The 227,527-nt window shown below is 47.0% G+C and overlaps 3 protein-coding genes across 5 annotated transcripts; 2 read left to right on the top strand and 1 right to left on the bottom strand.

The window, feature by feature from the left end:
* Window positions 747-124,687, top strand: SCP2 (sterol carrier protein 2). The gene is given in 22 exon segments (NM_001168415.1): window positions 747-806; window position 11,685; window position 11,688; window positions 11,691-11,706; window positions 11,709-11,739; window positions 15,383-15,454; window positions 18,585-18,716; window positions 19,988-20,038; window position 20,041; window positions 20,044-20,050; window positions 39,128-39,254; window positions 45,643-45,706; window positions 51,957-52,043; window positions 53,194-53,344; window positions 61,147-61,294; window positions 71,034-71,141; window positions 91,249-91,402; window positions 104,988-105,081; window positions 113,947-114,076; window positions 121,468-121,525; window positions 121,528-121,546; window positions 124,592-124,687. Coding segments are annotated over 22 exon segments (1,608 nt in total).
* PODN (podocan) lies at window positions 136,276-160,481 on the top strand. Of its 2 annotated transcripts, XM_013999375.2 has the most exons (12): window positions 136,276-136,570; window positions 137,019-137,075; window positions 143,318-143,634; window positions 144,952-145,045; window positions 146,740-146,804; window positions 148,539-148,648; window positions 149,735-149,891; window positions 150,198-150,313; window positions 151,025-151,682; window positions 155,184-155,332; window positions 156,395-156,598; window positions 159,597-160,481. In XM_013999375.2, exons 3-11 carry the CDS (start codon window positions 143,323-143,325, stop codon window positions 156,570-156,572), a joined length of 1,839 nt encoding a protein of 612 aa, XP_013854829.1. In that variant the 5' UTR covers window positions 136,276-136,570; window positions 137,019-137,075; window positions 143,318-143,322; the 3' UTR covers window positions 156,573-156,598; window positions 159,597-160,481. The 2 variants fall into 2 exon arrangements, with proteins under 2 accessions (XP_013854829.1, XP_013854830.1); XM_013999376.2 differs by lacking the exon at window positions 137,019-137,075 and having other exon boundaries at window positions 136,430-136,570.
* Window positions 161,966-209,649, bottom strand: SLC1A7 (solute carrier family 1 member 7). Of its 2 annotated transcripts, none has more exons than XM_021096614.1 (11): window positions 209,357-209,649; window positions 202,321-202,400; window positions 183,687-183,902; window positions 173,376-173,418; window positions 170,966-171,188; window positions 168,037-168,136; window positions 167,197-167,430; window positions 165,114-165,308; window positions 164,260-164,394; window positions 163,736-163,838; window positions 161,966-163,107 (listed from the first exon to the last, which is right to left on the bottom strand). In XM_021096614.1, exons 1-11 carry the CDS (start codon window positions 209,489-209,491, stop codon window positions 162,889-162,891), a joined length of 1,683 nt encoding a protein of 560 aa, XP_020952273.1. In that variant the 5' UTR covers window positions 209,492-209,649; the 3' UTR covers window positions 161,966-162,888. The 2 variants fall into 2 exon arrangements, with proteins under 2 accessions (XP_020952273.1, XP_013854831.2); XM_013999377.2 differs by lacking the exon at window positions 209,357-209,649 and adding an exon at window positions 202,787-203,824.

The following is a 227,527-nucleotide window of genomic DNA, read 5'->3' as shown; positions in this document are numbered from 1 at the left end:
GGTGACTCCTCTGAGCCCGCACCGGTGCTGAATAAACCTTGCTTTTCCATATCTCCGAGTGCTGTTTGTCTCCTTCCGTTGCCACAGTTTTTGCGGTTTCCGCAACACCTTCAGCTAGGCTCCAGGGACAGGTAGGGAAAGTGGAAAGGGGGTATTCTTCTCCCCTTCTCTGATTAGCTGGAGATTTTACTAAGTAGACCCATTCTTTGCTGCCTAGGCCAGGGAGGCTCTTTAGAATCACCTGGGGGATACTTTCTAAATATTGATGCCTAGGCTCTACCCCCCCAGGGGACTCTGATTCAGTAGTGTGGGCTCCGGATGTGGGTGTTTTGAACCTATGGTGATTTTTATTAAGGGTGGCATGGCGTATGTAAATATACATTATCTTTTAGGCCTTTTGAAAAATAATAAAAACCGCCTGTGATCTGAGGGTCCACTTGGTTCAATTCCCCTCCCGGGGCTAAGGACGTCTCCGGCAAAGCGCAGGCCCCCACCCCCACCCCCACCCCCACCCCAACGGTGAACTCCAGCTAAGCTTAGCGCTTGCCCACCGCGGGTTCCCTTAACACTCCCCGCCCTCAAAGGAGCAGGCCCCGCCCCCGTCCCCGCGCAGGCGCACGGCGCCTACCTGCTTCCGGTGCACTGCTACTTAAGCGCTGGGGGCGTAGGCGCTGTCAGCCTGCGACCGAGTCGGGCAGGCTGTGTGACATTCGCTGTGCCATCCTGTACCTGGAACCGTTTGAGCTATGCCTTTGGCCACGTCTCTGCCCCGCCGTGTATTTGTGGTGGGGGTCGGCATGACCAAGGTAAACAGAGCAGTGGGACCCCCGCAGGTGGGCATATCGGGGCTTGGCGTTGTGTCAGTCGGTCCTGCCTACCCGGAGGGCGCCCTGGGCACCCCATCGCCCAGCTCGGCCTTGGCCTTGGCCCTGGGGGCGACAGAGTGGCGACTCGGGTAGGTTGTGAGATGGGTTGTGATGTAAGCTGACTTTGCAGGATCGTAATGTCGCAGGCTTGTTCCTTTGGCCGTACGTTCCTCCGTTCCTTTTCCTCCCTGGATGTCGCTGTTTGTGAAGGATCCCCGAGATAACCCAAAGTCCGTAGCACCTTTGAATCTGAGTGGAATCGTAAGGTTTGTGGATCTTTGATTGTGGCAAGGCCCGCTTGACACCCGAAAGGAGAGCAGGTCGCCAGTTTGCACTTCCATGAATATTCCCTGTGGGTCCCTTCTCAGGGCCTGTTCCAAGTGTGGATGAGAAGGAGAGGCGTGAGTGATGCTCCGCGTCTCGCCACGCGTGGCGGGTTTTCTGGATCTTCTAACCTTTGTGTTTCTCAGGGGGTGCACGGCGTGGTATTCAGGAGGCCAGAGGCTCCCCTTACCGTCTCAGTTCTTGGCACCCGCACCAGCCCTGTTCTCCAATAACGCCAAACCGCCTTTTTCGCACCACACATTTTTTATGCCTCGGATGCTTTGCTTTCTATTGTTTTCACTACTTGTCTTCACTTGGTTCACTTATTCGCATTTTTAAAAGATTAATTCAGATCTTCTCCAAGAAGCCTCTGATCCTCCTGACTTTCCCACAGAGCTCTGTACTTACCTCTGTCTTAGTACTTCCTATTTTATACTGAAATTCCATTTATATGCCTATATTAGCATGTCAGATCTTCCAAGTGAGTGTACCTTGCCTAATTCATTGCTATACCTCTAGCACCTTGAAAATGCCTCGTGCCCGAAGACCCTCAGTGAATGTTAGTTAAACAAATATTAAATGGATATGCTTTCTGAAAGAGAGTTCCTAGAAGAAGTTCTCTTTCTGAGGAAAAAGGCTTAGGCTTTTATTATCTTACCCAGTGGGCTGAGAGTACACACAGCAATCAAAACATATAAATAGATAACTCAAGTAATACCTTTTTTTTTCCCTCTCTTTTTGTCTTTTTAGGCCCACACCCGCGGCATATGGAGGTTCCCAGGCTAGGGGTTGAATCGAAGCTGTAGCCACCGGCCTACACCAGAGCCATAGCAACGCCAGAGCCGAACCTCGAGTCTGTGACCTACACCACAGCTCATGGCAGTGCTGGATCCTTAACCCACTGAGCGAGGCCAGGCATCGAACCCACAACCTCATGGTTCCCAGTCGGATTCGTTAACCACTGAGCCACAACGGGAACTAATTTATTTATTTATTTTTCAAGTAATACATTATGAAGTAGACACTTGGAGATCATCCGATTGTCGTGGGAGATGGGGCTTCTGGTATAGGTGGACAGTAAGACCTTTTAAAGTGTATTGATGCAGTCATATCCTCCACCATGGGCTGTTAAATGCCTGGTTATATTGTCTGTGTAGAAAAGCACTGAGTTTTCTAACTCTTTGGGAAATAGATATTTTTATTTTTCCTCAAGTTGGGAGGTGGAGGTGTGGGAGGTGTTAGTTAACAATTTTCAGGGAGGAAATTGGGAGTAGGGAGAGTAGCTTTCTTGATGTGCTTACTAGACCAGTGAGTGTACTTCCCTCTGGATTTTGATCTTTTGGAACTTGGAAGAGGGTTTAATGAAGAGGAGCTTAGGGCGTTCCCGTCGTGGCGCAGGGGTTAATGAAAAAAGAGGGAGCTTAGTAGATTATACTTTAAGCACTGTTTGTAGGTCGAAACTGGTCGGATTTCTGTGTTGTGGTTCTTAATTTAAATAGCTGAATTCCTAGACTGCTTGAAGTTCTCTCTCTTTTTTTAATTAAAGCTTTCTTAATGAGGTTTGTTTTTTTTTTTCTTTTTGTCTTTTGTTGTTGTTGTTGTTGCTATTTCTTGGGCCGCTCCGGTGACATATAGAGGTCCCCAGGCTAGGGGTTGAATCGGAGCTGTAGCCACCAGCCTACGCCAGAGCCACAGCAACGCAGGATCCGAGCCGCGTCTGCAACCTACACCACAGCTCACGGCAACACCGGATTGTTAACCCACTGAGCAAGGGCAGGGACCGAACCCGCAACCTCATGGTTCCTAGTCGGATTCGTTAACCACTGCGCCACGACGGGAACTCCTTAATGAGGTTTTATTATCAGTGTTGGAAGTTCATTCTTTTCCTTTTTTTTTCTTTTGTCTTTTAGGGCCACATCCACGGCATATGGAGGTTCCCAGGCTAGGAGTCTAATCGAGCCATAGCCGCTGGCCTACGCCAGATCCACAGCAACTCGGGATCTGAGCTGCGTCTGCGACCTACGCTATGGGTCACGGCAACGCCAGATCCTTAACCCACTGAGCAAGGCCAGGGATCAAACCCGCAACCCCATGGTTCCTAGTAGGATTCGCTAACGACTGCATCAGGATGGAACTCCTGGAAGTTCATTCTTATCGTAAAATAGAATTCATGTGGTGCATGTCAGTGGGGTTTAACTAAATTACAACTACCACCTGGCTGACAGCCCCTTGTTTATACTGCTTACCTTCAATTTAAACTCTTCCTGTTTTCAAGAACTGGTCTGTCTTAGTCTGTTCAGGTTGCTCTGACAGCAGTACATGACCTGGGTGGCTTAAACAAGAATATTTACTTCTCAATGTTCTGGAGGCTGGAAAGTTCAATACCAAGGCACGGGCAGATTTGGTGAGGTCCTGCTTCCTGGTTCATAACAGCTATTTATGGCAGAAGAGCAAGGGAACTTCTTGGGCTCTTTTTTTTCCCTTTTCTTTTTACCTGTAGCATATGGAAGTTCTTAGGCTAGGGGTTGAATCAGAGTTGCACCTGCCAGCCTACACCATAGTCAGGCTGGATCAGAGCCTCATCTGCAACCTATGCTGCAGCTTGCACAGTTCCAGATTCTTAACCCACTGAGAGAGGCCAGGGATCAAATCTGCATCCTCATGGATACTAATTGGGGTTTATTACTGCAGAGGCACCACAGGAGCTCCAGTAACTTACCTATCTTGATACTGTTCCTAAATTTTGAAATTGCATTACGGAAAAATCTCATGTTCTTCCATACTATCTCTAACACACGGTGCTGTTATAATTATTCATCAGTTAAGCATATATTCAGTAAACTATAGTGTGTGCTATATGCTGATAGGTTTCTAGGGGATGGCGATGAGACTGTTCAGGTTGGGCAACAGGGGACAAGGACCTATGGAAAGTCACTTGTGAAGCATGATTGACCATCCTGCCTGCTTGTGTTAATCCCTGCCCTTGGCGGTTGTCACACTTATCCAGCATGAGACAGGGAGGAGACACACACTCTTTTGCCACACCTGCCCCCCCCACCGCCCACACATTGTTTCTGCCAAGTTTCTCCTACCACCAGCGCTTATAAGCAGAATGCCTCCTCGCAGTCCCTGCTGTTGTCATCCTGAGCTCAGCCCATCCATTTCAGATGCCTCAAAAAATCTTTCTCTTGCTTTACCAATGGGCCTTGTGCGTTCCTCCCTTGACAAACAGTCTCTTTTTGGGGAGGAGAAATACCGTTATTTTTTCACAAATACTTCATATTTTTCATTGTTTATGTTAACATTAATGGGTTTAATTTTTATTGAATTGAAAGCTTTATTAAATGTCCTGTCTTAAGTGCCAAGAGTGTAAATATTGGTAAATATAACCCTTAGGATCAAAAGCACGTTGGCATCTTCAGTGTCTTTAAGAGTGTAAAGTAGCCTTGAGGCTGAGGAGTTTTGCGAATCGCTGGGTCTAGTCATCGAGCACCAACAGCTGCTAACAACACAAAGACAGTAATCCAGTGTTACATGTTTTCTGGTGAAAGAATACACCACCACCTATAATTTTGTCAAGGGGATAGAATGTGCGTATGCAAGCTTCTGGATCCAGTTGCCAGTTTGCAGGAAATAAAGAGAACAGAAGAACTGTGGAACAGCATGAGTTCTCAGTCTACAAAGCCCAGGGTCCGGGAAGCTCTAGGCCAAATGCTCTGGGTTCTTTAGCAGATACATTGAGAGGAAGAGAAAATAGTGGAGGGAACCTGTAGATTAAAAGAGAATTTAGGAGTTCCCGTCGTGGCTCAGTGGTTAACGAATCCGACTAGGAACCATGAGGTTGTGGGTTTGATCCCTGGCCTCTGCCCAGTGGGTTGGGGATCCGGCCTTGCCGTGAGCTGTGGTGTAGGTCGCAGACACTGCTCGGATCTGGTGTTGCTGTGGCTGTGTGTAGGCCGCAGGCAATCGCTCCCATTAGACCCCTAGCCTGGGAAACCCCCCCCACACACAAAAAAGAGCATTTAAAGCCCATAAAATTTTGTAAAAAACGCAAGACGGAACTATAGTGTGTACAGGTAGATACCTGGGTGTGAAATACTCCAAGGAAGTGATTACTGTAAGAATAGGATAGTAATTACTCTGGGAGGGGATGGGATTGAGATTGGGATAGAGTATTAGAGGAGTTTCTGGCAGGCAAGGTTTAATTTTTTAGTCTAGGAGGTAGGTGTCAAAGACAGAGCTGGACAGCGGTTAAAGGTTTGGTGTTGTCACCCGAATCATCGGGTGGCTGCTGAGCGTGGCTTTGATCCCTGGCCAAGGACGTCATATACCTGGGGAGGGGGAGGATCGTGGACATTAGGTAAATGTCAGGAGAGATTTAATCAGTCGTATGGTATTGCGAAAGGGCAAGAGGAGGGCAGAGGGAACTGAGCTAACTTTATACAGAGTGACTGGGTATTTTAAAGGGAAAATAAGGGAATCAGGAGGGTGGTGAGTAGGGCTCAGTGCAGTAGTCCCTTGGTGTCACTGGGGGGATTGATCCAGGATCTCTCTCAGATACCAAATCCATGGATGCTCAGCCCTTTTCATCGACCCTCTGTATTTACAGACACAGAACCCATGGATGCAGAGGGCCAGATGGAGGGTCAGGGCAGTGAAAACTTACATAAAGTGGGAAGGGGGGAGGTTAGTTCACGTGAAACCCATCTGGATTTGCTGATTGGCATTTTTCCCAAGCTGGGACACCAGCTCTATCTTCAGGTGTTGGACGAAAGAAGCAAGAAATTCTCTTGCTAGGCTTTGAGTTTTCTAAGACGGGCCACTTTAACTGGGCCAGGGTCCCCCAGGTCTTTATAGGCCCAGGCTGAGACTGAGTAGAAAGAAGGCTTAGAGGATCCTGGCTAGAATTTGGTGAAGGAGAGAATCTTTGTCAATGGTTCCAAGAGGTTTACTTTAAAATAATTCATAGGGGTGTGTGTGTGTGTGTTGTGGTTTCCTATATCTCTGTTATTTATGATAAAAAGGTTAAAACTTTAAAAATGGGGCAGTTAACTCCAGGAAAAACAAAGCAAAATGAAATTGTGTGATAAATCGTAGTGGCCCACAGAAAGAAACTAATAAGGAGAGCACTGAGTCTAATTAATAAAAAACTGATTCACCACGTGAGGAGGATGAGGGAACTGTAGAAGTCTCTGTGCGGTGCCCAAGAGACCTGCTTCTCATTGGCCCCCATTGGAGACTGTGATATTATTTCTTAATTGATTTTATTTTTTATTTTATTTTTTATTACTCAATGAATTATTACATTTATAGTTGTGCTAAATTGATTTTAAAAAATAAATAATAGCATAAGACTATTTAGGAACATGACATTTATAAAAAATATCTAAAAGAATGGAGCCCGTCCTGGCTCAGCATAACAACCCGACTAGATCCAGAGAGCAGGTTCATCCTGGTCTTGCCAGTGGGTTAAGATCCTCGTTGCCGTAGCTTGGTGTAGTCACAGATCGGCTCAGATCCCTCATTGCTGTGGTTGTGGCATAGGCTGGTAGCTACAGCTCCGATTGGACTCTAGCCTGGGAGTCTCCATATGCCCTGGGTGTGGCCCTAAAAAGACTAAAAAAAAAAAAAAAAAAAAAAAAAAAAAAAAAAAGAAAGAAAGAAACCTAAAAGAATTGAAAATGCATGTCTTGGGAGCAAGTAAGGCTAGTGGATGAAGGGTAATGGAACAAGATAACTTTTTTTAAAGTATAGTTGATTAAAATGTGCCAACTTCAGCAAAGTGACTCAGCCACACACACACACACACACACACACACATTCTTTTTCAAATATTATTTTCCATCATGGTCTGTCCCAGGAGATTGGATATAGTCCCTGTACTACACAGTGGGACCTTGTCGTTTATCCATTCGAAATACGATAGTTTGCCTCTACTAACCCGAAACTCCCCATCTATCCCATTGCCTCCCCTCTCCTCCCTGGTAACCACAAGTCTTCTCTGTGTTGGTGAGTCTGTTTCTGTTTTGTAGATAGGTTCATTTGTGCTCAAGATTGCTATTTTTTTATAACTTTGTGGTAGGTATTTTTTATTTTATTTTTTGCATTTCTTTGATTAAAAAAATGAAAACTAAGAAACAAATACAAATGGAATGTTACCACCCTCAGAAATTCCCTTCTTCCCTTGTGCAGCCACTGACTCTTGCTGCAAAGGGTTACCATTATCCTGGCTTCTGACCTTTAATAGCACAGAATAGTTTCGGCTCTTTTGTTCATGTTAAGTTTGTGAGATTCGGCCTTAATTTCTCTTTTTTGTCTCTTTGCCTTTTTAGGGCCGAACCCACAGCATATGGAGGTTCCCAGGCTAGGGGTTGAGTCGGGCTGTAGCCACCAGCCTAGGCCACAGCCACAGCAACACCAGATCCCAGCCGTGTCTGCGGCTTACACCACAGCTCACGGCAACGCCAGATCCTTAACCCACTGAGTAAGGCCAGGGATCGAACCCGCAACCTCATGGTTCCTAGTCAGACTTGTTTCCACTGGACAAAATGGGACCTCCTTCATTCAGTCTCAACAGTGCATTTAGAACGATCTAATGTGTAAGCCTTCTCAACCCCGTCTTTGTCTTTTAAAAATAGGGCTCTATTTTTCAAAGCGGTTTCAGGTTGCAAAATTGAGCAGAAAGTACAGAAAGTACAGAGTTCCTACATGCTCCCTGCCCCCACATGTGTACAGCCTTGCCCGCTGTCAATAATCAGCATCGGAGTGGCACAGTTGTTAAATCGATGAACCCGTATTGACACATCAGTATTACTCAAAGCCAAAGTTTCTATTAGTGCTCACTCTTGGTGTTTTTATTCTCTGATTGGGCAAATATATGATGACCTGTATTCCGCATCTTAAAGAGTAGTTTCACTGCCCTGAAAGTCCTCTGTGCTCTGCCTCTTCATCCTCCTCCCTTTATCCCTGACAACTATTGATCTTTTTTACTGTCTCCAGAGTTTTGCCTTTTCTAGAATGTCTTATAGTTGGAATCATACAGTATACATAGTCTTTTCAGATTGGCTTCTTACTTAGTAATATACATTTAAATTCCTCCATGTCTTTCCATGGTTTGATAGCTCATATCTTTTTAGTGCTGATAACCTTCTGTTATCTGGTTGTACCTCTGTTTATTTATCCTTTCACCTGGTAAAGACATCTTGGTTGCTTCCAGATTTGCCAGTTATAATAAAGCTGCTGTAAACATCTGTGGGCAGGTTTTTGTGTGAATAAGTTTAAAAAATTTTTTTTTTGTTGAAGTATGCTTGCTTTACAATGTTGTGTTATTTCTGCTGTACAGCAAAGTGACACACGTATATATATATGTATTCTTTTCCATGTTCTTTTCCATTATGATTTATCATCGGATATGGACTATAGCTCCCTGTGCTATACAGTAGGACCTTGTTTATCCATCCGATATATATAGTGGTGTGCATTTGCTAATCCCACACTCCCAGCCCTTGGCAACCATAAGTTTGTTCTCTATGACTTAAGTTTTTAACTCATTAAATCTAAGGAGAACAGTTTGCTGGATAATACGTTAAGAGGGGATTTTGGTAAGACACTGTCAAAACTGTCTCCCACGTGTCTGTACCATTTGGCTTCCCATCACCAACGAATGAGAGTTCCTGCTGCTCCATATCCTTGCCGGCATTTGGTATTGTAGTTGTATCTCTTTGTTTATTTCAGTTTCTTTTTAAAAATCCGTTGTTGGCGTTCCCTGCTGTGGCGCAACAGTATGTGTGTCATCTCTGGAGCGCAGGGACAAAGGTCCCCCCCCCACCTAGCGCAGTGTGTTGAGCTTTGGCATTGCACAGTGTGGCATAGGCTGCGTTGCAACTAGGATCTGATCCTGGCTGGACACTCCATATGTCGCAGGGCAGCCACAAAAGAAAAAAAGATTCAGTGTCTTCAGGATAAAGCCCAGGAAACATGTAAAGGTCACTTGTGAGTTGGTTCTGTAGCCAGATTGCCTGTAGTTGAAATTCCTCTCAATGAGCTGTGTTTCTTTGGCAAGTGATTTAATTCTCTGTGCCTTAGTTTCTTATCTTAAATTGTATAATAATAGTATTATTAGGGTTGTTGTGGGTTAACAGTATATATTGAGTCTTAGTACAGTGAGTAAGAGAGTAAGTGCCCAGTAAGTGTTGTAGTTATCATTGTTTGGTCCCAAGTAACTTTTCTGTCCTTATCACTTGCCATTTCCCATTATGCGTTTCACTCTGTAGGATAAATTATTTGCATATAAAGTGCCAAATTCTCTCACTTCTAGGCTTTTGCTCTAAAATTTCCTTTCTTTCATTTGCCTAACTTCTACTCATCCTTAAAGACGTAATTAAATTTTTTTTGAATTATAGTTGATTTGCAATGTTCCTTCAATTTCTGCTGTATAGTAAGTGACCAACTGCATATGCACACATTGGGACAGTGCCTTTTTTTTTTTCATTTTCGATTATGTTCTAGCCCAAGAGACTGGGCACAATTCCGTGCTGTACAGGACCTCACCTCATTCAATGTAGCAGTCAGCATCTGCTACCCAACTCCCATCTATCCTGTCTCTCCCTCTTCCCTGGCACATAATTCTGCCCCCATGGTCCATGATAGGTTTCTGTTTTGTAGATAGATCATTTGCGTCATATTTTGACTCCACATATAGGTGATATCATTGGTATTTGTCTTTCTCTTTCTGGCTTACTTCATTAGTATGAGAATCTCTATTCTATTCATGTTGCTGCAAATGGCATTATTTTGTCCTTTTTATGGTGAATAGTATTTTGTTGTATATATGTACACGTCTTCTTAATCATTCATCTGTTAGTGGCATTCTGGGTTGTTTCATGTCTTGACTTTTTGAATAGTGTTGCAGTGAATATAGGGGCGCATGTATCTTTCTCAATGAAATTTTGTTTGGATATACCCAGGAGTGGGATTGCTGGATCATGTGGCCGTTTTTTTTTTTTTTTTTTTTTTTTTTTTTTTGTCTTTTGTCCTTTAGGCCACACCGCTGCATATGGAGGTTCCCAGGCTAGGGGTCTAATCAGAGCTGTTGCTGCCGGCCTATGCCACAGCCATAGCAATGCCAGATCCGAGCCATGTCTGAGACCTGCACCACAGCTCACGGCAATTCTGGTAGTTCTATTTAGTTTTCTGAGGTACCTCCATAAAGGAAACCATAAAAAAATGAAAGAAGGAGTTCCCATCGTGGCTCAGTGGTTAACGAATCTGACAAGGAACCATGAGTTGCAGGTTCGATCCTGGCTTGCTCAGTGGGTTAAGGATCTGGTGTTGCCGTGAGCTGTGGTGTAGGTCACAGATGTGGCTCAGATCTGGCATTGCTGTGGCTCTGGTGTAGGCCGATGGCTACAGCTCGACTAGACCCCTAGCCTGGGAACCTCCATATGCTGCAGGTGCGGCCCTAAAAGACAAAGCCAAAAAAAAAAAAAGAAAGACAGCCCACAGAATGGGAGAATATCTTTGCACATGATGCAACCAACAAAACTTAATCTCAAAATTACGACACTCATTCAACTCAACGACAAAAAACGAACAACCCATGGAAAATGGCAGAAGACCAAAATAACATTTCTCCAAAAGACATCAGATGGCCAACAGGCACATGAAAAATGCTCACACTTTCTTTCTTTCTTTCTTTCTTTCTTTCTTTCTTTCTTTTTTCTTCTTTCATTCTTCTTCTTTCTTCTTTCTTTCTTTCTTTCCTTTTTCTTTCTTCTTTCTTTCTTTCTTCCTTCCTTCCTTCCTTCCTTCTTCCTTCCTTCCTTCCTTTCTTCTTCTTTTCTTTGTCTTTTCTCATTTCAGGGCGCACCTGCGCTATGGAGGTTCCAGGCTAGGGTCTAATCAGAGCTGTTGCCACTGGACTACCCAGAGCACAGCAATGCCAGATCCGAGCGCATCTGCACCCACCCCTCACGCAACGCCGGATCCTAATCCACGGCCAGGATCGAACCCGCACCTCTGGTCCAGTGGATTTGTTCTGATCCCCACGGGAACCTCAACGTTCTAATATAGAGAAACAATCAGACTACGTGAGTACACTTCACAATTAGATGGTCAAAAATCAAACAACCAATGCTGGAGGGTGTGGAGAAAGGGATCCTGCTTCACTGTTGGTGGAATGAAAATTGGTACACCATAGGAAACAGTGTGGAGTTACTTAAAAACTTAATTTAAATAGCAGTTTCTCTGGGAAGCCAAGGCTGGGTAATTGTCTCTCCAAATCATTCTGTGCTTACGATTCTATGGTGTAATTGCCTGTTTTCTAATAGACCGAAGCTCCTGAGGGCACAGACTGTTATTTATTATCACAAGCCAGAACACAATAGGTGCTCAGTACGTTTTCATTTAATGAATAGATGAATGAATTTCTGCGTGCTGTGTTGTGAGAAATCTAACTGTATTTGTTTCTATTATTATCTCCTTCTGTGTTTCTAGTTCTGAGCCTGGGGATGCGAATTCAAAGACTACCCGGACTTGGCAAAGGAAGCAGGTAATATAGAACGGTTAGATCTCTGATCCTTGTAGTTGATGTGTGCCTGTTTCGATTGTGGAGCAACTTGCAACCTTACAGGAAGCTTGGACAAGGGAGGAACCCATTCAGACAATTGCCTAGTGGCTCATAGAAAGGAGAAAGGAAAAGAGCTTGGGCATTCTCAGCTAGACAGCCAGAGCAGACAGTGGTTGTGATTTGCTATCAGCTGTTTGTTGGGACAGCAAAGCCTCTAGGTGGACAGTGGAGTCTTTACAAGGGATAACTTGATTCTGTGTGTTTTACTTAGGTTGGACAGGAGTTCCGTCGAGGCTTAGTGGTTAATGATCCGACTAGGAACCATGAGGTGCGGGTTCATCCCTGGCCTTGCTCAGTGGGTTAAGGATCCGGCATTGCTGAGCTGTGGTGTAGGTCGCAACGTGGCTCGGTCCGGCATTGCTATGGCTCTGGTGTAGGCCGGTGGCTACAGCTCCGATTAGACCTCTGCCTGGGAACTCTATGCCGCAGGAAGTGGCCCTAGAAAGGCAAAAAGACACACACACACACACACACACACACAAAAGATTTAGGACAAAATTTAGTCTTCCTTCCTAGAAGAGAGTTGATCACATTAAATGCATTAAATACCTGTAAGTGGTTTCCTCTCTCACTGAGCCAACATAATAATTTTTCTCCTTTCACTAGGCTGGTGTGTGATTAAATGAGTCATGCAGTTTGTTTATTCTAGTGAGTGGTAATATGTCAAGGGAAGGACTTGGGTGAGTCCTTGTGAACGAATACAGGACGGGCCCACGAGTGTGTGTGTCTTGGTCCTTGTCGTCTCAGCATCCTCAGAGTCACATGATTGGGTAGGCTAAGCTGCTGACCATGGACCTGAGTTCTCGCGAGAGACCCTCATCCATATTCTCTTTAAAAGAAAAAAGAAGAGGGTAAGCCTAAGAGCCTCTTTACATGGTGGAAAGAAATGTTTCAGTTTCAGGACAAGCCGTCTAGGCCTCAGTATCCGTGGTTAGGGGGTGTGGGAAACACAGGCTTCCCGCACGTGGAGACTTGGGCGTACTTCCCACGACATTATTAGGTGTGGGGCTCCTTCTGGGAAGCCTTCCTGGCTTTCAGTCCTGCCAGCTTGTTGCCAGGCAACCCAAAAGAGTTACTGTGGTTTTCATTAGGGTACTGTCTCCACGAGTAGCAGTACACCCAGTGCTCATAAATTAGATCTTGTTTCAGCTCTACACAGGGCTCAAGGTCCTGTCCCCCACAAGGAAAGTTCATGAGATTTGATTAGCTGATGTTGATTTTCCAGGTGGACACTCTTCAATGTTTATCTTTTGCTGTTGAACCTTCTCCTTTTGACTGATGTTTTCAAACAGCTTCTGCTTTCTCTGAAATAGGAGAGTTTTAATCGTTCTTTCTATATATTTTTTGTTCTCTTTTATTTAATGGAAATTTGGAAGTGACTTTAATATATACTAATATTATTTTGTGACCCAGGCCTACCACTGTTAACATCTTGGCATATTCTTTTTTTTTTTTTTTTTTTGCTTTACTTTTTAGGGCCGCACTCGTGGCATATGGAGGTTCCAGGCTAGGGGTCAAATCAGAGCTACAGCTGCTGGCCTCACCACAGCCACAGCAACATCAGATCCAAGCCGCGTCTGTGACCTACACCACAGCTCACAGCAATGCCAGATCCTTAACCCACTGATCGAGGCCAGGGATTGAACCCACAACCTCATGGCTCCTAGTCGGATTCGTTTCTATTGCACCATGACGGGAACTCCAACTTTTTGATATTTTAGAAGAACTGTGGTGGACATCTTGCTAAACATAGTAGTTGTTCTTCTTTCTAGTTGCTTTTGAGGACTGTGCCTAGAAGCAGACTCATAAGAACAACAGCTATGAATAGTTTTTAAGACTCTCGTCAAATTATCTTTCAGATGATTTATATTATGAGAGTTTCACTAGCAGCATATGGAAATGCTCCTTTGAACATAATCTCACCACCATTATTATAAGTAAAACATTAATTATTTTGCTCATATGCTAACTGGTCTGATCAAACCAGTCTTGTAATCAAACATGTATCTTCTTAAGTTAAAAAAATTCAAACACATTCATATGGTTAGAAAACACACACACAGTATGGCTTGTCCTTCCCAGGCCTCTCCCCAGGGGGGGCAACTTTTTTTTTTTTTTTTTTTTTTTGGTCTTTTTAGGGCCGCACCTGTGGCCTATGGAGATTCTCAGGCTAAGAGTTGAATTGGAGTTGTAGCTGCTGACCTGTGCCACAGCCACAGCAACACGGGATCCTAGCTGGTCTGTGACCTACACCACAGCTCACGGCAAACAGGATCCTTACCCACTGATCGAGGCCGGGGATTGGCCTATATTCTCATGGTTACTAGTCAGGTTCGTTTCCGCTGAGCCACGCAGGAACTCCCAACTCTTTAACTGGTTTGGCTTTAGTTCTTCTGGGGTTCACTCCATGTCTATAAGTGTTTGTTCCACCATACTGATTCAGTTTTTAATTATACCATTTTAAACATACGGTTTGTTTCTCGTTCTGGAAGGGAGGATTTAGGTACGCCTTCTCTCCAGCTTCTACTGTCCTCTTCCTAGTTTTATTTTCATCTTTTTCTCAGTTCCTCCCCTTGGTCATTTTCTACACTTTGGATAGCATCCTTCAAAGTCCACTTCTTGTCCATAGCCGGTCATCGCTTGTCCTGGCTTTAAAAGGTGACAATATGGGAGTTCCCGTCGTGGTGCATGGTGGTTAACGAATCCGACTAGGAACCATGAGGTTGCGGGTTCGGTCCCTGCCCTTGCTCAGTGGGTTAAGGATCTGGTGTTGCCGTGAGCTGTGGTGTAGGTCGCAGACACGGCTCAGATCCCGCATTGCTGTTGCTGTGGCGTAGGCCGGTGGATACAGCTCCAACTCGACCCCTAGCCTGGGAAACCTCCATATGCCGCAGGTGTGGCCTAAAAAAAAAAAGACAAAAATAAATAATAAATAAGAGATACAATATGAGTGCTCCCACACTCCCTATCCCTAACAGTGAATTTGCCTGATTTTTGCCCTCTAGGTCTGTGCTAGCAGCACAGAGATGAGTAAGACATCTTGCCATTAGAGAGCTTAAGACTCTTTGGATTTAATATTTTAGTGAGGTGTACAGTTGGAAAAAGAAAATGTCAATCAAAAAAAAAAAAAAAAAAAAAAAGAGGTGTGGGGAGTTCCCAGTGTGGCGCAGCGGATACAAATCCGACTAGGAACCATGAGGTTCATCCCTGGCCTCGCTCAGTGGATTGGGGATCGGCCTTGCCGTGAGCTGTGGTGTAGGCCGGCAGCTGTAGCTCGGATTAGACCCCTAGCCTGGAACTCCATGTGCTGCAGGCGCGGCCCTAAAAAAGAAGCAGCAAAAAAAAAAAAAAAAAAAAGAGGTGTGGAAAATTGTTGGCAGTAGCTTAGAGGAAGAATGGATAACCTCTGAAAGGTGATAGGACTTCTGAAGCTGAGATGAATTGGATGCAGGATTTGTCATTTGAATTGAACATAGACTCTCTGGAGGTAGGTTTACTTTGAAAAAATTCTAAACTTACTTTACTTACTTAAAGCACTGTTCAGTGAAACCTGTTTTTTTTATAGGCCAGAAGGCTTTAGCGGATGCCCAGATCCCTTACTCAGCAGTGGAACAGGCATGTGTTGGCTACGTTTATGGTAAGTGGTAGACTATGTATTCTGAAAATTATTCACCTAAATTTATCAGCAACTGCATAAACAATGCAGAGGAATTTGTGAATTTTAACCCTCAAAACTCAGAATTCAGAGTTTTATTTTCATCATTCCTAGGTTTTCCTTACATGTCAGCCTAGTTTGTGTGTACATATAGATATATATACATATAGATATATTTTGCCACTATTATGTGCCAAAATAGGACACAAATTAAAAACATGTTTTATCCTTAAAAAAGAAAAAATTACTGATAGTTCTACTCTATAGATATAATACTATTCAAAAGATAAATTTTTGTTCTTTATTGTCTTATAATCTGTATTTATTGACTTTGTGTCTAATAAAACTTTTTTCATTAAACTTTTTTTTTTCCTCTTTTTGCTTTTTAGGCCCACACCTGTGGCATATGGAGGTTCCCAGGCTAGGGTCTAATCGGAGCTACAGCTGCTGGCCTATGTCACAGCCACAGCAACACCAGATCCAAGCCGCGCCTGCAACATACGCTTCAGCTCATGGCAATGCTGGATCTTTAACCCACTGAGCAAGGCCGGGAATCGAACCTGCAACCTCATGGTTCCTAGTCGGATTAATTTCTGCTGTGCTGTGATGGGAACTCCCATCATTAAACTTTTTTCTGGTTAGAAAGATGGTATATACTAATTGTAATTTAAAAAAAAAGGAATGACACAAAAGCATAAGAAAAAATGTCACCTGTGATCTCATTACCCAGAGATTATTACCATTAATTTTTTTGGTGTGTATCCTTCAGTGAGCATGAACGTGTGTAAAGATGTATGCACAATAATTTTTTCTTCAAATAAGGAACAGTTACATACTTTTTGGGACCCCTTTCCTCATTTTACTGTGTTCAATATTTCCCAAGTCATTAAGTCTACTTTCATATCATCATTAATATTTTTCATTTTTTTGGAATGAATTAAATATTTACATATTACATGGTACAAAAATACAAAAGATGGATGGTTTTGTAGTGGAAAGACTCACTCTTATTCCTGTTTCCCTGTCTCATGGTTCCCTTCCCTTAAACAACCAATTTCACTAACTCTTTGTTTTTTGGTTTTTTTTTTTTGGTTTTTTTGCTTTTTAGGGCCGAACCTGTGCACATGGAGGTTCCCAGGCTAGGTGTCAAATCAGAGCTGTAGCTGCCGGCCTACGCCACAGCCACAGCAATGCGGGATCGGAGCCGTGTCTGTGACCTTCACCACAGCTCACGGCAACACAGGATCTTTAACCCACTGAGTGAGGCCAGGGATCGAACCTGTATGCTCATGAATACTGGTTGGGTTCATTACCACTGAGCCACAGTGGGAACTCCTGCAGTTGGATTCTTAACCCACTGTGCTACAGTGGGACCTCAATCAACTATACTTAAAAAAAAGAAAAAAAAAGAATTTTTCTAGTCTTTTCACAGCATTTTAAATTATTGCGTAATATTCTATCTTGGAGATTTATTACAGTTTAATCAGTAGTAGTAATGGTACTCTATTCTTGGACGTTTTAAGTTATTTCTAACTTCTAGTTACTATAAAAGTCCGTAGTGACCATTAATGTAGATGAATCTTTGTACAGATCTGTGATTATGTCTTTGGGATTTCAAGATATGAAGAGAATTCTTTTTTTTTTTTTTTTTTTTTTTGTCTTTGTCTTTTGTCTTTTTTGTTGTTGTTGTTGTTGCTATTTCTTGGGCTGCTCCCGCGGCATATGGAGGTTCCCAGGCTAGGGGTCGAATCGGAGCTGTAGCCACCGGCCTACGCCAGAGCCACAGCAACGCGGGATCCGAGCCGCGTCTGCGACCTACACCACAGCTCACGGCAACGCCGGATCGTTAACCCACTGAGCAAGGCAGGACCGAACCCGCAACCTCATGGTTCCTAGTGGGATTCGTTAACCACTGCGCCACGACGGGAACTCCTGAAGAGAATTCTTGAAGGAAAATTTACTCGGTCAAAGAGATGCATAATGTATTTATGAAAAGGAGGGCCTAAACCATGCTGTTTTCCCTGAAAACTTCTGGAGAGTCTGTATCTTTTTTTTTTTTTTTTAATATATATATTTTTTTATTTTCCCACTGTACAGCAAGGGGTCAGGTTATCCTTACATGTATACATTACAATTACATTTTTCCCCCACCCTTTCTTCTGTTGCAACATGAGTATCTAGACATAGTTCTCAATGCTACTCTGCAGGATCTCCTTGTAAATCTATTCTAAGTTGTGTTGATAAGCCCAAGCTCCGGATCCCTCCACTCCCTCCCCCTCCCATCAGGCAGCCACATGGAGAATCTGTATCTTTTATTTATTTATTTTTTTGTCTTTCTTTTTTTTTCAGGGCCGCACCCGCGGCACATGGAGGTTCCTAGGCTAGGGGTCCAATCGGAGCTGTAGTTGCTGGCCTACACGCCAGCCACAGCAACCCGCGGGGTTTGAGCCACGTTTGCCATCTACAGTACAGCTCACGGCAATGCAGGTCCTTAACCTACTGAGCAAGGCCAGGGATCGAACCCGCATCCTCATGGATGCTAGTCCAGTTCACTAACTGCGGAGCCACAGTGGATACTCCGCGTCTGTGTCTTTTAAGTGTTTCCATCATACTCCAGCCCATCTGCCCTAGTGACCATGTTACTTAGGAAAGGGAGACAAATGTGAGGTCAACTTGGATCATTATTTTTCTGAACTGCCCTGGCATGCAGGCTCTTTTAACTTTTTGAAGTTGTGAAACTGTATATGAAGAGAAAAGTCATGGCTCCTCAGTCAACTGGTTTAGTTTTAAAAGATTTATAATTGACAGTATACATGGAATATTGCTTTCTTTATTATGCAGCCCTAGCCAGACTGAATGATTTGCTATTACTTGGCCATTTCTCTACTTTCCTACCTCTGTATTGTGTAAGGAAAGCGCACATAGTCTTTGTTTTGAGAATTTTACATTTGCAGAGTAAACAATGCTGAGTACATTGTCAGTAGTTCTTTTTTGCCCATGTGGTAGGCTAGACAACAAACGCATGATAACTGGAAAAGCGGTAAGTAGTGTCATGTTACATTGCAGCTCCCTAATTACCATGTTGCATATATAATTCTTTTTTTCTATGTAGGTGACTCCACCTGTGGGCAGAGGTCTATATATCACAGTTTGGGACTGACCGGAATTCCTATAATCAATGTCAACAATAACTGTTCTACTGGCTCAACTGCTTTGTTTATGGCCCGGCAACTGATTCAGGGTGGTGAGAAGTGCCTATTTGTCTAGTGTATTTAAGTAGACATGGGGTTATGCCCTCTCTTTTATCATTTCTCCATATGACCACCAGAGGGGTTGCTTTTATAATGTAAAATAAATAATTTTATTGAGATGTACTTTATATTCCATAAAATTCATCCCTTTAAAGTGTACAATTCAGTGTTTTTTTTAGTATATTCACAGGTTTGTGCAGCTATTACCCCTCTCTGTTTTTTTTTTTTTTTTTTCTTTTACCTTTTCGGGTGTACCTGCGGCATGCAGAATTTCCTGGGCCAGGGATAAAACCAGTGACACAGCAGCGACCTATGCTGCTGAGCCATAAGGGAACTCCTCCAGATACCTAATCTTGGAACATTTATATCACCCCAGAAAGAAAGCTGTATCTAGCATTCGCTTCCTATTTTCCCCTCCCCAGGACCCCTGGCACCCCCTAATCTCCTTTTTGTCTCTTATCGATTTACCTGTTCTGAACAATATACAAATGGAATCGTAGTACAAGGGCTTCTGTTGTTTCTTTCATTTCTCATATTTTCACAGTTCATCCATATTGTAGTGTGAGTCAGTACTTCATTCATTTTTTATGGCCTAGTAATAATCCGTTGTATGGATACATCACATTGTGTTTATCCATTTATCACAATGGGTTGTTTCTACTTTTTTTTTTTTTAAAGCTGCACTCGTGGCATTTCGGAGGTTCCCAGGCTAGGGATCCAAATCGAAGCTGTAGCCACTGGCTTATGCCACAGCCATAGCAATGCCAGATCTGATCCGTGTCTGCGACCCACATCGCAACTCATGGCAATGCTGGATCCCTAATCCACTGAGCAGGGCCAGGGTCAAACCCGAGTCCTTATGGGTACTAGTTGGATTCCAGTGGAACTCCTTGTTTTGCTGTTCTCATTTTAGATGCTCTTCTCTCAAAGAATAATCTGTTGAGACTTTGATAATATCAGAACCTTTTATTTAATGTTTACAATTAAAAATAAGCTATTTATATTTGTTCTTCACTAGAACATATTCCACGGTAATCAAAAATTTTATAACATTGAGAACCAAGGTAGAATTAGATACATCATTGATTTTTCTCATCTTAACCATATAAGAATTTTCTCTGTAACTTTTCACTTATTAACATTTTTAGGATTATAGCATATTTTTACATTTTGTATAAATTGACATATTTATTAAATTGAAGTATTACTGGTATTTGTTGGGTGTTTGGAATCAAGTTTTTCAAATAATTGTATTTCTTTCAAGGTCTGGCAGATTGTGTCTTGGCTCTTGGGTTTGAGAAGATGGAAAAGGGATCCTTAACTTAGTGTGAGTATCATTCATTCTTATTTTGGAGGTTTTTAAAAGATTTTTATTTTTTCCATGTAGTCGATTTACAATGTTCTGCCAATTTCTGCTTACGGCAAGTGACCCAGTCCTACATGTTACGTATTACATACAAACACACCACACATACACTTTCTTTTTCTCACATTACCTCCCTCATGTTCCATCACAAGTGACTAGAGGTAGTTCCCTGTGCTATACAGCAGGGTCTCATTGCTTATCCACTCCAGATGCAATAGTTTGTGTCTACAACCCAATTCCCGGTCCATTCCACTCCTCCCCCTCCCCTTGGCAACTACAAGCCTGTTCTCTAAGTCCATGAGTTTGTTTCTTTTCTGTAGATAGTGTTATTTGTGCCGTATATTAGATACCAGATTATAAACGGTATATATGGTATCTGTCTTCTCTTTCTGACTACTGTACTTAGTATGAGCATCTCTAGTTCCATCCATGCTGCTGCAAATGGCATTATTTTGTTCTTTTTATGGCTGAGTAGTATTCAGTGTGTATATGTACCACATCTTCTTCATCATTCATCTTTTGATGGACGTTGAGGCTGTTTCCATGTCTGGTGATTGTGAATAGTGCTGCAGTGAACATAGGGGTGAATGTATCTTTTCAAGGAAAACTTTGTCTGGATATATGCCCAGGAGTGGGATTGCTGGGTCATAAGGTAGTTCTATATTTAGTTTTCCATAGTGGTTGTGCATTACATTCCCACCAACAGTGCAAGAGGGGTCCTTTTCTCCATACTTTCTCCAGCATTTGTTATTTGTGAACTTATTAATGAAAGCATTCTGACTGTGTGAGGTGTACCTCATAGTAGTTTTAATTGCATTTCTCAAAATTAGTGATGTGAGCATTTTTTCATGTGCCTGTTGGCCATCTGTATATCTGTATATCTTTTTTCTTTTCTTTTTTCTTTTTTTTTGTCTTTTTAGGGTCACACCCACACACATGGAGGTTCCAGGCTAGGGTTGAACCGGAGCTGTAGCTGCTGGCCTACACCACAGCTCACAGCAACGCTTACATTGTGTTTATCATTTATCCTCTGAGCGAGGTCTGGGATCAGAACCTGCATCCTCCTGGATACTAGTCAGATTTGTTTCTGCTGAGCCATGACAGGAACTCTTGTATGTCTTCTTTAGAGAAATGTCTATTCAGGTCTTTTGCCCATTTTCCATTGGGTGTTGGTTTTTGTTTATTTTGGAGTTGTTATAACACTGTGAGAAACTTTGCCCATCTGACTACTATAAACAGAGTTTGTGAAAGCTGAAAGGTGACATTGTATATAGATCCTGGTATTTTAGACAGTAAAAACCATAGAGATAATTTTTTCAACACCTTTATTTTGTGAAACTGATGTTCAGGAGGTAGATGATTGAATCTGAGGTTGACTGTCTATTTAATTTGAAAGTCATTCATTCATTATTCAAAAGTTAATTCACTCAACAAACTGAAGAACATCAATAATGTGAGACTTCTGTTTGTAACGGCAAAATATTTCATTTATTTATTTATTTATTTTTTTGTCTTTTGCTATTTTTTTGGGCCACTTCCGCGGCATATGGAGGTTCCCAGGCTAGGGGTTGAATCGGAGCTGTAGCACCGGCCTACGCCAGAGCCACAGCAACGCGGGATCCGAGCCGCGTCTGCAACCTACACCACAGCTCACGGCAACGCCGGATCGTTAACCCACTGAGCAAGGCAGGGACGAACCCAACCTCATGGTTCCTAGGCGATTCGTTAACCACTGAGCCACGACGGGAACTCCGCAAAAATTATTTCAATTTTTTCTCCTACTAAGGACAAATAAATGGAATATCCTAAGACAGTGAAGAGCTAACAAGAGAATGCCAGAAATTCAGCTCAGCATTTGAAGCAGCTTTTGCGTTGAAGGCCTTGCTGATCTGATAGCCTCCTAGAATGAAGAGGGAGGTGTCATAGCTCAGATCCTCCCAGATCAGAAGTTTAATGCTCACTCTCCACATGAAACTGGGTCTCCATTAAATTTATTTTAATTTTAAAATTCAAGTCTGGGGCACCGTCTGAAGGCATTAGCCTGCGTGGCCCCCTTTGCCTGGCAAAGCAATAAAGCTATTATTTCTCCTTTATTCCCCCCCAAATAAATAAAAATTCAAGTATAGTTGGTATACAACGTGTATAATTCTGCTGTACAGCAAAGTGACTTATCATCCAGATACATACATTCTTTTAAAAAATTTCCTTCTGTTACAGTTTTCCCAGGGGATTGGATATAGATCCCTGCTATACAATGGGACTTCATCTCTCTATCCTAAATGTAATAGTTAGGGGTAAAGCTTTTAGTGAGGGTGAACACAAGGTAAACACTCCCTCCTCTATGTTCTCTTTCCCCACTGTCATGAGATTATAGGGAGTGTTGCCTTGGCACTGAGCAGAGCAAGGAGGAAAAAAAGAGAAGGAAAAAAATAACCAGAAAAACCTTTCACTGAGAATTAATAAGCCACAGGCTGCGCCACGACGGGAACTCCTCATTTATTCATTTATTTACTCTCAATTTGTTATTTTCTTCTGTAGTTTTTGGCTTAGATATTCTTTTTCTCATTCCTTGAAGACTTCCTTTGAAAGTTAGGTTGTTTGAGATCTTTCATATTCTTAATGTAGGAGTTTATGTTATGAATTTCCTCTTAGGACTGCTTTTGCTATACCCATAAGTTTAGTATGTGTATTTTCATTTTCATTTGTTTCAAGATATTTTATGATTTTCTTTTGATTTTTTCTTGACATATCGCTTGATCAGTAACATGTTTAGTCTCCACATTATATTTGTAAATTTTTAGTTTCTTCTTATAATTCTTTTCTAATCGAAAACCACTGTACTTGGAAAAGACGCTTTCTATGATTTCAATCTTAAATTTTATTAGGATTGTTTGTCAGCAAAAATTAAAAAAAAAAAAAAAAAAAAAAGAGTTCCCATCATGGTGTAGAGGAAATGAATCCAGCTAGGAACCATGAGGTTCAGGTTCGATCCCTGGCCTCACTCAGTGGGTTAAGGATCCCCAGCTACAGCTCAGGTTCAACCCCTATCCTGGGAACCTCCATATGCTGCGGGTGCGGCCCTAAAAAGCAAAAATTAAAAAAAAAGAAGAATTGTTTGTGGCCTAACACATCTATACTGGAGAAATTCCATAGGTACTTGAGAAAATGTGTATTCTCTTCCTTTTGGTGGAATGTTCTGTAAATGTCTTAAGTCCATCTGCAACTAGTCTAGTATGGTTTTAAGCCCAGTGTTTCCTTTTTGATTTTCTCTCAGAATGATCTGTCCATTGATGAAAGTAGAGTCTTAAACTCCCCTAGTATTATGGATTGCTGTCTATTTCTCCTTTAGGTTCTGTATATTTGTTTTATATATTTAGGTGCTCCTGTGTTGGGTGCATAAATACTTACAAGTGTATATCCTCTTGTGGTTGAGTTCCTTTATCATTATTAATGACTTCTTATTTTCATTACAGTCTTTGTCTTATTTGGCTGATATAAATACAGTTACCCCTAATACAACATGCTTTTAAATACATGAGTCACTAAATGCAGATTTTTTTCAATGGTAATATAAGTACTACACAGCCCAGTTGTTTGAATTCACTGATGTGGAACTTGATATGGAGAACTCATATATAGATGCAGAGTTTCAAATTTTTTTTTTTTTTTTTTTTTTTTTTTAGGGCGCACCTGTGGCATATGGAGTTCCCAGGCTAGGGGTTGAATTGGAGCTTGTGCTGCTGGCTACGCCACGCCACGCAATGGGATCTGAGCCTTTTCTGCGCCACCCACAGCTCACGCAACGCTGGATCCTTAACCCACCGAGTGAGGTCAGAGATTGAACTGCATCCTCATGGATACTAGTTGGTTTGCTACCCACTGAGCCATGGCGGGAACTCCCAGACTATAAATTATGTGCACATTTCGACTGCATGAAGGGTCAGTGCCCTAATCCCATGATGTCAAGGTTCAGTTTGCCTAGGCACGCTAGCTTTCTTTGGTTTTCATTCGCGTGATTTCATCTCATCTCTTCACTTTCTGTGGTATCTACATCTGAAATGAGTCCATTTATCCACTCTGTGTTTTTGATTGGAGAATTTAGTCCGTTTACATTAAGTATTATTGATATGTGTGGACTTATTCCTACTTTGTTAACTGTTTTCTGGCTGTTTTGTAGGGTACAGGCATTATTTGAAGAGATAGTGGCGCCTATATTCTTGACTGACAAAGAATACTAATCTACAATTGAAAAGCCCAGTAGCTCCAAAGTAGGATAATAAAAAGAACATGTCTATAGACATGTCAGAGTGAACTGCAAAACAAAAATACAAAACAAAACAAAAACAAAAGAATAGTGGGGTGAGTATTAGTATTTCTTTTATGAAGACTATTACTAGAACAGGTTAGATATTGTTTGTATATCTATGGATATTGAGTTTGGTTATGTCAGCTTTATAATAATTTTGCATTTGTTTGTGGAAAAGCAATTAGAAAGTTATTAGAGCTGGTTTAAGCAATTTGAAGCAACTTGTAAGGCACTTTCTGACAATTAAAAGGCTAAGGGCCTTTTGAATTTGGTTATCAGCATGATTTTTATTTATTTATTTATTATTTTCAAATGATTTTTATTTTTCCATTATAGCTGGTTTACAGTGTTCTGTCCATTTTCTACTGCATAGCAAAGTGATCCAGTCACACATACACATATACATTCTTTTTCTCACATTATCTATGTCATGCTCCGTCATAAGTGATTACATAGGTCCCAGTGTTATACAGCAGGATTCATTGCTATCCATTCCAAGGCATACTTTGCATCTATTAACCCCAGATTCTATCATCCCATTCCCTCCCCTGCTTCTTAGCAACCAAAAGTCTGTTCTACAAGTTCTTGAGTTTCTTTCTGCCATAGTTAGATTCCAGATATAAGTGATTATGGTATTGTCTTTCTCTTTCTGACTTACCTCACTTAGTATGAGTCTCTAGTTCCATCCATATTGCTGCAAGATTTGCATAATTCTATAGCTACTTCTACATTTTCATAGCCACTGTTATGGGCACTGCCTATCTTAAATTTTATTTCCCTTGTAAGAGTCATAAGAAATGGAAAAATAAAGAAAAATAAGATAATAACATGTAATGATAATCATCATTAGGGATGTGGTAATTTAGCAAAAAAAAAGTTGAGATTGTTCTTATCTATAAATTTGTTTTACTCATTTCACTTATTTTTTGAGTATTTCATGTTAAAAATACAAGCAAAGATTTTTTAATTTCTGTATTATAATTATCACATGACTATTGTAATTACTTAGCATTGCTTCTATATTGGGCATTTAGATTTTTCTTTATTATTATTGTAAATTTTGCTATGATGACACAATTTCAACAGTATTTTTCTATTCTTGATTATTTTCTTAGGCTAGATTCCAAAGCGATATGTTAGTGAAATATAAACTTTTCATTTAAAGAATGATAACTTATAATTTTCAAAAAAGGATAGAAATCCAAGCAATCCAAAGGAGAAGAAAAATTTTTCCAAATCCCACTATCATAACACCTATTTGGAGTGAGAGAGAGAGAAGGAGAGGGGAAGGAAGGAGGAGGGAGAGTTATATTTTTTCCTTTTCTTATAAGGCCATCAATCCTAAACAGTAGGACCCACCCTTATGACCTAATTTAACCTTAATTACCTCCAAAAGCCCTTTTTTCCCCAAATACAATAACACTGGGGGTTAGGGTGTCAACATGACTTAGGAGGACACAGTTGAGTCCATAGAAATGAAGGTCCCAATTTTGCCATATCTTGTCAAACTTGTTGATGTCTGTCTGTTTCATCATAGCTACCCTAGTGGATGTGCAGTAGTATCTCCTTGTGGTTTGGTTTGCATTTCCATGATGACTAATGATGTTGAATATTTTCATATCTATAGTGGCCATTTTGTATGTCTTTGGAGAAATATCTGTTCAGATCCTTGTCCATTTTAAAATTAGGTTGTCTTTTTTTTTTCTTTCATTTTTGCCATACTTGTGATGTGTGGAAGTTCCTGGGCCAGGGATTAAACCCAAACCATAGCAGTGACCCTATCTGCTGCAATAATGCTAGATTCTTAACCTGCTGTGCCACAGAGAACTCCGTAGATTGTTTTTTTTTTTTTTTTTTAGGTTATTATTATAAATTATTTTATTTTATTTTGGTTTTTTGCGAATTCTTGGGCCACTCCCAGGCTAGGGGTCGAATCAGAGCTGTAGCCACCGCCTACGCCAGAGCCACAGCAACGCGGGATCCGAGCCGCGTCTGCAGCCTACACCACAGCTCACGGCAACGCCGGATCCTTAACCCACTGAGCAGGCCAGGGATCGAACCTGAAACCTCATGGTTCCTAGCGGATTCGTTAACCACTGAGCCACAACGGGAACTCCCGTAGATTGTTTTTTTTATTATTGAGTTGTAAGAGTTCTTTTTTTCTTTTTTCTTTTGTCTTTTTGCCTTTTCTAGGGCCGCTCCTGCAGCATATGGAGATTCCCAGGCTAGGGTCTAATCGGAGCTGTACCTACTGGCCTAGGCCACAGCCGCAACAACAGCGGATCCTTAACCCACTGAGCAGGTCAGGATTGATCCTGCATCCTCATGGATGCTAGTCAGATTCGTTAACTGCTGAGCCACAGTGGGAACTCCTGTTTGTAATTTTCATTGTGATTTCTTCTTTCACCCATGTGTTAGAAGTATGTTGGTTAGTTTCCTAATATTTGGGCATTTTCCAGATACTTTTCTCTTATTTGTTTCTTTCTTTTCTTTCTTTTTTTTGGCCACATGTTGGCATGTGGAAATTTCCAGGCCAGTGATCATACTTGCGCCATAGGAGCAACCTGAGCCATAGCAGTGAAAATGCAGGAGCCTTAACCCTCTGGTCTACCAGAGAACTCCCTGTTACTTCTTTCTATTTTTATTATCTGTGATCAGAGAATGTACTTTATTTTATTTTATTTTTTGTCCTTTGTCCTTTCAGGCCATACCCATGGCATATGGAGGTTTCTAGGCCAGGGGTCTAATTGGAGCTACAGCTGCCAGCCTACGCCAGAGCCACAGCAACGCAGGATCTGAGTCATGTCTGCAACTTACACCACAGCTCATGGCAATGCCGATCCTTAACCCACTGAGCAAGGCCAGGGATGGAACCCGCAACCTCATGGTTCTAGTCAGATTCATTTCCACTGTGGCACGACAGGAACTCCGAGAGAATGTACTTTATATGATGTGAATACCTTTTAATTTATTGAGACTTTTTGGGCTCAAAATATGATCTTTTTGGAAAGGAATATTAAAAAAATCCCCTTTATGGGAATGTAAATATATGTATACTGGGTCACTTTGCTATACAGCAGAAATTGGTACAATATTGTAAACACCTATACTCTAATAAAACTTTTTTTAATTATTAAAAAAATCCCTTTTAAAATCACATCAAAAGGGAGTTCCTTTTCTGCCTCAGCAGGTTAAGAACCCAACTAGTGTCCATGAGGACGTGGGTTTAGTCCTTGGCCTCACTCAGTGGGTTAAGGATCCATGTTGCTGCAAGCTGTGGTGTAGGTCACAGATGTGGGTTCAGATCCTGTGTTGCTGTAGCTATGGCATAGGCCAGCAGCTGCAGTTCCAATTTGACTCCTAACTGGAAACTTCCACATGCTATACATAAAAAAGCAAAAGAAAAAAAAAAAGAAAATCACATCAAAAAATAAAATATTTAGGAATAAACCTGACCATGGAGGTGAAAGACTTATATGCTGAGAACTATAAACATTAAGAAAGAAACCTGAAGGTGGAGTTCCCATCATGGTGCAGTGGAAACAAATCCGACTAGGAACCGGGAGGTTGCAGGTTCCGTCCCTGGCTTGCTCAGTGGGTTAAGGATCCGGCATTGCTGTGAGCTGTGGTATAGGTCACAGACACAGGTTGGATCTGGCGTTGCTATGCTGTGGTGTAGGCAACGGCTACAGCTCCGATTAGACCCCTAGCCTGGGAACCGCCATATGCCGCAGGTGCGGCCCTAAGAAGACAAAGACAAAAAAAAAAAAAAGAAAACTGATTTTTTATTTTAAAGGAAACTGAAGGTGATTCAAATAAATGGAAAGATATCTCATGCTCTTAGACTGGAAGATTAATATTGTTAAAGTGGCCATACTACCTGAAGCAATCTACAGATTTAATGTGATCTCTGTCAAATTACCCACGATATTTTCACAGAATTAGAATAATTATAAAATGTATGTGGAATAATAAAAGACCCCAAATTGCCAAATCCATCCTGAGGAAAAAGAACCTTGAGAACTTAGGAATATTACAAAGCTGTAGTCATCAAAACAGCATGGAAATTCCCTGGTGGCTTAGTGATTAAGATTCAGTGTTGTTACTGCTGTGGCTTGGGTTTGACCTGTGGCCAGGATTTCTGCATGCCATGGGTGCAGCCAAAAACAAAAACAAAAAACAAAACAGATATATGGATCCATGGAACAGAATAAGAGTCTAGAAATAAACCCAAAAACCTGTGGTCAATTAATCTTTGACAAATAGGCAAGAATATACAATGGAGAAAAGATAGTCTCTTCAGCAAATGGTGCTGGGAAAGTTGGACAGTCACATGTAAATAAATGAAATTAGAATGCATCCTCAAACCAGACACCATAAAACTCCTAGAGGAGAGCACAGGCAAAACATTCTCTGCCATAAATTGTGTCAGAATGAGACCTAATCAAACTTATAAGCTTTGGTACAGCAAAGAAAACTCAGCAACAAAAACCAAACAACCCAATCAGAAATGCGCTGGGAGTTCCCGTCGTGGCACAGTGGTTAACGAATCCGACTAGGAACCATGAGGTTGCGGGTTCGGTCCCTGCCCTTGCTCAGTGGGTTAACGATCCGGCGTTGCCGTGAGCTGTGGTGTAGGTTGCAGACGCGGCTCGGATCCCACGTTGCTGTGGCTCTGGTGTAGGCCGGTGGCTACAGCTCCGATTGGACCCCTAGCCTGGGAACCTCCATATGCCGCAGGAGCGGCCCAAGAAATAGCAAAAAAAGACAAAAAAAAAAAAAAAAAAAAAAAAAAAAAAGAAAGAAAATGGGCTGAAGATCTAAATAGACATTTCTCCAAAGAATTACATACAGATGACCAACAGGCACATGAAAAGATGTTGACATCGCTAATTATTAGAGAAATGCAAATCGAAACTACAATGAGCTACCACCTTACATGGGTCAGAATGGCCATCATTAAAAAGTCTACAAATAACAAATGCTGGAGAAGGAAAAGGGAAACCTCCTGTACTGTTGGTGGGAATGTAAACTATTGCAGCTGCTATGAAAAGCAGTATGGCGGTTCCTCAAAAAACTAAAAATAGAGTTGCCATATGATCCAGCAATCCCATTCCTGGTCATATATCCAGACAAAACTTTAATTCAAAAAATTGAATGCTTCCCTATGTTCATAGTAGCACTATTCACAATAGCCAAGGCATGGAAACAACCTAAATGTCCATTGACAGATGAATGGTTAAAGATATGGTACATACACACAATGGAATACTACTCAGCCATAAAAAAGAATGAAATATGCCATTTGCAGCAATGTGGATGGACCTAGAGGTTAAGGTACTAAGTGAAGTAAGTCAGAGAAAGACATACCATATATATCACTCATATGTGGAATCTAAAAACATGATTCAAATAATCTTATCTACAAAACAGAAATAGACTCATAGACATAGAAAGCAAACTATGGTTACCAAAGGGGAAAGGGAGTGGGGGAGGGATAGATTAGGAGTTTGGATAGCAGATGCAAACTATGTATAGAGAGAGACTGGGTAGACAATGGGATCCTATTGTATAGCACAGGGAGCTATAGTCAATAAGTTATACTTCAATAACATACATCTTAAAAATATATGATCTGTTTTGGAAGATGTGTGTGGTGAAAAGAATACTGTTGTTGGGGAGGGTGTTCTATAAAGTCTAAGTCAAATTGGTTGATAGTATTGATTGTCTTGTATGTCCCTACTAATTTTTGTGTCTACCTGTATGTCAGTTACTGAGAAGGGGGGTAATGAGATCTCCTGCTAAATCTGTGGATTTGTCTACTTCTTTCAACTTTTGCTTCATGTATTTCAAATCTCTCTTACTAGGTATGTTAACATTTAGGATTGTTGTGTCCTTGATAAATTGACCCCTTCATCACTGTGAGATGATGTGAAGTGTGCTATATCATGAAACTGAAAATACATTCATGAAAGTTTGTATGGACCCCTCCATTTGTCAGACCCTACCCTTTGAAGGCATGATTTGAAGGATTTTAGGCTATTTATAAGAATTTATCTCTTGTAGTGCTATTTGATCTTATCTGTTTTGTCTGCTATTAACATAGCCATTTCGACTTTCTTTTAAGTAGAATTAGGATTATCTTTTTTGTCCTTTTATCTATTTCTGTCTTTATATTTGACTTAGGTTTTTGTAGACAGAATTTAGTTGAGTCTTGCTTTTTACCCAATATAATAATCACTGCCTTTTAATTGGACTTTTTAAATCCTTCTCACTTAATGTGGTTATTGATATAGTTGGGTTTGAGTTAGTGGTTAGCTGAAACGGTTGTCTACTGGCTTATACCAGCTTGCAAGTTCTGATTTTGCATCTTTGCTTTCAGTGACATCATGCTGGTGGATTCACATTGGCCAGGCTGGGAGTATTTACACCACAGAAATTGTCAGATGCTACAATAAGGCCTCCTTTACCCTCCATGAACCTATTAAACCTTTATTAGGACACCACTGATTTAAATCTGAAATCTTTCTACTTGTTTTTTCTTTCTTTTTTTTGGCCACCCTGTGGCATATGGAGCTCCCAGGCCAGGGATCAGATCTGAGCTGCAGCCTCGAACTAAGCTGCAACTGCAGCAACACCCGATACTTAACCCACTGTGCCAGGCCGGGGATCAAACCCATGTCCCAGGGCTCCCAAGATGCTGCTGATCCCATTGTACCACAGTGGAAGCTCCTCTGCTTGTTTTCTTTCTGTTCAATATCTTCTTTATTCTTTGTATTATTGAGAATTTTTATAACTTTATTTTGTCTTTTTTATGACATATTAACTATACCTTTCGTGTTTTGCTTTTGGCAGTTGCTTTAGGGTTTACAGTATGCATCTTTATTCACTAACCAACTTAAGTAATGTTATAACCATTCACTATAGTATGACATGAACCTTACAAAGTATTTTTCTTTTTTTTTTTTTGGGCTGCACCTGTGGCATTTGCAAGTTCCCAGGCTAGGGGTCCAATTGGAGGTGAAGCTGCTGGCCTACACCACAGTCACAGCAACAGAGGATCCAAGCCGCATCTGTGACTTACATCACACCTCACGGCGATGCCAGATCCTTAACCCACTGAGCGAAGCCAGCGATCAAACCTGCATCCTCATGGATACTAGTCAGGTTCGTTAACCACTGAGCCACGATGGGAACTCCTCTTTGGTTACTTTTAAGATTTTTTCTTTATCACCAGTTTTGAACAATTTTGTTATGATATACCTTGGCATAATTCGATCATGTTTCTTATGCTTGGGGTTTGTTAAGTTCTTGGGTATGTGGGTTAGAGATCTGTCATCAGATTTGGACTTTTTTTTTTTTTTTTTTGTCTTTTTGTCTTTTTTTGTTGTTGTTGTTGCTATTTCTTGGGCCGCTCCCGCGGCATATGGAGGTTCCCAGGCTAGGGGTTGAATCGGAGCTGTAGCCACCGGCCTACGCCAGAGCCACAGCACGCGGGATCTGAGCCGCGTCTGCAACCTACACCACATCTCACGGCAATGCCGGATCGTTAACCCACTGAGCAAGGGCAGGGACCGAACCTGCAACCTCATGGTTCCTAGTCGGATTCGTTAACCACTGCGCCATGACGGGAACTCCCCAGATTTGGACATTTTTAATGCATTATGCCTTAAATATTTTTTTCTGACTTTCTTCTCCATCTTCTCTTTTTCTCAGACTCCAATTACATATCTACTAACCTTGTTAATTATTCCACAATTCACTCATTTTATTCTTTTTTCTCTTCATGTTTTGTTACTCTTTTAAGTTTACTAATCTATGCTGTGCCTAATCTTCCATTAATTTCGCTGAGCTTACTGGTTTTTTTTTTTTTTTTTTTTTTTTTTTTTTTTTTTTTTGTCTTTTTAGGGCTGCACTCATGGCATGTGGAAGTTCCCAGGCTAGGGGTTGAATTGGAGCTGCAGCCACTACGCCACAGCCACAGCAATGCAGGATCCAAGCCGTGTCTGTGACCTATACCACAGCTCACGGCAATGCTGGATCCCTAACCCACTGAGTGAGGCCAGGGGTCGAACCCACCACCACTGAGCCCCTACTGAGTTTACTTTTCATTTCAGTGTGTATTTTATTTTTAAGATACACACTGAAGGTTTTTTTTTAAATTTTTATATCTTCCATAACTATCTTTTCTCATTCCTACTTTCTTTTACCTTCTTGGACAGATGGAGTGTATTTACAGTAACTGTTTCAATGTTCTTACCTACTAACTCTATCATCTGTGCAATTTCTTTTTTTTTTTTTGAAATTTTATTTTATTTTTTTTACAGAGTAAAATACATATATTTAAACACAATTACATTCACACAGATTATTATATCATGGATCTTAAGAAACAGATTAAGTGACTCCCTCTGGAGAAATGGAATGGAAAATATGCTGAGACAAATAGGAAATTTATTCTATACTTTATCCCATTTTGTATGGCTTTCATCCTTACTATTTAGTATTATCTATTACATTTCAATTTTTCCTTAAAAATTAGCATTATATTAAAATTGTTATATTATGCAACTAAAATTTATAAAGAAGAAAGCCTTATATACCATTAAATATTTTATATAGCATAATAAAAAGAATAACAACTGGTAAGAATAACAAAAATAATATACCCTCTGAAAATAAGTAAAATATTAAATGCATAAATTGGTTAAAAAACAGTGTAACTATATAAATATGTCTTCACAATTTGTTACATCTTATTGAATCTTCAATATAGGCATTACAACATTCTAGGTGATGTGATAAACAAGACATTATAGACCTTACATTGTACCATGGAGAGAAATGGTTATTAATAATACAGTTGTAGAACTGTATTATTTAATTGTACAGTTGCATTATTTAATTATAATTATCATAAATTCTTTGATGGAGAGGAAGTCAGAATCAGATGTAGGAAGACTTCAGCATTCTGAGAATGGAGTCAAATGACCTCTTTTATGGTGGATTATGCACTTATTTACTATGAGATATATTTCTTCTCCACAGATTCCTTGTTTGTGTATCAATTGTAGATTTTTTGTTTGCAGTTATTCTGAAGTTTTGATACAAGAGTCTATATGTATATGAGATTGTTTTAAGTTGTTTTCTTAATTGCAAGTTCATCTCCAGTGTCCTGCATTTGTACCCACCCCTTCTCATGATTTCTGATTTTGGTGGTATAATTGTGCATGGATGATTTCGTATCTTTATATATACCTTTACTGGTGAGCCTTGTCATGTGTGGAATTTTTGTTTTCTGTTGCTTTCTTGTCTTTTCTGCCTAGAGAAGTTCCTTTAGTAATTGTTGTAAGGCTGGTTTAGTGTTGCTGAATTCTCCTAGCTTTTGCTTATCTGTGAAGGTTCTGATTTCCCCTTCAAATCTGAAGGAGAGCCTTGCTGGGTAGAGTAATCTTGGTTGGAGGTTTTTTCCTTTCATCATGTTAAGTATATCATGCCACTCCTTTCTGGCCTGCAGAGTTTCTGCTAAAAAATCTGCCAATAACCTTATTGGGTTCCCTTGTATGTTACTTGTTTCTTTTCCCTAGCTGCTTTCAAGATTTTCTGTCTTTAATTTTGGTCAGTTTGATTAATATGTGTCTCAGTGTATTCCTCCTTGGGTTTATTTTATATGGTACTCGTTGTGCTTCCTGGATTTGAGTGAGTGGTTCCTTTCCCATGTTAGGGAAGTGTTCGGCTATTATCTCTCGGAATATTTTTTCTGTTCCCTTCTCTCTCTCTTCTCCTTCTGGCACCCCTATAATATGGATGTTGGTGCGTTTAACATTGTTCCAGAGTTCTCTGAGACTCTCTTCATTTCTTTTCAATCTTTTTTCTCTTTCTGTTCTGCATCCGTAATTTCCACTAATCTGCCCTCCACCTCGCTTATTCCTTCTTCTGCCTCCTGTATTCTGCTGTTAGCTGCTTCTAGTGAATTTTTATTTCAGTTATTGTATTTTGCATCTCTTCTTGCTTAAGTTTTATATCTTGCATTTCTTTGCTCAGTGTTTGCTGTAAATTATCCCCTTTGCCTCCAGTTTATTTCCAATGCCTGGCGTCATCTTCAGCATCATCAGTCTGAAGTCTGGAGGCTAAGAATCTCCTCCTCGCTTAGCTAATTTTCTGGGGTTTTTCCTTTCTCCCTCATCTGAGTTATAGTTCTCTGTCTTTTCATTTTTATAGGTTTTTAGTGTGGTGACCTTTTGACAGATAATAGAGTTGTAGCCTCCCTTCCTTCTGATGTCTGCCCCCCTGTGGCTGAAGTCGGTTTGGGGGGGCTTGCTGTAGGCTTCCTGATGGGTGGGGCTGATGCCTGCCCCCTGGTAGGTGGAGCCGATTCTAATCCCTCTGGTGGGTGGGGCTTAGTCTCCGGCTGGGTTTAGAGGCAGCTGTGTGCCTGAGGGGTCTTTAGGCAGCCTGTTTACTGAGGGGCGGGGCTGTGATCCCACCTGGATTGTTGTTTGCCCTGGAGCTTCTCAGTGCTGCCTGACAGGGGGGGCCAGATTTTCCCAAAGTGGCCACCTCCAGAGAAAGGCAGCTGCTGAATATTCCCAAGAGCTTTTCTTTCAATATCCTTCCCTCAGAACAAGCCACATTCACCCCTGTTTTCCCAGGATGTCCTCCAAGAACTGCTGTCAGGTTTGACCCAGATTCCCATGGAGACTTTGCTTTGCCCTGGGACCCAGTGCACGTGAACGTCCGTGTGCGCCTTTTAAGAATGGGGTCTCCATTTCCCCAGTTCTGTGGAGCTCCTGTGCACAAGCCCCACTGACCTTCAATGCCAGATGCTCCAGGGCTCTTTCTCCCAGTGCCAGATCCCCGCAAGTGAGGGTTTGATGTGGGGCTCAGAACTCTCACTCCTGTAGGGGAGTCCCTCTCTGTGAACCAGTTAGTTTTCAGTCTCTGGAGCTTCCCACCTGGGAGGTATGGGGTTGTTTATATCACGAAATCGCCCCTCCTACCTCTTGATGTGGCCTCCTCTTTTTCTTCTGGAGTAGGGTATCTTTTTTAAGGTTTCCAGTCCATTTGGGTGGAGATTGCTCAGCCTTTAGTTGTAAATTTTGTTGTTTTTAGGAGGGAAGTTGAGCTCCAGGTCTTTTATTCCTCCATCTTAATCCTCACTCTTATCATCTGTGCAATTTCTATTGATCGATTAATCCACTCTTTGCAAGTTGTACTTCTGTTTCATTGCTTGCCTTATGATTTCTGATTGAATGCTAGCATTGTAAATTTTACTTTGTTAGATGTTGAATTTTTTTTTTTTTTTTGGTCTTTTTAGGGCCGCACCAGTGGCATATGGAAGTTCCCAGGCTAGGGGTCTAATTGGAGCTGTTGCTGCCGGCCTACGCCAGTGCCACAGCAACACAGGATCCATGCCGAGTCTGCAACCTACACCACAGCTCATGGCAACGCAGGATCCTCAACCACTGAGCAAGGCCAGGGATCAAACCCACAACTTCATGGTTCCTAGTCAGATTCGTTGACCACTGCGCCATGACGGGAACTGCCAGATGTTGAATTTTTATGTTCTGTTAACTGTTATAGGGTTTTGTTCTGGGGTAGTTGTTTTGTTCTGTCAGCTGCTCCAGCAGAACATGGAAATTCTCAGGCCAGGGATCCAACCTGAACCACAGCTGCAACCTATGCCACAGCTGCAGCAATGCTGGATCCTTCACCCACAGCACCAGGCTGGGGGTTGAACCTATGCTGCCACAGAGACAATGTCGGATCCTTAATCCACTGTGCCCCAGTGGGAACTCCTGGGGTAATTGTTTTTTTGAAATGGTTTGATCCTTTTGAGGTTTGCTTTTACGCTTTGCTAGGTACAATCAGAACAGTCTTTATCATTCTTCTAAGGCTAAACTGATCTTGCTACTCAGGATTCTGCTGATGCCCCAAGTGTTCGGAGATCTTTCCATTGTGGTTTTGGGAATAAGAACTATATCTGGCCCTGTGGGAACACTGGGCATGTTCTGCCTGCTTCTTTCCAGTGATTCTTTCCCTAGTCTCAGTAGTTTCCTCATGCTCATGTGTTGATCAGACTCACTGAAGACTCAAGGGGAACTCTCTTCAGATCTTCAGAGAGCTCTCTCTCTCTCTCTCTCCTTTCATTGCTCTCCTCTGTGAATTCTAGATGCCATGGTCTCTCTAAACTGTTTCTTCGGTTGGAGCTTGCTGGACTCCGTGCTACTTTCCCCTGCTCTTGCCAGGTAGTAATTTGGGGCCGGTCGTAATGCTCACCATGCTCATTTCCCTTCATTCAGAGATTGCTGTGCTGGGCTTTATGTTCACCATTGTCTGAAAACAGCTGCTTTGTATATTTTGTCCAGGTTTTTAATTGTTTAATCGTGGCTCAGTGGTTAACGAATCCGACTAGGAACCATGAGGTTGCGGATTCGATCCCTGCCCTTGCTCAGTGGGTTAACGATTCGGTGTTGCCGTGAGCTGTGGTGTGGGTCGCAGACACAGCTCAGATCCCGCGTTGCTGTGACTGTGGTGTAGGCCGGTGGCTACAGCTCCGATTCGACCCCTAGCCTGGGAACCTCCATATGCTGAGGGAGCAGCCCTAGAAAGGGTAAAAGGGGAGTTCCCGTCATGGCGCAGTGGTTAACGAATCCGACTAGGAACCATGAGGTTGCGGGTTTGGTCCCTGCCCTTGCTCAGTGGGTTAAGGATCCGCGTTGCCGTGAGCTGTGGTGTAGGTTGCAGATGCGGCTCGGATCCCGCGTTGCTGTGGCTCTGGCGTAGGCCGGTGGCTACAGCTCCGATTCAACCCCTAGCCTGGGAACCTCCATATGCCGCGGGAGCGGCCCAAGAAATAGCAACAACAACAACAACAACAAAAAAAGACAAAAAGACAAAAAAAAAAAAAAAAAGAAAGGGTAAAAGGACAAAAAAAAAAAAAAAAAAAAAAAAAAAAATAGAAGGGTGCATCTGGTTCCTGTAGTCTGTCTTGACTAGAAGCAGAAGTTGTGTTCTGTTTTCCCTCACATTCCTTTTTAACTTGGATGTGAACATTTTTTTTATTTAAAACATTTTTTCTTTTAAGATTTCTTTTGAGGAGTTCCCATCATGGCGTAGTGGTTAACGAATCCAACTAGGAACCATGAGGTTGCAGGTTTGGTCCCTGCCCTTGCTCAGTGGGTTAACGATCCGGCGTTGCCGTGAGCTGTGGTGTAGGTCGCAGACATGGCTCGGATCCCGCGTTGCTGTGGCTCTGGCGTAGGCCGGTGGCTACAGCTCCGAAGACCCCTAGCCTGGAACCTCCATATGCCGCAGGAGCGGCCCAAGAAATGGCAGAAAAAAAAAAAAAAAAAGACAAGACTTCTTTTGACAAAAAATTCTACCTGCAGAAACTCAAACACATCATTAGGTGTACTTATTTTTTAAGATTTCTAATTTCGCAGATTCCACAGGACCCATTTATCAGCTCATTTTATCTTTAGCCTTTGGATGGTCAAGTCGCCTACCATATCTAATGAAGTAATTTTCTTCCTTTAAGTCTGTTTTTCTTAATCCTAATTTTGTTTCATAGCATTCCCTTTAGAACTCCTTTGAAGACTAACAGAAATCTCCATTTATTTCATTCAACAATTATTTATGGAATGTTTACTGTGTAGAAGGCCACGTGCTCGGCATTGGATATACACACAGAGGTGTATGAACAAGTTCCTGCCCTCGGGGAGTTTATAGTCTGGTAGATAAACTCACTGGAAACATTTAGCTTTCCTTTAGGAGAATATTTTCAGTAGGAACTGTATTTTTCTTTTCTAGAGCCGTGAAAGCAGAGGGGAGGGCCCTTTGAGCATGACATTATCTTAATCCTAATTCACTCTTTTTCTCAAAGACTCAAACCTATTCCTGCCTCAGCATCCTATTCTTTCCCTCTGCCTAAAAGGCTCCTCTCCCAAAGTCATCCAAATAACTTCCTCCTACTCCTTCTCATACCTGCTCAAATGCCCTATTATCAGTGAGACTTCCCTTGAGTATTTTTTATAAAATAGTACTTCCCACCTTCCATCTTTATCCCTTTGCTTGGATTTATTCTTTATGGCATGACTACTTACATTCTAATTAATTTTCATTCTCGTTTCCTTCTGTCCCCTCCTCCCTCACAGGCCAGGTGAGCAGGGACTTTATCTCCTTTGTTTACTGTCTTATCCCCTGCTTCTTTTTTGTGTGTGTGTCTTTTTGCCGTTTCTAGGGCCGCTCCCGCAGCACATGGAGGTTCCCAGGCTAGGGGTCTAATCGGAGCTGTAGCCACCAGTCTACACCAGAGCCACAGCAACGCAGGATCCGAGCCGTGTCTGTGACCTACACCACAGCTCACACAACACCGGATCCTTAACGCACTGAGCGAGGCCAGGGATCCAACCTGCAACCTCATGGTTCCTAGTCGGATTCGTTAACCACTGAGCCACAACGGGAACTCCTATCCCCTGTATCTTGAGTAGTTATTTGCGTGTTTGAGATGCTTTATATGTGTTTGAAAGAATACATACCTCTTTGGTCACTAGATGATTTTTCCTTTCCATGTTTCCCTGCGAAACATGTTCTGACTGATTTTATTCACTGATTTTATTTTTGGCTTATCCACCCTTTGACTATGCAAATGTCGTAGTAACACTGTAATAGTTAAAAGAGATCTTTAGCATGTCTAAGACTTATTAAATGTTTTTTTTCCCCTTTCTTAGTTTGCAAATAGGACCAATCCAATAGATAAGCATGTTGAAGTCATGATTAACAAGTATGGATTATCTCCGCATCCATTTGCTGCTCAGCTGTTTGGGCATGCTGGAATAGAGCACATGGAAAAATATGGTATGTTAAAAAAACATTAAGCCTTATTGGTAGTTATATACATGTGTGGGAACCAATTGGTATTTATTTAAGAACTACGGTGAATGCTGGGATGTATAAAATATGAAATGATTTTTCATTGGAGTTGAAGAAATAGTCTGTATAGAATTTAGTTGTAGAAGAGTATTTTATACATGGGATGTCATATGGGAAGTGCTTAGAATGCTCCAAAATAAGACATTGAAATAGGAAAAATACCATAAATCTAGTCTTCTTTACTCATGGTCGATCAGTTGAGGCTTCTCTGTTCTGAATGTGGTAATGAGAGTTAAAGCTTGCTGTTGGTAGTAGATGCATATTCGAGCCAAATTTTATTCTCGGTACTTGAATCCATCAGGAGTCCTTCATCATCTGTCAATTCATAGTGTTTTATGAGATTTAAATTTCAAAGTTGACTTTTATTTTGTAGGTAAATATCCTAGCTTTTTGGGGGGAATTGGGGGTAGCACCCTCAGCAAATGGAGGTTCCCAGGCGAGGGGTCAAGTGGGAGCTGTAGCCGCTGGCCTACGCCACAGGCACAGCAACCGGGATCCGAATTGTGTTTGTAACCTACACCACAGCTCATGGCAACGCCCGATCCTTAGCCCACTGAGCGAGGCCAGGGATCGAACCCGAAACCTCATGATGCCTAGTTGGATTCGTTTCCGCTGTGCCATGACGGGAGTGCCAAAGACCATCTCTTAATTTGAGCATCTTTTACCACTTTGAGAGGCTGAGAATTCTCAAAACTATCAAGTCCTGAATCCTTTTTGTTTAATGGTTCTTTCCTCAGCGCGGGACTGTAGGATTTTACTAGTAGTGGCAAGAAGAAAGCATGTGGCAGTTTCAATATTTTGCTTATTATCTAGTTTCTACAAAACTGCAGGACATACTGTAATTTCTACTTCAATAGTAACAGGGGTCTCCTTTCCTTCAGTTTTCAGTAAGGTTTTGTCTTTTGGCGAACCCTCTCCTACAGCATCCTCAAAAGACCCGAGGCTACTGCTAATACGTCTTCAAAGCACTTTAGGCCCTTGCTAGCAATTGTTCCAAACTTTGGAACTAGAGTGGTTTCAAAGCCATTCACATATTTTATGTTTTTGTTCAGTATAACTTGACATCTACCGTTAGTCTGCTTGGGCTGACATAGCAAAATATCATCGACTGGGTGGATCAAACAACGGACATTTGTTTTTCATGGTTCTAGAGGCTGGGAAGTCCAGCGTCAACATGCAAGATAGGGTTTGGAGTTCCTGTCGTGGTTCAGTGGAAGCGAATCCAACTAGGAACCATGAGATTGTGGGTTCGATCCCTGGCCTTGCTCAGTGGGTTAAGGATCCGGCATTGCTGTGAGCTGTGGTGTAGGTCACAGACGCAGCTTAGATCCTGCATTGCTGTGGCTGTGGCGTAGGCCGGTGGCTGTGGCTCTGACGCGACCCCTAGCGTGGGCACCTCCATATGTCACAAGTGCAGCCCTAAAAAGCAAAGAGACAAAAAAAAAAACCCCAAAAAACAAAAACAAAAACAAAACAAAACAAAAAACCCATGCAAGATAGGTTTTATATTGAGGCCTCATCTCTTGGGTTGTAGGTGCCTTCATTTCACTGTGTATTCCCATGACCTCTTCTTTTGTGTGGGCACAGAGAGAGAGGGACAGAGAAGCATCTTTGTCTTTGTCCTCTCATGAGGGCACTGATCCTCTCAGGAGGGAGTCACCCTCATGACGTCACCTACCAAAATGACCTCCCCAAAGCCCCCTCTCCAAATACCATCACATTAGGGATTAGAACTTCAACAAATGAACGTGGGGTGGGGGGAAGCCATGATTCATTTCATAGCGTTCAGGTACCAAAATAAGTAATATCAACTGTTTTTACAGTGAGACTCTCTGGTTTTAAAACCCACTTCTTGTTTTCCTGTCCATTGTCTAGTCTTCCTCTGGGGATACCCCCCCCCACCCAGCCTGTCCGTATGTTCCGCAGACCTAACTATTCTCTGCTTCAGAGTCTCAGATGCCCTTTGGCTACAATGATCTTTTCTCCATTCTTCCAAGGTCAGCTTTTCTTGTGCTTCAAAGTCTTAAAAAAAATCTTATATCTCCAACACTTTACAAAAGGATTTCGACTTAGAGATCTAATGGGTCTGTCAAATTTTCAGGTCTAAAACTGAAGCCCCAATTCTTCCGTTTGAACTTCCGCCCTTCCCCATCTTTCCTCCTGAAGTTTCCACCGTTCAGAAGGGTATCTTCTCTAGGACCTTTGACCAAGAACCTGGGAGCCAGTCTTGATTTTTCTCATACTCGACGTTGAATATATCAGCCAACCTTTTAAACTTGTTTTTCAAAATATCCAGAAATATCGGAAAGGGAAATGTGCCTCAGCATTCCCACCACTTGCCCTGTAGTGCAGGCGGTCAGAGGTTTTCACCTGGATTATAGGAATCTCCTACATGTACCTCTACAATCAATTTTGTTGGTTTTGTTTTTTTGTCTTTTTAGGGCCACAGTCAGGGCATACAGAGGTTCCCAGGCTAGGGGTCGAATCAGACCTGCAGCTGCCAGTCTGCACCACAGCTGCAGCAACTCGGGATCTGAGCTGCATCTGTTACCTACACCACAGCTCATGGCAATGCTGGATCCTTAACCCATTAAGCAAGGCCAGGGATGGAACCCGTGCCCTTGTGGGTACTAGTCGGGTTTGTTACCCCTGAACCACCGTGGGAACCCCCTGTACAGTCAATTCTTTATGTTATTTCCAGAGCAATGCTTTTGAAATATAAGCCAGATCATTTCAGTCCTCTGCTCAAAACTGTTGTGTTCTTACTACGCTCAGGTGGAAAGCTACAAGTTAGGGTGTACAAGCTTCTATATGATCTGATCCTGGACCGTCCTTAGCTCTCTGACCTCATCTCTTACCGTTTTTTCTATCACCACTCTGCTCCAGCCACATCATCCATTTGGTTCCTCAAACACGGTAACTACGTACCTACTTTGGCCAGTGCCAGATCCTTAACTCACTGAGTGAGTCCAGGGATCAAATCTGAGGCCTCATGGTTCCTCGTCAGATTTGTTTCCACTGAGTCATGACGGGAACTGCCCTATTTTGACTTCCGGAATACTCTACCCTAAGATTTCATCAGTGCTCCCATCCTCTGACTCCACCTCAGTCATTTCATATAACACTTGTAATCATCTGGTGTATGTATATTTTTCTTACTTATTGACTGTCTCTCCACCCTGAATCAAAGTCTACAAGCATACTGATTTTTGTTTGTTTTTAACTCACTGTTACCTGGTACAGTGCCTGGCACAAAGCAGGTATTCTCTAGTTAATTCATCTTCAAAGAAAGAACCTCCTTGACCATTCAAATTGAAGTAGGTCTCTCCTGTTATTTTCTTTTTCTTTTCTTTCTTTATTTATTTACTATTTATTTTATTTTATTTTATTTATCTTTTTCTTCTGTAGATAGTTCCTATTGCTTTCTTTCATAGCACTTAGCACTATTTATATCGACATTTATTGTATATGGTTTTGTTTAATTGTTATTTTCTTTATTTGTTTTATAAATGCCACAAAAGCAAGAATCAAGTCTGTTTTGTTTGTCTTCCATATAGCCAGCCTAGCACAGTGCTTGGCATATAATCTGGCCAGAAGAAAGTATTTCCCCCTTTCTCTTTTATAGTCCCTTGACCATTTAATTAGTAAGTGGTTGTTGAGTGAATAAATGAATGAATGAAGCAATTTTCATATCCTTATTATCTCACTTAATTCTCACCACAATCCAATGTGAGAGGTGTTATTATATATTAACTAAGATTCTGGTTTCAGGGTCTCATATATATAATTTATTGTGTTTAGAGATTATCCATCAATTCTTATTTTCTTGAGTTTCTTTTTCTTTCAGAAATGGGTATCGAATTTTGCCAAAGGCTTTTCTAGCATCTATGAAATGAATTGTATTCATGCCCCCCGCTTAGATTTATTGGTTAAAATATTTTATCAGTGGATTTCTGATATTGAACCAACTCTGCCTGTCTGGATTGAATGCCACTTAGTTATGATATATTTGTTGATTTTTTAATTGATTTTTTAAAATGTGGAGTTAGGAGTTCCTGTTGTAGCACAAGGGAAACAATCTGACTAGCATCCATGAGGAAGCAGGTTCAATTCCTGGCCTTGCTTGGTGGGTTAACGATCTGGTGTTGCCATGAGCTGTGGTGTAGGTCGCAGATGCAGCTTGAATCCCAAGTTGCTGTGGCTGTGGTGTGTAGGCTGCAGCTTCATTTCAACCCTTAGCCACAGAAACCTCCATATGCCAAAGACAAAAGACAAAAGACAAAAAAAAAAAAAAAAAGATATTAATTTGATGTGACCTGTTCTTACTGAACCCACACCGACTGCCTCTGCATCATTTGTTACTATTGGTATGAGATAATCAGTGTGGTCTCTACCATTTTCCATTTTTATTAGAATTAGATAAGATTTGCTCAGTCTTACATGTGTATCATTTCTGCTCTGAAAATCATCCTCCTTGACAGAGAAGATAGAGATGAAGACTCTCCACTTTATTGCACTGTCAGTTACCAGCTCTAATCAGTGGACTTTTTCCTTCCTTGGTCTTTCTAGCTCCAAAGGTGGATTCAAAATTTATTTTATTCTATTCTGTCTTTTTTTTTTTTTTTTTTTTTTTTTTTGCTTTTTAGAGCCCACCTGTGGCATATGGAGGGTCCCAGTCTAGGGGTCTAATTGGAGCTACAGCTGCTGGCCTACACCACAGCCACAGCCATGCCAGATCCAAGCTGAGTCTGTGACCTATACCACAGTTCATGGTAACACCAGATCCTTAACCCACTGAGCGAGGCCAGGGATCGAACCCACAACCTCATGGTTCCTAGTTGGATTTGTTTCTACTGCGCCACGACAGGAATACCAATTCTATTCTTTTTTTAAAAAATTTTTACTATTAGTTCCCATTGTGGCCCAGCAGTAATGAACCCAACTACATCTATGAGGAATCGGATTTGATCCCTGGCCTCGCTCAGTGGATTAAGGATCCAGCTCTGTGTGAGCTGTGGTATATAGTTTGTAGATGTGGCTCAGATCTGTTGTTGCTATGGCTGTGGCGTAGCTAGCTGCTACAGCTCTGATTTAACCCCTAGACTGTGAACTTCCATATGCCACAGGTGTGGCTCTAAATTAAAATAATAATAATAATAATAATAGCTCTGTGGTTAATGAACCCGACTAGTATCCATGAGGATGCAGGTTCAGTCCCTGGCCTTGTTCAGTGGGTTGAGGATCTGGTGTTGCTGTGAGCTGTGGTGTAGGTCGCAGAGACAGCTCGGGTCTGGTGTTGCTGTGGCTGTGGCATAGGCTGGCAGCTATAGCTCTGATTCGACCCCTGGCCTGGATACCTCCATATACCTCAGGTGCAGTCCTAAAAAATAAAAAAAAAAGACAAAAAAATAGTAAAAAATATTTTTGCAAATTTTACTTTATTACTGTCCTTGCTTTTGTTTTCTTGACACTGCTCTAAACTTTCTGTTAAAGAATTTAAAAACACCCTTTTCTTGTTAAGACTGTAACTCTTCTGAAGACCTTTCTGTCTTATCATAAGGAAAGAGGAGATGAGGCCCTGGAAGGTATGAATTGCAAAACTCATTTAGTCCAGGGGCATTGGATGTTTTGGCAGACTCCTTGAAGAATTGCTGGCAGTGCTTTCCTGTCTTGTAACCGCTGTGGTCTTAGGCTCTATTTTCTGGTTTTTGAAATTGAGCCCTAGTTATATGCTCAAACAGGCCAGTTTGAAGTATTTTCATATCATAGGCTTTTTAGTTGATTCAGTTCATTTAAATATACCCAAGTTTGATTACAAAGAAATGTTTATGTGAGGGATCAGTGTTGAAGTTTTTAATGCTGATATCTATGTATGAGGAAATGTGAAAACATTTTTTTTTTTTTAAAGGATTCTTTATTTTTTTATTTTTTTTTTTTTGTCTTTTGTCTTTTTTGTTGTTGTTATTGTTGCTATTTCTTGGGCCGCTCCTGCGGCATATGGAGGTTCCCAGGCTAGGGGTCCAATCGGAGCTGTAGCCACCGGCCTACGCCAGAGCCACAGCAACGCGGGATCTGAGCCGCGTCTGCGACCTACACCACAGCTCACGGCAACGCCGGATCCTTAACCCACTGAGCAAGGGCAGGGACTGAACCCGCAACCTCATGGTTCCTAGTCGGATTCGTTAACCACTGCGCCACGACGGGAACTCCGAAATGTGAAAATATTTAGCAGGATACTGAATGCCATTGTAACATTTGTTAATAAACAGCAGGAAAGCATTAACCCACTAATAGGAGTTTGCTTTCTCTACAGGAACAAAACCTGAACACTTTGCGAAAATTGGATGGAAAAATCATAAACATGCAGTTAATAACCCGTAAGTACTTCAGAGATATGAAATAGTAAGAATCTGGCTTATCCTGCTGTATAATATGCAACTTTATATTTGAAAAGTAAATGCAGGGTTTCCCATCACAGTGAAGCGGTAACGACTCTAACTAGTATCCATGAGGACTCGAGTTTGATCCCTGGCCTCTCTCAGTGGGTTAAAGATCTGCAATTGCCGTGAGCTGTGGTGTAGGTTGCAGGCTCGGCTTGTGGCTGTGGTGTAGGCCAGCAGCTACAGCTCCAATTTGATACCTCTAGCCTGGGAACTTTCATATGCCTTGGGTGTGGCCCTAAAAAGCTGAAAAAAAAAAAAAAAAAAAAAAAAGAAAAGCAAATGTAAAACCTCAAAGATGTTAACCAGAATGTTTTTTTGTTTTTTTCTTATGAAAGGCTTGTGCCCAAGTAAACTTTTGACTACTTTTGAGTTTAGGTTTTGGCCTGTTTATATTTAGAATGCCATTTAAGCTGAGTGGCTCTTTTAAGAAAGAATGGGAATGGCTGGTGTTAAAAGATGTAACTGATCATACACTGCAACCCTAGTAAATGAAATGTATTATACTAGTTTTAGTTAGCAATAACCAAGCCCCATTTTAAACCATTCTTTAAAATTTTCTTTGTTTTGACCAAGTAAAATGTTTGCAAACCATATATTTCTAGTTGTTTTAATTACTTTATATTAAATTATTTGCATTTTAATTATTAGTGTCATTAACTCTTACTCTGATAGAATAATATGGTTGTTTACATCCTGAAAAATAATCTGAAATAAAATTGCATCGTGCGCACTACTGATCTTTACTCTTTGAATCTCTAAGGCCTAATTCAGTGTGTGGCTCATAGCATGTGTTTAATGGTTGCTGAATAAAATTGGTTTACTGGGAAATGAGTTAGTGCCACATAAGTAGAATCTCTACAAAAGCAATACCACTGGACAATAAAAGAATAGTAGCTAGCTTTATTAAATGCCAGGTACTTTTGTGTACATTTTCAACTAATCTTCTCAAGGACCCTATAAGGTAGTTGTTTTCTTTTTGTTTGTTTATTTGCTTTGTTCTATTTTCTTATTAGGTCCACAGCTGCGGCATATGGAAGTTCCCAGGCTAAGGGTGGAATCAGAGCTGCAGCTGCCAGCCTATGCCACAGCCACAGCCACACCAGATCTGAGTTTCATCTGGGACCTACACACAGCTTGTGGCAACACCATATCCTTAGCCCACTGAGAGAGACCAGGGATTGAACCTGAATCTTCATGGATACTAGTCAGGTTCTTACCCCCCTGAGCCACAACAGGAACTCCATAAGGTAGTTATTTTGATTCTCATTTTATAGATGAGGAAAATGAGGCTTACAGAAATTAGGCAACTTGATCAGAATTATTCTAAAGAGTGCCAAAATTATGTTTATATTTTTCTTCCTACTAGATTATAAACTCCTTGAGGGCAAGAGCCATGGCTTATCTTTATGTTCTTAATGCTTAGCACAGTGTTTGGCACATAAAAGGTGTTCAGTAAATTGTTTCTCGACTATTAAACAAATGTGACCACATTCAATCAATATAAAACCATGGTAAGGAACATTTTATAGCACCAGCGAATCATTACCACATATGCTACTGCTTGTTCTCCTTGTTCTAATTTATTTTATTTTATTTTGCTTTTCAGGACGACACCTGAGGCATATGGAGGTTCCCAGGCTAGGGGTCCAATCAGAGCTGCAGCTTCCAGCTCATGCCATAGCCACAGCAACGCAGGATCTGAGCCGTGTCTGCGACCTACACCACGGCTCTGCAACGCGGGATCTCCAACCCACCGAGCGAGGCCAGAGATTGAACTTGCATCCTCATGGATACTAGTCGGATTCATTTCTGCTGCGCCACAGTGGGAACTCCTATTCTTCTAATTTTAAATTGATGTTTGAATTCAGGGCCTACCTAATTAACAAATAATATTGAATCCCATGTCCAAGATCTAAGGGTATCTTGCGAAAGATCCAAGGGAGCTGTGAAAACTTTGGTTACTTCCCTTGCTGATGTGATAAAATAGAAATGTCTTCCTATGAGATAACAAGCCTGTTGTAATTTGCCTCCACTCTACTTTTCTGGTCTTATTTTCTGCCACTTCCCTGGTTATTCTCCATCTCTTCCCTCACCAGAGCACCTGGTATTTCCTAAGTGTACTACACAGTGCTTGTTTCTGTGTTTTTGCTTACGCTCTCAGCTCTCCCTGGATTATCCTTCTGTCTTTCTTTTGTTTGCTGAATATCTATTTCCTCATCAAGTCCCAACCCAAAAGCATTCCTTCTCTTCTATTTTTTTTTTTTTTTGTATTTTCTAGAGCCGCACCCACGCATATGGAGATTCCCACACTAGGCGTCTAATCAGAGCTGGTAGCTGCCAGCCTACGCCACAGCCACAGCAACGCGGGATCCGAGCTGTCTCTGCGACCTACACCACAGCTCACAGCAATGCCGGATCCTTAACCCAGTGAGTGAGGCCAGGGATCGAACCCACAACCTCATGGTTTCTAGTCGGATTCGTTAACCACTGAACCATGACGGGAACTCCTCTTAATAACTTCTTAAAGCTTCCTGGGCATAATTATTTTTTTCTTGTGACCTTCATTGTACTGTCTGTATACCTCTATTTTAACACATCACACTGTATCATACTTGTTTATAAGTCTTTCTCCTCTAATGATGATGATCCTTGAACAGAGATTGTGTTTCATCTTTGTCTCTTCAGTACCTAGCAGGGTATTGGAACACAGCGTGTGCTCAGTGTCGCTTTGCTGTTACTGAAGAGTAGTTAGGATGTGCAGTCTTTAAGTCATAAATATGGTCTAGGAGTTCCTGTTGTGGCGCAGTGGAAACGAATCCTAGTAAGAACCATAAGGATGCAGGTTCGATCCCTAGCCTCGCTCAGTGGGTTAAGGATCTGGCGTTGCTGTGAGCTGTGGTGTAGGTTGCAGATGCGGCTCGGATCCCGTGTTGCTGTGGCTCTAGCTGTTGTCTACAGCTCTGATTAGACCCCTAGCCTGGAAACCTCCATATGCCGCGGGTATGGCCCTAGGAAAGACAAAAAGACAAAAAAACCCCAAACCAAAACAAAAAAAACCCACCTCATTGAATCAGCCAAGCATAACCTTCTAGTTTTGGCTCAGAAATTTCAGATGCTGTCTTATACTAGGTTTTGTTTGGCTAGTGAGTGAATAAAGAGAATTCAGTGTTTTCCAGCCAGTCATGAAAGATAAGCCATGACATATTTCTAAGAAGGTTGAATTAAGAAATCATTTCAAGTGTTTCCTCACACATCATAAGAATAATTAAAGGCAATGAGAGTCTGTGGTAAGTAGCGTAGGACTGGGGATAGTTTATGCCACTGAGCCTTCAGATCTGCCTCTTAACTTTCTCCTCATTGTCTCCCTTAGATGTCCCACAGGTGCTTCAGCGTCAACCTGTCCGGACAGAATTTCTCATTTCCCCTCAGTCCTGTTTTTCCTTCAGCATTTTCCCCTCTTGCCGAATGACATCAACATAGCCTAGTTATGCCAGGTGGAAAGCTAGACGTCAGCCTGCACTCTGCCCCTTCCTCAGTCCCACAGACGTTGCGAATGAGTGGGGCATGAACAGAATCCTAGAGATTCTGTCTCTTCAATTCATTCCTTCTCGCCAACTTTCACTTCCATTTCCCTGTTTTAGGCTCTTATCATTTCTTGTCTTGATTATCACCCTTAGTTGGTTTACTTGCTTTGCGTAATGCCTTTTTTTTTTTTTTTTTTTTTTTTTTTTGCTTTTTAGGGCCGCACCCTTGGCACATGAGGTTCCCAGGCTAGGAGTCTAATCAGAGCTCTAGCCAATGGCCTATGCCAGAGCCATAGCAATGCAGGATTGCCAGATGCTTAACCCACCGAGCGAGGCCAGGGATCGAACCTGCAACCTCATGGTTCCTAGTCGGATTCGCTAACCACTGAGCCACGACGAGAACTCCCTTATTCCCCCTTAAGTGTCATGCTTTAGCTTCAGTGAACTGTTTCATCTCAAGAGGCTTTGCATATGCTGACTCTTTTTTTTTTTTTTTTTTTTGCCAGGAATTCTCTATCTCCTACTTCCTTTTATTTGCCTGACCTCAGAGAGGAAGCCCCCTTTGGCTTTGATGCATATCCTGTTGCTCCCACAGCACCCTGTGTAGCATTTCTCTCATGGCATTTAGTAGATTGTATTAGAATAGTATATTTGTTGCCATGGATTCAGACTGATTACCTGGAGGGTAGGGACTTTGTCCTCAGTGCCTAGTGCAGGATCTGGCTTAAAGTGTTTCTCTGAAAGTTAGTGATGGTCAAAGTTAACTTTAGAAGCAAAGGTGCTTCAAAGTAGTGTGCTGATGTCAGTTACATGGGCTTTATTTCTAAACATTTGAATGGCTTGTTAATTTCCATGCCAGTTGACATTTACTTTTAGAAAACTCCCTTGTTTTGTCTTTGCGCTGCTGTTTTTGCCAGAGCAATTTCTGAAATCATCCGATTATATTGTTAGAGTAGCCAAAGGTGATAAAAATGTTTCTTCTTCAGAGTGATCAGAAAGGAAATGTGTTTTGAAAAATGCAGATACTTTATTATAGGTTGATACATCTATTTGAGAATTCCATGAGCCTTCATTAAATGTACTTGTATAACGGCATCACCACAAAAGTTGACAGAGGGAGTTCTTGCGGTGGTGCAGTAGATGAAGGATCCGGCTTGTCTCTGTGGTGTTGCAGGTTCCATCCCAGGCTCAGAGCACTGGGTTAAGGATCTGGCGTTGCTGCAGCTGTGGTGTAGGTCACACACAGATCAGATGTGGCTCAGATTGAATCCCTGGCTGGGAACTTCCATATGCTGTGTATGTGGCTGAAAAGGGGGGAGGGGAAGCAAAAACAAACAAAAAAGTTGACTGAATGGCAAGTCACTTAATTTTGCTTTTAAGGAACTAGTATTTTTATAGCTCTCCAGGGGGGAAAAAGGTATCTTCTTTTGACCTTCAACTGGTCTGACACCAAGTGGGTGTATTGCAACTTAATTCTGGTACTAACCATTTGGAGTTAGTGCAGACCCCATGAATTAAGGACTTAGTCCTCTGCAATACTGCCCTCATTTTAGGTGCCGGTCAAAGTAGGGTCTCCAGGCCACCTGCACTTGTGACCAACTGACTATAAATTCAGGGGTTCCCGTGACCCTGTCAAGTTTGATAATTCGCTAGGATGACTCCTAGAGCTCAGGAACGTTGCGTACTGACAATTACAGTGTTATCATAAAGGAGACAACTGAGGAACAGCCCAGGGAAGAGGCATATAGGGCGAGGTCTGGGAAGGTTCCTAATGCAGAGCTTCCATGCTTTCTTCCCGTGGAGTCAGGCCACATGACCCTCCTGGTACATGCAGGTGCTCACCAACTGGGAAACCTCACCAAGCTTCAGTGTCCAGTTTTTACTGGGGCTTCATTGTGCAGGCATACTTGATTCAGTCCCTGGGCCACTTGATTTAACTCAATCTCTAGCCCTCCCCTGCCCCTCCCTAAGGATCACATTGGCTCAAAAGTCCCAGCCCCAGGATCCCCGTTGTGGTGCAGTGGAATCTAACCTGACCAGTATCCAAGAGGATGGAGGTTCAGTCCCTGGCCTTGCTTAGTGGGTTAAGGATCTGGTGTTGCCGTGAGCTGTGGTATAAGTCACAGGCATGGCTTGGATCCCGTGTTGCTGTGGCTGTGGCATAGGCCGGCAGCTACAGCCCCTATTGGACCCCTACTCTGGGAACCTCCATATGCTGCAGGTGCAGCCCGAAAAAGACACACACACACAAAAGTCCCAGCCCCATATTCACATGATTGGTCTTTCTGGTGAAAGACCTGCATCACTCTTCCCCTACCCCTCAGCTAACAAGGGGACTACTAGAGGTCACCTAACCAGCATAAACGAAGACATTGCTATTCCTCAGAAAATTCTAAGGATTTTAGAATCTCCATGCCAGGAACCTAGGACCAAAAAAACAGATTAAATTTTCATTATACAACATGATATGTTGGGACTAGGAATTTAAAAAATTCAATTCAAATGACCTCTCAAAGATTGAAATGGTCCATGAAAGCCTGGTTTTCTTTGTGAAAAAGAATATTTACCTATTATTCTCTCTTTAACTTCTGGACAAGAACATCTTCAGCAAAAATTATAATTGCTATCTCACATTCTGTAACTACTTATTTTATGTTTAGGTATTCCCAGTTCCAGAAGGAGTACAGCTTGGATGAAGTGATGTCATCTCAAAGAATTTTTGAATATTTGACTATCTTACAATGCTGGTAAGAAAAATACATTTTAATATTTAATAGAGGGAAGTACTGACCCTTTTCCTCCTCCCCATCCCCCGCCCCTTCGGTAAACCTCAGGCTGTGTGTCTGGGAGTATCTGTATCTCTCTCTGCTTTTATAGAACTCCTACCAAGTATGGTCTCTATCCTGGAAAGATCACCCTTACTTCCTGTTCCTGTCCCTGTCCAGAGACCGCCTTTTCTCTCGGAAAATTACCTATTTTACTTCCTTCTCTCATGATACCCACCTACTCTGTTTTAATAGTGTTTGTTCGTTTAAATGTGTCTTGGGTGGCCAGTGGAGTCCAAAGGGTTTTTCCTTTGACCATTTTGTTTTCTCTGCTGTGTATTTCTACTGTAGGAAATTTTAATCATAGTAACTAAGAGTAAACATAAAACAAGAAAAAAAAAATCATAGCTTTAATAAAGACAGTAGCTGCATCTTGAAAATTGCTTGATAATATCTTTCTCCTGGAAGACCGAGTTAGTACTGCATGGCTCCAGCCAGTGCCTTATTATCACCTGGCTGTGCCTTGGAGATATTGGCTGGGATGCAGGTGCATAAGTTTTATTCTGAGGGTCTACCCATTATAAAGTGTAGCCGAACTTGCAGAAGGCTTCTTGGGTTTGCCACCTTCCTTCATAGCCTGCTCTGAGGAAAATTTATATTTGGGGGATATCTCAGGAGTCTTAATAAAACCATGGACTTTTTGGTATCTCCTGTTCCATCCTTTCCAAGTTTCCAAAAGGATTCCAAGACTGATTTTTTTTGGGAGATAGCAACATTGGAGTTGGTTATGCCTACAGCAGATTCTTAGCTGTATTAGCTTAGGAATAACCTTGTGGAGTCCTCAGAAGTTACCTTATGTATCTGCAGAGGCCAGTCTGGGATTCTTTGCAATAAGAACTTTTAGAGAGAGACCCTTTGAGACCAGTCAGTGACTCACAGCTTTTAACTTCTTGATAGAAGTTCATTCTTCAGGTGGGAAGCATGCTTTATTTTCAACTGCAGATAATTACAAAGATAGTCTAATGACCAGCAAGCAGAGTCTGCTTTTCTTTCCACATTAAAAGAACTCCTAGTCCGAAATCCTAGCATTGAGGGGAACCAGGTATGAGTAACTATTTTTACCTCCTCTTAGTCCTACTTCAGATGGTGCTGCAGCGGCAGTTTTGGCTAGTGAAGTGTTTGTTCAGAAAAATGGCCTGAAATCCAAAGCTGTGGAAATTGTGGCTCAAGAGATGATAACTGACTTGCCAAGCTCATTTGAAGAAAACAGCATGATTAAAGTGGTGTGTATGAAATTCTGTTTTATTAATCAGTCAGGGGATTTCTGCTTAAAAATTTCAAGGTGACATCATGTCATCAGCTCTGAAAGTTACTTACTTGGAAAAAAAATTAGCCTAGAAAGCTTAATATTGTAACCCATCCTTAAGAATTTGTTAAGGCAAAATAACTAATGAGAACATATGCATGTACTTGTAACTGACTAGTGTGCTGTTTTTTAAAATTTTGAGTTGACTAAATGTTCTAACCTTACAGAATTAAGGTAAAAACAGGGATATTTTCAGGAACTTTCTTGGCCCTTAGCACTTTAAAAATCCTTATTAAAGATTGAGTACAAAATGGAAGAAGTAAAAAAGATGAGAATTCTGACCTAGAGTTAGTTAAATATTTGAGGATACATGCAGATATGCTTATAAACATATGCATATGTAAACCCACATATATAAATAATCATGCAGTTTACATTAGAGTTTACAAAATAATTTTACAACAGTACTTTGAATTTTAAAATGTCCCTTATCCAGGATCACACAAGCTAGGGAATGACAGAAGTAGAAATTATATTCAGGTTTTCTGATTGCAGTACATTTTCTAATACACCACAGTTTTATTTCTTGGAAAAGAATTGAGTTTGTGTCTTATTGTCTGAGACCGAAAGGGTGTTCAGAGCATGGAATTTTGGAAAAATGATTTGAATCCTATAAGAGCCTCTAAAAGAAGGTTGCTTATTTTCATATAGAATTTCCTCCATATTTCCAGTATATCTGAATTATAATGATCTCTTGATAAATCTCTTTAGAGTGTCTACCACAGCTATATATTGTGGATTAATAGAGTTTTTGTAACTTAGCACAGGATATGACATGAGGAATTGTAACTCCTTTTTATACATCTTATTGAAAATTCTATTCATTATGGTACAAAATTTAATGTGTATCTACATTCTCCCTCCTGGGTATTCTTCTATTTGGACTTTCTGTCTAATATAGAATTAACTGAGATTTCAGTATTTATGGTCAATTCTCAACTGTTAAGGTTATACATACTAATCTCTTACAATCCTTATATAAAAGTCCCAATTTTGGTGCTCAGCCCTGCAACTCTTGGTGGCATCTGCCACCAGCTCCTGAAGCATCCTGCCACTTTGGCCTGAGGGCAGCAGAGATAGCAACTTGTGACCAGTGGGCTACCCCCAAAGGCAATGCTCCAGGGCCACTGACTGTAGTGCTACTTATTTCAAAACTACTTTATCAGATGGGATTAAGGTGGCAGAATTGAAGGACTGGAGCTCACCTTCTCTCATAAAAACAACAGAATTACAACCAAATGCTGAATAACCTTCAACCAAATGGACTGGAAACTTTCAAAAAGATATCCTACTCTAGAAGACAAAGAGGAGGCCTCATCAAGATGGTAGGAGGGGTGATTACACGGTATAAGCACCCCTATACACACCAGGTGGGAAGCCCACAGACTGGAAGTAACTGTACCACAGAGACTTACCCACAGGAGTGAGAGTTCTGAGCCCCACATCAGGTCCCCATGCCTGGGGATCTGGGATTGGGAGAAAGAGCTGCTGGAGCATCTGACATTGAAGGCCAGTGAAGCTTGTGCACAGGAGCACCACAGGACTGGGGGAAATGGAGACCACATTCTCAAAAGGCACACAGAGGCTTTCATGTGCACTGGGTCCCAGGGCAAAATAGAGGCTCCATAAGAACCTGGGTCAGACCTGACTGCAGTTCTTGGAGGATCTCCTGGGAAAACAGGGGATGACTGTGGCTCATTGTGGAAGGACATTGGAGGCAAAGCTCTTGGGAGTTTTCAGTGCATGTGTTCCTCTAGAGGTGGCCATTTTGGGAAAATCTGGCCCCACCCATCAGCACTGAGAAGCCCTAGGCCAAACAATAATCCAGTAAACAGGCTGCCTAAAGTCCCCCTAGGTACACAGCCACCTTTAATATCATCCAGAGACAAAGCCCCACCTACCAGAGGGATAGGAATCACCCCACCTACCAGTGGGCAGGCACAAGTCCCTCCCATCAGGAAGCCTGCAGCAATCCCCCCTACCCACTTCAGCCACAATGGAGGCAGACATCAGAAATAAGAGAGTCTACAACTCTATTGACTGCAAAAAGGAGACCACACCAAAAACCTATAAAAATGAAAAGGCAGACAACTATAACTCAGATGAGGGAGAAAGAAAAAAAAAACAAACAGAAAAACAGCTAAGTGATGTGGAGATTATCAGCCTCCAGGAAAAATACTTTAGACTGATGATGCTGAAGATGATGCAAGACATTGGAAATAAACTGGAGGCAAAGACTGATAATTTACAGCAAACACTGAGCAAAGAAATGCAAGATATAAAACTTAAGCAAGAAGAGATGCAAAATACAATAACTGAAATAAAAAATTCATTATAGGCAACCAAGAGCAGAATATAGGAGGCATAAGAACGAATAAGGTGGAGGTGGAGGACAGACTAGTGGAAATCACTGATGCAGAACAGAAAAGAGGAAAAAGATCGAAAAGAAGACAATCTAAGAACCCTGGGACAATGTTAAATACACCAACATCCATATTATGGGGGTGCCAGAAGGAGAAGAGAGAGAGAAAGGGACAGAAAAAATATTTGAAGAAATAACAGCTGAAAACTTCCCTAACATGGGAAAGGAACCATTCACTCAAATCCAGGAAGCATAACGAGGACCATATAAAATAAACCCAAGGAGGAATAACCCGAGACACATATTAATCAAACTGACCAAAATTGAAAACAAAGAGAAAATACTGAAAGCTGCTAGGGAAGAGAAACAAATAACATACAAGGGAACCCCGATAAGGTTATCAGCAGATTTTTCAGCAGAAACTCTGCAGGCCAGAAGGGAGTGACACGATATACTTAACGTGATGAAAGGACAAAAACCTCCAACCAAGATTATTTACCCAGCAAGGTTCTCATTCAGATTTGAAGGAGAAATCAAAAGCTTCACAGATAAGCAAAAACTAAGAGAATTCAGCAGCTTTACAACAAATACTAAAGGAATTTCTCCAGGCAGAAAAGGCCACAACTATAAACAAAAATACTGCAAATGACAAGGCTCACCAGCAAAGGCGTATATATATACAGTAAAGGTAGGAAATCATCTATGCACAAATATGCTACCAAAATCAGAAATTATGAGAAGAGGGGGTACAAATGCAGGACACTGGAGATGCACTTGCAATTAAGAGACCAACGACCTAAAACAATCTCATATTCATATATATATACATATATATATCATATTCATATATATATGTATATATATTCCTATATCAAACTTCAGGGTGACTGCAAACCAAAAATCTATAATGGATACACAAACAAATAAGAAAAATCAACTCAAATACAACACTAAAGATAGTCATCAAACCACAAGAAGAGAAAAAGAGAAGAAGGGAAGAAAAAAGCACAACAAAAACAAATCCAGGGGTTCCCGTCGTGGCGCAGTGGTCAACGAATCCGACTAGGAACCATGAGGTTGCAGGTTCGATCCCTGCCCTTGCTCAGTGGGTTATGGATCCAGCGTTGCTGTGAGCTGTGGTGTAGGTTGCGGACGCAGCTCGGATCCTGTGTTGCTGTGGCTCTGGCATAGGCCGGTGGCTACGGCTCCGATTCGACCCCTAGCCTGGGAACCTCCATATGCTGCAGGAGCAGCCCAAGAAATAGCAAAAAGACAAAAAAAAAAAAAAATCCAAAACAATTAAGAAAATGGCACTAAGAACATATGTATCAATAATTACCTTAAATGTAAATGGACAAATGCCCCAACCAAAAGACATAGGCTAGCTGAATGGATACAAAAACAAAATCCATATATATGATGTCTTTAAGAGACCCACTTCAATTCTAGGGACACATACAAATTAAAAGTGAGAGGATGGAAGAAAATATTCCATGCCAATGGGAATCAAAAGAAAGCTGGAGTAGCAATACTCATATCAGAAAAAATAGACCTTAAAATAAAGAATATTATATGAGACAAGGAAGGACATTACATAATGATCAAAGGATCAATCCAAGAAGAAGATATAACAATTTTAAATATATATGCACCCAACATAGGATCACCTCAGTATATAAGGCAACTGTTAATAACCTTAAAAGGACAAGTTGACAATAACACCATAATAGTGGGGGACTTTAACACCCCACTTAAAGCAATGGACAGATCATCCAGACAGAAAATCAGCAAGGGAAACACAGGCCCTAAACAAAGCATTAGACCAGGTGGACTTAATGATATTTATAGGACATTCCATCCAAAAGCAGTAGAGTACACATTCTTCTCAAGTGCACATGGAACATTCTCTAGGATTGATCACATTCTGGGCCACAAATCAAGCCTCAATAACTTTAAGAAAATTAAAATCATGGCATGCATGTTTTCCAACCACAACACTGTATCACTGGAAAAATCAACAAGAAAAAAAGTGCAAAAAACACAAACACATGGAGACTAAACAACATGCTACTCAACAACCAATGGATCACTAAGAAATCAAAGAGGAAATTTAACAATACCTAGAAGCAAATGACAACAAAGATACAACACTCCAAAACCTATGGGATGTAGCAAAAGCAGTTCTAAGAGGGAAGTTTATAGCAATACAAGCCTACCTCAGCAAACAAGAAAAAGCCCAAATAAACAACCTAACTTTACATCTAAAGCAGCTGGAGAGACAACAGACAAGACCTGAAGTTAGCAGAAGGAAAGACATCATAAAGCAGAAATCAGTGAAATAGAAATGAAATAGAAATGAAGAAAACCATAGAAAAGATCAATGAAACGAAAAGCTGGTTCTTTGAAAAGCTCAACAAAATTGATAAACCCTTAGGCAGACTCATCAAGAAAAAGAGAGAGGACTCAACTCAATACAATTAGAAATGAAAAAGGAGAAGTAACAATGGACATCACAGAAATACAAAGGATCTTGAGACTACTCTGTGCAACAATACGCCAATAAAACGGAAAACCTAGGAGAAATGGACAAATTCTTAGAAAAGTACAATTTTCCAAGACTAAACCAAGATTAAATAGAAAAGATGAACGGACCAATCACAAGTACTGAAATTGAAACCATGATTTAAAAACTTCCAACAAACAAAAGTCCAGGACCAGATGGCTTCACAGGCAAATTCTATCAAACATTTAGCAAAGAGCTAATACCTATCCTTCTGAAAAAAATTCCAAAAAATTGCAGAGGAAGGAACACTCCTTCTATGAGGCCACCATCACCCTGATACCAAAACCAAACAAAGATACCACACACACACACACACACAAATTACAGGCCAATTTCTCTGATGAACATAGATGTAAGAATCCTCAACAAAATACTAGCAGACTACATCCAACAATACATTAAAGGACTGTACATCATGATCAAGTGGGATTTATCCCAGGGATGCAGGGGTTCTTCAATATCCACAAATCATTCAGTGTGATGCACCACATTAACAAACTGAAGAATAACAACCATATGATCCTCTCAATAGATTCAGAAAAAGCCTTTGACAAAATCCAACACCCATTTCTGATTAAAACCCTTGAGAAAGTGGGCATAGAGGGAACCTATCTCAGCATGATTAAGGCCATATATGACAAACTCAGAGCTAACATCACTCTCAATGATCAAAAGCTGAAAGAATTCCTGCTGAGATTAGGAATAAGACAAGGATGTCTACTCTTGCCACTACTAGTCAACATAGTTTTGGAAGTCCTAGCCACAGCAATCAGAGAAGTAAAAGAAATAAAAGGAATCCAAATCGGAAAAGAAGAAGTAAAAGTATCACTGTTTGCAGATGACATGCTACTATACCTAGAAAATCCTAAAGATTCTACCAGAAAACTGTTAGAGCTCATCAATGAATTTGGCAAAGTTGCAGGATACAAAATTAATGCACAGAATTTGACTGCATTTCTATATACTAACAATGAAAGATCAGAAAGAGAAATTAGGGAAGCAATCTTTTTTACCATTGCATCAAAAAAATAAAATAGTTAGGAATAAACCTACCTAAAGAGACAAAAGATCTGTACTCTGAACACTATAAGATGCTGATGAAAGAAATCAAAGATGACATAAACAGATGGAAAGATGCTCTTGAATTGGAAGAATCAATATTGTCAAAATGACTGTATTGCCCAAGGCAATCTACAGGTTCAGTGCAATCCCTATCAAATTGCCAAGGACATTTTTCACAGAACTGGAACAAAATATTTTAAAGTTTGTTTGGAAGCACAACAGACCCAGAATAGCCAAAGACATCCTGAAAAAGAAAAATGGAGTTGGAGGAATCAGGCTCTCTCACTTCAGACTATACTACAAAGCTACAGTCATGAAAACCATATGGTACTGGCACAAAGACAGAAATATAGATCAGTGGAACAGGATAGAAAGCCCAGAATTAAACCCATGCACCTACAGTCAACTAATCTATGACAAAGGAGGCAAGAATATACAATGGAGAAAAGACAGCCCGCTCAATAAGTGATGCTGAGAAAACTAGACAGCCACATGGAAAAGAATGAAATTAGAACACTCCCTAATACCATACACAAAAATAAACTCCAAATGGATTAAAGACCTAGATATAAGACCAGATACTATAAAACTCTTTAGAGGAAAACACAGGCTGAACACTCTCTGACGTAAATGACAGCAACATCTTCTCAGATCTACCTCTTAGAGTAATGACAGTAAAAACAAAAATAAACAAATGGGACTTAATTAAACTTAAAAGCTTCTGCACAGCAAAGGAAACCCTAAATAAAACGAAAAGACAACCCACAGAATGGGAGAAAATATTTGCAAATGAATCCACTGACAAGGGATTAATCTCCAAAATTTATAAACACCTTCTGCAGCTCCATTCTGAAAAAACAAACAACCCCAACAAAAAATGGGCAGAAGATCTAAACAGACAGTTCTCCAAAGAAGACATAGAGATGGCCAAAAAACACATGAAAAGACATTCAACGTCATTAATTATTAGAGAAATGCAAATTCTGAACATCGGCCAGAATGTTCATCATCAAAACGTCTACAAACAATAAGTGCTGGAGATGGTGTGGAGAAAAAGGAACCCTATTATACTGTTGTTGGGAATGTAAATTGGTGCAACCACTGTGGAAAACAGTATGGAGATTCCTCAGAAAACTAAAAATAAAATTACCATTTGATCCAGCAGTCCCACTCCACATCTATCCAGAGAAAACCATGACTTGAAAAGATACATGTACTCCAGTGTTCATTGCAGCACCACATATAATAGCCAAGACATGAAAACAGCCTAAATGTCCATCGACAGAGGAGTGGATAAAGAAGAAGTGGTACAGATACACAATGGAATATTACTCAGCCATTAACACAGAAGAAATAATGGCATATGTAGCAACATGGATGGATCTGGACATTATTATGCTAAGTAAAGTCAGTCACACAATAAGACACCACCATCAAATGCTATCACTTACATGTGGAATCTAAAAAAAGAACACAATGAACTTCTTTGCAGAACCAATCCTGACTCACAGACTTAGAAAAATGTATGCTTTCCAAATAAGATGGAGTGGGGGAATGTGCTGGGGGTTTGGGATGGAAATGCTGTAAAATTTGGCTGTATTAATCGTTGTACAACTATAAATGTAATAAAATTCATTGAGTAATTTAAAAATTTCTACTTTATCAGCAGAAAAAAAAATAAAAGTCCCAATTTTGATTCCTTTAATTTATTTATATATGTTTTTGCTTTTAGGTTGGCTTTGATATGAGTAAAGAAGCTGCCAGAAAATGCTATGAGAAGTCTGGCCTGAGACCAAGTGATATTGATGTAATAGAACTTCACGATTGCTTTTCTTCCAATGAACTTTTTACTTATGAAGCACTGGGACTCTGTCCAGAAGGTAACATCTTTGATGAGATACAGATTAACTTTCTACATTTCACTGAAAAAGTTTCATTTTCATCATTAAACAATGTAATTCACTAATTGCTTTTCTCTTCATGTTGGTTCTGCCACACTTTGCTAAGTGAATGTAAGCTATTTTTTTTTTTTTTTCTTTTTTGGGGGGTTTTAGGGCTGCAGGTATGGAAGTTCTCAAGCACTAGGGATCAAATCAGAGCTGTAGTTGCTGGCCTACGCTACACCACAGCTCGTGGCAATGCCTGATCCTTAACCCACTGAGCAAGACCAGGGGTCGAACCCTCATCCTCATGGATACTAGTTGGGTTCATTAACCACTGAGCCACAACAGGAACTCCTGAAAACGGAAATCTTAGTTGGCGGGATCTGGCAGACTTTTTTTTCTTTTTTTTTTCTGAAGTGGCTGTATCATTTTCCATTACGGCCAGCAGTGTGTGAGGTTTTGGTTGCGTCACATTCTCATCAACACTGGATGTGGTCGGTTTTTAAAATTTCAGCCATTCAAAAGTATGTATTTAAATCAAGTATAATAAGTTTTTTAAAAATATAGGTACATTAAAAAAACAAAAAACCCTAAAGGATATATAGTGGTGTTTTATTTTTGTTTTAGTTTGTACATCCTTGATGACTAATGTTGTTAAGCATCTTCTCTTGTACTTTTTGAGCATTCATATATCTTTTGCGAAATGTCTGTTCAGATCATTTTGCCCTTTGATTTTTTTAAATGATTTTTATTTTTTCTATTATACCTGGTTTATAGTGATTTGTTAATTTTCTACTGTACAGCAAGGTGACCTAGTCACACATACATGTATACATTCTTTTTTCTCACATTATCATGCTCTCCTTTGATTTTGTGGGGTTGTCTTTATTGTGTTGTAAAATTAATATAAATGTATATTCTGGATACAAGTAATTTGTCCGATATATGTGGGCTGTGAACATTTTTCTCCAAGTCTGTGGTTTGCTTTTTTGTTTTATTCATAGTGTCTTTTGAAGAACAAATGAAGAAATTTTGATTATTGATTATAATTTCTTATCATTTTTTTTTAATGGTTCAGGCTTTTTATCTTCTAAGCCTACCTCAAGTTGGTAAAGATTTTCTTCCACTTTTATACTAGGAATTCTAGAGCTTTAGATTTTAAACTTAAGTATATGATGTTTTGAGTCAGTTTTTGTGTTTGGTGTAAGGTAAAGGTTGATATTAATCTTTTTTCATATTGACATATTTAGTACCTTTTTTTTTTTTTTTTCTGTCTTTTTGCCTTTTCTAGGGCCGCTTCCCGTGGCACATGGAGGTTCCCAGGCTAGGGATCGAATCGCAGCCGAAGCCACTGGCCTAGGCCAGAGCCACAGCAGCTCGGGATCCGAGCCACATCCGCAACCTACACCACAGCTCATGGCAATGCTGGATCCTCAACCCACTGAGCAAGGCCAGGGATTGAACCTACAACCTCATGGTTCCTAGTCGGATTCATTAACTACCGCACCACAATGGGAACTCCTGCCTTTAGTACCGTTTATTGGAAAGACTTTCCCCATTGAATTGAGTGGCACTTTTGTTAAAAATTGCCCATATATATGAGGAGATTCTCTGTTCTGTTCTATTGGTCTTCATGTCTGCCTTTATTATTTTGGCTACTGTGTTTGTTATACTACACTCTGTTCTACTATACTATATCAGATAGGGTACGTTCTCCAACTTTGTTCTTTTTAGAAATCATTTTGATTGTTTTAGGTCCTTTGCATCTCCATGCACATATTAGAGTTATTTTGTCAATTTCTCTAAATTAAAAAGCTTGCTGGAATTTTCAATGGGATTCATTGAATCTGAGATCCATTTAGAGAGAACTGTCATGGAATTCCTGTTGGGGCTCTGTGGGTTAAGAACCTGACTAGTATTCATGAGAATGTGGGGCTGATCCCTGGCCTCGCTCAGTGGGTTAAGGATCCCGCATTGCTGCAAGCTGCAGTGTAGGTTGCAGATGAAGCTCAGATCTGGTGTTGCTGTGGCTATGGCCTAGGCTGGAGGCTACGGCTCAAATTTGACCCCTTTCCTGCTCTCTTGGGAACTTCCATATACCATGGATGTGGCCCTAAAAATAGTTTTTTTGTTTTTGTTTTTGTTTTGCTTTTTAGGACCACACCCGCGGCATATGGATATTCCCAGACTAGGGGTCGAATGGGAGCTACCGCTGCCGGCCTATGCCGCAGCCGCGGCCACATCAGATCCGACCTGTGTCTGCGATCTACACCACAGCTCACAGCAGCGCCAGATCCTTAACCCACTGAGTGAAGCCAAGGATTGAACCCAAAACCTCATGGTTCTTAGTCAGATTCACTTCCTCTGCACCACAATGGGAACTCCCGAGACAACTGTTGTCTTGACAGTGTTGACGCTTCCACTGCATCAGATGGTGTATTTACCGTTTAATTCCCCTTTACCTCCCATGGAATGTTCGCAGATTTTTAGTATAGGTCTTAGATATCTTTTGCTGGGTTTATTCCTAGATATTGTCTTGGTTTTGGCATAATTTTTTTTGCCTTCATTTTCCATTTGTTTGCTGATAGTAAATAAGAATATAGTCTATTCAAAAAAAAAATCTTGTAAACTGTGACTTTGGTAAATTCATTTCTTAATTCTAGTAGTTGTTTTGTAGATTATGAGGGATTTTATGTTTTTTTACTTTTTTTATAATTTGAAGTATAGTTGATTTACAATGTCATGTTAGTTTCAGTGGTATAGCACAGTGATTCAGTTATATATATATATTCGGTTTATATATATATAAAATACCCTCACAGTGTTATAACTTTTGTTTTCAACAGTTGCACAAATTTAAAAACTCTAAGAGGAAAAAAAAAATCCTTCGTATTTGCCCAGATATTTATAATTTCTATTGTTCTTTCTTGCCAATCCAATTTTTTCTAAATAATTTAATTTAGTATTTCTTATAAAGCAGGTCTTCTGGAGATGAATTCTCTTTCTTCAGCAGAGAATGTCTTAGCCTCTAAAGGAAATTTTCACTGGAAATGACCTGACTGGATTGACAGGTCTTTTCCTTTAGTACTGAAAACATATATTTTAACTCCTCTGGCCTGCATGGTTTGTAATGAGTGGTCATGCATACATATTCATGCATGTATGTAGTTGTTCACTTTTCTCTAACTGCTTTCAAGATTTTTCACAGTTCCGTTGTACTACATCTAGGCATGGTTTTCTTTCTCTCTCTCTCTCTCTCTCTCTCTCTCTCTCTTTCTTTCTTTCTTTCTGCACCTGCTGCATGTGGCAGTTCCCAGGCTAAGGGTCTAATCGGAGCTACAGCTGCCGGCCTACACCCCAGCCACAGCAACACCAGATCTGAGCCTCATCTGTGACCTACACCAGAGCTCATGGCAACGTGGGTTAAGATCCTTAACCCACTGAGGGAGGCCAGGGATGGAGCCCGCAACCTCATGGTTCCTAGTTGGATTTGTTTTTGCTGCGCCATGACGGGAACTCCAGTTTTCTTTTAATTTATTCTGCTTTGGGTTTTCTGAGCTTCTTGAGTCTATAAAAATGTCTTTCACCAAATTTGGGTAGTATCCAGCCATTATTTTTTCAGATAATTTTCTTGCCCCAAATTTTTTTCTCTTCTCCTTCTAGGAGTCCAATAATGTATTTATTAGATCTTTTAATATCCCACAGGTCCTTGAGGCTCTATTTAATTTTTAGTCCCTTTTATCTCTGTCCTTCAGATTGGGTAATTTGTACTAATATAACCTTTTATTTATTTATTTTTAAATGATTTTTATTTTTTCCATTATAGCTGGTTTACAGTGTTCTGTCAATTTTCTACTGTACAGCAAAGTGACCCAGTCACACATATTATATACATTCTTTTTCTCATTGATATTTCTTTTCTAAAAATTAATTTATTGATGTATCCATCTAACTTTTTTTATACTGATATATTTCTCAAATTCGCTGACTCCGCCTCCATTCTCTGTCTGCTTTTGAACTCATCTTCTAGTGAGGTTTTTATTTATTTTATTTATTTTATTTATTTATTTTTGCTATTTCTTTGGGCCGCTTCTGCGGCATATGGAGGTTCCCAGGCTAGGGGTTGAATCGGAGCTGTAGCCGCCGGCCTACGCCAGAGCCACAGCAACGTGGGATCCGAGCCGAGTCTGCAACCTACACCACAGTTCATGGCAATGCTGGATCGTTAACCCACTGAGCAAGGGCAGGAACCGAACCCGCAACCTCATGGTTCCCAGTCGGATTCGTTAACCACTGCGCCACGACGGGAACTCCTGAGGTTTTATTTTAAATATGGTGTTTTCAGTTCTAGAATTTCCACTTGGTTCATTTTATTTTATTTTTTATTTTTTGTCTTTATGCCATTTCCATTTCCAGGGCCACTTCTGTGGCACATGGAGGTTCCCAGGCTGGGGTCTAATCGGAGCTGTAGCCACCAGCCTTCACCAGAGCCACAGCAACGCGGGATGCAACCTACACCACAGCTCACGGCAACTCCGGATCCTCAACCCACTGAGCAAGGGCAGGGATCGAACCCGCAACCTCATGGTTCCTAGTCAGATTCGTTAACCACGACGGGAACTCCTGGTGCATTTTATAGTTTTCATTTCTCTGCTCTATCTTTTTGCTCATTTTTAGTGTGTTTCCTTTACCTCCTAGTCCAAATAGCTATTTTTGTCTTTGTCCTGACAATTCTATAATCAGAGCCTTCTTGGATTTTGCACCTGTTGATTATCCTTTCCCATGAGAGTTGGTTGCATTTTCCTGGTTCTTGGATTGTATGCTAGGTAGGTAAATGCTATGTTGTATAGCTCCTCTGGAGAATGAGAATGTATTTGTTTTAAGCAGGCAGTAAACCCAGTTGTATTTAGACAACTTCTGTCTTGCCTTCCTTGGACTAAAGTTTTGTTCAGTTCTCTAGGCCTTTGCTATGCTGTTTTGGGTCTGTCTTACGAATGCTTTGCTCAGGAGTGAGCCCGAGACTTAGGTCCATGCACAGAATTAAGGGATCCTCTTTACTGGCTCTCGCCACTGTGACCTTTCTCCCTTATCTTCTGGCCTGTAGGGATCTTTCTTTCTGTCTGTCTTTCTTCCTTCCTTCCTTCCTTCCTTCTTTCTTTCTTTCTTCTCTCTCTCTCTCTCTCTCTCTTTTTTTTTTTTTTTTGCTTTTTAGGGCCATGCTTCGGCACATGGAAGTTCCCAGGTTAGGGGTCGAATCGGAGCTATGGCTGCTGGCCTATGCCACAGCCACAGTAACCCGGAGTCTCAACCGTGTCTGCGACCTACACGACGGCTCATGGCAATGCTGGCTCCTTAACCCACTGAGCAAGGCCAGGGATCAAACCTGAACCCTCATGGATCCTTGTCGGGTTTGTTACTGCTGAGCCACAATGGGAACTCCAAAAGATGAGATTTCTGTTAGAATTTAGCTATTTGTGCTGCCCTGCTGCCATGCTTCTCCAACACTATTCTCATGGTTGGGGAAAATCTATTAAGAAAGCCTGAAAAAGAGAAAACTGGGAAATCACCCTTGTGCTTTGACTTCTTTCAAGTTTTCAACTCCCTCCACGATCCATCTGCTTTTGTTTACTTTTCAGAGCCTTCAGGTGGTTGTTTGTGTTTCCTCCAGGGTCTTCAGTTGTAATCAGTGGGAAAGATAAATTTGTAATGAATATATGCTGCTCTAGTAGAACTGGCACCTGGAACCCAATCTCAAGGTTTTATTATTATTATTTTTAAAAATTTGATTGGGAGTTCCTGTCATGGCACAGTGGACACGAATCCAACTAGGAACCATGAGGTCGTGGGTTCCACCCCTGGCCTCGCTCAGCGAGTTAAGGATCCGGCGTTGCTGTGAGCTGTGGTGTAGGTTGCAGACAAAGTGGCTCGGGTCTGGTGTTGCTGTGGCTGTGGCGTAGGCCGGCAGCAACAGCTCCGATTAGACCCCTAGCCTGGGAACCTCCATATGCCGTGGGTGCGGCCCTCAACAGACAAAAAAAAAAAAAAAAAAAAAATTAAAAATTAAAAAATCAATAAAAATTTTATTGGACTATAATTGACTTACAAAGTTGTGTTTAATTTCAGGTGTACAGCAAAGTGAATTGGTTAAACATATATTCACTCCTTTTCAGATTCTTTTCCCATGTAGGTTATCACACAGTATTGAGTAAATTGCCCTGTGCTCTACCGTAGGTTCGAGTTTCTAAATGTCGTGATATACGATGATGACTTCCACATTTATATCCCGAACTCAGCCTGTTTCCATTATCTCTAGACTCATATATCCAGCTGTCTACATTTCAGGGGTTTTGGGGTGTTTGTCTCATCAAACATCACAAACCTAGGTGCAAATTGAACGTCTCAGATTTTCCAAACCTCCTTCCTCAGTCATCCCTTGTTGCTTAAATTGGAAGTTTTGTTTCTCCCTTTCTCTGACAACGCCCATTGAATCCGCTAAATCCCGTTGCCCGTGGACTCCACCTTCGAGGTATCTCCAGACTATGACCACCTCTTACCACTTGGTACCACTACCGGCCTGGTCCAGACCACCACGGTTTCTTATTGACGTGACTGTGGTAGTTTCAGAACTGGTCCCCCTACTTCTGCCTTGTCTCCTCACAGCCCGTTCTCTCTAACGCAGCTTTAATGGTCCTGCAAAAGCATACGGGAGACCAGGGTCAGTCCTCTGTCCATCTCACCCAGAAGCAAAGGCCCATTGCCATCTTTCCTCTTTACTTTCTCCTCCCATCTGTCAGACTTCTTCTCTCTGACTCTTTTACTTTGCTGGAGTTATATTGGTTATATAGCCGCCGGCCTACACCACAGCCACAGTAGCACCAGATCCGAGCCACATCTTCGACCTACACCACAGCTCACGGCAGCGCTGGATCCTTAACCCACTGAGCAAGGCCGGGGATCGAACCCACAACCTCCTTCTTCACATGCCCTAGGCCCGCTCCTAGCTCAGAGCCTTTGCTTCAAATACCCATCGGATTTGTTCTCTTACTCCTCTCAGGTCTTTGACCACGTGCCACCTCGGTGGAAGCCTTCTCCAGTCCCTTCATTTAGAATGTAAACTCCTCACCTCTTCTCCTCTGTCACATCACTTCCTCTGCCCCCTTTCCTGCCTCCTTTTCTTTTCCCATGGCATTTATCACCACTGTAAGTATGATAGATTTTACTTATTTTACGTCTTGTTTGTCTTTTCCTCATGCCTCCGTGAGAGCTGGGATGTTTGTTTCACGGCTCTATCCCCAACTTCCCAGGGCACTTATTGGCACATAATAGGTGTAATAATTGCCTTTTCGAAGTGTACACATTTATCGTCCTATCCATGGTATGTGAGAGTGATTGTTACAGTTCTTCATGCCTAGATCATTCTTCATGGATGAGTTCAAGATAACTCCCAAGTGGAATCTTCTGATGCTTCTTAGGATTGTATATATTATGGAAAGAGCTATGCAGTAAAGTGTTTACTTCTTGGGGTTGGTTCAGCCTGCTATGACTTGATACCACAACAATATTTAATAATATGAAAGCAGTGATAGCAGATAGTATACCTGTTATGACCGGAGTTTTATATCAAGTTCCGTGTTAGAAACACACTGAAAAAAATAGAAGGATGCCTTAGGGGATGGTTTTTAATCTACAGCCTAGATTTAAAATCAAATTATAAGTGTTAGTCACCTAAAATTCTGTGATTAGTATGTTTTTTTGCCAATAGAGGAACTCTTGTTTTTTTTTCCCCCCCCTTGCTGTGCCTGCAGCATGTGGAAGTTGCTGGGCCATGGAGCAAACTCACACCACAGCAGTGACCCAAGCTAGAGCAGTGACAGTGCTCGGTCCTTAACCCACTAAACCACCAGGGAACTCGGAGAAGCTCTTTGATTTTTGAAGACAATAAAATGTACTGGCTGGAGTTTTCGTGTGGCTCAGTGGGTTAAGGATCTGGTGTTGTCACTACTATGGCTTGGGTTGCTGCTGTGGGGCAGGTTTGGTCCCTGGACCAGGAACTTCTGCATGCCGTTGGTGTAGCCAAGAAGAAAAAAAAAAAAAGGAGAGAAAAGAAAATATGTTGGCTAATAACACAGGCTATGGAGCCAGACCGTCTGAGCATCCTAGATCCCCTGCTGTTTCCTTAGATTGGTTCTTTTTTTTTTATTTTATTTTTACTTTTTTGCCTTTTTTTGCCTTTTCTAGGGCCGCTCCTGGGCATATGGAGGTTCCCGGGCCAGGGGTCTAATCAGAGCTGTAGCTGCCGGCCTACGCCAGAGCCACAGCAATGTGGGATCCAAGCCGCATCTGCAACCTACACCACAGCTCACGGCAACGCCGGATCGTTAACCCACTGAGCAAGGGCAGGGATCGAACTCGCAACCTCATGGTTCCTAGTCGGATTCGTTAACCACTGCGCCACGACGGGAACTCCTTAGATGTGTTCTTAATATTTATGTGTCGATTTCCTTATCTGTAAAGTGAGAATGATAAAACTGCATAGGGTCGAGGATTAAATTAAATTATGTAAATATATGTAAAATAATGAGAACAAGGGCTGATGTGGAGTGAGTGCTGAAAAGCTATTAGCTGTCTCTGACAGCACCACTACCAGCATTATCATTATTTGGGGAACTGCCTCTCATTACCAGAAGTATCATCTAGGAGATTTTTTTTTTTCCTTTTTTGCTGCCCCTTGGAGCATGGGGTTCCCAGGCCAGGGATCAGATTCAAGCCTATGCCATAGCTGTGGCAACACTGCATCCCCCAACCCACAGTACTGGGTCAAGGAGTGAACCTGTGTTTTGGCGTTGCAGACACCAATCCTGCTGCACCACAGTGGGAACTCCTGGAAGAATGTTTTATACAATGTGTGCATTTTATTTACTTCATAAACACCTGGAAGAATAACCAGGAATTGATAGGAATGTTGAAGCTGCTGGGTCTGTGACATAATTTTTTTTCTTTTAAGCTTACATTTATGCTTAACAATATTTTCAGCACTCTTTTTTTCTTGTCCCTCTCTCCGCTTCCCTCCCTATTTTTTATTAAGAATACTTATATTGCATATAAGCATATAGTACAGTTGAAAACAGATATGAGTACATTTTGGCAAAATATGAAGTTTTAAACCTGCTATTATTTTAGTTATGGTATTATATCCATTTCAGTTCTTTTCTTCTGGTTCTCTGAATCTCTGTTCTATCTGTAGCAATTTTGGAAGCCAGAGGGCTCTTAGTAACTAATAGGAGCTTTGTTTCGTGCAGGAAATGTTCTGAAAATATAAGCCTTTCTTACTCAGTATTTATTATCTTGCTTTTAATATTGCTTACGTCAATTAGATGTTAGTTTGAGCCATCAAAAAATGTTTGCTCCAAGAAATACTTGGCTATCTGTAAGTTTAAAAAAACCAAACATGGAGTTCCCCTCGTGGCTCAACAGAAATGAATCTTGACTAGCATCCAGGAGGACACAGGTTCAGTCCTTGGCCTTGCTCGGTGGGTTAAGGATCCAGCGTTGCGGTGGCTGTGGTGCAGGCTGTTGGCTATAGCTCCGGTTCGATCCCTAGCCTGGAAACCTCCATATGCTGAGGGTACGCCCCTAAAAAAAGACAAACCCCCCCAAAAAAACCCCAAACAAAAAAACATATCATTATTCCATTGTTATTTTTAAACATTTGTGAATGTCATTTTTCCTTCTGTAGGTCAAGGTGGAAAACTGGTTGATGATGGAGATAATACTTATGGAGGAAAGTGGGTCATAAATCCCAGTGGTGGACTGATCGCAAAGGGACACCCACTTGGAGCTACAGGTAATAATACAAAGATTTCCCACTTATTAAAATCATTTTTGGCCTAAGGGTGAATGATTTAGTCATTGAGTGAATGATTTTATTCTTTGAATTTGGTAGCCAGTGTGTTAAATGATTGTTTAGCCATGGTATTTTTTCTTTTCCTTTCTTTTTATGGCTGCACCTACGGCATGTGGAAGTTCCTAGGCTAGAGGCTGAGTTGGAGTTGCAGCTGCAGGCCTACACCACAGCCACAGCAACACCGGATCTGAGCTGCTGTGACCCACACTGCAGCCTGCGGCAATATGCAAGCTGAGCAAGGCCAGGGATTGAACCCACATCCTCACAGAGACCATGTTGGGTCCTTAACCTGCTGAGGCACAGCAGGAACTACTTATTTTCTTTAAGTATAATATACTTCAATAATCTTGATTAATTAATGAGTATTTGAATTAGTTGAAACTCTAACTTCAACAGTGTGTGTTTTTAAAAGTTTGATTATTTTAAAATAGATGTACAGCTTGAGTAACAAAATGTTTCCAAATAGTGATCTTCCTAGATCTGCTAATGTATGATTTGAAATAAGCACATAATTTACATATAGTTGTATATGTGGTTGGTGTTGCATAGAAATTCTTTTTCTCTTGAGAGCACTGGATTAAAAATTATGAAATAAGAATTTTACTCTTTTCTACTGCTGATTGGTCATGTAACTCTTTCGGTTAATTATCAGTCATTTTTTTTTTTTTTTTTTTTTTTTTTTTTTTTTTTTTTTTTTTTTTTGTTGTTGCTATTCTTGTCCGGTATATTCCAGCTATTAATCAGCTGTAACCACCTACGCCAAGCACAGCAACGCATCGACCGTCTGCAACCTACACCACAGCTCACCACCCAACTTACCACTGCCAACCAACCCCCTCATTCCAGTCACCCACCACTGCCCACAACTCATTATCAGTCATTTAATCACTTTAACTCTTAGTTTCCTTAATTGTAAAATGAAGAAAGTATACAAAGCGGTTTCGGAAAGAACTTAGCGCTAAAATTCTGAGATTCATTTTATGAACTTAGGTGAGTTTTGTATTTTTTCTATATTGTATATATTAATGAAATAAAATTTTATAAATTATCACAAATACCAAAATAGAGAAGTTAGAATTAATAGTGTATTCATTAGCACAATTAACCTTGGCTTATTTCTGTTTATCACTCAAAATTAGGTAAATTTAGAATGTAATGGAGAAAACAGGTGTGTGTAGATAGGCCTCAGAGGCAGGTAAACGGGCACATATGGTTACAGTGTAATGTACCCCCTTGCTATTTGTTTTCTGTTTCATCCTTTTCTTTGGTTCTTTCTTTTCTCACTTTCATGCTAATTACTTATTAATTAGGTATTTTGTCATATTTTATTTTCTTCTATTGAATGATGTCTTTTTCTTATGTTTTCAGTGTTTGCTCTAGGATTTACAACATGCATCTTTAATTAACCACCTTCAAATAATGTCATACCCTTTCGCACAGAATGTCAGGTATTTTTACAACAGCATATTTCTGTGTTCTCCTTCCTGCCCTTTTTGCTATTATTATCATGCATATACATCTTCTTTTGGGGGGGGGCGCATCTGTGGCATATGGAAATTCCTGGGCCAGGGGCTGAATCTGAGCTGCAGCTGTGACCTGTGATGCCACAGCTGCGGCGATGCTGAATCCTTAACCCACTACACCAGGCCAGAGAGCGAATCCAACACCACAGAGACAACGTCAGGTCCTTAACCTGCTGTGCTGCAGAGGGTACTCCTACACACGTCTAAGTATATTATAAACCCCACAAGATACTATTATTGCTTCGAATAATTGAATATCTTTACAAGTAATCTAAAAATGAGGTGAATGAGAGTGATGTCATTGGGAGTGGCCGAATAACAACATCTGAAAATACTCTCTGTGGTAAAATTACCAAGAACACTTGAAAAAATCATGAAGATCAACTTTTTCGGAACTTTGGAAATTAACCAAAGGCTTACACCCATCTGGGAGAACATTTATTAAAAAACAAGCCAGCACCTGTCTCTCTGTAAGAACAGTAAGCTTTGTGGCATTTTGACCTGCTCTGATAGCACTCCATTCCCCCGGCTGCATGGTAGCCTTCAAAACTAACAGCCTGCGTTCACGGTGAGAACGAGCAGTTTCCTCAGCCCTGGAGGAGACAAAATGCAGTTGGAGGGCTTTCAAAGCCCCATATTCAGAATTGTCATTATTTGGCCTGTCTGGAAGTTCCCTGGTAAACCCTCTCTCAAAAAGCTTATCTTTATGTAACCTGACGGAGAACTTGCCCAGTGCAAACAGTATTTTCTTCAGAGTCATTTATCAAAAACAGTCAGTGATAACTTTTTAACACTGTAGCTGCCTGAGACACCAATAACAATTGGAGCAAACGACAAATTAACCAAAAAACTTAAAAGAAAAAACTGATGAGTACGATGTTTATAGGGGGCTTTGAAGAGACCTGACATACTCCTGGGAATCTAGAGCACCACATGCATACGTAAGGCTGAGCATATGCCCAAGACTGTACATGCTCAGGAAAGCCCGAGAAGGTCCTAAGCAGTTATCTCTGGGCTCTAACTTTGGGGCTCTTCACAAGCAGGACGTAAAGGCTAAGATGGAGTTTTAAACTCCCTGGTTTAGTGCCCCCCCAATATGCACCTGTGCGCGCGCACGCGCGCGCGCACACACACACACACACACACACACACGCACACACACAGCCTCAGCAAAGACTGGGAGGCTTATCCCAGGCATCTAAGGAGAGATCTCTTTCCACTCATTAGTTGGCCACTAAGTGAGAAGAAAATTCAGGGGCCAGTTGTGACAAAAAAATACATACTTTACAGAGTTAGGTGGGAAAAGTCAATAGATTAACAACCGCAAAATTCTGGGAAAGGGGGACAATCTGATTTGTAGAGTTGCCACCTCATATTATGTGAATTGTCCAATTTTCAATGAAGAACTATGAGATATACAAGGAAATAAGAAAGTATGATCCATACACAAAGGAAAACAGCAATCAGTAGAAACTCTGATAACCTAGATATCGGATTTATTAGACAAAGACTTCAGCTATTTAAGGATGTTCAAAGAACTGCAGGAAACTGTATATAAAGAACTAAAGGCGAGTATAACAAGAATTCATCAAATAGAGAATATCACTTACTGGATGGAAGTTATAGAAAAGAACCAAATAAATTCCGTCATTGAGGAGTGTAATAACTGTAGTGAAAAGTTTACTAGAGGGGCTCAATACTGGATTCTAACAGACAGAAGAAGGAAATAATCAGTGAACCTTACGACAGGTCAATTGACCTTATCCAGTCTGAGGAACAGAAAAAAAAAATGCAAGAAAAATGAGGAGAGCCTTGAAGACTTGTGGGACACGGACAAAGTGTAGCAACACATACAGAATAATAGTCCCAGAAGGAGAGGAGATGAAAAATGGGGCCAGAAAGAAGATTTGAAGAAATAATGGCTGATAAACTTCCCAGACTTAAGGAAAAAAGATGTATATATATATCTCCAGGAAATTTAACAAACTCAAAACTGAAGTACCTTAAAGAGATCCACACTTAGACACATCGCAATCAAATTGCTGGAAGCAAAAGACAGAGAGAATATTGAAAGCAATAACAGAGAAGTGATTCATCATGTACTCAAGATCCTCTGATTTCTCTTCAGAAACCCGGAGGCAGTGTGATGAAAGAAACTACCCACCAAGAATCCTGTATTCAGGGAGACTGCCTTTAAAAGGTGAAGACGTTAAGACATTCCTACATAAACAACAATGGAGAGAATTTACCACAGGCTTCCTCTACAAGAAATAAAGAGGGAGTTTCTGTTGTGGCTCAGCAGGTTAAGGACCTGACATTGTCTCTGTGAGGATATGGGTTAGATCCCTGGGTTCGCTCAGCTGGGTCAAGGAGCCGGTGTGGCTGCAAGCTGCCGTGTATGTCATAGATGTGGCTTTGTTGCGAGGGCTGTGGCAGAGACCAGCAGCTGCATCTCTGGTTTGACCCCTAGTCTGGGAACTTCCATGTGCCTCAGGTGCAGCTGTAAAGAAAGAAAGGAAGGGAGGGAGGGAGGAAAGAAAGAAGAAAGGAAGGAAGTCATTCAGACTGAAATGAAAGCTCACTTTAAAAAAAAAAAAAACTAAAAAAAAAAGTGTGCTTGGCAGTGAAGTAGAGAGCACATGAAGAAATAAAGAGCAGTGGTAAATGCAACTGCACTGGTAAATATAAAAGATAATTTAAGTGTATTTTTTGTCACTCCCCCCCTTATATCTGATAAAAAATACAACTGTATAAGGCAATAATCTAAGTTGCTTTTATACAATGCATAGAGATATAATATGTCTGATAATAACACAAAAGAGGGAGGAGGAGAGAGGGTTATATAGGAGCAAATTTTTGTGTGGGCTATTGAAATTAAATCAGTATTAATTTGGACTCGGTTGCTGCAAATTAAGATGTTACTTGTAATCCCTAGAATAATCACTGAGAAAATAACTAAAAATATATATAAAGAAATGACAAAGAAATGGTACATTTGAAAATACCTATTTAACAGAAAAGGGGGAAATGATGGAGAAATAGAAGAATTACAAAAAGACCTAATTCAAGACAATGGGAAGGTAAGCCACAGCCTAGGTGAGAACATTTGCAAAAGACACATCTGCTAAAGAGTTATTATCTAAAATATACAAAGAACTATTAAAAGTAAAGAGTAAGAAAATGAATAATCTGATTTACAGATGGGCAAAAGATCCAAACAGACACCTTACCAAAGAAGATGTACAGATGGCAGATAAGCATATGAAAATATCCTCAATATCATGTATCAAATTAAATACTGCCAATTAAATTAATTGCAAATTAGAGTAACACTGAGATACCACTGCTTACCTATTAGAATGGGCTAAATCCAAAATGGTGGCAACACCAAATGCTGGCAGTTTCTTACAAAATGGAACATCGTCCTATTATAAGATCTAGCCATTGTATTCCTTGGCATTTACCCAAATGAGTTGAAAACTTTTGTTTACACAAAAGCCTGAACATAGATGTTTATAGAAGTTTTATTCATAATTGCCAAATCTTGGAGGCAACTAAAATGCCCTTCATTGGGTGAAAGGATAAATTCGTAGTGGTAGATGGAATGGAATATTATGCAGCCCCTCGTCAAAATGTAGTTATCCAGTGATGAAAGGGAAAGGAGGAACCTTAAATGCATATTACTTAAGTGAAATAAGCCACTCTGGAAAGGTTACCTACTATATAATTCCAACCCTAAAACAATCTAGAGAAGCTAAAACCATGGAGACAGTAAGAAGATCAGCAGCTGGGAAAGTGGATGAACAGGTAGAGCACAGAGGATTTTTAGGGCAGTGAAACTGTTCTGTAGATACCATAACGGGTGGCTCCATGTCATTACACATTTCTCAAATGTATGCAACACCAAGAGCAAACCCTCGTGTAAACCATGGGCTTTGGGTGAAAATGATGTGTCAGCGTAGCTTCATCAGTTATAGCAAATGCTCCTCTGGTACCAGATGTTGATAGTGAGGGAAGCTGTGCGGGGCGGGGAGGGGGGTGTATGGGAAATCTCTGCGCTTTCTGCTAAATTTTGCTATGAACCTAAAACTGCTCTAAAAAATAAAGGGTACTTTTAGAAAAAAAGTTAATCGCTATTTACATACATTTGTGTTAGGTGAGAGATAATGGAAGAGAGGGAAACAAAATGATTTGGTTATTACACACAAAAATATTCAGGATAGGAGTTCCCGCCGTGGCTCAGTGGTTAATGAATCCGACTAGGAACCGTGAGGTTGTGGGTTCGATCCCTGGCCTTGCTCAGTGGGTCAAGGATCTGGCGTTGCCGTGAGCTGTGGTGTAGGTTGCAGACGCGGCTCGGATCCTGCGTTGCTGTGGCTCTGATGTAGGCTGGTGGCTACAGCTCTGATTGGATCCCTAGCCTGGGAGCCTCCATATGCTGCGGGAGCGGCCCTAGAAAAGGCAAAAAGACAAAAAAACAAAAGCAAATATATTCAAGATAAAGCAAGGAAGATCATCCTGTTAAACTGTCAACGTCCCGTTTCGTCTACTTGTCACTATTAAAGTCCTTCTTTCTACAGCTTGTGGGTGGCCATAGCCAGGATGTGTAATTTCCTTCTTTCACCAGCCATTCCATGCTTCTTTTGTCCTTAGCAAGCACCTCATTTGTAGTTTCTTATCTGGTGAAATAACCTAAACTTCATTTCTGAATAGTGCGTGCTCTTAGCAGTCCTGCTTCTTTGGGTTATTGTGGTAAACTAGCTTTTGTTACAAGACATGGGAGATACTGAGAGGCACTCTGTAGTATCTTTTGGGTTCCAGGCTAATCCTTTTTGTCCTCATGTCGTAACAACCCAGCATACCCACCACCATCGGGTCAGTCAGTAAATCTTCCTTGCCCATTAGTCAGTGTCACGAAGTGTCCAGGAGGCAGGCTCTGCCTCCAGTTCATTGTAACCACTGTTTTGTCTAAGACTTTGAAATCAGCAGAGCCCAGAGTTTCAGGAATGGCAAATAAATGTTTGCAGTGTATCATTCAGGATAATGGTAAGAAGATCTGCTCCCTTTCTATCCTTTGATCCTTTTTTGTGTCCTGGCTGTGGAGAAGCAGCATCATGGATAAAGTATTCCGCATTTTGGAGCACAGCCCTGCACAGTGTGGCTGGCTCTATGATTGAGTCTTCCGAAGACCTTTACATTATTTTATTGGACTGACTGCTTCGGGATGATAGTGTACATGGTAAGCCCAGTGCATGCTGTAAGCAGGAATCCATTCCTGCATTTCATTTATTTAAGCTATTAAATAAGCTGCTGCTTCTTTTTTTTTTTTTTTTTTTTGACCACACCCAGGGCATGTGGAAGTTCCGGGGCCAGAGTATCGAACCTACGCCACAGCAGTTACCTGAGCCACAACAGTGATAACGTTGGATCCTTAACCTCCTGTGCCACCAGGGAACTCCTAAATGAGCTTCTTAGTCAGAGGAGATAATATTTGGCATACCATGTTGGCAGATCTAACACAAAGATCAATATAACACCCTAAGGTCTGTAAAAATTCGAGGCGTAGGAGAGAAAAGACATTTAAGGATGAGGAGAAGAAATGCTCAGTTATCCAAGAGGGGACAGTGTTTCAAGAGTTAGTGATTGATAAAGAATGAAACCGTTGGATTTGGCTGTTGTCAAGTCATTGGTAATTTTGGAGCAATTTTAGTGAAATGATTTGCATAGAAGCACATGGGAATTTGGAAAGATCTAGAAGTGAGAAAGTAGCAACAACAGGCAGATAAACTTTTAGGAAGTAGCTGTGGCTGGAAGGGGATATGTAGGGGATGTACCTTAATTGGAGTTACATGTTCTCTATGAACGAGGTCATGGCTTTGGTCTCAGCCTCTCCACTCTTCAGTATATAGCCTTGTTATTCCCGGTCATTGTACCTGTAAAATAGGAATAAAATGTAGTATCTACCTAATAGGGCTGTGCCATGGATCAAATTAGTAGATATGTGTGTGTAAAGTTTATAGTAGAGTCCCCAAAACAGAGCAGGGGGAGTTCCCATTGTGGCTCAGCAGGTTAAGAGCCCAGCTCATAGCTGTGAGGATGCAGGTTCCATCCTTGGCTTTACTCAGTGGGTTAAGGATCTAGCGTTGCTGCAAGCTGCAGTGTAGGTCACAAGACACAGCTCGGATCCAGCATTGCTGCTGTGGCTGTGCTGGAGGCTGGCAGCTGCAGCTTCCATGTGGACCCCTGGCCTGGGAACTTCCATATGCTGCAGGTGTGGCCCTCAAAAAGAAAAAAAGAGGGGAAAAAAAAACAAAACAGAGGAGGAAAACGATAATTACTGGTATTCTCTTCCTACCTTTCTTTTAGGAGGACGTCGTAATGGATCCAGTTAACTGTTGTTCATAATAAAGCATTTGTTTGTATCACGGTATGAAAAATAATTTATAACCATTTCAGGAAAAGAACATTGTTTAGTTTGCAAAGAAAATAATTTTCCTTCTACTATGACTGTCTCAAGACATCAGTTTCTCTGTGTGAATATTCAGCCCAGTACTACGCAGACATTACTTTTTTTTTTTTTGTCTTTTTTTGCTATTTCTTGGGCCACTCCCGCGGCATATGGAGGTTCCCAGGCTAGGGGTCGAATCAGAGCTGTAGCCTCCGGCCTACGCCAGAGCCACAGCAACACAGGATCCGAGCCGCGTCTGCAACCTACACCACAGCTCACGGCAACGCCGGATCATTAACCCACTGAGCAAGGGCAGGGACCGAACCCGCAACCTCATGGTTCCTAGTCGGATTCGTTAACCCCTGCGCATGACGGGAACGCCCAGACATTACTTTTATCCTATGTGCTGCTGTTGGTAGAGCGACTAAACTTTTTCCTTTATCCTTCAAAAGAATGAGGTCATATTTTAGAGTTGATTTCGTTGCTCTTGGGACATGGAGGAGTCAGCGTACTGGTACATGTGTTGGCGGTGTGGTCACTGAAGACTTACCGTTTGCCTTTGAGACAGTGATTTAAATTCTCCTTTCCCACGTCTTCCTCTTTCTCATAAAGGAAATACCTGTGTTTCATCAGGAGATGAATGTGGCATTTCATTTCATTGTTTTTATTGACACCTAACTTTTTTCTCCTCTGAAAGAACATGTTTTTACTATAACTGACTTGTTGGCCATTCCGAGATACTTTTGTTCTACCATCCACTGAAACACTCAGCAATCATGCTTTGTTGTAACAGTATGATTTTTTCATATCCATATTTTTTCTTAAAATTGAGGTGTACTTTTCGTAATATAAAATGCAGCTGTCACCACAACCAAATTGTTTTTTTGCCTCAAGTTTTTTAAATAATGATTTTTTAAATTTTTTCCGTTATAGTGAGTTTACAGTGTTCTGTCAATTTTCTACTGCACAGCAAGGTGACCCAGTCACACATACTTGTATACATTCTTTTTTCTCACATTATCATGTGAGATAAGTGACTAGATGTAGTTCCCAGGGCTATATAGTAGGATCTCGTTGCTTATTCATTCCAAAGGCAATAGTTTGCATCTATTAACCCCAGACTCTCAGTCCATCCCACTCCCTCCCCCTCCCCCTTGGCCACCCACAAGTCTGTTCTCCATGTCCATGAGTTTCTTTTCTGTGGAAGGGTTCATTTGTGCCATATGTTAGATATAAGTGATATCGAGGTATGGTATTTGTCTTTCTCTTTCTGACTGACTTCATTTAGTGTGAGAGTCTCAGGTTCCGTTCATGTGGTTGCAAATGGCATTATTTTGTTCTTTTTTATGGCTGAGTAGTATTCCATTGTGTATATATACCACATCTTCTTCATCCATTCATCTGTCAAAGGACATCGAGGTTGTTTCCGTGTCTTGGCTATTGTGAATAGCGCTGCAAGGAACACGCAGGTGCATGTGTCTTTTTCAAGGAAAGTTTTGTCCGGATATGTGCCCAAGAGTGGGATTGCTGGGTCATTGGGTAGTTCTGTGTGTAGCAAAAACAAAATTGTTTACAACATCATTATTCATAATAGCCGAAAGGGTGGAAGCAACGTAGAAGTCTGTCATCAACTGATGAATAAATCAACAAAATGTGATGATTTCATATATTGGCATTTTCTTTGGTCATAAAAGAAATGAAGTACTGATACATGCTACAGCATAGATGAACCTTGGAAACATTTTGCTAAATGAAAGAAGGCAGTTGCAAAAGACCTCATATTGCATGATCCCATTGATATGCCTTGTCTAGAATAGGTAAATTGATAGAAACAGCAAGTCACATTCGTAGTGACAGAGGAGTGGTGGAGATAGCTGAAGAGCGAGGAATTTCTTTTTGAAGTAATGAGCATGTTCTAAAATTACCGTGATGATGGTTCCATATATCTGTGAACATGTTCAAAACCACTGAATTGTAAGCTTTAAATAGAGGATTGGTTTAGATAGTTGTGTACATCCATGTAACTACCAGCCAAAACAAGACGTTAAAATGTTCCATCACCCCAGAAAGTTCCATCCTGTCTGTTTCCGGTAAATCCCCTGTAAATCCCCTGACTTCCCTCAAACGTTCTCTCCCTCTCTCTCCAACCCTACCCCCCCCCCAACCAGGTTAAGACTTATCATCGTAGATTAGATTTGCTGATGTTCGAACTTCATGTAAATGGAACATGGTGTATATAGTACTTCTTTGCGTTTGGATTTTTTTTTTTTTTTTTTTTTTTTGCTTTTTAGGGCCGGCCCTGTGGCATATGGATGTTCCCAGGCTAGGGGTCAAATCAGAGCTGTGGCTGCTGGCCTACACCACAGCTCACAGCAATGCCAGATCCTTAACCCACTGAGCAAGGGCAGGGATCAAACCTGTGTCCTCATGGATGCCAGTCAGATTCGTTAACCACTGAGCCATGATGGGAATTCCTGTGTTTGGATTCTTTAACTTAATAGAATGTCTGTAAGAATCATCAAAAATTTTCTTGTATCAGGAGTTCGTTCTTTTTTTACTGCTACATAGTATTACATTGTTTCAATATATCTGTTTGTCTGTTCTTCAGTTGATGAACATTTGTGTTCTTTCTTGTTTGGGATGTTATGAATAAAGATGCTACGAACATTTTTGTATAGGTCTATTTGTGGACATACCTTTTGCATTTTTCTTAGGTTAATAACTCAGAGTGAAATTGCTGGATCAGAGGGCAGCATATGTTTAACTTCATTTTTATTTTTTATTTTTTTGGTCTTTTTAGGGCCGCATTCACAGCACATGGAGGTTCCCAGGCTAGAGATCGAATTGGAGCTACAGCTGCCGACCTACACCACAGCCACAGAAACACCAGATCCGAGCCACGTCTGTGACTCACACCACAGCTCATGGCAATGCCTGATCCTTAACCCATGAGTGAGGCTGGGGATCACACCCGCAACCTCATGGTTCCTGGTCGGATTCGTTTCCGCTCTGCCACAACGGGAACTCCTGTTTAACTTTATAAGAAACCATCAAAGAGCACTCTAAAGAGTTGTTATATACTTTTTTAGTATTATAGCTGGATGACAATTTTTAACATTTAACAAGTCTTTCTCTTCGTCCTTACCTCTAATTCTATTCCTCAGAGTCTACCCCTTAAAATTTTTTTTTGTATTTTTCTAAAAAGTGTTATGCTTATACAAATACATACGTATGTGCGTATTTATACTCCCTTTCTGAATGAACGTTTGTGTGTGTGTGCATATATATCACACTGTAGACTGCTTTTTTAACTTACATCTTAAAAATCTTTCTCTAAAAAAAAGAATTCCTGTCGTGGCATAGAGGAAACAGTCGACGAGGAACCGTAAGATTTTGGGTTCAATCCCTGGCCTTGCTCAGTGGGTTAAGGATCTGGCATTGCCATGAGCTGTGGGGTAGGTCGCAGACATGGCTCAGATCTGGCGTTTCTGTGGCTGTGGTGTAGGCTGGTGGCTACAGCTCCGATTCGACCCCTAGCCTGGGAACCTCCATATGCTGCAGGTGCAGCCCTCAAAAGACAAAAACAAAAAAACAAAAAAAAATTTTCTCTATTATCGCTTATAGATATTCTTCATTCATTTTAATGCCTGCATAGTATTCTGACTATAAGAAATTTGCCTAGCCCTTCACTTATTGGTAGACATGTCGATTGTGTCAAGTTTGTTATCACAACAGCACTGCAGTAACCATCCTTGTGTCTTTGCATACTTTTTAAAAATTTTTTTGGTCTTTTTAGGGCCGTACCCTCGGCATAGGGAAGTTCCCGGTCTAGGGGTTGAGTCACAGCTGGGGCTGCTGGCCTGTGCCATCGTCACAGCAACGTGGGGTCCAAGCTGCGTCTGTGACCTACCCCACAGCTCACAGCAATGCCAGATCCTTAACCACTGATCGGGGCCAGGGACCAGACCTGCATCCCCATGGATACCAGGTGGGTTTGTTACTGCTCAGCCGGGACATTGCGTACATTGGTAAGTGTACCCAAAGATACATTCCACGTCCCGCCATGTCAAGGGATAGTACATATTTAAAAATTGATGGCTCTTGCCCAATTTTCTTCAAAAAATATTATACCACTGCCTATTCTCAACAGCAGTATATGAGAGCGCTTCTTTTTCTACAATCTTGTCAACATTGGATTTTTAACAATCAGTTGTGCTCGACTTTCCCAGTCTTGACAGGTCGTCCACTTCTTTCCCCTGGATACTAACAAGCTAACTTAAAACACCCAGGAAGGTAGAATTTATCCAGTTTTTCAATACTTCAAAGAGAGACCCGTACCTTTTGCAATAGTCTTTGAAGACATGTCAATATTTGAGTCTACAGTGTTGGTAACATTTTCCTCTCGTCATCAGTCTTTGAGGGATGGTGTTTAGCAGTGGTGAGCATTTTGGGGGGAGAAGTTATAAATCTTGATGACTTTACTGGAAGTCTGAATAAGATGAGGCATTATTGAAGAGTAAATGTTTACTTGCTACATACTGAGGATTTGGATATATTTCAAGTAAATCTGACACGTGGCCATTAGCTGTAGCTCAAGAAATAATTCAGACTCCTGGAAAATACATCGGAATGACAGCTCGAGTGTTTAAATATTTCTGCCCTAGTTACTTGGCTAACAAACTGCAATAGGATTCTGGGAGAATCAGAAAATGGTCAAAATAAGTGTTTCCAAAACATGCCTAGTCAAGATGGGGTGGGGAAGGTGTTGTATTCTCCTCTGTGTAAGGTATGAGTTTCACTGGTACTTTGGCGGGAACTCAGAACTGGAGAATTAGCTTTAAAGTTAAATTTCCATGGTACTGGTTTCTGATTTTAACTTACTCAGATCTGGGTGAAAAAAGGCTTCTAGCTTCCATAATAGTACCTGTATTAGAAGAAAAGAGATGTATTCATTTGACCTGAAATGAATTTTTGTTCAGTGTCGATTTAAAAGCATGAATTCCTTTTAGGTTTTCCAATTAAAAAAATCACATTAAACTTTAGGGTTTTGTGTGTGTGTGTGTGTGTGTGTGTGGTTTCCTTTGTAATGATTATATGACAATAAACAAATTAGTGTCCAAATGATAATATCATCTTATATTTCCATTTTTAAAAGTGCTTTCACGGGTATTGTGCAACACTTCCTGGAAGAGCATGAAAGCGCTTTTGAGATAAAGCTCCTAACAAGGGATTGTTGCTTGGAAGACAGAAATTGGCTATTTCGTTTGGCCTTTTGAACCAGTTCAGCCTGGCATTTCATGTCTTCCCAGTACAGCTTCAACCTCATTTTTATGTCCTGATCCTCCATTTTTCAGGCTATGACAGTTCAACAAATGCTCATTGCATGTCCACATTATCATTAGGTGCTATAGGTTAACCGATATTTATATACGGGGTCTACTGATGGACTGATGCAGAATCTCCTGTAGCTTTTAAAAATATACATTCTTGGAGTTCCCGTTGTGGCACAGCAAAAACAAATCCGACCAGGAACCATGAAATTGCGGATCCAGTCCCTCGCCTCGCTCAGTGGGTTCAGGATCTGGCGTTGCCACGAGCCGTGGTGTAGGTCACAGATGCGGCTCGGATCCTGCGTTGCTGTGGCTGTGGCACAGGCCAGCAGCTGTAGCTCCAACTTGACCCCTAGCCTGGGAAAATTAGATGTATTCTTGTTCTGCCATTAGAAATTCTGGTTCCTAGGTCTGACTGATTGTTGGTAATTTATATTTTTATGAAGTCCCCCCAAGAGCGTCTCATGTTTGGGAACTAGGGCTAAGGAGACCATTTCCCTCGGGAGGCAGACAAGCAGCAGATACTGTAACACAGGAAATTCAAAAACAAGGCAGAATATAAGTGCCCCAGGCAAAGTACAAGCCAGAACTATGGAGAGGAAGAAGGGAAAAGAGAATGGGGTGGGGGGAAGCTTTACTAAATACCCACCACAGGCCAGACTCTGTGCTAACGTTTATGTCTAGCTGGGTTTGGGGGAAGGATGTATCGTAGGAGGAAGGATGCTCAAAGGGGGATTGTCTGCTTCTCCCAGATGTGTGTCGTTCTCTCTCACCTCTTCCATCTCTGGCTTCGCTATTTTCTCTATAATAACAACAGCTACCATGTATACAGCGCTACATGCTGGGCGCTGTTCTAGGTATTCTTCATGCATAAATGCATTTAATTCTCATATCTATTTTTATGTTTTATAAAGGAGGGAAACAGAGGCACGGAGTAACTTGCCCAAGTCACCAGGCTAGAAAGTAGCGAAGCCTAGGATTCAGACCCAGGCAGTGTATTTCCAGAGTCCACCTCTTAACCACTGCCTTTCCCTCAGTGGAAACTAATTTCCTCACCATCTTCAAGGTCGATCTCAAGTGTTATCTAGCTTTTGAGGCTTTTCTTGATTTTTTTTGATCCTTTCCATAGATGAATCTTCCCTTGCTTTGAATTCTTGTGCTATTCTCTTAGTATTTCTTTTTTGACGCTTATGCTTATTGTACAAATATACATATAAAATATTATCATTATTTATGGCCTTTAAAAAAACCTCCTCTATTGGACTAAGAGCCTGTGAGGTCAGGATCCATGTTTCCTTGGTCTCTGTACCCCGAACAGGGCCCAGTACACGACTTGGGCCATGTAAAGGGGATGGTTAAATAAATTATTGCTCCTTTCCTCTCCGAATGGTGGTATGGGGCAGAGGGAATAAATTTGTTTAAGTATAGGAAGAATTAGGATCATTGCAAAGAATTCATGGGAAGGCGGATTTTGGCCTGATGCAGGAAAGAACTTTTGTTAAACGCACGTAATAAAATTTACCATCTTAACCCTTTTAAGTGTACGATTCCGTGGTAGTAAGTACATCCATGCTGTTGCGCTGCCATAACCACTGTCCATCCACAGGCCTCTTTTCATGTTGCAAAACTGAAGCTCTGTCTCGGTTAAACAATAGCTTCCCATTCTCTTCTCCCATTACCCCCGGCAACCACCATCCTACCATCTGTCAACGTGATTTTGACTCTTCTAAGTACCTCCTATAAGGAGAATCATACAGTCTTTGCTCAGGTAAGAACTTCTTAACTTGGCTGTTCAAAGATGGAACAGGTTGCTCTCTGAGAGCATATTGCCTGTCACAGACGCTGTGCATGAAAAATACAAGTTAACAACTTGATGGGAGGGGTGTGAGGGAAATTGCCTTAGATGTGATGAACTCTTAGATCCTTTTTAATTCTGAGATGCTCTGTACCCCAAAGGGATGTAATTATGTCTCCTGAATTCACAGAGTCTTGATGTTTTTAGTGGTATTTGTATTATTCTATTATGTGACTTTTTTTTTTTTTTTTTTTTTTTTTTTTTTTTTTTTTTAGTGTTTTTAAGGCTGTACCTACAGCATGGCAGTTCCCAGGCTAGGGGTCGAATCAGAGCTGCAGCTGCCAGCCTACGCCACAGCCACAGCAACACAAGATCTGAGCGGCCTCTGTGACCTACACCACAACTCACGGCAGCGCCAGATCCTTAACCCACTGCGCGAGGCCAGGGATTGAATTCGCATCCTCATGGATGCTGGTCAGATTCATTTCTGCTGAGCCACAAGGGGGACTCCCAGTTTGTGACTTTATATGTGAAGTACGTTGGCAGCGCTTGGTTGGAGCTTGCCCCCCACCCCCCGACAATCTCTGTCTTTAATTAGGGCGTTTCGACTGTTTACATTGGATGAGATTGTTAGTATGGCTGTTTGTGTTCTCTTTGTCCCAACTGTTCTTTGTTGGCATTTCTCTCCCCCTCTCTCTTTTTTGGCCACACATATGGAAGTTCCCTGGCCAGGGATCAGATCCGAGCTACAGCTGCAACCGGTACCACACCTGGGGCAAGGCCGGATCTGTGCAGAGTTGGGGATGGAACCTCCGCTGCTGCAGGGACAATGCTGGACCCTTAACCGGCTGCACCACAGCTCCCCATTTCCCTTTTTTTTTTTTTTTCCTGGCTGACTTTTGGTTTATTATTTATTATTTCATTTTATCTTCATTATCATAGTCTAGCTTCAAGTGATATCATACCATTTCACTAAAAATAAAAGAACTTTACAACAGGAGTTCCCGTCGTGGCGCAGTGGTTAACGAATCCGACTAGGAACCATGAGGTTGCGGGTTCAATCCCTGGCCTTGCTCAGTGGGTTAAGGATCTGGCATTGCCGTGAGCTGTGGTGTAGGTCGCAGACATGGCTCGGATTTGGTATTGCTGTGGCTCTGGCGTAGGCTGGCAGCAACAGCTCCAAATAGACCTCTAGCCTGGGAACCTCCATATGCCGTGGGTACAGCCCTAAAAAGACAAAAGGAAAAAAAAAAAAAGATGGTAGTAATATTAAGTAAGAAGGTTAAATTTTTTCCCTTCACAAGAGACTTTAAGAAGGACATCATTGTTTGAATATAGCCCTTGGACAGGATGCCCATCTACAATTTATAAATGTATAAATGTATCATATTTGATAATTTACTTTTTTTCCAAGGAAAGGAAAAGTATGGTTTTCCATTCAATACCAGACGTTATCCCCAAGGAAGGAAGGAATTTTTAAATGTTGCTCATGTAGTTTATGTTTTCATTACTGGCTGCTACTTTCTACACTTCACAGGTCTCGCTTCTAGAAATATAGGAAATGCCAGTTTATTCTGAAAGCAGACCACCAGGAACCACATGTCATCAGTATGTTTTCTCACCGACACTCATCTTTGGTTAAAAGCAAATAAACAGGTTAACATGGATCTTTTTTCCCTTCCTCCCTTCTTCCTTTTTTGCAACACAGGAGTTGAGCAGATCACGAGGAGCGATTTAATGCAGCGTTAGCACAACTCCTACAGTATCCGGGCTATGGTGTGATTGAGTTATTGCACAATCCAGTGCTGCCAATAATTCATGTTCTCTCTCTCCCTGCCTCCCTCCCACCTCCCCCTCTCACTCTCAGTAGCCCCGTCTTGAGCACTCTCTAGCCTCCTTCACTTAATTTTCTATTCCTTAGGCAGGCAGGGTTCCTTTCAATGCCTATCTTGTTTATTAGATCTTCTGAGTCTTGAGCAGTGTCAACACATGATAGGCAGTCAGTAAATATGTGTTGGATGGGAGTTCAGTGGAAACGAATCTGACTAGTATCCATGAGGACCCAGGTTCAATCCCTGGCCTGCTCAGTGGGTTAAGGATCCGGCAGTTGCCGTCATTGGATCCCGTGTTGCTATGGCTGTGGCACAGGCTGGCGGCTATAGCTCTGATTTGACTCCTAGCCCGGGAACCTCCATATGCCATGAGTGCGCCCCTAAAAAAAAAAAACATTGTTGGATGGATGGGTAGATGAATATCTAATTGGTTCTTTGCATTTTTTAAACTGAGATTATATCATATTCATTTTCCTAAATTGTTAACATTTTTGTAAACATCTTTAAAATAGAGATATAGTGCTTCATATGAATAGATCATTCTTTATATAAAAATTCCCCAGTTATTTCACTTGTAGAGTATCTGGTTTTTCCCTGTTCTAACAATGTGATGGACACATAGCTTTGTGTATAAGACTTTTCCTATGTTTGATTATTTTTATAGAAAGCTTTTCAAGGCAATTTAAATGCTCTTAATGATTTTGTACATTGCTTTCCCAAAAGGTTATACTAGTTTGAACTTTCATCTGTACTGTATAAAGGTGGCTGTCTTGTCATAGTCTCCCTAGCATTGATTCGTTCCATTTTTAAACATCCTGACCAATTTGATTGGTTAAAACAGTATCTTTCTATTTGATCAAGGGGAAGTTGAGTGTTTTTTCCCAAATATTTGTATACTATGTATATTTATTCTTTTGGGAGGTAAGTAGCCCTATTTCCCCCATGTATGTATAGGACCAGTGTGAATACTTTTTTTTGCCCTTTTTTTGTGCATTTGTAAATGTTTTAGATGGCAGATTTCAAGTAGAATTGATTGCCCCAGAGTTTGGATATATTAGTAGAATTATTTATTCACTTTGACCTTAATATTCTGAATGTTCACAATTCAAAAAATCATTACATGGAGGAGTTCCCATTGTGGTGCAGCGGAAACGTTCCGACTAGGAACCATGAGGTTGCGGGTTCAATCTCTGGCCTCACTCAGTGGGTTAAGGATCTGGCATTGCTGTGAGCTGTGGAGTAAGCTGGTGGCTACAGCTCTGATTAGACCCCTAGCCTGGGAACCTCCATATGCCGTGGGAGGGGCCCTAAAAAGACAAAAGACAAAAAAAAAAAAAAAATCATTACATGGAGTTCCTGTCATGGCTCAGCAGTTAACAAATCTGACTAGTATCCATGAGGACACAGGTTTGATCCCTGGCCTCGCTCAGTGGGTTAAGGATCCGGTGTTGCCGTGAGCTGTGGTGTAGGTCATAGATGCAGCTCGGATCCTGCATTGCCGTGGCTGTGGCATAGGTGTGGCTACAGCTCCAATCTGACCCCTAGCCTGGGAACCTCCATGTGCCTCGGATGTGGCCCTAAAAAGAAAAAAAAAAAAATTACGTCATGTGGAATTACCTGTTTTTAAAATGTGTTAACTATATATTCTATAAAAATATACAGATATTGCTTAGAAATGAGGAATGGCAGTTAAATTTCTTGAGAAGGTTGGGGTTATATAGGAAGCTGTCACAGGTACTTGGGAATCAGGTTTCATGGTTGGGGATGTGGGTGGAAGAACAGATATTGTAGGCAGACTTGTGTAGCTCTGCCTCCAGGATGTTGAAACCAGTCTATCCTGAAAGAATGTTCTTAGCTATCCTTGAAGAGCTAGTGTGAGAGAGAAAAAGAATGTAAATTAGGAGGCTTGTATTTAATCTCAACTCTAGAATTAGCCTGCTTTGTAACCATTCACAAATAACTTAATCTTACATTTCTCACTGCTAACTTTGTACCTAAGCAAGGGCTCCTGTGCCAGACTTGGATGGTGGGTGTTTGCAGCAAAGTAAGGGTTTATTTGCAAGGCACCAAGCAAGGGAGCCGGAGGCAAGTTTCAGATTCACTCCTTCTTGGTCTTTGAGTTAGGGCTGTTTTAAAGAGAAAGAACAAAGAAACTGGAATTAATCATTGTCCTGAGACATTTCTTTATCTGATTTTGGGAGTCAGAATGTGGTTTATGAGTCTCTGGCCAGGTGGTCCATGGCTCCAGGGGTCTCTGAGCTCATCTTGCCCTGGAAAAACCACCTGCATTTGAAGGTTAATGATATCTACACAGCTATTTTTGTATAGTAGGATGTTATCAACAGTAACAGTTTTAGTCATCTGACTCTGGTTGATTAGTATTCAGTTAGTACAGGAATGAGGAGACAAGAAAGGGATAGAGGTCACAGGAGACAAGGAAGGGAATAAAGTTTTGGATAGAGAAATTTATCATAAACCCAGTAAGGTAACTTCAGTTTTGGGGGGCTCGGTTTCAGCATTATTAAGTTCTCTCCAGCTCTAAAAATCTGCTTTTATTATCCAGGGGACAAATGCTTTTTTTTTTTTTTTTTTTTAAATCCAGTGCTATTCTTGTGAATAGCTGTGAATAGATCTGGGAAACAGTTCAGTTCATCCTTTCTAGGAATTCTTTGAGAAGAATAGGAAAAGTCCTCGTGCTAGCTAAATTTTTAGGGAAAGCCAACTCCCACATCCTAGATTGTTTTCTTTTGATACATTAACAGTGGTAAGAATTAAATTATTTTTAGGCCATTCGGCCTGAGCCAGAGCACTGTACCTTCAGCGTTTTCGCTTTGAACATTGCCCCCCAAATGCCAGGTTGGATATATTTAAAGAGCACAGGGAATTTCTTAAGCCTGAGTATTGGCTAAATACAGAGATTACTGCGGAAGAAAAAGTAACTAACTACAAAACCCCTCCAGGCTTGTAGGAGAAGTTCCTGTCTAGGCAGATTTCGTCTTGGCGGAATGAAACGGTTTAATTGAAAGCCACAGTTGGCAGCCCTCGTCTGGCTTGAGAAAGCCGATTGGGGCCGCTTTCTAAACCAACGGGATCTGACGGCTCTGTGTTCGATTTGTTAGGTCTGGCTCAGTGCGCCGAACTCTGCTGGCAGCTGAGAGGGGAAGCCGGGAAGAGGCAAGTTCCTGGTGCAAAGGTTGCTCTGCAGCATAATTTGGGCCTTGGAGGAGCTGCGGTTGTCACGCTGTACAGGATGGGTTTTCCTGAAGCTGCCAGGTAAGTGGCACTCTGGTTTTGCATGGCAGTGAATCCTTCTGACTCTCCGCAACTAATGGCGTTGTGCATGTTTTCCAAAAGTCCTAATTTTATTGTCTTCGTACTCAAAGAACAGGTATCTCATTGCGTGGCTGTCGTAGCACGGCTTAAACACTTTAAAACTGGCAGTTAACTTTTAAATGTCACCAGCCTTAGGAAAATTTTGTTCATGAAGGAGGCAGCGTAGGCAAGAGTGGCGGACTAGACGCGGGAGCTGGCTGGGTCCTTGTCTCAGCCCTGCCAACCTGAGTAGTTTTCATTTAGGCAAGTCATTTTTTGGTTTCCTTTCTCACAATTTGCTTTCTCCCCATGGCCTCTGAGATTGTTTGGAGAAAGTCATCAAATATGCTGATTGCATCTCTGCAGATTGATGTTTCTGAATCCAGTGAAGCCCTCGCTGCTGCCAGAATCCTTCCTGTTCGTCTCTTGTTGGTTTTCTTCCTGCCCTTGTCTAATGCCTGTGTTCCTCCAGTCTCCACTTTCTTTTCCAAGGCTTTCAGGATCCCTCCTCTTCCTTACTCTTCTCAGAGAAGTGCTCATCCTTCCCAGAGGAAAAAAAAAGTCCCATTTCCTTTCCTTTGCATGCTTTTGTTTCCAACCACTTTCTGTAATTTTGTTCCACATGTTAAGTATACCCCTCTTTTGAATCTTTCTGTTTTTGCGTTTTCATTGACCCCTTTCCCTCTGTCAGCAAACGTGTTCAGGTCTTCTGTATTCTAGAAATCTACTTTGATTATAAAGATTAAGAATACCTTAATTATTCTCTTTCATGATGAACCTTTTATATTGAACCACTTTTGTTTTTCTATTTTGAAATGCCTTTAGTTTCTTATCTCATCACGGAGGTCAGGTGAGGCCAGCAGTGATCTGATTATGAAGTGCTCTGGCCTTTATTTTCTGGTCTTTAACCCTGCAGTAGCTAGCAACACTGATTGGCTCCCTTTTCCCCCCGAATTCTTGGTAATTATTTTTTCATTTTTTCCACACTTTTGGTTCTACAGAGGGTATGTGACACACTTTTTTTTTTTTTTTAACAGAATCCGTTATATTCTCATGTTTTAGAAGCTTTTGAGTCTCTTCTGTCTTCTTTCTCTGCCTGGAATATTCTGTTGTGAAAATTGTGTCTTCCTATTAAGACCAATCTTAGGTAGCTTCTCCCTTTGAATATCCAAAGCACTTTGTAACTCTTGGGTCCCTGTCTGATTTCTGTTTAGTTGTAGTGCATCTAGATTGGTTTTTTTAAAAATCCCATTTGTTATGTGAAAGCCTTGAGATAAAAACTGTGACCTCCCCACCCCTCTGTTTCCTGAATTGGATCAAATAAAAAGCTGTTAAGGTGTTGAAGTTTAAGTTTCCTCCTAAATCTGATTCATTAGTTTTATACTGTCCTCTGAAATTCCTAGTTCGTATTTGGAGTTGAAAATCCTCAGTAAAAGCCACACTATCAAGAGCTACCAGAGTCAGCACATTAGTATAGCTATCTAATTTGCTCAGAATAGATTCTGTAGTTTGGACAATAAATTCTATTTTATTTATTTATGTATTTGCTTTTTTTTTTTTTTTTTTTTTTAGGACTGCACCCACATATGGAGGTTCCCAGGCTAGGGGTCCAATCAGAGCTACAGCTGCCAGCCTGTGCCACAACCACAGCAATGCCAGATCCAAGCCTTGTCTTTGACCTACACCACAGCTCACGACAATGCCAGATCCTTAACCCACTGAGCGAGGCCAGGGATCAAAACCACAAGCTCATGGTTCCTAGCCAGATTTGTTTCTGCTGTGCCACGACAGGAACTCCAGTAAATTCTGTTTTAAATGTGGAAGTCTCATGGTTTTTTCATTTTCAGAGACTAAGCGATTGGGAGATAGAATTGTTCACAATAACTATAGTTGCTGTTTCTGGGAAGGAAGAAGTATGAAAAAATCCAAATGATGTGTTAATGACAGAAAGAAATTGCCTTCGAACATTGAAGATATTTTTGATAGTTTTAGTGATAGAACATAATCTACTTCAAAGGCCAAAGCTGGGAAAATAATTCTAACTCTGATGGTACAAGTATAGTTTTAAAATGAGGTTTGGCTTTAAACAAAGTAATTTTAAGGTACTCATTGCACCTGATCTGATTTCCTTAGTTTCTTCTTTAGCTAACTTTGATGGAGCAGCTGCTATGTGCCTGGGCCCCTAAGAATGGCCCTCTGAGTATGTGGAGAAGGCAGACATACTTTTATCAAATGCTCTAGAAGCCCAGAGGAAGAAATGTTTATGAAGTTGTTAAATGTGAACTCAGATGACTAGGGTTGTCCAGCAGAAGAATAGAGGAAGGGCATTCTAGGCCTATAAATAGGAACAGACGTTTGAAAATACCAGATTTGGCAAGTGGTTGTACTATGTGGTGGGTAGAGGGCAGAGTCAGTAATACACAGGTGGCAGGAGAGGCATCCGTGACAGATCGGATCAAGGTTTTGAAATGCTTCAGATGCTATGCTCAGCAGTTTGAAACTTATCTTACAGAATATGAGTTTTACCAAAAGATGATGTGATTACATTGCACTTTAGGTAGATCAGTGTGGTATTACTTTGAGTTGGGTGGTGGAGAGACCAGAGGCCAGGAGTCTTTAGGAAGTGGTTGCAGTAGCGTGGATAAGAGATGTTTAGTGCTGCAGCAGGCACCACAAAAGCGAAGAGGGGAGGTCATATTTAAGAGCTGTGACCAATTGCCTTTAATTTATAGGTATTCTTTTCTTTGATTTTGTGTTGTAACGTCCTATTCATGTTATGTAAATGGGGACCTTTTAGACCCAGACTGAGGATAGATTGACATTCTGTTAAACAAAACCTGTTTTAAAACCCAACTTTTGGAGTTCCTGTTGTGGCTCAGTGGTTAGGGAACCCAACTAGTATCCATGAGGACAGGGGTTCGATCCCTGGCCCTACTCACTGGATCTAGGATCTGTTGTTGCTGTGGCTGTGGCATAGGCCAGCAGCTACAGCTCCGATTCGACCCCTAGCCTGGGAACCTCCATATGCCGCAGGTGTGGCCCTAAAAAGACAAAAGACCAAAAAAACCCAACTTTGTTTTGTTTCTATTTTTAATAGGCTTAGTTCAATTTATGTGAGTCACACTTTTATTTATTTATTTATTTATCTTTTTAGGGCTGCACCCGCGGCATATGGAGGTTCCCAGGCTAGGGGTTGAATCGGAGCTACAGCTGCCAACCTACACCACAGCCACAGCAACGCCAGATCCCAGCTGGTCTGCGACCTACACCACAGCTCAAGGCAACGCCAGATCCTTAACCCACTGAGTGGGGCTAGGGATCGAACTTGCAACCTCATGGTTCCTAGTCAGATTCATTTCCGCTGAGCCAGGATGGGAACTCCAAGAGTCTGTAAATTTTGACAAATATACAGTCATGTGACTACCTCCACAGTCAAGATACAGAATAGTTCTATAGTTGAGCAGGACCCTCTGGGGCTCCTAGGCACAAAAGCCTTTCTGTGCCTCACGTTAATTTTTCTTAGGAAATGGACCTCGTTCAGCCACCATGACCTTCCCTGAGCTCCTAGGGACAGATTCAGACAGTTGCTGATCAGGGAAGGAAGGGGATGCAAAGACAAGGGAGGAACAGTCAGGTAACAGTCGTCCAGCCTTGGGGCAGGATCCTGGTTCCCTCCCAAGGAATACACATAATAAGTTAGGCATCTCAGACACCTAAGAGAGAAGTGATAGTCCTTATGCTTCTTTTAGCAATGAATACTTTAAAACGGAACCGCTTCGAGTCCTTCCTTGGCCTTCTCCCTGGCTTAATTGCATCCTAAACACAATCACCTGTAAGCTAAAGATTAGGCACCCTGAGCATAGGTGCCTGTGGGTCAAAGATTCTTGGCAGTTGCCTGTGGGACAAAGTTAGAACTGTAAGTTGTATCTCTGTATGTGTGCTCATAAACAGGGACTGGAAGAAACAGTGTGGAAAAAACGAATGTGCGAAACTTGCTGCAGGTGGTGGAATTGTAGGTGATTAGCCTTTTCATTTTCTTTCCTTTTTTCCCCCCTTTTTTTGTTGTTGTTGTTGCTTCTTTTGTCTTTTTGTCTTTTTTAGGATGGCACCTGAGGCATATGGAGATTCCCAGGTGAGGGGTCCAATCAGAGCTGTAGCCATCGGCCTACACCACAGCCACAGCAACTCAGGATCCAAGCTGAGTCTGCGACCTACACCACAGCTCACTGCAACGCCGGATCCTTAACCCACTGAGCGAGGCCAGGGATTGAACCTGCGTCCTCATGGATACTAGTTGGGTTGTTAACCACTGAGCCTCGCCCGGAACTCCCAGCCTTTTCTTTTCTTTTCTTATCTTCTCTTTTCTTTTCCCTTCCTTCCTTTCTCTCTTTCTTTTTTTCCTTTTTGGCTGCCCTGAGGCACATGGAGTTCCCAGGCCATGGATCAGGCTAGGGATCAGATCTGATCAGCAGTTGGGACCTATGCTGCAGCTTCTTCCTGATCCTTAAACTCACTGTGCTGGAGGCTTGGGATCGAATCTGGGTCCCGGCACTACAGAGACACCGCCAATGCCATTGTGCCATGGTGGGAACTCCACATTTTCATTTTCTAAATTTCTCTTTTAATTAGAAACCTTTTCAGTTTCAAACATGTAGGAAAAAGTTATAGGAATAGTACAAGGAATTCCCATATACCTTATACTCAGATTCACTAATGTTTAGATGTTGCCTCATTTGCTTTATAATTATATATATATCTTTTTGAAATATTTGCGAGAAAGTTGGCGACATTATGCTCTTTTATTCCTAAATATTTCAGCGTACATTTCTAAAAACTAGGGTATTCTCTTACTTAACCACGGTATAGTTATCAAAGTTAGGAAATTTAACATTGATAAAATGCTGTTACCTAATCCTAAGAACATATTCACGGTTTGTCAATTATTGCAGTAATATCTTTTTAAAAGATACTATAAGCTTTAGTTTTTTCCTTATTCACGATCCAATTTAGTGTTTTGTTTTGTTCTTTTTAGAGCCGTACCCATGGCACATGTAGTTTCCCAGGCTAGGGGGTTGAATCAGAGCTGCAGCGGCCAGCCTGCACCACAGAGACACAGCAACGAAAGATCTGAGCCCTATCTGTGACCCACAGCACAGCTCACGGCAACACGGCTACCCAACCCACTGAGCGAGGTCAGGGCTCAAACCCACATCTTCATGGCTACTAGTCAGATTCGTTACCACTGAGCCACAACGGGAAGGCCGAACCAAGCCTTATATTTAATAAGTGAAATTTTCTTCTCTCTCTTCTCTCCCATTTTAAAATGTATTCATATCCATCTATATCTAACCGTAAATATATTGGTATGAACTCATGAATTCTTACTCACCGGGTTATAACTCATTAGTGTCACTTTTTTTTTTTTTTTTTTTTTTTTGTCTTTTTGCTATTTCTTTGGGCCGCTCCCGCGGCATATGGAGGTTCCCAGGCTAGGGGTCGAATCGGAGCTGTAGCCACCGGCCTACGCCAGAGCCACAGCAACGCGGGATCCGAGCCGCGTCTGCAACCTACACCACAGCTCACGGCAACGCCGGATCATTAACCCACTGAGCAAGGGCAGGGACCGAACCCGCAACCTCATGGTTCCTAGTCGGATTCGTTAACCACTGCGCCACGACGGGAACTCCAGTGTCACTTTTTGATACTCAAGATGTCCCTGCTTTGGCCGGCAGGAGCCCCTGTTAGCTGGCTCGCACTGTCCCATAAGCTGGTTTCTGGCTCAGGAAGGTATTCCAGGCTCGTCCTGTGCTCTCCATGCCCCAGCCTTAGGATCAGCTGTTTCTCCAAGGAGCCCTGGCCCTTTTTAGTGGAGAGTGTCATTTAGAAACCATGGTGTGGCTGCTTGCTGAGTACTTGTTATTACCGCTAGGCCTTCTCGGGACACACACCACACACACTACTTTAGTTTTGTTTTAAAAAAGACATGTAAGAATACATGAAAAAAAATCTTAGGTGATTTTTATGTTTCTCCATACTAATATAGCCACCAGTTAGTTCGTAGTTGAAATGATGACATGATGAAACTGCTGAAATGTCACCTGACGGGACATCCTTGTTATTTTTTATACACTGGAATTACCAGAGAGGCAGTGCTGATTGGTGGGAAGAGCACCCCGTCAGCTTTTGCATCTCACTGCTTTGCGTTGGACATGTTAACCTTTCCCTCGGTTAGAAAAGAGTGAAAATATCTTGATCAAAGGTCAAGCTCAGTCAACCTGATTTCTGATTTCCCAGCGTGTTTCCTGTTTCTCTAGTTCACATCACTGGTTAAGTGTTTGAATATGGTTTTATTTTATTTATTTATTTATTTATTTATTTTGTCTTTTTGTCTTTTTGCTATTTCTTTGGGCCGCTCCCGCGGCATATGGAGGTTCCCAGGCTAGGGGTCGAATCGGAGCTGCAGCCACCGGCCTACGCCAGAGCCACAGCAACGCAGGATCCGAGCCGCGTCTGCAACCTACACCACAGCTCACGGCAACGCCGGATCGTCAACCCACTGAGCAAGCGCAGGGACCGAACCCGCAACCTCCTGGTTCCTAGTCAGATTTGTTAACCACTGCGCCACGACGGGAACTCCCTGGTTTTATTTATTAAATTATAAATATCGCTGAGGGGCTTGGAAAAGATAAGCCTTAATTTTTAGTTTAGAGTGGGGAACATATCGAACTCATTGAAATCCAGTTTGGCTCTTGAGGCTGGATTTCTGTCCCTGATGGGACCTTATGCCTGCTCAGAGGTCAAGGGAAGTTGCTGATTGCAACTTACTCTCTGGTCCTGTGCGTACTACACAGTCGGCTCTAATTTGAACAGACTAGTTACTGGTAAAACATTAGATTTAGGGGTGGACATTTGATTAAAATGTAGGACTCTGTTCTTCCCAAACACTACGAATAACAGCAGCCACCTTAAAAATTATATTTAACGGCCTTATTGGGACATAATCCACATGCCACATAATTCATACATTTTATTTTATTCATCTTTTATTTTTTAGGACCGCACCCACAGCATATGGAGGTTCCCAGGCTAGGGGTCGAATTGGAGCTATAGCTGCCGGCCTATGTCACAGCAATACCAGATCCAAGCCACATCTGCAACCTACACCACAGCTCACAGCAACGCTTGCGGGGCCAGGGATCACTGAGCGAGGCCAGGGATCAAACCCGCAAGCTCAAGGTTCCTAGTTGGATTCGTTTCCGCTGTGTGACGACAGGAACTCCTAATTCATGCATTTTATGTGTACATTCAGTGGTTTTTAGTATATCATCGAGTTGTGCAACCATCACCACAGTCAATTTAAGAACTTTTTTAGCACCTCCAGAAGAGCCTATGTACCCATTAGCAGTTAATCCCCTGCGCCCCTCCTTGCAGGCTCTGGCAACCACTAATCTGCTTTCTATCTCTAAGGACTTACCTATTTGGAATATTTCATTTACATGAAATCCTACTATATGTGGCTTGTGTGACTGCTCTTTCATTTAGCATGTTTTCAAAGTTCATCCACATTGTAAGAATGAATGTAGGAGTCCCTGTTGTGATCCAGCAGGTTAAGAACCTGACATAGTGTCCATGAGGATGCAGGTTCGATCCCTGGCCTTGCTTGGTGGGTTAAGGTTCTGGCATTGCCCTCAGGTGAGGTGTAGGTCACACAGGCTGAGGCGTGAGACCTGGCCCTGCTGATGGCTGTGGTTTAAGCTCCAGCTACAGATCTGATTTGACTCCCTAGTCTGGGAACTTCATATGCCGCAGGTGCAACCCTAAAAGAGAAAAGAAAAAGAGGAGTGAATGAATGAATGTAGTACTTCATTCTTTTTTTATGGCTGAATAAAATTCTATTATTAGGATTCCATTTTCCTTACATCCTTCTCAACACTTGTTATTGTCTGCTTTTTTTTTAAGCTATCCTAAGTAGGTGTAAAGTAGTATCTCATTGTGGTTTTGATTTGCATTCCCCTCGTGACTAATGTCGAGCATCTTTTCATGTGCTTATTGGCCATTCGTAATCTTAGGAAACATACCTATTCAGATATTTTGCCATTTTATTTTATCTTATTTATTTGCCTGCACCCATAACATATGCAAGTTCCTGGGCCAGACATTGAATCCATGTCATAGCATTGACAACACTGGATCCTTAACCTGCTGAGCCACCAGGAAACTCCTCTTTTGGTCATCTTAAGATTGGAAGATTGGGTTGTCTTTTTATTATTGAATTGTAATAATTCTTTAACAACCACATTTTGAGGGCGTTGTGTGAGCACCAGAACCATGCCAGGTGCTGTATCTGCACGTCTTTGTTTAATCCTCAGAAAAGCCCACCTGGTAAATTTTGTACCTTTTTTATAGATGAGATTTTACAGCTGAGGAGATTGATGATCAGAGTTAAAACAACTTATTTAAAGAGAGTCTTAGAGTTCCTGTCATGGCTCAGCAGAAACGAATCTGACTAGCATCCATGCCGGTTCAGGTTCTATCCCTGGCCTCGCTCAGTGGTGAAAGATCTGGTGTTGCTGTGGCTGTGTCGTAGGCCAGTGTCTACAGCTGCGATTCAACCCCTAGCCTGGGAACCTCCATGTGCCGTGGGTGCAACCCTAAAAAGATAAAGAAAGAAAGAGAGCCAGAGAGTCTTACATGGTAGCAGTCAAGACTCACCTTCATCTCTCCAAGTTCAAAGTTCCTGTTTTGTTGGCTGCTCTGTGCTTCTGATCTTTGACATTGTTGAAATGGCACCTGTGCGCTGGGCCTTAGAATGAAAATTTCAGGAAGCATAGGGGCAGTTCATACACCAAATAGTTCTTCCTAGGAGTCCCTTGCACCATTCTAACTGTTATCTATTTGACTTCAAAGCTCCTGTTTTGTTGTACTCTGTGCTTTGAGATTGTTGAAACAGTGCCTGTACTCTAGACTTTAGAATGAAAATTCCGGGAAGCATGGAGGGAATCCATGCACTAAATAGTTAATCTTCAGAATGCCTTCCAACATTTTATTTGTTTTATTTTATTTTGAGAATGAAATCTGTAAATGCTTATTATTAAGAAGTAGTTATAAGTCATAACAGAAAAGAACTCTTGGATCTAAGAGGCCAAAATATAACTTCTTACACAACTGGCTGTTATAAATTATTATTATTTTTTATTATAGTTGATTTACAGTGTTCTGCTTACAGCAAAGTGACCCAGTTATATACATATATACGTATATGTGTGTGTGTGTATATATATATACACTACACACACACACATTCTTTTTCTCACATTATCTTCCATCCTGTTCCATCACAAATGATTGGATATAGTTCTCTGTGCTATACAGCAGGATCCCATTGGCCATCCATTCCAAATGCAGCAGTTTGCATCTACTAACCCCAGATTCCCAATCCATCTCACTTCCTCCGCTCTTCCCCCTGCAAACACAAGTCTGTCCTCCATGTCCATGATCTGTTTCTGTTTTGTAGATAGATCATTTGTGCCATATTTTAGATTCTGCATGTAAGTGCTATCATACGGTGTTTGTCTTTCTCTCTCTGACTTAACTTCACTCATAGTTGCATCCATGTTGCTGCAAATGGCTTTTTTTTTTTTTTTTAGGCCGTACCCGTGGCATATGGAGGTTCCCAGGCTAGGAGTCGAATCAGAGCTGCAGCCGCTGGCCTCCGCTGCAGCTGATGGCCTGTGCCTCAGCCACAGTAACGCCAGATCTGAGCTGCATCTGCAACTTGCACCACAGCTCACAGCCTTGCCAGATCCTTAACCTACTGAGTGAGGCCAGGGATCGAACCTGCATCCTCATGGGTACTAGTCGGGTTTGTTAACCACTGAGCCATGAAAGGAACTCCCAAATGGCATTATTTTGTCCTTTTAAATGGCTGAGTAGTGTTCCATTGTATATATGTACCACATCTTCTTAATCCACACCTTCATCTGTGGAAGGGCATTTAGGTTGTTTCTATGTCTTGGCTATTGTGAATGGTACTGCTGCGAACATAGGGGAGCATGTATCTTTTTAATTTAATTTTTAACAGTTTGACAGTTCTTATTTTTTTTAATTTATTTTTATTTTTTGATGATTTTTATTTTTTCCATTGTAGTTGGTGTACAGTGGTCTGTCAGTTTTCTACTGTACAGCAAAGTGACCCAGTCATACACATGTATCTTTTTTTATATATATATATAAAGATTTTTTATTTTTTTTCATTATAGATGGTTTACAGTGTTTTGTCAGTTTTCTACTGTACAGCATGGTGACCCAGTCACACATACATGTATAGTTTCTTTTTTCTCACATTATCATGTATCTTTTTCAGTGAGTGTCTGGATATATGCCCAGGAGTGGGATTGCCGGGTCATATGGTAGTTCTATATTTAGTTTTCTTAGGTATTTCCATACTGTTTTCCATAGTGATTGCACCAATTTACATTCCCACCAACAGTGAAGGAGGGTTCCCTTTTCTCAACATCCTCTCCAGCATCCGTTGTTTGTTTGATGGCTACTCTAACTGGTGTGCCATGGTACCTCATTGTTGCTTTGATTTGCATGTCTCTAATAATTAGTGATGGTGAGCATCCAACATTTTACAGATTAGATTTGTTCCAGAAAATTCATGTATAAACCAATTAAAAAAACAAAGATAATCAGAATTTAGTTTCTACTAAAAGAACTTTGTGTATAAAGAAATCACAAGGAACATCCTTTTGTAATATGAGTCATCTCTTTTCTGATATTATGTAAGTTATTGTATTCAGCTCCCTAAAGCAGGGCATACATTCATCACTTAAGTTATAAAATATGAAGGCAGTGGAAAAAAAAGTGTGTTGGGGGAAATAACAATAAGAGATAAATTTTTTAAAAATGAAGGATTTTCTGAAACTATTGATGCAGCTTTATATATTGATCCCTCCCCCCATCTGGGTGTAAAGTTGCTAAATCAGTAGCTTGATGAGCTTTTCAAAACAAGCATGGTAAGGAGTTCCCGTGGTGCAGCAGAAACAATCCAACTAGGAACCATGAGGTGGCGGGTTCGATCCCTGGCCTCGCTCAGTGGGTTAAGGATCCCGGCGTTGCCATGAGCTGTAGTGTAGGTTGCAGACACGGCTCAGATCTGGTTTTGCTGTGGCTCTGGCGTAGGCCGGTAGCTACAGCTCCGATTAGACCTCTAGCCTGGGAACCGCCGTATGCCGAGGGTGCGGCCCTAGAAAAGGCAAAAAAAAAAAAAAAAAAAAAAAAAACCAAAATAAACGAAGCATGGTCAATATCTGCTGTGGTGACCTGTCAGAACTTCTCCTGACTCTGTTCCACAAAGTATCAAGATACTTTGTACAGACACTGAAAAGTGTCAGTTATTCTTTTGTCACATACAGTTAGGAGCGGCAGTCTTGGAGAGGGACGCAGTAAGGATTATGTTGGACCATTAATGAAATGAGATTGGCTTGAGGCAGACTAGTTGTAATCCCTTGATTTTAGGTCACTCATTCTGCCTTTTGACTGCAAAGATGGTGTGCCATAGATAATTCTGCTCCAAAGGGAACAGGAAAAATATTAGAATTTAGCTAAGGGGGAGTTCGGTGCAATTCAGTTCCTATTTTCTGAATACCCATTGTGTGCCAAGAACTGGGGTTATAAGTTAAGATTTTTTTTTAAAGCTATGTCATCTGCTTTTGAGAAGCTGACATGTAGTTGGGTTTTACTGAAGGGGAGGTTCCTGGCCTGGATCTTGCAGGGTAAGAGGGTGTTTGCTAAGACAGAAGTGTTCCAGGCACAGGGAGTCCCGAGGGAAAGGAAAACTGGATGGGGTGGGTGGGGAGAGAGAAAGAGAGAAGGAAGGAGAAGGGGTAGAGAAAGAAGGAAAGAAGTGCTTTGCTTACTGAGCAGCTGCCATGCTCTTGACTTCCCTTGTTTGTTGTTCTAGTCTCAGCTCCAGCTACCGCCGGCGTGCTTGTGGGATGTCAGAGGCATTACTTAAAATCCTAAGGCGCCTTCATCTTCCTCAGACCCTTGAAGTGTCTGTCTGGATCTAACTCTTGAGTCTCTGCAGCCCGTAACGGTCATATTTTACTGGGGGCCAGGGTCTCCTCTGGGCACCTCACGCACAAGATTCTATTTAATTCTGTAAAGTCCTCGGCCCCTTCTTCCCAGCCTCCCCACTAGAGGCTGCACAGAGAGCAAGAAGCTTGCTCAGAGTCCCGTGGCTAGCGCGTGGAGGAAGCCTTGGGATTCTAACCCAGGCCTTTGTGGCAGCAGGGACGCTTTTCCTTCTGCCACATCAGGCCATCGGTCTAGAATTGTTCCCTAAGTATCAGCCAGCCAGATGTTGTGACAGTCACATCTTGTGACCTAGCTAAAAAATAAGTCTGCAGTCCCACCTCTGCTTCCTCCCCACTTCTTCACACCCTGTTTCGTCACCGCCGTCTCTTGCCTGGACTTCTGCAGTGGCTTCTTAGTTGGCCTCCCTGCCTCCCCACGTACCCCCTTACAGTCCGTTCTCCAGCCGGCCGCCAGATTTGTTTTTTAAAACATGTTGTACATTGGGTTGTGCTACTTTCCGGCTCCTACCCTGCAGTTCTTCTCGTGATACTTGAAATAAACCCCCAAGTGCTAGCCGTGCCCTTGCTGTCTTGCCCTGTACCTTTCGGGGACCTCAGATCTTCTCCTCTGCTCCAGCCATGCTGCCCTTCTACTAGTTCCTCTCCCTGACAAGCTGGTTCCTACCTCAGGTTCCTTACCCCAGAAGGAGAACTGACCTCCCCACCTTAATCTTTACGTGGCTGGCTCATGGACTTAATTTAAGACCCGATTTTGGAGTTCCCGTAGTGGCGCAGTGGTTAACGAATCCGACTAGGAACCATGAGGTTGCGGGTTCGGTCCCTGGCCTTGCTCCGTGGGTTAAGGATCCGGCATTGCCGTGACGTGGTGTAGGTTGCAGACACGGCTCAGATCCCACGTTGCTGTGGCTCTGGCGTAGACCGGTGGCTACAGCTCCGATTAGACCCCTAGCCTGGGAATCTCCATATGCCTCGGGAGTGGCCCGAGAAATGGCAAAAAAGACAGAAAAAAAAGAAGACCCGATTTAAATATCAGCTCTTCAGCGGGGTTTTTCCAACCAGGTTATCTAAAACAGACCACCCAACAGACATAAATGTGCTTCCTTTATATCCCCTTAGCTTGCCTTGTTTTCTTCATAGTAACTATGTTTTTTGGTTTTTTTTTTTTGTACCTTTTGTCCCACTCTTATAGAAGCTCCTTGAGGGTAGGTTTATTGTTTTGCCACATTTTTAAGGACAGTGCCTCTCACCCAATGGGTACTCAGTTTTTGTTGAAAAGGTGAGAAGAAAAGCTTAATCGTTGTACTGACTTAATAACAATTTTCTCTGGGTAGGAGTCACAACATCTCTGGTAGCATTTTTTTGAAAATTACTACTGTATAATCGTTGAAAAACCTAGTACCTATATGACTCTGCTTGAAATCGATTCTTTTCCCTGGTTCTTTTAGATCTCCCCAAGTTGAGGCTGTTCCAACCAGCTCTACACTTGACGGATTTAAGGCAAATCTTGTCTTTAAGGAGATTGAGAAGAGGCTTGAAGAGGTAAGTAAGATTTATATAAGATGCTGCCAGGAGGACCCTGGGGCTTGAGGAAGCCCAGAAGTGGTACAAGTTGAAAATTTATGTCATATTGTCAAGAATTGAGTGTATTTTAGATTTTTGAGTGTCTCTTATGGCTTCTTTGTAATTTTAGTAAGAGTGCATTTTAAGAGATGTGTAAATCTCCAGATTTTAGTTATTGTTTATTTTGGTGTCATTTCTTTCTGAATTAAAAGGATCTTATTTAGAAAGTACTGTTCAAAGGAATAATATTTAAAGGAGCCTTTAAAGGTGCCTAATATCAAAACTCATGTTGAAAAGAATTTTTTTTGTGCTTGAGTTTTTCCAAGTTTTTGTTTTGTTTTGTTTGTCTTTTTAGGACCACATCTGTGGCATATGGAAGTTCCCAGGCTAGGGGTCGAATCAGAGCTGTAGCCGCCAGCCTACGCCAGAGCCACAGCCATGCCAGATCCGAGCCCTGTCTGCGATCTACACCACAGCTCACGACAACACCAGATCCTTAACCCACTGTGCGAGGCCAGGGATTGAATCTGCGTCCTCATGGATACTAGTCAGATTCGTTTCTGCTGAACCACAATGGAAACGCCCAAAGTTTTAAAATTTGTTTTTCTTTTATAAAAATGAGTTGACTTAAAAAATTATATAGGAGTTTCTGCTGTGGCACAGTTGGTTAATGATCCAGCTTGTCTCTGTGGTGGCACCGGTTTGATCCCTGACCCAGTACGGTAGATGAAGGATCTGACATTGCCACAGCTGTGGTATAGGTTGTAGCACCAGCTCAGATTCGATTCCAGATCTGGGAACTTCCATATGAAGTGTTGGGTGCAGTTGAAAAAGAAAAAAAAATATATGGAAACATCTAAAAAAAAATTTAAATATCTTCTGAAGGCATCTCTCTGTGTATATGGACATAGTTTACATAATGAGGATCATACAATACATGTTGAGTTTTAAAAATTATATTCTATATACAGACCTATTTTTTTTTTTTTTTTGTCCAGGTCTGCAGTAAATGTATGGTAATTAGTTCTTGATAGATAATAATCATACTAGGGCAATCTAACAGTAACTCTTTCTCCAGAAAGAGAATTATTTTCTTTAGGCAAAATAAGATATTTACTTTGTTTCAAACTTCGAGGCATCTTGGAATTTCACAGTGGATTTTTAATTTTGAGACCAACAAGGCACAGTTCCAGCCACAGGTACCACAATTCAGATTATACATCTATCGATAGCTGAACAAAGTGGGCTAAAGTAAAGAAAAGGATTCAGAACATTTAAGGTGTGCATTTCAGAAGTCCGTGGTGGTGCAGCATTATTACTGCTGTGGCTCAGGATGCTGCTATGGGGTGGGTTTGATCCCTGGCCTGGGAACTTCCACGTGCTGAGGGTACAGCCAAAAAAAAAAAATAAATAATAATAATAATAATCCACTTTGGGAAAAGAGTTATAAGTAAATTCAATAGGTGACTGACTCTGCTAAGTCCTGTTACCTAAGTCTAGTTAACCACTTATGAAAGTGGGGATAAGAAGTGTGTGTTTCAACATGTTAGAGCCACAATCAAAGGCAGACATTGTATCTCGTAACTCCCTTGTGTGGCACAAAGGATTTCCTAACATCTTCAGGTGATTGCACTGTGGGTGGGAAAACAGCTAATGTGCCTGATGTGTCTTGACAAATCACCCTGCATTTCTAGAATTTTCCGAATGATCAGGCCCTTCCTGAGGCAGAAGGAGCCAGGGCTGACAGTTCCCAGCAGGCAGGCACTGGCCCAGGAGCTGCAGACCCATCCTCCCACCATCTCGCAGGGATACACTAGCGTGGGCCTACTTGCTGGTTTTTTGGTTTTTTGGCGTGTGTGTGTGTGTCTGTGTGTTTTGTTTTGTTTTGTTGTCTTTTTTAGGGCCGCACTCACAGCATATGGAAGTTCCCAGGCTAGGGGTTGAATGGGAACTACAGCTGCCAGCTGCAGCCACAGCAACTTGGGATCCAAGCCGTGTCTTCGACCTACATCAAAGCTCACAGCAACGCCAGATCCTTAAGCCACAGAGCAAGGCCGGGGATCGAACCTGCGTGGATACCAGTTGGGTTTATTAACCACGGAGCCACAACGGGAACTCCCTACTTGTTGTTTTATAACCTGCGTTTTTTCCTCTTGACAGTTTGTTCCCTGCCTGTAAATACAAATCCTCACCATCAGTTTTAATGACCACGTAGTGTACATTGGAATGTCTGTATCACAGTCTATTTAACTAGCCTCCTAGGATGAACATCAGGTTGTATTTAAATCTTGCAAGTAAAAAAGTGGCATAATTCATCTCCTTTTGCACTCATCTCTAAGTACTTAATACCGTGATCACCTTAGCATAAGTAATTGGGGGGGCATTATTGAGTCACTGGGTATGTATGTTTAGCATTTTTTTTTTTTTTTTTTTTGTCTCTTTGCCATTTCTTGGGCCGCTCCCACAGCATATGGAGGTTCCCAGGCTAGGGGTCCAATCGGAGCTGTAGCCACCGGCCTACGCCAGCACCACAGCAACTCGGGATCCGAGCCGCGCCTGCAACCTGCACCACAGCTCATGGCAACGCCGGATCCTTAACCCATGGAGCAAGGCCAGGGACCAAATCCACAACCTCCTGGTTCCTAGTCGGATTCGTTAACCACTGAGCCACGACGGGCACTCCAGCATTTTGATACATATTGCCAAACTGTCCACCAAAAGGAGGCTGTTCATGTATAGACTTAATGACAAGTCACAAGAGTGACTTTTCTTCACACCATCTCCATTGCTTTATTGGCTGGTTTAAAAAAAAAAAAAAAAAAAAAAAGATCATTGCCAGTCTAGTAGGAAAATATATCTGAATATTGTTTTAAACATTTCTTTCATTACCAATGTCCACTAAAATGAAGCTGGACTGTCCAAGGGGTCAGCTTGAAAAAAACTTTTTTCATGCCACCAATAATTACCTGCAGAGTAACCCATAGGATTGTTGCTTCTGCCAGATCACCCTGTTTTGTTTTTTTTTGTTTGTTTGTTTGTTTGTTTTTCCAACTTGATTCTGTCTCAAAAAAACCGCCAGAACCTGTAAATAGTTTTTTGTATCTGGTGTGTCTGTTTGTCCGTCTTCATTCTTCATTCCCGGGGTTAGCAAGACAGTGCTGTTTTCGTTTCACGGTCGTCTCTTAGCTTTGCACATGTTCACCTCTTTGAATGCTCCTCTCCTCCCTCTGTAACCTCACTTGCCCGGACCCTGTCCCCTTGTTTCTTTTCCCCTTCCCACGACTGTCAGTTTCCTAAATGTTTGCAGCCCTAAAAAGTGAAAGTCTTGAAATCTTTTGTCGGTTCATGCCTTTTCTGCACCAGCAAAGGAAGTCTGGCCAGCTTTTATTTCCACTTTTGTCTTTGTTAGCAATACCCCACCTCCCTTCTTTGAATTCTGTCTTCATTTTTTTGTTCCTATTAAGTTTACGACAGGACCTACCCCCTGACCTCCTGCCTACTCAGAAAGCAGTCCTTTTTTTCAGGCAAGGAGGCCCTCAGAGCTCTCTCAGTGTGAAGATCTCCAGTTTCGCCCTTGTAACTCTGTGCTCTTCATCGGTTTCCCTACCCTCGCTCACTCCCTCTTCAGTGGAAAAATGTTTTTGTTGACCAAAGGACGGGGTTTTCTAAGAGGATCCGTTGGTTCTCCAAAGTCACAGCAAGTACAAAATTAATCTGTGTCTGTCTTAAGGAAGTGGGAGAAATTTCTCTCCAAGTGTTCAGGAGGAATTTCTAAACATTTGCTGGTGTTCTTCTGCGCTCATGTGCTGGGGTCTGCCATGGCTCTTCTGAGGCCTCGAGCAAGCATTTCGGGCGGACGCAGCTAGACATGGTCATTCCTGGGCCACCGGCCCCAGAGGCGGCCTGGCGCTGTGGGTGGCCCAGCACCTGCTCTTCGACATTATTTTCACAGACCCTTGATGGGTAAAAGATTTCAAGGAATGTGGAAAATACTTTGAACTTTCTTTTAATTCATTTATGGTGACGGAAACCACTTTCATAGGCTAAAGTTTGGAATTGTTGATGTAACCTACTTTGTGGTATGATCGCATGGCAAGGGCACTGAATTTGAAGTTCAACCAACCTGAGACTGAGCCCTGGTCAAACTGCTTGCTGCTCATAATGTCTCTGCCCTTCAGGGAACTTTGAGTTTAGTGGCAAGAAAGTCATGGAACATTTTTTTTCCCAGAAGAAGATAACTACTTTTACAAGAAACGTGCACTGGGTGCTACTTGCAAAGGGCCACCCAAGTGTCCAGTAGAGACGAAAAAGCCTTCCCTGAAGAGTTCGTATGTGAGCTGAGATTTAAAGTGATGAGATGGGAGTGAGAGTGGAGAATGGGAGGAGGTGAGTGACTCGAGTCAGGGAGTGAGCAAGGACATAGAAGCACGTGTGTTCCTGGCATTCAGAATGGTATTACTAGAACGAGAAATCTGAGAAAGATGAAAAAGGATCTGAAGATAAGAACCAATACAGAGCCTTCAGATTATGAGGAGTCTTGAATGGTAAAGACAGACTATCCTGTAGGCTATGGGCAGCCGTTTAAATTCAAACCCGAAAGTGGTATTAGATGAATTATGTTAGTGCTATGTAGGTTATATTAGATGGATTACTTGGCAGTAGGTTAGAGTATAGTCTAAAGAATTCTTCTTCTTCTTCTTCTTTTTTTTTTGTCTTTTCAGGGCCACATCCGTGGCATATGGAAGTTCCCAGGCTAAGGGCGGAATCAGAGCTATAGATGCCGGCCTACACCACAGCCACAGCAACACCAGATCTTTAACCCACTGAGCAAGGCCAGGGATCAAACATGCATCCTTATGGATACTAGTCGGGTTCCTTAACCACTGAGCCATGTCAGGAACTCCCAGTCTAAAGAATTCTTAACCGTTTTTGAGCCTCAGTTGTTTTTTCTGCTCAATGAACTAATATTAATACCTGTCTAATTAATTTAACTAGAAAGTATTGATAGTTGATTTTAGGACACTGACATGTAAGAATTACCTCTGTGGTGTTCCCATTGTGGCTTAGAGGAAACGAATCTGACTAGGATCCATAAGGACACAGGTTCGATCCCTGGCCTTGCTCATGGGTTAAGGATCCGGCGCTGCCGTGAGCTATGGTGCAGGTCGCAGATGCGGCTCGGATCTGACGTGGCTGTGGTGTAGGCTGGCAGCTGCAGCTCCGCTTCGACCTCTCACCTGGGAACCTCGATATGCCATGGATGTGACCCTAAAAAGACCAAAAAAAAAAAAAATTGCCTCTGTGGCTGTTGAGGCCATGACTCAGTATTTTCAGAATAACTTCCTTAGAGTCCTAAGACCCATGGTTGATTCTGAGTAGGTTCAAGTGTGTTATCTGTGTATAAGAGAAAGATGGGCACATGTACTAGGATGACTAAAATAAAAAAGACAAAAGATGTTGTAAAGATGTGGAGAAATCAGAACCTTCATTCATTGCTGGTAGGTTTGTCACATGTCGTAGCCATTTTGGAAAACAGTTTGGTAATTCCTCAAAAAGTAAAACATCACTTTATGACCCAAAAAAATCCCTTCTAGATATATACCTAAGGAATTAGAGCCTAAGTCCTTGTAAAGATGTGTACACAAATTTCCATAGCAGCATTATTTACAGTAAAAAGGGGAAACGGCCAGCAACTGATGAATGGTTATACAAAAGGTGCCACATCTGGAATTCCCATTGTGGCTCAGTGAGTTAAGAACCCAACTAGTATCCATGAGGATGCAGGTTTGATCCCTAGCCTTGTTCAGTGGGCTAAGGATCTGGCATTGCCTCGAGCTGCGGAATAGGTCACAGATGTGCCTTGGATCCCACGTTGCTGTGGCTGTGGCTGTGGCGTAGGCTGCTCCGATTCAACCCCTAGCCTGGAAACTTCCGTATGCAACAGGTGTGGCCCTAAAAATGAAAAAAATGGAAGAAAAAAAAGACCCAAATGTGCTGCATGTACACAATGGAATATTATTTGGCCATAAAAAGGAATTAATTACTGATACATGCTTCGCCATGGATGAACATTAAAAGCATTATATTAAATGAAAGAAGCCAGTCGCAAAAATCATATATTAAAATTATTCCATTTGTATGAAATGTCTAGGACAAGCAAATGCACCGAGACAGAAAGTTTATTGATTGCCAGGGGCAGGCAGGGTGGGAGAAGGTGGGGGGGTAACTGCTAATGGGTATGGGTTTCTTTTTGGGGTGATAAGGATATTCTAAAATTAGATAGTGGTTTGATTGCACCACTTGGGCTATACTAAAATATATACTTTAAAAGGATAGATTTCATGGTATGTAAATTATATCTCAAATTGTTATAAAAAAGAACTTAGACCAGACTCTCTGCATGCATAGGAACCAAGGTTAGTATCCGATAATGTTTTTGAATATTTCAGGTACTTAGCACAATGTCTGAGCATAGTAAATACTAAAATCTTTGTAAAAGAGTAAATATTATGATACCAAAAGGAAGAATCTTGGATACAACTCATTGCAGGGATGGAAGGCTGAACTAAAAAAGATGGGAAATAAAAACTATCAGAAATTATAAGAAAACTCAAGAGGTTGCCAATTCCAAAATAAATATATAGAGATTAGTATATTTACAATAACCCAGTCATAAAATAGCATGAAAAAATATGTTATTGACAAAAGCAATATAAAATAACTAAGAATAAACATGGCAAGGAATGTACAAAAACCTGTGTGGAGAAAAATGACCAAATGCTGCTGAGGGACATCAAGGAAAACTTGAGCATATACCATATTCATGGATGGGAGGACTGAGAATTGTGAAGGTGTCACTTCTCCTCTGAACAGATCCATATACCTATGTAATCCCATCTTAAATCCAGTAGTGTTCTTGGAGGAAGAACTTACTGTATGATTATAATGTACATCCTTGAGGGAAAAAATCCCCGAAACAAATCCAAGAAGAGTCAAGAATCTTTGGAAGAGAGGAATTATGGGAATTCACCGTACCAAAGAGTAAAGTACGTGTATAAAGCCGTAATGTTGGCGCAGGAATAGCAGACAGAGCGTAGAGTGAAAGAATGGGGGGAAGATGCTAACGCTTACTGAGCAGTTACTCTGGGCTTTCTGGTTATTTAAATACCATACAACTCTATGAGGATCGCTACTATAATTTTCTCCACGTCATGGATGAGAAATCTGAGATTCAGAGAGATTTTGTAATTGGCTCAGGGTTATGTAAATACATGGCAGAGCAGGAGTTCAAACCTGTGCTGATTGCAGACTCATTGTTATTAATTAGCAGAGTTTAATTCTTGGAGGTTAAATAAATGAGGTGATAGCAGCATATTTAGATAGAAGAGGATTATTTCCAGCATCGTATAATACCAGCCAGAAGTTAGGACTAGCCTAAACTTCAAGCAACAGAGTATTGGCTAAGTAGAGTATAGTGCACGTCTACCATTAATGATTATATATGATCATTCACAGTTATGGAAGAGAATATTTAATGACACGGCATTAAGGATAGCTATCTTAAACTGCAGAGTGGATTACAAAACAGTGTCTACACAACGATTTCCTTTAAAAAAATGTATATCCAGAGAAAAAAGATGGAGGGGATTTATATCAAAACATTATTTTCTCCAAGTGTTGAAATTATCAACGATTTATATGTTTTCTTTTGGCTTACCGATATTTTCTGTTTTTTTTACAGTAGAATGTTTTTTCTCTAAATAAAAATAATTGCAGAATTACTGGTTTTTTTTTTTTTTTTTTTTTGAAGTGTGAATTTCGCACCCTGCCAGCCGACTGAGCAGGTCCTCTGTGCTCGTAACGTCCCTTCTGTTCCTCTTTATCCCAGTGCGTTGTCATCGTGATCATAGGGTCTTGTCATTTACCCTTCTAGCTCCTTAGTGCCTGGAACAACGTCTGGTGCCAATTATTGTTTCAATCCATAAATACTTCAGTGAGGAAAGATGAAATAGAATGAGAAGGAAGCAGAGAGTGAGAGAGAAAGGAAACCAGCCCTCAGAGATATGGGGCTGAGATTATTTTTCCAGCTTCATTCTCCAAGATCCAAAAGTAGGTGGTGAATGATATGTTACTTGTTTAAATCTTTTTTCATTTTTTGCTTTTTAGGTCTGCACCCGAGGCATATGGAAGTTCCCAGGCTAGGGGTCAAGTTGGAGCTGGAGCCAGACTACACCACAGCTACAGCAATGCAGAATCCAAGCGGCAACTGTGACCTACACCACAGCTCACAGCAGTGCTGGATCCCTGACCCACTGATCAAGGCCAGGGATCGAACCCGCATCCTCATGGATACTAGTTGGATTCGTCTTCCCTATGCCACAACGGCAACTCCAACTTGTATAGTTCTTTATACTAATCCAGGAAATGAGTTGAACTGCTTATCTTTAAACTGATGGTGAAACACCAAAAATATACATGAAGAGATTTACCTACAAAAAAAAAAAGCAGAGTTAGGGTTCCTATATTTAGAGATGCCAGAGTGAACCTTGCAGAAATTGAGACAAACGAAGGCTATTTCAGTAGAAAATGCAGCTGTGCCACTCACTCCCCCGTTCTCCCTGTCCTTCCACCAGCTGGACCCAGAAAGCCATTTTTAGCAAACGATGTGGCAGATGGAGGTGTTGTTGCCTGGTTGCCTTTCAGACGTTTCTGGGTAAAAGACCCTAAGGGAGCTGGGGGACTGCCTGCTGGCTCAGCTGCTTGCATCATCCATCTATGTAAACCCTGGACTTCAGAAAAAAGCCAGAGAAGTCAACTTAATATAACTGTTATTTTTCTTTCCAGGAAGGGGAGCAGTTTGTAAAGAAGATTGGTGGTATTTTCGCCTTCAAGGTGAAGGATGGCCCCGAGGGCAGAGAAGCCACCTGGGTGGTAGACGTGAAGAATGGCAAAGGAGCCGTGCTCCCTAACTCAGGTCAGTGCAGCGGTGACCTCAGAGAGGCGCACTGACAAACAGGCGCGCCCTGGAACACGGGGGTCTGCTCTGTGCTCTCCCGCACCGCCGGCGTTAGAGGCATAGGCCCTTGTTAAAGAACTGGTGGGAGTTCCCAGGTGGTGCAGGAGGTTAAGGATCTGGTGTAGTCACTGTTGGGGCTCAAGTTCTATCCCTGGCCCCAAAACTTGCACATGCCAAAGGGACGGCCAAAAGAGAGAGAGAAAGGAAAAAAAGAACTCGCGAATCCTTGGGAACAGAAATACATCCCAGCTGCTTCCTCCCAAAGCTTGGGAGGCACCATGATTGTCGCCAGCCTTTGGCATTAGGATTCAGCAGACTTGGGTTTGGGGTCCTGGTCCTGCCACTCACAGATTCTAGTCTTGCACAAATTATTTAATTTCTCTCTGAGCTTTGTTTTTGTTTTTTTAATCTGTAAATGGAGCTAATAAATAGTACGTGTCTCATGGGGTCGCTGCAGGGTTAAGAGAATTATCTCCTGATTAACCTGTAAGGGACGTGGTTCGGTGTATGGGTGTGTGACCAGAAGACCTGTCTATACTCATATCTCCCCGTCTTCTCATCCTGGTTTTTCTTGCCCTCACTCCAGGCAGTTTTTGTCCTCATCACTGTCCTCAAACTGTTCCTGCCAAGGTCGCCAGTGACCACCGTGCTGCTCATAAATTCAGTGGTTCATTCCCAGCCCTCGTAATAACATCGTTTTTCCAGACTTTCTTCTTACCTAGTGCCCAGGTGCCTTCTTGAGCTCTTTTCCTGTTTTTCCTCATCTCTAAGTCTAAATGTTGGGGTGCCCTACGGCCCACCTCTGTCTATATCCACTCCCTGGGGCTCTTATCTAGTCCCGTGCTTTTAGGGCCATCTCTACACTGATGACTCCCCGATACCTTCCGCGTGAACCCGGACTCTGAATTCCAAGGTGCCTCTCCAGCTGCTTAATTGACAGCTTAGTTGGATGCGTCGTAGGAATTGCAGAGCTACCGCGTATGGAACTGAGCGGCGCGTCTTCCTTCCCTCCCCTGCGTAGTGTTCTCCCCCGACTGTCTTCTCTATCTCGGCGAGTTGCTCCTCTCTCTTACCAGTTCCTCAGCCCGGAACCCTCGAGGTCATCGGCGGCCCTTCAGTCTGATCCACCAGCAGATTCTGTCCTCTATGACGAAGCTTGGTCTAAGCCTCCATCATTTCTCTTCGTGGCCTCCCTGTTTCTCACCTCTGGTGTTGCCGTGTGGCTGGGGGAGAGGCTGGCGGCTGCAGCTCCGATTTGACCCCTAGCCTGGGAACTTCCATATGCTGCAGGTGTGGCCCTAAAAAGACAAAAACAAACAAAAACACTCAAGGCAGATCGGGACCCTTCTTGGCTCAAAACCATCCAGGGGCTTTCAGCTCACCAGAGGAGAAGCCAGAGTTCTTACACTTGGCCCACGTGATCTGGCCCTGGTTGGCTCTGATTCACTATAGTCTGCCTCACTTTGTTCCAGTCCCACGGGCCCCCTTGGTGTTGCTTGCACGTGGGGTGTTCACTTCAGGGACTTGCTGCCTGGAATTGTCATCCCTCAGATATCCTCATGGCCTGTCCTCTCACTCCCTTTGGAGTTTTGCCCAGATGTCACCTTCTCTGTGAGCCTTTCCCCGACCACACGTTTAAAATCACATCCCCGTAACTGTTCCCTATTGTCCTTTTCTGCCTTATTTTTCTTTATAGCGCTTATCGCCATCCAACAGACCGTATCTTATTTATTTGCTTCTTGTCCATCCCTTCGCTTAGGTTGTAAGCTGCATGAAGGCAGAGCTTCTCTCCTCTCTGGTTTACTGCTGCATTCACAGTGCCAAGAATAGTACCTGCTATGCGGTCGGCCTTCAGTAAAATAAATAATTTAAAAATGAACAGCAAAATGCATGATGCTCGGTACATGGTAACTGACTTTGTCTGTTATCTTTCTCTTGTTGGAGAGAGCCTGGTGTGGTTAAGAAATATGATGCATGGGAACGAGCTTTTTAAAGGGTTGTGCTGTGAACTTTGAAAGTGATTTGGTATATGATCCGTCTGTTAAAGCCTTCGAAGCGGAGAAGTGCAAAGTCAGAGCTGTGTTTTAGAAGGTGACGCTGGATGAATTGGGAAGAAGTCAAAGGCAGTGAGGAGGATGGCTGGTTACCACCGTCTGAGGAGGCAGAAAGGACAGCCTGAGGGTTGGCAGTAAGGAAAAAAGGATCTTGTTCCATGACAGCTGCGGGCATGTCTGGGGTGAAGTTGATGGTTCCCGGAGGTTGTGAAGGGGGTGGAGTTCATTCATTGCTGCCTTGCTGAGGGCGGTCCCGGAGGAGAGAGTGACATCAGGAGCACAGGTGGCAGGAGGGTTGGCCTCCGCAAGAAGGGATGGGTGCTTCTTACTCTGAGAAGATAGGTAAATCTCCAGGGAGATTCTGAGAGAGAGGAGGTTGGCAGAGCTCCTGGGATAGAGGTGAGAGCTTGGAGAAAGAGAAGGTTAAGGGCAGTGTCACACGCGCTGTTGCTTATGGAATCTGCCAGAGATTAATGAGGGAAGAGCCAAGTGGCCGTAATCTGGCGTGGGCAACATTTTTTCCTCAACATGGGTGGGCAGAAAAATAACTCCGTTTGCCTTCTTGAGCTGCCGTCTCCTGGGGTGTAGGATGACAACACACTGCTTCCTCTAGCTGCTAGCTTTTAAGAAATAAAGGCAACTCTGGGGAAATAGTGCCAATTTTTTAAAATGACGCATGGTTAATAGCTACTTCAGGATAATATGTTGATATACCCAGACAGACTGTCAAGGTGATTTTTACAGAAAATGTTTCCTGTGTTGTCATTCGTGTTTGTCGTGAAAAGATAATATGCTCGTGGACACATGCTGCCTCGTTTCAGAAAAACCTTGCTCTCTGCATATGGACTCTGGCAGCGAGCTCTCCCCACATCAATCACGTGCCCCATCCCAGACCTGAAGGGATTTTACCCTGAATTTCTGCCGAAACTGATACTTGTTGGCAGCCAGGAATGGTGCTGAAATAATGGACCTAGCCAGTAAAAGCTACCACGGGAAATTGCCAGGTCCTTTCACACTGGCCAACAAATGACCGTTTGTTAGCGATCAGCCGTGTTAAAGCATTAATAACCTGTCCTAGTATGGACTGGCATCTTAAAGAGAATTGCTGGTTCTTTTGACATGTACATGCTGTTGCAAGGTCTGCTTTCTGTTAACCAAGCAAGATTACTTGAAATGTATTTCATCTGCTTATATCCATAGAGTTTGGTAGCGATACAGATGGTTATAGCAACGACTTTCAGATTTCGTGCATTTTTCCTTAATGTTTTCTTGCTGCCTGGATGCTTCTGCGTGAATTCTGCCCTTCCCTCCAAACCTTTGAAACGACTCCCGTAGCATCTCTCCGGGAAGCCAGCTTTCATTTTAATGTGACGTAGTATTCTTTCATTCCTTTATTCTGCCCTCTCAGCACCTGTTTGCGTTCCCAGCCCTGCCCCTTTGGAGAGCATGGTACAGAGAGCCTCAGGTTTCCCATCCCCGAGGAACAGTAGAAAAGCATAGCCTGTGAAGACCCCCAAGCCTGTGTTCAGACCCTGGCTCTGTCCCAGGCTAGATGTCTACCTTCCCTGAATCCAGGTGTCTTAAAAATGGTGAGAATGATGTCCCCCCGGGGCACTCTGGTGGGGATTCGGTGGGATGAGGTGAGTAAAACACCTGGCGGGGAAAGTGCTCAGTAAATCATTGCTTCCTCCCAGCCTGTATAGTAAACATTCATTTCGCTTAAATACAGTAGAATTTTCTGTGACTCCTCAAAAGGACTCAAGGACCTAAGAAAGTACCTGGGATTCATGCGACGCTGATGCATCGATGAAGGCCCAGTTAAAACTGAGCTGTTGGGCGTTACCACTGTGGCTCAGAGGAAATGAGTCTGATTAGTATCCCTGAGGATGCAGGTTCAATCCCTGGCCTCGCGCAGTGGATTAAGGATCCAGCATTGCTATGAGCTCTGGTGTAGGTCGCAGACACGGCTCAGATCTGGCGTTGCTATGGCTGTGGTGTAGGCTGGCAGCTACAGGTCTGATTCGACCCCTAGCCTGGAAACCTCCATATGCTGTGGGTGAGGCCCTAAAAAAAAAAGAAAAAAAGAAAAAAAACCTTATCTGTTGAATGTTTGTATCCTTTCCCTAACAGGAGGAAGCCATAGAGCTTAGGAGTAGGGAGTGTGGGCTCTGGCAGCAAGAATCTGCTCTCATACCTAGCTCAGCCACTTATTAGCTGTGGGACCTTAGGCAAGTTGTTTGACCTCTCGGACCCTCGTAGGATTATTGTAAAGATCAAAGGAGTCTGTGTGGGAGCTCCCTTTCCTGGCACAGTGGTTAGTGAATCTGACTAGGAACCATGAGGTTGCAGGTTTGATCCCTGGCCTCGCTCGTGGGTTAAGGATCCGGCGTTACCATGAGCTGTGGTGTAGGTCACAGACGTGGCTCAGATTCCGTGTTGCTGTGGCTGTGGTATAGGCTGGTGGCTACAGCTCCGATTGGACTCCTAGCCTGGGAACCTCCATATGCCAGGAGTGGGGCCCTAAAAAGCAAAAAAAAAAAAAAAAGATTCATTATATGGTTGCATGTAGCAGTAGTTCTTTTTACTGTGTGAATGCACTGGAATTTATTTATTCAGTTCACGATTGATGTATGGTGTTTCCATGCTGGGGCCTTATGAATAAAGCTGTTATGAACATTGTCACGTGTCTTTTAGTGAATATACGTGCTTATTTCCATTTGGCATATAACCAGGAGTAGAAGTACTAAGTCATGAGGGATATAGCCAGTTTTCGGATGTGGATATAGTATTTTATATTCTCTTCCATCTTATATGAAAATTCATTTTTTCCACATTTTTTACCATATTTGATAATGTCATTTTTAAAAATCATGTTTATTAGGTATAATTTACATACAATAAAATCTGCCTTTTTTAGATTTACAATTCTGTGAATTTAGACAGATGTACACAGTTGTACAGCCACTATCAGAAATCAAGCTATAGACTGTTTCCTCAGAATGTCCTCATGTCCTTTTGTGGCCAATCCCTTTTCTCACCCTCAGGCCGTGGCAGCCACTCATCTGACTTCTGTCCCTATAGTTTCACTTTTTCCAGAATGTCATAACCTGAAAGTGGAATCATACCGTGTGCAGGGCCTTGAGCCTGCTTTTCAGTGGGATTCATTCATGTTGCTGCATGTGTTATCAGTAGTTCATTCCTTTTTGTTGCTGTGTAGTTTCTCCATTTACCAGCTGATGCATCTTCGGGTTTTCTGCTGGCTTTTGGTAATTGCAGTAAGGCCACTGCGAACATTTACATAGAGGTTTTCGTGCGGGTTATGTTTTTGTTCCTGTTAGTGAACACTTAAGAGCGGCATTGCTAGGTCGTATGGCGTACGTATGTTCAGCTTAGTAAGGAACTTATTCTAAAGTGGCTGTATGGGAAGTTCCTGTTGTGGCTCAGTGGTGATGAACCCGACTAGGAACCATGAGGTTGCAGGTTCGATCCCTGGCCTCGCTCAGTGGGTTAAGGATCCGTGTTGCCGTGAGCTGTGGTGTAGGCTCGGATGCTGCGTTGCTGTGGCTGTGGCGCAGGCCGGCAGCTGTAGCTCCCATTCAACCCCTAGCTTGGGAACGTCCATATGCTGTGGGTGTGGCCCTAAAAGGCAAAAATTAAGTAATTAATTAATTAATACAGTGGCTGTACCATTTTCAGTCCCGTTAGTATTACATGATCTTTCAGTTGCTCCTTATCCTCACCGGCTCTGGGTATTGTCTGTTTTTTTAAGGCATGCATTCTAGGGGGTAAGTTGTTGTATCTCACCCTTACTTTTAATGTACATTTCTAGCTGATTAATGAATTGAACACTGTTTCATGTCTTTTGCCGGGCGGTGGGGGAGGACATTTGGAGATCTTATTTTTGTGCCTGTTTTGTTATTTGCCCATTTTTGTATTGGACTATCTAACCTTTTCTAATTGATAGGAGTTTTTCATATTTTCTGGATACAGGTTCTTTGTTAGATATGTGAATTGCTTATATCTTCTCCCTCTCAGTCTGCTCCTTGTTTTGCAAATAGTTTTATTGGCACACAGCTGCATTCCTTTGTTTATGTATTATCTGTGGCTGCTTTTGTGCTATAGGCGTAGGATTGAGTAGTTGCAGTAGAGACCTAGTGGCCCATAAAGGCTAAAATATTTAGTGTCTGATCCTTTTACAGAAAAATCCATTAACCCTGATCTATATAGCTATTTATTTTCTCTTACCACATAGCAAATTACCACAGATTTAGTGGTTTAAAACAATATATACATTAGTACCTTTCCGTTTCCATGGGTAAGTTGGCGGAAGGCAGCTTTAGCCGCATCCTCTGCAGAGGGTCTCATAGGCGGCAGGCAGGGTTTTGGCCAAGGCTGGGTTCTCATCTGGAGACTTGACTGGGGAAGGCTTCCTGTGCAAACCCATGCATGTTGCTGACACTTTCCTTGCAGCTGTGACCGTGATCGATTTCGTTCCTATGGGTCGTAGGTCAGAGTCTGCCCTCCGCTCCTACAGGCCAGCATCCTGCCCTGGAGCCCTCTCTATATGTGGTATGCAGTGCACAGAATAGCAGCTAGTCTATTCAAGGCCAGCAGGAGAGTGACAGTGAGTTAACCAGCAAGACAAGTCTTGCAGAATGTCACAGGACTCAGGAAGTGCATCCCATCACCGTTGCCACATTCTGGAGGCCAGACGCAAGTCCCAGGTCCTGCCCACACGCGAGGGTGTGTTCTAGGAAGGCACGAACCCCCGAAGGCAGACCTTAGAGTCTGGGCGCCACAGTGACTGTTATTACTGTATCGATGTCGAAGTTTCCGGATGTTTTTCCTATATATGTAGACTTGAATATCTGTTTCGAAGGAAGAAATGGGCTCACGCGTACAGTTTGTTTTGTAACTGGCTTATATGACGGTATCATGAACAATATCCCATGAATATCTTTTCAAGTCGGTAGAGTGCAGTTCCGCCTCATCTGATGGCCGCCTTGTAGTGATGTGAACGTACCATGATTGATTTAATAAGGTGCCCTCTTGTTAAATATTGAGGTTGCTTGGGATTTATGCCACATTTTACCAGGTGGCCAGAGAAATGCATGTCAGTGCCCTTTTTGCCACACTCCTGCCGGATGTGATTCCGATGCACTCGTGGCTTTTGACTAACATGTGTTCGTGCGTTGTCTCCTTAGCGCAGGAGGCAGCGTGTCGGTCTCATAAAATGTATGCATGACCCTGAACCCTTCTTGCTTTTCTCCTGCCTTCTGCCCGTCCCTGTTTCAGATAAGAAAGCCGACTGCACAATAACGATGTCCGACTCAGACTTAGTGGCTTTGATGATGGTAAAATGAATCCTCAGTTGGTGAGTATGATGGTGCTTATATGCCTCTATTCGGGGCTTGGGGGGGTGGCCTCTTCTTCATCACTCGCCTCAGCAAGTGGTCAGTGCAGAGCGGGCAGACCCGCCAAACTCCGTGTTTCCCGAAAGGTTCACTTAACAAATGACAGACCATTGTGGAGCTTGACCATGTGCCAGACCCTGTCCTGTGTACTTTCTTTTTTTTTTTTTTTTTTTCTTTTTTCTTAGGTTTTTGTCCTGTGTACTTCACATACCCAGGTGACTAAGAAATAGTTCCATGCTCAGGGCATCCCCCGTTCGGTATAAGTCAGGTTTGCAACAGACTTAAGCGCAGCCAAATATTCGAGGTGCCCCCCTCCCCAGCTTGTGGTTGGGGTGGGAGAGTGGGGGAAGGAGAAGCCGGGTCTTCCTGGGCCATCAGAGAAGGCTTCCCCTGTGACGTGATACCTGGCTGCGTCCGGGGGACGGGCGGGGGGCGGATTAGGAACTGGCATTGCCCACATGCAGAGTAGGAGCCATCGAGGCAGAAAGAGGGACGGGTGTGAACAAAGGCAGGATCCCTTCCATTTTGTACCTTTGCCTCTTCTCATTTCACTTGAACTGTCCTTCCTCGACAAGCTCCTTGGCTTTCAAAATGTCCTTTCCAAAGACCTCCTGCCGCATTGCGAGGGGGCTGTGGACAGTCCCTCTTCTGGGCCACTTCCTGGACTGCAAGCTTGGCAGGTCTCTGATTTTATTGGTCATAATGTGCCCCTGCTAGACTGTGTCTGCCTCAAGGGAATGAACCATATCTTGTTCATCATCTTTTTTTTTGTCTTAAGGGCCGCACCTATGGCACATGGAGGTTCCCAGGCTAGGGATCAAATCAGAGCTGTAGTCATTGGCCCAGCCAGCCACAGCCACAGCCACACTAGATCCAAGCCACGTCTGCGACCTACACCACAGTCACGGCAATGCCAGATCCTTAACCCACTGAGCAAGGCCAGGGATCGAACCTGCATCCTCATGGATACGAGTCAGATTCGTTTCCACTGAGCCACAACGGGAACTCCGTTGTTCATCTTCTTGTCTCCAGAACTTAGCATGATGCCTGGATTAGTTTGTATCTGTCTAAAATGGGTTTATGTCTCGTCTAGATGGTCTGGGCCCCCAGATCGTCAAAGGTCTTCTTCCCCTGTTGAGAGGCACAGGATTGAACAGATGTGGTGTCCTGAGCCGTCCGTTAGTCATAGATAACACGAAGTTAAGCTGCTGCTTTCCATTGTAACCTTATTTTTTGTTGCCTTGGCCTGGTTTGTTTTAGATCTTGTTCCTGCCATACCCTCATAATTTGAAAGATTGGATAAAACAGCTAAATCTGACTCCTACTCCTGTGCCTTTTTAAAATGCTTTTTCAAGGCAGCTAAGCATCTTTCAGACATGCATTGACACGTGAGAGACGGGTCTGTGACGTTTCGGCTGAATACGCACCATTGACAGCTGGCATTTCCACCCACTGCACCCTCTCCAAAAATCTGGACAGAACACAGGCCACCAGTCTCGGAGCTGGCGGACATCCACCTTCCCACCCACTGCTGCTTGTTCCTCGGTCCACTCCGCACGCTTCCTTGGCAGGGCAAGCAGACTTCACACGCAGCTGCCCTCGTCCTCTCAGTTTATCTGTTTGCCCCCCACTTGGGGGAGTGAAGTGTCAGTTTGCTTTTCCTGAACACCTGTTAGCACCCTAAGGCATTACAGATAAAACCTGGAGACCTTTCTGTGGTTGTGCTAATGGCCTTTCCTTATGCTCCGTAGAGGATTTGACTGGAAACCATCAAATGCAGTGGAAATTATAATTTCAGTGTTTGGCTGCAGTTGAAACAAAGCATTGTGCTCTCTAACAGGAAGCCCACGGGAGGAACACGCTAGGGGCCAGATTTAAGTGATTCTTAAGTTTGGGTTCTCTAAAAGGTGAAGGTGTGTCTTTTCTATAATAACGATTAACTAAAAAGCCATTTCCTCTTTTAATTAATAAAAGGGGAAGATGCCGAATTTCTCCCGGTCCATATTTTTAAGGCATATGTGCAGTGTATCGTGTTCTGAGACACCTGACCTTTAAGCCATCAGACAGAAGGCTGTGTGCCATATAGAAAGGAAATATTTAGTTTGTCCAGACAGAGGAAGGGGGAAAAGAAAGGAATTAGTCACCCTTACCAGAAGGTGCAGAGAAAGCAGAGCTCTGTGCCTTCCTACGGTTGAGGCAGAAGAGCCCGTGACATCTTAGTGAACTTGTTAGGAGGCGAAGGCTACCAGAAACTTCTCCTCTCACTTTCCCTTATTTTAAGAATTAAGTTAAAAGGCTGAGATCATAGCAGGGAAATCATGCTGTGTTCTCAGTTTTGGTATTTCTTTAAAGTCTTCCTGGGGTTTTGTTACATGATAAATTTAGCAAACATCATGTGATCTAATCCCAGGCAGTTGTGAAATGGAACAAATTGTGGCTCTGCCCTTGGGATCGGTTTGATGCTCTTTATTGAGCCAAAGATTAGCACAGGCACCTCGGTCCCAGCAGGCTGCCTGGCCTCCCTCTGTAGGGAATCAGTCCTGATCGTGGAGACCGAAAAAGGAAGAGACTTGGTGGCATTTCACCCACGTTGTATTGACTCCCAAGAGTTTCTTGGTGAGTTACGCATGTGCTTTTTCTCCCTGCTAGCTGAGCCCTGGAAATTTCAGCTCATATTTCTGCTCCACGTGTAACGGGATTTAAACAAAATCAGTCTAGTCTGGACCCACTTTGCCTAATATTTGGAAAATGTACTCCCTTTGAGGAAGGCAGGTAAAAGCAGGCTCACTTTCTCAGAGAACACATTTGGGGAGGATGCACCTTTGACTGCTCTGCGTAAAGCATGGCTTTTGCACATTGGTCCTTTTGAAGAATCTGGTTCCAAATCTATTCCGGAAAGTTTAAGAGATCTGGATAAATAAATCATCTCGGGACTGGGTAGTCTAGAAATATCAGCAATCTCAAAACCCAAAACACCGAATAATAAATTTTCTCTCTTCTTACAGGCCTTCTTTCAAGGCAAATTGAAAGTCCTTGGCAACATGGGTCTGGCTATGAAGTTACAGAATCTTCAGCTTCAGCCCAGCAAAGCTAAGCTGTGAAGAACTCCCTTTGCCTACCTTTGAAAATCAAGATGAGATATACAAATATATAGATGCGTATATTTCACTGTCAGAACCTAGACTGAAAATTCACATTGGCAAATAGCATGAGATTAGTTTTTAAATGGGTGTGACCAATCCTGTTTTTCCTACGGGCTGGGTAAATAGAACCTGATGGTATACTACTGCTTTGCAAAATTGCCTACAAATGTGCATTACAAAGTTAATGTGGTAATTATGGTTTAGGGTACAATTGAGTTTTAGAATAAAATTAGGAACAGCAAAATCCAAAAACTATGTAAACAACAGTTCTCATTTTGCTTATAAAGTATGTTTGAGGATTATTCTGCTGAAGAGTCAATTTAAGTTTTCCTTGGGAGGCCGAGGGAAGAGAACGAACACCAGTAGTGGAACAGTAATTAATATTGTGCACTAATGACCTTCATCTATTTTCACTGAGAATTTTTAAAATTCTGTACTGGAATGTTTAAAAAAAAAAACTTTAAAAATTTGCATTTCATGCCATCTAAACAATATTTTCTTCCCAAGTTGAAGACATAGGATCAGAGCTAGGGACATAAAAAAAATCTGTAGCTGCACACAGGCCTATTTTTAAAATAAACATTTTTTAAAATGGGTTTCCTTCTTGAAAAAAAAAAATCAATGTATTGGGATCATAAAACACTGTTGTGAAAAATAATTGAACAAATAAAATTTGCTTTGAGATGCACAGTTTTCAGATGATAATCTCACATTAATTAAATTTGTAAAGCTCTCCTACCTTTGTTATAATTTTCCTTTTTAACTATCCACGTTTATCTTCCTAGTTTTTCTAATGCTAATGCTATTTCTAATAATTCAGTAAGAATGGGGTAAAATAATGTTTGGGGACGAATATTTAATAGAAAATTAAAATAACTTTTCCTCACCTCCTTTGTTTTGTGTATGTTCTTTTTCACCAGCGTTTGCTAAATGAGGAGTAAGAGAAACTCGGGGGGTTACAGCCTCTGTGATCCAGACTCCTGGCTACTGGTTGCTTTGGCGTGATCAGTCTCTGGTTCCTGCTTAGGAAGGTACCGTGTGGTGGTGGAAAGAGCACTGACTAGAGCCAGGAGTCTTGTTTAGGCACATAAGTACCTGTCCGGGCCTGTTTGCTGAACCGTTCGAAGAGGGAATTTAAAATGGACTCCCGGGTCCCTTCAGCTCTGCTAATCCTGTGAGTCTACTCAGAGCCCAGGAGAACTGTTGGGAGCCCTCCAGGCCCACCTTTCTGCTGTTAACGTATTTACTTCACCCAAAGGCGGTCAGAGGTCAAAAGCCAGGTGGCTTCGTTTGTTTGTTTGGACGTTGGAGCCTGTACTAGTCAGTTCGGGATTGCGGATCCGATCCCCTCACACCATATAGCCTTGCGTGTTCTGTGACCAGCAGGACAGCATGTGGGGATGGGGCAAGGTGGTAAGTTCAGCTAGTATAAGCTGATCTCAAGCCCTATAAAATAAATGCAGAACCCAGGCCTGTTTCCTAATCATAGTGGCTGCTTCCTCTGAGAAGAAAAAAGACTTCGAGAAAAAAGTTCCAACAAAATGATTGGTTCGTAGTTTGGATTTGCTGCATTATTCTGCCTTCCCTTGTCCCAGATAACAGGAGATACTTGTTAGAGTCTTTAGGAAGAACCTGGAAAAAACAAACAGAAAAAAAAATGATTGGGGGGGTAGATACATGTTCACAAATAAGTGTTATTTATGCGTATGTTAGAAAAGTAATGATAAAAATATAGTAGCAATTCCTAGGGATGCATCCTGGTTTGGAGGAAAGAGGTTAACAGGTCTCGGTTAAAACTGATACCGTTACTAGTTTTGCTGCTTGAGCAGGTTGAGCCTCAGTTGCCTGATCTAGAAAATGGAGATATTTATACTGAGCACCTGGGATTACTGAGACTCTAGAGAGACGGCATGTGAAGTGTAGCTAAATTAGTGTTGGAGGTTCATCGTAGTCAATCTTAGCTCCCTTGCTCTACCTGGGAGTTCCCTTTCCCACCCCTTGCCTCTGTGATATGATGTCTGTAGTGGTTTTTTTCTTTTCTTTTTTTGAGTCTTGTTTTATATATTCATTCACTGAACAAGTATTTAAGTGCCTACCAGCGGCAGGGTGGTATATTGAAAGGTACAGTGCTTGGCAGGGGAGACAGCAGTGAGCTCCTCCCCTAGCAGTGCTCCCAGTCTAGTGGGAGAGACAGTCAGAGGTGGATGCTGGCTGCAGACCAGTGTGCCGTGCCGGAGATGGTCCGGGGCCGTGATGGGGAGTCTCCGTGAGGGGCCTCGGATAAGGTGGCTCAGGGAGGCATCTCTTGGGAGGGAATATGTAAGCTGAGATCTACAGGTTGAGCAGTGAACTATACAAAGAACCATGCAGGAAGGGTGGAAAGCTGCCTGGGTTGTTCTAAAATTGCAAGAGAGCCCATGTGCGTGGAATATACTGACCAGGAAGGACAGGCCCAAGATGAGGTTGGATAGACCCCCAGGAGCCAGCTATATTGGAATTTGTTCACTACAGTAAGATATTTGTATTTCATTCTTTTTTTTTTTTTTGGCGTTTTGTCTTATTGGGCCGCAGTGGCACATGGAAGTTCCCAGGCTAGGGGTCCAATCAGAGCTGTAGCTGCCAGCCACGCCAGATCCAAGCCGCATCTGCAACCTACGCCACAGCTCACGCTAGATCTTTAACCCACGGAGCAAGGCCAGGGAATCAACCCTCAACCTCATGGTTCCTAGTTGGTTTCGTTTCTGCTGCGCCACGACGGGAACTCCTATATTTCATTCTTAGTGCCGTTGAGAGCTGTTGATGGTGTAGTTTTACATATGTTTATTTCTCACTCATGCTGTGTATACACCACTTTGTCATCACATCCTAAGCCTAGAACCCGAGCAGTCTCTGCCTGGAGCATCGTGATTGTCGTGGCAGAAGAAGAGAAAAGGGTGAGGTACGGGTTGGCTTCTAAGGTTTGCATCCAGAAGTGATCACTTTTTGACCGCCTTTCATTGTCCAATGAAAGTCACATGCCCCACCTAATGGCACAGTCTTCCCATGTCTCAGAAGGAGAGAATGGAGTTGGAATGTTCTCGAAGGAGCTAATGACCATCGCAGAAGGGCTCTCGTAGGGGAATGAAATGACTGCAGCTTTCGCTGTGGCTGCTGTGTGGAGAATGGACTGCGGGCACGGGGCTAGAGAAAGAAGAGGCTGCAAGGAGATGGTGTCCTGTCCTGGCCTAGGGTGTCGGGGGGCAGGGGAGGTGGTCGATGTGGGCGAGTAGGCAGGGGTAGAGCTGACAGAACCTGGCGACTGGACATAGGGACCAGAATGACTTCCAGGGACTGGCCAGGTAACTTACCAGGTGCATGGTGGGTCATGATTAGAAGGACGAGGGAATAGTGGGTTTTAGGGAGCTAGGTTGAAATACTAAGCTCTGCTTTGGAACTTGTTAACCTTGAGATCCTGGCAAGAGTTCCAGGTGGAGATGCCCAAGGGGGCAGCCGGATTTCTAAGGCTGGAGCTCAGCGCGGACGTCAGCGTGCAGATGCCCGTGTGGAAGTCAGGAGCCTGTGGGTGGCACTTAAAGCTATGGGAATGGATGGTATCACCTGGGGAGAGAAGAAGTGGGTTAGAGTAAACCTCGAGGATCGTCCGCCTTTAGTGATCAGGTGAAGGAGGGGGAGGTGGCAAGGGGGATGAGGAAGAGGCACTGGAGAGATGGAAGGAAATTTCCTGAGGGTACAGTCAGAAAGTGGGCATGGCGCACTGTGTCCTGTGCTGCAATGAGCTCAGTTAGGATGAGGTCTGAACAGTGTCTCCTGGATTAAATCTGGCAACTCGGAAGTCGCTGGCGATGCCTACCAAATCAGTGTCAGTGCTGGACTGGAACTGGTTTCATAAAGAGCTGTGGATAATAAGAACAGGAAAGTTCCTTTTGGTAGGGATATGTGCAGTCTCCAAGTGATTCGTACACAGCAAGCACATGAGCTAATACTTTTAATTGTAAATTAGGTCATCGGGCACAGGCGCTTCTCTGTGCCCGCCCACACCATTGTCTCCCTGCTGCCCCCACCTCATCCACTTGGCAAATCCCTTTTCATCCTCTCCATGCCTTCGCCTTCAGGAGGTTGTCCCTGTTTGCCACAGAAAACCTGGGCCTCATCCCTTTCTCGTAACCTGTCTCGTGCTCTGCGGAGAGCTCCCTGGGGTCAGGGACTGCATATCCCGCGTCCATGTGGATGCCCCCGTTGCAAACCCTTGGCGTACCGTCAAGTGCATGAATGAGATAAGCTGAATAACAACTTTCTACTCACTGGGGAGCATTTCTGAACACAGGAACCTCATCACCGAAATCAGTGCATCAGCCTCTGTCACAGTGACCTTCTGTGGCCCTGATGATGAAAGAGAACATTCAGAATTCTCTTTTAGCCTGACTTCTCCTGCTCGCTCTTTGAAAATATTTGCAGCTTCTCAGAATAGTCTTTCAACTTCAGATGGAAGCAGCCTGCAGCCATAAGTCTGTTTATGTGTGCTTTTCATCACATGTTTGCAAAAATATACAAAGTGGCCTAATGGGTTCTGGGTGCATTAAATCCTTCGTCTTTGTTGCTGTACTTGTCCAGGTGAATTCCAGATCTCAGGATTCTGTAATGCTTGTTGCATATGTAGAAGAAGAGTTTGAAGAGCACGACTGGCACGCTGAGTGTGGAGGGGTAACAGGTGTGATCAGAAGAATCTCAGATCAGGTCCTGTCTGCCTCCTGGCAGCTCAATTAAGACAAGGCTTTTAAACCTTGCCAGCCTTTAGTTTAGTTTCTCCCTCTGCACAGGCGGGATGCTGTGTGTGTGTGTGTGTGTGTGTGTGACACCTTGAGGGTAGAAACTCTGTTACTCACCTCTGTCTCTCTAGTATTAATGCAATGTCTCCTTTCTCACACAAACCAGTAGACAGTGATCCATTTCAATTCTTTCAAAATTGTGACATACCTTGTAAAATGATTCAGTCACATATATAAACTTCTGTTGTCTTCGTTTGTCACCCTAGAAAAAAGAAACATGAAATCCTGGTAATTAACAGCTTTATCTTCTGAAACTTTAGCAGAATGAGAAAATAATACACTTAGAGCAGCAGCAAACAAGGCATTTAGAGCAGTGGGAAAACTTGAGGCCTGTCAGCTGAGGGTTTTGGTCCTCGCTCCTAAACACCGGGACCTTGAGCTTAGGATGCCTCCGAGCCTGTTTCTCCTTCTGTAAAAAGAGGCTAATAATGGCTAACTCGTGCTGGTTGTGAGGCTTACCAGTTGTAGCTGTAAAAATGTCAGGGGCACAGTAGGTACAAATTGGTAGTGCCTAATGTTATTTGAGAAAATTTTTTTAACATAAAGGAATTTATTCATTGGACCATTTTGTGGTAATCCTTTGAATTCGGATAATCAGCTGACTTCAGGACTGGGGACAATTCGCCTTTCTCATTGATTGTCATCTTTACGTTTTTTCTCAAGAATCATTAAACTGTAATAGTCTCTGTAAGTGAATGAATATAGGATTCCTTAGACTTTCAAAAGGTTTGCATTTCAGCCAAGGATTACAGTTGTAGCTGCCCAGGGCATGGTCGCTTTTTGAACACAAAGAAGTTGCTTGATTTTATTGACTAGGGCAAGGAAAGGTAAATTAGCCAGTAATTGACCTCTGGGTCAATTACTCTGTGGGACTGAGTTTTTTTTAAAGCCCACACTGATATGAATTAGGAACTTTGGGTATACTACTAAACAGCTAATGGGGGTCCTGAAAGATTTATGTGCTCTCAGGAACCACAGCCCCTTCTGGCCAGATTTTAGAGTTTTTCTCAATAGCGAGTTACAGAATCTACTGGAAAGGTCCAGATTTAATATCTATCTGGAGACTGCTGCAAACAAACAGCTCTTTAGTTCTTGCTAAGAACAGAGGACACTGGGCCAGATTTCTGGCCCCTAAGAAATGTGGCGTCTGATTCCATTTGGCAGTTCACTCTGGTAGGGAACTTTAGCCAGACTTCTTGGAGAAATATATATTTTTTAATGTAACGTATCCAAAATGTATTGCAAAAAGTGATGTCCATTTAGCCTATTTTATTAATAGTCATTTAAATACTTCATAAATGTTCACAACGCTGTTTTCATTGGTATGTAGTAAATGCCTGACCTTTTAGTTCATGAATTTGTGGCCATAAACTTTTACATGGAGTTGGGGGGAATTCATTGTAGTCTGCTGTTTATTTAAATTGCTGGCAGAGAAGCGGTAAGTGCTACAGTTTTCTAACAACTTCCAAGCAGTAGTAAGTTTTGTTTTTCTTTCTTTCTTTTTTTTTGTCTTCTCAGGGCTGCACCCGTGGCATATGGAGGTCCCCAGGCTAGGGGTCTAATCGGAGCTACGGCTCCCGGCCTACACCACAGCCACAGCGTGGGATCTGAGCCTCATCTGCCACCTACACCACAGCTCACAGCAACGCCGGATCCCTGACCTACTGAGCGAGGCCAGGGATTGAACCCATGCCCTCATGGATACTAGTTGGATTCATTTTCGCTGAGCCACAACAGGAACTCCAAGTTTTCTTTCTCCTTGCAAGTTATTGTACAAGTCTCCTCTTAGAATAGGGCAGCTTCTGTGGTGCAGAGATCACGTGGTTCAAGATTAAACATCTAGAAATATTTAGGACAGGAATATATGGAAAAGAATTTCAGACAGGAAGGCCCAGCAGTTTAAGAGGAAGGTTGACTTGGGCAGGCTGGAACGAGCCCTCTGCGTGGCAAGATGATACTCAAGGGCCATGTATGGTAACAGTTCACAAATATTTGAGAGGTGGGAAGACCAAAGAGGGAGGGGATAATTTTCTGAGTTATTAGAAGTAATGGGAAGAAACAGAGAAACGGAAATTTCAGAATGAAAATTGGTCATGGAGTTCCCGTTGTGGCTTAGTGGTAATGAACCTGACTAGTATCCATGAGGATGCGGGTTTGATCCCTGGCCTCACTCAGTGGGTTAAGAATCTGGCGTTGCCATGGCATAGGCCAGCGGCTACAGCTTCCCTTGGACCCCTAGCCTGGGAACCTCTACATCCAGTGGTTGAAAGCATCTGAACGAGAGAAAATACTTCACCAACAGCCACTCTCTTTTGAGGATTTCCTCTTCTGCCATTTACAAAATCTTTTCTTCTTCTCTGTATCAGAAAGAAGAACTTGAGGAGTTCCTGTCGTGGCTCAGTGGTTAACGAATCCGACTAGGAACCATGAGGTTGCGGGTTCGATTCCTGGCCTCGCTCAGTGGGTTAAGGATCCGGCATTGCTGTGAGCTGTGGTGTATGTAGGTTGCAGACCCGGCTCGGATCCTGCGCTGCTGTGGTTCTGGCGTAGGCCGGCAGCTACAGCTCCAACTAGTCCCCTAGCCTGGGAACTCATGTGTTGTGGGAGCTGCCCTAGAAAAGGCAAAAAGACACAAAAAAAAGAAAAAGAAAAAAAAAAGAACTCGATATCTTTTTATATTTGTTTATTCCCTGACTTACTCTGTGCCTTCCTTGATATCTTCAGAAGAAACAGAAAGAAATGAGCATTCAGAATCTTTGAAGTTTTCATTCATCGTGTAAGAACAGCCTGAGGAGGGTTTGGGTTTGTTTTTTGTCTGTTTTTTTTTTTTTTTTTTTTTTTGTTTTTTTTTTTTTTTTGTTGTTGTTTTTTGCTATTTTTGGCGCTCCGGCATATGAGGTTCCAGCTAGGGTTGAATCAGAGCTGTAGCACTGGCTACGCCAGAGCACAGCAACGCAGATCGAGCGCGTCTGCAACCTACACCACAGCTCACGCAACGCGGATCGTAACCACTGAGCAAGGCAGGACGAACCCGCAACTCATGTTCTAGTCGATTCGTTAACCACTGCGCCACGACGGGAACTCCTTAAGTTCATTTTTAATTAGCTTAAGGCTGTAGAATCTGAACGCCACCAAAGGGTAGCTGCCATTTAGGAGACAACTCGCTAGAGATGGAACCCGGAGGCCTGAGTTTGAATTCTGACTCAGGTGCATTCCTGGTAGCTGGTCACCTGAGCAAGTTGCTTATCCTTCCTGAGCACCAGTTTCCTAAAATAAAGGGGCAATAATGCCGTCGTGCTTGGGAAGACTAAGTGAAATAATGTGTGGGAGAATGCTGGTGTACTCTCGCTCGGTTTTAGTTGTGTTTGTGTTAGTTTTTGTTTTTTTTTTATTTTTACTGTCACAAATTACCACCAACTTAGTGGCTTCATTCAACACATTTATTAGCTCGCAGTTCTGGAGCTCAGAAGTCTGGGTGAGTCCAGCTGGTTTCTCTGCTCCAGGTCTCTCAAGGCAGATGTCAAGGTGGTGGCTGCCCTGGGCTCTTCCCTGGAGGTTCTGGGGGCAGAATCTGCTGCAGGGTGTCGGCAGAGTTCAGTCACACGCTGCTGTGGGACTGGAGACCCACATCCTTGCTGGCAGCCTGGGGTGGTCCTCAGCCGTCGAGGCCGCCTGTGCTCCCTTCATCTCCAAAGCTAGTCGAGTCCTCACATTTCAGATCTCTCGGGTCTCCCCTTCTGCCTCGGCTCTCCTAGAACCACCTGGTTAGGCCAGGATAACCTCCGACCTTAAGCACATCTTTGAAGTCCCTTTTTGTCGTAGAAGGTAACTATTCACAGGTTCTGGGGATTAGGCTATGGACATCCTCAGGGGTCCATTCTGCCCACTACTGTGATAGCATTTTAGAGCGTGAGATGAGGTTCTTGCCCTGGAGGATTTATAATCCAGTGGGGGAAAGAGATGAGAAGTGTAATATGCAGCCGGAAACATCCAATCATCAGGAGTTTGTATGGGATGTCCTAGGAGCCCAGGAGACTTTATCTCCACCTGACTTGGCCTGTGGTCTTTCCATGATGCCTGCTTGTTCTTTGATGTGTTTTGTCAAGATCCTTCAGATGGAATCCGTAACACAAAACACCGCCATGTGATCTGATTCCTAAGTGTCCAGAGAACAAAGCTGCTGCCATAGCTCAGTGCTTGGGACGCTGCTATTTAATGAGGAAAGGTCTTCACGGAGCTGTTTTCTTTGATGATGCCATATAACCTCACCTCATCTCCCCGTGTTTATCTCCCGTTTTTCCTTATTAACCCCCCCTTGAGAGCTTCCGTGTCCTTCACCCCGCCTCTCCCTCTGTCCATGTCCATGTCTTTATTCCTTCCCTCTTTCGAGTTTTCTTGTTTCTTACTGTTTTGAATTAGAAGGCATTTGTCTGGGGCAATGTGGAGGTTTCTCTTTCATTCTTGCCGCTTGTCATCTCTGCTTTAATAATGTTTTCTGGATGTTTCATCAGATCTTGGTGACAGTTTTGTAATAATAGCAGCCGTCATTTATCGAGCAGTTACCTTGTGCCAGGTGCTGTGCAGAGTCCTGCACATTCAGCTTCTCATTTAATTTAGACAGTCTGTGAAGTGTAAGTAATACTTACCTTCATTTGAACCTGGCTGGGATTTGAACCCAAATCTAAGTCCAAAGCCTGTGCGCGACACCATGCACTACAGTAATGTTAAATGGGGGCTGAAAATGAGCGGCAGTGTGAAGGAACCAGATCATCACAAGCAAATGCAAGAAACCCAAATGCCAAGTTCACTCTGTCTTCATAGCCCCTGTGACAGAGGATCTGCTTCCAGACCGCCGATGACCCCCGTTTCCCACCAGAGACACTCAAAGTGATTCCTGCGCGTTAGACTTCGGACAGATGATTTTAGCTGGTGCCACAGGTCATGTGTGGGCCCTGGTCTGGCATTCCACAGAAGAGCCTACTTTGGGGGTGGGGACAGGGGTGGGGTGGGGCAGGCAGGGGATGTGGTGTGCCCTGTGGCTGGAGAATACCTTCCCCACAGGGCTGGGTGATTCAGATCTTCAAGGATTTAAAATGATGCCTGGAGATCCTGGAATGGCGCAGTGGAAACAAATCCGACTAGGAACCATGAGGTTGTGGGTTCGATCCTTGGCCTCGCTCGGTGGGTTAAGGATCTGGTTGTGCACTGTGGTGTAGGTCACAGACGCGGCTCGGATCTGGCGTGGCTGTGGCTGTGGCGTGGGCTGGCAGCTGTAGCTCTGATTAGACCCCCAACCTGGGAACCTCCATATGTCACGGGTGCAGTGCTAAAAAAGCAATAAATAAATAAAAAAATGATGCCTGGCACTTAGTAGGCATGCAATATATGCTGGTTCCTGTTCTTCTAGAAGGTTTTCTTTAGTTCATGGGTGTTCAAGCCAGTAGACACTCTTCTAGCTCCACTTGAATCTAGGGTCAGTGTTGAGAAGGCACAAGATGCGTATCTGTGTTGGCTCCCGTCCAGTCCTGTGAATCACACCAATTCTCATAAGTTCAAGCGCAGAGAGAACTGGGCTCGGAGGCCAAAGAAGGCAAAATATTTCTTTTTCCCATTCTTGAGTTCTTGAGTTCTTGATGTAATGGAAACAGATGATCCTGGGTTCAAATCCAGGCTTTTGCATTTGCCTGCTCCAGTTAGCTGCCTGACTCCATCATGGAAAGAATGTGGGCTGTGGCGAAGGGTAAACCTGGCCATTTTACTCTGTCACTTGTCCCTCCTAAGGCTGTCTCCTCACCTGTGAATGGAGGCAACAGGCCTTCTTCTCTTGCAGGGTTGCGAAGATCAGAGAGTGACGTGAAGATGAGAGAGTAAATCAGGATGCGGCAACCCAAGCCTGTGAAAGGCCCAGAGCCTTTGCATGAGCCATTCATTCATTCAGGGCCCTGGTAATTCAAGTTGAACAAGGAGTTCCAAGTTTGAGTTATTTATCCTTTTCCCGCTCTAGCAGGAGGGCAGCCGGCTAAGGTAGCCGTGGATGCTCTGCCCACGGGCCACAGCGGGTACGGAGGAGAGCCTTGCTGGGCAGTGGAGGTGCCAAGTACCACCTAAACCCAGCCAGACCGCATTCTATCTCCCAAGACCCTGGCGCCAACCGGTGTTGCTTCAGCTGCTCGTAGTTAATGCGCCTTTACTTGGAAACATTTTCAGCTCCTGAGAGCAGGACAGGGCTCACCGTTCACCTCCCTCCCCGCCCTTGTCTCCTTGCGACTGGGATCCGCATGCACCCTGCTCCCAGCCCAATTTATCGCCCTTCAAGGCTCACCAGGCTGTGGGCCCAGGGCCAACGTGGCAGGGCCGGTGCGTGCCGAGAACTTTTCCGGGAAGGGGCCCGGGAGGGTCTTGGCGGGCAGCCCGTTAGCCAAGGCTTAGGACCCCTGGATGGGAGAGTGAACCGATAGGTACTCATGCCTGGAGCGGTTGCAAAACCCTCTGTCGGGAGGAAGAAACAGCTCAGAGGCACTTGGTGGAAGGGGGGCCCTCTGCCCGGCCCTCCTTTCAGGTGCTGGGGCCTCGAGGGGGTCCCATTCCACTTCGGAAGGCTGGGAACGAGGAAGCGCTTCGGACTAGACACCCCGCCTCCCCAGTCTCCCGGGGTGGGGGTGGGGGGCGTGGTACGGCGGCCCCTCGGAGCAGAGAGCGGGGTGAGGGGTCCGCGCGGCGGCTCTGCCTCCCGGGGAAGTGGGGCTCGGCCCAGTCCAGCGCGGGGAGGGGCAGGCCCTCCGCTGCCCGCGCCTGCGGGGACCCTACGCCTGTGTCCAGAAGAGGCCGGCGTCCAGCAGATGCACGCGCGGGGGGGGCGAGGGGGAGGCGGGGAGGAGAAAACCCACAACAAAACTTGCGTCGCCGAGAGCACGGCTCGACTTGAATGGCAGGAGCCCGCGCCCGCGGAGCGCAGAGGCGACTCGGAAGAACGCGGTCTGCTGGCAGGGAGCGGCGCGGCGCCGGAGCGCAGCAGGTACCGGGCACGGGAGGCCGGGTGGGCTGAGGGCCCGGGCCGAGCTGAGGAGCGATCGGACTTCCCGCCTGGTCCGGATCGCCCCAGCGGCTGGCCCGGGCGGGGCCGCGCACCTCGCCCCCTCCGCTGGAGCCTTACACTTGGAGGGCACGTCCGGAGAGCTCTTCCTCCGGGGCGCGCCCCTCCGCGATGCCTACCCGGCAGGGGCCTGTTCTTCGGCCAAAGGCTGGTCCCAGCCCCGGGCCCCTCCTGCTGCGCACATCTGGAAAGAATCTGAGGGCGGATGGTGGGGGGGCGGGTGGAAGGATGCGGGCAGACAGGGAATGTGGGGGGCAGGTGGAACCGGGGAAGGGCGAGGACCCCTGTGCTTGGGGCCTGGGCTCAGCGTATGCCCATGCCTTTCCACGTCAGCTCCTTCCAGCTAGCCCACCCTTCGACCTCTTTACAGACAGAGAAACTGAGGCCTAGAGAGAAGCTGAGATCTGCCCCCGGGACGCGCGCACAGGTGAGGCGGAGCCGCTCGGGGCTGGGCTCCTCGGGCCCATGCCGCGCCCTCGCTGAGCACAGCTCTCAGCCGGCGCCCGGTGTCCGTTTGTCCGTCTCTCCAGCTGCCTCCCTGTTGGGACAGCAGGGCTGAGGAGGGGGCAGGAGGGTGGCCCCGGAGCGCGGGCAGCGAGGCCGGAGCGCTCTGGCGAATGCGGTCGAAGCCCCCCGGTTGCAGGTCCGTGAACCGCCGTGGTGCTAGAATACCTGATGCGCCGTCAGGTGGAAGCGGCGGTGAGCTCCTGATGGCCCTGGGGGCTGGGGCGGGGGGCCGTGGGGCCGTGGGGCGGGAGGCAGCTGCAGCCTGAACTTCAAGAGAGGAGCAGAAAACAAGCGTGCGCTCTCAGGGTCCGGGAGGTACAGAGGGATGTGCGCCGGGCGCTTGCTGGGAGGACCATGCAACCTGACCCCCTGCCGTTCAACTTTGGACTGGCGGGGGAAGGCTAAGCGGTGGTGGACCCAGCTGCAGGAGGCACCACGGAAGCCTCCGCTTTTAGGACTCAGGGCCCAGCCTATTCTCAATTAGAATGCAAGTTAAGAAATGTCAGGTTCACTTGAATGCTTTCATGCAATCTTGTGGGAGCATACTTTGCCCCTTTTATCTGAATCTTGGGACAGGTGTGACTACCAGGTGGCACCTTTAGGCCTGGTAGAGTCGGCCGTAAGGGCTCTGACTGTGATCTGCTTAGAACCCTTGATAGTTCCCTATCATCAGTCCCCTAGCCTAATGGCTGATGCCCCCCAGACGTGCACCTCTGCCCCCTGTTTGTCGGGCCTTAAACCCACCTCCCTCTTCCAGCCTCCGATCGCTGGGCCTCCACTCAGGCCCTGCCCTCTGCCCTGAGTGCCTTTCCTCCCTTTGTTCACCTGGAGAACTCCTCCCCAGCCTTCAACACCCGGCCAAGGCTCTGAGCAGGAGTCAGAAGACACAGATTCTAATCCTGGCCTTGCCTTTAAAGTCCTGATCTGCAAACTGAGGGAATCCGACCAGAAAATAATGGAGATCATTTCCAACCCTGCTTTTCCCAAATATATTCCTTCATTTGGCCAACCTGGCCTGAACACCTGCTCCTTGCCTGGGGAGTCAAAGAAGGCTCAGCTGAGCCTTGAAGGGTGCTGTGGGAGGACTAAGGAACTCCCTAAGCCAGCCCAGGGGGCTGGAGCGGTTTCCTGGAACAGGAACGTTTGAATAGGAGCTTGCTGGGGATGGGGAGCCTCTTTGTGCTTGACTTTCCTCACCTGCAAAGTAGAAAGACCAACTCTTAGTCTTGGGTCTTCTGTTATAGTGAATAAGATGCAGCTATTCAGGGCTCAGCCCAGAGCAGGTGATCAGCGGATCTTTACTGAGTTTAAGTGTGGGAGGAAGGTGGTGCTGGGGGCTGAGGCTCTGCCTCCTGATTCGGATCTCCCTCGCCCTTCCTTCTTCCAGTCCTGCCTTAATCCTCTCCTGCCACTTAAGCCGTTCAGGGCCTTGAGCTTTGGTTCCCCAGGGTTGGGGAGGGGACAGGGGATCCCAGGTACTTCCTCAGTAACAGTAACCCCAAGTATGTTGCACTTTGCTGGGTGCCAGTGTCTGCTGGACATGTCATTGATTTAATCCTCGGGAGGAGCTCCCGTCTCCATTACCTAGACTGGTAAACAGGGGCTCAGAGCAGTGACATGACTCAGCCGGGCTCACACAGCAGTCAGGATCGGAACAACCCGCTGCAGACTCAGCTGCCCCTCTCACCCAGCATTATTATCCCTTGTCTGCACCACTGCACAGCCTCTGGGAGCTCCCCACTGGCCCATCCATAAACCTCTCTGTGCCACACTCTGGCTCTTCAGTGGCTTCTCATCTCTCCTAAGGGTCACTCTCCCTAACCTGGCTTTCAAGTTCTTTCTTGGCCTGGACTGTGGCCACTGCCCACTTGCATCTCTCCCTGTCCCGATCCCCACTGGATGGTCTAGTGAGCTTTGTAGAGGTCACAGGGGCTTTCCTCCTGCCCCTGGGCCTTTACACATGCTGACCCTCTTTTGTCTGATACTTATGCTTCATGGTTAGATAAGGCATCACTTTTCCTGGGAAGTTTTCTTGGCCTCAGGCACAGTTAGGTCTCCTCTGGGCCCCTATGGATTCTAGATTCCCTCTATCATAGCTCCGATGACACTGGGATTATAATACAATTTACGCATAATGTCTAGACCAGCCCTGTCCAATAGAAGCATAAAATGAGCCACAAAAGCAAGCCACGTGTGTAATATACAATTTTTTAGGAGCCACATTAAAAAAAAATGAAACAGGTAACGTTTTAACAATGTATTTAACTCAGTATATCCAAAGTATTATCATGTAGTCACTATAAAAATAAATGAGATATTTGATGAGATATCATTACTACTAATGAGATATTTTACATTCTTTTCTTCGTCTTTTTTTTTGCTATTTCTTGGGCCACTCCCTCGGCATATGGAGGTTCCCAGGCTAGGGGTTGAATCGGAGCTGTAGCCACGGGCCTCCAGCATCGCAGGATCCGAGCCGTGTCCGCAACCTACACTGCTTCTCACAGCAATGCTGGATCGTTAACCCACTGAGCAAGGGCAGGGACCGAACCCGCAACCTCATGGTTCCTAGTCGGATTCGTTAACCACTGCGCCATGACGGGAACTCCCTACATTCTTTTTTGTGTTAAGTATTTGATGCACATCTGCTACATTGGTAGCGTCTCTTAATTTAGAGCAGCTGCATTTCAAGGGCTCCATAGCCACATGTGCGCATGTTGGGCAGTGCAGGTGTGAGAGTCCTAAGGGCAGCAGCCACACCTGGTTGTCTCTCTGGGTCCTCAGTGCCCAGCTATACTTGGCCCAGGGAAGGGCCTCACAGCTTTGTGGTTAAGACCCAGGCTGGGAGCTCAGCTTTGTCCCTTAACAGCTGTGTTACATTGGCGGGTCCCACTGGGCCTCCCTCATCTATAAAGCGGTGGTGATAACATTTTCAATATGGCTTGTGATGTTAATATAAATTAAATCTTTTTACAGCTGCAGTTTGATAGATCTTTACAGATACGAAACTGAAGGTGAGGGAGGGAACGTGGCTGGTCTGGTGAGGGCACGGGTTGCACGGGGAGGATCCGTCTCCTTGGCCTCCCGCCCTGATGGAGCTTAGGGCCTGGGCCTGGGCCCACACTCCGCCTCCCGGAGTCCGATCTGCAGTGGGGTCAGGCAGGCAGGGTGGGGAGACTCTGGTTTAGTGCTGGTGGCTCCAGGGGCTGAAGGCTGCTGAGCTAGCTGGGGGGTTGTGATGTGCCATGGGGATGGTGGTCTGTAGCCTGGCCGAGGGTTCATTGCCCGTTTGGTCAGGGCACAGGGCTGGGCTGCACATGCATCGCTCACTGCTGTTGATGGAGCCCGGGAGCTGTGTATGGGGGGGCTCCCTGGTTCCCCGCCGGGTTCTGGGGCCAGTGGTCTGGGCCCGAGTCTATGCAGGCCTTGCGGACCTACCTCTAAGGATCTAGCAAGTCCAGGGGCCGGTCCTCTTCTCTGTCCTCACAGCTTGCTTTCTGGGGCCTTGTGCACCTTGGGACCCCCTTTATTGGGCCCACCCAGTCTGGTGGGCAGTGGTTATTGTCCCGGGGTCTGCTGCTTCCTGCAGACTGACAGCAGGGCCGTCTCCACTTTACCTGTGTCCCCCGTGCCCAGCACAGGGCTTGGGGCAGATGGGCCTCGCCTTAGAGAGCTGGCTGAGCCAACGAGGGAGGCAAAGCCCCCTCTGAAATACCGCAGCCGCCACAGGGCAGAAGGAATTCACAGGAGGCTAGAATCTGCAAATCCTCTTGGAGGAGGGAGGCCTGGGCCTGGGCCGGAAAAGCAGGATCCGGAGCTCCACAGGGAAGGGGAAGAAGAGAGGGTTCTGGGGCGGCCAGTGGTGTGCTTGGGGTGTGATCAGCGCCCATGATCAGATATCAGTGGTAGAGCTAATTAGCATAAGAGCTAACACGTACTGTCTTTTGTCTTTTTTTCAGGGCCGCTCCCGTGGCATATGGAGGTTCCCAGGCTAGGGGTCTACTCGGAGCTGCAGCTGCCAGCCTACACCACAGCCACAGCAACGCAGGATCCGAGCCGAATCTGTGACCTACACCACAGCCCACGGCAACGCCAGATCCTCAACCCACTGAGCGAGGCCAGGGATCAAACCCGCAACCTCACGGCTCCTAGTCGGATTTGTTTCTGCTGCACCACAACAGGAGCTCCAGAGCTAACATGTACTGATCACTTACTGGGTTGAGTACCTACAACCCAGTGACTCTCGTGTCCCCAGTAGGACAGCTCTGGGACCACCCAATAGATTTGTGAGAAAGGTGAGGTTTCAAAGGTGACAAAACTTGCCCAAAGTCCCACAGCTGATAAGAGCCAGAGCCAAGCTCGCAGCCCTGGCTGTCTAGCCCGGAGCCTGCCTTTGTAACCACACAGCAGTGTCATCAACAAGCTCCCAGTTAACCCAGGCCTCCCAGGCCCGGCATTTCGTCAGACCCTTCTCACCAGCCATGATCCCTGATCTAACGTGGGGAGAGAGGCTCAGACCGCGCAGTGTGTGCCCCTGGCCTGGACGCGTGTCACGTACCTGTGTTCATACTTGCTGCACCAGCAATAGCAGTGCTGCATGGCCTAATGGGTGTCAGGTGCTTTGCATCTGCTGTCTTGTTGGCTCCTCCCAGGACCTCGGAGTGGAGACATATTATCTGCATTGTAAGATGAAGAAACTGAGGTTCAGGAGTTCCCGCTGTGGCGCAGTGGTTAACGAATCTGACTAGGAACCATGAGGTTGCGGGTTCGATCCCTGGCTTTGCTCAGTGTGTTAAGGCTCCAGCGTTGCCATGTGCTGAGGTGTAGGTTGCAGATGCAGCTCGGATCCCGTGTTGCTGTGGCTGTGGCGTGTGCTGGCAGCTGCAGCTCCAATTAGACCCACAGCCTGGGAACCTCCATATGCCACAGGTGTGGCCCTAGAAAAGGCAAAAGGACAAAAAAAAAAAAACAAAACCAACCAGAAAACAAAAAACTGAGGCTCAGCAAGGTCAGAGCCCCCAAGTGGTAGAGGGGGGCTTGAACTGGGGTCTGTGTGATCTCAGAGTCAGTGTCCCTGAGCTACCACCTGTCACATCTTAGCACACCACAGAGATGTTTTTAAGTGAGTCCCTATAAAGAGAACTCCAGGGACCAGCCTGGAGCCAAGCCAGGCCCACAGGCTGCGGGGTGATGGAACTCCAGCATCTCTCTCCATGGCAAGAGGCCGGCCCTCTATGCCTCCTCCCTGCTGCCCCAAGGGACCATGCTGGGGCGTGGTCTTCTGCAGGTGGCAGGGGTCATGTGAGCACGGCAGCCCTTGGGGAGGGCAGCTGAGGGTGTAAACAGCAAGAACAGGGCTTGGGAGGTCGTGGGAGCAGCAGCAGCTCCATCACCAAGGACTGCTCTGGGCCGGCCGCTCAGAGACAGAGACAGAGACTGGCTCCCTGCCCGGTGTGGGCGAAAGACACCAGCCCACATTCATAACCCAAGCCAATGCATGCCAAGTCCTGGGTGTTTGGGGGGAACCAAGGGATGCAGAGCCCTGGGGCATCTCAGAGTTATCCCAGGGGAATATAACGCTGGAGGTGGAGGTGTGCAAGCGGGGGTGGGCGTTCCGGGCAGAAGGAACACGTGCAAAGGCCTGGTGGGAGGATCGACTAAATGCACCTGTGTAAGTGGGGCCGATGAGGGGGCAGGTGGGCGAGGGCGAGCGCCACCACCTGAAGATCCTTGAGGGGCAAGCCAGAGAGCATGGACGCGCCCTGCCCGTGCTGGCCCGCCACGGCCTGTGGAGGAGGGTCAGGGCCTCCCAGCACTGCCGGTGCCAGGTCAGGGAGGGCTCAGCGACGTCTAGGCCAAGCCCTGCAAGTGCCAGTTCTTCCTGGGCCTCCACTTTCCTTTCTGTGAAGTGGGAGTACAGATTCCTGGGGGCCAGGCCTGGGGAGGGTTGTGAGAGGCCTTGCAGACCTGCCTCGGGCCAGGGCCTCCCCTCACCCCAACCCTTCCAGAGGGCAGCCCGGAGGGAGTGGGCTGGCTGCCAGCAGATCAGCTGCCTGCCCAGGACGGGTCCGGGGGGGGCTCTTCCTTGTGGCCTGAAGGTCATGTTATGACTTTTGTGGGCCCCACTGCCTGCTGACTCAGGCCCCTCAACCCCGCCTGCAGGCACCATGGCCCAGAGCAGGGCGCTGCTGCTCCTGCTGCTGTTGCCACCGCAGCTGCCACTGGGACTGGTGCTTGCCGTGAGGGCCCCAGGGTTTGGCCGAAGTGGCACCCACAGCCCAAGCCACGAAGAGAACGAATTCGGGGAGGAGGAGCCGGTGCTGGTCCTGAGCCCCCAGGAGCCAGGGCGCGGCCCAGCCACCATCGACTGCCCCCGAGACTGTGCCTGCTCCCAGGAGGGTGTCGTGGACTGTGGCGGCATTGATCTGCGCGAGTTCCCAGGGGACCTGCCTGAGCACACCAACCACCTGTCCCTGCAGGTGAGGCTGGCTGGCGTGGTGCCAGTGGTCACCAGGGCTGTCCCCATCCTGTGGGTCCCATCCCAGAACCCCCCAGCTGCAGCTCTTGCCCATGGCTCCCTACCCCCAGTGCAGGGCGCTAGGGAGGTCAGACTGGGCTGGCTCCACCCCCCGTGGGACATCCTGGGCCAGAGCCCAGTGACATTATAACCTGCTTTGTTTCATGGGAGGAGTCTGGGCTGAGGCCTTTCGGTAGAGTCAGACGCTGTCTTAACAGACAGAGACCTGCCCAGCAGCTGACCCTCTGGACAGACCGTCAGGACACCTCTAATACTGTTACAGGCCGGGAAAATGAGAGCAAAGGGGACCCCCAGAGTGCCCTGGGGCTCAGGGGACAGAGGCTCCCCCCGCTAAGGCACAGGCTAGGTTTCAGAACCTCGAGAAGTGGGACACAGCATTGCAGATGGGGACTCTGGGAGCGCAGGTGCCCCCATGATCCCCCTCGTGTGGCCCAGTAGCGCTGGGGGAGAGGGCGGGGCTAACTCACCCATCTCAGGGGGAGATCAGGCCCAGAGAAGGCAGGTGACTAGCCCATGATCACACAGCCTGGTGGCTGAGGGGAAAAGGGACACGTGGACGACAGAACTTCTTGTTGGTTCATTCATCACACATCTCCTGTGCACCTGCTCTAGGCCTCTGGTCCTGTGCGGGGCATTGGGCATGGAGGGCGGCCTTGGACATGCCCCGCTCTGGAGGTGCTCACAGTCTGTGGGGGAGGCAGAGGCCTCAACAGGTAGAGATGACAGATAAAGACAGAAGGACTAGTGCAGCGAGGCCAGAGCAGCTCCTAACCCAGCCATGATTCAACCCAGGAAGGCTTCTGGAGGAGGTGGTTCCTAACCTGGGTTTTGAAGCATCCAAGGGGAATGAGGTCCACAGGGCCGAGAAAGGGAACCAAAGTGATTTCTGGCTTGGGGGAGGGGAGAATGGGCTGGGGACACCTGTCACCAAGTGAGGACGTGCAGGGAACAGGTCTGGAGGGGAGAGGGTGTTCCAAGTTTGCACTGCCCGCAGATGCCTGTGTGTGGGTGTGTGTGTGTACACGCATGCTCCTAGCAGGGGGAATCACACCTCTGTCATGGTTCCTGCTGTGTCTGCAACGCCTGCCTCTGGGCCTGGCTCAGAGCCAGTCCCCAGGGTCTGCCCATCCAGGGAAGCGGCCAAAGAGGGACTGGCTCCTGGGACCTGGGCTGAGGGTAGGCACAGGCCTCCATAGGGCCGGCGTCCCGGGCACCCACTCTTGCTGCCTCCTCACCGCCCCCTCCCCCTACGCCCCAGAACAACCAGCTGGAGAAGATCTACCCTGGCGAGCTCTCCCGGCTGCATCGGCTGGAGACGCTGAACCTCCAAAACAACCGCCTGACTTCCCGAGGTGAGGGATCGCCCAGAGTCGGGGCCCCGGAGCCCAGGCGGGGAACTGGGGGAGAGCCCTGCCCTGCAGACCCTGGCCTGTGGAAAAGACCAGGCCTGGGCTGGGCTGGGCTGGCATCGGCCCCGTGGCAGAGGGCTCCCTGTGGTTGCCTAACACAGTGGGGTGTTACTGAGACCTGGGAGTTGGATCAGGGGCAGAGGCTTCAGAGCAGCTCAGACTCCAGGGCCTGATGCATCACATACTCTTTGGTTCACAGAAGGCCTTCAGAATCAAAGAGGCATAGAGTCCTCAAAGTTTAGGAAGTTGTTTTTGTTTTGTTTTGTTTTTTTTCCCCTGATGACCAAAATAGTTTGATTTTCATAGAGAATTTGGAAATGCAGAAAATAAAATGGAACAGGAAAAAGCCATTCATGGGAGCCCCTGTTGTGGCTCAGTAGCTTACAAACCTGACTCGTATCCATGAGGGTGCAGGTTTGATGCCTGGCCTCGCTCAGGGGGTTAAGGATCTGGCGTGGCTGTGGCTGTGGCATAGGCTGGCAGCTGTAGCTTCCATTGGACCCCTAGCCTGGGAACTTCCATATGCCCAAATGCAGCCCTAAAGAAAAGAAAAAAAAGTCATTCATAATTCTGCTACTTGGTGTGAATCACTGCTGACATATTTCTTTCCATTTAAAAAATATACCATACTATATACACCATAAGGTTTACCCAATTTAAAGCTCAATCCTTTTTCTTTGTTTTGTTTTTTTGGTCTTTTTGTCTTTTTAGGGCCACACCCACGGTATATGGAGGTTCCCAGGCTAGGAGTCTAATCCGAGCTGTAGCCGCCGGCCTATACCACAGCAACGCCAGATCTGAGCCTCGTCTGCGACCTACACCACAGCTCACGGCAACGTCAGATCCTTAACCCACTGAACGAGGCCAGGGATCGAACCCGCAACCTCATGGTTCCTAGTTGGATTCGTTTCTGCTGCGCCACGACGGAACTCCTTCTTTGTGTTTTTACTCATAGCTGACCTGATGGTATCCATATAATCCAACTACTGTAACTGCTTTGTTTCCTTCAGGAGTTAGCTCAGCAGCATTTCGCATGTTGCTAAAAACTCTCTGTGGCTGTCATTTACGCAGGGTATTCCGCGGAGGGACGGTTTGTGTAACTGTTTCCTCTCGTTAGATAGTTGGATGAGTCCCAGCATCTGAGGGTCTGGGAGCCCAGAGCCGAGTGTCAGAGGCGGGCTGGGCTCCCAGTGACGGCCCCCTTCTGACACAATGCGTACCAGATGAGATAAGGGTGGGCCAGGTGAGGGGGGAACTCAGAGGCCACCGCCCTGCCCTGCCCTGCTGTGAGGATTGGGTACAAAGAGGACTTCTGACCCTCTGGGACCGCCTCCTTCCTAACAGGTCCTCTGCCCCTGATGACCTGACCTAACTGGGCCTGACCTTGGGCTGACCTTATGGGGGCCCATCCCCGCCCAGGCTGCCCTGAGCATCTCTCAGCAGACGCTTCCCACCTGCTCCTCTGAGCTTGGGCCCTGACAGCCCGGGCGGGGCGCTGGGGGGCTGGGAAGGCACCTGCCCCAGGGAGTGCCTCCCTGTCCTGGCAAGTGGGGTGGGTGCGGGGGCGGTCCGTGCTTGCGTGCTCCCCTGCAGCGTCTCCTTCATCCAGGGCTCTGACCGATGCCTGTCCTTTGAAGGGCTCCCGGAGGAGGCGTTTGAGCATCTGACCAACCTCAATTACCTGTATCTGGCCAATAATAAGGTGAGGGGCCCCCAACAGGGTGGGGTCTCGGGGCCTGAGCTCAGGGAGCTTTTACCACGGCCTTTTCCGTGCTGGTGCTGGGTCCCCTTGCTGCTCAGACACGGCCCAGACCCCACACCTTAACCCGGGGCATCAGGGTGGTCAGATAAGGACAGGGGTCAAGGCCTAGAGCCGCCTGGAGGGGACTGAGAGCACATCCCCATGGGAAGGGAGCCCTTGGAGGGCTTCCTAGAGGAGACAGCATCTGAAGGGCCAGGAAGGGTAACAGGATTTCAGCCAGAGGCCTCAGGGGGAGAGAACTGTGGTAGAAGGGACAGCAGAAAGGCACGCAACCTCAAAATATTTGGCCTGTCCCAGGGCTGTCCCGGCCCTTCTCTTTGAACTCTCAGGGCGGCCCGTCTCCTCCCTCGTCTTTAACACCCGTCTACATCCTGGCCATGTCTCCAGCCTCTCCTTTACTCCTACTTGACCCCCAAAGATCCACCTGCCTCCCCAACATCTCCCCCAGAAGTTTAATGGAAGTAGAACCCCTGCTTCCCACCATGGCCCCCAAACCCCAGTCCTCCTATTGTCTCCCCGCCTCTGGAGAGCACCTCTCCGACCATCTGCAGCACCACTGGTCAGAGCCACAGATCCAGGAGGGCCTCTCTTACCCACGTCTGGTCCCATCACAGGCCCTCAGCTCCCCCCGCCCGCAGGCACAGGACCCCCCTCCCGCAGCAGGATGTCCCTGCCTCCTCTTTGCCGCCCCATCTCCTCGGAACAGCCAGATCGGCTTTTCAAAATCTTGCCCTGCTTCTGCCTCTGCATCGTCTCCCCTTCCCACGTGACACCCTCCCATGGCTTCACCTTCAGCCCAGGAGACAACCCACACGTGTCCCTAAGGCCCTTGGGCCTGTGTGGTCTGGGCCCACCTGTCCTTCTTTGCAGCAGCCTGATGTGGGATCTCAGTTCCCAAACCTGGGGTGGAACCGAGCTGCAGCAGTGCAAATACTGAATCCTAACCACTAGACCACCAGGGAACTCCCCCATGTCCCTCTCTTAGCTCATCTTCCCACTGGCTCCTTCATAGTCCACCTGAGGCCTGGCAACCCCCCCTCCACAGGGCCTCTGCTCCCTGCCCCTACCGTGTGGGTGCTCTCCCCGCAGATGGCATTCAGGGTGCCATCATGCCTTCAGGGCCACCTCTTCCCTGACCGCCCAACTCAGTGGTTCTGTCATCAGTCTGTCTGAATTCCCTGCAGAGCAGTGATCACTCTCAGAGACTTGTATTCCTTGTTCAGGACGTAAGCGTTCGGTGGTGGGAGAGGCTGGAGCAGGCGACCTCTGTCTTGTTTCCCGGGACAGGTCCAGTGCCCGGGCCTGTGCCTGGAATATTGTTGACTTGGGGAAGACTATTGAATGAATGGAGGGGGGGACACCGGGGGCTGGGTCTGGGGAAGCGTGGGTGCTCACTGTGACTGCACAGAGGCCCAGTGTCTGGGGGATGTGCGAGGAGAGACCAGGAGAAAGGCAGAGCCGGGGACAGGCTGGGCAGTTTTGCATGCCAAGCTCAGAACGCTATGGAGCCATAGAGGCTCTGCTTTTGTGTCATCGGGCAGTGGGGCAGTTTTCCATTTTAGGAAGATGCCTCTGGTTGCCGGAAGGAGACTCGGATGAGGAGCAGGCCATGTGACTCAGCGCCGGCCTCTGACCCTCCACCGGGTCTTGCTACCCCCACTCTTCCCTTTCCAGTTGACCCTGGCACCCCGGTTCCTGCCAAATGCCCTGATCAGTGTGGACTTTGCAGCCAACTATCTCACCAAGATCTATGGGCTCACCTTTGGCCAGAAGCCAAACTTGAGGTCAGAGGTCGGGGGGCGGGCCTGGGTTTAGCCTGGGGAGAGGGGAGGCCCTGAGGCAGAGGCTTCCGGCCCTGAGTGGGGCCCAGGGACCCAGCCAGGCCCTGAAGGAGGGGTGTGCTGGCCCGTGCAGGCAGGATGCCCCACACTCAGGACTGGGGTGACAGATGCCTGGGGGCTGCAGGGGCACAGGATCTTGGAAGGCTGACACCTAAAGGATGAGGAGGAATCAGCCCAGAGAGTGAGGTCTGGGGAAGGGTGGGGTGTTTTCCTCCTTCCCCAGCTCCTGGTGGAAGAAGCATCTTCCCACAGGCAGAGCCGTCTGGGGCTGAGAGCAGCTTTGGGAGGGGTGAGGCCCACAGCGCAGGTGTGGGAGCGGGGCAGGGTGGGGCTGGGGACGGCAAGGTGCTGACAACCTCTGGGGCCACTTCTGTCCCTGAATCTGTCACCTGGATTCTGTCCATTTCCTGGAGGAGCGCGAGCTGCTGTGTGGCCCCATCCCCCAGGTAAAAAGGCTGGGGCCCAAGAGAGGCCACGCAGCAAGGATGAGCCACAGTGCCTGTGGATGTCTCTTGTTTCTTGTCTTCTCTCCTTCTGGAATGTCAGCTCCATGAGGGCAGGGGCTCCTTGGTTCTGCGCATTGCTGTATCTCCAGGGTCTAGAAGTCCTGGCATGTAGGGGCACTCACTGTATATTTGCTGAGTAAATGAAGGGGCACCCCCCCCCCCCGAGCCAGGACCCTGTGCTGGGCACGGGGGACAAAGAGGTAAAAGGGACAGGCCCTATCTTAAGGCGGTCCCACAGAACTCAGAGTCAGCTGTGTGGGGTTGACAGGGACCTCTGGGCTGCAAGAACCTTGAGGAAGGGTTGGGGTTGGGAAACCCTGTGTCTTCCACTAACACGTGGGTGGGTCCCTGATTCCCCTTGGATATGTGGGGCGGGGGCTGGATTTGGTAGGATCCCAGGTTCTTGAAATGGGAGGAGGGTGCCCTGGGCCCCAGGCCCTCACCTGGGCAAGGTCCGCCTGGAGGCTCACCAGGTGAGCTGTGCTGGGGCCGGGTGGGTGAGGACCTGCGCCTCCTTGCCCAGGTCCGTCTACCTGCACAACAACAAGCTGGCGGACGCCGGGCTGCCGGACAACATGTTCAACGGCTCCAGCAACGTGGAGATCCTCATCCTGTCCAGCAACTTCCTGCGACACGTGCCCAAGCACCTGCCACCTGCCCTCTACAAGCTGCACCTCAAGGTGGGCGGGAGAGGGCAGGGAGGAGCACCGCCAGAGCTGGGACCCGCAGCAGGGGAAGAGCCCAGGCCCACAGGGGGCGCAGGAGCAAGGCTGTGGGGTCTGGGGCCCAGGCCAGCGGGCCCAGCATCCACTGCGGAGAAGCAGGCAGAAGCCTGGCCGCTTGGCTCTCAGCCCCACGCCGAGTACTTCAGTCCTGGGCCGCCTCCCATGGCTCCTGCAGACCCCTCTCCACACCTCATTCCCAGGCTCCGCCCTCGCCCTTCCGCTGTCCCTCACGCTCCCCTCCCCACCGTCCCACCTTCTCAGAACAACAAGCTGGAGAAGATCCCGCCCGGTGTCTTCAGTGAGCTGAGCAACCTGCGTGAGCTGTACCTGCAGAATAACTACCTGACTGATGAGGGCCTGGACAATGAGACCTTCTGGTGAGCCCCTACCTGGGCCCTCGTGTGAGCACGGCACCCCTCCCCAGGCCCCCCTGGCCGGGGCCTTGCCCACCTGCCCCTGGCCTGTTCCCCCAGAGAAGAAATGCTGAGGCTTGTGCTTTTGCTAACATTTCTGCCCCCAGGGTAAGGCCTGTTGAAATTCCGATGAGGCAAGGACGTCTTTGCCGAGGCTGGCTTCTTCTGACAGAATAGAAACTCAAGCATCCTTGTTGAAGGAGTCTGTTTTCAGTTTTTAGGATCCAGGGTTGCCGCAAAAGGCCTTAGTTAAGCAATTAGTCTTCAAATAAACTCCGATGTGCCAGAAATCTTTCTACACCAATACATCACTGAATCAAACCACTGAGAGGCTCTGAGGGCCTCCGGTCAGCTAGTGGCAAAGCTGGGATGAATTAGAGGCAGGTTCCCGGCCTCCTCCCTTGGGGATAATGTTGGAAACAAGTGGGAGTTCCCCGTTGTGGCGCAAGGAGATCCACGGCCTCTTGAGGGCACTGGGACGCAGGTTCGATCCCCAGCCCGGCACAGTGGGTTAAGGATCCCGTGTTGCCGCAGCTGCAGCTTAAGTTGCAGTTGCTGCTCGGATCTGCTCCCTGGCTGGGAACTCCATATGGCGTGGGGCGTCATGGCACCACACAAACAAGAGAGAAAACGTGTGGGCTTCTGCCAACTAGCCTAATAGCCTCCTCCCCCCAGGAAGCTCTCCAGCCTGGAGTACCTGGATCTGTCCAGCAACAATCTGTCGCGGGTCCCCGCGGGGCTGCCCCGCAGCCTGGTGCTGCTGCACCTGGAGAAGAACGCCATCCGGTGCGTGGACGCCGACGTGCTGACCCCCATCCGCAGCCTCGAGTACTTGCTGCTGCACAGCAACCAGCTGCGTGCGCAGGGCATCCACCCTCGGGCCTTCCAGGGCCTCAAGCGGCTGCACACGGTGCACCTGTACAATAACGCGCTGGAGCGCGTGCCCAGCGGCCTGCCCCGGCGCGTGCGTACCCTTATGATCCTACACAACCAGATCACCGGCATCGGCCGCGACGACTTCGCCACCACCTATTTCCTGGAGGAGCTCAACCTCAGCTACAACCGCATCACCAGCGCGCAGGTGCACCGCGACGCCTTCCGCAAGCTGCGCCAGCTGCGCTCGCTGGACCTGTCCGGCAACCGGCTGCACACGCTGCCCCCCGGGCTGCCGCGGAACGTGCACGTGCTGAAGATCAAGCGCAACGAGCTGGCCGCTCTGGCGCGCGGGGCGCTGGCCGGGATGGCCCAGCTGCGGGAGCTCTACCTCACCGGCAACCGGCTGCGCAGCCGGGCCCTGGGCCCCCGCGCCTGGGCCGACCTCGCAGGGCTGCAGGTGAGGGGGAGGGGCCGTGCCTTGTGGATGCTCGGGGTGGGGGGGGGTGTCGGGGGGTTGCTGGCTGCGGAGCCAGGGCGAGGGGCGGGCAGGAGGGCCAGGCCATGAGGGAGGTACCCGCTGGGAAGGCTGGGCCTTAGGGTAGGGGCTGTGCCATGCGGAGGGTCTGGCTGGCTCCGCCCGGCACGGGCGTGCAGGGCAGGGTTCCGCTGGCACGGTTAGACCCAGCTCACCACCCGCAGGGTCTGGCTTAGGATCACTGCGGCCATAAGTGGAGGTCGTGGCTGCATGTGGAGGTGGGGGATATTGTTCAATTGCGGGGGGCTGCAGGGACAGTTCGGGTGGCATGAGAGAATGGAGCTCCCTTAACTGTGGGCCCAGGAATAGGTGCCTGGGCAAGGCTGGGCTTGGAGGAGGAGAGGGCAGTGTCGCTCCTGTGGCTTCAGTCAGAGACAGGAAAGCCATCTGGTGCTGAGAATTGAGTCTCAGTGGTTCCAGGTGACACCTTCTAACTCAGGGAGAGGCTGCAAGGGAACTGGGATGGAAAACCCGGGAGCATCTCTGCCTTCGCCGGCCCCTCTCTCCCAGGCGGCCTGGGACCTTGCCCTTCCCTTCTTCTCAGGGCTCTGCTCAAATCGCGCCTCCTCTTGCCGTCTTCCTTCACCCCCTGTCACCTTCCTCTGCTGCGTTTGTCTTCATAACGCTCATCCCTTCGCATTTGCTTGTCTGTTGCCTGCTGCTCCTGCTACAGGACAAGGGGCCAGCCTTTCAGTCTGCTGTGGTCCCTGCCTGGCCCGGGGCCCTCATTGTGAAGGTGCTGGTACATGCTTGTTGGGAGAGAAGTCAGGATGGGGAGCTGAGGGGAAAGCAGGGGAGAGGCCCTGAGGGTGGGGCAGGGAGGCAGAGCAGAATCCCGAGGGTAGAGCCAGGTGGCAGCCTGGGGGGAGGCCGCTGGCCCTGGAGGAGCAGCCGGGGTCTCTCCTCACCCAGACAGCCCTGCCAGACCCCAGGATCCAACCACCTTTGCCTGTCTCTCTTAAGGGGTCTGCTTAAGGGGCCCAACCCCCGTATACTCACCTCCACACCTGTCCCTCCTGCTGCATCTTCTAACGCGCTGGAGGGGGTGACACCCGCCCCGGTGTGCAGGGGAGATGTGGACGCCGCCCTTGACGTCCCCCTTTCACGCCAACTGCCCCCCCAGTGCCCGTTGTTACTACGCAGCCAACTCTCCCTTCCCAGCTCCCGATTCTCCAGTCCTCTCCATCCCTCCTGCTGGTACCACCAGGTCAAACTACTCCCCTTTCTTGCCTGGACCCCAGCTTCCGGGGCGCTCTCCGTTCCTGTATCCACATGCAATCCGAGGATGTCCGGAGCAAAACATGCTTGCCTTACCCTCCCACCCAGAAGCTTTCCGTGGCTCTCCACTGCCTCTAGAACCCAGACCAGCATCCTTGCCACGGCCTTCAAGGCCTGGTCTGCTTCTGCTCCCAGCTGAGCTTCTTCATTTCCCAGAGGCACTGGGCTTTGCTCATACTGTCCCCTCTGCTGGAAGCACCTTCTCTGCGCTGGTGACACCACCTCCCTCATTCCTTCCACAAGCCTGTACCAGGCCCTCGCCAGGTGCAGACACAGCTCAAGAACCAAGGACCCAGAGCGGAACACGACAGAGCCGGGGTCACTACCCTCCTAGAGCTTACAGTAGACCTAGGACTCAGCTCCAAGGTTACCTCCTCCAGGAAGCCACCAATGACGGGCAGGTTAGATGCCTGCCTGGGGGCGTCCAGTAAGGGGGGGGGGTGTCTGATGGAGCAGATTCTTCCTGACTTTGTTGGGTCTTTCTACAAGCAGATGCTCTTGCCGCTTCAGAGCCTCCACCCGTGCTGGCTGTTATCTACTGCCCAGTCCTGAGGCTGGGTCCGGCCCCTCCACTAGGCTCATTGTCAGAGTGTTCCGCCCATCTCCGCTGCCAGCCTGGCATCCTGAGGAGGGGGCAGAGTCTCAGTGGATTCCATGTCCCCAACACCATGGGCCCTGAGGACGTTTGGAATGCATGAGGATATGCTGGGGGCGTGTGGAAGGAACCCAGCAGGGAGCCCTGCTGGGGTGGGGAGGTGACAGGGAGGGGAGGTGACAGGGAGGCTCTCTAAGGTGCCTGAAGCATGTGCTCTCCTTGTTTTTTTTTTTTTTTTTTGGCTTTTTGCCTTTTCTAGGACTGCTCCCGCAGCATATGGAGGTTCCCAGGCTAAGGGTCAAATCGGAGCTGTAGCCATGGGCCCACGCTAGAGCCACAGCAATGCGGGATCCGAGCCGCGTCTGTGACCTACACCACAGATCAGGGCAACCTCGGATCCTTAACCCACTGAGCAAGGCCAGGGATCGAACCCGCAACCTCATGGTTCCTAGTTGGATTCGTTAACCACTGTGCCACGATGGGGACTCCAGCATGTGCTCCCCTTGAATCCTTTTTTTAAAATTTAATTTTCTTTGTCTTTTTGCCATTTAATTTTTATTTTATATTGGAGTATACTTGATTAATAATATTGTGTTTCAGGTGTGCAGCAAAGGGATTCAGTTATATATATATATGTATATATACACACACACATATATCCATTATTTTTAGAGTCTTTCCCCATATAGGTTATTATAGACTATCAAGTAGCGTTCCCCGTGCTGGGTCCTGGTGAATTATCTATTTTCTGTAGAGTGGTGTGTACCTGTTAATCCCAAATGCCCAAGTTGTCCCTTCCCCCCTTTCCCCCCTTAGTATATAAGTTTGTTTTCTAAGTCTGTTCCCCTTGAATCCTGAGTCTGGATCCTGGCCCCCATTTTCCTGGCCCTGAGCCCCAGCCCGTCAGGGTGAGGAGGGAGCTTAGGGATGAGTGTGAGTGCAGGTGTGTGTGTGTGTGTATGTGGCGGGGGCGAGGAGGATAGGCTGCCAGCCCGAGGGGCAGGCAGTGAGCTGGGCCTGGGCACGTCCAGGTCTCCTGCCTGCTGCAAGTGTGTTCCGTTCCCTGCAAAAACTACCCCCTTTCCCTGGCCACCTGCTTCCTAGACTGTAGACCTGTGGTGACTCTGAGACTGAGCAGCCTAGGACCTGGCTGCCATGCTAGGGTCACCGTGGGCCTTGAACCCTTGCCCCTGTCCCCTGTCCACATGGCTCCTGCGATCTGTGAGTGAGCAGCCCCATCCCCACCCTCATCTGACTCCTGTGGAGTAAGATTTAAGGGCTGGAGGACCCCCTGCCTGTCCTTCTGGGATCTTTAGTCAGACGGGGGTGACAGGTGTGTTGAGGAGAGAGGATTTTGATACCCAGACACCTTGGCCTTGAGGTATATCCACTAGAGCAAGGGTTCGGAGTCGGGGCGCTGGCTAGTTCCCATCTGGAAAAGGGGCTGGTTATAGACCCCACCTCGCAGGGTCGTGTGATTTGGATAGGCTCGGGGTTGGTGGGAGCTTTGCAAGCTGGTAGGCGCTTTGACTCCCCCGGTCCCCCTGCAGCTGCTGGACATCGCCGGGAATCAGCTCACCGAGATCCCCGAGGGGCTCCCGCGGTCACTCGAGTACCTGTACCTGCAGAACAACAAGATCAGTGCCGTGCTCGCCAATGCCTTTGACTCCACACCCAACCTCAAAGGGATCTTCCTCAGGTAGGAGGGGTCCCTGGGGCCCTGCGTGAGCCCCTGGGGTCTGCCCAGCTCCAGTGGGATAGTCCGTGCATCCGGGAAGAGCTTTCGGGTAAAGGTCAGTGTTGGAAGCCTGGCTTTGCTGCCGACCAGCTGTGTGATGTTGGGTACATCACGGAATTCCACAGAGCCTCTGCTCAGCACTCAAGGATGGGGACGTTTCGGGCCAGGCCTGGTGAGGGTCACGTGTTTGTGAAAGGGCTTTGGAAGCTTTAAAAAGCAGTGTGTGTGGGTGTCATCAACGGTCCTGGGGCAGAAAGGGGTCACGGAGGGCACCTTCCCAGTTTACAGCTGGGAAGACTGAGGCCCGGAGAGCACAGGTGATTGCTATGGCCACAGCTGACCAGGCTAGGCCTGGGCCTCAGACCCAGGATAGCAGATGTTCAGGTCCTCACTGGGTTCTGGGGGCTTGGAATGATTCAGGGGACCCAGCTCCCCAAGGAGCTGTGGAGCTTCCTAGCAGCGGAGAAAGGGTGCCTCTTCCTGAGAACCCCAGCCCCTCAAGTCAGAGAGGAGGAGACAGACACGAGAAAAGCAGGGTGTGGGGTCCTGGGCTTTGTGACTCGGGAGGCCTAGGCTGGGTGATGTAGGGGGCAGTGTGACCTGTGCCTCGGTTCCTGTAGGGCACTGAAGTGCAGAGACTTGAAGGGGCCTGAGATCAGAACCCAGCCTCCCTCTTCCCAAGCCCAGGGTGGCCTTGCCTGTGTGGCCCTCCATACTCGGGGCCGAGATGACCCTGGGCTGGCAGCCCAGGAGCCTCAGGCCTTGAGTTTAATGCCAGAGGGCAGCCAGAGAGGAGGTAGAGAGCATATATGGGGACGGCCCTCCCCTTTCTGTACAGGGTCCCCCCTGCCCTCCAGCAGTAGGCGCACTGAGCAGCCTGAGCTCTCGGTGACACACTTTGCCTCCTCTGTGCCTGCCCATGTCGTCCTGGAGGGCCTGTCCCCTCCTCTTTGGTTCTGGGCTGGGTCCGTGTGGGGACAGGTCAGGCTCCTGATGCTGACCCCGCGTGGGTGGCTCGCACAGGTTCAACAAGCTGGCCGTGGGCTCCGTGGTGGACAGCGCCTTCCGGAGGCTGAAGCACCTGCAGGTCTTGGACATAGAAGGCAACTTTGAGTTTGGTGACGTTTCCAAGGACCGGGGCCGGGTGAAGGAGGCTGAGGAGGACGAGGACGAGGACGAGGAGGACGAGGAAAGGCGATAGTGACGGGGCAACTGGATCCGACGTAGGTAGGTGGTCTGTGTGGCCGCTCACCTCACCGGTTTCCTGCTCCTGATCCCAAGCTAGGGTCTTTCTGTCCTTTCTTCACCTTCTGTCCCCTGCGTCGTCATTCATACCAAGTGCGACTCTATCAGAGCCGTTGGTACGCGCGGGCCCTAGATGGAAGGTTGGGTGTGACAGCAAGCCTGCGGGAGGCTGGCATGTGTCTGATGGGACATGCGCAGGGCTGGGATGGTGGAAGCAGGAATGGATGTGGGGACCCGGGCTGTAATCCAAGCCAGAGATGCTGGGAGTGGGCGGGGAGGATGCAGACAAGCGGTGGTGGGGGGGGCCTGAAAGGAGTTGGGGGGTGCAGACTCAAGGGGCCCAAGTCGTCCTGCTGGACATGGGGCGAGGGAGAAGATAAGATCCCGGTTCTAGCTTGGCATTCCAGTGGGTAATTGTGCCAGGAGGTGCATATTTGGTGGGGGGATGTTGAGTTTGGAGGGTGCTGGGGGAGCTACCCAGGGTGGGCTGGATATGTGGGTCTGGGGCTCAGAAGTGAGGTCTGGGCTAGAGGTGGGGATCCAGGCACCATCAGCCTTGAAACAGTTGCTGAGGCCAAGAAGCTTGAGGAGCTCACCTGGGGGCAGTGAGTGAGAGAGGGGGTTGGGATGGGGAGCAGCAGCAGAACTTGGGACAGAGCATCTAGGGAACGGGGCAGGAGAACTGCAGACAGCCGAGGACACAGGGCGAGTACACATTCATGCAGCACAAGCACCCACACATGCACACGGGGCACCCACACATGTATCTGTGCCCATGCACACACCTAAACATACACACATGGACAAAGCACACACTCCAACACGCAGCGCACATGTGCACACACAGACACACATGCATGTGCTCCATCACATGTTTGTTTATTTATTTATTTATTTATTTTTTGCTTTTTAGGGCCACACCCACAGCATGTGGAAGTTCCCAGGCTAGGGGTTAAATCAGAGCTGTAGCTGCCAGCCTACACCACAGCCACACCCATGCAGGATCCAAGCCTTGTCTGCGACCTATATACCACAGCTCACGGCAATGCTGGATCCCCGACCCACTGAGTGAAGCCAGGGATCGAACCCGCATCCGCATGGGTACTAGATGGATTTGTCTGCTCTGTGCCACCACGGGAAATCTCCATCATGTGTTTATAGCTGGACAGATGCACCATTGCACACGTGTGCATGCATGTGAATACATGTGCACATGTCCCCCCAGGCACACATGCCCCTCAGGCACACATGCCCTTGTGTGCACATGTATATAGACACATGCATGTCTACGCACAGGCTTCTCCAGAAGTGGGGGAGAATCAGCTGTGTCAGTGCTGCCGAGATACTGAGGGAGCTGGCGTAGCCAAGAACCTACCAGATTTATCTCCGGTGGATATGAGGTCTCCACGTGGGGAGTGGCTTCAGGGGTGAAGAGGGTGGAGAAAATGGCTGGGAAAGAGTGGATCCAGGGAGTGTAGACAACTCTGTCGAGAAGTTTGGCCATGAAGAGACGAGAGAGGGTGGCTGGAAAGGGGACGTGAAGTTCAGGCAGGCCTCTCTTCACCATCGGCCTTTTTTAAGGAATAGAGCTGGTTTGAATGCTGATGGGAGGGGCCAGTATGGAGGGAGGAGCTAAAGATATAAGAGAGGAGGAGTTCCCATCCTAGCTCAGCAGTTAATGAATCCCACTGGGAACCACGAGGTTGCAGGTTCGATCCCTGGCCTCGCTAAGTGGGTTAAGGATCCGGCATTGCCGTGAGCTGTGGGGTAGGTTGCAGACGAGGCTCGGATCCCGAGTTGCTGTGGCTCTAGTGTAGGCCAGTGGCTACAGCTCCGATTCGACATCTAGCCTGGGAACCTCCATATGCCGCGGGATTGCCCCTAGAAATGGCAAAAAGACAAAAAAAAAAAAAAAAAAGATATAAGAGAGGAGAGCTTGGCTGTAGCCATCCCCTTGGAAACAGGAGGAAGGACTGATTTGGGCAGGAAGGTCAGTGCTTCTTCCACTGAGGCAGGACGGGGGACCGAGGGGCTGCAGGCACATGCAGGTTAGTGGCATGGTGGCTGGATGTGAAGTCACATCGGTCTGAGCTTCTAGCCTTCTGGTTTCTCTGCAGCAGGAGGGACTCAGCGGACCAGAATGGGTGTGGAGACAATGGACGGAGGGGACCCATCCAGGGCTGGGGTTTGGGCCAGGTGTGTGGGGCAGGAGGGAAAAAGGGACAAGGACATTGAGGGTATAGGTGAGAGAGTGACTGCTTCACGGGTCCTGGGGGTCAGGCCGGGAAGGGATGGGGGTGCAGCCAGGGGTTGGTCCCCCCGGGGCATGTTGGAGAGTGGGCACGGTGGTGGTGAGTAGCCAGTGGGGAGTCTCAGAGGGAGCCAAGCTGGGGGCCCTGGGGCCAGGTGGCCAGGGTGTGGCCAGAGGAGGGGCTTCTGGGCCTCTGTGAAGACGTTGAATTGAAGAGAAGCCCGAGGCGGGTTGAGAATGGCAGAGGGAGCTGAGGAAGGGCTTCAGCTGATGACAGAGAGGGGTGCGTGCTGGGGCGCTCTCCGGGCTCAGAGGGCAGGCCCAGAGCCAGTGTCCTCCCAGGGCCCCTTGTCTGCACACCTTGTCCTCAGGCAGAGCCAGGCATCAGCAGCAGGGCGACTGGCTGTTCAGTGTGGCCCTCTCGAGGGTCCCTGTGGGTCCCCAGGAGGAGAGGATCTGCCTCTGCTGGGGACACTGGCCGCCGTCAGGTCTGCTGAGCGGTGCCCTGGGAGAGGCCCCAGGGAAAGGCCAGAGGGACCCAACGGCCCTCCAGTCCCCCCCAGCCCCCACGAGCACCTCCCAGTGGGTGACCTGCTGGCTCGGGGCTCCCAGGGGCAACTCCCCATCATGCCTGCCGTTGTCTGGCCCTCCCAGAGCCCCCTGGGTCGGGGGGCGTCCCCAGCTCGAATCCATCTCCCCCGGCCCCCCTGACTCTCGCATGTCCTGCAGGACGATGGACCGCTGGAGCCTTTCTGCAGCCCGGGCCTGAGCACGTGAGCCATACTCCGCAAATCGCTCACAGACAAGCCCAGCACAGCCCCTGCTGGCCCCTCCATGCACAGACTGGACCCAGTCTCCCATCCCCACCCTTTCCTGCAGCGCATCCACCAGACACAAACAGACACCACACCGCACCCACTCTGCACCCACATCCCCTTCACCCTGAGTCCTGCACCCTCGGGGAAGGGTCTGACCTGTCCTGGCACTCATGGGTGCTGCTCCCTGCCCCATGGATATGCGCGTGCACGGGCGCGTGCGCGCGCACACACACACACACGCGCACACACATGTCATGTGCAAACAGCCCTTCTTGGCAGAAATGACCACAACGGCTCGCCACCTGCTGGTCCATCTATCTCTCGGGGAAGATGCAGAGTTATTTCCGAGCTCTCTGCAGCCAGGCGCCTGTACCCTCTGGAACTCACAAAAGCTGGCTTTTGTTCCTTTCCCTTCATCTGGGGACAGGAACCTCCAGGACTGATGCCCTGGCCCATGCGCCCTGCTCCCCACCACTGGGGCAGTCACTCCCCGCCACACCCTGGCCGGCCCCAGGCATGCCTTTGATGGGCAAGCCCCTCCGAGGCCAGAGGGATGGTCTGGGTGTGCTGGGGGCCGCGGGCCTGCCCTAGGTGGAGATGGAGGGGCTGGCCTGAGCAAGAGCCAAGGGCCCAGCTGCACCGATGAGAGACCTTTTTATTCTTTGGGCCTGAGGGGAGTTCTGGGTACCTTTGGGTTTTTTTTAATTCTTTTTTAAGAAAAAAAATGATAAAGAATTCAAAGCTGATTTTTCTTGTTACAGAAAAGCTAATATAAAAGCATTACCCCTGTCTGGCAGCCTGTGGCCGTGTCTGTGTGTGCTTCCTGCCAGGTGTTAGGCTGGTGCCTGGCCGGGTGGGCAGGATCCAAGCACCTCAGTGCCTTCTGGACCAGCAGGAGTCTGGGCAGCGTTCAGTTCTTGAGGCCCACAGAGCGATCACACAGGCTGGGGTCCCCGGATGCAGGGTTTAGTTCCAGGTAAGCCGGCCCGGAGGCACGTGGAGCCCCTCAGCTCAGAAGTTGGATTGGGGAGACCACACTGGGCCTGCGAGCTCACCCTGCAGTCCCTGGGGCTGAGCATTCAAACCAAGCACCTGCCGGCTTTGGGCTGCTTGGGCTCCTGTGTGCTGACTGGGCATCACTGATGGGGTCTGTCCTTCGAGGGTGCTGGAGTGGGAAGGGGGCTCGAAGCAGGCCTGGGAGCTGGAGCAGAGCCCTCTTGGGGGCCCTGGTTTCTGCACACCTGCCCAGCTGGGCCAGAGGGGGACCAGAAAGCAGCAGCTGGCTTAGAGCAGAGAAGAACCTCAGACCGCACAGCTGCCCCACAGTGGATGAGATGCCCGGAAGTGGTGGCCCCTGGCCACTGGATGGTGTGTAAGCATGCACTTGTCAGGCCCAGTAAAGAGCAGCTTCCTGCCTTGTGTGGGGTAGAGCCCATCGCTCAAAGGGCCTTAGAGGTGTGACCCGGGGAAGGGGGCAGTGAGCTAGGCCACACAATGGTGGGAGTGACCACAGCTTGACATCTGACCTCTTGCAGGTGATTAGGCCTTGAGGAAGGAAAGATGCTCTCATGGTGGATTCTACAGCCCCCAGCCCTGCAGTGGGAGGGGGAGCCTGGGGCCCTTCCTGGACCCCTCAGACTATGGCCCTGGAAGGAGGATGGGGCAGGGCAAGTACCCTCCTGATTCTTTGAGTGACCCCGGGGAGCCCATGCCCTCCCCCAGTTTCGGGGTCTTCGTGGGCTCCACAGTGCCAACCCAAAGCGCGTCCAGAGCAGGTTGTGTGGCCAAGGCTCTTCTCTGTCCCTTACAAGCCTCCTTGAGGCACCCTGGGGCTGAGGCACAGGAGACAGAGAGAGTCTGGAAACTTCTGGGGCACAGCCTCCCCTTAAAGCAAAGCATCCACCAAAGGGAGCCAGGCTGGCTGGGAAAACGTGATTCTTTTGTGGAGACTGAGCTCAGGGCCCTGCCTGCAGAGCCAACGCCCCGGCTGGGGGCTGCCCGCACCGAGGCTGTCCAGATGGGCCCCTGGCCAGCCGGTTGCCTCCTGCACACGATGGCTCAGACAGGCCGGTCCTCACTCTGACCACGCTGTCTGTACACTGACAGCCCAGACAGACCTGTCTACACTCCAGCTACAAGAACAAGGCTGTTTACGTTCTGGCTTCCTGGAGGGGCCTGTCTGGACTCTGCCTGCCCAGACAGGCCAGTCTGCACTTTGACAGCCTATGTTGACCCAGTAAAGAAATGCTGGCCAGAGTATGGTTGCTAAGCCCCCAAGACTTGAAAAACAAAATACTTTTATTTCGTTATCATTGAATTTGCAAACACAGAAGGAAAGGAATAGAAAAATCTCACTCTACTTCATCACACGGGCTGTTGGGGAGTGCTGACCCCAGGCCCGTAAGGGCAGCTGGGCTAAAGCATCCCAGGCAGGCCGGCTGCCCCCATCCCGGCTGGCCCACATGGTCCTCCGTGCCCCGCAGCCCTGGTGACGCCTTCCCCGGCTCCGGCTCCACGTCGGGGGAGCTTTGTGAGAGGTAACTGGTAGGAGGGGCCACGGGACGGGCTGTGGCACATGCTAGGCCGCAGGTCTGGGCCTCGGGCTGGGCCTGTCCTTGGGGAGAGCAGTTTGTCTGAGGCCACGCGTCATGGGGCAGGGTGGGGGCCGGCCCGGGCTGGGACGCAGCTGGGGCAGAACCAGGACGTTGTTATGTCTCCATAAATTGAAAGCAGTGGTGGCTGTGGGGCCCCCGGAGAGGGGCAGAGCCTCTTTCTCTCGGCATCTGGCCCTGCAGGCATCGCTGTCCTCTGGGAGGGAGCGGCCAGGGCCTGAAAGCCTTGAACTGGAGTCCTGGCCCGGACACGACTCGTCCGGAGACCTGGGGCAAGTGTTTTCAGCTCCCAGAGCCTCATCTCTGTGATCCAGAAAGTAGGTACCATGACCTCTGCCTGCCGTCCTCAGAGGCCACCTGGCGGATGTGTCCCCATCAGGGCCTGGGCGACATCTGACTGTACCTCTCCAGCGGCGGCGCCCCCGTGCCGTCTTTCTCCGGAACTTCATTTTCCATCCAGCGGTGCTCATTCTGCTCTCTCCAGGTTGGGAAGATTGTGTGAGCCTGGCCCCTGGGCTCTGCGGCGGGTTGAGATCCTGCCTTTGGCCCCTGACCTTGGAGGCCGCCCCTGGCCCCTGCGGCTCCGCAGGCTCAGACATTGGTCTCCAGCTCACTGATCTCGATAGTGCAGTGGTCCAGACGGGCAGCGGCTGGCTCCTCATCCTGCTCCGCCTGGATGGGGACGTGGTGGGGACAGGCGGGGCCCAGAGTCAGCTCTGAGGCCTCAGCCACACTCTTCACACAGCCGTTCTGCTGGGTCGCCACGATCTCGTGGAGGCTCACAGGCTTGGTCTCGCAGGGCAGCAGTTTCTGGGGAGGGGAAACAGGTCTTGGCAGCAGCAGGAGGGACTGAGGGTAGACACGAGGGAGGACTGAACAGGCAAAGGCTGGGAACGACGGGATTGCTGATCCTACAGACATGCCGGGGGACCTCAACAGGTCACAGGGCCTCTCTGAGCACCAGGTCCAAGCTGTCCTGCCTCCTCCTCCTGGACTTAGTGGAGGAGGGCACCTGACCCACAGGGTCCAGGGCGGGGATGGGCAGCTGCCCAGTCTGGGCCTCAGCGGATGCTGCCCCATGGACGGGGGCAGCCTCTACACGTGGTTACTGAAGGAGCCCTGAGGACCATGAAGCCTTGAGCAGACGTAGAGACGCTGGCACTGTTGTTGGCCCGACACAAGGGTACCCAGCCCCCAAGGGAGCCGACTGTGTTCACCACCGCTGCTCCTGTGTCTGGCTCAGCACCAGCCACCGTGGATGCTCGCCAATTAGCTCTTAGAGGAATCTGTCACCCGGTGCCTACCGGGGGACCAAAACTCAAGGTGGGGAGGGGTCTGCCACCCAGCTGGGGGGTGGCCAGTGGGGTGCTCTGCCCATCCCACTGGCTCCACCTCTGGGCAGTGACTCAGCTGGGCTGGAGGGAGGCACTGTTCTCACCTCAGTGCCTGTGTCCTGAGCAAAGTCCTTCCGGCAGACGTGGGCCATGATCCCAGCGGCCAGGGCATCACCCAGCACGTTAATCATGGTGCGGAAACGGTCCCTGTGGGGCCAAGGTGGCCGGTCAGCGGCGAGGGGCAGGCACTTTGCTGTCGGGGGCGCTGGGAGAGGGCCCCAGCAGCACCCACAGAAGGACGCCCTCCTGTCCTCCCAGCCCACCACCCTCTTGGTGATGTTGAAGTGGGTGACGCAGGGCCAGCTTCATGGGCACGTGACTGCGCAGTGGCTCAGGCCTGTGTTTAGACGGGCCTGGGCCTGGGCTAAGGCTCTGCTCCCGCCCTCTCAAAAGTCTTCGCAATTTTTGAACCCGGAATCCCATATTGTCGTTTTTGGAAGTTGGGCCCCACAAATTGGGCCCCCGTTGGGCCGGTGTCAAGGGGTACCCACTGTGCCCAATCACTTCCCTGTCCCCCCCGAGGGCCCGCCCAAGGTAGGGGTGGGCAGGCAGGGTGAACCCCACTTACAGAGCCCAGTCGACAGCAGTGATGAGGGTGATGTCGTCGGTAGGAAGACCCACGGAAGTGAGCACGATGACCATGGTGACAAGTCCGGCCTGGGGGATGCCGGCTGCCCCGATACTGGCCGCGGTGGCTGTGATGCTGCAGGAGGGGGAGGGAGCGTTGTTGGGCCCTGGTCCCAAGGAGGAGACCGGAATGCCAAGGCCCTGGGGGACAGCATCGTGGAGCAGCAGTTGTTAGGCATGCCACATCAGGGAGCTCTCCAGGCAGGGGGCCTGGCTCTGCTCCAGGCCCTGTGGTCCCAGAAGCCCCTGTCCCTGGTCTCAGCAGCACCTCCTGAGAAAGTTGCAGAAAACCCGGCATCTGGAACCATGCTCTCCAGAGGTTTCTAGGAAGCTGCCCCGGGGATTCTGATCGTCCACTGGCGTGGCTCTGCCTGTCCTCCCTCCGGGGCCTAGCCCCCAGGGCCAGACTGATACCCAAAGGCTGGCAGGTGAGACCTTCCGCTTGGCCTCTGCCCCTGACCCAAGCCCCCTTTCCCCAGCTCCAGCCACACCAGCAGCCGCCCCCACCCACCCCAATTGTCCCTCAGCCCTGCCCCTGGCCTCTGCCCTCCTGCAGTGCCCTCCCTGCTCTGCATGTCCAGACCGCAGGCCCTCCTGGGGCTCCAGCTTCCCAGCCTGCTCGGAGCCCCTCCTCGGCAGGGCGGCGCTAGGGAAGGAGCCTGGAGCCCCCGAGTCATGAGAGCAGCTCAGGTCTGGGCCCCAGCTCTGACTTGCTGTGTGGCCTGGAATGAGCCCTCTGCCCTCTCTGGGCCTCAGAGACCCATCCACACTGGGTGCGGGATGCCAGAGGTGTACCTGATAGTGATGATCTGGCCGAAGTCCAGCTCATAGTTGTTGACCTGGGCAATGAAGATGGCAGCCACAGCCTCATAGAGCGCAGTGCCATCCATGTTGATGGTGGCGCCCACGGGCAGCACGAAGCGGGCAATGCGCCGGTCGATGTGGTTGTTTTCCAGCAGGCACTTGAAGGTGATGGGCAGTGTGGCTGAGCTGTGGGCAGAGGGGCCAGTGTCTGCCCATCACCCTCCTCCAGGATGCTCGGGGCCCCTCGACTGCCCACTGGCCAGTGATAGAAACTCTCCCCACCAGCCCCATCCCCAGGCAGCTGGCACATCTGGGGGTGGGGGCAGAACAGGCTGAAGGGGCTTTGAACATGGTCACATGGCCAGACTCTCCCAAGCCCAGGGCCTCATTGTCGCCCTGCACACGCACAGGCGGGGAAGGGAGTCACCAGCCGAGGACATACTGTGAGGGAGGGGCTTTGAGTCCACTTTACAGACGGAGCAGCTGAAGCCCAGAAGGGAGGAGGGGCTGACCCAACATCTCAGGACCACGTCTCATGGAGATGAAGAGGCCAGCAGCTGGGCTCCGGGCCGGACCCAGAGGTCCCGCCTTCTGCGTCCAGCCTCCCACTACCTAGTGTCCTTGGCACCTCCCTAACCTGTGGGTGCCATAGTTTCCTGTGCTTTGCAGAGCTGTTAGGAGTCAAGGAGTGAGTGCTGAGAACCACATTTGGCATGTGGTGGGCGCTCCATCAGAGGTAGCCACCACTCTTGTTGCTGTGTTGTTACCGAGCTCCCAGTGGCAGCGTGGGGACAGATACCAGGTTAGTGTGGCCCTGGGCCCTTTCTGTCCTGTAGGCCCTTGCCTCGTAAGCCCACTTGCCCTTGCCAGAGCCCCTTGGGCTCCGGGTATGCTGGGGCCAGGCCTCGGGTCCACCAAGCAGGAGATGGTGGGGGCTGCCAGCCCTGGCAGGGCTTGGCCAGTGGCTCAGTGTAGGGGGGGGTGGCCCGCCGCTGGTTGGGGCTTCATCTTTCCCTCTCGCCTCCTCCCTCTGCCCTGGGTGGGGTCCTGGACAGGGCCCCTAGGGCTTTTCTGCACGTGGTTCTGCTCCTCCCAAGTCCTGCACGAGGTGCGTGTGCTGCCAAGGGTGGGTCCCGTGGCTGCCGGGGGAGGAGGTCTGCGGTGGCCCTCGATCCCGTTTTACAGATTGGGAAGCTGAGGCCCAAGGAAGAGAAGGCAGTGAAGGATGGAGGAAGAGGGAAGAGCCAGGCCTTTGGTGCCAGAGACGAGGGCTGGAGTTGGGGTGACGTTGTCCATGTGGCACTTGGACCCTTGCTGTGGGGAGAACCACCCTTTCTTCCCAGGGTTAGATGCCCAGTCAGTGACCGCCTCCTTGCTCCCCCTCGCTCATCAGCCACCTCTGCACCATGCTAACTCCCTGGTCTTCTGCTCTCAGCTGCATTCTGGGATCCTCGAGGGCAGGTGTTGCTTCGTCAAGCCCAGGCTGGCCTCGGGGGTATCTCCATCCATCCCCTCGGTGGCCCGAGGGGCGGAGGCTCCTCCATTGCTGCCCTGTCTGTGTATGAGGAGACCAACAACCAGGGAGGTCGGGTGGCTTGCCCACAGTCGCACAGCTAGTGGGTGATGGAACCAGGATTCCAATTCCTACGAGCCGGAGATGCTGCCAAGGTTGTGAGAGGGCAACTTGCCAGGCTGTCCCAGTGACGACAGACAGGCAAGGTCCTTAGACAGCGCAGGGCCTGACTCCAGAAACACCATGTGGCAGGGAAAGGCGACAGTGATTACAGACTCATCACTCCTCAGCTCTCCCTGCCCCTGATGCCAACCCCGTGTGGACTGCGCGGAGTGGGCCGGCGGGTGGCGGGGGCGCGGTGGTTCCTGCCATTCAGACAGGTGGGGCCTCAAGCCTCACGTTGCAAGAATAGGTCTTGTTCCCCTCGCTTCCCCCAAGTGGGTGACGCAGGTCACACTGACACGTTCCGTGGGTCTGTGGCTCTGGACAGATGGTGGCTGGACAGAAGGACCGCGTTCAGCCATGGCCACCTCCCGCCACCTGCCCGGCGCCCAGGGCTACCTGGAGGAGGTGGCCAGCGCGATGAGCAGGGCCTGGAGGACGCCGCGGATGAAGACGACGGGGTTCTTTTTGGTGATGAAGAAGTAGAGCAGGGGCAGGATGAAGAGGCCGTGGACCACCAGCCCGCACACCACGGTCACCGCGTAGAAGCCCAGCTTCTTTCCGACCATCGTGGGGTTGTCCATCTCCAGGATCTTGCCAGCGATGAGGAACACGATGCCAAAGGGGAAGTACCTGGGGTGGGCGGGGCAGCCAGCTCAGGGCCAGGCAGGCGGAGGTCCCAGGAGGCCCTGGCACTGCATCGCTGCCTGGCCTGAGCCCCTGCCCCGAGCCTCCCGGGGCTCCTGTGAGGACAGGAGGCTGTGTATTGAGGTGCCTGGCCCATGCGCCACTAACTCCGCCTCAACCAGCCCAGCCCTGCACAACCGCGCTCCCCCATCCAGGCCTCGTGCTGCAGCCTCCCTAAATGACCTTGGCAGGTCCCTGCTTTTCCCCGTCTGCCTGTGCAAGATAGGACTGGAAGATTCCTAAGGTCAGAACTACCACGAATGGCAGCTGGTTGTCACTTCGAGGGTTGCCTTTCTCTCCAAGCCGAGCCAGTGAGGCCCTGGGTGATGAGAAAACTGAGGCCTAGGGGCCTGGGCCAGGCTTATGAGCTTTCATCTCTCCTCCAGGGGGCCTGATGGGGCCAGGGGTGGCTGGAACTCGGCCTAGTCAGGGCTGGGGGGATCCAGGGTAACGGCCTCCTGTGCAGCTTTCTGCTGGCTCCTGTGGGACTGGGGTCCCTCTGACCACCGGGGGCAGGGCTGGAAGGGCGGGGTGGGTAGAAGAGGAGCTCACCACACAGCCACCGCCACGATCTTCATGACAGACTCATTGAGGCACTGGCAGAAGCTGACCAGGGGGGCCCCGCTGTCGCCCATACGGCCCAGCATGATGCCTGTGGGGGACAGGGACACAGCCTGTCACAGACGCCGCAGTGGAGACAGACATGCCAGCACGCGCTGGTGGCCAGGCAGGGACAGACGCTCACGTGCACGCAGATCTCAGCGCTTGGCTCTGCCCTGGGGCCTCTGACGCCCCAGCTCTTGCCCTCACATCTGCTCTCCTTCTGCTCAGCCCCCTGCTGGACCGGGGCGGCGACCTCCCCACGGACTCACACCTCTGCCTCCTCTCTGACCCTCTCCACCAGCAGCCAGTGTCATCTTTTTTTTTTTTTTTGCCCCCCCCTTTTTTATAGCCACACCTGCAGCGTATGGAGGTTCCCAGGCTGGGGTCCAATCCACTGAGCGAGGCCAGGGATCGAACCCACCACCTCATGGTTCCTAGTCAGATTCGTTTCCGCTGCGCCACCACGGGAACTCCTCCAGTGTCATCTTCTTAAGATAAAAATGCTCCCTGCCGACACCCCCCACTGATGTCCCTGCTTCCGGCCCCACTTGATCCGACCCCATCTACCCATCACTCCCGCCTCCGTCGGGCCCGCTCTCCCTTCCTCACTCTGCTGTACCGTGGCCTTCTTCACGTGTCTAGACGACATCAAGCTCTTGACTGCGGCAGGGCCTTTGCCCACGCAGTTCTGTTCCTGATGCCTGAGGCGCGGGCCTGGAGACCTGACCCCACTCTCCTTGGCAAACTCTCCACTCTGCGTCCCTCTCGCATCGCTTTCTGACCCCTTCCCACCACTTGTTCCAACAGTCGTCTGCTGGGTTTTTCTGTCTCCTCCAACAGAAGGTTAACCCCGTGAGGGCCATGCATCTTTGAATGAATGAATGAGCGAATGAATGATAACGCCCCTGTTCGCCTCCCCTTGGGGTTCTGGGCTCTCCTTCCCTCAGGAAGCATTCGCACAGGTGCTGTTCCATGTGGTGAGCTCATGCGGGTGAGCATGGTCCAGCCACTCCTGGAACAGTGACAAGGGACTGCTCTCGCCCTGGTGACAGAAAAACGGAGAGCAAAGCACACTCCGTGGCTGCCCTCCCGGAGCGTACTGTCACTGTGTCCTAGAGGCTTCTGGGCTCATCCAGGGAGGGGCGGGCCTGCGAAACTCCAGAGAAGGACGCTTTTCCTGCTCCAGCAAGTCCTGCAATCTCCAGGGAGCAGCTGCCATGGGACGTGGGAATCGGGGGCAGGAGAGGCCAGAGACGGCGGTGACACCGGGCCCTGCCCATCTGGCCCGAGGAAGCCTGGCAGAGCTCAGACCCAGGTTGCCTGCTGATTCTGTCCCCCACCCCCCGCACCAGCTATTCCTGCTCTTCAGGCTCCCTGGGGCACCCACAGGCACCTGACCAGTCTGGGGAGTCAGGTAGACTTTCCCCAGGAGGGGTGTTTACGCAGGATGAGAAAGGTGCCGGGGAGGGGAGGGCTGGAGCACCAGGCCGAGGGAGGCGCCGTCCAGGATCCACCAGGTGGCGCGACAAGGGGGAAGCGAATGGAGGAGAGGAGTGGGGCCGGGCTGGCCGGAGCTCGAAGGCTCTCCAGGGAGAGTGGAGCCCGTGGAGGCTTTGCGTGGGCACTTTGTGACCTCGTGAAGAGGACACGCCAGAGCAGGGGACTCTGCATGCAGCTTTTGCAGAAACCAGGTGAGAGAAGATGCCTAGGACGGGGGCGTGGGGGGTGCAGAAGGAAATACACAGACTGGGGAGAGACGTGGGAGGCAGGCCTGACGGGATTAGGATGTGGGCTGAGGCAGAGCGCAGGTAGGAGATGCCTCCCAGCTTCCTTGCCTGAGCTGCCAGGAGGATGGCGAGGCTTTCCGCTCAAGAAGGAAGCCCTGCAGGGGAGTCGGGGAAGCCAGGGAGGCCCTCCTCCCAGGCCCGGGGCCGGGGTGATGGGGGGAGACCCATGATGAGCCCTGGCCTGGCCTAGAAGGATGAGAAGCTAGACTGTTGTGGGTGGGTGAGGAACGGCCCCCAAGAAGGAAAGCTGGTGTGTCTGTCGGTAGAGGTGGGAACAGGGCCCTGCAGGCAGAGGCGTGTCTACAGGTTTTGTGGGATCTCGAGCTTACATAGTGCGTGGCTCACTTTAAGAAAAAGAATACAAACTTTAACAAAGACGAGCTCCCCTTGTGGCTCAGCGGGTTAAGAATCTGACTAATATCCATGAGATTGCGGGTTCGATCCCTGGCCTTGTTCAGTGGGTTAAGGATCCGGCGTTGCTGTGAGCTGTGGTGTAGGTTGCAGACGTGGCTTGGATCCCTCGTTGCTGTGGCTGTGGTGTAGGCCAGTGGCTGTTGCTCTAATTGGACCCCTAGCCTGGGAACCTCCATATGCTGCACCTGTGGCCCCTAAAAAGCAAAAAAAAAAAAAAAAAAAAAAAAAAGTCCAGGCTTCAGAAGGGGCCTGTGCAAGTAAGCTTCACCAGCTTCCTGGTAAGTAGCCTGTGGTGGCCTTGGGGACCCACAGAAGTGTAGCAATGGGAAGGATGGTGGTCAGGGGACCCCAGAAATGGCAGAGACAGGTCTGTGGGGGGAGGTGGCCAGTGAGGAGGCCCTGTGGTTGCGGGATGAGGAGAGGAATGCATTTTAAATACACGGCAGCTGGGAGGAGGCTGACGTCTCTGGAGGCGAACAGTGCCCAGGAATGGGGATCCCGAGTGGGGAAGGCCGGCTCCCGCCCCCCAGGGGATTAGAGACTTGAGCCCCTCCTTTGGAAGGGACCACCTGGCAGATGGGGAGACTCCAGGCTATTCCTGTTACTGGGCTGCAGGGAGGGTATGTGCAAGGAGGGCCAGGCTCCAGGGCGCTGCCGGGGCAGGTGGGCACACGTACCCATGGTGGCAGAGAAGATGACGATGCCCAGCACGTTCATGCCATCGCTGGTGCCCGGCTCTGACTTGTAAACAACTTCGGGTGGTGGGGTCAGGTCCAGGGCGAAGTTCTGCACACGAGAGCCGTTCTCCTCCTGGACCCCATAGATGAGGCTCCGCGCAGCAGGGGCCTCTTCGGATGCCGCCTTGGGGGACTTGACAACCGGGGTGGTCTTGGTGCGGTACTGGCGGGCGACACAACCAGCCAGGAATGAGTCAGGGCCAGGTGTGGTTATTAAAATCAACACCAACCATACCAACACCCTGGAAGCACATTTGCATCCACTCACGAACTATCCGATTGACAACAGCCCTGTGAGGAGGCAGGATGGGAATGGCTATCGCCGTGGTATCAAACCAAGACTGAGAGGCCGTCATGCCCCTGCACACCACCCAGCTACACCTCCCTCCGTCTGTCCTTCTCGTCTTCTTTCTCTGCATCATCACACCCACCTGGGCCCCTCCCTAACCATCCATCCACCTCTGACCTGGATAATCTACCTGGATGATCCTCTATTCACCTGTTTATCCCCTTGCAACCATCCATTATCCAGCCAGCCTTGCTTTCCGTAATAAAAACACGGACCTTCTACCTGAAAAGCTCAGCTTGCCCTAAGCTTCCTGGACGAGATGAGGCCCCAACGGGGCAGAACCGAGTGGCTGAGTGGCTTCCCTTTCCTCCTCAGCTCTCAGGACATTGCTGAGCATGTCCCTCTCATTCCTCCGGCACCAGGAGCCCACACAAGGGTGTCTCCTGTCCTCCCAGCACCACAGTGTCAATAAAGCAAGTCCTCAAGGGGGGAAAAGGAACCACTCAGGAAATACACAGGACCTAAACTTTCCATGGTCGTTTCTTCCTCTGGGAAGTGAGACCTGAATTATTATACACCTTGCGACGTTAAGGAGACAATGGCACCCAGTGAGCCGTATGTAACCGTCATTGCTATCGTCGCCCCCACGGCTGCCCCTGCCGCCATTGTGATTCCTATGTTGAGCACTCGGTTTGGGGTTTGGGGTTTTGAAGGATGGGTAGGAGTTCGCCAAAAGAGAAGGGCGTTGCAGGCAGGTATGAGGTTGAGCCACGTTCTCGCTCTCATGCATTTTCAATATTTTCCATCCCTGTTGGAATAATATCTGCCCTCCCTACACGAACCTTCCAGACTCGTCATGCTCTGGCTTATTTCATGGATGAAGACCCAGGAGTTTAGGAGAGACAGTGGGATGAGCACAGAGTTTCCCAGCTCCTTGTTTTGGAAGCTCTTCGCCAACCCTCAGCCACCTGTTTTGTGTCTCCAGGCCCAACACAGGGCCCAGCACAGGGAAGACGATCAGGAAATGCTTGTGGGACTGAGTCAACCACCCAGCTGACATATTTAGAAGGGGGAAAAGAATCAGAAATTGTTAGAAGGGCAGACAAAGACTGGTGTATGCAGTTGTTTAACGTAATTTCTAAAAGGGCAAAACTTAGAAAACAACCCAAAGGGAAAATGGGCAACGAAATCACAGGCCGGCCTTCTCACAATCTATTACATCATCATCAGTCTCGTGTTTTGAAGAAACATTTAATAACCATGGCAAGGGCTCGTGCTATTATGGGATTGGGAGAAAAAAGCAAGATGCAAACTGTATATGTACAAGGATCCTAATTTTATTTTTTTAAAAACATTCCCGTAGAGGAAAAAAAAAAGACTAGAGACATACCTTCTGCTGTCACTACAGCTAGGTGCTGGAACTACAGGTGTTTCTTATTCTCTGCTTTATGCTTTGTAGTATTTTCCTAATATTTTACAGTGAGTGTTATTACTGTTTGTATTAGGGAGAAAGGACTATTTTAAATAGAAAAAGGTTCCCTGGTTGCCTAGCGCTTTCACTGCTGCGGCCTGGGTTCAAGTCCTGGTCTGGGAACTGAGATCCAACATTGAGCCCGCCCCCCAAAAAGAAAGAAAGAAAAAGTGAACAGGCTCGGTCAGGTCTGGGCTTACCTACTAGCTCCACTGTTTACTAGTGGTATAAGCTTGGGCAAATCCTTTAACCCTTTCGACCTTCTGAGCCTCAGTTTCCCGGTCCAGGAGCAGGACCCTGCCTTGGGGCAGAGTTATCGTGAGGATTAAGAGAGACCGCGTGTGAGCACGGGTGTCAACGAGAGCAGAGTGGACCGTGAGTGGGGCCTTCCCTCCAGCCTCGGAATGCTTCGTGAGAAGCTGGAGTCCAGGGCAGGTTCCTGTGGCCACAGGAAGCTCCGAGGATCTAGGTCCTTCCATCTCCCCTCCCCAGGAGCACCCCACCCCCAGAAGACAGGGAGACAGGCTGGGCAAACCCATCCTTTCCTGGCCCCGCCTGCCCACTGCTCCATCGCCCGGGTACCTGCTCACCTGTTTGAATGTGGCTTCCACCAGGTTGGCTGGAAACATGTTCCTGGAAAGAGAGTCAGTAATTAGGGGATTTGAGCACCCAGGACAGGAGAGCCCTTGGGGTCATCGGAACACCTCCCTTGGCAGTGAGGGTCTTTGTGACCCAGCCCACCTCCCTTGGCAGTCTTACCTCGTCCCGCCACCCCCACACCAGGACTTAAGGCTCCAATAACAACTGCATGCAGTTCCCATGTTACGCTGCATAAGCTTCCAGCTCCAGGCTTCTGTCTGCTATTCCTTCTGCCTGAAATGCCCTTCCCACTTGTCAGCTCACTCCTACTCCAATCAAGCAGAGGCCAAGCCTTCTCTGACTGCTCCAGGCTGGCTCCATGGCCCTGTGGGTCACTGACACTCCAGCACGCTGCTGGGCAGCACTGGCTCGTGGGTCTGCCTCCCCAAACAGACTGGCCTCCCGGAAGGCACGACTTGGTCATGCATATCTGTGGCACCCAACACAGGACCTGGCACATAAATGGGATCATTATTCTGATGCCTATTATTTTCAGAAAGCTAGAGGAGGAGGGAGTCTGGTACAAGACACCCTCTACAGAGGCAACTGTCGGAGCAGTGAGATACCGACAGAGCCATCCCTAGAAAAATCAGTGTAAGGGAACACATAGCCTAGAGGCAGAGCCTGGGACATCTAACCTGGGACATCTGTTTGCTAGAAGTTGCTTCAGGAAATCAGAGAAGAGAGGAAGGACTCATTCTAGAGAACTGCGCAGCTGGTCAGCTATGTAGAAAAATAAAGCTAGATCCGTACGTACACTTTGCACCAAGGTAAATCCCAGATGATTTAAAAAATAATTGAGGCGTTCCTGTTGTGGCGCAGTGGTTAACAAATCCGACTAGGAACCATGAGGTTGCGGGTTCGATTCCTGGCCTTGCTCAGTGGGTTAAGGATCCGGCGTTGCCGTGAGCTGTGGTAGAGGACACAGGCTCGACTTGGATCTGGTGTTGCTGTGGCTCTGGTGTAGGTCGGCGGCTACAGCTCCATGAGTGCTTTGAACTAAAGCTAGCTCAACGTATCAGATAAATACAAAAACTACATCCAAATAAAATAAAACATTCATTTAACATTAAAAGTATAGGAGATAAGAGATTTTTACCTGACACTATAGTGATAGTACTGCAAGGGAAAGATGAAAGAACTAAATTAAAAGTAAATAAAAGCAAAGCCCTAGCCTGGGAACCTCCATATGCTGCAGGAGTGGCCCTAGAAAAGGCAAAAAGACAAAAAATAAAATAAAATATAAATAAAAATAATTGAACAATGAGAGCATAAAAAGTTAGAAGAAAATATAGGTTAATATTTGATCAGATCTCAGAATACGGAAGGACTCACTAAGAACAAAAGGGGCAATTTTAAAAATCAGCAGATTTTACGTCATTAAAATCAAGAATTTCCTGGAGTTCCTACTGTGGTGCGATGGAATCGGTGGCATCTCTGCAGCCCCAGGCTGCAGGTTTGATCCCCGGCCCAGCACAGTGGGTTAAAGGATCTGGCGTTGCCACAGATGCAGAGTATGTTGCGACTGAGGCTTGGATGTGATCCCTGGCCCCGTAACTTCCACATGCCATGGGTGCTGCCAAAAAAACTAAAGAAACAAAAAATTAAGAATTTCCAAAGGGCAGCTTGGTATCCTGGATTGGAATCTGGGACAGAAATAAAGGACACTAGTGGAAAAACGGGTGAAATCGGATGAAGCAATTTCGTTAATCTCGTTGTGCTAATTTGATGTCTCACTTTTGACAAATGTGCTAGATGTGAGTTACCAAGCCTCAGAGGAAGCTGGGCATGGCTGGGAACTCTCCCTACCACCTTTGCAACTGTACCGCAAACCTAAATCATGCCCAAATAAAATGCTACAAAAATTAAGAAGCTCTCTAAGACAGATGACAATACAAACAAAATGGTGAAGCAGACGGCAAACTGGGGAAACCAGGCAATCAGGGTCATTGTCCTCAATCTTTACAGAGTTTTTACAAATCTTGGCCACGTTTCCGTGTACGCTGTCCGTCTTCTCTTGCCAGAACATTGGCTCCCTGGAGAGCAAGGATCTCTCTTTTGTTCCCTGCTGTGGCCCAAGCACTGGAAGAGTGCCTGGCACGTCATAAGCACTCAGTAAATATTTGCTGCATAAATAAATGGACCAGAAAACCATTAGTACCTCAGCTGAAAAATGACAGAATATCATCATCAGGCAATTCACTTGGCAGAAAAAAAAAAAAGAAAAAAAGCATAGCCAAGAAAGCTTTTTCAAATTGTTTAGCTTCATCGATAAATATATTTATATTTCACCTATCAAACTGGTAAAGGAATTCCCGTCATGGTGCAGTGGAAACAAATCTGACTAGGAACCATGAGGTCGAGGGTTCGATCCCTGGCCTTGCTCGATGGGTTAAGGATCTGGTGTTGCTGTGGCTGTGGTGTAGGCCGGCAGCTGTAGCTCTGATTAGACCCCTCGCCTGGGAACTTCCATGTGCTGCAGGTGTGACCCTAAAAAGACAAAACAAATCAAAACCTGGTACAGAACTTTTCAAATAACCACCCATACTGCTGAGGGGGTTTGGTGGTGAGCACCTGCACGTGATTCTGGCAGCAAATTCGGCATAGCGCAATCTGCCGCTCAGAGCAAGCGCCGTTGCCTTTACAGTCTGCTTTAGGAGTCTATCCTAAGCCAGAGATGCTAACAAAGATTTTCCTTCCCGCGCTGGCCCTGCCTTGAACGGGCCATGTGCCCGATGCTCACGCTGCCTCCTCTCCCGGGATCCTCCTCCCCACTCTTGTTTTTGACAAGTCTCTTCTCTTTTAAGACTCAGCTCACACCCACATGGAGTTATATCCATGAATATGAGTGTGCGTTTCTCTTTTTTTTTCATGGCCGCACATGTGGCAAATGGAAGTTCTCAGGCTAGGGGTTGACTGGAGCTGCAGCTGCAACCTCCGCCACAGCCTCAGCAACGCCAGATCTGAGCTGCGTCTGCGACCTACACTGCAGCTCACAGCCACACCAGGTCATTCACCCACTGAGCAAGGCCAGGGATTGAACCCACATTCTCATGGATATGAGTTGGGTTCTTAAACTGCTGAGCCACGATGGGAATTCCGATTGAACAATTTTTCTTCACTTTACATCAAAGCAGCCACGGTTGGGAAACAGAAGCTATGATTTTTCTTCATCGCTGCTAAAATACTGGTTCACCTTAAGCCTATGGCAGGGGGAAGAAGGTTTAGAATGAGCTACCAAGGCAGAACCCTGGTAGCGAATGGTCATGGCTTTTCGCGCTGATGTCAGCTTTGTCCCTAGAGACGCAGGGTCAGGAGCTGAGATGGCAGAAGCTCACGTGAGGCGTTTTGTCAATGAGGGATAAGCAGATTTCTGCCACCAGACTAAGAGCCGCCTGCCAGGGTTTTAGACATCAAGCAGACAAACAGCTCCTGCCAGGCACGCAGCCTTGCCAGAGCACATGGGCCACCGGCCCCAGGCCCTTGGAACCAGGATGGAGGGCTCATACTGCACCAAGAGGTAACTGCTTGAAAACGTCTCCTGGGTACGGTTTCAGTAGGTTCGAGGGACCAAGCGGTTCTCTAATGAAATGTAGAAGGGAGGCTGCTCTAGCCTGAGCAGAAACCAAGAGCATTCAAAGGCCATGGAAGAAACCGAATGGAACGTGCACGCTGTACACACATCTCTTTGCATCTGCCTTTCAAATGAGAGGAATGTGAAATATGTGCTGTGGAAGGGGCGGCTGGTTGCGTACCCAGTCCCTACCCTCTCTCCTTCCTCATGAACTGAAACCCAGGGATGTTACAAGGACCAAGAGGGCTCAGTGTTCAAACCCCCTTGCCCAGGCTCTCTTGGCAAAGGGGTGGCCAGTGCAAAGTAAGTCCCAGATGTCCATGCAGCCAGGACCCTTTGGTCCTTTCCTCCACCTTTTTTCTTTCTGTCTGGAACATGGACGTAATAGCTGGTGCTTCAGCAACCTTACTGAACCATGAGGCACAATGATGATAAAAGCCAGGTGCTGAGTAAGCATAGCAAAGCACAAAGGTGGAGGGGGCATGGGCTCCTGATGACCATGAGCTGTCACCCCTGGTCTGCTTGTTTGGGAGGAAATGCAGGCCTTTACCTCACTGAAGCCTCTCCTGCTTCAGGTTTCTCTTAATTAGCAGCCAAAAGCATTTCCTAATATATGTGGTCATGGGAATTAGCAATGAATTGATCCTTAGATTTTAATAATTCCACTTTTGATTATTCAGTGGGAAAATATAAAACATTTTCTTTGGCTTTGAAGACCCACAGGAAGGGGGTTTGTCCCTTGAGGCTCCAGTTACATAAAATGCAGACATGATGTGTTTGGGAGATATTAACTGCTAGGCCCATCGACAACGCTCACACTCTGCCCTGGGCCTCCCCACACGTCTCCTGGGGCAAGGCCACAGTCTAGCTCCATTGCTCTTTATAAATTCCCCTTGTGAGGTTCCAAACTCACCCCTAATCCCATGTTCCCAACCCAGCTCCAAAGGTGGCAATTATTCCTTTCCAAGCACAGCTCCTTAGAGTTTCAGCCAATCCCTGACGGGGTAACTGGGAGCTATAAATAGAGCCACGTCATTCCTGAATCGCTCTGGTGTTTTTGAAAGGTTGGGGAAAACATGCAGGGGCCGAGCTCTGATGCGTTTTCCGCGTGGGTTTGTTCTGTGGGGTGGCCTTGTGAGCAGAGGTCTGTGTCCGGGAGCCCCACTCGGAGCCCCAGGAAATGAACTCATGTCTTGGCGAGTCATCCAGTGAAATGGCCTGTCATGTTCCTCCGGAATCATCTTTGAGAGGTAGAGACGGGTCTTCCCGCCCTGAGGATGCTGTGGGCCTTCTTCCCAGGGGAATAAGGCTCCCCCTCCTCTTTCTGACTCTTCATTAGCCATACCTGCCTCTGTGTCCCAGTTCCCTGCGCGGGGCATCTGCGTTCTTCAGTTTCAACACTCGGTAAACATCTGGTCTGCGCCAGAGCAAGGGTGAGGGGGCCGCTGGTACCCTTGTGGCTGTATCATTTTGCTGCACAGCCTCCCAGAATGTCGGAGCTAGAAAGGGCCTTGGCCAGTCAGTGGCTGTCCAGGGCACTCTTCTGGCCTGTCTGTTCTAACTGGTGGACTGCTGGATGCAGGGCCCTGTGTTTTCCCCTCTCCCTCCCCACCAGCTTTCAGAACAACGTCTTTGCCTGGAACAGTTGCTTAATAAAGGTGAGCCGGATGGAACGGAAGTGACCGCACCCGTCCCAGGGCCTTCCCAATGCCTCCAGGCACATCTGGTCCACTCCACTGGACCCACTCCTATCCACCCTTCCCAAGCGCACCGGCCTCCCCTTTTGCAAGCATAACAGCCAACCAACCCCTCAGCCTGGAATCAAGTTCAAGGTTGAGCTCTGCATTGTCCTCCCAACCTCATCTCCCGGAACCTGCCTCCAGAACTTTCTGCGCACGCCCAGCAGCCTCCTCCCTGGCCCCTAGGCCTCTGTGTTTCAGAACCACAGAGCTGGAAGGGATCTTGAAAATCACTGGGGAAACAGGCCTGGGGTGGGGGCTGGCCTGCCTGGAGGGGAGCCACACGGCGACCGACCGACCGACCGCACAGAGCCGAGAAAGCTCAGCTGCCTCCAAGGTCCTGGTTCCCTGCAGGAAGCACGTGGTCTCCCCCTGCAGCCCCCCTCTCTGACTAAGAAGTGGGGACAGTGATGCCCAGCCCCCCAGCTTTGCCAAACAACTTGCCTCAGGGTTGAGAGCGACTGGGGGAAAAAGCTCACAGCAGAAGGATCAATTTTCACCACGTGAAAAGCAACTGAGGGCAGAAACTCCTGGAACACTTGACTCTGACAAGTATGGGAGCCAGAGCCCTCAGTCCCTGAGCAGGGGAGGCCTGCGCGAGGGCAGGGGCTCCCCGAGCCCCAACACTCCTTCCACCACAAGGAAAGGCTGTTCCGAATCCCAGGATCCAAGAAATGATGAATCATCGTCCCTGAATCTTAGGAGTGGTGTATCTTAGAAAGGAAGCCTCTCAAAATTCCTCTTCCTTGGCTTCCAGGACATCTGCTCGCCCGGTTCTCCCCTGCGACGGCAGCTCTACGCAGCCCTCCAGGGCGACGGTGGGCCAAGGCTAGACCTCGCCTCAGCGCTGCACACTCGGCCGGTTTCCCTATGCCAGTGTCTGGTCTCCTGTGGCTTCACACCCCAGCGCCACCGATGCCCCTGCACCCCACGTATGCATTCAGCGGACACCCAGCACCTCTTCGTGCAGGGGCTCTTCTAGGCTCCCAGATATGGCTGGATGATTTTTAAAGATCTGGTCCTCCTAGAGTTCCCACTGTGGCTCAGCATTCACAAACCCAACCATTATCCATGAGGTTGCGGGTTCGATCCCTGGCCTTGCTCAGTGATGACCCCGCACCCCACCGATGCCCCTGCACCCCACGTAAGCATTCAGCGGACACCCAGCACCTCTTCCTGCAGGGGCTCTTCTAGGCTCCCAGATATGGCTGGATGATTTTTAAAGATCTGATCCTCCTAGAGTTCCCGTTGTGGCTTAGCATTCACAAACCCAACCATTATCCATAAGGTTGCGAGTTCGATCCCTGGCCTTGCTCAGTGGGTTAAGGTGTTGCCGTCAGCTTCGGTGTAGGTTGCGGATCCGGCTTGGATCCTGCTTTGCTGTGGCTGTGGTGTAGGCCAGCAGCTGCAGCACCGATTTGACTCCTAGCCTGGGAACTTCTATATGCTGCAGATGTGGTCCTAAAAAGATAAAAATAAATAAAGATTTGGTCTTCCCGGAGCATATTTTATTCCAGTGGGGGAGACAGAAAAAGATATACAGGAACCCACAGGCAGGATGATGTCAGGTGATAATACAGGCTATGAGGAGAGAGCAGGACAGAGGCGGGAGGCCCCTCTGAAGAGGTGACACAGCAGAGGCGTAAGGAGAGCGAGCAGAGGAAGGGCCACCCAGGCAGAGGCAGCCACAAGGACAAGGTGCCAAGGCGGTCGCCTAAAGATGTCTGGAGGGAGGCACGGAGGCCAGAAGGCTGGGCCAGGGGAGGGACAGTGGGAGGGAAGGTCAGAGGCCGACATGCACGCAGTGGGGCCTACAGGCCAGAGGGAACACGGTGCATTTTGTTGACCTGTAACGAGTTATCAGCAGGGTTTTGTGGGGGTTTTTTGTTTGTTTGTTTGTTTTTTAAGGATCCCTCTGGCTGCTGTGCTGAGACCAGACGGTAGGGAAACAGAGAGAAAGCAGGTGACCACGCATGACCTGAAGTGAGAGGTGACAGCGGTCTGGGTGATGGTGGGAGTGGCAGAGGACGACAGAAGGGACAAGGTTTGGGATATTATTTGGCATGTAGAGCTGATAGAATTTGCTGGCAAACTGGAGGCAAGTTGTGAGAGAATGAGAAACATCGGGCTAAGTTGGACAGGGCAGAGGAAGCGGCAGACTGATGGGGCCAATCAAGAGTTTAGCCTTGGATGTGCTCATTTTGAGAAGACTTTGGACAAGTCTATGAAAGAATCTGCACTGCAGGTGAGAGGTTTCCACCGGCAACCAAATTCGGCAGTGTCGGGGTACAGAAAGCATTCGATGCCGTGGTGCTAGATGAAATTACCCGGCCAGTAAATACAGATACAACAGACCCTGCCTGGGTCTCCCTCTCTGGCCTGAGACCCTGTGGCTGAGAACCGCACAATAGGAACTGCAGGTATTTTTGTGATGCTGAGTTCATCACACACTCAAAGAATAAAAAGAACCTGGAAAAGAGAGGACATGGAGGGAGTGGCAGCTTGACGGGCCTGAGGGCCGTGATTAATGGCCATCCCATTGATAGGATGTCTTGTCACGGTGTGGTCCCTTCCACCCTGCGTCTGCGTGTGGCCACCTGACTCACCCTGGCCGACAGGGTACTAGAGGACTTGATGAAAGCAGAGACTTGGAAAAATACTTGCATGTGTTTCTTTCCCTCTCTTGTTCCTCTGCGTTCATCATAAGAACATGCCCAGGCCAGCTCTGGCTTGGGCTCTTGCCACCACCATGAAATCCAGGCTGGCCTGTGGGAAGGTGAGAGACCTCAGCCCAGATCATCCTGGAGCAGCTGTTCCCCGGCTGAGTGGCCAGCTGCCTGCAGACACATGAGCGAGCTCAGCTGAGCCCAGTCCAAGTCAGCAGAAGCTTCCAGCTGACCTATAGACTCATGGTGGTGGTTTTCAGTCACTAGGTCTTCAGAGGTTTTGTCACACAGCAGTAGCTAACTGATACAGAGGGTGAGAGTTGAGAGAGAGAGAGAGAGTGTATGCTGGGCATCTACCCCCACAGGGGTCAAGGGGAGTGCTCCCCCCTGACTTTAAGGCAACAGAGCTATGCAAAAACCTTGGCTGTGTCCACTAGGATATGAGGTGTGTAGGAGCGGGTGCCTGACTCATGTCCAAAGGCCTTGAGAAAGGCCTGCACTTCCAGCAAAGAAGTGTGTGTTTTTCTGCTTTTTAAATTATTCACTTATTGATTTAGGGCGGCATCTGCGGCACATGGACGTTCCCAGGCGAGGGGAGGAATTGGAGCTGCAGCTGCCAGCCACAGCTACAGCCACAGCAACGTGGGATCTTTAATCCACTGAGTGAGGTCGGGGATTGAACCCACATTCTCATGGATACTAGCCGGATTCAGAACCTACTGAGCCACAACAGGAACTCCAGGTGTGTGTTTTTTATGGGCCAGTGTGGACCTTGCAGAAGGGACTCTGCCTAAGAGGATCACCCAGGGGGGGCCGAGGCGGGGGGGGGGTCTCCCTCCAAGCAAAGAACTTGACCAGAGGCCAAGACTGTGGAGGGCACTGCGAGCAGCCTGATGGAGCAGGAAACACCTGAGTCAAGGGAATAACAGGTGAGATGCCCCCGTGATAGGAGGGGCTCCACGGAGGCCACGAGGGCTCCCTTGGAGAAATACAACCAGGGAGAACCCAGCTATTCCACCACTGGTGGAGGAGGACTTGTCTAGCTCATCCCCTCTCGTCTCTCGGCTCGTGCCAACCCCAGGAGTAACAACAGCAGAGTAGGTGGCGCAAGAAAGACAGAAAATCCTGCTATGACCTTCTTCCCACTCGAGTTTTCCACATTTAAATCAGTTGCAAAAGGCTAGGATGGGATTCATTTTAAATTGGATGAGTTTGGAATTTGAACATGAGACTAGACTGGCTTGCTTATATCTGAAACTGGTGAGAAAACAGGAGGGACCAGAAGGCATAGATAGAGCAAGTTTAGAATGGGGTATCCTGTTGAGCCTAATCAGTCGTTTCCAATGTGATGCTCCCCAGGCTCGTCCCAGCCCTGCTGTCCTCTCCTGCACTGTCTTGGGGGACCCCTCTGCCACCAGGGTCTCCCTAATGTCTTCACCTGAAGGTCTCCTAACCTCCATCTCCAGCTCAGACTCCCCCACAGGGTTCAATCCACCAGCCAACCATCAGCTGACATCTCCGCAGGATGCCTGCACCTGCTCCAGTGCTGTCGCCTGACCACACTGCCGCCCCCTCCAGCGCTCTGGCCAGAGACCCTCCTGTCCTCGCAACCAGCAACCTCCCTGCCTCACCGTCTCCTGCTGATTTTGCCTCCTGAGCAGCCTTCTGCCCTCCCTCTTCCCCCAGGCCCATGGCTGCCGCCCTGGCCAGTGCCCCCCTGGCCAGTCCTCCCCTCCTACCACACGCCCACTCCCACCCACCAGCACCCTGGTGGACAGAGACAGCCTTCTGAATTGGATTGTACCACTCCTAGGTTTAAAACCCATTTCCTGTGGCCCTTAGGAGAAAATACAACGTGCGGGCTGGTTCCCAGTGCCCCTCATGGTCTGTCCCCTCCCCACGCACACCTCATGCCCCAGTGACACGGAATGGGCCACGACTTTCCCCCACCACAGCACCTCCCAGCGCAGGACCTTGGCACAACTGTCATCATCAGGAATGCCCTTCGGGTCCCCTGTCCCCTCCCATTCAGCCCACCCTACGGGGGCAGTCCGTGCAGTGTGAGACGGGCAGGAAGCTCGGGGGCTGAGGGAGCAGCAGGGCCTCTGTGGCTGCCCGCCTTGTTATCCCCAGGAGTCAAGAGCAGACCCTGAGCGCCCCATCCCCACGCCACCCCGTCCCCCCGCCCCCACTGACACGTCAGGCAGGGCCTGTGGCGTCAACAGCAGCCCCAGCCCGTTGGGGGGTGGGATGGCAAGCATTTCCAAACAGGGTGAGGGTTACCGAATGAGGTCCAGCAGGGGGTCGGCTGAGCTCATGATGGGCTTCCCACTCTGCCCCGTTGTCTCCTTCTGGGCCGCGCCACCCGGGTGGATGATGGAGACCATGACGATGCCCACGATGACTGCCACGAAGGTGGTCCACAGGTAGTACGCCACAGTGAGGATGCCCAGGCGGCTGGAGGTCTTGGCATCCAGGGAGGCGAGGCCGGACATCAAGCTGGGAGAGCGATGCGGGTCAGCGTCTGAGGCTGGGCAGGCTAGGCACCCAGATGTGCCCACGGTGACCCCTCCTGGCTCTGCCCAGCACCCTCACAGCACTCCAGGGAGTGTGTGGGTCTGGGGACCCCCCGCCCCCAGCCTCTCGCCGCTCCGCCCCTCCGCCTTGCCCAGCATCCTCGGCCACGTCCGTTCACACCTCTAGTCCTTCCCCGTCCTCTTCCCTTGTCCGGTGTCCTCTTTTTTTCCTTTTTCTTTCTTTCTTTCTTTTCTTTTTTTTTTTTAGTCTTTTTGCCTTTTCTGGGGCCGCTCCTGCGGCATATGGAGATTCCCAGGCTAGGGGTCTAATCAGAGCTGTAGCCACCCGCCTACACCCCAGCCACAGTAACACGGGATCCGAGCCACGTCTGTGACCTACAGCACAGCTCACGGCAACGCTGGATCCTCAACCCACTGAGCAAGGCCAGGGATCGAACGCACAACCTCGTGGTTCCTAGTCGGATTCATTTCCACTGCACCACGAAGGGAACTCCGCGGTGTCCTCTTAGCAGCTCCCTTCCTTGCCCAGCGCCTACCCAGCAGGTAAGACCAAGCTCCGTGCCATCTCTTTGGCGAAATCTTTTTGGACTACCTGCCTCTCCCACAGAGTTAGGAGCCTATCCTGGGGTCCCACAACCCTGGCCTTCTCTCTGTCATGACCCTGGTTGTCATTGTCACCATCTGTCTCTCTCATCAGACTGAGGACATGTGAGAAAAAGGGCTTCTCTGTGGGTCCCCAGTGCCCCGTGTGAGCTCCGGCGGCAGCCTTCGGCATGGTTACTGGGGCTTCTGAATGAGCTAATGAGTAAGAGTGAGCGACCGAGTGCCCTGGGTCCTCGTCCCAGCTCTGCCCCTTGGCTATGTCACCTCGGGCCAGCAAGTCACTCCCTCATCTCTGGGCCTCAGGATCCCCATCTATAAAATGGGGCCGTGGTTAGCTTTTTCCCCCGAGGGGTGCCACCCTGTGGCCATCGTGGGTTAGTGCCAGGGCCCAGGTTCCCCTGGTGGGGGGGTGTATGGAGGGGCTTGTGAGTTTCCTCTGGGCTCCTCTGCACCTCTGCCTGCCCTGACCCCGGCTCTCTGCCCACTGAGCTGGTCAGCCCTGGACCAGCGGGGCGGGGTGGGGAGTGAGAGAGTCATTAAGGAGATACTTTCACTTTGCTTTGCTGCCAAAAGCCTTTTTTCCCCAAAGCCCTTTCATTCTTTCAGATAAAGGAAGTATTTGTCATTTGTCTGGTTTTAATCATGTAAACAAGAGCAGATAATCCCCCCTCCTCTTAATCATAAGGCCACAGCAGGCAGCTCTAGCATCAGGGCTGAGCCCCAAAAGCCTCTCCCTAACCCTCCCCCCAGCCCTGCTGCACCCGCTGCCTGTGAGCGCCCTGCTCTCCCCCGCTTGCTGTTGCAAAGCCTCACGCCTCTTTGAAGACACAGTTTAAGGGTCCCCTCCTCCAGGAAGCCTCCCCTGACCACCAGGCAGGGGTAAGGCCCCTTCTCTGGGCTCCCGCAACCCCTGTGCTGCCCTCTGTCCCAGCCCCTCCTCACTGAGCTGGTGACTATTTACTGGAAGCGCCTTCGGGGCTGGGGCGGAGTCTGATTCAGGGCTGGGCTCACAGAGCCAGGCTGGGGTCCCCACTGGAGTGTAGTTTGCAGAAGGAAGGAGTGAATGAATGAATGAGTCGATGTCCCCTCACTTTCCATTCATCCCTGTCTGCCAGGACACCATATGTTAGGGACGGGCTTAGGGTAGGTCTTAGATAAAAATCCTGAAGGGCTCATAATGAGATTGCGTGACCAGGGGAAATGGGGGGCACACGGAAACATTATCCACAAGAAATCATCCCCCGACCAGGGCCAGCAAATCAGCCCAGGGCCAAACAGCCCTCTGACCACGACAGAAGCCCCCACAGCCACGTTCCATGACCTCAGGCTACAGGGAGGCCCCGGCCCCGAGAGGAGGCCCTGCCCAAGGTCATTCAGGACCCTGGTGCCCGGCTGGACCAGAACTCAGTCCCCAGCTCCAGGCCTGTCCTCTTTCATCCATGTAGTTACTCAGTAATTTAGCCCCTGGCTCTGCGCCATGCCCTGTGCCCACAAGACAGAGATCAAAACCAGTCCTCAACCTCAAGCAGCTCCTGGTCTGGCAGGGGGTGGTGGGGGAGAAAGACAAAGCCCACAGGACAGCAGTGGACTCAAGTAAGCTGTGGAGAGGGCAGATGCATCAGTACCCCTAGACAGGGGACAAGGCCATGCTCTCTTTATTCAGAGGAGCGAGGGATGGCTTCTAGTCCGGAGAATCAGGGAGGGCTACCTGGAGGAGGGGGCATTTGGGTTGGTTCTCGAATGATGAGGAGGATTTGGAAGGGGCAGCTGTGCTAGGCAGTGGGGCACCAGAAGCCAGCAGGGAGGCTGAGAGGCTGGAAAGTGAGGGGACATTGTGCTGTTTAATGAGGTCAGAGTCAGGTCATGTTTGAGGTTCAGTCACATGTGGGGCAGCAAAGATAGACTGAGCTCAGGAGTGGAATGCGGCCCTGCGAGCCAGGCCGGGGGGGGCATCCAGGGCAGAGTGGGGTCCAACACAACCCACGTAGAAGAATTTGCTGATGTCTGAGAAGGAAGAACTTAGCATTCCTTAGGATCTCAGAATATCAAAATAAACAAAACACACAGGGAGGTCACTGAAATGGTAGATGCAGAGGAAAAACCTGGCACCAATTTAAAACATCAACGTAGATTAGACGAAAAGTTGCAGCATAGGAGTTCCCGTCGTGGCTCACTGGTTAACGAATCCGACTAGGAACCACGAGGTTGCAGGTTCGATCCCTGGCCCCGCTCAGTGGGTTAAGGATCTGGCATTGCCGTGAGCTGTGGTGCAGGTCAAAGACGCGGCTCGGATCTGGTGTTGCTGTGGCTGTGCTGTAGGCCGGCAGCAACAGCTCCAATTCGACCTCTAGCCTGGGAACCTCCATATGCCTCGGATGTGGCCCTAAAAAAAAAGTAAAAAAAAATTAAAAAAGAGACATATTGCAGTTAAATACTCAACAAAAAAGAAGGGATGCGTCACTGGCAAGATGTTCCTATTTAAGTGGAGAAACCAAGGCGCAGATGGTTTGCAGCTCTGCCCGGAGCCCTGGAGCCACGGTGACACAGACCCCCATAGGTTTGTGTCCAGATGACCTCAGAGGTGCTTGACAGACGGTGCAGGAGACGGGTGCAGGTGGAAATCAGATCTCAGGAAGGGGCAAAGGGCCCCTGAGAAGGCCACCTCGAGGAAGAAGAGGTCTAATACGGGGGCAGTGCCAACTCAGGGACAGCCTGGACGCGGTAAGGGCAGGAGTGTGGGTTCTGGATAGAGCCGGGGGGTGGGGTGGGGGGGTCTGCAGGGAGGGTTAGGTCACGTGGCACAGGGGCTGTGGAATGGAGAGGCCCGTGGATAAACCAGACAGAGTTCCATCATCGGGACCCCTGCATCTACTCTGGAACCTCACTCCCTGTCCCCAAAGTGGAAAGCCTTTTCCTACTGGCTGAGAGGTGAGCAGCAGACGTGGGAGCCCTGGGTGGTGGGGTGGAGGAAGGAGACCCCTGGCAACAGCTGACAGAGGCAGACCTCTCCAGACTGGTGCCAGCTGTGCCAGCATGATTGCGGGTGATGGCAGAGGCCGAGGAGGACGGGAGCTAAGTGTGGAGAGGGCCTGGACTCCACGGGAGACAGCAGCTACTCCCAGAGCTCAAAGAACAGGAAAGGAAGTTCAAGGCCCTGCCATTTGGCTAATGGGGCTCCAGACTTTGGGGCAAAGCTGTTAAAGGGATCTTTCGGAGAAACTACAAGCCGGGGTTTGGGGCGGGGTGGGGGGGTTCTGCAGGGAGCGTCATGTCGCATGGACCTGCACAGCTAAACAACTAGAAAAAGTTTCAACGTGGCTGTCTTTGGGTGGCGGGGTTATGGGTAATTTTGTTTTATTTATTTACTTTGTTTTTTGTCTTTTTAGGGCCGCACTGTGGCATATGGAGGTTCCCAGGCTAGGGGTCAAATTGGAGCTGTAGCCACCAGCCTACACCACAGCCACAGCAACCCAGGATCCGAGCCGCATCTGCAACCTACACCACAGCTCAAGGCAATGCCGGATCCTTAACCCACTGAGCAAGGCCAGGCATCGAACTCAAGTCCTCAGGAATACTCGTTGGGTTCGTTAACCACTGAACCACGATGGAAATTCTGGTCATTTTGTTTTAAGTGTTCCACATTCTTGCTTATTTCTAGAACGAGCTTGGCTTATTTGTATGAAGAAAAACACAGCCCCTCAAGTACCAGCAGCCCAGAACCCATAATTTGGCTCCGGCTTAACTGTCCCCCAAAGGTGAACTTCTATCTTATTTGTTTTGTTTTGGTTCCTTTTTTTGGCCACACCTGCAGCACATGGAGTTCCTGAGCCAGGGATCAAATCCAAGCCACAGTTGCAACATGTGCTACAGCTGCGGCAACACCAAATCCTTAACCCGCCGCGCTGGGCCGAGGATCGACCTGGCAATGCTCCGCAGAGACAAGCCAGATGGTTAACCCACTGCGCCACAGCAGAAACTCCAGCTTCCACCTTATTCGATCCTCAGCGCTGCCCTATCGAATGAGAATGTGAGCCACAGCTGTAATGTTAACTTTTCTGGTTGGCACGGCAACAGAAGTCAAAAGAAACCGGTGAGGTTCATTTTTGGTGAAACTAACTTTACTAATACTTTATTTAACCTAGTGCATCCAAAATACCATTTCAATGGGTCATCCATATAAAAATGCTTAGAAAAACGGCCTCTGGTTTTAACATTTGAATTGAAATTAATTAAAAACAAGAAGTTCAGTTCCTCCGTTGCAGTCGCCACATTTCAAGGGTGTGGGGGTCACTTATAACTAGTGATTGCCTCGTGGAGCTGCACAGTTCGAGTTACAGGGAAGGAAGATAAAGCTCAGGGGTGCAGATAATGGCCACGCTGCTCAGTTGGTGGGTTGGAGGGTTAAGACGGGAGCAGAGGTTTCGGATTCAGCCTCATGGGCTTTCCCCTCTCCCACAGTGACTCTCCATGGTATGTACAGACCTGGTTTAACTCCTGTGGAAGAAAAAAATCTCCTGATTTTAACTAACCTGTATGTATGTATTTAGTCTTTTTAGGGCCATAGCTGCAGCATATGGAGGTTCCCTGGCTAGGAGTCAAATTGGAGCTGTAGCTGCCAGCCTACACCACAGCCACAGCCACGCAGGATCTGAGCTATGTCTGTCACCTACACCATAGCTCACGGCTACGTCAGATCCTTAACCCACTGAGCGAGGCCAGGGATTGAACCTGCGTCCTCATGGATAGTAGTCAGATTCATTTCCGTGCGCCACAACAGGAACGCCATTAACGAACCATGATTTTAATGCGATTCAGTCCACACAACGCCTCTTCAGTTCAACACTTGGCGCTCATGACCTGCCCCGTGGCTACAGCTCTTAGGTTTGTGGTGATGAGCTCCCCATCTTTGGAAGTATCAAGTGGGGCCCTGATGGCCACCTGTCAGGATGCTAGATTGAGGCTTCCAGATTAAGTGAGAGATCCCGCCAGGATGAGCACTCCTGGAAGCCCCCTGCATCCTGGGGAAGAGCCTCAGGAAGCCCGTAGGTCTGGGACGCCCTCCTAAGCCGTCTGGCCACTGCCAGCGTCCCCGGATTGTGATTCAAGAAATTGATATGATTGAGGAGCCAGCTGGGCTCCGGGGCGCAGCCTATTTCAATCTGGTAATTGCTCCCCTTGCAGGGTCGGGGAAGGGGGCCAGCAGCTGCTGGGCTCCTCCGGGGCGGGGCAGGACGGGGCGAGAAAAGCTCTTTACTGACCCTCACCTGGTTCTCACACCAACCCCCAAGGTGAGGACTGTGACCCCACATGACCCGGGGAGGCACCCACTGCTGCCTGAACCCTTGACTGTGGAGGGCAGCAAGGCTGCTCAGCCCACTAGGGGGCTCCTCCCTGTTTGAAGTCCTTGGTGGCTCCCCTTCGCCCTCAGGAATGGGCCACACTCCTTCGTGGCCTTGGGTCACTTGCTTTCCGCGCAATGGCACGGCTACAGCCACCCTGTTCTCCCTGTTGCTCCTTGAACCACCTGCACACCGGTTGTTCCTTTAACCTGGTATCTTGGATCCACCCCCCATCCACCTCCCCAACCCAACCCATTTCCACTTGCCCTTTCCGAGGTCAGCATAGACATTGCTTCCTCCAGGAAGCCTTCCCTGATACGGCCACCTCACGCACCTCCCCAGGGTACCCTGCGCATCCCGATTTGGAACAGGGTGATCTGCATGCACGCTTATCCCCGAATCCCCACGGCCTGGCCCAGCCCTGGCCCCTGGCAGGCTGAGTGAAGCAGTGGACCATGAAGGAACCCGGTCTCCTTGCCCCTGCCCTCCCTGCTTTCCTCTCCGGCTGCTGCTACCCCACCTCTCCAGTCTCCACTCATGCACCTCCACCCGCTGTGCCCCCAGGCTGGGCCAGGCAGCGCCCGTATGCTCCCACAGGCACCCCTCACTAGCTGGGAGCCTTGGGCCAGCGCCTGAGCCTCTGTGCACCTGTTTCCTCTGGAGGATAAAATAGGGATACTGATGGTTGATTGTGAGGGTTAATCTAGGTTTGGAAGAGCGCCTGCGACATAGCAAGTCTTCAATATGTTCCAGTCCTTAGCATTCGCTCTGAGAGGTCACGTCGATTCTGTGGCCACCTGTCCCAGCAGACAGTGCGCTCCTCCAGAGAAGGGCTGACTCTGGCTTAGTTCTAGGACCTCAGCGCCCAGGGCCTGGCCTCGCCTGGGCACAGGTTGGCTGGGGGGTGTGATGTTAGGTCAGGGTGGAGCCTACACTGTGAAAAGGAGTGATCTGTGGGCTCTGACTGCCACGAGCATCACTGCAGGTTTCAGGAGAACAAGTCACCTGCACCAGCCCTGGTCCCCTGGCCAGGTTTAGGGAAGTGCCCTTGGCACTGAGTGTCCATGTGACATCGAGACCGTTGGCACCAGTCTTTTGGGAGCTTTGGGGAATGATTATGGCAAGGCAGGGCCCTCTTTTGAGGGCGGAGACCCTGAGAGGGTCTCTGGAGGTGTCCTTTGGGGCTCCGCCTTCAGCTCTCTCCTTCCTGGGCATTTTTGTCAATGGCTTGGCCAAGGCCGCTGGCAGCATGTGGATCAGATTTGTGGAGGGCGGGAAGCTGGGAGGAACGGCTAATGTGTTGGATGAGGGAGCTGGGACTAAGCAGACCACAGGCTGGCTCTGACTGATACGGTGAGGATGAAATGGACACGCGTGAGGCCGAGCGTGGCTTTACCAGCTCAGAGAGCCCAAGCTCGGGGGTCGAGGGGGGCTGAGCCTCAGTGGCAGCACGTGGGAGGGGGACTTTGGGGGTTTGTTTGCTGCCAGTGTGGTGAGTCACTGGGGAATGGGGCCGCCAAAGGGCTGGGGGGGCCTCAGCCTGTGGGCTAGAAGCCTGGAGGGCTTGTTGAGGAGAGGCTGAGACCACTGGGAAAGGGGCAGGGGAGGGAGGTGTGTGTCGCAGAGAGGGCAGCAGGGGTCGGTGGCAGGTGACAGTGATGCCGGCGGGGGGCAGGGGCTGTGGAGCGCAGCAGGGCCGACCTGGGGGGACACGGATTGACAGGGAAAGCTGCAGGAAGCAGATCTAGGGATAAGTTTCTAGCAAACAGCTGCCCTGCCCTGGAAGGGCCCACTTTGAAAAGTAGTGAACTCCCCGTCCCTGGAGGTGTGCAAAAAACTTGCTAAAGTCACAGAGTGGGGAAGTAGCTTTGCACCCTGGCCTACTAGCAATGATGACATCCATAGTCACGACATCTTGGCCCTGGGCTATGAGGGACAGGAAGGAGCCACGTCCTGGGCCTCCGGCCTCAGCTGACCTAGTGGGGAGGCGCCCCCAGGCTGGCCCCCGGGATGCAGCTGCAGGGAGGTGTCTGGGGTCCATGGGAGTCCATCAGACCTTCCAAGTGTCAAAGCCTTCTTCCTTCCCGGAGCAGATGACAGGCCCAGCAGCTGACAGCAAGTGCCACGTTAGCGCCGAATCACGCTTCCCAGATGTTCCTTCCGTACCCGCACCCTCGAGCCAGCTCCTCCTAAGACCTGAGGCAGGATGCCCAGACTCTCCCTTGGCCAAAGTCTGGGTCATCTGGCCCCAGCACCCCCCTCCCAAGGGCAGAAATTGCTCTACTACCTCTGCACACCTCCAAGGACCGAGAACTCCCCACCACGGGGCGCTAGGCCGGCTCATGAGCACGAGCTCTGCCTCCGGGAAGAGAATGCCCACCCTGGGCCCAGCTCTCGCTCTGCAGCCCCACAGATCAAACCTCCTTGGTTCCCCTTCGGATTCCATGGCAGGGAGTGGGGGCGGTGCTGGCTCAGGGTGGGAGGAGGGAGGCTTGGGGGCAGCACAGAGACAGGCGTGGACCTGGTGGGGTGGCTGCATCCCTGACTTCCCCACTGCCGCTTGCAGGTCCCTCCTTCCCAGGCCCCCGGGCACGGGACAGGGATGGCTGGCAATGTGCCAGAAACAGGCTTGATCTTGGTCACAAGCAAAAGCTGGAGGAGCCGCAGCTGCAGCTGCAGCCCTCCACGAGCTCACGTCCAACCACTGACCGATCTCAACGACCTTCCCCCGGGAAGGCTGCATGCCCAAGCCAGTTTCCAGTCCACATGAGCAGAAGCCCTACCCCTTTCTTTCCTGGGAGGCAAAGAATGTCGCGTGGGAGGGGGCCAGTGTTCCCACGGAGGACCCTTCCTCTGCTCGACGCTTGCAGGCGGTGGCCCCAACCTGAGGATGACTTCCCTGGGGTGCCCATCATGGTCCCGGCTGGTTATGACCAGTGCCACCGTGCCATGGTGAGGAGCCCCGGTCCAGAGGGAGGGAAAGAGCCCACCCAGAGTCTGTGGGAACACAGGTCCCCTGCACCCACTCCCTCCACCAGTGGAGCAGCTGGGTCTACTCCCCAAAGGCTCCGGCCAGGCCCGCTCCCACGAGCTCTCCCCTGGCTGAATGAGAGCCCCTCTGCGCCGTGGGCCTCTGCAGGGAAGGGGAGCAGGAGCTTCTTTCTCGAGATCCCACCCTCCTCCCCAGACTCCGATAGGTTCCCCAGGGCCCCAGGTTGCACACTTGCTCTGCGTGCTGTGAGGACCCAGAAATGAAAGAGGTGGCTTTGTGGTCCTCCAGAGGGTGGAGAGACTGCGGGCTAAACACCTCAAAACCCTGAGGCACGGCTGTGATTGAGAGAGGCCAGAAGCAGGGTCTAGCCCAGCCTGGGAATCAGGGTGGGCTTCCCAGAGGAGGTGACTGCTGAATGGGACCCTTGAAGGATGAGTAGGGATTCTCTAACTGAAGGGGGAAAGCATCAGAGTTTGCAACGGGAGCTTTTTCGGAGTCACAGACTAAGGGTCTGACCCCACCCGCAGCCCACAGCTGGGCCACATTTCGCCTCCTGATGAGTAAGGCGATCAGCTGACTGGGCAAGAGGGCTGAAGAGCGGTCCCAGGGCTCTCATCAGAGAGGTCAGCAGAGCGCTGCTAAGAACAGTTGCCCCCACGGCGTGCAGGGTGGAGTCCAGAAGCACAGGCTGCCCTTCCCTCCCACCCTCCATCTCTCCTGGGACGCCCGGGGCAGCTGCCCCCTGCGCACTGGCTCCCAAACCAGACTTCGATGGCTGCTTGGCCCAGGACCATCTCCAGTAAGTAGAACGTGGGTGTTTGGGAGTTTTCTGCCAAACTAGAGTTCCTCGGGAAGGGGGAGAAAGGAGTGTTGGGTTTCTTTGGCCAAACATGACTTCCTGATTTTAAGAAAAACCTAAGAGAAATTCTTACCATAGAAAGGAAAGCAACACATATGCATGTACACACCACACGCACGCCATACACACATCAAGATGCACACCTCACATGAACCCACACAGGCCCTTGGATTTCTCTGCTAGGATGTGGCGCTTACGAAACATTCTGCCATGTTCAGCATCAGTGAATCACACACACATGGATTCAGTTTTCCTTCAATGATGCCTGATTTAAGAAATTGAAGAATGAGGGGAGAGGAGGGTTTGGCAAAAAGCTAGTAGAGACTTGGAGGCCCTAGCTGGATCCAGATGCCGGGTTGACCCAACCCTGGTTCCTTGCGTCGCTCTTGTCTGGAGATGTGTGAAAACAAGGCTCAGCGGACTTCCCAGTGTTAGAAGCAAACTCCAGCCTCAATGGGGCCCAAACGCACCCCCCCCCCCCCGCCGCCCACAGCACCTGCTGGGAACATCCTTGTAAATCTGCAGATGACATTGTGTCTATTTTATGGCAGAGGTGAAGAGTGTGGTAAATAACAGAGGTTGATGTAAGTCTAGAATCCCGGGGCATAGTGATGCCCCAGCAAGGTACCCAGCAGCATCCTAAGTGCCCAGTGAAAGGAAAAGGGCTTTGCAAACTCTGCTGCGGCCTCTGAGTGGGAGAGTGAAATGGGATTCCAAAGACGAGGGTGTGGCATGGACATTATTATGGCAGCATGTTGAATGAAAGAAAAATAAGAGGCAGACATTTTTGCAGAAGTAACAGGTATCCTCCAAGAAATTAAAGGAAGAGAGAGTTGACAATACCCTTTGGGTTAAACTATAAATTAAAAACAAAAGGGATCAGCGGGGCAACAGGTGGTATTACAGGGAGAAAATGGGAACGGAAGGCTCTTAGGCTCCAAAGGCTTGACTTCCCTAATGAAAGAAGGCATATTTATGCATGGAACCAGTCAGCAGTGGACCATGGAGAAGAGAGCTGGGCATGGCAGACCACTCAGCATCACCCAAGCACCACCCATGGGAGAGGGGGCCCTATTTCAAGGACATTGTGGTATGTGGCAGGTCTTAATCACCAGACTACAAGTCCCCATGCCCGTGGAATGTTTTCTAAATTTCATTTGAGGCTTTCATGTTCGAAGGTAGAAACAAGTCCCCTTGCAGTTGATTTTGTTTTTAGAAGAACATTTCAAATGGCAAATGCTTATAAGAAGGCATGCCTTGTCCAGGGGAGGGGAGAGACTTGAAGTCTGATGGACGTGCCCCTCCTTGAGACCTTAACATCTGCCGAGTTAAGGCGGCACCAATTTGCATGAGAGGTTCAGGGGCTTTCCGAGAGGAAAGAGACCAACACCCCCAACCCCAGTGCCCTGCAATTTGAGGTCAGGACCAGGGTATACTAGGATGCCCATGACCAAGGTCTGGCAGCATGAAAGACCCCCAGGGCTAATCTACTTGGAAAGAAAATGGACTCGGGGCTCAACCCCAGGGAGCGAAGCTCAGAGCATGACTGAAGCTGCTCTAAGGAGTAATGATGGAGCACTTTGTGTGATCTAAGAGCCAGAGCAGAGCATCCCTGTGGCTTGAGCCCCTTCTTGCCTTACATTTGCTTGAACCAAACCATGCAGGACCCATGTTCAACAGCGACACCATGTGGAAGGAACCAGAACAACAGAGCTAATGGCAAGATCAGATGTTCAGTTCTCTCTTTACCCACTTCTAAGCTGCCCTTGGCCAAGGGGGCGCAGGCCTCAAGAGGAAGACACCGGGCTTTCTGCTTGTACAGCATAGTAGGACCATATTCAGCCTATTCAGTTTCAAGTCAGTAGATAAAAACCAAGTGTAATTAAATTTGCCTCCGAAGATCCCTTAAGCGGTCCCTAAAGGTAAAGGTTCGTTTCATTTCATTCCATTCAAGACAGCCTTCCTCCCAGGTTTCTTTAGGTGATCCCCAGCAGAAGCAGCACACAAAACAACCCTCATCTTCCTGGCTTAGAATCACCACCGCTGCAGGAAGATGCTCCCACTGAGAGGCACATGGGAGCTGAGACGGGCTTAGTGTGAGGCCAACCAGCTCTCCCATGATACATTCACCCTGGGCATGGCTCTTAGAATGGGGAAGGCCGCCCGTCTCCTTTAAATTATTTTCTCGTTTTTGTAGCCTAGGTCATTGAATTCACTAAAGTTAAACATACACAGGATGGGACTCCACCCTGTGCAGCCGCAGAAATTAACTGAAAATGGCAAACCTGGACACCCACCCATCCCCTGGTTATACCAATAAATAAACTGTCCTGCCAGCAAACAGATTTAGCCAGTGGGCCGCCCAAGTGACGAGCCTACAGGAAGAAAGGCTCTGGCCTCTGTCCCCCTTGGCAATTTTATTTATCTCTGGGACTAAATTGTCATTTGGTTTATTTGGTCGCCTCTTGCCGGCATCAGAGGACCAGTCGGCCAGGGATCACACACCCTGGGTCTGATGAATTCACTACTGAGAATGATAAGTACATTTACAGGAAAAAAAAAAAAAAAAAAAAAAAACGGGGGTAGAATTAGGGTTGTGGAATGATAGGAGGATTTTGTTATCCACAATGTAATATGCTTATATAACTTTTTAAAGTACAAAACATTTAAAAAATTTTTATTTATATTATGGCTGCATCCATGGCCTATGGAAGGTCCCAGGCCAGGGATTGAATCCCAGCCCCAGCCGTGACCTACGCCACAGCTGTGGCAACACTGGGTCCTTTAACCCCTTGTGCACGGCCAGGGATCAAAGCTGTGACTTGACCTGAGCCATTGCAGTCTGATTCCTAACCCACTTCACCACAGTGGGAACTCCCAAAACATTTTAAAAAGACAACTAACCAGGAGCTCCCATCATGGCTCAGTGTGTTAAGAACCCGACTAGCATCCATGAGGATGTGGGTTCAACCTCTGGCCCCATTCAGTGGGTTAAGGATCTGGCGTTGCCGTGAACTGTGGTGTAGGTTGCAGACACGGCTCGGATCTGGTATTGCTGTGGCTGTGGTGCAGGCCTGCATCTACAGCTCCGATTCAACCCCTCGCCTGGGAACCTCCAAATGTCGCAGGTGTGGCCCTAAAAAGACAACAACAGCAAGAGAAGACAACTAACCAGCCTCCAAAGGTCAGTTCAAATGTTGGTCATGAAACTTCCCTGAGTTCTTCCTCAGCTTCCCTTCCACTGCTCTTTGTTCATTTAATAAGCATTTCTTAGGCACCTACTATGTAGCAGACCCTGTGAGATCCCTGAGAAAGAGACGAATCATATTCTTCAGAATTGCTATTATAGTAAGGGAGTTGTCTTTGTTCAGAAGGAATTCCTTGATGAGCCACTTTGGACCAGAAGCTGAGCAGCACCTCCACCCCACCCCACTCCAGGTTTAGGGCAGGAGGAGGTGCCTTTTATTTTTTATTATTATTATTATTATTTTTTTTTTTTTTACTTTTTGCCTCTTCCAGGGCCGCTCCTGAGGCATATGGAAGTTCCCAGGCTAAGGGTCTAATCAGAGCTATAGCCGCCGGCCTACACCACAGCCACAGCAATGCGGGATCCAAGCCGCATCTGCGACCTACACCGCCGCTCACGGCAACGCCGGATCCATAACCCACTGAGCGAGGCCAGGGATCGAACCCACAACCTCATGGTTCCTAGTCGGATTCGTTAACCAGTGCGCCACAACAGGAACTCCTGGAGGCCCTTCAAAGACAAGGAGGGCAGGATTTCTGGCTGGTCTTGGAAGAGGGGTAGAGGGAATGAAGGTGCGGACAGAGAAAAGAGGCCCCTGAGCTGGAAGATGCCAGATGGAGGGAAGAGTGACAGAGCTGGGCTCGACCCCAGGCCATGAGCCACCTCCCGCCCCCCCCGCCCCCGGTTCCATTCTCTGGAACAAAATATCTCTGTGGCTGTTTCCCTGTTGGTGGTAAGACCCTCCAAGGCAGGCATAGGGACTTCTCTCCCCTTGTGTCAACCGCACCATTACCGCCCGTACCGCTGTCCCTCTCATCCCCTCTCTTTGCTTAGCTACTCAATTCCCATCTTCTGCAAAAATCTCTCACACTGACCACCAGGTAGAGGTGAGTGTGAATGACAAGGGGGAAATGAACAGACCCCCCCCTCCCAGGATCTCATGTCAAAACACAGCAATGCACATGGCTCTTCTCCACAGAGGGGTCCTGGCAACTGGACCTACCCCTTGGAAGCAGCATGAGGGGCTGGTCCAGATATGAATGCTAATTTATTTCTACATTTGTATAGATACAAATCTGTATCTATTTGATATAGAAATTTCTTTCTGTCGATATAGAAAATGGTATTTCTATCCCATCATGTGATAGGCCAGCCATGAGTGCGAATTCATTTAACCAACAACAGTGAGTCCAGCCAGGGTTACAACCAGTATCAGGAATGGAGAGAGGGCATCAGGAGTTATCAATAAATGAAAATCTGGGAGGACGTCACAGAAGAAACCTGATCTAGGTTTTGACCACAGAGCAGGACTTAACTAAGGGGAGAAGAGGGCATTCCTGGAAGGGGGGCTGGTGAGCCAGGGTGGTCCGTGGCATGTTTAGGGATTAAAGCGGTGACCGGCCTAATGTCAAGGGCTTGGCATCGGGAAGGGAGGCAGGTTCTTCTGAGAAAGAGGTGGGAGTATTTAGTCATGGGTGCCAGGCTTTGAGGCCCAGACTTGCAACTTATTGGAACTGAAACAAACATGCTTTGATGTGTGTCCTCCTACTGCCCCGGAGCAATCACACCACAGAAAAGCTCTGTCTCCTGGGGTGATGGCTTGGGGCCCTGAGACTGAAAAGCAGCCATCCTCATGCCAGGCTCTTTAGCCATCCAGCCAGAAGGCATGATCCCAAGACATCAGGGGTTCTTTTTTAAACCATTAGAACACTTGTGGCTATTTCACTGTTTGGGCCTTTTGGCAGTTCTGGTTCAGTAAACACGGCATGAGGGCTGACATAAGATTTTTCAAAGCATCTTTGGTGATTTGGCTCTGTTCTGAGTAACACCTTCACACCAGAGTGGATGTTTCTTAAGGAGAGGAATGCCTGGCCCTGGGGTGGCCAGGAGCAAGAGCTCGGGAAACTGTGGGCAGTGGAAGGAAGGAAGCATGGGTGGGTGGATGGGTGGATGATGGATGGATGGGTTACAGACCAGGTGAAGGTAAAAGGACTGAGGGCTCAGGGACCGAGAGGCTGGGGGCTGGGAAATGTGTTATTTTCCCCCAAGAAGGTTTACTTCTCCCTTAGTAGGAAAGTTTTAAAGCACTTCCATTTTTCAGTGACACGGTTGCTCTGCAGCAGCCCAAACTGTATAATAAACACATGAAACATATGAATACACACTGGCTTTTCTCAAGTTAATACCACATTCCAATTCCAGCCAAGAGAGAGCACTTGAGTCTAGTGGCAAGAGACCAGGCCTTTGAAAGGCAGCACTCCGAGAGCTGGGTGGCCCCAAAGTCACTGGGGACGCGGGGCAAACGGAGGCCCAGGGTGAGAGCGCTTTCCCCAAGGTCACACGATGACTTGCAGTGGAAGCAGGTCTACGACCCAAGCCTCTGACTCTGAGTCCATGATTTTTTTTTTTTTAAGTTAAATAACTTGCCCGAGATCACACAGCTAGGAAATGGCAGGGCCAGGATGGGCACCCAGATCTGTCTGACTCCAGGGTCCACACAAGGGCTTCTGCCTTTGAGGTGTTTCCGTTTTGAGTGAGAGGCAATGCCCAGGCAGTGTGTAAAGTCAGCAACAAAGGATGGTCAGGCTGCCTAACAATACTGCTGTAAAACTGGGGCGGCGGCGGGGGGGGGGGGGGACCGGCAACAAAAACGCCCGTCCTTCCTCCATCTATGCATTTAACTTGGCTGTTGTGTAATTGTCTCTTTTCTCATCAGCCTCCCTCACAGCCTGTGAGCTAATCAGGGACAGACCCTCATTCATCCCTGTATCTTCAGTGCCTGGTACCCAAAAGGCACAGCGCATGATCCCTGACCTCATTGATTCACTGCGCAGGTATTAATAAGCACCTACTACGTGCCAGGCATTTGGCAAAGTCCAGAGTGGAACCTCTACAGAATATTGTCTCTGCCTGCACAGAGTTTATGGTCCAGTGGGAGATAAGAGAAACAAGCTGACAACTGAATACGAACAGAATAGCAACACAGAGCAAGAGCTGTGCTGGCAAAACGAGAGCGCGTGGTGGGGAGAGTGGAGGCAGGGGCGAAGGGGGACTGGTGGGGACAGCCTTTCTGAGGAGGTCGTGTGGAAATTAAGATAGAAAGGAAGAGGAAGGGAAAGACATATAAAGTGTTGGGGAAGCGTGTTTCAGGCAGAAGGAGCAGCCTATGCGGAGACCCTGAGACTGGAGGGGGTTTGGTCTGCTTAGGAAACTGAGGGGTCAGGGAACTAGGAGTGAGTGAGGCATGAGATCAGATGGGGCACAGGTGGGGAGGATCCTGCAGGGCCTCCTACCGGTCAGGTTAAGGATGTGAGGGTTTGTTCTAAATTCCGCAGGAGGGGTTTGCACTGTGGTGCGTCGGTATCCGTGGCATCTCTGGAGCACTGGGATGCAGGTTCCTTCCCTGTGCCCCACCTGTGACATAGGTCACAACTTTGGCTTGGATCTGATCCCTGGCTCAGGAACGCCATATGCCACAAGGTGGTGAAAAAAGAAGGGGGGGGAAAAAAAAAAGGCCATGGGTCCCACTGAAATGTTTAAGGTGAATGAAGAGCATAGCCCAGTTGGCTTTTCATGGAATCATTCTGGCCACCAGGTGGAGAACAGATGAGAGGGGCACCAAAGCCAGGAGACCAGTGAGGTTGGCGGGCATGATGCTGGGCTCTCGGGGGCAGGGAAGAATCAGCTGGAGTTGCTGATGGACCAGCTGCTGGGGAAAGAGGAGAAACAAGGAGGCTTGGATAGTGGGCAGATGGAGCTGCCACTCACAAGCAGAAAACGGAAGGAACTGGTTTGCGGGGTAAAATCTCAAGCTGGCTACGCTAAATCGAAATCCTGTGAAACATCCTGCGGCGATTTGAGTATGTGCTCAGCGAGATCTGTTTTTGGAGGTGCTGGGGCTGGTGGTGGCATATTAAAGCCGCGAGGACAGATGAGAAAAGGCCTGAAACAGCGCCGCCGTAGAGGTTGCATAGAGGGAGAGGTGCTAGGATGGAGGGACAGAGAGCAGACAAAGCTGGAGACGTCAGGCCATAGGGCGGAGTGTTTCTAGAAGGAAAGAGTGGCCAACTGCTGTATCAAGTGTGTCGACTGCTGCAGAGAGGTCCCATCAATTAGGAACTCAGAGTGTCCTTTGGGTTTAGCAATGGGGAGGCTACTGGCGTGACCTTGACAGATTCCCTGACTCTGAGAATGACGTGAAAGGTGCATGGAAAGGAGACAGTGACCGGAGTGGGTTGAGGCGTCAGGGAAGTCTTCCGGGGGGGGGGAGGTGGCCTTTCAGCAGAGCCTTGAAGGCTGAGTCCTGAGAGACCCAAATGCTGGGCACGAAGCTGAACTGAGCTCTTCTGTGTGCAGCAGAAAGTACCATCACCAGGCCTCCAGGGCCGGGGCAGCATTATCTCCACCCCCAGGGGCAAAGGGGAGAAGGGCTGGCTCATTCCTGGCAGCAGGTCGACTGGGGAGACTGAGGACCCTGCCCCAGGGGACGGAGCCCACTCCCTCCCCCAGGACTCTAGGGCTTGTCCACATCACTCCCTGCAGAGAAGTCCTGGGAGGTGAGGGCAAAGGGCTCTCAGGCATTGTCTGGAGCCACCAACTTGATACATATCTGGAAACTCTGAGACCTAGAGAGGGGCAGGGGCTGGCTCAAGGCCACCAGCAGGTCAGTGGTAGGACCCTGGTGGTCTCCAAGGGTTTTCTGTGGCCTCACCCTAATGGGTAAAGACTGACTTCTCTAGCTTGGCGTTCAAGGTCGTTCATGATTGAGCAAGGACACACCCTCCAACCGCACATCCCCTCGGCTCGCCTCCCACCCTGTGATCAGCCCCCGAACATTTAGCTCATGCAAATAGATGGCCCCGGGTAGGTGTTGTTATTCTCATTTTACAGATGAGGAGACTGAGGCACAGAGAAGTCTGATAACCTGTCCAAGGGCGGTACAGCAGACAGCCAGGCCAGGATATCACCCCATGAGTGTCCCCAAGGTCATCTTTTCCCCACACCCTGCTGCATCCACCCCAAAGAGCCCCTCCCTGGGAGCCATCCCTGAATGCCCTGGCCCCGAGCTACCCTGGAGTCAGGTCACATCCTAGGACTCTAAATCACTTGCTCAAGTCACTAAAATGTTCATGGAATGAGACTGAAATAACGGATGCCACTGAACAACTCAGGCTCCAGTGGCCTGTGACACTGCCTATTACCCATAAACCCCCACAATCACACCACCCAGAGCCTGCAGTCCAGCCACACACAGCAGGAGCAGGGCACCTAGAGACTCTGTATAGAGTCTGCTCCTCCAACCCCCTGCCCCAGACCTCCCGCCAAACACTCGCCTCTCACCTGGAGACCACCAGGGGTAGAATCAGCATCTTCAACATCCTCATCAGGAGCTCTCCAGGAAACTGGAAATAACTAATTTCCTGAAAACACAGCAAGGGCTGGGGTTAGAGCAGGCAGCGCAGACGTCCCAGTTTCTTTCCAATCTTCAAAGCACCATTTCAGCTGCATGCTCCTGTCTGGCACATGGACAGCAGAGTCCATGCAGAAAGCACTGGCTTGGGAGCCAAGCAGACTTGGGATCTAATCTTGGCCCCCTCTAATAGCTGTGTGGCCTTAAGCAAGCTACTCAACTTCTCTGAGTTTTTCCTCATCTGTAACACGAGGGTAATCACCACTCCGTAGGGCCATTAGGAGGCTTAAATGAGAAGATGCACATAAAGCACTTGGCAGAGGGTCTGGACGAGAGTAAACGGGCATCAATCCCAGTAAATAACCGCTCTCCCCCACCTCTGCACCATTCACCCACCTAGCTGTGCTGTAAGTCTGTCTCATGTAATAGATGACAAGTGGCGAGAGGGCAAGGCGCTGTAGCATTCACACATTCATTCACCCCATACTGTGCCAGGCATCAAACTGGGTACCCAAGAATGAATTAGGCACAGGTTCAGCACCAGAGAAGTTGTCAGTTTACTCTATGAAGAGACTGACACATAAACAGGCCAGGGCATTCTTGATTCAACTTCTCCTTCTGTACCGGGTCCCCTCTTTAGTGCCCTCCTCCCGACTTTCCTAGATTCTTATTAGCCCCTTGAAGCGTGGCTTCCATTTAAAATGCTAAATGAGAGCGAGAATGGGATTGGCTTGGTGAGACCCCACTCTGTATATTACAGAGCCCTTACTGGGCAGAGCTCTTGCCTCCAGCTTCCTCATAGGCTGCTGATTCCAGCCTATCCAGAGGGCCCTTAGATTAGAGCACCAAGTCCTTGCCCAATCAGCTGTCTCCAGAGTAACAGGTCCCAAGACTAGAAGCTGCCCGCTGAAGAGGAAGGGATCCCTAAGCCCAGTTACGTTTGAATTTCAGGGAAACAACAAATATTTGATCTTAAAGCCAGAAATGATTTGTTGCTTATCTGAAATTCAAATTTAACGGAGTGTGATGTTTTTAAATTTTTTAATTCAATTTTGCTGTTTCTGACATTACATTAGCTTGAGTCTGCTTTCCTCAGGAAGTAAGCTTGTGGGGTGAGGCCGGTACATGGGCTTACAAGCACCATCTGATTTAAATTTTTGTACTTGTAACTATTTTTTAAAACCAAAGCCAAACATAACCCTTGGTTACTGGTGTGATGCTTTGAAAAGCCCCAAATTATAGAATGTTGGTGCTGAGAAGGGGTTTTAAAGATCTTAAGGTTCAGCTGACTCATTTTATAGATGAGGAAGCTTGGCCAGGAGAGGGAGGTGCTTGCCCAGAGTGACCTAGCAACAGGGCAGGACCAGAAGTCAGGCCTCCTAGTCCTCATTTTCAATGCACCAGAGAATCTACCTTAAAAAAATAGACCCTGAAATTCCCGTCATGGCACAGTGGAAACGAATCCAACTAGTATCCGTGAGGTTGCAGGTTTGATCCCTGGCCTTGCTCAGTGGGTTAAGGATCCGGAGTTGCCATGAGCTGTGGAGTAGGTCACAGACCGTGACTCGGTTCTGGCGCTGCTGTGGCTCTGGCGTAGGTTGGCAGCTGTAGCTCCAATTCAACTCCTAGCCTGAGAACCTCCATATGCAGCGGGTGTGGCCCTAAAAAGACAAAAAAAGAGAAAAAAAAAAAGGTACCCATCCTGGAGTTCCCATCGTGGCTCAGTGGAAACAAATCTGACTAGCATCCATGAAGACGCAGTTTCGATCCCTGGCCTTGCTCAGTGGGTTAGGGTACCAGCGTTGCTGTGAGCTTTGGTGTTAAGTCATAGATGCAGCTCAAATTCCACAATGCTGTGGCATAGGCCGGGGGCTACAGTTCTGATTCGACCCCTAGCCTCAGAACCTCGATATGCCGTGGGTGCAGCCCTAAAAAGACAGACAGACACACACACACACACACACACACATACTACCCATCCTATGTCTTTTTAATTAATTTTAATCCACGTGTATATTCTTTAATTTAGATATCACTATCGTGATAAAAAGGTGGTCATTCCTCACCCATTTATATCCTCCAGTCCATGCCCCCAGCAGTGACCATTCTCAGCTCCTCTAGCCGTTTCCCGTAGTTTGGCTATTTGTAAATAATGTGGTTATTACGCTATTCCTGGATATGCCTTTTTGACATCTATTAACTTTCCTGCCACAACAAATGAGGGCTTTGTTCCTTTTCCCTTTTCTCTCCTATTGTTTCATCGTTATATCAATTTTGGTTAAATTCATCGTCAAAGTTTATAATGTTTTGATCACAAAATATTGTTCACTGTTGAGCCAGCCATATCTCCTTTCATTTTTTCCCCTAAAGGTAATAACTGACTGATTTTTCACTTACTTCCTTTTCTGTGAACCACTCATTAATCTCTTCCAAATGCCTGAGGGCCTGACAATAGTATTTTCTATGTATTCAAACACACAGGTCCCTTTTGAGACCCCTGGGACCTCATTCCAGGAGCTCCGCATCCTTCTGTCCAGGTTGGGCAGATTGTTCTTTAGGCCCAGAGGTTGTCACAGGTCTTGTCTTTGCTGTTGTTATGGGATGTTCTCCTGAATGGGATCCTTTCTTTCCTGGACCCCTTGCCTACTTGGTTTACCTTCTTGTTTTGCTGGAACATCTCCTTTGGTCACCTCCTCGTAAGGGTGAATGGGAGAGAAACTTCTGAGTTTTCCACAGCAAAAATGCCTTTATGCTATTTATGTCTAATAATAGATGGGCCATAAATGAGATCCTTAGTATAAAAGAAAGTCCCCTTCCTATTTCAAAACCATATCCTCTTTGACTTCTAGATTCTAGCGTTGCTTACAGTGCTTGGAGCCATTCTCACTCCCTCGTCTTTACATTAGATGAGTTTTATGCCCTCAGAACCACTCAAGGATCATCTGTTTATCTCCAGTTTTCTGTAATTTTCATGGTGATGTATCGTGGTAGGAGATTTCCCTCCTTTGTAAAAAATTCTTAGTGCTATGCATGCCTTTCACGTCTGAGAAACATTCCTGTTTTTCTCTGTGAAATTTTTCTGGAAGCTCTCTTTAAAGCTCTTATTAGTGGGTTCGATGTTGGACAGTTTCGTTTTCTTATAGTTCCTTTTTCTACTTACATTTCTTTTGCTTTTCCTTTCTGCGGGATTTGGGTCGCTTTATCTCAGCTATTGACATTTTTATCTTGGCTCCTCTACGTTTAATTTCCGAAATCGCTTTCTTGTTCTTGGGTTGTTTCTTCTTTTTTCATCCTGTTCTGTTTTACAGTCCCTATGTGTTTTCTCATATCTCTGGAGAACTGAAGTATTTTTTTAAGAGTTTAAGGGTTTTCTTCTACTCCCTGCATTGCCCCTGCTCCATTAGAGACCCACTGTCCTGTCTGCTTGGTCCCTGTCTTCCGCATTAGCAGCTTTGACTTTGGCTTCTGCTTGTGTGTAAGTGCGAGGCCCTCAACCTCTGTGTGCATGAGGGGAACCTGTCAACGAAGGCTCCTGAAGGAAGGCTTAATGCGGGAAGATCTGGCTTTTTCACTGGGTTGCAGGGGGGAGGGTGGGATGGGGAGGATTCTCCTTCTCAGCAGAATCTGGAGATCTTCTCTCTGAGCCTTGAGCAAGAGAAGTCCTACCTCTGGCTGGGTGAGGGGGGTGCTGTGCCTAAGCCCAGCTGACAGAAGCCTTAAAGGGATCCCACCCTCAGGATGCAGGTGTCCGTGAATTCGCTTGAAGCACGTGCCTCACCACCTCCCCTGCCCCAGCACACCCAGGGGGGCCTCATAGCCCTCGGTCAAGCTGCTCTGGTTGTTGGGACAGGCAGGGGGATAGAGATGGTGGAGGAGGAGTCCCCTGATTACTGGAAGAGACCTAGGGGTCTAACTGCTCTAGTCACAAAATTCTAACCCAAGGTTGATTTTCCCTGCATGCTCGACCCCTGCCTCCTGCAGCACCTTGCGCTTTCAAGTCCAGAGCGCTTCTGGAGTTCTCCCAGACAAACTCAAGTGGTATCTGCTTCTGCAGACACGAGACTTCATGCAGCTTCTTGTGTTCTACTAAGCGAGATCACTCAGCTCTATCCACTTCCCATCTGGTCTGATTTTTTGTCATTCCTCGACTTCTTTTCTCCAGTTTTGTCTCTTTGTCTATTGAATTTGTTCTTGGCAGTTTATACCTTAAAAAAAAAAAAAATTCTAGGAGTTTCCATTGTGGCGCAGCAGAAACGAACCCAACTAGGAACCATGAGGTTGCAGGTTCGATCCCTGGCCTTGCTCAATGGGTTGAGGATCCAGTGTTGCCATGAGCTGTGGTGTAGGTCGCAGACGCGGCTCAGATCCTGTGTGGCTGTGGCTGTGGCATAGGCTGGCCGCTGTAGCTCCAATTTGACCCCTAGCCTGGGAACCTCCATATGCTGCAGGTGTTGCCCTGAACAGCAAAAAATAAATAAAATTCTGTTACTATAATTGTAGTGGTATCCCAGGAAGGAAAAGAAAATGGGTGCTATTGCAAATCCATCATCGTTTAACTGAAACTCTCAAAATGATCTATATTTTTAAATGAGATATTCATTTCCAGAGATAAATCCTGTGATGTTGTAAGCTCTTTTCACAAGTAGGACAGTCTACCATTTTGCATATTGTTTAGGATTTTTGCCTGTTGCATCAGCTTACAAAATAACAAGGGTTTGGTTTCTGAGTCACAGGCAGAGATCAAACAAACAATTCCTGGATTTCAAAGTAAGATGCTGAGAAAGCCAATTCCTGCCAAATAATTGTTCTAAGACTCCACATCTTTCCTTCAATTTATCTGGCAGGTTAATCCAGACCGGAACACATTCGCATTTCCAAGCAGATGGGGAAGGCAGCCTCGGCAGAGGAGGCCCCAGATGAGTCTGGCTTTTAATAACAGGCATTCCAATTTGTTTTCACAAAATAATCTTCCTGCAAGAGATATATCTTAGTTGCTGAGGAAAATCAAGGAAAGTGGCTTGTAGATTTGTTGTGCCTTTGCCAGTTTAATCCAACAATTTGTTGAGGGTTCTCTTGTGACCCTGAGCAAGGCTCACATTTTGGTTCAAGAAAGCCCACGGGATAATCAAATTGGAGTCTGATGGGAGAAATAGATTTTTAACAAGTGATTCTGAAGCAAGACTGCCAGCAGCTGGGTTCCAGCGGAGGAATGAGCATGGGGGGAGTGTGGAAAGAGCATCTTATTTCAGATGTGGGCAGGTTTGGAAGAATTTTTGTGAGATACGGAATAGCTGAGGGGCTTGGTGTAGGTAGGACTTGGATGGAGGAATGCAGTAACACCCACTGTACCCTGGCACTGATGGGTCCTTGTTTACTTCTTAACAGCAGCTCTAGCAGACATGGAGTCCCAGCCCCTCCGTTTTATAGAAAAGGAAACCGAGTGCTGAAAGAAAGATTGAATTTTGCCTTCGGCCACACTCGTAGCATCAAAGTTCAGGGTTCCTCTGCCTCCGCAGTCCACGCGCCTCCCTAAATAACTGACAGCAGCTCAACGGCGTTACTGTAGCAGTAGTGGGCTCCATTCTCAGAGAAGGGTCTTTTCCTTTTAATGGAAGATGTAATCATATGCCTTGAGGCCCAGTTAGAGAGATTATGTTAGATGTCACTGAATTGTAGGAAGAGGAATTTGATAAAATAGGGAATCTTCCAGGAGCCCAGTGACAAAACCTCTCGCCTTGACCAAGCTCTAGACGGTCTATTCTGAGCCCGCTTTTCAACTAACTCATCCTTGGGCCTTGCCTTTGTCTTGCTACACCCATTTGTAGCAAAACCCCTGTTCATCAATTTCGTGAGAATCCCTCAACTCTGCCTTCAACAAAGATCCTGTTAAGTGGGTTTAGCAGGAATCACCCTACCCTACCCTCAAGGTCTCGTCTTAGTAATTTTCTATCCATTGAACCCCTCGCTATGCTCATTGGCTGTAGATCCCAACTGTCACCATCATATTCGGAGTCGAGCCTGGTCTCTCTCTCCTATTGCCATAGTCTTGAATAAAGTCCTCCTCCCCCTTGAACAAGTGTCAGGATAATCTTCCCTTCAGCCCTATGCGTGTCCTTCCCTCTCATTTAAGAGATGGGTGCTACATGAGAAAAGGCCCTTCCCCAGGCAAGGCTTCTTCCCGCTTGCAGTTACACAGACCAGAACCCTGGGGGCCTGCCTTGCCTCTCTGTTCCTCAACCCCACACCGGATCAGCTGCCCCATCCCGAAGCTTCCTCTTTTAGAAACAGCTCTCACGTGTGCTCCATTCATCCCTGTCATGTCTCACCCCACCCTTGGCCCCCTGCCTGTCCACCACCACTACCCCATCTTGCACTCAGCCCCAGAGGATGTCGCCAAGCTCAGGTCTGCCCATGTCATGGCCCTGCTCAAAGCTTGCTGTGGCTGCTCCCCGTCTGTGCTTGGTGAGGGGGTCCAGAGGCCTGATGGCCCCTGTCCTCCAGCCCCTGCCTCCCAGCATACATTCCAGCTGCCATGTACCACTTGCTCCAACACCCTGCAACTCTTTCCTGCTCCTCTGCCTTGCTCCTGCTCTTGCCTTTGCCTGGAACATCCTCTCTGGCTCTCTGTCCATGAGCTTCTTTAGGAGGTGTTCTCTGATGCCTGCTTTGCAAGCTTACAGACCCAATCTTCCCTTCCCGACAGGTCTAAGCTGGTGGTTATTCTAATGAGGTATCCTTGCTTCTCGCTCACCTGGAGATGCCAGCTTGTACCACTTCCCCTCTCACTCTAGCCCTGCAGTGCGTTTATCACACCCCCTTTACAGAGGAGAAAACTGGGACTCAGAGAGGCAAAGCGATCCCCCACTGTCATGTCATCAGGAAGCCACAGAGTGGGAATGTGACCCCCAGTCTCCCAGGCCCACCCAGCACTCTGAGATGGGGATGTGTGATGCCCACATGGCTGACCTGCGGTGAGAGGTGCCGGGTCCTCAGGAAGAAGCCAAGGAGGCAGCCCACGGTGACAGATAGCACAGACAGGATGAGCAGCCCGTTCCGCCGGCACACATCCCAACCTCGTGCCAGGATGGCACCCAGCACCATGGTGAGCCCAGCCTGCTGGCCCGGGGCACAGCACCATTCCCCGCACGGGAGGCCAGCCGGGCACAGGGTCCTGGCTGGGGGCTCTGGCTCCTCAGCCGGCAGGTAGTCAGGGTTACTAAGCACCAGTCGCCAGCCCCACAGCCATGGCTTGTGTGGCTGCCCCAGAGGGAAGTCACAATCCTATTACCAGCTGCATCATTAGGAGCCAGGAGCAGATTAGAGCCTGGGAAATTAGAGCAGGCCACGTGGTTGGGGGTTCCGACCTCAAAGCCAAGTGCTCCTCTTAAACGGGGGAGGGAACCAGGAACCGGTAGGAGAAAGGAGAGGAACATTTGGTTGGTTGGTTCGATTTTCACCTCCACTGCATTCCAGACAAATTAAAGGCAGGATGATAATTAGCAATAATAAATAATAATAAATACCTAACAAGGCCAGCCATCGCCAGCGTTAAGCATTAATTGTGCACCATGGGCTGTTCTAGGTTCACTTTACTGGTATTAGCACATTTAATCCTAACGCCAGCCTCTAGCAGGGAGTGCTCTAAGCACCTTTTTTTTTTTTTTTTTTTTTTTTTTGTCTTTTTGTCTTTTTGTCTTTTCAGGGCCGCTCCCGTGGCATATGGAGGTTCCCAGGCTAGGGGTTGAATTGGAGCTGTAGCTGCCGGCCTACACCACAACCACAGCAATGCGGGATCTGAGCCACATCTGCGACCTATACCACAGCTCACAGCAACGCCGGATCCTTACCCCACTGAGCGAAGCCAGGGATCGAACCTGCAACCTCATGGTTCCTAGTCGGATTCGTTAACCACTGAGCCATGATGGGAATGCCTAAGTATCCTTTTACAGACGAGGAAATGGGCAAAGAGAGGTTGAGCATGCTGTGGGGCAGGCCTGTTCTAGCGGCTGTACCTACGTGATTTCCATCAGGAAGTCATTCCTGCCATCCTCGGGGTTCAAACTTCGCTTTACTGGAAGGGAGATTGAGGCCCCAGGAGCCAGAGACCCTTGGTCATGGTCGCAGAGCTGGCAAATAGCAGAGTGGAATTCAGGCCTATGTTGGTTTGGTTTCTACCACCTGAGTAGGTGATGGGTTCAAGGGTGCTTCCCAGTATTGTGGGGAATGTAGGACCTGAGTTCTTTTTTTTTTTTTTTTTTTTTTTTTTTTTTTTTTTCCACTGTACTAGGTCAGTTTCTTAATGTTAATTAATTACAGTTTTTACCATTTTTCTGTTGCACATGATATTAACATAGTTCTCATGTATTCAGGGATCTCTTGTATCTTTCTAGTTGTGTTGATAGCCAAGCTCCGATCCCTCCCCCTCCCCTCCATCAGGCAACCAAGTCTTCTCCAGTCATGATGATTTCTTTCTGAGGATGTTCATTTGTGCTGGATATTAGATTCCAGTTATAAGTGATGTCATATGTATTTGTCTTTGTCTTTCTGGCTCATTTCACTCAGTATGAGATTCTCTAGTTCCATCCATGTTGCTGCAATGCATGATGTCATCCTTTTTTATGGCTGATAGTATTCATCGTTATATATACATCTTCGAATCATCTCTGTGATGACATTTGATTTTTTTTTTTGTGATAGTGCTGCTGACATTGTGTTTCTTTTAAGTAAGCTTTAGACTGAGTTCTTACTCGGCTCTGGCACCCACTGTGATATGTCTCCATCAGGGCTGCTTTAAGCCAAAAGCTGGGATCCCTGTAGGTTCCCAGGGCTTATTTTTTAGGGCTTTTTTTTTTTTTCTTTTGTGGCTGTACCCATGGCATAGGAAAGTTCCCAGGCCAGGGATAGAATCTGAGCCACAGCTGCAGCAATGCCAGATGCTTAACCCACTGCACCAGGCCAGGGATCAAACCCACACCACTGCAGAGACAATGCTTGGATCCTTAACCCACTGTGCCACAGGGGGAACTCCAGAGTGCATTATTTTTAAAGATGACAGGGCCCAAGGGACCCACATTCAAGTCCCAGCACTGCCACATACTAGCTGTGTGATCCCGGACAAGCCATTTAAGTGCTCAGTGCCTTGTCTCCCTAATCAAGCAGACATAATGACAGCATCTCCTTCACTGGGGCTGGTGCAGCCTTCCACCCAGAGAACACCGAGAAAGCAATGGGGAACTGTAAGCTGCCAAGCAGGGGGGCTGCTAGGCTCATCATCTATAGTTAGCATTTTTTGATAAAAGGTTTTTGGTTTTGTTTATGTTGTGTTTTTAGGGCTACACCTGCTGTATATGGAAGTCCCAGGCCAGGGGTCAATTTGGAGCTGCAGCTGCCAGCCACAGTCATGTGGGATCTGAGCCATGTCTGCAACCTACACCACAGCTCACGGCAACACCAGATCCTGCACCCACTGAGCGAGGCCAGGGATCAAACCCGAAACATCATGGATACTCATCAGGTTCATTTCCGCAGGAACTCCTGTGTTTTGCTTTTTTGTGCATTTTGTTTTTTTTCTGTTTCTTGTGGCCTGGCCTGCCCTTTAAAGCCAGAGGGAATTAACTCTCGTCTATTTCACCAGGAGTCTGTAATCGCATTAGGGGCAGTCAGATGGCCGCAGGGTCTGCCCTAGGGGTAGGGTGTGCACAAGGCTGCCTCCCCTGACAAAGGGGATGGGAGGGGCGCAAGGAACAACGGGTCCAGGTGGAGGGGGTTGGGGTGCAGGCCCTGAAGCCATGGGCAAAGCTGCCATCTGAGAGAGGACCCTTAGATTCTGGGTCAACCAGCTCTGTGACTTTAACCCTGGACCTCCTTAGGAAGAGAGAAATGGCCCAGGTGCTAAGAATCCCTCGGTTCAACAACCCAATCCTCCAGGTCCCCCTGTTCTTTGCCAGTAGCTTTAGGGGTGAAGGGGGTAGATACAAGTCTGAGAGTCTTTTTTTAAAATCTTTTTAGGGCTGTACCTACAGCATATGGAGGCTCCCAGGCTAGGGGTCTAATCAGAGCTGCAGCTGCTGGCCTACACCCCAGCCACAGCAACGCCAGATCCGAGCCGCGTCTGCGACCTACACCACAGCTTGTGGCAATGCCAGATCCTTAACCCACTGTGTGAGGCCGGGGATGGAATCTGCATCCTCATGGATGCTGGTCAGATTCGTTTCTGCTGAGCCACAATGGGTACTCCTGAGTCTTTTTCTTCCTCTAGCTCCAACTCCTAAAACCAAGAATCTCCTGATGTACCTTGAACTCCAACTAATGCCTCATTTTCCAATCAACCAGGTGGTTTAGTTGCTACCTAGAAGAGAAAACATTCTGAGTAGCTGTTTGTATTTGCATTTTGATCAATGTCCAGGCCAGACCTTTAGCCATGAAGTAGGTGAGTCTTACTTTGCACTTCAGCTCCAAGACTCGGAATCCCATGGCGCCCCCGCAATAGTTCCTGTCTCCTGTCCCTTACACTCTGACAGGATTACCTCCCAGAGGCCAGGCCTTTCTTTCCATTGCTCCAACTGTCTTCAACAGGAAAAGTTACAATTCATTCAAGCTAATTTCTTCTAGCGCCATCTCACGTCCTCCTTCCTGGGTACTGGGGACCTAGCAGTGAGTTGACATAGTACTTGCTCTCAAGAGCTTATAAGAGAACTGAGGTAGTCTAAGAAAGGACTAATTCATACTAAAGTGTAAATGACTGATAAGGGCTTCCTAAGGATATTTGCAAATCAAATAAAAAGCTCCTGGATAAGAGCCCTTTAATAGCTCCCCATTGCCCACAGAATCAGTTGCCTTACAAGGTTACTAGATATGCAAACATCTTTGTCATAATTAAAAACAAGTCAGGAAATGCTAGATGAAACAAAGTTAAGCAGGCTCTTTTCTCCAGGACTCTTCAAAGTCAGACTGCTCAAGTTCACATCTTAGCTCTATCACTTACTAACTGTGTGACCTTAACGTCTCTATAAAATAGAAATAATACAGCAGTACTTTGTTCATAGGGTTGTGACGGGGGTCAAGTATGGTGATGCTTGCTATATCCTCAGAGCATTGCCTGGTGCCTTGCAGACACTTACAGGTAGTCACTATTCGTTTTAGCAGAGCCTTTACAAAACTAACATGTGTTGGGAGTCTCCCAGAGGGGGATAGAGAAGCGCAGCCCTCTTCTGGAGCAGAGAATTCCACGAGTCTGGTGTTTGGGGAATACACATTGGAACAGTGCAGCCTCCAGCCTCCAGGTTGAAGTCCCTGCTCCTTAGGGAAGAGGTTGAGGTCCGCAGGGGCTTGGATTTGCTCACATCTCCAGCAAATACTTCCTCTGCCTCGTTATACCTTGAGGTTTTATAATCCCAAACAACTTTGAGGTCCTCGAGCGCCACGTCCTCTCTCGGGCCTCCACACCTGTGCCCATGCCGGCTCCTCTGCCTGAAATGTCCTCCTCTCGGTCTCTGAAGTCACAGGGCAAATGCCCCATCTTCCCTGAAGCCTTCTCTGACCACCCCGGATACACCCCCCCTCCTCCTCCTCCCACTAACTCAGACCCTTCCGCAGTCAGCCCTGGGGATTAATCCCTTTGAAGTGGCTTTGACAAGGCAGCAAAAATCTGTGAGACTAAAACTGTCTTTGTTTGTTACCATGACATCTGAAAACAGTGCATCATCTTCAGAGTTACAGGGGGACCTCTGGGGCCCCAAGGAGCAGGGGGTTACCCTCCAGAGCAGCTGAAACGGATGGGCAGCGGGAAGTCTCTTGGGAGACTTGAGCTGCTCTGATTAAGATGCTGTGGACAGAGGAGATCAACAGTGGCATTAAAAACGAGACCAGAATCACAGGTGCAGCTGCCCCACTCTGCAGAAGTGAGTTTGCCATCGAGCCGTTTCTCCGACCGGCAGCTCTCTGCCGGGATGGAGGCCACCAGCCTCGATTTATTCACTCATAAGGATTCTCCAGGGCCAGAAGAGGGGCTGACTCAGCCCTGGAAGGTGGGTGTAGGAAGGCTTCTAGGAGGAGGGGTCATTTAGTCAGAGACCTAAATAAGCCAGGAGTTAGCCAGGGAAGGGGGTGTGTTGGTTGAGGGGAAGGCTTGTGCCAAAGAGGGGCCCAGGCTTGAGGTTTGGGGGCTGCCTCTGGGAACCCGCAGCTCAGGAGGCTGGAGCTCCAGCAGACCTGGGGCCTCACCCCTTCCACCGTGTATCAAAGTGAGTTTAGATTGAGCGCTCGGAGCTCCCAGCTGGGTTTATGGGGATGACAGCTCTGGGTGTGCTGGCTGCTTTCCAGAGCCATCCCAGAGGCGCCTTAACCTCCTCCCTGACACGTCTCCCCAGCTCACTGTAGGCTGAGCCCTTCCCGGAAGGTTTTCTGTGGACAACTAACCCAGCTGGGTGTGGATTCCTATGAGCCTTAGTCACCCAGAGGCTGTCCGGCCTCCGCTGAGGCTGGTCCTCTCCTGCATTGGCCTGAGAGCATGGGGTAAAGTGATGCTCATCCTTCTTCCTTTTTCAGCCCCCTGTCTAGATGCCTCATCTGGACAAACTGGGCCTCAGCACCCATGAAACCACTTAGCTGCTGTTCATTGAGCCCCTACTGTGTGCCAGGCACTGCCAAAGAGCCTTGCACCCGAGGGAGCCAGAGAGTGATTCAGCCCCTCCCCAGGCATCCCTGAATCGTATCAGGTGCTGGGATTCAGGGGAAGGGCACAAGCTCTGGACCTGTGCAGTCCAATACAGTAGCCCCATTTAAAGTGAGATTAGCAAAAAGTAAAGTGCAAAATTCAGTTCTCTTAACCTGCGATAAGATGCTCCGGCTCGAGCAACGAGGCAGGAAAAGGGGGCAAGCTCCTCCTTCCTCTTTGGGTCTATTCCAGCCCTCCGCACACTGGAAGATGCCCACCCACACCGGGCAGGGCAGTATACTCTCCTCTCTCTCTGGTCCAAATGCTAATCTCAGCTGGAAACACGCTCACAGACACACTCACAAAAGGTGTTTTGCCGGCTATCTAGGCATCTTCTGATCCAGTCACGTGGACACATAAAATTAACTATTGCAGTCTTTGAAGAGAGTTTCTGGTCCCCTGGTGTATGGAGACTTTGACAAGGACAGCTGGTGCCAAACCAGTGCTTATATCCCTTGAGCCATTGAATCAAATCAATGGACTGAAAGCCATGCCCACATACATTGGAGACTAGATTTGTTCAAGCACAGACACTTTACTTGTCTTCTTCGCTGAAAACAACACCAGTCAATTTGTGACAAGATTAAAAGGTTACAATAACAAGGAGAATGAATGTCCTGCCATACACAAGAGAAAAATTCAGTTTTTTCATTGTGTGAACCACATTCCAAGGGCTTAATAGCTCCATGTGGCTAGTGGCTACCATGGTGAACGGTGCTGTTACAGAATATTTCCACCATCACAGAAAGTTCTCCTGGACTTTCTGGAGTCACAAGAAGCTGGATTTCAATCTCAGATCCTTCCCTTGAAAGCTGTGTGACTTTGGCCAAATTAATAAACCTCTCTGAGTCTCTTTTCTTCATCTATAAACAACCTGTGTTCTTTCTACTGCATCACACTCCCACTCATTTGAATATAATCGTTGGAGCAAAGTATAAAGTTAAAGCCCCCTTCAAGCTCAACTTAAGTTTCCTAGGCTGTCAAGACTCTAGTTAGCAAATTGACTAGATAATGTGTGAGGCCCAGGGCCAGATGAATTGGTGGGACTTTTTGTTCAAAAAGCAGGGGAAAAGTGCCCTAATCATACTAAAACATGAGGGCAATCTCCTCCTTAGTCTTTTTCTGAACTTATCATGGTGATTTTTATTTACTATTTACTGTTGTTCCTTTTTTTTTTTTTTTTTGCTTTTTAGGGCCATACCTGCGGCATATGGAGGTTCCCAAGCTAGGGGTTGAATCAGAGCTGCAGCTGCCGGCCTACACCACAACCACAGCAATGTGGGAACCAAGCCACATCTGCAAACTACACCACAGCTCATGGCAACGCTGGATCCTTAACCCACTGAGCGAGGCCAGGGATGGAACCCTCATCCTTGTGGATCCTAGTTGGGTTCGTTAACCACTGAGCCAAGAAAGGAACTCCCTTTTAATGTCATTTTTAAATAAATAAACATTAGGAGTTCCGTCGTGTTAAAGCGGCCCAAGAAATAGCAACAACAACAACAAAAGACAAAAAGACAAAAATAAATAAATAAATAAATAAACATTAAAGATGTCAATTATCATGAATTTTCCCATTCATATTTATATAATACCAGTTTTAAATGCAAATATAAGAGGCGTTCCCTTGTGACTCAGTGGGTTATAGATCCAGATTGTCACTGCTGTGGCTCTGGTTACAGCTATGGCATGGGTTTGAGTCCTGGCCTGGGAACTTCCGCATGCCATAGGTTTGGCCAAAAAAGTGCAAATATAAGAGCCTTTAACTTGTATGTTGAATCATCAAAATTACACAGTTTATGTTGAGCAGCTCATGCAGGTGTATGTATTTTTCTTTGCCAGAACAGTGGAAACACTCAACCAAACTCTTTTTTTTTTTTTTTTTGGTTTTTAACTTTTTGAAACATATATCACATACACATTTTATCAGTACATTCCCTTCCTTTGGCTCACTGGTAAGTAATGAAGGGCTAAAGAGGAACTATGGATAGCCCCATCTTTCCTTTTATTTCTGTATCATTTTCAGTATAAGTAGTTGGCTAACACAAAGAAGTAACAGCAGTAAAGAAGGATATGTAAGGTTCCTCGGTCATTTCCGTTTCTTAAAATGCCAGCTTTCTGTGTTCCAAGAAAGTTCCAGACCGAAGAAAGGGTGGTTTTTCAAGCCTGTCAGCACCTCTGCTTACTTGGTTGCAGACCTGACATGCTCTTCTAGTACTTGCTTTGAGTCTTACTGAATTCCTGGGTATCACTAGTTTTCCAGAATTCTGAGCTCACGGGGCATCACATACACTGTATAGAAGCCAAGGCAGAGTGGACATTTGCACCGCTTGCATCCTCTCTGCTCACGTGCATGCTTCATTGTCCTGTTGGACTTTGCTTATAAAACAAAGGTTCAAGGATGAAATTATTAGGAATTTAGAGGTGGTGATAGCAGAGCATGAAATCAAGCATGGGGCCCTTCTGATGCTCATGAAACCAGTCCTGTTTATAAGAACGGATGGTGAGGCTTTCATAGAACCAAGGGCAAGAGTAGAACTGAGTTGCCAAGACCCTCTGAACTAGGTGCTTGATTGTTGACAGAATTTTCTCTCTCACTTGCTCTCCTCTCTGCGTTCTTGGTCCATTCATTCATTCTTCATTCAACACAGATTTACAGAGACATGATGTAGGTGGTGATTCAGAGCACAGACTCTGGAACCAGCTCTAGACTAATGATCTGGGCACGTTTGGGCAAGTTATCCCGTGTCTCGGTTTTCTCATGTGGAATATGGGGAAAATAACGTTTTATCTTATAGGGTTGTCATGTGGAGTCAATGAATCACGAGTGTGTACCACGTAGGACACAGTCGTCTGGTCATAATAAGCACTATATTTATGTTCCTACCATCACTATGACTATACGCCAGGCAGATTCTAGGGATATAACAACACACCGAAATAGATGATAATCTCTGCTCTCATAGAGCTGACATTTTGGTGGTGACATTTGTGCCCCATTATTCTTTCTCTAAAAGTGCAAATGGAGCATTTCCACTCCATGTTGCTCTGGTCCAGGCGGTAGAAACAGGGCTACCAGCATCTCCGCTTCACTCCAAGTTCAAAATTCCCAAGGAGTGTTCTGATTGGCTCAGCGTGAACCAATCATCTGCGGCCATTAGGGGCAGGGGGCAGGGTCGCATTGCTTCCAATTGCTGTTTTCATGATAACCCTGTATATGCGTGTGGTCGCAGTTAGAAAAGTGGACTGAACAGACATAGCAAAATACCTAGTACCTTTTCCTGGTCATTCAGCTCTTGGGAAGGCATGCTGATACCTTCTTGGCTTTATTTTCTTTCTTGTATAAAATGCCTAACATCTTATCTCCTGTCCGGCTGCTCCAGAACAGAGGATCAGCTGCTCAAGTTTCCTCGTTGCTCTGAGTCTACCCCTTCCGTTCATGGCAGTGGGCACCTCGGCCCACCCACAGTGGGCTCCGAACAGACTGCAGGCCACTGTCTGGTCGGATGATTTCTCCCCCCTGCTTCTCGCTTGTCTGGGCTCCCAAAGCCACCAACTCAGCAAGCCAGTGTTCCAACCCAGGCTTAAAGCCTATCGGGAGCCATAGAGACATTCTGGACCATTCTCTGGGGCCTGGAGAGAAAAAGGAACCTGGGAAAGGCCACCTGGAAAGTAGGTGCCAGGTCGGGAACAGAAGAGGGGGTTCCTCTCTCAACCCAGAAACACTCCTCAGGGAATTGCTCTACTGTTGGCTGTTATTTTGCAGCCTCTGTCCCCTTTCCGGTCTGGAATTCTCCTCCACCTCCTCCACCTGCACAGCGATAGCTGTGTGGACCTTCCTCTGGACAAACCACCCCCTCCCCCACCCACTGCTTCCTGTGCAACCTGTCCCCCGACTCTTGCTACCTGCTGCCCCTGGTGGCCAGTTGCTCATTTCTTTCCGGAGGATGCTGAGGTCGTGGTTGCTGAATGGGAGAGGCAGGACAGGGGACACAGGACAGTCACAATGGTTAGTAACTGGGGAAAGTCTGATCTCAGGCAGTTGGGACTACAAATGTTAGGGAATCAGATTAAGGAATTGAATAGAGAATGGATTCAGCCTTGGTTTCTGATGAAATCTGAGATGAGAGTGGACCCATGCTCAGAGACTCTGGGCAGAGGGTGGACGAGTCAGGGGAAGGGCAAAGATTTAAGTTCTTTCCTGACATTGAGGAATGCTCTTGGGGAAGTCATTTGACCTCTGAGCCTTAGCCTTCTCAACCCAGAGATGACTCCTTTCTTTAAAAGGGTGCAATGGGAGTTCCTGTCATGGCTCAGTGGAAACCAATCTGACTAGTACCCATGAGGATGCAGGTTTGATCCCTGGCGCCACTCATTGTGCTGGGGATGCGGCACTGCTGTGAGCTATGGTGTAGGTCACAGACTCTGCTCAGATCCTGGTGTGGCTATGGCTGTGGCATGGGCCAGTGGTTACAGTGCCGATTGGACCCCTAGCCTGGGAGCCCTCCATATGCCACGGTTGCAGCCCTAAAAAGGCAAAAATAAAGGGGGGGGTGCAATGAGGCTGTGAGGCAGGCAAGCACAGTGATGGGGAGCAGGGCTTTGGGGTCAGACAGACTGAAGGGAAACCAGCCCCACCATTAACTAGCTGTGGTTTTCAGGCATGTTGCTTCACTGCTCTGAATCTCTATTTCCTCATCTATGAAATGAGGATGTAAATTATACCCAACTCTGGGGTTTGAAACTTAAATAGAATCTTACAAAAATAATCATCAATACAGAGCTGGGCACATACTAACGGCTCAATAAATGATGGTTGCAAGATCTCAAGACCCCAATGATGAAAGCTTAAGCTAAAAGGGCAGTTTATTCAAAAGCTCTTGAACCTGTCCTCATTCCCACGGCATCGCTATTTCAGTATTCCTCAGCATTTTGGAAACTGACAACCATGTGTGTTTAAGGCTGGAATAGGCTACCTCTAAAGGAAGTCAATTCCCAGTTCCCAAAGAAAAACCAACAAACGCTATACAATAGCAGAAGAGATTCAAGCAACCAATGTGGGGGGGGGGTGCACTGGCTAGAGCCCTCAGCAATCTTTTCCAACCCCTCTCTCCCGCAGTGCCTGCCCCCAGAGAGATGCAGGGGCGGGGCAACAGTAAGGAAAATTCTGCTGAGAACTGGCCTCAGGAAAGTCCACAGCTACCAGGTCTCTCCACATCATCACACATGCTCCTGTTTGGGTGATGTCCCCTTTGGAGAGCCAGGGGCTTGTCCTGCAAGAGCAAATGGTCTAGGTGGCTGGCCTGGGGGCCCCTGCAGTCAAAGCCTGGCTAGAGAGGGGTCTGCCGTGATCACTAAGAATCTCCAGGCCAGAGGTGAGCCTTTCCGGGGGCAAGAATGAGGTGCTCAGGGGAAGAGTTCACAGACACCCAGACCAGATGCCAGAGCTGGACCCAACCACAGACTGGTCATGTGGTCAAGTGGACTCTCCACTGGGGGAAGAAGGGTGCAACACAGCTCCTTGAGGGGCGTGGCACAACCTCTGGGGGGGGTGCTGCTTTCAAATGCAAAATTGAACCTTATTATAGCTGGGAGTTTCTCGGATGGCTTAGTGGGTTGAGGGCTCCTGCATTCTCACTGCTGTGGCTCTGGCTGCTGCTGTGCGTCGTTGGTTCAATCCCCGGCCCAGGAATTCCCACTTACTGCCTGTGTGGCAAAAAAGAAAAAAAATACCAAAAAACCCAACAACCGAAAACCAAAAAAACAAGAGAGAACCTGAAATAAACATTGCAACTCTCATTAAAAATAAATAAATTATTGCTTTCAAATTATGCAATGCTGTAATTTCATTTTTTGGAAACTGACGCCCCCCCCCCCCCCAGGGCCTTTTCTTTTACTCCACGAGCCGCAGAGTGAAGCTCAATGAAAGCTTCTTGGCTGGTGGAGCTGTTCTGCCTAATCCCGCCAGGCAAGACCATTCTCAGTGCTGGGGAGAAAGAATGTTCCCCTGGAAGTCCCACATCGTAATCTCTGGGGACTGTGACTTTTTCTCTTCCTCCAAAGAGAGTATGTGTTTGAAAGGGTCAAGTAACTCTGACCTACACCAAGCAATGTTTTATAGAGGAGGGAAGAGCAAAGAGACTTAGCCAAGGTCAGAAGTGAGCTGGCTCTCAGTTGTAATTAAATCTCATCTTATCTCATTGTCAAGTCCAGGACTCATTTAATGCATTGATTGATGGATTGATTGATTATGGTGAAGGTGGCACTTGAGAAAGACAATATGGGCAATGGTGCTTAGAATCTTTAGCTATTAGCTCAAGGGTCAAGAGGTCAAGGTGAGGGGTTGGTTCCTACTGGTGTCAGTAAGACTGGCTCTGTTCCTTGGCTCCTGACAACATCCAAACTCTTAGGATGGGGCAGTTTCGCTCTAGCAGAGGGTTGTTGTGCTTCCCTTGGCTCCAAACTATGATCAATGAAATCTAAGGATGCCATAATTAAGAATATAAGTTTTAACCATCTTGTGTGTGGATTATTTAAGAGAGGAATTTTTATTGTATGTCTCTTCTTCTCTTCACCAAGTAAGCACGCTCCCAAATTTTGTGTTTTATCATTCCACTGCTTTTCTTTATAGATTTGAATATATTACTTAGTTTTACCTTTTTAATTTTTATTTTTTTACACCCACGGTATATGGAAGTTCTCAGGCCGGGGGTTGAATCCGAGCCACGGCAGCGACCTATGCCACTGCTGCAGCTGCAGCAAAGGATCCTTTAACCCACTGTGCCAGGCTGGGGATGGAACTCATGCCTCTGCAGCGAGCCGAGCTGCAGAAGTTGGATTCTTAACCCGCCGCGCCACAGCAGGAATTGCTAGTTTTGCTTATTTTTGAACTGATGTAAATGGACACCATTGAATGTTTTTTTATTTAACATTATGCTCTAGAGATTCAATGTCCTTGAGTGCAGCTATAATTTATTTTTCTATGTTATGTAATAGTCTGCGGTATGAATGGAATGCTATTTATTTACCACGTATTGTAGAGGGACATTTGCGTGTTTTCCAAATTTTGGCTGTTTGGAACAATGCCTCTGTAAACATTAACAACAACTGCACATGCGCAAGACTCCGTCTGGGTTGTATACATGGAGCGATGGGATTACGAGGTCATCGGTTATGCAGATGTTCAGCTTTACTAGGTAAGGCCACCTGTTTTCCAAATTTTACCAACCGATACGTTCATCCACCATCTCCGAAATTTCCCTCCCTCCAGAGGCACACCAGCCTTTGGTACTGATTCCTTTTTAACTCTTGCCAACCTGGTAGGTGTGAAATAGTATTACGTGCTGGGGTATATTTGCACCATTACTGAAATTAAATGTATTTTAATATGTTTTTGAGGCCTCTATGTTTCCATTTCAGTGACCTTCCTGTTCTTTTGCCTGTTTCTAACTGGGTCGTTTATTTTTTCTCACTGATTTAAGATCTTCTTTATATAATCTGTATATTAACTCTTTACCGTCACCATCATCTTCCCTGTTTATGACTGAACTGTGACACCGTCAAACAGAAGTTATAACTATTAATGTAATTCAATGTATCAACCTTCTTCTTTATGATTTGTCTGTGTCTTGTTTTAAACATCCTCCCCGCTCTAATAAAATTACTCTTGGAGTTCCCACTGTGGCGTAATAGGATCAGTCGTGTCTTGGGAGCACCGAGATGCAGGTTCGATCCCCTGCCCAGCACAGTGGGTTAAGGATCTGGCGTGGCCACAGCTGCAGCTGTGGTTCAGATCTGATCCTTGGTTCGGGAACTCCATATGCCACGGGGCAGCCAAAAAAGGGGGGAAAATTATTCTCTTTATGTAAATTTCTGAGAGTTGTGTACTTCTTCTTTTCTCATGTAGGTCTAACCAACCTGGCTAAAGACTGACTTAAGAGTATACTGTTGCGTTTTCCTTTGGGAATTACCCCAGTACAACATGCTGAAAAATCTATCCTTTCACCTGGGACGAGTATGCCTGCTCTGCAGTAAAATTAGTTCTGTGTTTGTTTGGGTCTGTAAGGCCACTCTGCCTTAATTACTATAAGTTTATGATAATTCTTGATACTTTGCCAGGCAAGTCTCTTTTTCTTCCTTTTCAGAAACTTAACAGTTTTCAGAAGAGGCTCAAAAAAATTAGGAAAAAATGTCACGTTCCAGAAGAAAATTATGATTTTTCTTGTAATTGCATGGGAATTATTTATCACGTTGACAATTCATGACTATGATGTATCTTCTCATTTATTTAGATCTTGTTTCTATCGACACAAAATTAATCAGTCAATCCAAGAAGCAACATGTTATTTGAGCCACATTCGAGGATTATAACCTGGGAAGAACATCTCAGAAGGCTCTGAGAACTGTTTCACCTGTTAGAAGGGAAGGCACCGTTACACAACTTTGTTGAGACCAAAGGCTGTACATCTAATGACGTATTATTGACAGTTTACATAATCCAGATCTGAGCAGCCTCGTGGAAGGTCATGTGACCCCTTATAAGATCAAGAAGGAAGGTTGTCTTCTAAGGAGTTGCCTGGTTGACATAGAAGAATGTTGCTCTTTATGGTTGGGAGGTCTTCCTGTTTTGAGGTTTGGTTGATGTATAAGGCAGATACACAACGCCCAGTGCAGGGAAAGAGGGTGCCAAAGGGCAGAGAAGGAATTTTTGTTTAAATTGTTCTTATCTTCATATCATAAAGTATGAATTTCATGTCACAACTGAATAGTTTTATCCTTTTCTCCATGTGTCGAACCTCTTTCTTTAGATCTATTCCAACCTATTTTATGTGTGTCCCTATTATAAATACTATCCTCTTTTATTGCATTTTCTGTTTCTTTCTGGTATATAGAAATAACATTGACTTTTGTTCCTTTTTTTTCTTCTTTTTTTCCTTTTTAGGGCCACACCCGAGGTATATGGAAGTTCCCAGGCTGGGGGTCAAATCAGAGCTACCGCTGCCAGCCTACGCCACAGCCACAGCAACACTGGATCCAAGCCACATCCGAGACCTACACCACAGCACACGACTACATCCTCATGGATATTAGTTGGGTTCATTAACTGCTGAGCCACAAAGGGAACTCCCTGTTCCGGGGTTGTGTATCCTGTTGACTACCAAATCCTCTTTTACTCTGAGGTATTCTATGTCGACAAGCACATTATCAGCAAATAAGAATACTCTGCTTCTTCCATTTCAATCCTTTGACATCTTTTTACTTTTCCCCTCATACGGCCATGGTTCAGACCTCCAGTTCAACGCTGAATGAAAAATCATGATCTGGGGCATCCATGGCTTGTTCCTGATCTTAAGGAGAAATGCTTTCAACGTTTTGTCATCAAGTGTTGCTACTGATTGTTCCGTCTTGTTTTAGTAGATATTCTCCTTGTTGAAGGAAGTTCTGTTTATTCCTAACTTGCTAAAAAGGCTTTTTCTTTTTCTTTTTTTTTAAATAAGTATGTTTCTTAACTTCCCAGCATAAGGTTTTTCTATTTATCTTTTTGTTATTTTTTTCCAAAATCTTTTTTCTTTTGGTGTATTTACATACCATATGCATCACCCATTTCAAGCACACAATTCAATGTTTTTTAGTAAATCTACTGAGTGTGTAAAATCATCAACACAATCCAATTTTACAACATTTCCATCATCCCCCAAAGACCCCTCATGTCCATTTTCAGTCAATTGCTACCCCCCAGGCAAACACCAATCTGCTTCCCGTATCCATAGTTTTGCCTTTTCTGGGTATCTTATACAAATGGAACCATACAATATGTGGTCTTTTTTCCATTTGACGTCTTTCACTTAGCATAATATTTTCAAGATTCAGGAGTTCCTGCTGTGGCTCAGCAGGTTAAGAACCTGACGTAGTGTCTGTGAGGATACAGGTGCGATCCCTGGCCTCACTCAATGGGTTAAGGATCTGGCGTTGCCACAAGCTGTGGTGTAGGTCACAGATATGGCTTGGATCTAGTGTTGCTGTGGCTGTGGTATAGGCCTCAGTTGCAGCTCCAGTTCAGCCCCTAGCTTGGAAACTTCGATATGCTGCAGGTGCAGCTCTAAAAAGAAAAAAGAAAAGAAAAAGGGAAAATATTTTCAAAGTTCATCCATGATAGTAGCATGTATTAGTAGTTTATGCCTCTTATTGGTGAAAAGTATTATATCATATGAATATAGCACTTTTTTTTTCCCCACTCACCAGTTAAAAACATTTGTATCTTTTCCACTTTTTGGTTTTATGATGAATGTTGCTATGAAATTTCCTGTACAAGCGTTTCTGTGGACACATGTTTTTGTTCATCCTTTTTTTTTTTTTTTTCGCTTTTTAGGGCTTCACCTGTGGCATATATGCAAGTTCCCAGGCTAGGGGTTGAATTAGAACTGCAGCTGCCAGCCTCATGGATACTAGTTGGGTTTGTTACGACTGAGCCATGACCAGAACTCCTAATTTTATCTTTTTTTTTTTTTTTTTTTTTTTGTCTTTTTGCTATTTCTTGGGCCGCTCCTGCGGCATATGGAGGTTCCCAGGCTAGGGGTCAAATCGGAGCTGTAGCCATCAGCCTACGCCAGAGCCACAGCAATGCGGGATCCGAGCCGCGGCTGCAACCTACACCACAGCTCACGGCACTGCCAGATCATTAACCCACTAAGCAAGGGCAGGGACCGAACCCGCAACCTCATGGTTCTTAGTCGGATTTGTTAACCACTGCGCCACGACGGGAACTCCCTAATTTTGTTTATCTTGAGTGGATCTCTATGAGTCAAGTTACTAGATTGTTCAACATAAATTTAGGTCTAACTTTTTAAGAAACTGACAAGCTATTTTCCAAAGCGAATACACTCTTTTACATTCCAATTTCTTCCCATCCTTTCCCACAGTTACTATTGTCTGGTGTTTTTGATTATAGGCATCCTAGTGGGTATGAAGGAGCATATCCTCGTGGTTTTAAGTTGCATTTTCCTAATGACTAATGATGTTGGCCATCTTTTAATGTGCTTATTAGCTGTTCACGTATCTTCTTTGGTGAAATGTCTATTCAAATTTTTGTCTGTTTAAAAAATTGGGGAGTTCCTGTCGTGGCTCAGTGGTTAATGAATCCAACTAGGAATCATGAGGTTGCGGGTTCAATCCCTGGCCTTGCTCAGTGGGTTAAGGATCCAGTGTTGCCGTGAGCTGTGATGTAGGTCGCAGATGTGGCTTGGATCCTGTGTTGCTGTGGCTCTGATGTAGGCTGGCGGCTATAGCTCTGAATAGACCCCTAGCCTGGAAACCTTCATATGCTGCAGGAGTGGCCCAAGAAATGGTAAAAAGACCAAAAAAAAAAAATGGTGGTTGTTTGTCTTCTTTTTGAGTTGTAAAAGTTCTCTATATTCTGAATACAAGACCTCTCTCAGAATTATGACTTACAAATATATTCTTCCAGTCTGTGGCTTCTCTTTTCATTTTCTTTCTAGTGTCTTTTAGATCCCATTTTTTCCCTTAAATCAAAGGTATCAACTTTCTTACTTTTATGAATCACGCCTTTAGTGTTACATCTAAGAACTTTTTGACTAATCCAAAGTCAAGAAAAATTTTCTCGTATGGTTTCTTCTAAAATGTTTGTGGTTACAGCTCTTAAATTTTGGTCTGTGATCCATTTTGAATTAATTTTGTGTGAGAGCTGAGTTAAGGGTCTCAACTGATCTGTTGTGCACATGAATATCCAATTCTTTCAGCACCAATTGTTGCAAGAATTTGTTATCAGTTTCTAACAACCTATTGTGGGCAGAGAATAAGGACCCAAGAGAGTAATTCTTTGAGGTTTGCAGAGAGTTGCTTTATGACCCAGTGAATATCTGATTTTCATAAAAGTTCAACATGTGCCTCTAAAGACTGCATTTCCTGTAGATGATGGGTATAGTGTTGCCTGTATATCCATTAAATCAAGCTTGAAAACATATCAGTTAAAATCTTCTATGTCCATACTCCCTTTTCATGTCTGATCAGTCAATTACTGATTGAGGTATGTTAAGATCTACTGATAACAGATTTGTCTTTTTCTTCTTGTAGTCCTTTTGATTTGCAATGTATATATTTTAAGGCTGTGTTGTTAAGATTCAAACACGCTTTCCAGAGTTCCCAATGTGGCACAATAGGTTAAGACCCTGATTACAGTGGCTTGGGTGGCTGCAGAGGCAAGGGTAAAGGATCTGGCATTGCTGCAGCTGCAGCATAGGTCACAGCTGCAGCTTGGATTCAGTCCCTGGCCCGGGAACTTCCATATGCCACAGGTTTCGCCTAAAAAGAATTTTAAAAATTCCTGCAAGATTTCCTTCTGATTTGATGATTTTATCACATACATAGGGACCCTCTTTATCTCCAGCAATATTGTTTTGCCTTCG

Source organism: Sus scrofa, chromosome 6 (genome assembly GCF_000003025.6).
Source record: "Sus scrofa isolate TJ Tabasco breed Duroc chromosome 6, Sscrofa11.1, whole genome shotgun sequence".
Classification (NCBI taxonomy): Eukaryota; Metazoa; Chordata; class Mammalia; order Artiodactyla; family Suidae; genus Sus; species Sus scrofa.
This window is presented reverse-complemented; position numbering and strand designations above follow the sequence as displayed.

What these genes read in the sequence shown, in the direction of transcription:
- PODN (XM_013999375.2), top strand. Translation starts at nt 143,323, where the DNA reads ATGGCCCAGAGCAGGGCGCTGCTGCTCCTGCTGCTGTTGCCACCGCAG. An exon ending in TGTATCTGGCCAATAATAAG is followed by an intron (nt 146,805 to 148,538) that starts GTGAGGGGCCCC and finishes TTCCCTTTCCAG; the next exon opens with TTGACCCTGGCACCCCGGTT. An exon ending in CCGACCTCGCAGGGCTGCAG is followed by an intron (nt 151,683 to 155,183) that starts GTGAGGGGGAGG and finishes GTCCCCCTGCAG; the next exon opens with CTGCTGGACATCGCCGGGAA.
- SLC1A7 (XM_021096614.1), bottom strand. Translation starts at nt 209,491, where the DNA reads ATGGTGCTGGGTGCCATCCTGGCACGAGGTTGGGATGTGTGCCGGCGG. An exon ending in TGGAAGCCACATTCAAACAG is followed by an intron (nt 171,189 to 173,375) that starts GTGAGCAGGTAC and finishes GTCGCCCGCCAG; the next exon opens with TACCGCACCAAGACCACCCC. An exon ending in CATCTTCTCTGCCACCATGG is followed by an intron (nt 168,137 to 170,965) that starts GTACGTGTGCCC and finishes TGTCCCCCACAG; the next exon opens with GCATCATGCTGGGCCGTATG.